We start from the raw sequence: 224,364 nt of genomic DNA, 5'->3' as shown, positions 1-224,364 counted from the left end.
GGAGAGTCAGAAACACCGACAAGAGAGGAACATCAATCAGCTGCCTCCTGCACACGCCCCACTGGAGATGTGCCTGCAACCAAGGTACATGCCCTTGACTGGAATCAAACCTGGGACCCTTGAGTCCTCAGGCCGACGCTCTATCCACTGAGCCACACCGGTCAGGGCCAGCCACTGTGATTTTAATTTAGAACATCTGAACTGTTTTTCTTCTTGTCACAGTCAATCGACTGTAGGCCTGGGGAAGACCCTTGCTATTCACCTTGTGGGCCATGAACCAGCAGCAGCAGCTCCTGGGCATGAGCCAATGACAAGGACTGCATTTTATTTTACATAGATTTTTATATAGACACCTTATAAGTATGTTCCCCCAAACATAAAGCTGGGAACTCTCTAGGCAACTTTATTTAAAAAAATATTTTTATTGATTTCAGAGAGGAAGGGAAAGGGGGGGAGGGGAAGATAGAAACATCAATGATGAGAGAGAATCATTGACTGGCTGCCTCCTGCACAGCCCCTATTGGGGATGGAGCCTGCAAGCCCAGCCCGGCAGGTGCCTTGAGCAGGATGGGTTCATGGGTCGAGGCTCAACCACTGAACCACACTGGCTGGGCTAGGACTATGCATGTTAACCAGCCCCCAGGAGACTTCCTGACACCAGGCCATTTGGAGAAGAACTGGCAGACCTGGAAACCAGGAGGTTGGTGGGAGGGCAGCTTGCATTTGAGATGGTGAAGGGGTCACACAGGAGAGCGTACCTGACTGGGAGATACAGCCCCAGCTTCCAACTGAGTGCCAGGTAGGAAGAAGCCAGAGGGCCCTCGATATTGGGACCCCAGGGCCAGAAGGGCCTGGCCTCTCCCCACGTTGATGGGTTCCACTCCCATCCTATTAGCTGGTAATTCGTGCTAGTGAATTTCTTTTTCTTTTTTTCTTAATATATTTTTTATTGATTTTTTATAGAGAGGAAGAGAGAGGGCTAGAGAGTTAGAAACATTGATGAGACAGTATCATCGACCAGCTGCCTCTTGCACACCCCCTACTGGGGATGTGCCCGCAACCAAGGTACATGCCCTTGACCTGAATCCAACCTGGGACCCTTCAGTCCCCAGACTGATGCTCTATCCACTGAGCCAAACCGGTTTCGGCTGTGAATTTTTCTTTCTTTCTTTCTTTTTTTTTTTTTAAACGTTTTACTTTTCTTTCTTTCTTTTTAAAAAATATTTTATTAATTTCACGTATTTTATTAATTTTACAGAGAGAAACTGAGAGGGGTAGAGTTAGAAACGTCGATGAAACATCGATCAGCTGCCTCCTGCACACGCCCCACTGGAGATGTGCCTGCAACCAAGGTACATGCCCTTGACTGGAATCGAACCTGGGACCCTTCATTCCACAGGCCGACGCGCTATCCACTGAGCCAAACCGGTCTCGGCTCGGCTGTGAATTTCTTTTTCTTCCTAAGCCTCTGAAACGTAGAGCGTCCCCCTTTTTTTCTCTTTGGGCTCGATCTGCTCGGGCTCCCCCACGCCCACCCCTCGCAGTGAGACAATCCACCCAGCCCCCGTCCCATCCTCCAGGCCTTCCACCAGACAGGCTCTGCAGACAGGGGAAAGCAATCGCTCCCCGATCGCACCGAACAGGGCGCAGCGATGACGGAGGGGCGGGGCGGAGCGATTGGTACGGCCTGGGCCCTACGTGCCCTGCGCGCTGCGGCTCTTCGCGCCTGCGCAGTGCGCTCGGCTTCCTTTCTGCCTCCGCGGCCGCCATGGCTCCCGTGGTGAGTGCGGCTCCGCGTGAGGCCGCGGCTCCGGGGCGGGCACGTGGGCCTCGCGGGCCCGGCTCCTGCGCGGCTCGCGCGGGACGGCGTTCGGCAGCGTCCGCCCGGGGCTGGGCGGGCTGGCGGGCCGGCGAGGGCCAGGGCGGCCGCCCGGCTCCGCGCGCCGTGGGCGGAGGAGGCCGCGGCCTGGGGCCCGGGAGGCAGAGCCGCAGCGCCCGGAGGCCGCGGCTCGGGCCCCGGCTGGCGGCCAGCGGGCAGCCGGGGTCCGCGGCTGCGGCCTGGGGCCTGCCGCCGGGGTCTGGGCCTGGTTACCGGGCGGAGGGCGGGAAGGAGCAGGGACCTGCCGCCCCTGCTGGGAGCCGCGCGTCCGGGAGCCCGGGGCCCGGGCCCGGGGACGAGTGCCGTGTCCGCGGAGGGGGTGTGATTCCAGGGAGAGGCCGACTCGGAGGATCCAGGAGGAAGTCGTACCGGGCGCAGCCGGCCGGACCCTCGGGCAGCGCTGGCTCCGGCGCCGGGCAGGGACCGGGCGGCGCGGCGCCCACGTGTCGCCGCCTGCGGGTCGCGCGCTAAGCTGTCGCTGGGAGGAAGGTGGCTTCCTACCCACCCCTGCTGTTGGCGCCCCTGCTAACATTTCCGGCTCCTTTACTCTCTCGGGTGGGCCTTTGAGGCGTCTGTGCATTTGTGTGTTTCTGGTGTAAAACTGTGACGGCAGGGCTGATTTTTATTTTATTTTTTTAACTTGCTGGTTGTGCATTTCCGGGGGTAGCTCTGAAAGCAGCCCTCTGGATTGTAACTGGGAGGAGAGGCCTCGGAAAGGCAGTGGTCTTCGCAGTGGCCGAATGTCCGAAAAGTTGGCCCAATTATTGCAAGTTTTAGATGAAGCTCCGAAGCATGAAGGGGCTTTAGGGTTTAGGTCCTGCAGAAGCTTTTTAGAGTGGAGGGGCAGGTGTGTAGATCGGACAAAAGCTTTGTTAGTGGTGGTGGAGTTTGTACAGGGAGAGGTTGATGGAAGCTCCTTTGTGAGGGTAAAGGAATGAGAACCGACTGGCAGATGTGCCCGCTGATGGTTTGAAAATGCCGGAAATGGCTGACGGTGGGGTTGTAACTAGAACCGAGGTTCCCTCACCCTCCTCGGCGGTTCTGGGATGTGAGGTCACCTCGCTGCTCTGAGGAGCTGGTGGGACAGGTGGAAGGGGAACCGGCTGCTCTGGGCCAGGACCTGGTCTGGAGAGTCAGGACAAGCATCGATAAAGGTTAGAGTTGTTTCAGGTACGGAAGCAGTTGTATGCCTGTGCCTGAGTCCTGGAGTGAAATAGGTACTTACGGGCATGTCATGGCAGGGGGGGAAGCGTTTTATTGTGGCTCGTAAGCTAACAGCGGTCCGCAAGCCGAGCCTCGAGAGCCACATGCAGCTCTTTGGCCCCGTGAGTGTGGCTCTTCCACAAAACACCACGGCCTGGGCGAGTCCATGTTGAAGAAGTGGCGTTTTAGAAGAAGTTTAAGTTTAACATGGCTCTCAAGAGAAATTTCAATTGTGCTGTTGATGCTTGGCTCTGCGGACCAATGAGTTTGCTGACCACGGAGCTAACAGACTCTCACGCCCTTCGAGACGGGAGGCTGGACAGTGTAAATGGTCAGGAGTTCAGGAGGGGTTTCCCGTGGCAAAGGCCTGGCTCGCCGGTGTCCTGTCCCCATTCGGGGGCAGAGGGTGGCCCTCGGCGCCCTTGGAGGGAGCACAGCCCTGTGGTTTGCACTTGAATGGGCTCTGACACCCTCGGTGATGTTGGTTCTTTTAATTTTCTGTGATGGGAGCTTGTGCCGTCATCTCTGTTTGTCCCTTTCTCAGAAAAAGCTCGTGGCGAAGGGGGGCAAAAAAAAGAAGCAGGTTCTGAAGTTTACGCTGGACTGCACCCACCCCGTAGAAGATGGAATCATGGACGCTGCCAACTTTGTAAGTTGTGCCCTCGACGCCGAGACCTGCGGGCGCTCACTCTGCTGCGTCCCGGGCCGCGCCTGGGTCTGGCTGCGCTTGAACGGAGCGCGGTCTGGGTTCTCAGCCCTGGTGTCTGCGGCGGGGGCGGGGGACAGACAGGGGCGGGGGACAGACGGGCGGGGGACAGACATGGGCTGCGGACAGACAGGGGCGGGGGACAGACAGGGGCGGGGGACAGACGGGGGCGGGGGACAGACGGGGGCCGAGGACAGACGGGGGCGGGGGACAGACGGGGGCAGGGGACAGACGGGGGCGGGGGACAGACGGGGGCGGGGGACAGACGGGGGCGGGGGACAGACGGGGGCCGGAGACAGACGGGGGCGGGGGACAGACGGGGGCGGGGGACAGACGGGGGCGGGGGACAGACGGGCAGGGGACAGACAGGGGCCGCAGCACGTGTGTCCAGAGAACTGCCGCCTCCGCTTGTTTCCTCCTCCAGTGCCCCAAACGATTTTATTCAAAAGTCACCAGGGAACAGGCAGACGTCCTCAGCTCCACATCCCCTTTGCGCTCCGTGTGACCGACATTAAGTGACAGACCCTGGTCCTCAGGGACGAGGGCTGCCCGGCCCGGCCCGGCCTGGCCCTGCCTGCTGGACCGGCGGGGCGGGCGGCGGCACCTGCTGACTTCCCTGTCATCCCGCCCGAGCGGCCGCCTGCGGTGAAGGCCCGCATGCTGAGTGCACTGGGAGCTGGGTGTTAGGTCTGCCTCTGAGCTTGGCTGTTCCCCAGTGCTCCTCTATTTCACTTACATGTACAAAAGCCAGCCTTGGCCTGCCAGTGTGGCTCAGTGGTTGAGTGTTGACCCCTGCGTGAATCAGGAGATTCCCAGTCGGGGCACGTGCCCAGGTTTGGGACTCAGTCCCCAGTAGGGGGCGTGCAGGAGGCAATTGATTCAGGATGTTTTTCTCATTGATGTTTTTATCTATTTCTCTTCTCAAAATCAACAAAAACATTAAAAAAAACAAAACACATCACTTTAATACTAGGTAAGTGTGCATAGGAAATGAGTTCTAATTTAGATTTCCCGTGAGAAACCAGATAGCAAAACGGAAGAATGTAAAGACAAAGTGAAGGCAGATCTTGAAACGAGGAGCCTGTTGAAACCCGTGTTCAGGAGCTCCAGTGAGTGGAGAGTATAAGAAGGAAAATGAGAACAATAAGTCAGCCAGTTGCACTGACTCCGCAGCCCAGGCTTGGCATCTTACTTTCCTCTCTGCAACTGCGCTTGGGAGTCAGGCTTCTTATTTTGCTCCCTTCCCTCTGCTCATCTGTGCCTGTGATTGTCTTTCCTTCCAGAAGTCTCCCTAGGATAGAAAACGTCACTTATGAGGCTGAGGTGCAGGAGTCGAGTTCTGACCAATCACTTTACTCACCGCCAGTTTATCGTGGATTGGGGGTTTAAATAGAGGACTGAGGAATTGCAGCTGAAAGGGACTTCATATCATTGCAATAGAAAGAAAACCAAAAACAAGCAAAAGGGGGCGGGTGAGAGAACCAGAAAGAATATTCCTTTTTGGACAAAGACCCCTGAAGGCCACAGAGGCTGCTGAGAGCCCGTCGCCAGTCTCCTGGGTCATCGCCCCGCTGCACCAGGCGTGTGGGATTGTTGTGGTCACTATTATCTTTTGGTTAATCCTCACGAGGATTGTTTTCATTGATTTCAGAGCGGAAGGGAGGGAGGAGAGAGAGATATCCACGTGAGAGCCACATCATTGGTTGCCTCCCCAGTGCATCCCACCTGCAACCGAGGTATGTGCCCTCGGCTGGAATCGAACCCTGGCCCTTTGCACACCAGCCATGGCGTCACTCTGTTTGCTCCTTGTACTAGGTTGCTGAGGACAATGCTTCATGCTCCTTAGGTTCAGAAGTTGCTTGTAACTTTGGTTGCTTGGAGCAGTTTGGCCCTGGCGTTTCTGTCAGCTGGATCTTTGACCCATGAGTCAGTGTCTTCCATGTAGACACACATTTGATCTTGTGTGGAACCAGTCAAGTATGTTCATGCTAGGATTTTGTTTTCATATTTGATTTGTAAATAAAGTTGAATAGTGCTATTAAAAAAAAAAAAAAAAAGATTTGCGCCCTAACTGGTTTGGCTCAGTGGATAGAGCCATGTTCGATTCCGGTCAAGGGCATGTACCTTGGTTTCGGGCACATCCCCAGTAGGGGGTGTGCAGGAGGCAGCTGATCCATATTTCTCTCTCATTGATGTTTCTAACTCTATCCCTCTCCCTTCCTCTCTGTAAAAAGTAAATAAAATATATTTTAAAAAAGTATATATATATATTATTGATTTTTTACAGAGAGGAAGGGAGAGGGATAGAGAATTAGAAACATCGATGAGAGAGAATCATCGATCAGCTGCCTCTTGCACACCCCCTACTGGGGATGTGCCGCAACCAAGGTACATGCCCCCGACCGGAATGGAACCCGGGACCTTTCAGTCCGGAGACCGATGCTCTATCCACTGAGCCAAACTGGTTTGGGGGGGGGGATATATATATATATATATATATTTTTTTTAAGTTTTGCGTGAGAGAGAGAAACAGCAGTTGGTTGCTTCCACACACGCCCTGTCCGGTAATCGAACCCATCCTGTTAGTGTACAGGTCAGTGTTTCAACCAAGTGACCACACTGGCCAGGGCGATAGTACCATTTTCTAATTGATGTTAGATTTTAGATCATATATTAATTGCTAAAGATTAATTTCTACAAAAGATTAAACATTAAAAAGACGTCAGTGGCCGGAACCGGTGTGGCTCAGTGGATGGAGCGTCAGCCTGCGGACTGAAGGGTCCCAGGTTCGGTTCCGGTCAGGGGCATGTACCTTGGTTGCGGGTACCTCCCTGGTGGGGGGTGTGGGGGAGGCAGCTGATTGATGATACTCATCGATGTTTCTGATTCTCTGTCCCTCTCTCTTCCTCTCTGAAAAATCAATAAAATATATATTAAGAAAGAAAAAAAAGACGTCAGTGTAAGTAGTATAACAATCCAGTGATATGGGTGATTGGGTGACGGTGTTAATTGGTCAATTGGATGGTTTTTTTCCAGGAGCAGTTTCTTCAGGAGAGAATCAAAGTGAACGGAAAAGCTGGGAATCTTGGCGGAGGGGTTGTAACCATTGAAAGAAGCAAGAGTAAGATCACTGTGACGTCTGAGGTGCCTTTTTCCAAAAGGTAGGGGGAGCTGAGTGCCACTCGCCTGCACCCGAGGTGGGGTGTGCTCACATTGGTTTGGAGTTGCACCTGTGAACTGGAGCAGTGCCTGTGTGTGTGTGGGTGCCTGTGTGGGGGGCGGTGCCTGTGCGGGGGGCGGTGCCTTGTGTGGGGCGGTGCCTGTGTGTGGGCGGTCCTGTGCGGGGGGCGGTGCCCGTGGGGGGCGGTGCCCGTGGGGGGCGGTGCCGGAAGGAATGCCACTGTGATAGTGCTCAGCTTTGTGGCAGTGTCTCGGCAGTAAAGGGCAGACCGCAGAGTGCCTTCCCAGGATGATGTCGCTCCTCTGCCTCGGCCACAGGGAGGAGCTGTCCGTTTTAATTCCATGTTCTTCCACCTGTAAATATCACTATTCTATCAGGAATCTGAAATGTCGGTTTTTTTTTAGACAGGAAGTGAGAGAGACAGACAGGAACATAATTGTGAGAAACATCAGTCTGCCTCCTGTAGTCACCCCGACTGGGGATGGCACCCCCAACCTGGGCATGTGGCCTGACCAGGAATCAAGCCCTCGACTTACTGGTGCGCCCAGCAATGCTCCAGTCAACAGCTATTCGGCCAGGGCTGTCTGGTTATTGCTTTGAGGGTGAAGTTAAAACAAACACAAGTTGCTAAAGATTTGGGCATGTTTATATGCAGCTCCTAGCTCAGAGCTGGGCATATTCTTAGGAGTTTTTTTAAATTTTATTTTATTTTTTATTATTAAAAAAAACATATTTTATTGATTTTTCACAGAGAGGAAAGGAGAGGGATATAGAGCTAGAAATATTGATGAGAGGGGCACATCGCCCAGCTGCCTCCTGCACACACCCCACCGGGGATATGCCCGCAACCAATGTACATGCCCTTGACTGGAATCGAACCCGGGACCCTTGAGTCCGCAGACCGACGCTCTATCCACTGAGCCAAACCAGTTTTGGCGATTTTTATTTTTTATTTTTATCAAACTCAGTGAGATAGTCAAAGGTGTGTGAGGAGAAATTGGTTATAGTACAGCCTTTTGTTTTTAATGAGGTCAGTTGAGAGGTGACAAGAGCGTAAGTGAAGGACTCCTGTTCTGCCTGGCTGATGGGTTGGATAGAGGGGCCGTTGCAGCTCAGGGAGGGACTCCAGGGTTACACAGCCAGCCTGCCAGCTTCCTGGAGCCCTGAGGAGGGCTGTGATCGCCCTGTGACCTGTCTGTTCACCGACCTTGTGAGAAAGTCTCCCAACACAGCTTACTGGTTTCCACGCATGCCCTGCTCACCGCCCCATGGCGAGGGAAGGAGCCTCCCTCTGAAAGCTCTCCTGTTGGTGAGCGAAGTCCTTTCCTTTGCCCGCCCAGGTGCTCCCAGCCTAACTTCTCTGCTTGTCTCCGGACTTCTGCAGCTCTCCCCCTAGTGAAATCTCACACCCCTGAGTGCATGCGGCAGATATAATAAAGGAACAGAGTACTTTTTAGATGGAACAGCCAGAGCGGGTGATTTTTATGTCGGGAAACGTGGATAGAATTTAACCGAGGTCTTCACATTGTTGGGAAGAGGACTGTTGACGTAACGCTGTTGGCAGTGTTCATTCTTGGAGATGTGACTGTCCCGTTAACATCCGGGACCTTGTGAACATGCCAGTTTGCCTGTGCGTTTCATTTGTCCTCTGAACAGTCCGAGCTGTCAGAAAGCATGGCTCCTGTTATAGAGGGAGGAGCTGCTGGGAGAGGGCACTTTGAGCAGCAGTGGGTTTGCTTGTCTAGTCCCCCTTCTCTGAGGTCGGGGAAGGTCTGGAGTAGATAGAACCCAGGCCTCTTCAGCAGACAGGTGAGTGAGGGGCGTGCTCTCCCTGCGCGCTGGGCCAGCGCGGCGGGTGGCAGCCTGTCCCAGGCGTTGGGTAGTGAGTGTCACAGAGCAGAGTGAGACGGCCCTAAGAAGCAGCCCCAGAGCCCGAACAGCCTCCCACCGAGGTCCGGGGTCCGAGGTCGGACTCCAGGAGGTGATGTGCGCTCACTGGAAACTGCTTCCTCAGACAGGTGCTAAGGCTATGTGCTTATCAGTTACCATGAGCTCCTCCTCCAGTGGCGTTTCATTTTCAAAATCATTTCACAGGCGTTTGCTATTGTTTCACAGACAACTCTTACATCGGGTCTGTTTCCATTTTTATTGCCAGTGCAGATGGAAGGTGGCTCCTTATTGTTAGCCCATTGGCCTGCTATGTTCGCCTTGTCTTTGCCGTTTTTTTAAAGGTGGGGAAACACCTTGAATTGTAATGACCTTGATTGCAAGGGTTTCATAAAAGTTACAGTATTTGAGACTAAAGAAGGCCCGCTGTGTAGAGGAGTTCTCAATGTCCTCTCTCTGCAGGTATTTGAAATATCTCACCAAAAAATATCTGAAGAAGAATAACCTACGGGACTGGTTGCGCGTAGTTGCTAACAGCAAAGAGAGTTACGAATTGCGTTACTTCCAGATAAACCAGGATGAAGAGGAGGAGGAAGATGAGGATTAAAGCTCATTTATCTGGCAAATTTTGTATGAGTTCTTGAATAAAACTTGGGAACCAAATCGGTGGTTTTCCTTGTATCTCTGCAGTGTGGATTGAACAGAAATGGAAATCACAGTAAAAGGGCTTCACTGGGATCTGCTCACTTTGTAATTAGACTCTTTCTGCCGGAAAATGTCAGTTCTCGCGGGAGTCACAGCAGAGTAGGAGAGTGAGGCTCCCAGGGGAACTGACAAGGGTTTGACATCCAGCGGGTGTGAGGGTGTGGGGGCGTGAGCTCCGTTAGTCACTGTTTTGCTTTAATAAATGATTCAGGAGTACAACCACCGCGGGCTCCTTATTCAGTGAAAGCAAACCAGTGACTTCTGTCTGAGCCCCTCCAGGTGGGAACATGGCAGTGCCGATAAGACGGGATGCTGGACGTTTGTCTTAATTTTTGATGACAGTTATTATGTATGTTAATCTGTCTTCTTCCTCTAGAAATAAACTGGTCCTTCGGCGATGCTGCGCACTCCACTGCCCCCAGGAAAGGCTTTGGAGGCAACTCCAAAAGTCCAGGTTTTACACGGAAATGCACAAAATGAATATGTACATACTCCTTGATTCTCCAAGTCTTTGCAACACACTGTCTCTCCAGCAGGGGGAGCTGGAGACGAGGAAGAATAGAGCTTCCAGATGTCAGCATCTGTGCAGGTCCTGGGTGGGAAGTCTGCTGCTCAGACCCCAGTCTCTTCACAGGTGGGGTTGGGGGGCAGAATGAGCACAAGGGACAGTGATGGGGAGAGAGTTCAGGCTGAAAGAAATGTTGAGATGCCGGGGACAGTCACTCCGTGCATGTAGGCCGTGGCTGGGTGTCCTGCAGTCATTCAGCAAACGGGCACTGAGCAGGACCCAGCCCGCTCCTGCGTGACCCAGGGCAGCACAGGGACACGAGGGCTCCTGGGGATCTTGTTGCCGGTGCAGAGGCCAAGGTCTGCAGGAGGCGACCGCAGGCTGCACAGATGTGATTGTTGCTGACACATCCAGGTTTTCCAAGTGACTGGAGACAGACCCTGATGCCTTATGCCCCTCTAACACAATTCTGCAGAAATTCTGCATTGTCTTAGGACTGGTGTGTAGAACCCTGTTTGACAGAGCTTGTCCTCAGCTGACTGCCACCCTGGGGGTTTTGTGCTCTGCTGGCGTCGTAGCCGGAAATTAGACCCTGGGGTCCTTCCGTGACTTCTCTGTAGCATTTGCTGCTCCGTGGGTTGCCTTGAACTCATGGAGGCTTTGCCGTTTCATTTGCCATGATGAAGGCTCTAGCATTTTCTATTTCTATGCAAATTTCCCAAAGAATTGTTTTCATGTTTCCCTCCCGGAAGGGGGTTGCTTCCAGGTTTCCCTGCGGCTGCAGTCGCTCTGGCTCTCCCCCTGCCGTGAGGGCCGTGTAGGAAGTGAATGACTTGTCATTGCATTGATGTTGCCCTGCAGTAATTGTCTGGTAGTAAAATATTAACGTGGGCTGAAATTAGCATATACTTAAAGAAACACACAAAACTCCCAGGTTTTAAATCTTGTAATAAAATTGGAACATTGGTTTTTCTATGCCTTTTTGAACTCTTGTAATTGAGTTTTGATCACATTTTATATTAAAGTGGCTAACATGTGGCTACTGTTACTGTGCAAGGGTTTTTTTTTTTAAAGGGATTGTCATGTTGATCTATTTAGAAGCAATTTATCAATAGTTTGTCCTCCTGCCTAACTGCCGCTGACAGTGAAGCTCCCGGCGCCCGTGCCGCTGCCTCCGTGAGGCGCAGTGGCCAGAGCCGAGCTCTGCGGAGCCGCAGGGCTTCCGTCCTCACACATCAGTGCCTTCTCTGAGGGCGATGCCCTGGGAACCTCCGCACGGTCCCCCGCTCACAGGGTGCCGGGAGCGCAGACCAGCTTCCTTTGTACCTGCCCCGGAGTCACCTGCCTGACCTGAGGCGCAGGAACAGGTCGGTCCCGGGAGCTTCTCGCTGAGATTGAAGATCACAAAGGACGTGAATAGGAAGCTGGAACGGTCACCACCAGCAAGTCCCCCTTGGCACGGCTCGCTTGGAGGTTTAGTGTTTTCCTTTCAAAAGCCGCCTTGACCCTCTCTGCTTTTCCCAAGGGGCGACCTTGGCCCAGAGCCCAGGGCCCGAGCTCCCCATGTCAGGCGTGGGGCGGGCAGGGGTTCGGTCCTGTCACACAATGTGCCGGGCATCAGAGCTCGGCCTTTAGGGGACACTTTCTGGGGAGGTGAGCAGGACCCTGTGGGGCTAGGGGAGCCTCAGGGAGCCTGGGAGTTGGCTTTGGGGGCCACTTCCTTCCTCTTGCTGTTGGGTTCTTCCTGTGACCCCCCACCCCCCTGCCCCCCAAGCTTATCAAGTGGGAGGAGGGGACACACCTAGGATGGGGTCCCTGATGGGCAGTGACAGAGCAGGGCTGGCTGGGCCAGAAGCCACTTGGGGGAGCCTGGCTGGTTCCCACGGGGTGCGGCTGAGGTGTGAGCAGCCTCTGCTTTGGGATGCTCTGCTGTGGCCGCGCCTCTTTCTGGAAGATAAGAGGCCTGGTCTGGGCTGTGCCATCCCAGCCAGGAGGCCGTGTGGAGGAAGTGGGGGGCGGGGGCGGGCCTGCCTCAATGGTGCCAGGAGGGTGCTGGTCTCGGGAAGCACCCTAAGGTCTTGTCACGGAGACCTTTTCCGGCCGCTGGGTTTTGCGGGTCCACATCCTCTCTCCCAGGCTGCCAGGCCGGCGGGAGCAGTAAGGCTGTGTCCAGGCGCTGCTCTAAGACCCGTACAAGCACTCAGGCCGCGGACCGGAGCCTGCCTTTCTATCAATAAGACCCCCCTGCCCTCCCCAAGTGATTCGGATTCTGGGGGAAGGCTCCGCCAGAGGAGAGGCTTCAGTGCCGGCCGGTGAGAGGCCTCATTCCAAGGGAGGCTGCTCTTGAGGCCCAGTTGGAGCTGGGCCCCGCTGGCTGGGGGTGTGGGAGGCAGCACTTCCCTGCCCTAAAGGGGCCTCTGCCACGTGGGGCCATGGATGGCCGTGAGGGGACATGCTGCTAAGGGAGCTGTCCTCAGGATGGGACCTGCCTTCAGGAGTGTGTGACCGAGTCACCAGCGTGCAGCCCCGGCCTCGTGCTTATATGTCTGACCCTCACCTGCGGATACTCCCCACTGGTTTCCAGAGAGAGGGAGGGAGAGGGAGAGGAGGAGGGAGAGAGACGTGGCCGAGAGACACACACTGGTTAGCTGCCTCCCACCCACGCCCCTTCCAGAGCTGAGGTACTTGCCCTTGACCAGAATTGCACCTGAAACCCTTCAGCCCGAGGGCCGACACTAACCACTGAGCCAGTCTGGCCAGGGCTAACGCGTATGTTAATTTTTAAACAATTTATCTTGAATTTCCACTGACGTGTAATCACAAGCTCTGAACAGCAAACAGGAAAGTCTTGTCTCCTGAAACTGAACCTTCATGGCTCCACTCCTTGTTCCCAGGATTGCGGAACTGGCTGGATTTTCACTTTTTTGGGGGGCGGGGATGGGATGGAGAGGCTTGTGAGAGCATCAACCCCAGTGAAGCAGCTGGAACTGCTCTCCCGCCTTCCCTTTCTTGGCTGGTCTGGGAAGCAGAGCCAAGGGGTGTGTGTGTGTGTGTGTGTGTGTGTGTGTGTGTGTGCAGGGGTCGCTGTGGTGGGAACGATGCTGTTTCTCTGACGTGGGACACACTCTGCTGTGGAAGTGTCCTGCCCTCATCCTGCACGCGGGGCGGGGCGGGGCGGGGCGGGGCTGGTAACGGGTGGCATGTTGGTGGCGCTTAGGGTATTTCCCTGGGTGGTTAGCAGGCCTGGGAGGAGCAAGGCCACTTTGTCAGGGGAAGTGCAGGCCTGCCCGGGCACTGGTGTTGCCCCCCCCCCCCCCCCGATGCCTGGTGATGGGAAATGCAGCCCGGGACCAACAGCAGCCTCCGCCTCAGCCTCCGCCTCCGTGCCCCAAACCATCCTGCCGCTCCTGTTGGGGCCCTTCGTCTCCAGTGGGTTGAAAGCGACCCCGGGGAGAGCTTCCCAGCTCCTTCCCTCGCCCGGGAGTGAGGAAGCAGCTGCGTGGGGCTGGCTCCCAGTGGGACGGGGAGGGAGGGAAGCTGGCTCACATCTTCAGGCCACCATTTGCCTGGGCACAGCGTCCGCTGCTCAGACTCCCTGTGGCTGGGGCTGTGGCCAGGACAGGCACTCACTCTCCTGGTTCCCCCAAGGCCCAGCAAAGACGAGCCCTCCTGGCGATGCCAGTGTGGGGGGGTGGGGTTAGGTGTCAGCCAGGACCCCAAGGGCTGGTGCTCCAGCAAAGAGCTCCTTCCCAATGCTGACTCCCAGGCCAGGCAGGTCGCTGGCAGCCACGTGGGCTCCAGTGGGCTCCGCAGATGTTTACTGCCCTCTAAGCGAGCCAGCCACCCTGCCGGCCACCCCGCCGGCCACCCTGCCGGCCACGGAGGCCTTGGCGCCTGGAGCAGCTTTAAGCGGCAGGTGGGCTGCTTGGCCGCGCCCTCACATCGGCACCTTGGACAGCGGGAGCTGGTGGCCGCGGCGCTCCTGAGGGAGTTCCAGGCCCAGAGGACGCGATCCGCACCCCCTCCCGCCCGCCCGCCCGCCCGCCCGCCCGGGCCTGGGTCCAGCGCGGAGGGCCCTTGGAAGCGGGCACGTGGGCGGTGGGAGCGGGTGCGATGGGGCGGGGAGCCAGCCTGCACGGAGGTTTCTGAATCAATCCGACCCCTGACAACGGAGCGCCCCGTCCCGCGTGCGGACACACTTCCCTGTGGCCCTCTTCCCAAAGGAGGTCGGAGCGGGGTCAGAACCCAGCCCCAGCCCTTCGGAACCCCGAACCCGGGCCCGGCGCATCCCGGCGGCCGGGCGCGGGCGGCGGTTCGGGCCTCCCACCGGCCGCTCGCCCCGGGCGCCGCCCGCTCGGCCGGCCGTCGGGCCCCTGGCGCGCGGGGACCCCGACGGCTGCTCCTCCGGGGCGCGGCCCCTCCCCGCGCGGCGGCTCCGGACTAGTCCCCAACTTGTCCTCCGCCGCTAACTAGTCGTGCTGCCGGAACGATGGGATGGGGTTGCCACAGCAACCAGACTGGACGTCACAATCCGGGCCCGCGCGCCCCCCCGCCGCCGCCGCGCCGCCCGCGCTGCCACCGCCACCCGCGCCGGCGGGGACTGGGCTGCGGGCGCGGAGCGAAGGCGGCCGAGCGGAGGGGGTCGGGCCGGGAGGGTGGAGGTTTGGGGGGGCGGGGGGGCCGGCGGCCGCCATCTTCTCGCCGAGGCCGCCTCGCCCGCCGCGCACGCCGGCAGCGGACGGGTTAAGGCTGGCACCGCGCCCGGCGGGCGGGGGGCGCCACCTCCCCTCCCCCCCGCCCGGGCATGCGGGGCCCGCCGGGCGCCCAGGAGGCGCCGCCGCCGCGGCTGTTCGCGGGCCGGATGGAGAACGAGGACGAGATGTCAGGTGAGGCGCGGGGCCGGGCCGGGGCCGGGGCCGGGGCCGGGGCCGGGGCCGGGCGCGGGCTCCGGGCTCCGGCTCCGGGCTCCGGGCTGCGCTCCGCCCCCGCGCCGCTGCCAAGGGCGCAGGGCGCGGCCGCGGTCGGGCACGGGCGCCGCTGGGAGGACGCGGGCGGGGGCGCGGGGCCCGGAGGGGCGCGGCGCGGGGGGCAGCCGCTGCCCTTGGAGGGCGGCCTCTCCTCCCCGCGCGCCCGGCCTCCGGGGGCCGGGCCATCGGCTCCGGGGCGGGCCGGGTGCGGCCGCGCGTGGGGACCCTGAAGCCCGGGCTGGAGCCGCTGCCTTCCGGCCACGAGGGCCTGGGCTTGGGGCTGTCTGTGGGCTCCTGCTCCCCGTGCCCGCCCCGAAGCACTTCGCAGCCACGGTGACCCCAGTGGCCTCCCAGCCCACCTGCCTGGCTGGGCCTGCCGGCCTCGCCCCCGCTCAGAGCGGCATACACACGGGAGCCGGCATGACAGTCTTAGCTGACCGCTCCCGTCCCTCTGGGACAGCCCCCCGCCTGGCACAGCGGGCAGGGCCTGCGCCCTCCCTCCTGGGCGGGAGAGACCTGTGGGCCGCCCAGGGCGCCCTGGCCCAGTGTGTGCCTTGCCCCGGGGAGAGAATAGACCACAAGCTGGCACCCGGACTCCTGTGCAGGAGGTGAGGAGAGGGGCCCAGCGGGAGCAGCTGCCCAGGCCGCATTGCCTTCCCGGAGAGGGAGCCCTCGGGGGCCGTGCCCACAGGGCCTCCCCTCCCGGCCTGTGTGCCCGCTTTGACACGGGAACCGGGCCCTGCTGGTGCCCAGCCTCACCCCACCGTTCAGACAGTCCGGCCAACTTTGCGAAGTGCCTGCTGGGGCGAGAGGAACGGGGGGTGAGGTGGCCCACACGGGTGGGGCCCCGATCCAGGGAATTAGCGGCATTTCCTGGGGGGAAGGCAGAGGCCGGCACAGGCAGGGGAACGTGGCTGTTTCCTGCCCGGCGGGGGGGCTGGCTGCTCGGTGCTCCGGGCGTGGCCCCATGCGGCACTTAGGGGGACAGTGGACACCTGGGCATCCATCAACAGGCTTATTCCGGGGACTTCGCCGACCCCCTGGGGGTCCCCTGTCCCCTTCTCCTGAAGTCTCTGCCTCTCCCTGCTCGTGTCGCGGTGCCCACTATGGGCAGGGGAGGGCCCAGAAGTGCCCTCAGGCTGCAGGCACCAACTCCCTGTGCGTGGGCCAGCGCCCCTGGGCTCGGTCAGCGTCACCTGCCCACCGCCGGGTCTCCCTCTCCCTGCTGGTGCCCACGCTCCAGGGTGGGGGAGGCTGGCCCGAGGCCCCAGGAACCCCCAGGCCCTGCAGGGGAGAGGCCTGCTTCGGCCGCTGTGGCGTGCGGGCTGCAGTCCCCTCCACCAGCAAGACCTCACGTGCCCCCGCCCCCCAGAGCTTGTCCGGAGCCTCCCAAGCCCCTGCCTCTCTCCCTGTCCCTGCTTCCAGCCCCTGTTCCCTCCTGCCGGCCCCCTCCGGAGCCTCCTCACAAGTCCTCGCTGCCCGCCCTCCCCCCAGCAGCCCGTCACCTTCGTCCCACCATCAGGCCCCTGCCCTGCGCACACTCCGCAGGCACGCTGGCCTCTGCTGCTTCTGGGCCCCCTGCGCCCTCCCCCTGCTCGCCCCGCCTCCTCCCTGTCAGGTCCAGCTCAAGGTCACCACCTGGAGGCTTGACCTCGCTCTGTGCAGCCCCCGTGGCCCCGCCCCTGCTCCTGCGCAGTCACTGGTGCTGCCTCCTCCCTGGAGGACTGCTCGTGGGGGCTCCCATGGAGGGCAATGGCCTCGAGGTCTGGGGGCCCAGAGTCCCTAGGTCACCCCTCGCCCGCAGTCTTCCCCGGCCCAGGCCCAGGGGGCCCCTCGCCCTCCGTCACAGCAGCCCTGCAGCCCTGGCCGGAGCCCTGGCCGAGCCATCATGTGGGCCCGGAGCCGGCAGGTTCGGCGCCTGTTTGCATGGAGCTGGCGGGCGGGCGCTGTCACACTGAGTCTGGATCTGCAACAGTTGGACTTGTTACTGGTCAAACCCACTTTCTCTCCACTCGCCCGTCCCCCCCCGCCCCCCCCCTCCCCCGGCTTCCCACACAGTGCTTTGCCCAAGCAGCCCCGGCGGGAGGCAGGCGGGCCAGGGTGGTGCCGGCCGCTCCGGATCCCCGTGGTGCTGGTGGTGCTGGTGGTGGCGGTGCTGGTGGTGCGGGTGCTGGTGGTGCGGGTGCTGGTGGTGGCGGTGCTGGTGAGGGCGGACGGAAGCAGGCAAAGCAAGCGCCCACGAGCGGCCGGGTCCTGGCTCTGCCCTGCTGCCTCAGTGTCCCCACTTGTGGAATGGGGCCTGGCAGGCTACCTCACAGAGGGTATTGTGAGGGCCGCTGAGCGGGCGGTGGAGCAGTTAGGTCACAGTGCCCGCACAGCGTGCCCTGTGCCCCGTGGCTGCTGGAACCAGCACCATCCCGGGGGCAGCCGACTGCCTCCCCGAGCAGATGCTGCCCAGACGCGCACCCTCACCCCGTAAGCAGGGGTGGGAGGCGGGGAGGAGGGTGAGGGGGAGACCACGCTGAGCGGCCTCTGTGCCCCCTGCCCGCAGGACTGGCCCCAGTCACCTTAGGGCTCCTGGAGCCCAGGGGCCAGGAGGGAGTGACGCCAGCCTGCTCCCAGGCCGTACCGCCTGGCCTGCCCCGCCCCCACTGGGGAAGGCGGGTTTGGGGTGTCCGGGAGCCCCGTAGATTTAACACTATCGGGAGGAGGGAGGCAGAGCGGCCAGTTTGCCCAGTGGCTTGGCGTGGGGCATGTACCTCACTCTGTTCATCAGAGACTGAGCATCTGTCACTTCGTCACCTCACTCCCCCCGTCAGTATGAGCCCAGCCACCTATGTCACCCTCCCACCCCACATCTACCATCACCCCAAGACCAGTCAACCAACCATCTACCCACCAGTCACCTCCCACATCACCTACTTCCTACCATCCCCCATCCATCCCCCCTGTACCCTCCCCACCATCCATCCATCCCCCCTGCACCTCCCCACCATCCATCCCCCCTGCACCTCCCCACCATCCATCCCCCCTGCACCTCCCCACCATCCATCCATCCCTGCATCCTCTCCTCTCTCCATCCATCCCCCCTGCACCTCCTCACCATCCATCCCCCCTGTACCCTCCCCTTTCTCCATCCATCCCCCCTGCACCTCCCCACCATCCATCCATCCATCCCTGCACCCTCCCCTCTCCATCCATCCCCCCTGCACCTCCCCACCATCTATCCAACCCTGCACCCTCCCCTCTCCATCCATCCCCCCTGCACCTCCCCACCATCCATCCATCCCCCTGTACCCTCCCCTCTCTCCATCCATCCCCCTGCACCTCCCCACTCCATCCATCCATCCCCCCTGCACCCTCCCCACTCCATCCATCCATCCCCCCTGCACCTCCCCTCTCTCCATCCATCCATCCCCCCTGAACCCTCCCCACTCCATCCATCCATCCCCCCTGCACCTCCCCTCTCTCCATCCATCCATCCATCATCCATTTCTGGGCTGTCTTCCCTGGTGAGGTCCTGGATGCAGTGCGGAGTGTCTAACTCTCTGGGGCTTTAGCAAGTAAAACTTTTGAGACTTTCCACCTTCTCTCTTTGGCTCTGTTCTCATCTCTCTCTCCCCCACCCCTCTCTCTCTCACACACACACACACACACACACACACACACACACCCCTCTGGCCCTGTCTCCGGACCTGTGGTCTGGCTCCCTGAGTCATGCCGGCCCTCTCTCCGTCCCTGTCCGCCCTGGCCCTGCTGCTGTTACCCCCCCGCCTCCTGCCAGGGCTCTGGGTTTGCATGGGGCCTCTTTCCTGCCCTGGGCTGCCAGCTGCCCCACCCTCACCCCCTCCCCAGCCCCTTAGGGTGGAAGCCTCACCCACTCCCCCGCCACCCCCACCTGCCTGCCCTGCACGCTCAGGCCTGACGCTGTCTCGCTGAGACACAGTGAGGCGATGTCTGGGTTCTGTTAAATGTCATAAATAAATTATTAATCCTCTCTCTGGCAGGAGTCCCCCCCCCCCCATTATCAGCAGCGGGCCTGTGGGGTCAGGGGGCTCTCCGAGGTCTGACGGCCCTTGTCTTGTCCAGCCCTGGGTGGCCCTGGGAACCCCTGCCCCGCAGAGCCTGAACCAGAGCCCTCCCCTCCCTCCCCTCCCTCCCCTCCTGCCGTCCTGACCGCGCTGGGCTCCCGGACTCTGCCTGCCACGGGGCATCCCCTGCCATGGCCTTGGCACTGTTCATCCCAGTATCTCACTTCCATCACCTGTGAGGCCGCAGTGACAAGCTCATTTTAAGGATGAAACGATGGGTGCAGTGGGGCGACCCCCAAGGGAAGGGCTGGGGTGAAGCCTGTGCTCCCTGTCCCGCCCTCTGGCCACCAGGTGGGCGTGTGCCCGCTGGGTGCCAGGCTGGGGTGGGGAGTGCCGAGCTGGGGCCCCATGGCTGGCAGCTGTGCTGGCCATTCTAGCTCCCGGTGATGGAGCCCAGCTCCCGGCCCCCGGCCTGGGAGCCCCATCCTGTGAGCGCCTTCCCTCTGCCGTCACGTGTGTCTTTTGCTCTGACCACCCTGTGTGTGCAGAGCTCTCTGGGCTGGCCCTGGCCTCCGGACTGGGCTGCTGCCCGAGGGACCCTGTGAGCTTCCCGGCCAGGCGGCCCGGGTGCCCTCGGAGTGCCCAGGGCGCTGCCCCAAGCTGGCACAGGCCGTCTGGTTAGTTTCGTTAAGTAACCGCGGGAAGGTCTGAGCCTGGGAGCCCTGCGCCCGCAGGGAGGGGTCAGGGCGGGAGGGGGGGAAGGGAGGGCCGGGGAGGGAGGGGTCAGGGAGGGAGGGGGGAAGGGAGGGGCTGGGGAGGGAGGGGTCAGGGAGGGAGGGGGGAAGGGAGGGGCTGGGGAGGGAGGGGTCAGGGAGGGAGGGGGGGAGGGGAGGGGCTGGGGAGGGAGGGGTCAGGGAGGGAGGGAGGGGGGGAAGGGAGGGCCGGGAGGGAGGGGTCAGGGAGGGAGGGGGGGAAGGGAGGGGCCGGGGAGGGAGGGGTCAGGGAGGGAGGGGGGAAGGGAGGGCCGGGGAGGGAGGGGTCAGGGAGGGAGGGGGGGAAGGGAGGGGCTGGGGAGGGAGGGGTCAGGGAGGGAGGGGGGGAAGGGAGGGCCGGGGAGGGGGGGGTCAGGGAGGGAGGGGGGGGAAGGGAGGGGCGGGGGGGGAGGGGTCAGGGAGGGAGGGGGGGAAGGGAGGGGCTGGGAGGGAGGGTCAGGGAGGGAGGGGGGAGGGGAGGGGCTGGGGAGGGAGGGGTCAGGGAGGGAGGGAGGGGGGGAAGGGAGGGCCGGGGAGGGAGGGGTCAGGGAGGGAGGGGGGAAGGGAGGGGCTGGGGAGGGAGGGGTCAGGGAGGGAGGGAGGAGGGGAAGGGAGGGCCGGGGAGGGAGGGGTCAGGGAGGGAGGGGGGAAGGGAGGGGCTGGGGAGGGAGGGGTCAGGGAGGGAGGGGTCAGGGAGGGAGGGAGGGGGGGAAGGGAGGGCCGGGGAGGGAGGGGTCAGGGAGGGAGGGGGGGAAGGGAGGGCCGGGGAGGGACCATTCTGGTTCTGTCACCTGCCAGCTGTGAAACAGATGCAGGCATGCCGAAACCGGTTTGGCTCAATGGATAGAGCGTCGGCTTAGGGACTGAAGGGACCCGGTTCCATTCCGGTCAAGGGCATGGACCTTGGTTGCGGGCACATCCCCAGTAGGGGGTGTGCAAGAGGCAGCTGATCGATGATTCTCTCTCATCAATGTTTCTAGCTCTCTATCTCTCTCCCTTCCTCTCTGTACAAAATCAATAAAATATATTTAAAAAAGAAAAAGAAAAAAAAAGAAACAGATGCAGGCAAGTGCAGAGACCCTCCGCGCCTCGGTTTCCCCATCCACACCGGGTGACAGTGCCAGGCCCAGTGCCCTCTGAGCGATAGAAGTTCACGTGTGCCACCTGCGGTGCCTGGCACAGAGGGGTGTGGGAAGGTGCACTGTTATCACGTGTTACCCTGAGGAGGGCCCGCCCAGCTCACGCCTGCCTCCTGCAGGGCCTGGGGCCTGGGGCTGAGCCTGGGCCGGGCGGGAGCTGGCGAGGGGCTGGCGGACTTAGTGCAGGGCCTGTGCCCCGGCCGCTCTGTCCCCATGGCCCGCCCCTCCCCCGGCCCCGGCCTGGGAGCCCCGCAGGCGGAGAGAGCGGCTGATTGCGGTCCTGAGTGGATCCATGGCGCCTGGCTGGAGGCCGGCGGGTGCCAGGGCACTGCCCGGCGGCCGGGGGCTGAGAGCGGCAGGAACGGGCAGGACAGGGAGTCCGAGGCCTCGTCTCCCTGGCGGAGCGGCCTCGCCCTCCCAGGCCGTGCTCCCGGGCAGGCCCAGGCCGGGGCTGGGAGGGGTGGGGCGGGTGGCTCCCCAGGTCTGGTCTGAGAAAGCGGGCCCCTGAGGAGAGGAGGCGGAGAGTGGGGGTGGGGGTGGGGCAGGTCACAGAAGCGTGAGGGAGAGGGCATGACGGGGGGGGGGGGGGGTGGCCCTCCTGGGGCCAGTGCCAGCCTGGAAGGTTCTGGAGGGCTCCGTCAGCAGCTGGTGCTGGCCCTGGGCTTCGGGGCTGGAGGCAGAGACGGGCTGCCCGGGGCAAAGGGTGCAGTCTTGCCCTCGGAGGTGTGTGCTGGGCGTGGGTGAGGTGTGCCCTCTCTGCCCAGGCTTCCTTCTAGAAGCCCTGCCGCCGCCTGTGGTCTCCTTGTCTGCTCGCTGGCCACTCGGTGGCCTTCCCGTTCGGGGCTGCCCCGCACGGGAGGCGGCGGGAGGCGGCGGGAGAGGCCCCTCCCGGTGACGTCAGCGGAGCCGAGCCGTTACATAAGCGCTGGGCATTGTCTGGGCGGAGGCGGCACTGCCCAGGCCTCTTGCTCCCTGCAGCGTGGGGAGGAGGGGGAGAGGAGGGGAGTGGAGGGGAGGGGAGGGGAGAGGAGGGGAGGGAAGGGGAGGAGGGGAGAGGAGGGGAGGAGAGGGGAGGGGAGAGGAGAGGAGGGGAGAGGAGGGGAGTGGAGGGGAGGGGAGGGGAGGGGAGGGGAGGGGAGGGGAGGGAAGGGGAGGAGGGGAGGAGAGGGGAGGGGAGAGGAGAGGAGGGGAGGGAAGGGGAGGAGGGGAGGAGGAGGAGGAGGGAGAGGGGAGAGGGGAGAGGAGAGGAGGGAGAGGAGGGGAGTGGGAGGGGAGGGGAGGGGAGGGGAGGGAGGGAAGGGTAGGAGGGGAGGAGAGGGGAGGGGAGGGGAGAGGAGGGGAGAGGAGGGGAGGGGAGGGGAGGGGAGGAGGGGGAGAGGAGGGAGGAGAGAGGGGAGGGGAGAGGAGAGGAGGGGAGGGAAGGGGAGGAGAGGAGGAGAGGGGAGGGGAGAGGAGAGGAGGAAAGGGGAGAGGAGGGGAGGAGAGGGGAGGGGAGAGGAGAGGAGGGGAGGGAAGGGGAGGAAGGGGAGAGGAGGGAGGAGAGGGGAGGGGAGAGGAGAGGAGGGGAGGGAAGGGGCGGAGAGAGGAGGGGAGAGAGAAGAGGAGGGAGGGAAGGGGAGGAGAGGGGAGGGGAGGGAAGGGGAGGAGAGGGGAGGGGAGAGGAGAGGAGGGGAGGGAAGGGGAGGAGAGGGGAGGGGAGGGAAGGGGAGGAGAGGGGAGGGAGGGAAGGGGAGGAGAGGGGAGGGGAGGGAGGGGAGGAAGGGGAGGAGAGGGGAGGGGAGGGAGGGGAGGGAAGGGGAGGAGAGGGGAGGGGAGGGGAGGAGGGGAGGGGAGGGAGGGGGGGTGGGTGGCGTGGACAGGCATCCGGTCCCCAGCCTGGCTCCCGGCCAGCCCGGCACTGCCCCCTGGGACCACTCTGAGGGTCCCCGTGGCCCCAGACAAGCTGCCCCTCCCCTGTCAGGGCTGAGGGACAGCCCCCTCTCTGGCCTCAGCCTCCTCGCACCCTCCCCGGTGGTCCCCGCGGTGCCCGGCCCTGTGCCCGCAGCCCAGGCCTAGGCCACCGCAGCTGTGCCTTCCCGTGCCCGGTGCTCAGCGGTGCCCTCGCTGCTGGTCACGCCCCGAGTGGCCCCAGACGGCGGGCACTCCGGCACGCTCAGGCCGCCTCTGTTTGCCCCGCAGGATGGGGGGCGGGGCATACAGGCAGGGCTGGGGAGGTCCCAGGTCCCTGGCCACCCTGGAGGAGGCCCAGAGCAGAGGGGCCCAGGCGGGGCAGTCCCCCCTCTCCCGGGGAGGCGTGGGGTGTGTGCGAACCAGGCCGTGGGCGTGGGTGTGGGTGGGCCACCCGCTGGGCCCAGTCACAGCGCCCGTGGCTGCTCCCAGCGGGTGGCAGCGGCAGCCCCGAGGCCAGGGTGGGGCCTTTCCCCTCTGCCTTGGGGACTGGGTGGGGGGGCGGGGGCGGGGGCGGGGAGGGGTGCAGGGGCGTCCCAGGCGGGCGTGGGGTGCCCCATGTGGAGGACAGGGGCTGGTGTGTCCTGGGGCACGCTGTGTCTGTGGTGTTCGGGTCTGACGTGGCCAGTCACCAGCATAGAAGGTTCCTGGGGGGGCCTTGTCCCATTGACGTGTTTCCCAGCGCCCCCTTTCCCAGGGAAAGCCTCTGGGGGGCCCTGGACCCACCTCCTCGGTCCTGGGGAGCAGTCCTCAGGCTGAGGCTCCTGGTGGTGCGCCCACGGGGGAGGCTCTCGCCCCCTGAACCGGCGCCTGGGGGCACCGAGGGACGGAGGGCACGCTGGCTTTGGCACATGGGCCCCCGGCTGGCATGGAGCGCTCACTCTGTCTGGCTTTGGCACATGGGCCCCTTTTCTGGGCTCTTGGGGGTTCTCTCTGGAAGCTTCCCTGGCCTGAGGGACAGGTGTGTCTGGTTTGGGTGGTTGGTGTGGCAGTGTTTTTGCTGTGTTCGCCCCCAAGGGGACCCTCCCTCTTCCCCCCGGTGACCGGGTTTGGTCCCCAGAAGCCCAGGGCTCACTGCCTGTGTGGGTGTGATGGGGCGTGTCCCTGTGTGGGTGTGTGTGCCTGTGTGTGTGTGTGTTGGGGGTGTCCCTATGGGGGTGTGTGTACCTGTGTGGGGATGTGTACCTGGGTGGATGGTGTCCCTGTGTGGATTTGGTACCTGTATGGGTGTGACGGGTGTGTGTACCTGTGTGGGTGTGATGGATTGTCCCTGTGGGTGTGTACCTGTGTGGGTGTGATGGATTGTCCCTGTGGGTGTGTGTACCTGTGTTGGGGGTGTCCCTGTGTGGGTGTGTGTGCCTGTGTGTGTGTATGTGTGTTGGGGGTGTCCCTGTGTGGGTGTGTGTACCTGTGTGGGGATGTGTACCTGGGTGGATGGTGTCCCTGTGTGGATTTGGTACCTGTATGGGTGTGACGGGTGTGTGTACCTGTGTGGGTGTGATGGATTGTCCCTGTGGGTGTGTGTACCTGTGTTGGGGGTGTCCCTATGGGGGTGTGTGTACCTGTGTGGGGATGTGTACCTGGGTGGATGGTGTCCCTGTGTGGATTTGGTACCTGTATGGGTGTGACGGGTGTGTGTACCTGTGTGGGTGTGATGGCTTGTCCCTGTGGGTGTGTGTACCTGTGTTGGGGGTGTCCCTGTGTGGGTGTGTGTCCCTGTGTGGGTGCATGTGGGGGAGAGGCAGTGTGGTCTTCGATTCCCATTAAGGGGCCCCAGAACCCTCCCCCAAACCCCAGGCACTTGCTGTTCAGCCCCCGGGTCCTGGTGATGCCCCTCCCCCAGCCTTCCAGCCTCACCTGGGCCGGGAGGGCGGAGAGGGCCGGCCGGGACGGCTGGGTGGGGGGGGGGCTGCGTCCTCCCGGGGCCTCAGCGTCAGCGAGGCCTCTCTGGTGGCTCCGGGCTCCGCGGTGTCCCCTGAGCGCCCTGCAGGGGCTGCGGGCCGGGCAGGGCGGGCGTGCTGAGGGGAGGAGAGGTACCCGGTGAGGGAGCCCGCCTCCTGGGGCTGGGCTTCCTCACCGGCCTGTGCCCAGGAGGGTGGCGGGCTGGGGGGACTGTCCGGCAGGGGTGAGGTGCGGCTGGGGGTCTGTCCGGCAGGGGTGAGGTGCGGCTGGGGGGTCTGTCGGCAGGGGGTGAGGTGCGGCTGGGGGGTCTGTCCGGCAGGGGGTGAGGTGCGGCTGGGGGTCTGTCCGGCAGGGGTGAGGTCGGCTGGGGGACTGTCCGGCAGGGGTGAGGTGCGGCTGGGGGACTGTCGGCAGGGGTGAGGTGTGGCTGGGGGGACTGTCTGGCAGGGGTGGGGTGCGGCTGGGGGGGACTGTCCGGCAGGGTGGGGTATGGCTGGCAGCCGTGCTGGGGTCTGTCCGGCAGGGGGTGGGGTGCGGCTGGCAGGCCGTGGCTGGGGGTCTGTCCGGCACGGGGTGGGGTGTGGCTGGCAGGCCGTGGCTGGGGGTCTGTCCGGCAGGGAATGGAGTGTGGCTGGCAGGCCGTGGCTGGGGGTCTGTCCGGCAGGGGGCGGGGTATGGCTGGCAGGCTGTGGCTGGGGGTCTGTCGGAGGGGTGGGGTGTGGCTGGGGGTCTGTCCGGCAGGGTGGGTGCGGCTGGCAGGCCGTGGCTGGGGGGTCTGTCCGGCAGGGGGCGGGGTATGGCTGGCAGGCCGTGGGCTGGGGGTCTGTCCGGCAGGGGGTGGGTGTGGCTGGCAGGCTGTGGCTGGGGGGTCTGTCCGGCAGGGGTGGGTGTGGCTGGGGGTCTGTCCGGCAGGGGTGGGGTGCGCTGGCAGGCCGTGCTGGGGGTCTGTCCGGCAGGGGGCGGGGTTTGCTGGCAGGCTGTGGCTGGGGGGTCTGTCCGGCAGGGGTGGGGTGTGGCTGGCAGGCCGTGGCTGGGGGTCTGTCCGGCAGGGGGGCGGGGTGTGGCTGGCAGGCCGTGGCTGGGTGTCTGTCCGGCAGGTGTGGGGTTGTGGCTGGGGGTCTGTCCGGCAGGGGGTGGGGTGTGGCTGGGGGTCTGTCCGGCCGGCGGTGGGGTTGCGGCTGGCAGGCTGTGGCTGGGGGGTCTGTCCGGCAGGGTGGGGGTGTGGGCTGCAAGGCCGTGGCTGGGGGTCTGTCCGGCAGGGGGGGGGGTGTGGCTGGCAGGCCGTGGCTGGGGGTCTGTCCGGCAGGTGTGGGGTGTGGCTGGGGGTCTGTCCGGCAGGGGGTGAGGTGTGGCTGGGGGTCTGTCCGGCAGGGGTGGGGTGCGGCTGGCAGGCCGTGGCTGGGGGTCTGTCCGGCAGGGGGTGGGGTGCGGCTGGCAGGCCGTGGCTGGGGGTCTGTCCGGCAGGGGGTGGGGTGTGGCTGGGGGTCTGTCCGGCAGGGGGTGGGGTGTGGCTGGGGGTCTGTCCGGCAGGGGGTGGGGTGTGCGGCTGGGGTGTCTGTGGCTGGGGGGGGTCTGTGCTGGCAGTGGGTGGGGTGTGGGTGGGGGTCTGTCCGGCAGGGGCGGGGTGTGGCTGGCAGGCCGTGGCTGGGGAGTGCTGACAGTGGGCCTCCCTCGGGGAGTGCGGGTAACCCTCCTGTTCCCCCAGAAGACGACGACGGAGGCCTGGAGGGCTTTGAGGACTTCTTCCCGGAGGAGCCGCTGAGCCTGCCCAAGAAGAAGCACAAGAAGCCCAAGGAGAGCAGGTCCAAGGGGAAGCGGAAGAAGAAGGAGGTGCGTGGGGCTGGGCCTGGCGGCCTTGGGACACCCCGGGCCCGCGGGCGGAGACAGGGCCCGGCCTGCAGGGGGGGACCGGGCCGGGCCTGCAGGGGGAGATCGGGCCTGGGGGCGGGTACCGAGCCTGCGGGGGAGACGGGGTCTGCAGGGGGAGACCGGGCCTGCGGGGGGGACCGGGCCTGCAGGGGGAGCCCAGGCGGCTGCGGGGGAGACGGGCCGGCCTGCAGGGGAGAGCGGAAGTGTCACCCTGAGTGGATGTGCAGGGCCGTCCTGGGGAGATGGGCCAGGGGCCAGGGCCGGACACGCTGACAGCCGGCGGGTCTCAGCAGTGCCGCTGAGTGACAGCACCCTCATCTCCGAGCCGCCACACCCACTCCCTGTCTGTACGGGGTGACACCACCACTCCCCTCGGGCGCCCCGAGGGCCGGGAGGGTGCTCCGAAGAGGCAGGCGCCCACGGGCGGGATGGGAGCCGTTGTGCCCTCCCTGCAGCCCCGCTCCTGAGCGTCTCTCAGCGGCTGCTTCACAGGCCTGGGCAGCCGCTGGGTCAGCACAGAGGCCACCGGGGGGTCCCCGGCCTCAGGCTGGGTCTCCCCAATTCCCAAACGCAAACACCGGACCACGAGGGGGCCACGGCCTGGGGGCACCCCCTTCCTCCTCTCCCGCCCCAGTGGGACCCTCCCCATGTGGGCAGTGTCTGGACATGGTGGACTGGGTGGAGGGATGCGGGGTTGGGGGGCTGGTGCTTGCCTCCCCATGCCCAGCGCCCCCTTACTCAGGCCTCCCTCTTCTTCTGGACCCACACAAGCATGCGTCTGTCTCTGCTTTGTCTGTCTGTGTCTTCAGTCCGTCTCTGCTGGGCCTCTCAGCTTCCATCTCCTGCTCTCTCCTGTCTCCCTCCCTCTTCTTCCTTCTTCCCTCTCTCCCCCCTTCCCTCCCCTCCCTCTCCCTGTCCCTTTCTTCTCCCCTCTCCCCCTCTCCCCCTCTCCTCTCTCCCATCCTCTCCACTCTCCCTCTCCTCTCCCTCACACTCGCTCCTTCCTCCCTCTATGGAGATGCAGGTCAGGCTCTCCAAAGGGGTGCGGGGGGGGGGGGGCTGGGTCTGCTGATGACTGGACTGGCCCCCCCTGGCTGGTGCTGCCCCCTCCCCTGCATTCCCGAGCGCCTGGCTTGGCCAGTGGGCCCCCCATAGGGGGCGTAGGGGGCCTGGACCATGCTGTGTTCAGAGGTCAGGATCCTGTCCGCCACCCCCCACCCCCCTGAAATCTGGGTCCTCGGGGCGTGGGGAAGGGAGGTGCAACCTTTGCTCCCCTCCACCTCCGACCAGGTGGCCCCACGACAGGCGGGCGGCGGTGGAGGAGGAGGGGTGGGGGCGGCGGTCTGGCTTCCTGTGTGTGTGCAGGGGGGAGGGGAGGGGGGAGAGAGGCGGCGGCGAGTCCGGATCTGATTTGCATAAAGGAGCCGGACTGGGGCCGGAGCTCATGCAGATGAAGCTCCTTGTCAGACCCGGCGCAGGAGGGAGAGATGATTTCCACCTGTACTGCGGCGTTGCCATGGCAACCAATTATTCAGTGCTAAATTATAACTGTTTATAACGGTCGTGAATGGGGATGCTCACATCTGATTCCTTTTCCCTCTCCGTCTTGAAGGACCCGGACTGAGAATGACCAGCTCTCCCGGTCCTTCCTTTCGGGTTTAAACGCCTTGTTTTCGGGGGTGTGCCGTGTGCTGAGCGCTGGGCGGGGAGTGGGGGGCAGGCAGACGGGAGGCCTGGATCCAGAAACATCTGCAGAGCTGCGGGGAGGAAGGGACTGCTCACTCGGGGTCCCTGGGCCTGCTCTGGGGGCACGCCCCGTCCGCTGTGAGCCTGGGGCTCAGGGCAGAGACCCCCCCCCCGCCTGCCCCCCTGCTGCTGGCACCCTCGCCCTGGGCATAGCGGCTAAGGCAGCTTTGCAGTGGCTTCGGTGGGGACTCCACACGCCCACAGTCAAGCCCGAGGCTGCCACAGCCCACGGGTCACCTCAAGGTCACAGCCCCTGCCCCGCCCCGACTGAGAGCCTGTCGCTCAGGCCAGGCTGGTCAGGGCTCTGTCGCTCCTCCCTCCACGCTGCGGCTGCTCCCCTGACCTTGGCCTGACCTGCAGCTCCCCTTCCTTCAGTGTCCGGATTCAGAACCGATCCGGGTTCTCCAGCATCCGCCCCCCCCCCCCGCCACTGCCCTTCCCTCGCCCCCTCTGCCAGGACAGGGTCTGGGAAGGAAAGGAGGCTCAGCTCTCGAGGGTCCCGGCTGGCTGCGCAGATGCCAGGCTCCAAGGCCTCTCCCGCCCGCCCTCCCCCTCCCCCAGCCCCAGCCCGGTGGCTGAATGAGAGCCGTACAGGTGGGGTGGCGGGCGGTGCGGCTCTGCTGGTTGGGGGAGAAGGCGGGCGCAGAGAGGCGAGGGCACAGGCAGGGGTGCGGGCGACGCAGAGGTCCTGGCAGACCTGCAGCTCATCCCCCGGGGGTCTGCCAGGCCTGCTGCCCCTCCTCTCCCTCCCCCTCCATCCCTTTGCCGTTCCTCCTCTCCCCCTCCCTCCCCTCCATCCCTTCTGCCCTTCCTCCTTCCCTCCCCTCCCTCCCTCCCTTCCTACTTTCCTCCTTCCTTCCGCCCTCCGTCATTCTTGTCCTCTCTCTCTCTCTCTCTCTCTCTCTCTCTCTCTCTCTCTCTCTGTCTCTCTGTCTCTCTGTCTCTCTCGGCTCTGCAGGAGCTGTGCTGGCCGCTCCTTGCCTCTCCTGCGCTCGGGGCCTCCGGCTAGGGCAGTGCCTGCTTCCCAGGGATGCTCAGGGCCACGCCCCCTTCGGGTGGCCACGCAGCCCCTCAGCACCACGCCACATGCACTGTGGTTGTGCCCAGGTTGGCGTGCCCTCCCGTGTGCCATCCTGGCCGCATCATTGGCTCCTGAGCAGAGTTGGGTGGTCGAGGGGGCTCTCCTGTTTCAGAGCGTTTCAGGCCTTCTCTTCCTCGGTGACCTTTGCTCTCCTGGCCACTCGGTGGCATCCCGTTGCCATGAGGGAGCTGAGGTCAGGGGCTGCAGGCGGGCAGGGCTCAGCGCCCCAGGCCCTCCGCGGGCCCTCCCGGTTCTCCCCTGGTCTGCACTGTGGGGTTTGTCCCAGGGCAGCTGAGGGCCATGGAGTCCCGCCTCTGCCGACCAGGCCGCTGTCCACGGTGCTGAAGCGTGTGGCCTCCTCCTCCCGCCCTTAGCTTGGCTGGGGTGGAGCCTCTCTCTCAGGTCTCTCCAAGGGGGACCTCTCCGAGCTGGCTGAGCCCTGCACCCTAGGGAGAAATGGGTGCCCCTGTCTGGTCTCCCTCCTCCCCAAAGGACTGGGGCCCAGCTGGCCATGGTGGCCACCAGGCCTGCCCGGCGGGCTCCGCACAGGACCTCGCTGTCCCAGGGTCCCGCAGGGTCAGTGTTCCGGGACACAGGAGGGTGGAGGCCGCCAGCCGGCACACTGACCGTTCTGAGGGCACCGAGGGCTGGGAGCGGGGAGCAGGAGACGAGCTGGGCGCCCGGGGAGCGGAAAGTGTGGGAGCCGGTGGCGGCTCCTTTCCCGGCCGAACTTCAGGGAGAGCTGCTCCTGGGAAAAGACTCCAGCTCCTCAGTGTGGTCCCAATCGGCAGACCCTGGGCTGGGCCTCCCAGGATTCCCCAGGAGACCTCCCCTCTCCTTGGCACCCTCCTCTCCTCCCTCCTCCCTCCTCCCTCCTCCCTCCTCCCTCCTCCCTCCCTCCCCCTCCCTCCTCACCTTCTCTTAGGCCTCTCCCCCATCGGTGTTTGGAGCTCATGTCTGGCTCTCCGTCAATCCCACGCCTCCTTTGCTCACCGTGTCCACAGTGAACAGCCAGCAGGAGGGTGACAGGCTGGTCTCCGAGCAGCAGCCCAGCCTCTCCCCTGCCCCCGCCCCCGCAGGCCCAGCTGGGGGGCGGAGGGCTTTGCCCCGGCCTCACGGCCTCTCGCCTTGCAGGGGAGCCATGACGAGCTGTCGGAAAACGAGGAGGATCTGGAGAAGTCGGAGAGTGAGGGGAGCGACTACTCCCCGAACAAGAAGAAGAAGAAGAAGCTCAAGGACAAGAAGGAGAAGAAAGCCAAACGGAAGAGGAAGGGGGACGATGAGGAGGCCAACGAGGAGGGGTGCCTGAAGGTAACCCCCGCGGCTGGCGGGGACCGGCTCCCCGAAAAGGCTGGAAACCAGGCCTGTTCCATGCACCTGTGCTGACTCGCCCCCTCCTGAGGCGGTGCTGTCATCCCCATGTCACAGACGGGGAAACTGAGGTAGAGAGAGGGGAGGTAGCTTGTCCACCTCTCACTGCCAATATGTGGCAGAGCCAGGATCAGAGCGGTGACTGACTGGCTCCAGAGTCTAAGCTCCTGGCCAGCAACCCCCCGGCCCCCCCAACCCGAATAGATGGCTCCAGAGTGACCCCATTATTCCAGCGTGGGCACACATGGTCTCACCCCAAGCCCCACGCTAACCCTGCACCCCTCATGCACTCTGTCCGAGCAGGTCCCCATCAGGGCTGGGGTGGCAGTGGCGGTGTTCTCAGCGCTGGCTGAGTCCCGCTTCTGGTGGCTGCAGGCACCACCCCTCCTCCCGCCGGCCCGACCTCCTGGCGGGACCCTGGGGTGGGGGTGCGGGGTAGGACCCCCTGAGTGCGTCTCTGGCCGTGTCTGCAGGAGCCCAAGTCCTCCGGGCAGCTCATGGCCGAGTGGGGCCTGGACGACGTGGATTACCTGTTCTCGGAGGCCGACTACCACACGCTGACCAACTACAAGGCCTTCAGCCAGTTCCTCAGGTGGGGGGGGGGGGCGGAGCCCGGCTCTGGGCGGGGCCCCTCCATTTTGGCAGATGGAGAGGGAGACCCTGCCTCCTTCGCTGACCCTGCACCTGGGGGGGGGGGTGGTGGTGGCCCCAGTCCGTCCCGGGGCCTGTGCCCTCCTGCCCTGCTCTGCTCTGGAGGCCCCTCTCCAGCCTCAGGCCCCGCAGGTTCTAGAAACCCAGCCAACTAGGAGATTGTCAGCCGCACCAATAGGGGCTCGAGCGTTTTTGGGGGCACTGCTGTCTCAGGCTTTGTCTTCTTCCTGCCCCCCTTTCTGCCCCATTTCCCGGCCTGGAGCCTGGGTCTGGTGCTGCCTGTCCCAGGTGTGGGAGATGGGGGTCCTGCCGGGTCATGGGGGTCCCCCCTCCACGGCCCTGCCCTCACCTCCCTGTCCCCCCTCCCTCCAGGCCTCTCATTGCCAAGAAGAACCCAAAGATCCCCATGTCCAAGATGATGACCGTCCTGGGCGCCAAGTGGCGGGAGTTCAGCGCCAACAACCCCTTCAAGGGCAGCTCGGCGGCGGCGGCCGCGGCGGCAGTGGCCGCGGCCGTGGAGACGGTCACCATCGCCCCCCCGCTGGCCGTCAGCCCCCAGCAGGCGCCCCAGCCCGTGCCCATCCGCAAGGCCAAGACCAAAGAGGGCAAGGGTAAGGCGGCGGGCGGGCGGTGGCACCCAGCCTGCGGGCAGGAGCCCTTCCTTCCAGGCCGGTCTCTGTCAAGGACCCAGGGCCTTGGTTGACCTTGACCCACATGGCCCTTCTCGGCTGCATTGCAGGGGCACTGGAGCTCCTTGGGGGCTGGGGAGAAGTGGGGGGCAGTGCTCAGAGCTTGGAGAGTTTTGTCCTGGCCCCTCTGGTTTGGGGGTGAGGAAGGGTGGGGGGGCCCAGGCGGCTGAGAGTCGGGGTCTCACGTGTGAGGCTGGGCTGTGCCCAGGGAGGAGGGGCCAAGGTGACCCCTCTTGCCCAAGCACCGGGTGGTCGGGGTCGGCTCCCGGAGCCCTGGAGGGAGGTCCAGGTACAAGTGGGCTCAGTGGGGTGTGCGGTGGGGGTGCTAGGGGCAGCAGAGGCTTTCTGCCACTTGACTCCCCGGGGACCTCCCTGGGTGGGGTGTCTGGCCCGTGGCAGGTGGGCACGCTGGTCTCTCCGGGCTCCAGTGGTGGGGCCACGGCAGCTCAGCCCTCCGATGCCCTCACTGGGCTCTGAGGGGACTCAGGGGGCTCCTTGTTTCAACCCCCAGGAGCTATGCCTTCTGGGACGATGGGCCCTTGGCCAGTCCCTGCAGGGCTGGTGGCAGTGACATGGGTGGAGCCGGCTCCTGCTGGCCCCTCGCTGGCCTCTGCCTGCCCACGGCCCTGCTTGCTCATCTCCTCTCAGGCTGCAGCGCTGAGCCATTGATTCCTGGGCTGCGCATTCAGAGCCTGAGATTGAAATATTTTCCCGCCGGCGCTGAGGGTGCTGCCGGGCCCCCGGCCCCAGCTCCCTGCACCGACGCTGCTGGAGGTCACGGCGCCCCGGCCCCCACCTCCCCGCTCAGCCCTGGGGGAGGGGTGCAGGCCCTCACTCCCCAGTGGCTGCCTGTTCTGTGGCCACAAAACCGCCTCCCTCTGCTGGCCCCCAGGAGCCCGCATCTGGGGGGATGGCAGGGGTCAGGGTGGTCTTGAGGTGGCAGCGGTGCCCAGGCGTGGGGATCACCGAGGCGGGCAGCTTCCTGCGCCAGATCATCCCTCAGGGCCCAGTGTGGTCCAGAGGGGAGGGCCTGGGGTCCGCTGGCTGTGGCTCCACAGGGACAGCTTCTTTCTGGAAGCGGGCAGGAGAGGGCTATTCCCCAGATGGCAGGGTGATTCTCGGCCCCCCCCCTCCCAATGCCTCTCTGAGCCCAGGTGCTCCTGGGAAAGGGCCACACAAACACGACCCCCTCCTGTTGCTGCCGTGAGGCTGAGCGGACCGCTGCTCCCTCCTGCCTCCAGGGCCCGGCGTGCGGAAGAAGGTCAAAGGCTCCAAGGACGCCAAGAAGAAGGGCAAGAAGGCGGCGGGGCTCAAGGTCCGCCTCGGAGGGATGGGCGGCAAGAGGAAGAAAGGCTCCTCGGTGAGCGTGGTGCGTGTGAGCGAGCCAGTGTGTGAGCCAGCATGCATGTGAGCACGCATGAACACGTGTGTGAACATGTATGCATAGGCGAGCATGAGTGTGCAAGCATGAGTGAACATGTGAGCATGTGTGTGAGCGTGTGAGCATGTGTGTGGGCGTGTGAGCATGAGTGTGTGAGTGTATGTGTGTGAGCATGAGTGTGTGAGCATGTGTATGTGTGTGTGACTCAGAGTGTGTGAACAAGCATGTGTGTGTGAGGGTGTGAGAGACACGGGACTGGGAGGTGGTGTGGGTGTGAGCAGCAAGCCCCAGCTGCTCAGGAGTGTCTGGGTGTGTGCCTGTGAGCGGCCCTGAGATGCGTTTGGGGGTGTGCCAGGGTGGGGTGCTGTGGGAGCAGGCTGACTGTGGTTCATTCTCCTGACGTGGCCAGGGGGCAGGCCCTCCTCTCTCGCACTCTCCCTTCTGCCCCCAGGCCTGCTGGCCTCAGTCTCCCAGCCTGGCTGGTGAGGGGCTCAGACTAGGTTCTTCCCAAGGCCTGCAGCGTGGGCTGGTGTGGGGCCCACCGCTGACCTGGGCTCAGCCTGGCCTCGCTGCCCTCAGCTGCCACCCATCTGGGCAGCAGGTGGAGGGCCAGCTGCCCCCAGAGTCCTGATGGGCCTGGTGCCCAGGGCTGAGGCCGGGCCAGGCGGGGCTCCGGGTCCTCCCAGGGCCAGCTCTGCGCCAGGTCAGACTGACCCCGAGGGAGCCCCCGGGACACTTGTCGCTCCTCTGCAGGGGACGCCCTGGCCCTCCCTTGCCCCTCCTGCTCAGGGCACTTGCTTCCCTCGCCTCGCCCAGCCCTGCAGAGGAGCAGACACGGAAGCCATTGCTCCGTCCTGGGCAGAGGCAGCGGACAGGGCCTGGGGTAGCTGCCCCGGAGGGAGCTGGGCGGCGGGCGGGGCCCTGCCTGGAGCTGGGCGCAGTGGCTCAGCGGGCACTGGCTGAGCACTCGCTGCCGTGCGGTGTCTGCTCAGCCGTGGTCCTGCTCCAGAGGCTCCGTCTGGCAGGGGTGTGGGCATCTCACTGGGAGGCAGCCAGCGACAGGCAGATGGCACAGGCCAGACCTGGCACGCAGGCCCTGCAACAGGTTCCGCTGGGGGAGGTCTGGGGAGGTGTCCCTGAGGGACCTGCAGGAGTTGGCGAGGTGGGGGCATGGCCTGGGGGGCGCTGAGGAGGGACATGGAGCATGGCTTCCGGGGGGGCATTAGGCTGGGCCCTTGGCGTGTCTGGCTGGAGGCGGAGACTAGATGAACCGCAGAGAGCCTGTGCCCGCAGAGCCGCCCCGGGCCCTGCCCCAGGCCCTCTGCCCAGGCCAGGGGCCCTCGGTGAGCCCCGGGGCGGGTCTGGGCTCACAGGTCCTCCCGCCCGCAGAGCGAGGAGGACGAGCGGGAGGAGTCGGACTTTGACAGTGCCAGCATCCACAGCTCCTCCGTGCGCTCTGAGTGCTCCGCAGCGCTGGGCAAGAAGAGCAAGAGGAGGCGCAAGAAGAGGAGGAGTACGCTCCCCGCAGGCTCCCCGCAGGCTCCCGGGGGAGGTGGGGGGCAGAGGCCCCGGGGGAGCGGGAGGCGCCCTCCTGCCCGCCTCCTCTGGCCTCAGCCAGGCAGCTCCGGAGCCCCCCAGCCCCTGGGCCCACGCCGGAGAGGGGCCTGTCCCAGTGAGGCAGGGGAGGGGTAGGAGGAGGGCAGGGCGTTTGCACAAGCAGAGAGGGCACCGGAGATGTGCCCATCCATCCTCCATCACCCTTCACCCACCCAGTCAGTCATCCACTCCTCTCCCACCTGCCCCGCACCCCCTTCCCCTGCCTGTCCTACCTGCCATCCCTCCCTCCTCCCTTCCTCCTCCCTCCTTTATTTTCTTCCTTCCCTCCCTTCTCCTTTCTTCCTCCCTCCTTCCCTCCTTCCCTCCCTCCGTCTTCCCTCCCTCCCTGTGCCCCCAGAGTTGCCACATGCCCTGCTCCCTCCCTGCTCCCTCCCTCCTCCATCCGTTCCTTCTCTCCATCTTCTCTCCATCTCTTTATGCCTTTATTTCCTCAACCATTACCCACAACATCCATTCACCCTGTCTGTCCGCCCACCATCCACTCATTCAACATCTGTTAAGTGCCCTGTGCCAGGGCGGCCTCGGGTGGAGACTGGTCGGGCCTCGGGCAGGGGGACGCAGCCCGCATGGCCACCTCTGCCCCTCCCCAGTGGATGATGGTGACGGCTACGAGACAGACCACCAGGACTACTGCGAGGTGTGCCAGCAGGGCGGGGAGATCATCCTGTGCGACACCTGCCCGCGGGCCTACCACCTGGTCTGCCTGGACCCCGAGCTGGAGAAGGCCCCCGAGGGCAAGTGGAGCTGCCCGCACTGTGTAAGCGGCTGGCCCCGCGGGTGCGGTCCGGCCTGGCTCCCAGGCCCCCGCTGGGCATCTGGGGACAGAACGTGGGGGGGTAGTGCCGAGCGGGAGGGGGGTCCCAGCAGGTGGAGGGTGTCGGGGCCCAGGGCGCCTCCACCTGCTCTGTCCCTGTCCCTGCAGGAGAAGGAGGGCATCCAGTGGGAGCCGAAGGAGGAGGACGAGGAGGAGGAGGGCGGCGAGGAGGAGGACGACCACATGGAGTTCTGCCGCGTGTGCAAGGACGGCGGCGAGCTGCTCTGCTGCGACGCCTGCCCCTCCTCCTACCACCTGCACTGCCTCAACCCGCCGCTGCCCGAGATCCCAAACGGTGAATGGCTCTGCCCGCGCTGTACTGTGAGTGTTACCCCGCCCCGCGCGGACGCCCGCCCCGCCCGCCCCGCCCACCGCGCCCGGCCCCGCCCGCCGCGCCCGGCCCCGCCCACCGCGCCCGGCCCCGCCCGCCGTCCCCGGCCCCCGCCCACCGCGCCCGGCCCCGCCCACCCCGCCCGGCCCCGCCCGCCGCGTCCGGCCCCGCCCGCCCCGCCCGCCGCGCCCGGCCCCGCCCGCCGTCCCGGCCCCGCCCACCGCGCCCGCTGGACCCTGCGCCGACAGGCTGACGCAGGCCACGCCCCCGAAAAACCACACCCACAAACAGGCCAAAACGCGCCCAGAAGTACCACTCCACCCGCTGAGGCCACACCCACGACGCTCCGAGCCCCACCCACCAAGGCCCTCGCCCCGCCCCAGCCCCGCGCCCCCGCTCCCCTCCCCACTGCAGATCGCCCGCACCCGCCAGAGCCTGCCCACTGGTGTGCCCTGGGGCCCCAGCCCGTCTGCTGCTCAGTCCGCTTCAGACTCAGCGGCAGTTCTCTCACCGGAGCCTGGAAAGCGGTTAGAGAGACAGGCGGTGGTGACAGTCTCACCCTCCCACCGCAGCCAATGCACTGGGCACCCCTTTAATCCCCATGAACTGGGACTTTTCTTTCACCCAGCGAGCCGGCAGCTGGGCGAACCCCCATTTCTAGCTGAGCAAACGGGAGTCAGGAGGTAAAGTGACCTGCCTAAGGCCACGTGGCCACAGAACTAGCCACTCAGACCCACACGCAGGGCCTGGCTCCTGTCCCAGAGCTGGAGTGGTGAGAGGATAGGAGGCCCGCGGGGCTGGCGCCTCAGTGTCAGCGGACACCCCCCACCGGTGCCCCCCCAGTCACCAAATGCCCCCTGCTCTGAGCTGCCCCCCGGGCCACCCCTGAGTCCTGGGCGGTGCTGTGGCCAGCTCTCCCATGGGCACCTGGGCTCCTGTCTATGTGTGTGGGATGCATGCAGACGCACACGCCATCTGTGCACAGCACACGTGGGCTCCTGAGGGCAGGCCTGTGCTGTGGGGTCACGGGGGTGCTTTCTGACTTGGGGGGCAGTGCAGCTCCCCTGCCTGCTGTCACAGGGTCCTCTGGGCGGGCCCTGCAGCCAGGCCCTGACCTGGGCGACCTTGCTCTCTCCACAGTGTCCGCCCCTGAAGGGCAAAGTTCAGCGGATCCTGCACTGGAGGTGGACGGAGCCCCCCACGTCTTTCATGGGGGGGCTGCCTGGGCCCGACATGGAGCCCAGCGTGCCCCCACCCAAGCCTCTGGAGGGCATCCCGGAGAGGGAGTTCTTCGTCAAGTGGGCCGGGCTCTCCTACTGGCACTGCTCCTGGGTGAAGGAGCTGCAGGTGAGCCGGGCCTGGCGAAGGCTGGGCCTCCGGGCTGGGCGGGAGGGGGGAGGCTTGTCCTGCCTGTGGCCCGGGCTGAGGGCTGGGGCTGGGGGCTGGGGCTGGCAGGGGGCCCGGGGCCACAGCCGGTCTGCCTGGTAACCTCTGCCCGTCGGAGCAGCTGGAGCTGTACCACACGGTGATGTACCGCAACTACCAAAGAAAGAACGACATGGACGAGCCCCCGCCCTTCGACTACGGCTCCGGCGACGAGGACGGCAAGAGCGAGAAGAGGAAGAGCAAGGACCCCCTGCACGCCAAGATGGAGGAGCGCTTCTACCGCTACGGCATCAAGCCCGAGTGGATGATGATCCACCGCGTCCTGAACCACAGGTGGGTGCGGCCGCCGCCCTCCGCTCGGAGACTGAGCACAGGCGGGTGTGTGCAGGGGCGGGGGGCAGGAGGAGGAGGATCTGCTGGCCAGCGGAGGGGCGGTCACACGCACCTGGGCGCACTCACACTGCGGCGGAGGCAGTCCCAGGGTCACACACACAGGGCCGCCGGGACAGACAGCCGCCTGCGACGGGCACCCCGCGGAAGTGCGGCAGCGGGGTGGGGGGCACTCAGCTGCGGCTTGGTCCTCCGGCCCCTGTGCCCCGGGGCCTCCAGAAGAGGGCGCTGCACCTGCAGGAACAGGGTCCTGTGGGCACGGCTCCAGGTCGTCCACTTCCAGTTAGAAAAGAGCCGCCTCTGGTCAGTTGGGGGAGGTCATCTCTGGCCAGTGGGGGGAGGGTCATCTCTGGTCAGTGGGGGGAGGGTCATCTCTGGTCAGTGGGGGGAAGGGTCATCTCTGGTCAGTGGGGGGAGGTCATCTCTGGTCAGTGGGGGAGGTCATCTCTAGTCAGTGGGGGGGTCGGTCGTCTCTGGCCAGTGGGGGGAAGGGTCGTCTCTGGCCAGTGGGGGGAAGGGTCATCTATGGTCAGTGGGGGGAGGTCATCTCTGGTCAGTTGGGGGAGGTCATCTCTAGTCAGTGGGGGGGTCGGTCGTCTCTGGCCAGTGGGGGGAAGGGTCATCTCTGGTCAGTGGGGGGAAGGGTCATCTCTGGTCAGTGGGGGGAAGGGTCATCTCTGGCCAGTGGGGGGAAGGGTCATCTCTGGTCAGTGGGGGGAAGGGTCGTCTCTGGCTAGTGGGGGGAAGGGTCATCTCTGGTCAGTGTGGGGAAGGTCACATGTGGAGCCTCAGGCTTCTGTATCCACACTCTCAGCTGCACCAGATGAAGGGAAGGACGCTGGCTCTTTCCTCCTCTGCTCTGGGGGCCTCTCTGCCCCTCCTTCCCTCCCTCCCTCCCTCCCTCCCTCCCTCCCTCCCTCCCTCCCTCCCTCCGGCCTGTGGCTGGGAAGGGGGCGCCCTGGGAGCCCGCCCTCCACGTCCGCCCTGTGTTGCAGCTTCGACAAGAAGGGGGACGTGCACTACCTGATCAAGTGGAAGGACCTGTCCTACGACCAGTGCACCTGGGAGATCGACGACATCGACATCCCGTGCTACGAGGGCCTGAAGCAGGCCTACTGGGGCCACAGGTGGGCTCCCGCCCCGCCCCGCCGCCCCGCCCCGCCGCCCCGCCCCGCCCCGCCCCGGCTCCGCTCACCTGCCCCCCTCTCCCCAGGGAGCTGATGCTGGGGGAGGACGCCCGGCTGCCCAAGAGGCTGGTCAAGAAAGGCAAGAAGCTGAAGGACGACAAGACGGAGAGGCCGCCCGACACGCCCATTGTGGATGTGAGGGGGGTAGGGGTGGGGGGGGCGGCAGCGGGGGCGGGTGACCAGGACCTTGGCCCCCAATAAGGGACTGCCACGGCCCGCAGTTCAGACTACTGACGCCAGGCGTCCCCCAGGGGAGAGCTCACCCCATGCAGAGGGGCAGCTGTGGAGAGAGGGGCCTGGGCCTTGGCTTCCGGTTCGAGTTGAAATGTGGGTTCCCTGTGCACAAACTGGGGGGCAAATGGCTCTGCTTAGCTTGTGGGCATTCACTACTTTATTGATTTTTACTTTTATTTATTTATTTATTTATTTATTTATTTTTAAAATATATTTTATTGACTTTTTACAGAGAGGAAGGGAGAGAGATAGAGAGCTAGAAATGTCGATGAGAGAGAAACATCGACCAGCTGCCTCCTGCACACACACACACACACACACACCCACCGGGGATGAGCCCACAACCAACGTATATGCCCCCGACCAGAATCAAACCTGGGAATCGAACCTGGGTCCCCTCAGTCTGCAGACCGACGCTCTACCACTGAGCCAAACCGGTTTTGGCGAGGCGTTCATTACTTTAGATGAGCTAATGCCACGTGTTTAAATAAGAGTGTGTGTGTACTTTACACAGCCACTTACACACCAGTCTCACTGTTCACGGGTGGGGTGGGGAGAGGGAACGGGGAACCCCTTTCCCTGGGAGGGTTCACCAGGGCCAGCACCTAGCCCTGGGGGGGACAGGGCCCGGCCTGCTTTAAAACTGCCATCCCCTAGGGGACACGGCCTGTGGGGTGCAGGGAAGGTGGCTGGGCCTGGCACATTGGGGACCCCATGGGGGAGGCCTTGAGCTGCGGGGTAGAGGGAGCAGGAGGGGCCAGCACCAGCGGCCGTGCCTGAAGGCCCGCTGTGTCCCAGGCCTGTGCGGGCGGGCGGAAGCAGGACCGAGCAGGCCCAGGCGTGGCACAGCTGGTGCTCAGGGGCAGGGAACCCAGCGACCGGGACTGTCCCGTGGGGAGGGGTTCGGGGTGCTGCAGGGGGACAGCTGGGAGGGAGAGGGCTCCGAGGAGGCGGCGTTTGGCTGAGGCCTGAGGGGGATGCGGGTGGCAGCAGTGAGAGGAGAGGGAGCTGGGTGCCGCTGGGAGGGTGGGCTCCGGGGGCCCAGGCTTCAGGGTGTCTGACTCCCCCGCAGCCCACGGTCAAGTTCGACAAGCAGCCGTGGTACATCGACTCCACGGGGGGCACGCTGCACCCCTACCAGCTGGAGGGCCTCAACTGGCTGCGCTTCTCCTGGGCCCAGGGCACTGACACCATCCTGGCCGACGAGATGGGGCTGGGCAAGACGGTGCAGACCATCGTCTTCCTCTACTCCCTGTACAAGGAGGTGCGCCGGGGCCGTGGGCGCGGGGCCGTGGGCGGGGGGCGGCGAAGAGGGCGGCAGCGCCCCCTGTGGGCAGCCCCCTCACTGCACTCGCCTCCCCAGGGCCACTCCAAGGGGCCGTACCTGGTCAGCGCGCCCCTGTCCACCATCATCAACTGGGAGCGGGAGTTCGAGATGTGGGCGCCCGACTTCTATGTGGTCACCTACACGGGCGACAAGGAGAGCCGCTCCGTGATCCGCGAGAACGAGTTCTCCTTCGAGGACAACGCCATCCGCAGCGGGAAGAAGGTGTTCCGAATGAAGGTGAGGGTCCTCCCCGGCCGCCGTCCGCCTGGAGCCCAGGGCTCTGCGGGGCCCCTCCCCTCGGGGTGCCTCCCTCAGGGTCTCCCATGAAGGTGAGGGTCGGTGAGGCCCGGGCCGCCTCGCAGCCGGCTCTGCCCGCGGATGGTGGGGAGTGAGCGGTCTCTCTCAGCACCGCGGGCTCGGAGCAGTGGGTGCTCTGGGCCTCGGCCTGGGGGCCGTGCCTCCCGCTGGGTCCCGGGCCTCCTCGGGGCTCCAGCTGCTCCTCCTCCTCCTCCTCCTCCTCCTCCTCCTCCTCGCTCTGTCCCTGGAGACCTCGCCTCCTTGGCACCCAAACGCGGCTCCTCCTCCAGAAAGAAGTGCAGATCAAGTTCCACGTGCTGCTCACCTCCTACGAGCTCATCACCATCGACCAGGCCATCCTGGGCTCCATCGAGTGGGCCTGCCTCGTGGTGGACGAGGCCCACCGGCTCAAGAACAACCAGTCCAAGGTAGCGGCGCGCCTCCCCCCCCGCCCCCCCTGCTGCCACCCCCACCCCGCAGCCGCGCTGGCCAGGCGGCCGCCCGCCCTGACCCCGCTCCCTCAGTTCTTCAGGGTCCTGAACAGCTACAAGATCGACTACAAGCTGCTGCTGACGGGGACCCCGCTTCAGAACAACCTGGAGGAGCTGTTCCACCTGCTCAACTTCCTGACGCCAGAGCGCTTCAAGTGAGCGGGCCGGTGGGCGGGGCAGTGGCGGGGTGGGCGGGGCAGTAGGCAGAGTGGGCGGGGCAAGGCGGGATGGGGTGGGCGGGGCTGTGGGCTAGGTAGGCGGGGCAGCAGTGAGGCGGGTGGGCGGGGCTGCGGGTGGGGCAGTAGGCAGAGTGGGCGGGGCAGGGCGGGACAGCGGGTGGGGTTGCGGGCTAGGTGGGCGGGGCGGTGGGTGGGGTGGGCGGGGCTGTGGGCTAGGTAGGCGGAGCAGAGGCGGGTGGGCGGGGCTGCGGGTGGGGCAGTAGGCAGAGTGGGCGGGGCAGGGCGGGACAGCGGGTGGGGTGGGCGGGGCAGCAGTGAGGCCGGTGGGCCGGGCAGTGGGAATAAGCATCCCTGTCCTGCTCCCCCAACTCGCTGGGCCAGGATCTCTTGTCACTAAAATGGGAGCGTTGGCCATGCCCCCCTCAAATGACCTTCGTGGAGGGGCCACCGGCCCAGCACTTGGGAAAAATGCAGTTTCCCTTGAATCTTCCCCAGACGGCCCCCGAGCCCTCTAGGGGTCCTGTTTCTGCCCCCACACCCCAGGCTCATTGCTTTCCCTCCACAAAGACCGGAAGTGACCACACAGGTGGCTGATGGGAGGGAGGAGGCCGAGTGGTGATGGAGAGGAGGATGAAGGCTGAGTGCCGGTCAATGGCACCTCCTTCCCTGCCTCCTTGTCTGCACCTGGGCCCCATTTTCTTGCGCAGACTGGGGGTTCGGGGTGGAGGACGGTGTCCTGTGTGGTGCGAGCTGTGATGTGTGGGTGACACAGGCAGAGGCGGACACTGAAGGACCCTTTGGGCAGGGCCGGGGCTCCCCGACTCTCCTGGCCCGCCAGCCAGCCAGCCGCCCTGTGACCCTCCGGCAGGCGGCAGGGCCTGGCTGGCCCACTCCCTCGCCCACTCCCGGCCCCTCTGCAGAGGGCGTGGCCTGCTCCGGTCCTGCTTCTGGCTCTCACCCCGGCTCTCTCTCGCAGCAACCTGGAGGGCTTCCTGGAGGAGTTCGCGGACATCTCCAAGGAGGACCAGATCAAGAAGCTGCACGACCTGCTGGGGCCGCACATGCTGAGGCGGCTCAAGGCTGACGTGTTCAAGAACATGCCGGCCAAGACTGAGCTCATCGTCCGCGTGGAGCTGAGCCAGATGCAGAAGTGAGTGGGGCCGGGCTGCGGGGGCCTGCCCTGGGGCCCCCGCCCCGCGTCCTGGGCCCCTCTGGCCTTCCTGGCCGCTCCCCGGGCGGCAGGGGGCTCTGCAGCGGCCGAGGCTGGGCTCCCCTCCCGCACGCTTCCATCTGAGCTGCTTCTCCGATTTCGGCGACCGGGATCTGGGGCTGCCTGAGTTCTGTCCCCTGGCAGCTTGCTGGGTGACTCTAGGCCTGTGTTCACCTCTCAGGGGTCCCCCTGCCTCTGTAAGGGGGTGTGTGGCCCCCGGCCCCCGGCAGAGAGCCCTCTGGGGGGCTGGGTGGCGGTGTCAGCCCGCCTCCTCTGTGCCCCTCTCTGCCGCAGGAAGTACTACAAGTTCATCCTCACGCGGAACTTCGAGGCGCTGAATTCCAAGGGGGGCGGGAACCAGGTGTCACTGCTCAACATCATGATGGACCTGAAGAAGTGCTGCAACCACCCGTACCTCTTCCCCGTGGCTGCCGTGGTGGGTGCCCGTGGCTGGTGGGAGGAGCCCCGTGGCTGCCGTGGTGGGTGCCAGTGGCTGGTGGGAGGAGCCCCGTGGCTGCCGTGGTGGGTGCCCGTGGCTGGTGGGAGGAGCCCCGTGGCTGCCGTGGTGGGTGCCCGTGGCTGGTGGGAGGAGCCCCGTGGCTGCCGTGGTGGGTGCCCGTGGCTGGTGGGAGGAGCCCCGTGGCTGCCGTGGTGGGTGCCCGTGGCTGGTGGGAGGAGCCTCGTGGCTGCCGTGGTGGGTGCCTGTGGCTGGTGGGAGGAGCCCCGTGGCTGCCGTGGTAGGTGCCCGTGGCTGGTGGGAGGAGCCCCGTGGCTGCCGTGGCAGGTGCCCATGGCTGGTGGCAGGCACCCGTAGCTGCTGTGGTGCTTCTTGACCTTGAGGACCTGGAGGCGATGCGCGTCCTCATTGTGCCAGGAGTTTCTGAAAACCTGCCTCCGCCTGCTGCTTGAGCAGGCCCCCTCTTCTTCCCTTGGCCCCCTGAGACCCATAAAGTCATGGGGAGCACTGGGCCCCCTCACGGTTCCCCAGGCCACGGTTCTGAGGGCTGACCTGGCTGCACTCAATCACCACGGGGGTCGGGCAGGCCGGGGAGGGCCCCGCTGACTGATGTACACCCTGTGGGAGACACCAGACCCTGGTCCAGCCTGTGGTCTCACAAGGCACTGGTCCTCTGGGAGCCTCAGTTTCCCTCTATAAAATGGGATAATAGCATCTACCTGGAAGGTGAGGACCAGATGAGACGGTGGCCAGAGTGCCCTCAGAGAGCCTGGCAGGTCTGTCCTCAGGCACAGTGGCCTTCGGCGCCGCCGCTGCTGCTGCTGCTCTGGTTCTGCTGCCAGCCCTCCCAGTTACCCTGCCCCGGGGAGAGGCCAGCCCGAGGCAGGGCGGCAGCAAGCTGTGGGCGGCCCTGGCGCCCTCACCCCTGCGTCAGGGCAGAGGCCGCTGGCGGACGCTCTGCCCGCGGGGGCTCAGGGCTGGCCGAGCTGGGACCCTCCCTCCGGTGACCCGGGGCCCCGGCCGCTCTCACTGGCCCTGGAGGGAGATGGAGGGGGCGGCGGGTCTGAGCCCGGCCTGGGCCGCGGGGCCAGCCGGGCACAGGTGACCCAGGGCACCCGCTCCTGCTGAGCCCCCCCGGCCCAGGCTTGGCCTCGGCTCTCCGCCCGCCCGGCCCTTTGGTGCAGAGCCCGAGAGGAGGGGCACCCGTGCCCACCTCCCGCTGTGTCCGCAGGAGGCGCCCGTCTTGCCCAACGGCTCCTACGACGGCAGCTCCCTGGTCAGGTCGTCGGGGAAGCTCATGCTGCTGCAGAAGATGCTGCGGAAGCTGCGGGACGAAGGGCACCGCGTGCTCATCTTCTCCCAGGTGAGCGCGGCGTCTGCCCCCATCTCCCTCCCCGGCCCACCCCCGCTGCCCGCCCTCAGGGTCAGGGTCAGGGTCAGGGTCAGGGTCAGGGCGCTGCTGCCCCCGCGGGGCTGCGTGCGGTGGCTCCTCGGTGCCCTGCATGCCGCAGGAGCTGGGGAGAGCTCAAGGCGCGGGCACACTGGCGGTCAGGTCCGCCTGCCCCTCCTGGCGGCCGGCCTTCCTGTCCAGGCTGGTGCCACAGCCCCGCCCGCATCCCTGCAGCCTGGCTCCTCAGGAACACGGCCCGGGTGGGGGGTCGGGAGGAGCCCAGGCAGAGGTGCTCCGGGCCCCCTCCAGCTCCACCCTGCAGTTCCCCCTGTGGAGGCACGGGGGCGGGGAGGCGGGGCTGCGGGCCTCGGGCCTGTGCGTCCCCCGTGCACCTGTCATACGCCCGCTCTGTGCCGGGCACTGGGGGCGGGGGTCCCCGTGGGAACCGGATGGCGTGTGCCCACACCTGCCCCCACAGATGACGAAGATGCTGGACCTCCTGGAGGACTTCCTGGAGTACGAGGGCTACAAGTATGAGCGCATCGACGGCGGCATCACAGGCGGGCTCCGGCAGGAGGCCATCGACAGATTCAACGGTACCCCCCCCCCCCCCCCCCGCCCCGGTCCTCGGCGGCCCGGAGAGCAGGCCGGCCCTTAGCAGGAGTCCTAGTTTGATGCTAAAAGGAGTTCTTCCACGGACCCTCCTGGGGCCGCCAGGTGTGGGTGCCCCATGGGTACCCCCGCTCAGCACTGCGAGCAGATGAGGACGAAGGCGGAGGGGGTGGAAGCGGCACCTTTGTGATGCCCGGGGCTGGCTGCCCTGTGGGCTCTGACATCGCCCGAGGCTGCCCGTCAGCACCCGGCCGTGTGGGACAGGCCGAGCCCGTGTGCCCATGGCTGCTCCCCAGGGGACCGAGGGCAGTGCCCACACCCGTCTGCCCTGCCCCTGGCCCGGGAGGAGCGTGAGGGGGAGGTGGGCGTGCGCTCGGAGTGAGGGCCGTGGCGTGGGCAGTGCCGGCTGAGCCAGGGCGCCCAGGGGCAGGTCTGCGGCAGCAGCCATGGGCTCTGTGTCCTGGGCCCGTGGCTGTTTGCCGTCATCCATGCTCAGGACGGGCAGGGCCCCGCTGCCCGAACACCCCAAGCAGCCGCGCCTGTGCCCACTCGTGTCAGACGGGCCCTGGCCACCTGAGGTGGTGGGTGGGGAGGCACCGGGCGGTCCGGGGACCTGTTTGCAGCCCCTGTGGGTGCTCTGTCTGTCCTGGGTCACTGGGCGGCCCAGGCTCTGGCCCTCACGGCATCATGGGCCCGGGCGCTGCCCGCACCGGCTGGCTGCCTGCCGCTCGGCCTTGGCTTGTCTGGGCATTAGGCTGGCTCCCTCCTCGTTCTGGCTCCTCCTGGCAGTCAGGGCTCAGCTCAGGTGGCTTCTCATTCCCACCCCGTCCCCACCCGCACTCACTGCCCGGCACCCCCTCTCCTCAGCGCCCGGTGCCCAGCAGTTCTGCTTCCTCCTGTCCACGCGGGCAGGGGGCCTGGGCATCAACCTGGCCACGGCGGACACGGTCATCATCTACGACTCGGACTGGAACCCGCACAACGACATCCAGGTCGGTGCCCTGACGCCGGGTTTTGTGGGTCTCAGCCCCCCTTCCTCCCGGGCGGCCCCGGGAGTCTCAGCCCCAGAGGGGCCTGGGCAGGGGAGGGGAGGGGAGGGGAGGCTGTGCGCCCCCCACCCCCCAGCTCCTCACTGTGCACAGGGAGAGACAGGCCCAGGGTGGGAGGGACGCCCAGCAATCTGTCCACCCTCTGAGGCCACAGAACAGGCAGGAAGGGGTGTCAGTCCTGAGACCAAAGGGGCCAGTTTGGGAGGGACAGGAGCACAGAGGGGGGGCGGGGGGGGCGGGGGGAAGGCCTGCTGCGGGCTGGGGGGGTGAAGAGATGGAGAGGGGGCAAGTGAAGCAGGTGAGAAAGAACGGGGAGGCTGGGAGGTAGGAGCCCTGGCCACTCCGTGTGGGGCAGGGACACACACGCTCACACACTCACACGCACACACACACATGCTCACACACACGCGCACACACACACACACGCGCGCACACTCACACATATGCATGCACACACACGTGCTCACACGCACACACACACATGCACACACACACTGGACACTACGCTCTAGGGCACACACAGGCTGTGTCTCACGCACAGGCGTGTGCACCTGTGCAGTCACCAGGAAGAGGCAGTGGCACTGGGTACCTGGTGCCGGTGGGGCAGAGCCTTGGCTGTGTCGCCGGGCAGTCCGGCCTCGCCGTCCTCACAAGGTGGCTGGTCTCCAGTGGTCCCCACTGGCTCCCTCCCGGGGAGGCGCAGCCCCCACCCCCGGAGTCCCATCAGCCCTTGTGGCTTCTTTGCATCCAGCACACTGGCCACCTGCCCCTCACACACACACACACACACACACACACACACACACACGCCCGTTCCCCTGCTCGGGCCCCGGGAACACGTGAGGCTAGACATGGAGCGTGCACAGCGACCCTGGCACATGCATGTCTCCACACAAAGCCCCATGGCATGCCCGCCCCTCGTGGTGCCTGGCCTGGCCCCAGCCCCCGGCGGAGCCCCAGCCCCCGGCGGAGCCGGGCGCTGAGTGCGGGTCGCCCCCAGGCCTTCAGCCGCGCGCACCGCATCGGGCAGAACAAGAAGGTGATGATCTACCGCTTCGTGACGCGGGCCTCGGTGGAGGAGCGCATCACGCAGGTGGCCAAGCGCAAGATGATGCTCACGCACCTGGTGGTGCGGCCCGGCCTGGGCTCCAAGTCCGGCTCCATGACCAAGCAGGAGCTGGACGACATCCTCAAGTTCGGCACCGAGGAGCTGTTCAAGGACGACGTGGAGGGTGTGTGCCGGCCCGGGGGGGCGCAGCCCCGGCCTCACCCCTCGCCCCCTCCTGTCTCCCGGCCGGCGAGGGGCCCGGCGGGGTCTCTGGGCACCGTGCCCAGGCTGCAGCCCTCCGCTCTGCCCGCAGGCATGATGACTCAGGGCCAGAGGCCCGTCACCCCCATCCCCGACGTCCCGACCTCCAAGGGGGGTGCCCTGGCCGCCGGCGCCAAGAAGAAGCACGGCAGCACCCCGCCAGGTAGCCCCCCTCCCGCCCCCCCTCTGCCCCCCATCCCTCCCCTCTCCCCCAGCTGCTCCTGCGCCTGCAGAGGCCTGCCCTGCACCAGGCTTCCCCGGGGCGTTTGCCATGCCCTGCCCCCCTTTGAGTGCCCGTGACTGCCCGTGGTGGGCAGTGGGGCCTGGGGGTGGTTTGCTCTCTGGTCCCCGTTTCCCGCTGCGGCCCCTGTGGGGACGGGAAGAGCCATGACGGGGACTCGGGACCCGGGCACCCCGTCTGTCCCCCGACCGCGCCGCCTCCCCAGGGGACAACAAGGACGTGGAGGACAGCAGCGTGATCCACTACGACGACGCGGCCATCTCCAAGCTGCTGGACCGCAACCAGGACGCCACGGACGACACGGAGCTGCAGAACATGAACGAGTACCTGAGCTCCTTCAAGGTGGCGCAGTACGTGGTGCGCGAGGAGGACGGCGCGGTAGGTCCTGCCGAGGCCCGGGCCGCGTCCCGGCCCCCCCCCTCCGCACCCCTTCCCAAACCCCTCCCATTCCCCTTCCCGCCCCGCCCCTGCCCCGCCTCCTCCGCCCCCTCCGCTCCCCCTCCTGCCCCCCTACCCGCCCCCCCCCTCCCCTCCGCCCCCCTCCCGCCCCCTCCCGCCCCCCTCCCTCCCGCCTCCCCTCGCCCGCTCCCCACTCCCGCCCCCCTCCCGCTCCCCTCCCGCTCCCCTCCCCCCCCTCCCCTCCCCCCTCCCCTCCCCCTCCCGCTCCCGCTCCCCTCCGCTCCCCATCCCTCTGCCCCCTCCCAGCTCCCCTTCCCGCTCCCCCTCCCGCTCCCCCTCCCGCCCCCCTCCCTCCCCTCTCTCCCTCTCCCGCTCCCCTCCCTCCCTCCCCTCCCCGCCCCCCAGTCCCCCTCCCGCTCCCCTTCCCGCTCCCCTCCCGCCCCCCCCCCTCCCGCCCCCCTCCTGCTCCCCTCCTGCTCCCCTCCCGCCCTCCCTCCCGCTCCCCTCCCCCTCCCGCTCCCCCTCAGGGCCGGCATCCGGCCCCCCACCCCTCCTTCCAGGTCACGTGGCCACACCTGTCCCCCCCAGCAAACCCCTTACCCCAAAGGCCAGCCCCTGGGTCTCCCCCCTCAGCCCCAGCACCCTCCACCCAGGCTGTGGTGCTGGTTGTCCTCCGCAGCCAGTGCCCCTTAGAAACGGGGAGCCCCTGGAGGGCAGGCTGGGGCTCATTCCCGTCAGCACACGGCCCAGAAACCCCTGGAGAGTGAATGGGCCGATGGACGGAGGGATGGTGGTGACCGACAGGGCAGGAGGCTGGGCTGATCAGGGAAGGCTTCCTGGAGGAGGCAGACTTTTCAATTCATTCCTGAGCCTTAAATGAGAGGTGTAGTGGAGGCCCCTTCCCTGGCCCCATCCCCCTGCAGCTGTGTCTGCTGGCCCTGCCCTCCCCGGACCCTGTCTCCCCACCTCCGCTGTGTCCGCGGGCCCTGCCCTCCCCGGACCCGGTCCCCCCACCTCCGCTGTGTCCGCGGGCCCTGCCCTCCCCGGACCCTGTCCCCCCACCTCCGCTGTGTCTGCTGGCCCTGCCCTCCCCGGACCCTGTCCCCCCACCTCCGCTGTGTCTGCTGGCCTGCCCTTCCCGGACCCTGCCCCCCTGCCCCGCCTGTGTCCGCGGGCCCTGCCCTCCCTGTACCCTGTCCCCCCACCTCCGCTGTGTCTGCTGGCCTGCCCTTCCCGGACCCTGCCCCCCTGCCCCGCCTGTGTCCGCGGGCCCCGCCTCACGCCCGCTGTGTCCAGGAGGAGGTGGAGCGGGAGATCATCAAGCAGGAGGAGAACGTGGACCCCGACTACTGGGAGAAGCTGCTCCGGCACCACTACGAGCAGCAGCAGGAGGACCTGGCCCGCAACCTGGGCAAGGGCAAGCGCATCCGCAAGCAGGTCAACTACAACGACACGTCCCAGGAGGACCAGGGTGCGTGCCGGCCCGGAGGGCGGGGCCGGGCAGCGGGCCTCGCGGGCAGGACAGGGGGGGCGGGGCAGCGGGCCTCGGCGGGCAGGACAGGGGGGGCGGGGCAGCGGGCCTCGGCGGGCAGGACAGGGGGGGCGGGGCAGCGGGCCTCGGCGGGCAGGACAGGGGGGCCGGGGCAGCGGGCCTCGGCGGGCAGGACAGGGCGGGGCCGGGGCAGCGGGCCTCGGCGGGGTGACAGAGCTGGCGCCCGGGGCAGCGGGCCTCGGCGGGCAGGACAGGGGGGCCGGGGCAGCGGGCCTCGGCGGGCAGGACAGGGGGGCCTGGGGCAGCGGGCCTCGGCGGGCAGGACAGAGGGGCCCGGGCAGAGGGCCTCGATGGGCAGGACAGGGGGGCCCGGGCAGAGGGCCTCGATGGGCAGGACAGGGGGGCCCGGGCAGAGGGCCTCGATGGGCAGGACAGGGGGGCCGGGGCAGCGGGCCTCGGCGGGCAGGACAGGACAGGGCGGGGGCAGCGGGCCTCGGCGGGCAGGACAGGGGGGCCCGGGGCAGCGGGCCTCGGCGGGCAGGACAGAGGGGGGCCCGGGCAGAGGGCCTCGATGGGCAGGACAGGGGGGCCGGGGCAGCGGGCCTCGATGGGCAGGACAGAGGGGGGCCCGGGGGCAGCGGGCCTCGATGGGCAGGACAGGGGGGCCCGGGCAGAGGGCCTCGATGGGCAGGACAGAGGGGGGCCCGGGGGCAGCGGGCCTCGATGGGCAGGACAGGGGGGGCGGGGGCAGCGGGCCTCGGCGGGCAGGACAGAGTGGCTGATCCTGAGTGGGAGGCGAAGGGGAGGGCTCCCTGGAGAAGGGGGATGGGGGAAAGTGTGGGCCGCTGGGTGTTAGGGGGATCCGGATGTGTGGTGATCCGGTGACTTCGCTGCCAGCGGTGTGACCTGGGGCGAGCCTCAGCTTCCCCACCTGTGAAATGGGCGGGGAGTGGACTGTCCCTTGGGAACGGTGTTGGCTGCTGATATGAGGAGGCGAGCGCACAGGCAGGCGGTTTTCGGGGACACTTACTGGGCTGGGGGTTAGGGCCTCGGCGTGGCCTCGAGGCTGAGGGCTGGGGGCTGCTGGCACCGCTCACCCTGTGCCCCTGCCGGCCCCAGAGTGGCAGGACGAGCTCTCGGACAACCAGTCTGAGTACTCCATCGGCTCCGAGGACGAGGACGAGGACTTCGAGGAAAGGCCCGAGGGGCAGAGTGAGTCTCGGGCTGGGCTGGGGCGGGGCGGGGCTGGGGCGGGGCTGCGGTGGGCGCTGGCGGCCAGCCTGGGGCGGGGCTGGGGCAGCTTCGGGGTTGTCCCGAGGGGTCCCCGTTCTGCGTGAGTTGGCGGAGAGGGTGGTGCCCTGTTGCTCTGGGCCCGCTGACAGGTGGGGGGGGGGGCTGCTCCCCAGGTGGCCGGCGACAGTCCCGGAGGCAGCTGAAGAGTGACCGGGACAAGCCGCTGCCGCCCCTCCTGGCCCGCGTGGGCGGCAACATTGAGGTGGGGCCCGGCCCCCTCCCCATGCCCAGCCCCCCCTCACGCCCAGTTCCCCCATGCCCCCCAAGCCCAGCCCCCTCATGCCCAGCCTCCCCATGCCCAGCCCCCCATGCCCAGCCCCCCGTGCCAGCTTCCCCTATGTCCAGCACCCCCCATGCCCAGTTCCCCTTGCCTCATTTATCTTGTCCACTCTCGGAACAAAAAGCTCACCCTTGCTGCCCATGCGCCCCCCTCCCTCCCGGGGGGTGGAGTCCAGTTAGGAGGTGAGGGTCTGGGGTCTGTGCAGGGTCCCAGCAAGTGGAGGTGGGCTGGGATGGACCCTGGGTCTAGGCCTGCCCTCTCTGTTTCCTTCCCCTTCCCTTCCACCTGCCCCTTTCCCTGCCCGCCTCCCTGCCCCCTCCCTGCCCCCCTCCCTGCTCCGTCCCTGCCCCCTCTCTGCCCCCCTCCCTGCTCCGTCCCTGCCCGCCTCCCTGCCCGCCTCCCTGCCCCCTCTCTGCCCCCTCCCTGCCTGCCTCCCTGCCCCCTCCCTGCCCCCTCCCTGCCCGCCTCCCTGCCCCCTCCCTGCCCGCCTCCCTGCCCCCTCTCTGCCCCCTCCCTGCCCGCCTCTCTGCCCCCTCCCTGCCCGCCTCCCTGCCCCCTCCCTGCCCCCTCCCTGCCCGCCTCCCTGCCCCCTCCCTGCCCGCCTCCCTGCCCCCTCCCTGCCCGCCTCCCTGCCCCCTCTCTGCTCCCGTTTGGCAGGTGCTGGGCTTCAATGCGCGCCAGCGAAAGGCCTTCCTGAACGCCATCATGCGCTGGGGCATGCCGCCCCAGGACGCCTTCAACTCGCACTGGCTGGTGCGGGACCTGCGGGGCAAGAGCGAGAAGGAGTTCAGGTAACTGGGAGGGCCAGCTAGCGGGCGGCCAGCACCCGGCGGCTCTGCTCCTGCCAGGCTCGGGCCTGGGGCTCACTGCCCTCCGGGGTGTGTGTGTGTGTGTGGGGGGGCGGCCTCCAGGCTGGGCAGGGCGGGGCTGTCCTGGAGGTTCCCCTGAGCCGGGCCTGGTTAGGGGGGTGGCCAGGCGGGCTCCTGGGGTCCTGCCAGCCCCCCACTCCCTGAGCCCAGTCCCCTCCCCAGAGCCTACGTGTCCCTCTTCATGCGGCACCTGTGTGAGCCGGGGGCCGACGGCGCCGAGACCTTCGCGGACGGCGTGCCCCGCGAGGGCCTGTCCAGGCAGCACGTGCTCACACGCATCGGCGTCATGTCGCTGGTGAGGAAGAAGGTGGGTGTGCCAGCCCCAGGCCCTCCGGGGCTGCCCGTGGCCCTGGCATGCTCCGTGGGCAGAGGGCACGTGCCTGGCTCTCACAGCTGCCCAGGGTCTGAGCCAGGCCCAGAATGCCTCTCTGGGGGTGGTTTGGGGGTGCTGGAGGCCACGATGGCAGGTCAAAGGGCAGAGGACCAGGGAGATTGGGGTTGGCCTGGGGGTTGGCCAACCTTGGGCAGAGGTGGCATCCTCCCTGAGCATGGGCCACCCCCAGTCGCTCCGGCAGCTCTGCAGCCCTTACGTTTGAGCTGTGACCACTGCCCCTTCCGCCCCTCCCCCCGACCCAGGTCCAGGAGTTTGAGCTCGTCAACGGGCGGTACAGCACCCCGGACCTGGTCCCCGAGGGCCCCGAGGGCAAGAAGCTGGGCGAGGCCGTCTCCTCGGATCCCAACACGCCTGTGCCCGCCAGCCCCGCGCACCTGCTGCCCGCCCCGCTGGGCCTGCCAGGTCTGAGCCCGGGCGAGGGGGGAGGGCGCCTGGGCCCCGGGAGGCCCCGAGTCCTCTGCTCACCCGCCAAGGGCGCCTCCCTCCCTCCCCGGAAGCGTCTGTCTGCGAGGAATTGCTCCCCCGAGAGTTCCCTGTTCGCAGCAGTGCGGAGGCGTGACTCAGTCACAACATTGATTCCTCAGAGGCACGCGAGGCAGGGGTTTCCAGGATTTTCACGGCGACGCGTGCCTTCACCTGTCTGATTCTCGAACATCTTGTCACCCCCTGAACATGCCCGTACCCATGAGCAGTCAGTCACCCCCTGAACACGCCCGTACCCATGAGCAGTCAGTCACCCCCTGAACACGCCCGTACCCATGAGCAGTCAGTCACCCCCTGAACACGCTCGTACCCATGAGCAGTCAGTCACCCCCTGAACACGCCCCTACCCATGAGCAGTAACCCCCTGAACACACCAATACCCATGAGCAGTAACCCCATTCCTCCCCCGTGTCCCGGCCCCCGCAGCCACGAATCTGCTCTCGGTGCCGGTCTGTCTGTCCCGGGTGTTCCTTGTATGTGAATCACATGTGTGGCCTGTAAACCCGGCTGCCCTCGTTTCCAAAGGCCCATCCATGGGGGGTGTGCCCGTACCTCATTCCTTTTTTAAAAGAACATATATATATATATATATATATTTATTTTTTTTTACTGATTTCAGAGAGGAAGGGAGAGGGAAAGAGAGAAACGTCCATGATGAGAGAGAATCATGGACTGGCTGCCTCCTGCCTATTGGGGATCGACCCCAATACCTGGGCCTGTGCCCTGACCGGAAACGGAACCTTGACCTCCTGGTTCCTAGATGGATGCTCAGCCCCTGACCCCGCCTTATGTCTGAATCACGTTCCCTTCGCCTGCTGGGGAAGCGGGGAAGAGAAGGGGGTTTGGCTATTCTCACTGGCCTGTGAACAGCGCCCGTGACCCTGTGCTCCCATCCTCCGTGGGCGGGGCCCACTCCTCTCGGGTGCAGGGGCCTGGGAGCGGGGCCGGGGGGGACCTTTGAGGAGCTGCCCCGCTGCTCACAGTGGCCACGTCACGTTGCGGTCTCACCAGCAGTGTTTGAGGGCCAGTCCCTCCCATCTCGCCGGCGCTGGTGCCGGCCGTTTGCGGGAGGCGGGCGGTGGTGGGAGTGGTGTGGCCTGGCCCTGCCCGGGAGACAGCGTCTCGGTGCGGGAGCTTTGGTGCGGCCTCTTCGGCAAAGGTCCTCGCAGGCGCTTTGCCCGTCTCCGAGGGTCCTCTCTCTCCGAGCGCCTTTTTCTTGTGACCCGGGATTCATTTGGGCAAAACGCCTTCTCTCCTTGGACTCTCCGTTGGGCAGCCCTCAGGTGTCGCCCCAGGTGGGAGGCGGGCCCCCGGGGGGGTGCCCGGAGGACACCCTGTTTCGGGGCGCCGTGTGCCCCTGGAGGCGGCCACTCGGGGGTGTGGGCCCGGCTCTGGGTGCCCTTCGGCACGTCGCTCACTGGCCGGAGCTGTGGGCTGGCGTGGGCATGCCGCTTCCCACGAGTCCCTGCCACTCGGCGGCGTGTTGGGCAGGTGGCGTGGAGGCCACGGCAATGCCAGCCTGCGCGTCGGGCCGCCTCGGACGCTGGCTCCCAGTCCCGGCCTCCACCCCTCACTCCCCTGCTTCTCAATGGGCACCCCCCTCCCCCAGGGGTTACACCTGTCTCCTCCCCCCCTGCCCCCCCCTCCCTCCGGGATTACCGCCGGCCTCCACCCGGCTTTGGCCTCACGGGGCCCCGGTCCTCGGAGGGCCTCTGCGCTGCGGGCCTGGCCTGGGCTCTCGGCCACCTGGGTCCTTCTCCTGGACGCGTCTGGTCCAGGGGCGCCTCCTCTCGTCTGGCCTCCCTGCCCCGCCCGAGCCCACCTGTCTCCCCTCCCCCTCCCCCTGCAGACAAGGTGGACGCCCCGCTGGGCTACCTGGACGAGAAGGAGCTGGGGGCGCAGAAGCCGAAGAAGCCTCCGGAAGTCCAGGTGTGGGCCTGGCCCAGAACTCAGGGCTCCTGTTTGGGTTGGAGGAGCAGGCTGGGAGTCAAGCCTGCTTGACTTGGTCCGAGCCCAGAGCCTGCTGCTTGCCTTTCCTCCTGCTGAGCCTCCCCTGCCTCCTCAGGCCCTGCCCTCGGCCCCGGACAGAGCGGAGGGAGAGGACAGGCAGGAGAGCGCAGACGGCAAGGAGAGGGCCCGGGAGGAGCGGCCGGAGGAGGCGGAGAAGGCCCAGCCCTCCCCGGAGCAGCTGTCCAAAGGTGAGGTGCGGGCTTCCCCAGGCACCCCCTAGCCAGGCACCCCACAGCCAGCACCCCCCCAGCCAGCACCCCTAGCCAGGCACCCCCCAGCCAGCACCCCCCCAGCCAGCACCCCCAGCCAGGCACCCCTCAGCCAGCACCCCCCAGCCAGCACCCCCCCAGCCAGCACCCCCAGCCAGGCACCCCCCAGCCAGCACCCCCCAGCCAGCACCCCCAGCCAGGCACCCCTCAGCCAGCACCCCCCAGCCAGCACCCCCAGCCAGGCACCCCCCAGCCAGCACCCCCTAGCCAGGCACCCCCCAGCCAGCACCCCCCCAGCCAGCACCCCCAGCCAGGCACCCCTCAGCCAGCACCCCCAGCCAGGCACCCCTCAGCCAGCACCCCCCAGCCAGCACCCCCCCAGCCAGCACCCCCAACCCCCCCCCCCCCAGCTAGACACCCTCCAGATTGTCTCCCACCTCCACGCCCGGTGAGAGAGGGCGGCTGCTGGCTCCCCCCCTCCCCCTCCCCCCGGCCCCGAGGTGGTCTGTGCTCCTCTGTCCCAGCACCTGGACCCCAGGGGGGCCGGGCCTCAGTCTCTCCTCCGGGCTTGCACTTCTCAGAGTTTGGGGTTCGCGGGCGTGATTTCAAACTTGGTTTGCCTGGCGGCGTGAACACCTGTGTCTGTGGCCTGGCTTCTGTCTGATTTCTGCTTTCGGCCCCGAGGTGGCCAGATCTGGCCAGCGCTCTGTGTGCTTAAAAGGAACATGTCCTTCATGTGTGATTGCGGGTGTGAGGCTCTGGTTCCATAGGCTTATCATGTTTTTAACACGTTAATATCCTTCCTCATGGTTGGTTGGCTGTGATCAGAGCTCGGGGCGCTGTGGTCATGGTTGTGGGAGGATTTCCAGACTGTGCCTTTAGGGGTTTGGGGGTGCTGCTGGGATGGGGTGCGAGGGAAGAGGCGTGCTGATGGGGTGTTTTCCCGGAGGCACCTGGCTCTGCGCACGGCTAAGGGGAGCCGCCCCCCGGCCCCCCACCCGTGAGCCCCGTTTGTCTTGCAGAAGTGCTTCCCGAGAAAGAGAAAGTTCTGGACAAGCTGGAGCTGAGCCTGATGCACAGCAGAGGGGACGGCGGCGATGTGAGGCCAGGTGCGGGCTCCTGCACACGGTGCTGACCCGCGTCCTGTGGTCTCTCGAGGGCGCAGGCCGGGCCCTGTTGGGGCTTCGCAGCCTCCTGGGCGCCGTCCCCTTGGCTCTGGGTGCTGGTGGGGGTTGATGGGTGGGAACTGACCTGCCCGCCCCACAGGGGACAGGTCCCTGCTCTCTCCTGACCCCTCTGTGGCCCCAGCACCGTCGGGAGGAAGGAGAGCTGGCCATGAGTTTGGCCTGGAGCATGTGGGGCTCAGCCAAAAGCCTGTGTACCTCTGGGTACTGGAATGTTCCAGAACAGGTGTCCTCTGATCTGACACCTAAGGCTGTGCTGCCTTCCTTGAACATAAGCTGCACTTCTCAGTGCCCACCCGTTCCCAAGGGGTCCTGACGTGGTGGGGAAGGGGCGCCGGGGCGGGAGCCAGCCCTGCGTGCTTGTGTGTTTAAACCCTCTGAGCCCCTGGAGGACGGGAGAGGGGTCCCCTAGCTTTTGGGTCCCAGCACTCGGGGAGACGCCCCTGGGCAGGGCCTTTTGGGGATAAACAAACATGATCTGTCCTCCCATAGAGGACACCAAAGTCGAGGAGAAGGAGCCCCTGGAAGCCCAGCAAAATGGTGACAAAGAGGAGGACGAAGAGGGGAAGAAGGAAGACAAGAACGGAAAGTTCAAGTTCATGTTCAACATTGCAGACGGGGGCTTCACAGGTATTGGGGTGGGTGGTGGGCAGAGCTGGGGGGTTGGTGTCCCAGCCTTCCTCACTGTGGGTCCTGGGTGTTTCATACTAACGTGTGAGTGGCTGATGAGAGTGCATTTCCTAGTAGCACTGAGCCTCTCGGGTGGGAGACGGTAGGCAGCGGTGAGGCTCTCCGGGCACCTCTGTGAGGGGCGGTCCTCACTCTGCCCCTCCCCGGCTCCCAGAGCTCCACACACTGTGGCAGAACGAGGAGCGCGCTGCCGTGTCCTCGGCTGCCGTGTCCGCGGGGAACGTCTATGACATCTGGCACCGACGCCATGACTACTGGCTGCTGGCCGGCATCGTGACGTATCCTTGCCACGCCGGGCTGCGCAGGACTTGGCCTGCTCCGCCGTGGACCTCGGAAAGGGACACGGAGTGTGTGTGGTGAGGAGTGAGGAGCCAGGGCCCCTTCCCTGGTGATGATGGTGGTGATGATGGTGATGGTGGTGATGGTGATAGATGGTGATGATTGTGGTGGTGGTGACGGTGATGGTGATAATCATGATGATGATGGTGATGATGGTGATGGTGGTGATGGTGGTGATTGTGGTGGTGATGGTGATGGTGATAATCATGATGATAATGGTGATGATGGTGATGATGGTGATGGTGGTGATGGTGGTGATGGTGATAGATGATGATGGTGGTGGTGATGATGATGATGTTGATGATGATGATGGTGATGATGATGATGATGGTGATGATGATGGTGATGGTGATGGTGATGATAATGATGACGGTGGTGACGATGATGGTGGTGGTGGTTATGGTGATGGTGATAATCATGATGATGATGATGATGGTGGTGGTGGTTATGAGCAGCAGCTCATCCCTTTACCCTCAATACTCACTCCATCCTCACAGCAGCTTTCCATGCGGGACACTACATGATCCCTTATACAGAGGAGGAAACGGGTGCTCAGAGAGGCCAAGTTACTTTCCCAGAGATCCTCAGCTAAGCAGTCACAGCCCACCCACCCAACTCCACAGCAAGTGGTCCTAATGCCTCTGGTCACAGACCTCTCCTCCCCATCAATGGCCCTGAGGGCTGCCTCCCTCTCAGTCCCATCTCTGTTGCTCACGGATCATGTGCCAGGCATGGAGGATGCAAGCCAGCCCCCACCTGCCTGGAGCCGGCATCGTACTGAGGGGAGATGGTGAACACCAGGAGCCAGCCAAGTGGGGGTCATGGAACCTGACAGCAGGGAGGGGCACAGGGGGCTTTGGGGTGGGCTTGCATTTCCATTGGTGATGAGAGAAGGTAACGTTTGAGCACAGACCTCCTGGAGGCCAGAAGAGCCCCCAGCACAGCTGGCCTTCCTGTCAGCCTCTCGTGGTGAGAGGAGTGTGTTGTGGGCAGGAGCCGGCCGACGGGCCCTGCAAGGAGCGGAGAGGGAACATCACGGGCTGTGCTGGGCGACCACTCGACTCTGCCCTGGCAGCGGAGTAGCCACAGACAGCTCGTCACCAGCGAGCGTGGCCATGTTCCAATAAAACTTTATTTACAAAGCGAGGCTGTAGGCCATCGCCTACTGGTCCCTGCCGTGGAGGCTGAGGTGTCGGAGCCAGGCTGCCTGAGGTCAGGTCCTGACTCCGCCCCTCACAGCGGGGACCGTGGGCACAATAACTGTCCCTGCTCCCACAGCACACCTCAGGGGGGCAGCCACCATCCCTGCCCGCCCCCCATTGGAAACTACATCCCCCCTCTTCCCTGGCGTCTGTGTTCAGATCTCCTTTTGTAAGGACACGTGCTCACCCTAACTCAGTATGACCTTTTGTTTTTAAAAAAACATTTTTATTGATTTCAGAGAGGAAGGGAGAGAGAGAAACATCCATGATGAGAGAGAATTTATTGATTGGCTTTCTCCTGCACGCCTCCTACTGGGGATCGAAACGGCAACCTGGACATGTTCTGGGTTGCATGTGCCCTGACCAGGAATTGAACCGTGACCTCCTGGGTCAGACGTTAACATTCAGCCGCTGAGCCATGCCGGTCAGGCAGTGTGAGCCCCTTAACTGAGTTCACCTGCAAAGACCCTGTCTCCACATGAGGGCAGGCACGGGTGCTGGGTTAGAACATGTCTCCCCGCCCCCACCAGGGCTGTCGGGGTGCAGCCCTTGGAGCCTCCGTGTCTGTGCCCGGTGGGTACCTGCCAGCATCCGTCACTGTCATGTCACGCTCTCCTGCAGCCCAGGCCATGACTTGCCCGAGAGAATGCAGTCAGGACTCTGCCCCTGCCCCCACCCCCACCCGTCCCGGTGCCATCATGGCCCGGTTTGTCCTTAACGGCGCCACCAGGCACGGCTACGCCCGCTGGCAGGACATCCAGAACGACCCGAGGTACATGATCCTCAACGAACCCTTCAAGTCCGAGATCCACAAGGGCAACTACCTGGAGATGAAGAACAAGTTCCTGGCCCGCAGGTTCAAGGTCAGAGGTCATGGGGGGCGGGGCTGCGGGAGGGCAGGTTAAGGGGTGGGCAAGCAGCAACCCCCTTCCCCACATATCTGATGTGGACCAGACTGTGCACAGAGGGGAGTCCCTTAGTCATCAGCTCCCAGGGTGCTGGGTCCCAGCCCGGAGTCAGGCCCCTGGGCCCGCCCTGGGTGATGGGTGCAGCTCACCGTACGGTAAGATGAGGACGAACTGCTGGGTGTGAGGGTGTCCTCCCCTCTCCTTTCTGCTCAGAGTCAGGTCCGGGCGGGGGTGGTGCTGTGGGGAGGGGCCAGGCCCAGCTCAGCGGCCCTCTCTCCCCCCCGCAGCTGCTGGAGCAGGCGCTGGTCATCGAGGAGCAGCTGCGGAGGGCCGCGTACCTCAACATGACCCAGGACCCCAACCACCCCGCCATGGCCCTCAACGCCCGCCTGGCCGAGGTGGAGTGCCTTGCCGAGAGCCACCAGCACCTGTCCAAGGAGTCCCTGGCCGGGAACAAGCCTGCCAACGCTGTGCTGCACAAGGGTGAGGGCCGCGCCTCATGGCCAGGATGGAGGGCCCATCGCCCAGACCCTCCAGCCCTGCCACGTGCCTGAGATTCGTGCTGTGGTCGTGGTCACGTCCTGGGGGGTGAGGTTAGCGCCCGTTGGAAAGGTGGGGACGTTGGCACTCGGGTCATGGCCCAAGCGTTCCCAGGTTCAGACCTTCCCCCCCTCCCCCTTCTCCAAGTCTCCAGGAAGCGCCAGCCTGGTTGGCGGAGGGGCCCCCTGGCCTGCTCTGTCTGGGAGGGGGGTGTTTCCTGAGGCCTCTGCCTTGGGCCCTCCTCCCCGTCCCCAGCGACGTGGTGGGGGCTGCAGGCCTGGGAGCCAGGAGGCCGGCTGAGGGCCTAGTGGCAGGGGGAACCCTGTGCTGGCCCAGAGTTCCTGGCCTCCCTCTCTGCCGCCGGGGGCCCCTGGGAGACGCTCTTTGGGGAACCCCTGTCTCCTCCCTGGGGGCGTGCGGACCCTGGGAGGGCTGGGGGAGGAGCGCCCCCGGGTGCCCGCTGCCCTGGAGTGCGGTGACAGCCTGTGAGTGAGCACCGCCCAGGACCCCAGCCTGTGCCTCCCCCTTCCTCCCCAGTGTTGAACCAGCTGGAGGAGCTGCTGAGTGACATGAAGGCGGACGTGACCCGCCTGCCCTCCATGCTGTCCCGCATCCCCCCGGTGGCCGCCCGCCTGCAGATGTCGGAGCGCAGCATCCTGAGCCGCCTGACCAACCGAGCCGGCGACCCCACCGCCCAGCAGGTCAGGTCCGGGCGGGTCCTCAGGCTCACCGGGCGCCCGAAGCGCACGCCGGGTGTGGGCTGGGGTCGGCGTGTGGGACGGGGACGCTGAACAGAGTCCTTGCCTCCAGGGCGCATTCGGCTCCTCCCAGATGTACAGCAGCAGCTTTGGGCCCAACTTCCGGGGCCCTGGCCCGGGCGGGATCGTCAACTACAACCAGATGCCCCTGGGGCCTTACGTGACCGGTAGGTGCCCGTCCGCCTCGGGCTGCGCGCACGGGGTGCCCGCGGGGCCGCCCTGGGCGAGCCGCGGTTCTCTCTTCCCGACAGATATCTAGCCGGCCCCGCGGCGTCCCTCTCTCGCAACGCTCGTCCCAGCTGAGGTAAGGCTGCTGCTGGCTCCGCGGCCCCGTCCGTCCGTTCCGTCCCCAGCTCAGCCGGCAGGCGGCCCGGGCCTGGCCAGCCCTGTCCGTGTGCTGTTCTCACCCAGGAGCTGTGTCCTCGGAGCCTCCTGGGGTCTCGCCCACGTGCCCAGAGCCCCCTGCCCAGCCCCGCTGCCCTGGGGTCCGTCTCGGGCCAGTGCGTCTGCCCAGTCTTCTGGACACTTCCCCAGGAGGCTGGGAAGGCAGGCACAAAGGGGGATGGTCCTGTGTGCCCGTGTGTGTCCGTGTGGGAGTCAGGGGCCACTGCGGCCCGGAACCTTCCACCTCCCCGCTCCGCTGCCCTGCTGAGGGTGGTGCTCAGACGCCCCTCTCATCTCGCCCGTGTCCCTGCCCACGCCTGGAGGGTGGCTGGGGGAGGGGGCAGGAGAGGGCGCTTATCCAGATCACCCGCCACCTCCACCCCCGTCTGTCCTGGCTTTAGGGTGAGGGTAGGAGTGTGTCAGGGTCCGGGCATGCACCGGCGTGGGGGGGGGGGTCATCCTGGCTGCCTCGGGGCTGCTGATTGCCGGGCGCTCTCTGGCACTTGGGAGGTCTTGGCTGGGACGCCCCTCTGATTACAGCTGCTTGTGATGGGCCGTGGGGGGGGGCAGTGACCGAGTGTGGGGTGCTGTGCCCGATGCAGACCCGGCCCCCACCTCGGTGACCTGTGACCTGCCTCTTGCAGCCAGCCCGCCGGGCCGCCTGCCCGACCCCCCAGGAGAGGAGAGCTCCTGCCTTGTGGGCGCCGTCGCGGCCTCCGCGGACGGGAGGGAGCCCAGGGACGCCACCGCGTGGGGGGGCCGGAAGTGCCACACGGCGCGCCCGGCCGCCCGCCGGCGCCGCGGTAGCGCAGACTTCGTTTCCTGTACATCGTTTGCACTTTCCTATTGAAGACTCGGACGGGTTCGTCCTGATAAAAGTTGAGTGGCGTAGGGAGGAGACTAACCAGCATACGTCTGTCTGTCTGTCAGCCAGCGGGCTCCGGACGGACGGACGGACGGAAGCTCCCGGAACCCTGCCGCTGCCCCGGCCCTGCGGCGTCCGCCCCGAGCTCTCGTGTGCCCCGCCCGCCCTCCCGCCTACACTGCCTCCCGCTCTGCCCCCGCCCCCGTGCGGCCCCCGGTGCCAGGCAGCCTGGCCCCACGCCGGAGACCTGCTGCCGAGGGTTCGGGTTCGGGCGGGCCTGTGTTCTCCCCTCCTGCCGGGGCTGGGGACCAAGGGGGGCGCGGAGCGGCCTCCTGGGGGTGGGCTGACAGTGTGTCCGTCCCGGGCTCTGTCAGCATCCTCGAGCCCGAGGCCACTGCCCTGCGGGGCAGGCCCAGTGCGTGCTCCTGCGTGGGGGGAGGCCGTGTGGCTGAGCCTGCATCTGGGCCACCTGCCAGGTGTGCGTGGACAGGTGTGTGTGGACCCACAGGTGTGCCAGCTTTACAGGGAAGTCACAGCAGCTCTGCAGGTGGCCCGGGGGCCCTGGGCCCTGCCCTGGGAGGCCGTCTCACCACCTCGAGGCCCTTCCCGCCAGCCCCCTTCCCCCCCCCCCCCCCCCCCCCCCCCCGCCCAATCCCCATAGCTCGTCGTCTGCAGATGCGGAGGAACCAGGGAGACAGCCCCCAGAGCGTGGACTTGTCCCTGGTTTGTCATCGCAGGGCCTAGTGCCCGAGGTGCGCCCCCAGAGCTCATTCCTGCCAGGAACGCAGTCCTGCCCCTCCACCAGCCGGGGTGCCCGTGACGGCCCAGGTGTGGGCAGGCAGGGGGTGGGCCAGGCCCGGGCCTGTCCGTCACGCTCAGCCCAGGGCATCCTGGGGCGACTCTGGGTGAGAATCCCATCTGAGAGGGTGCCCGAGGGGCTTGGCTCAGCCCTGGGGCCAGGCCTGGAGGCTCACCTGGGGAATGGCTGTATGACTGGCCGGCCCTCTCAGGGCCCCGGGTGTCCTCACCTCCAGCCCCTTCCATCATGGCAGCCCCATGCTCCGTCCTGAGCAGACCCCCCGGGGCAGGGCCAGCCCGGCATCAGGGTGGGGGTGGGGAGGGTCTGGAAGCACCTGCAGGTCCCAGGACCCGCACAGCCCGGCCGGCCACTCTGGGACGGTGGGGCCATCCGGGCTCCCTGGGGCTCACCGGCACGCCCTGCCCCGGTCAGTGCTCAGCCCTCAGCGAGGTGACCGCCAGGGCCCCTCCACCCGGGCCCCGAGCTGTCCCCTTCCTGTGGGCGGCCTCGGGGGGCACAGTGCCAGCTCCCCCGGCCACGTGGACCATCCGAGCGTCAGGCCGGAGGCACCTGGCAGCGGGAAGGGGTCTGCGGCCATTGCCCCAGGCCTGTGGCCCCTCCCTCCCGCCCTTCCTCCCGGGGAGCCCCGCTCTGCCCCCTCTGCCCCCTCTGCCAGCACCCCGAGTCCTTCTCTCCGGGCCGGAGCCAGGTGCCCACAGTCGGCCCGGCCCCCGGCACTGCCGGCTGGGAAAGGCCATGGTCTCCACGCCCAGTGCCCGGAGGCCCAGGACGAGGCCGGGGGCACGGGGAGGGAGTGTCTGTGACCGCTCTGGGAGAGAAGGATCGTGAGGACGTTTCCTCCTTGGTTGTCAGTCACCGGCGCCGGCGCGGAGGCCGCTGCTCTGGCACCTGGGCGGCTTTGGTTCTGCCCCTGGCAGACCCCTGGCCAGTGGAGCCCAGGCGCCAGGCTGCCATTTTGTTATTATTTGAACCCGTGCCCAGTTGGCTTCTGTGGGGTCACCTTTGGGCCGGGCTCCAGCGGACGAGGGGGGGGGCCCCGCCCGGAGGTTGCCCTGCCCGCCGCCTTCAGAAGCTCCTTTGTTTTCTGCCAATTGTGACCAACGTCCTGCTGATGCCCACAGCTGCTGGGCGCCACCCCCTCCGGGGCTCCTTCCAGGGTGTCCCCGGCCCCGGCTGGCAGCTGAGACTGGTGACCCTCTGCCCTGTTCCCAGCGTCCGGAGATCAGGGCTCCTGTGGGTCGGAGGCTCGTGGTGAGGGAGGGATCCGGGGCCGTGGAGCGTGGTTTGGGCCTGGCCACTGCCCCGGGCCCGCCACAGACGCCTCCGCCGAGGGAGCGGCTCCAGCCCCTGTGCCGTCCCTGGAAGTTTACAGGTTGTGGCATCTCAGCCCAAAGTCACTGGTGTTGTGTGTTAGATTGTTTTTTTAGTTTTCAGATTTTTTTTTTTTAAAACAAAGTATTTTTTTAAGTACAATCACCCGGAAAGGGCCGTCAGGTGTGTGTGTGTCCTGAACCCCTGGCCTCGAGGTGGGAGCCTGAGCCTGTCTCTGGCCCAGCAGAGGGGCCAGGCCCCCTGCCCGCCGCCCTGGGTCCCAGCGGGGGGGACTCCGGCTGGGGGAGTCCCGGCTGGGGGGGGAGCTTTGGGAGCGGAGCCCCTGTGCGTGGTGACCTGTCCCGCCCCTGGAGGGCACGAGGGACGCTGGGCAGACGGCCGCCGAGCGCCCCTTCGCCTTGTACTCGTGTGTCTTGTTTTTCTGCGTTTTAATAAACCCTTTGGGAAAGACTGAGTCTGTTTTCCCTCCTTTCTCACGGCCTGGAAGGGGGTGGGGCTGGGAGCATGGGGAGCAGAGGGATGTGGGGGGATGGGGGAGGTACCTGAGAAGACCCAGCCCCACAGGGGCCCCCAGAGAAGGGTGTGCCTGGGTGGTGCCCAGCCCTCCCACCTGCACCCCTCAACCCAGCCCCCACTGCATCAGAGAAACACTGACCCCCAACCTGTGTCCCCAGAGGGCACTGAGCCCCCCAGCAGCCAGAGAGTATGTAATGGTGGTGGGGGCACCCCCACTCCTGAATCACTGGGGAGAGATGGGGTGGGTCTGGGTCCCCAATCTCTGCCTCTGCACCTTTTCTCCCAGCCGCCCTTGGCCAGTCTTTGGCGGCCCCGTCTGCTGGATGGCGGCACCTTCCCCCCCCCTTCCCCCCCCCCCCCCCCCGGCCAGCCCTGAGCCCCCTCCCGGCCCTCAGCCGGAAAGGAGAAGAGCACAGCGGACAGACCGCGGCCTGAGTTTATTGGTCATTCCATAAATACGGCACTGGGCACGGCGGACAGCGGAGTCACTGCGGAGGGAGTGGAGCCGGGGAGCCAGTCGATAAAAAACCAAGAGAAGCGTTATTTACAGCCCGCAGACGGCGAGCCCCCTGCCCGGCCAGGGCGGCTGAGGGCGGGGCTCCGTGTGGCATCAACAAGAAAACCCGCCACCTGTCCCGGGCCAGGTCCCTTGCAGGGCACTTCTGGGGGGGGGGGGGAGGAAGCGGGGGGCAGCGCCCCATCCTGTGCAGGGGCCGGGCCACTCTTGGGGCCACCTTGCCCAGCTCACCCCTTTCCCGGCTCTGACTTCCTCTCCCCACTCCAGCTCCCCCAGGAGGCAGAGGCCCCTCAGAATCAGGCCGGGCGAGGGCCGAGGCTGCTGGGTCCGGTCCGGCCGCTTCAGCCTCTGGCTCACCCCAGCCTGCCCGCCTCTGGCCACCCTGGGGTCGATGGGCGGCCTCCCAGGTGTGGCTTGTGGGCCCTGTGAGTCCGGTCCCCGTCAGTGGGTGGCCAGCAGGTGGCCTGGGACCCAGCCACTGCCCCAGGGCAGGTGTGCCTGGACAGAATGCCCCCCGGGGCCATCCTCAGAGCAGGACGCTCCCGCCCCCCAGGATGGGGAGTGGCACCGGCTGGCACCTCGGCAGGACCGGCGCTGCCCATGCCCACACCCATAGGTGAAGCTTGCAGGGGACCAGATGGAGACGAGCCCAAGGGCCAGGCCCAGAGGAGGGAAGGTTCTAGACTCCGGGCTCAGCACGGAGGTCAGGAGTGGACAGCTGTCCCGCCCCCTCGCCTCTGCAGCTTTTCACAAAGCCCTTTCTCAGCCTCAGCCCAGCCTCAGCCCAGCCAGGACGCGGCTCTTTGGATGGCGGGGGGGGGGGGGGGGGGGGAAGGAGCCGGGAGGCGGGGGCAAGGGGCAGGAGGAAGCCTGGGGGCCCGCTCTGCATGCAAAACCGCTGTGCCCGCCTCCTGGCGAGGGGGAGGGTGTGGGGTGCCTCGGGGGCTGGCACACAGGGCCTCTGCAGAGCGGCTGGCACATCCATAGTGCCTGGCTCCTGCCCCCCACATAGCGGGCAAAAGCCGGGGCACTTCCCAGGCCGTGGGGCTGGGGTCCTGGCTGCAGGCCCCCTCTTTACCCCCCTCGATCCCCCCGTCCCCTCTGGCCCCAGGCTGGGCTGCAAGGGGCTGACAGCCTGTGTGCCCTCTCCGTCCCTGCCCCAACCCGCTGCAGGCCAGGAGTGGTGTGCAGTGACACCCCCACTTGTCACAGCGTGTGGGGTCCCAGGGGTGGCACTGCTGCCCATCGGCACAAGTCGCAAGCTCTGAGCACAGAGACATTTAGCGCCCCAAGACGGACACCTCACCCCGCCTGACCGGAGGCCCCGTGGGCACCTCTCCAGGGAGAGCCCCCGGGGCCGCTCCTCACTGTGGGGGCTGCTGCTCGGGGTACAAAGACCCGGTCCTGGCCCAGAAGGCCCCGGGGCCCCCGGGGAGGGCTCAAGCCTGTCCCCTGCGGACGCCGAGCTGTCCCCCAGGAGAGCAGGGCGTCCTCCCTCTCCGGGGTCAGCAGCCACAGCCAGCTCAGCACGCTCAGCCTCGGGGGCCTTACGGGCCAGGACAGAGGGCAGTGACCGGGTGCCTGGCAGGGAGGGCAGATGGGGCCCTGCTCAGGGCAATGAGCTTGAAATCAGACCCCCAGACTTCCTATGGGCCCAAACTGCAGAGCCAGCCCCCTGGGTTCCGGCCCCTCCCAGCCAGGGAGGAGGTGGGGGTCAGGGTCAGCACAGGAGGCCCCTGGGGCGGGTGGTGGGGTAGTAGCTGAGGTCGAGCCCTGGGTCAGAAGGAGACCCTGGGGAGGCCCAGCCCAGCACCCAGGGCCCTGGGGGGTGGGGGTGGGGCAGGAGGACCAGGCCTGGGGTCCCACCGCCAGCGGCATTCTCGGCAGAGAGGAGCCGGCCCTGCCTGCCGCCCCGCCCCTGGTCCAGCCCGGCCTGGGCTCCTGAGGCTCCGGGAAGGCTGGGGGGGGGGTGGGGTGCAGCCTTGGGGGACAGCTGACCGGCCTCCTCAGGATCGGGGCGCCGGGCAGGACGTGGGTGCCGCGGAGCAGTGGGCGGGTGTGGCACGGCTTCTGCGGGGTTTCCCCAGGACGTCTCACAGGGCTTTCTTTGTGATGCGAACCACGTTCAGGACTTGGCTTCAAAGAGCGGAAGCGGGGATGGCGAGCGAACAGGGGGGGGGAGTCCGGCGGCCGGGGCCTAGGACCGGTAGTCCTTCTTGCTGTAGGGCTTGTTGCCCAAGATGCTGTCGATCTCATGGACGATGGAGGACGACAGCTTGGGGAGGACCTGGAGCAGGACGAGAGCGGTTGGGCTGTGCCACGTGCAGGCCTGGCACGGAGCAGGTGCTTGGCCAGTGCCCGCCGGCTCCCGGACGTGGGGGACCCGCTCACCTGTATGGCCCCGATGTTCTCCATCAGCTGCTCCGCGCTGGACGCGCCCAGGAGCACAGAGCTCACGCCCTCGTTCCTCAGACACCAGGCTGGGGGGAGAGACAGAGGGGAGCTGAGGGGGTGCGTGACCCAGGAGGCACCCCCGGGGCAGGCGCCTTCTTGTCCTGCCTCTCCGCACAGGACCCAGCCCGAGTCTGCGGCTTGGAGGGGCCTGGCAAGGCCAGTGCTCAGGGGTGCCAGGGAGAGGGGAGTGCGCGGGGGTGAGACCTGGCACAGACCGCCCGTGTGGAGAGGTGGCCCAAGTGCTCAGGGACCCCACCTTCTCCCCGCGAATGTGGGACCCCATTACCGGTGGCTGGCTCATAAAGGGGCTGGCCGGGGCATAAGGGACTCCTGACACCTCCCAACTCTGCCCCCAGCCCCAGCCTATTACCTGTGGCCACGCCTGCCTCCAGCTGTTACCATGGCCATGCCTCCCCCAGCCCAGCTCCCAGCTGTTACCTATGGCCACGCCCCCAGCTGTTACCTGTGGCCATGCCTCCCCCAGCTGTTACCTGAGGCCATGCCTCCCCCAGCTGTTACCTGTGGCCACGCCCCCCAGCTGTTACCTGTGGCCATGCCTCCCCTAGCTGTTACCTATGGCCATACCCCCAGCTGTTACCTATGACCACACCCCCAGCCGTTACCTGAGGCCACGCCTCCCCCAGCTGCTACCTGTGGCCACGCCTCCCCCAGCTGTTACTTATGGTCACCCCTCCCTCTAGCTGTTACCTATGGTCACCCCTCCCTCCAGCTGTTACCTATGGCCACGCCTCCCCCAGCTGTTACCTATGGTCACCCCTCCCTCCAGCTGTTACCTGTGGCCACGCCTCCCCCAGCTGTTACCTATGGTCACCCCTCCCTCCAGCTGTTACCTATGGCCACGCCCCCCAGCTGTTACCGATGGTCACCCCTCCCTCCAGCTGTTACCTCTGGTCATGCCCCCGCCGTTACCTATGGCCAGCTGTGGGAGGGTGCAGCCCAGGCGCTCGGCGATGGCCTGCAGCTCCTTCAGCTTGGCCTGCTGGCGCCGGCCCTCCTCACTCAGGATCTTGTCCTTCAGCCACTGGTAGCCCTGGAGGGGGAGGGGGAGGGAGGAAAGGCACAGCCCCCAGGTGAGGGCAGGTCACCGGCCTCTGTGTGCCGGTGGCTGGGGACCAGAGCCAGGGCAGCGCCCCCTCCTGGCCGTTGGAAGTGTGGGACCACTGCTCTCTGAAGCCGGCTGTCTGGGGGAGCTGAGGGGAACTGGGGGGCCCACTGACCTCCCTTCTCCCTGCCTCGCTCCCAGGGGCACAGTGCCTGGCAGGGGCCCCTGGCCTTGCAGTGGGCTGGGGAGGGGTGAGGAGGGCAGGCCATCTGCCCTTGAACCTGGGGCTTGGGGCTCTGGGGCTGGGCCTGCCCGGCCTGGGCAGCCTTCCTCTGCACTCTGCACCCCCTCCTGGAGCCCCCTCTCTGGGGTGTGCGTCTGGGACTCGTCCTGGGGGGTCAGTCACCTCTGAGTGACAACTGGAGAAGCTGTGCAGCCCGGGCTCTGAGCTTAGCCCAGATCAGGTGCCTGTGTGCGTGTGCATGCGTGTGCATGCGTGTGCATGGGGGGCATCCCAAAGGCACGTGCGGGCCCAGCCCAGGCTGTGAATGTGGAACCAAGGAGGTGCTAGGGGTGGGGGGAGTGATGGCACTTCTTCGCTGGGCACACCCGTGGGCTGGGCAGCCCTTCCAGCCCCGGCTCAGGCCAGCCCGGCCCGAGTTCCCGCAGCCCTGGCCACCTGCAGGCAGGGGCCCGGGAAGGCTGCCAGCACCCAGGCTGTCGGCCGGGGCCTCACCTCTACACAGGCCCACCCCCGGCCTGCCCCTCCCTGCCCGGCCCCCTCTGGCCCCTGCCTGCCCGGCCCTCCCTGCCCGGCCCCCCCTGCTCCCTCCCTGCTCGGCCCTCCCTGCCTGGCCCCCTCCCTGCCCGGCCCCCCCTGCCCCCTCCCTGCCCCCCCCCCCCTCTGCCCCCTCCCTGCCTGGCCCCTTCCCTGCCCAGCCCCTGCCCGCCCCCCCCCACCAGCCCCCCCCACCGCCCCTCCCTGCCCCCTTCCTGCCCCAGCCCTCCCTGCACAGCCTCCCCTGCTCCCCCCTGCCCGGCCCCCCCTGCTCTCCCTGCCCGGCCCCCCCCCAGCTCCCCCATGCCCGGCCCCCCCTGCTCCCTCCCTGCCCGGCCCTCCCTGCCTGCCCCCCCTCCCGCCCCTCCTGACCTTCAGGGAGGCCCTGGAGTAGGGCGGGATGCCGCTGTCGTACTTCCCGGAGACGATGCCGCAGGCCAGGGGGGACCAGGTCATGGCACCCACTCCTGCAGGGGAGAGCCCGGCGAGGTCAGGCCCTGGGCCCCAGGTGGGGCGGGGACGGGCAGAGGGCTGTGGGGGGCGGGGAGAAGGCTGTGGGGGCGGGACAGGGGAGGGGACTGGGGAGAGGGCTGTGCGGGTGGGGCAGGGGGCGGGGAGACGGGGGAGAGGGCTGTGGGAGGGGAGAGGGCTGTGGGGGGCGGGCAGGGGGGGAGAGGGCTGTGGGCGGGGAGAGGGCTGTGGGGGGCGGGCAGGGGGGGAGAGGGCTGTGGGCGGGGAGAGGGCTGTGGGGGGCGGGCAGGGGGGGGGGAGAGGGCTGTGGGGGGCGGGGAGAGGGCTATGCGGGGCTGTGGGGGGCGGGGCAGGGGAGAGGGTTATGTGTGGGGGAGAGGGCTGTGGGGGGCGGGGAGAAGGCTGGCGGGGTGGGCAGGGACTGGGGAGAGGGCTGTGTGGGGCGGGCAGGGGGTGGGGAGAGGGCTGTGGTGGGCTGTGTGGGGCGGGCAGGGGATGGGGCAGGGGAGAGGGCTGTGTGTGGGGGGAGGGCTGTGCGAGGCTGTGGGGGGCAGGCAGGGGATGGGAGGCAGGGGAGAGGGCTGTGTGTGGGGGAGAGGGCTGTGGGGGGCGGGCAGGGGGCGGGGAGAAGGCTGTGGGGGGCTGTGCGGGGCGGGCAGGGGATGGGGGGCAGGGGAGAGGGCTATGTGTGGGGGAGAGGGCTGTGGGGGGCTGTGGGGGGCGGGCAGGGGGCGGGGAGAGGGCTGTGGGGGGCTGTGGGGGCGGGCAGGGGCGGGGAGAGGGCTGTGGGGGGCTGCGGGGGTCGGGCAGGGGGTGGGTGGCACGGGGGAGGGCTGTGTGGGGCTGTGGGGGGTGGGCAGGGGAGAGGGCTGTGTGTGGGGGAGAGGGCTGTGCGGGGCTGTGGGGGGTGGGCAGGGGGTGGGTGGCACGGGGGGAGGGCTGTGCAGGGCGGGCAGGGGATGGGGCAGGGGAGAGGGCTGTGTGTGGGGAGAGGGCTGTGTGTGGGGGGAGGGCTGTGCGGGGCGGGCAGGGGGTGGGTGGCACGGGGGGAGGGCTGTGCGGGGCTGTGGGGTAGAGGGGGCGGCGCCCACCGATCTTGTGGAAGAGCTCGGGCAGCTGCACCTCCACCTTCTCGCGCTGGAACATGTGGTACTCCGCCTGCTCGCAGATGGGCGGGATCAGGTTGAACTGCCGGGCCACGGAGTAGGCTTCCTGCGGAGCAGAGGGCGTTGGGGAGGACACCGGGCATCCCGGGAAGGCTGTCCGCCCACCCCCCCCCCCCCGCCGGGGCACCTGCTAGGCCCAGCCCTGGGGGGAGGGGATGGCTGAAGGGACAGGGACTGGCCCTCCCGGCTCTCCTGGCCAGGTGGCGTGGGCGAGGGGCTCAGCTTCCCCATCTGCCTCGGGGCCGAACGAGCAGCGGTGTTTGCAGCCCTCGGACAGCGCCCAGCTCAGGGGCACACTCAGTGGCTGTCACTGCAGGCCCTGGCCCCGGGGACGGCAGCCAGAATGTGCTGGGCCGGGAGGGAGGCGGCCGCCTCCGCCCACTCCTGGGACTCGAGCCTCAGCCCCGCAGACCAGGCTGGTGAGCATCGTCCTGTGTCCACTGAGGTGGCGGGTTCAGCCCCAGTGGGAGAGCTGAAGGAGGCAGCCAATCCCCGCCCCCTTTCTCTCTCTCCCCCCCTCATTTACGTTCTGAGATCAATTTAAAAATTGATCTTAGACAGACCCCAGGGAAGCCCTGCGTGCCAGCCTGGGAGGCCCTTTCCCTCCCTGTGGGAGACTCAGTCTTCCTGTCTGTGAAATGGGGAGAAGGCGCAGCTGGTGGGGCTGGGGGCCCGCCAGGGCTGCGTCTAACTGCAGACGAACACCCCGCTCCTTTCTCTGATGAGGCGAGACGTCCGGTGTGGGAGCTCCGGGAAGGGAAGGGAAGGGAAGGGAAGGGAAGGGAAGGGAAGGGAAGGGAAGGGAAGGACTGAGGCCAGGAGGGACCTAGAGGCCAGGGCTGTGGGCCAGCCCGAGAGGGAAGACAGCGCCCTGGCCTCCAGCCCCCAGGCCTCCCCCCTCCCCCGTGGAGGGAAATGCCACTGCAGGATGCTTTCCTGAGGGCGGGAGGGGGGCAGCGTGGGGTATGAGGTGGATGGCGGGGCCCTATCAGCCACCCGGATTCTGAGGCAGCCTGCACTCTGAGCAGAGCTGTGTGACCTTGGGCATGTTACTTAACCTCTCTGCGCCTCAGGGTGCGCCTCTGACAAGCAGGAGGTGGCAGCACTGACCTCACAGGCTGTGAGGGTTAAATGGGAGCTAGTTCACATGAAGCCCTTCATCTCTTCATTTAAAAAAAAAATAAAAAAAGGTTTTTATTTTTTTATTTTTTATTGATTTTAGCAGATGAGGAGGAGACGGGGCGGGGGAGAGGGAGAGAGAGGATTGGCTGCCTCCTGCAGCTGCTCTGACTGGGGTCGAACCCACCACCTCCTTGGTACACAGGATGATCCCCCCCCCCCCCCCCCCCCAGCCAGGGCACAGAGCCCCAAACCTACCGGCGCCTGGCAGACCCGAGAGCTTGGTGCCCGGGCCCAAGGGGCTGTCTCCGGAGCTTGGCACCTGCTCTCAGGCCGCCCCGGGGTCCTGGGCCCCAGGGGCGGGAGGCTCAGAGAGGGTATCCCCACCTTCACCCAGGCCAGTGTCGCCCGTGCCGAGACCGGGACCCCTGGGCCTGCAGCCGTGTGCCTCCCGGACCACAGCCCGGGCCCCGCGGGCCCTCCCCAGGCCGCGCCCGCGCCCCGGCCGCCTACCATGATCTCCATGGAGCTCCAGCGCGATGTGCCCCAGTACATGGCCATGCCCTGGGTGATGACGTGGGTCATGGCACGCACGGTCTCTGCAGAGAGAGGGGAGCCGCAGGTTGGGGGTGGCCGGGCCCAGCGGGGCGCATTCTGCAAACACGGGGCCGGAGCAGGGTCAGGGCGCTGCGATGGTGTCTTGCAAGCACTGTACTCCCAGCTCCCGGGGCCGGGGCGGGGGTCTGGGCGGCAGACAGAGCGGACCTCCTCCAGGCAGCTGGTCTTTTTTTTCCTTTTTTTTTTTTAAATCCTCACCCAAGGACATTTCCCCATCGGTTTTTAGAGAGAGTGGGAGAGAGAGGGAAAGACAGAAACACATCGATGGGTCGCCTCCTGTACGTGCCCTGATCAGGGGGGCCCAGGTGGGGGAGGAGCCTGCAACCGAGGTACGTGCCCTTGACCGGAATCGAACCTGGGACCCTTCTGTCCATAGGTCGACGCTCTATCCACTGAGCCACACTGGCCAGGGCCAAGCAATTGGTCTTGAAAATGACTTCCCCAGTAGCACAGGCCTCCTGGGAGCTTTGCGACAGGGGTTGTGGGGGGACCAGGTGTTCCTGTCAGGTTAGAAGGGCTGTGGGGAGATGAAGGATGTGAGGCCATTCTAGAGAGTTCTCTAGTCCCAGGAGGAAGCAGGGCCCGACCCCCCGGCAGACAGGTAGGGGTTAGGGTCAGGAGGCAACGGAGGCAGGCGCAGTGTTCGCCTGTGGCTGGGCGGCTGCTCTGGGCCAGGCCCCGCGTTTCGTGCTGCCCTGGGCCGGAGTGTGTCCCAGCACCGGGCAGTGTGGCTTCTCCTAGCGAAGGAGGGTCTGGGTGACCCTCCTGGGGGGGCCCGAGGCTGCAATGGACTCCCCAGTCTCCACTGCAGACCGGGCAGCGAGACTCCCCGTGTCCTCGTGTCCTGGGACCTGAGCGGCGGAGACCGCCTTCCTTTTAAACAGGGGACCCCCTGAGCTCCCCCGAGGCTCGCAGGGGCTCTGGGAAGCGAACCGGTCGGCTTTCCCTCCCGGGCGGTTTCAGCGCGTGGGGATGTAGTTTTTGAAACAGAACTTGGCCTCCCCTTTTCCAGTTCCAATGTCTCAGCGTTGGGGGGGGGGTGCTCCCCCAGATGTCTCCCAGGCCCCATACAGTGCTTGCAAGTCCGAATGTGAGGGCGGGGAGCTGGCAACAAGTGTTTCTAAAACAAAGCAGGACGCAGCCTGGCCAGGGCCTCGGTTTCGTAGACGGCAGCGGTGGCTGGGCTCCCGGGGGGCGGTTTCCGTGGGCGCGGAGACCCCTCGAAACTCATGCCTGGGCTTCCACCCCTGCAGGCCACGCCCCGTCCCCCCTGCCCCCATCCCAGGGAGGGGAGCGGGCTGGCAGGGAGCCCGGGCCCCCAGGGGCCGCCCTTGGCGGACACCGGTCGTGGTGAAGGACAGCGGTGTCGGGTGGAGGGCATGAGGGTCCCACCTCCGAGCCCCGGGCGCCCGTCGGGCCTTTAGAAACACTCGGGGGCCTGCAGCCATGCAGCGCGAGCGCCCGTGTCTCAGCCAAGGTGCAGGCCGCATGCGGAGGGGAGAGCCGGCCGCTCCCGGCCTGGCTCCGGCCGCCCCCTCCTCAGGAGGGCCGCGGTGCAGGGCTTGCCATGCAGAGGGCGGGCCGCCAGCCTGTGGTCACGGCCCCGCGGCAGCCTGGGAGCCTGTGGCGGCCCCTGGGCCGAGGCTGCTGAGTGGCCGGAGGGCATGGAGCCACCTCGGGACCACGGTGCCCTCAGACAGGCCACAGGCTCTGCCCTCTGCCCACGGGGGGCGCCAGTGGCCCAGACTCAGGGACAACGAGGGGCCTGCCCTCCACCTCAATATTTAATGCCGCCCAATAAATCCTTGCTGCTGCTGCCAAGACCCCTGGCATCTCCTGCCCGGTCACAAATAATACATGGGCAGTGCCAGTTGGCAGGTGGCAGTGCCAGTTGGCAGGCAGGAGCCCTGCCACCGTGGATCTCGGCTCGGTCCCCAGAGAGACCGAGGCCTGCGTGGGGCGGGGTCCTGGGCCCTGAGCGTGGGGCGGGCAGGGGCTACACGGGGCCAGCAGTGGCCCGGGTCTCGGGTTTCCCGGCTCAGGAGGGGGTCCTTCCAGGCGGACAATGCTTCCTTCCAGCGGGGGGTCAGGCCACACAGCAGGGGTGAGCGGCAGGTGGCCAGCCCTCCCAGGGACACGGGCGCCATGCCCGCCGGCAGGCACGCTTACAGGGAGCCGGCGTGCTGTGGGGCAGCACGCCTTGGTCCGTGGCTTCTGGTTGGGGCAGGGGCTTAGCAAACGTGAATTCTGGAGAAAGTAAGACTCGTGGGGGCCACATTCTCGGGGATCCCCCATGTGTTAGCTCTGGTGGGAACCTGGCCTCCCTCAGCCCCGCCCCGGCCCATCCTGCATCAAAGTCTTAGGCCCTGAGGGCAGCATCCTCCAATCGGAGGGCCCGCGGCCGCCCTGGGACCTCACACAGCCAGGCGGGGACGGGCATGCACAGGGCGCAGGATGAAGGACAGTGGCCCGTGCAGGTGTGTGCAGGGTGCCGGCCTGTCTGCCTGGTGCATTTTATGGGGAAGTGTGTCCTCGGGGAGAGGCGGTGAGTGAAGCCACTGCCTCATAAAATGCGGTGCGGCCAGGGCCGGGCCGGCGGGCGCCGGGTACCTTCTATGACGAATGCCCTGGACCTGGAGGAGCTAAGTGGGTCCCCTGGCGGCAGAAAGAGATGTAGAGAGAACAGAGTTGGCAGCTGTGCGAACACGGGCGGTGCGGGTGACGGAGGGCACGGCAGGCAGGCACAGATCACTTCTGCGGGGCGCGCATTAGAAAGCCCACGCGCACACACACACACGCGCACACACACACACACACGCACACACGCACACACGCACAACACACTCACACACATACACATGCACACACACACGCACACACACATATACACACACACACACGCACACACACACACACACACGCACACACATATACACACGCACACACACGCACACACACATGCACACGCACACACGCGAGCACACATACACACACACGCGCACACACACACACACGCACACACACGCACAACACACTCACACATACACATGCACACACACATATACACACGCACACACACACACGCACACACACACATGCACAACACACTCACACACATACACATGCACACACGCACACACACACGCACACACACACACGCACACACACACGCGTGAGGGCACGGTGTGTATATATACATGTATGTCTCCACAAATGAAGGGAAAACAACCGCACACGACCTAGTGCCCCAGTTCCCGAAGCAGGAAAGCGCGTGGGGAAGGTCCGGAGCGGGCGGCTGGGGGCCGGGAGGGGGGTGCGGAGGCAAGAGGGTAACTGAGGCCAAAAGGGCTTTGCGAACCCCTGGCGTCTCGTCTCCTCTCAGGGACCGAGCGAGGGAGCGGAGGCGCGGGACGGCGATGGAGAAGGAGCGGGCGCAGCGAGCCATGGACCCCATTTAGCTGCAAACGCTTGGCCGCCGTGAGGAGAGAGCATGCGGCAGCCCGAGCCCAGGGCGGGGACCGGGGTGGAGCGGGGTGCCAGGGGTCCCCACAGGGCGGGGCTCAGGCCTCCCTGCCCGCTCTCTCCACCCGGAGGCCTGGCCGCCCCTCCCGCCGGCCCGGGCGGCCGCGGGGCCGTGCCGAGGCCTCAGGCCCTGGCGGGGAACCCACCTTCCATGGGCGTGTTGGGGTCCGGGCGGTTGGCAAACACCACGTCCACGTACTCAAGCTGCAGCCGCTCCAGGGAGGCCTTCAGACCTGGGGGAGGCGGGGGGTGGTCACCGGCTGCCAGGCGGGCGGTTGGGGGAGGCGGAGGGTGGTCACCGGCTGCCAGGCGGGCGGTTGGGGGAGGCGGAGGGTGGTCACCGGCTGCCAGGCAGGTGGTTGGGGGAGGCGGAGGGTGGTCACCGGCTGCCCAGGCGGGCGGTTGGGGGAGGCGGAGGGTGGTCACCGGCTGCCAGGCGGGCGGTTGGGGGAGGCGGAGGGTGGTCACCGGCTGCCAGGCGGGCGGTTGGGGGAGGCGGAGGGTGGTCACCGGCTGCCAGGCGGGCGGTTGGGGGAGGCGGAGGGTGGTCACCGGCTGCCCAGGCGGGCGGTTGGGGGAGGCGGAGGTGGTCACCGGCTGCCCAGGCGGGCGGTTGGGGGAGGCGGAGGGTGGTCACCGGCTGCCAGGCGGGCGGTTGGGGGAGGCGGAGGGTGGTCACCGGCTGCCTGGCGGGCGGTTGGGGGAGGCGGAGGCCAGGGGAGAGGCAATGCCTGTGCTGGGATGTGGGGGGACCGTCTGGGTCTCCCGTGACCCGTGGGGTGACACCGAGGGCGGGGCAGGTCACGTGGCGTCCCCGCAGCCAAGGCCGAGGGCGTCTGAAACGCACCAGCCGTGACCCCGCACCCGGCAGGGGTCAGAGCAGAGCGGGAGGGGGTGCGGGGCTGGGGGCAGGGAGGCGAGGCCCCCCGTCCTCTGGCTGTTATGGACGTGAACGTGGACAGGAAAGGCAGGGAGACACTGGGAATACACAGATGGCCGCGCCAGCTGCCCTCCTGTGCTCCGGGTGCCGGGCCCCTCTGACGTCCACCCTCGCATGGTGCTCCCCGTTCCTGGCCCCACGGCGGTGGCTCTGAGCCCCACCAGAGGCTGGGAAGTGACATTGCTCACTCTGATCAGCCCTGAACGGAAACCCGGCTGTCTGTCCTTGCCCACACCCCCGCCCGCCCTCGGGACCCGGATGGGGTGGGGGGGCAGAGCTCCAGGGTCCCCAGGCCTGGGCCTGTGCTCGTCGGGAGGGGAGTTGTGCACCCGGGGAGGCCTGGGCTCGGGCCCTCACCTTCGATGATGTGCTTCCGGGAGAGGCCCCGCTCGGTCTCCGCCCTGAAAGACAGGCCTCGTGAGGGCAGGCGGTGGGGAAGGCGGTGATGGTGCAGAGGTCAGGGAGAAAGGCAGGGCGGATGCGGCCTTCGGGGTGGAAACCAGGAGGCCCCCGGGCGCTCCCGCAGGTGTGGCGGGGGGGGGGGGGGGCCAGGGAGGGTGAGGCCCAGGCTGCTCCTGGCCATCCTGGGGAGGGGGTGGCTGTGGGGGGTGGTTCCTGTTTTTCAATTTTCTTTTCTGCTTGGCATGGATTTTTTTTTAAAGGTTAAGAATGAACGATATCCCGGTCAGGACACAGGTCCGGGCTGCGGGCTCAATCTCCCGCGGGCAGCGTGCAGGAGGCAGCTGATCAATGACACTCTCTCGTCACGGATGTTTCTCTCTCCCTCTCCCTTCCTCTCGCATTTTAAAGCACGAGCCACAGTTGTAATTCCCAGGAAGCTGGCTCGGTCCGGCCGCAGAGAGAACGGGGTGCTCCCGGCGGGAGGGAGGCGGCAGGGGGTGAAGCGGGGAGGGGTTTTGGCCCAGGGAGGGAGGGTGGTTCAGACAGTTCACCAGTTATCTGTGTTTCCCAGTGTTTAGGGCACCGCCTTTGTGAGCGGCCGGAAAGGACGAACCCACAGACGCAAACAGAAAAGGGGGACAAGGCCTGAATACAGACAGACTAGGCCGGAGCTGCTTTTTGGGAACTTGACCTCCCTCCGTAGGGACGGGTGCCCGCTGGGGCGGAGGCACCAAGGCCAGCCCACCCACGGCGGCACCAGGGGGCTGAGGACAAGGCCCGGCCCCCGCCCCCGCCCCCCCCCCCCCCCCCCCCCGCCCGGAGCCGCCTCGGTCAGGGGCGGGCTGGGCTCAGGGCTGCGGCCCCTACACCTACTTTCCTCCCCAGAAGATCTTGGTGGTGATGACCAGGCTGGACCGTCTGCGGACAGAGCAGAGGAGGGCGTTACTGCAGGTGGGCCCTCGGGGGTCCCCCACCCTTCGCATCGGGGAGCACTGGGTGGAAGGGGGTGCCCGTCACTCATTGTCCTCGCTGTGTCGAGCCTGGACCCTGGGCTCCATGTGGGGTCAGGAGACGACGTGTGGGTGTAACTAACTCGCCACGTGGGTGATCTCCCCGGCCTGGGCCCAGGGGCTGGGCATGGGGCCCAGGGAGACGGCCAGAGGAGGGGCACGCTGGGGAGAGGGGTCTCGGGAGAATGAGGGGGAGCACAGCTCAGGGGTAGGAAGCAGGTGGAGGGAGGGGTGGGTGTAACGAACTCGCCACGTGGGTGAACTCCCCGACTGGACCCACGGGCCCGGCCACGGAAGGCTCAGGGGCCAAGCGCAGCAGGAGCCTGGGGCGGCAGGACACGGGCCACGCATCCGTGGACATTGCAGCGGGAGGGCCGTGGGACGCTGGCGGGGCCCTGAGGGAGGGAGGGAGGCTGGGCTCGGGGGCTCGGGATGCTGGCTGGGGTGGAGGGCCCGGGTGGGGCGTGGGAAGGCAGGTGCTTTCCCGCTTTAAGTCTCCCTGAGCCTGTCCCGGAGGGGTGGGGCTGAGTGGCCCCGAGGCCCTGGGGCGGGCACGGGTGGGGCGGTGACCCTGGCTCTCCCGTCTCCACCGAGCCGTAATTGGGGACTGGCTACCAGGAGCCATCTCGTTCCTTAGGGACCGGCAGGGCTTTGGGGCCAGTTAGAGTCACAAAGACACGGTTTGGTGGGGCGTCGGCAGCGTCTGGGGCTCCTGGGAGCCAGCCGCTCGGCCACCGGCCGTGTCTACCCCGATGGGGACGGGCTGCGGGGGTGGGGGTGGGGCTCCGGTGCTCCCGGGGCCCAGCCTGGGGCGGGGGGTGGGGGGTTGCGGGTCCGGAGGTGAAGGCGGTCTTAGAGCCACCACTTCCTGGGTGAGTGGGTGGGGTGTGAAGGCCGGGCCTGGGCTGGGTGGTGTCTGAGCCTGGGTCAGCCCGGCCAGGAGGCGGGCGGCCGCACCCTCTCCTCTCAGGCCACCCCCAGGGCACCCAGGGCCTTGGGAGGTCCCCACGGCCAGCGCTGCCTGGCCTCACCGGTCAACCTTGTCCCCGGGACCCTGGCCCTCTGCACTGAGGGTCAGGAGAGGGGCAGATGGGGTGTGCGGGGGAGGGGGGGGGAACTGGCTCCCTCCCCAGCAGAGACGCCGACCTGGGAGAACGGAATTTGGCCCCCACCTCGCCACAGCCCCTGGCTCCTTGGGGGTGGCCACCCCCGTGTGAACCCCGCTCCCTGGAGAAAGCTCGGGGCTGCCTCGTCCCGGGACACCCTCCCCTTCCCCGAGAGCGATGCTGGGACGGGAGGTCTGACACCACCGGGCTCTGTCCTGGCAACAGGACGGGGCAGGAGACCGAGCCACGCTCGCCACCCAATCCCAGCCCAGAGCCCCTCCTCTCCCCTCTCCCCTCCCGCCCCCGGACACGGACCACAGAGAGAGCAGGCACTACCTCCATCCCTTCTTCTTGATGATGTTCCCGAGGACCACCTCAGCCCTGGAAGAAGGAGACACGGAGATGTGGTTACAGCCACGGCACCCGCCCACCGCGACAGCCACTGCGGGTCCCCGAGGAGGAGGGCGAGGGCCCCCGTGGCTCTGGCAGCGCATCCAGGGTCCGGCGTGGCTGCTGCGCCCACGAAGGGCGTGGCACGTGGCCCTCGCCGGAAGGAGCTGGAGTCCCGTAGGGAAGGCCAGCGGCCCCCGGCCCCCGGCCACGGGCAGTTCACCGGGAAAACACCTGCCACGTGACACAGCCCAGTTTGGAAGGGTTTTCTGTGTGTGTGTTAGTCCTCACTCGAGGACGTTTTTCCCGTTGATTTTTGGAGTGGAAGGGAGGAAGGAGGGAAAGGGGAGAGAGGAAGAGAGAGAAACTTTCACTAGTTGCCTTCTACACAGGTCCCACCCTGGCCCGGGATGGACCTGTGACCCAGGAAAGTGCCCTGGACTGGGAATCGAACCCAAGACCCTTCGGGGTGTGGGTGATGCTCTACCCATTGAGACATAGTGGCCGGGGCCAGACAGGTATGTTTTTAAAAGTTAAATTATTCCTCTTGTTTTCAGAGACAACCGACAGGGACTCAGGGCCAGGGTGGGGTTCTGGCAGAGCTCCAGCAGGCGTGCATGTGTGGGCGTGTGCACGCGTGTGCATGTGTGTATATGTGTGTGTGCACGTGTGCGTGCTCCTCTGATCTCCTGTGTTTGGATGAGACAGACGCCCTGCTGGCCCCTGTCCGCTCTGTCTGGCGCCCCTCGGGGCCCCGCACCAAACTCGGCCCCGGCCTCATGGGCACTGCTCTGCCCGCGTGGCGCGGCAGTGATGGACTCGCCCTTTAGTTTCTGACTTTTGAGGACGTTTTGCTGGCAGAGTGTCCTGGGTGAGAGAGGCCCGAGCTGACCCGAGCGCGGCTCCCCGCCATGGAAACGCTGAGTCACGCTCTCCGGGGAATGCTCTCGCTGGCAGGCCGCCTGGCAGCATCTGAAAGCTCTCCCCTCGCGGGCAGGATGCTCAGAGGCACTCAGCAGCCTCCTCCGCAGTCCCGGGCCCTCCCGGGCCAAAGGTCAGAGAGAGCGGAGAGAGGAAGGCAGCCGTGGGCCTGGCTCACAGGCACTGAGACAGAGTTAGCCAAGGCCTGCTGCCCGTGGCCGGGGACTTGGCGAGGCTGGTGCCGTCCTGCCGGGCACAGCAGCCCTGCAGCTCCGGAAGTGCCCAAAGCAGCACCGGCAGGAGAGGGGGGCACCTGGCTACGCGAATGGCACCTGGTTAGCGAGAGGGACAGCGCCGGGCCCCGCCCGCTGGGGCGCCTGGCAGCCCGGCCCGGGCAGCTTCTCCGTGCCTGTCCCTTGGCGCAGCGCCCGCTCCCCCGTGTGGGTGGCTGGGGAAACGAGGCCCTGATGGGGGTGAGTGGGCAGGTTCAGAGGCCGGGGGCGTGGAGGGCAGGACAGGGCAGTGGGCACAGCGACGGCCCCCGGAAGCTGCTCCTGGAGGCCCCCGGCTGCCAGGACCCGGGTGCGAGTCCCGAGCTGCCCCGCCTGGCGTCCCTTCGCTGGGGCGTGGAGGTGGAGCAGCGTGGCTGCCTGAAGCTGTGCACAGGGCCGGGCCATCTGCAGGAGGCGGCACAGAGCTGCCCACGGGCCTGGTGCAGGGCAGGTGAGCCGTGGAACGGCCTCCGCACGGGCCTCCCCACCTCTGGCCCTCGGTCTGGACAGCGGCTCACTGATGGGCAGCGGCCGCCCGCGTGGAGGGGTTGGCGGGCAGTGAGCTGCTGACGGGGCTGGGGAGGGTGGGGTCCCAGTGGAGGCCCCAGGGCTGTGGGATCCTCGGACCCTGGGCCAGGGCTTGAGTCGAGGCCCCGCTGCTCTGGCCCCGGCGCAGGTGCCGCCGGAGGGGGGCGCGGGGCCGGAGCCAGCAGATGACTTCACACCGAAGCGCTCTGGAAACCCGAGGCGAGGCGGAGAGCGGATGATTTGATTACCGCCGGCCCCGAGCCCAGGCCGCGGCCTCGCTGTTACATAATTGAGGAGCCAGCCGCTGCCAAGAGGAAAGTGCTTCCTGCTGGCCGCCCCTGTGCCAGCCCTGCCCTGCCTCCCGCCCCCCGCTGCGCCATTAGGAGGTGAAGATGTCAGGAGAGCGAGGGGGGGAGGGGCGGGGGAGCCGGTGACAGCTTCATCTCGGCCCTGGCCGGGCATGGCGGCGTTGGCACAGAGGGGCCGAGGCGGCCGTGGTGAGCACACGGGGAGTTTAGCAAGTGCCCGGTATGCCAGCGTCTGCCATCAGGCACCAGGAAAACCACTGCCCTGAGCCATTTGGAGCTTAGAGAGGCGGGCGGAGGGGGAGGCACAAGAGGGTGGCAGGAAAGACTGGGGGGGACGGGACGCGTGGCCACACCCCTTCCCACAAGGAGACACACGCACTTGCCCGCCGCGTAGACTTCCGCCGTGTCGAAGAGGTTGATCCCATTGTCATAGGCCAAGGTCATGAGCTGCTCTGCCATCTGGAACGAGAGCGGGGAACTCAGTACCTTTCCCACTGCGGTCCCCCAGCCCCCCTTTCCCACGAGAAGCGGGGGCTCTGTCCTGCCAGCCGGGGGTGCCCAGAGGCCCGGGGGTGCCCAGGGCCCAGGCCCCACGCTGGGCACCCTCACAGGCCTCTGCTCGGCCTTCCTGGGCACGGCCTGCCTCCGGACACGGGGTCGGCAGGGAGCAGGGAGCTGCAGGCGTCCGTGGCTGCTCACCAGGAACGCCCTGTGGGCCCGGCCGCCTGGCAGTGCCCCCTTCCTCCACAGCCCGGGGGGCCCAGCTTCCTGGTGGTCCCTGCCCCGCCAGCTCAGACCCCGGGGGTGGCCAGCGGGAGACTAACCTGGGCATTCTCCCCCTGGACCCAGGACGTGCTGGTGTTTTGGACACGACGGGGGTGAGGGAGCACGGAAACGCCGCTGGCTCCTGCCTGCGATCGTGTCGCCTGCCAGGACCTCACGGGGCCTGAATCTGTCATCTGTCATGTCCGCTGCCCTCCCAGCTCCCGTCCCCTGGAAATGACTTCCAGGGTCGCTGTACATGTCACTGTCCCCGATGGGGACGTGGAGGGAGAGCTACTGGCTGTCTCCCACGGGGACGCTGCGGGCAGCACAGTGAGTGCCTGGGAGTGAGGTCACCCGCAGGGAAAGAGGCGAGGCAGGCGAGACCTGTGCCTGTGACCCATGTGGGCTCGGGGCTCCCGCTTCCAGTCTAAGTGCTCAGACCAGTGCAAAGAATTATCAGACCTGCTGCTGTCGCAACAAGAAAAAGGCACAAACACACCCAGTAGGCCTGGCCGGCGTGGCTCAGGGGATGAGCATCGACCTATGAACCAGGAGGTTGTGGTTCCATGCCGGTCAGGGCACAGGCCTGGGTTTCGGGCTCGGTCCCCAGCAGGGGGCGTGCAGGAGGCGGCCGGTCCATGCTTCTCTCTCATCGTGGATGATGTTTCTCTCTCTCTCCCTCTCCCTTCCTCTCTGAAATCAATAAAAATACATCTAAAAAACACACACCAAGCACCTGCATTAGGATTTCGACGGAAGCAGAGCCTTTGCTACGAAAATGAAGCCAGCAGTCGGCGCTGGCCAGGCTGCAGGGGAAGCCACCGGTTACCTTTTAAATGCAACCTTTCCGACGGCGAGGGGGGCAAACGGGGAGATGCCTCTCCCCGAGCAGAGGCCACTGTCCTGCCTCCCCGGAGGCCCACTCACTGCCCTCGAACCCGGAGACACTGCTCGTCCTCATCCTGCAGCAAACTACCGGGACCTGCGGCTCCGGGGCCGGCGGGCTGTGCTGAGGTTTGCTCCCGCGGGCTCTGCAGGGGCAGCCCGGAGCGGCCCCGGCTCAGCTGGGAAAGCTGCCCTGGTTTTCCTGGCTGCGGGAGGCCTGAGCCCCCGGGCACCTGGCTGCTGTGTGGTGCCACCGCCGCGGCTCACCCTCCCCGCTGGGCACGGGGCCGGGCACAGGCCGGGCACGGGGCCGGGCACGGGGCCGGGCACAGGAGATGGGGGGATCTGTGGCGGCTGCTGGGGCCGCGGCCTCACTGGGCATCTAGCAGGCATCACCACCTGCAGGGGCAGGGGGCCGGGGTGGGGCGCCCTCGCTGGGGCCTGGGGGGGGCGTCTCACCTCGTCGGTGATCTGGCCTCCGAAGGTCACCCATGTTCCTGGAAGGAGACGCACAGGTCAGTCAGGGAGCCTCGGGGAGGCCGGCTCTCCCCTCCGGGGCTGGGGCCTCAGGCCGCAGGGCCCAGGGCACGGCCACAGGCCGCGGACACCCTGCTGTGTGAGCGCGTCCTTGGCGGGGGGACACCTGAGCTTCGAACCGAGGACAGGCAGTGCCCAGAGCAGGCGGCGGGCGTGGGGCTTTGAAACGTTCCTTGGGGCTCAAGCTAAAGGGGCTGCTGTTCCAGAGACGGCCTGCAGGGGGCGGGGCAGGGGCAGGTCCCCACTCGTGCTGGCCCAGGTGTGTGTGTGCGTGCATGTGTGTGTGTGTGTGTGTGTGTGAGGCGCACACTGTGTGTGTGTGTGTGTGTGTGTGAGGCGCACATTGTGTGTGTGTGAGGCGCACACTGTGTGTGTGTGTGTGTGTGAGGCGCACACTGTGTGTGTGTGTGTGTGTGTGTGTGTGTGAGGCGCACATTGTGTGTGTGTGAGGCGCACACTGTGTGTGTGTGTGTGTGAGGCGCACACTGTGTGTGTGTGAGGCGCACAGTGTGTGTGTGTGTGTGTGAGGGGCACACTGTGTGTGTGTGTGTGTGCGTGCATGCGTGTGTGTGTGTGTGTGTGTGAGGCGCACACTGTGTGTGTGTGTGTGTGAGGCGCATACTGTGTGTGTGTGTGTGTGTGTGTGTGTGAGGCGCACATTGTGTGTGTGTGTGTGTGTGAGGCGCACGTGTGTGTGTGTGTGAGGCGCACGTGTGTGTGTGTGTGTGTGTGAGGCGCACACTGTGTGTGTGTGTGTGTCACACATTGTATGTGTGTGTGTGTGTGTGTGAGGCGTACACTGTGTGTGTGTGTGTGTGTGTGTGTGTGTGTGTGTGAGGCGCACACTGTGTGTGCACCACGGGGTGGAGGGCAGCGTGACCGGAACGGAGCTCTCAGCTGGGGAAGGAAAGGCTGTCCCTCCCCCCCGCCCTCTCCCAGGCACCCGTCACCATGGTAACAGGCACACACCCATCCTGGCCCTGGGGCAGCTCCCACTCCGGGCGGGCGGTCCCTTCGCCCCCCACAGCCCTGTTCCCCGTGGCTCCGGCCTGCGCCGCACTCACCCAGCCCCAGGCAGGACACCCGCAGGCCCGACTTCCCCAGGTTCCTGCAAAGGAAACACAAATGTCAGTGCTCCGGTCCGCCCGCCAGGCTCCGCCCCATTCCCAGGGGCTCCCTGAGCCCCGACATTTCCCACTGCGGCCCCCCGGTCCCCCTTTTCCCACTGCGGCCCCCCAGCCCCCCCCTTCCCCACTGCGGCTCCCCGTCCCCCCTTTCCCACTGTGGCTCCCCGTCCCCCCTTTCCCACTGCGACTCCCCAGCCCCCCCTTCCCACTGCGGCTCCCCGTCCCCCCTTTCCCACTGCGACTCCCCAGCCCCCCCTTTCCCACTGCGGCCCCCCAGCCCCCCCTTCCCCACTGCGGCTCCCCATCCCCCCTTTCCCACTGCGGCTCCCCGTCCCCCCTTTCCCACTGTGACTCCCCAGCCCCCCTTTCCCACTGCGGCCCCCCGCCCCCCCTTTCCCACTGCGGCCCCCCGTCCCCTCTTTCCCACTTCGGTCCCCCGTCCCCCCTTTCCCACTTCAGTCCCCCGTCCCCCCTTTCCCACTGCGGCCCCCCGCCCCCCTTTCCCACTGAGGCTCCCCAGCCCCCCCTTTCCCACTGCGGCCCCCAGCCCCCCTTTCCCACTGCGCCCCCCAGCCCCCCCTTTCCCACTGCGGCCCCCCAGCCCCCCCTTTCCCACTGCGCCCCCCAGCCCCCCTTTCCCACTGCGCCCCTGGCCCCCACTGTTCTAAGAGCCGGCCCCCTCCCCCAGCCAGCGCTGCTGGAGGCTCTGAGACCAGGGGCCCTTCGGAGAGGCAGCTGCTGGGCCCTCAGGGGAAAGGGCCATGCGCGCCCCCCTGCACACGGGGCTCAGCACGGGGCTGGGACGGGCCACACTGGGGACCACGAGGCCACCGCAGAGGGAAGTGGGACGTGGCGACTCGTTTCCCGGCTGAGACAGATGGACGCGGCCGGTGGTGCTGCCCGGAGTGACCCCTCCCCTCCGTCGGGTCTTCACTCCGTCCTCCGAGCAGTGGCCCGGGCGCGGCCCTCGCAGCAGGAGGGGGGCTGCGGGTCCTGCTGGCTGACCCCCTGTGTGACCCCGGGCAGCTCCGGGGTACCCCCCCCCCCGCCTCTGTGTGACCCGCCCCCCCACCCCCCCGCCTCTATGTGACCCCGGGCAGCTCCGGGATACCTCCCCCCCCCCCCCTGTGTGACCCCGGGCGGCCGGCTCCCGGGTACTGTCCCCCCCCCCCAGCCGCTGTGTGACCCCGGGGCAGCTCCGGGATACCACCCCCCCCCCCCCTGCCTGTGTGACCCGGGGCAGCTCCGGGATACCGCCCCCCCCCGCCTCTGTGTGCCCCCCCCCCCCCCCCCCCCGCCTCTGTGTGACCCCGGGCAGCTCCGGGGTACCCCCCCCCCGCCTCTGTGTGACCCCGGGCAGCTCCGGATACCTCCCCCCCCCCCCTGTGTGACCCCGGGCGGCCGGCTCCAGGATACCCCCCCCCCCGCCTCTGTGTGACTCGCCCCCCCCCCCTCTGTGTGACCCCGGGCGGCCAGCTTCGGGATAACCCCCCTTCCCTCCCCCAGTGTGACCCCGGGCAGCTCCGGGGTACCCCCCCCCGCCTCTGTGTGACCCGCCCCCCCACCCCCCCGCCTCTGTGACCCCGGGGCAGCCGGCTCCGGGATAACACCCCCCCCCCCGCCTGTGTGACCTCGGGGCAGCTGGCTCCAGGATACCGGCCCCCCCCCCCCGCCTCTGTGTGACCCGCCCCCCCCCCCCCCCTCTGTGACCCCGGGGCAGCCGGCTCCGGGATACCGGCCCCCCTCACCCCCGCCACCAGGCACGCCCCCCTTTACTGGGACACGGGTGTGAGCTGCCCGGATGGTGGTGACCCCACAGCGGGGCCCTGACCTCCCGGTGCTGAGTCCCCTTTCCGGGGGATCCCGATGCCAGGAGCCTGGTCCTGGGACGAGCCTGGGGCGACCCTCCAGGCGGCGGGAAGTCAGAGAAATGCGGGAGGCGGCCTTGTGAGCCCCACTCCTCCCCGAGGCCCCCCCCCCCCCCCGCCCACTGCATGGGTGCTGGCCCCAGCTGCTCTCCAGGCCATCGCCCATGGGGCCACGCCGACCCCCGCAGCTCGTTTCCCTGGTTACAGACCTGGCCCCCCTCACAGGCAGTCGTGGTGGGCATGGATGCCATACAGTGCCAGGTGCCACCAAACGTTCGGCACTTCGAAATCGCCGGTGCCCTTGTCAAGTTTCCCAGGAAAATCAGGCCCGCGGTTCCCCCCCCCCCCCCCCCCCCCCCGGGCCTGCGGGAGGGAGGACGCTCTGGCGCCGGCTTCTCTGTAGGGAGCGGGCGGGGGCCCACCTCCCTGGCCGAGCACCTGGGCCCGAGGCCTCCACTGCCCACCTGCAGCTGGCTCCCCACCCGCCTCCCCCGGGGCGGCCAGGAGGCCCCGAGCTGCAACGTGCCCGGCACCGCGCACCGGACGCTGACACTCCGCACGTGCGGCCTCCAGGGCAGACAGCGCAGAGCGGGCGGCGGCCTTCCTCCCCACGCGGACAGTCAGACGGTGGGCGGCGGGGCCTTGTCTTTTCCTACAGATCCTGACGTGACCCAGTGGCGCCTGGCATCGCCCGTACGTGCCAATCAGAGCCACCCGCCCTGTGACTGCTGCACAGAGGCTCCGCCCCCTGTGCCTCTCCCCCCCACCCCCGTACTCGGTCGCCAGGTGTGCTCCGTGTTGAGGTCACGCTCCCCACGGGAGCGGGGAGGCAGGCGTGGGAGAAATCGGGCGCCTGCTCAGAAGCTCTGGGGACGAAACAGAAAGAACCGAAGGCTCCCATCAGCGGTTCTTCCCGTTCTGGGGGCAGGGAGCCCTTCGAGAAGGCCCCCCCTGGACGTGGGCACGGACACGGGGACCTCAGCACCCCGTCTGCGACGCCCAGGTGTTCCCCGAGCCCCCTGCCTGGGCCCGTGTACGTGTCCGGGAGGACACAGACCCCGGCGGAGCCACGGACGGGCTGAGCGCCCTCCTGCCCCGGGGCAGCACCTGGCGCGCCTCCCCCGCCCCCGCCGCCACGGGAACCGTTCAGCACCAGTAGGACGTCACGCCGTGCCAGGGTGACCCGTTCCCGGCGTCTCCCGGCGAACACGATGGCGCAGGCCCTGCCGCCCGCTGCCAGGCCCGGGAGAAGGAATGAGAAGGGACAGGAGCTGCAGGAACCCGCTGCCCCATGGGGCGGGGCCCCTGACACGTCCCCGCGCCGTCCGGACCGTGGCGGTGACACGCCGCCGCTCGAAACCTCCCAGACGCAAAGCCGCTCCCTCCAGACCCTTCTCCCCGGTGAAACGTGACACCACGACAGGACCGCCGGCTCAGCCCGCCGGTGCCGCCCGGGGCTGGGCATCGGCCTGAGACCAGGAGGCCAGGACGGACTCCGGTCAGGGCACAGGGTCAGGCTGCGGATTTGATTCCCAGCAGGGGGAGTGCAGGAGGCAGCCAATCGATGCTGATGTTTCTCTCATCGATGTCTCTATCTCCTTCTCCCTTCCTCTCTTTCTAAAATCAATAAAAACACGTTTTAAAAATAGCTGGCTACATCTCTAAGCCCAAATAACATTAGTCTCCGTTAATTTGGCCCTCTCTCTCCTGTGGTCTGGGAAAATGCTGCTGAGTTCTCTCGGACTTAGCCTTCGCCCAGGGAGGCGCCGAGGGCCAGCACCGAGGTCACGTGGCCGTCAGATGCCGGGAACCGCCGGACACCGCGCCCAGGCTCTGGGCGATCACAGGCGCTTTAAAGATAGTCCAGGCCCTTCCCCTCGGCCATCCGGGCGGAGGGCCAGTGCGTTGGGGGGGGAAGCAGCAGGGCTCGGGGGAGCCGGTGCGATGGAGGGACGGGCCGTTCTCCGGTCAGTGCGGTGACTGCCCGTCAGCAGTCTGCCTGCTCAGGCCCCAGGCTCCCGAAGGCGGGCCTGGCAGGGCCGGGGCCCTGGGGTGTAACTCGGGGTGAGATGGAAGAGGGCTGCCCTGGGCAGATTCGGGACCTCGCTGGCTCCCCCCCTTACTCCCAGGCTTGACTCCCGCTTTGCACGGAGACCTGGGCCCTCGGACAGGCACGTGGCCCCTCTGCTGGCCACACACCTCCAGCTCCCGCACACGACAGCGTGGCTGGAGGCGGGCCTGGATCACGCCCCTGGCAGGGGCCAGCCTCCTGAGGATGTCAGGGTGGGGGCAGAGTGGGATCTCGCATCCTGCAGCCCCCTGCACCTGGCTGTGGCCCTCAGACAATCATATGGAGCAACCCCAGGGGCAGGTGGTGGGGGGGCAGGAACCCTGTGGGGCAGATGCCGTGTTAAGCAGGCGCCCGTGGGGCAGGCACCCCCTGGGGCAGGTTCCCACCAGGCAGGAACCCCGTGCTCAGCCAGGGTGTCCCGTGGTTTGAGTTCTGACTTCCATTTCAGCTGCTGTGAGACACCCCCAGAGGATGAAGCACCCCCCCTCCTGCACCCCAAGTGCAGCTCTCGGCGGCCACACGTGAGGACAGATGGGGTCCTGGGTTAGGAGACAGGAGCTGGGGTCTGAGCCCAGGTCCTCAGACTGCAACGGCCCAGCCCAATGAGCATCTCTCTCTTTACTGCCCGGCCGTCCTGCCTCCAGCAGGTGTGTACATACATGCACATGTGCCACGGATGTGCATACAGGTGCACCCACAGGAGCCCACACGTGCACACACAGGAGCCCAAAGGTGCACACACAGGGACACAAACAGGTGTGCACACACAGGAGCATAAATGTGCACACAAAGGAGCACACATGTGCACACAAGGAGCACACACAGGAACACACAGGTGCACACAGTCATCTTGAGCATTCAGGCTCTGAGATCTACTCCTCAGTGGACTGAGGCTCTCAGGAGGGAAGTCACGCTCACGGCCACTCCTTCCGCCTACACAGCGCTCTGTCTTTTTAGAACTGGCCCTCCGAGGATACCAGGATGGACTCAAAGGTCGCAGGGGTGACAGGAATCAAAGTGAAAGGGTGTGTCCTGCTCACTCTTAGCTTGTGATCCCCACTGAACAGGAACTCCCCAGAGCTTCCATCCTGGGGTCCTCCCTGAGCTCAGAGCGCCAGGCCTCCCCAGGCCCAGGGAGGAGGGCCACGGGCACAGACACTGGAGGACTCGGTGATTCCAGCACTCACCTCCAGGGGGCGCAGGACTACGACCTGGTGCCTCAGCGTCAGGTCCCACTTGGGGCCCTGGCTGTGGGGAGGGTTAGTCTCTGCACCCCGGCTGTCAGGACCGGCCCCTACCTCCCAGTTGCCACCAGCACCGGCCACCGGCCACCAGCATCTGACCAGAGAGGACTGGCAGCCCTTCCTGGGAGCGGGAGCCAGCGCCTGCCCGCCTGCCCGGTTTCCGCAGGCGGATTGTGTGGGCTCCCCTCCCCCCAGGCAATGCTGTTCTGGACCAATAGAGGCGCATGGGGCGTCAGGAAGGCCAGGCCCGCAGTGGGGTGCCCACCACGCTGCCCCTGGTGGGTGCCCTTTGCACAGAGCTGGGCCTCCCTTTCCACCGGAGCAAGTCCACCGAGCATCCGGGCAAGAGCCTGGGTGGAGCAGTGGGGTGCGGGGGGTGCGGTGCACAGGGTGGCAGGAGGGCCCCTGCCCCCGACTGTCTCCATGACCAGACACAGTGGGAGCCTGCAGCCCTGGGGCCTGAGCCGCAGAGGAGGGACGTATGACCACCAGTGCCCTCCCTGAGCGGCTGAGCATCCGCAGGAGAGCCCAGAGGCAGCTCTGAGCCCTGGAGCCACAGCCCTGCCGGGGGTCTGGCTCAGGCCAGGGGGGTGTGGGGGGAACACTAACTCCATCCCACGGTCACCGGGCAGTCCCAGACCATCACACCAACGCTGTCACCGCGGCCTGGCGGGAGAGACCCCGGATCACCGCGGGCCCTGTGTCCCCTGGGAGTGTGTGGGGGGCATTGAGGGGGAAGGGGCCTGTGGCCGGGGCCCGGGGTTCCCGGGAAGAGGAAGCATCACAGAATCAGAGCCTGACGCTGAGGGCATTGGCGGTGGTGACCCCCACCCCCCACAGGAACGGACAGGCCCCCATGCACCCCCTCTCCCTGCGCCGTGAAGAGACGCGGGGTGACCGAGCCTCCCTGTTACCTCTCCCCCGCCCGCCACGGCTCCCAGAGTCCCCTCCTGGCCTCCGACCTCGCCAAGCACCCCGGCCCCCGGGATCCGCGGGGTTACCGGCTCCCCGCGGCGGTGGGGGTGGGGGAGGCGTCCCGCCCGCGGAGCCCTCCGCACCTCCTACCTAAGCTTCATCCCCGGCTGCTTCCCGCCGGCGTCGTCGCTGGCGCTCGGGTGGCTCTGCACCGACAGCTGCCCCAGGCTCCGGGCCACCATGGCCACGGCGCGGAAGCGGCCGCGGGTGCCGGGGCTGGGGCTGCTGGCGGCCGGCCGGCCCAGCCGCTCGTCCGGGCCCCGGCCCTTGAGGCCATGCTCGGAGCACACGAAGGACACCTGCATGCTGGGGGTGCTGGTCCTCAGCTCCGGGGCGCCTCCCCCCGCCTCCCGGGCTCCCAGGTCATCGGCCCCTTCTCCGACGGCGACGAGACTTTGTCCCCGAAGGCGGAGGCGCCGCGGGGCTTCCTTCAGGAGAGGGTTCCCGAGGCGGGGACGGAGAACGGACGGACGCTGTGCACCTTCCGCCGGGGACTCCACCTCTCACCTCTCCCTCGGTCCCTCCTCCGCCCTCACGCTCTGGCTCTGGCTGCCCGGCCCCCGCAGTGTCCAGCGGGCTGGGCTGCCCGTCACTCCTGACCAATGAGCGACCCTGGAGCCTCTGACGGGAGGGGGCGGCCCCTGGTGGGCAGCGGGCGGAGGCCAGGCTCCGGGAGCAGCTGCCGTGCAGGCTTCCCCGAGTCCCCAGAAGGGCGCCTGGCGCTCAGCGGCTCAGCTCCCGGGGCTGCGCACCGAGGGGCTGGGACTCCCACCGGGTCCATCGGATGCCGGCGGAGGCTCAGGAGGCACCGGCCGATCCATTATTAACGAGGCGACCGCACAGGCCTCTCCCCGGCCGGAGGCGGTAGCGGCACAGGCTGCTCGGGCTCACGCCGCCCGGCCAGGACGGGAGAGGCAGGCAGCACAGCCAGTGGGCGGCTGCGCTCACAGCGGCTCCGGCAGCACCTTCTGCTTGTGGTCCTCGCCCAGGCCGGTGGGGCCTCCCCGGGGCTTGGCGCGAGGAGAAGCCAGACCCCCGGACACGAAGGAGAAAGCCCGCTCCGCCTGGGTGCCAATGCCGCTGGGCTCAGGGGCCGGAGAGCCGGGAAGTGCCAGCCTGACATGGTGCCCAGGCCTCCGCAGGTGCCACAAACACGCTCAGCGAGGGAGAGAGGGAGGGAGTGGATAGACCCTCCCTTCCCACTCTCCCTTCCCACCCTCACGGGGTTCCTGAAGCCCAGGGAGCTGACCCTGTTGGCGGGAAGGCCCCTCTGACCCGCTGTGGGTGTGCTCTCTGCCCTCGGGAGGGGCTGAGAAAGGGCAGTGACAGGAGGAGGGGGCGGGGGCAGCCCACGCTCCGTGCTAACCCTCCGTGGATCCCAGCTGGGTGTCCGGCCCTCTCTGGGGCTTCACTTCCAATGACAAAGTGAGGGGCGTGGCCCGAGAAGCCCTGGGGCCCCTCCCAGCTCGGGCCCCGGACACCTTCCGCCCCTGCTGGCTGCACCCTCAGCTCTGACAGGGCCCAGGAAGACCCACCCGGGGGAGGCCCCGCCCTGCCTTTGGGCGCAGGCGTGAGGACTCAGACGGCGCCGGCCGCTGGGCTCCCTGCGTGTGAGCTGGGCTCAGGGCGGCGACTCCTCTGCCAGCACCAGGGGTCTGGAGGTCCGGGGCGGATCACAAAGGTGGGGTCAGAGGGCACCTGCGGAGCGCTCCCCGGGGCCTGGCCCTCCGGATGGCCTCACGGATGGCGTGCCCCCGTGGGCCTGCAGCGCGAGGGGCTTCCGGAGGTGGGAGACCCTCCCATCGCTCCCCACGGGTGAGTGTACCCCTTCATCCGCCCCAGGACACGGGCCTGACGTGGCAGCAGGAGCCGCTCCCTGAGGGACACAGGGGCACAGAGGGGCTGGGAGGGCAGAGCTGGTGCCTTCACCAAGAAGGCCCTGGCAGGTCTCAGATGCCACCTACCGAGACCAGGGGGCAGGTGCCCAGGACCCGCCTGTCCACTGCCCCCGGGGGTGGTGGGGAGGTGGATGGCAGCCTGCTGTGCTGGTCTCCCGGGAGCAGAGAAGAGGCCAGCCCCGGCGGGGACCTCTGTCCTAGGCGGCCAGTGTGAAAAGGCTCAACCATCCGCTCCAACAATGCCCTCCACGAGCTGGACTCTGCACGCGGGACCACATGCCCTGTCTGCTGGGAGCCCCAGGTGGCGAAGGCCCCGCCCGGGCCCTGCCCCCGGCTTTGGGTGCTCCCCGGCTCGGGGTGCTCCTCGGCACCTGACCAGGCCACCAGGGGAGCTGGCTCCACATGCCGGTCCCTGGGCCCCACTCAGGCCTGCGGGGTCAGTGGTTCCGGCCAGGTACTGGGTCCCACAGGGCTGCCATCTGATGGGGCGCTGCTTCTTTAAACCGCAAGCACATGTTCAGCGAGCCGGAGGCCCGAACCCACCGCTGGTGGGAGAAAACGCTAACGCGCTGGGAGGCCAGCCAGGCGACCCCGGGGCCGAGTGAGGCGGGAGCAGAGGTCAAATGCAGGACACCCCGTGGAATCTGAACGCCCATAAGCAACGACTCCCTTCTTAGTGTAAGTACGTCCCAAACATCTCGTGGGACGTACTTATACTAAATAAGAGACAAAAATAAATCAATTTGTTGCTTATTTGAAATTCAAGTGTAAGTGGGCACTTTGTGCTTTCATTGGCTAAATCTGGCAACGGGGCACAGACCGGGCGGCGGGGACAGGGTCCCTCTGGCCGCCGACTGGCTCTGGCGGGGCTCATCCTCGGGAGCTCAGGAATAACGCCACGTGGATGCACTTTAGCAATGAACATGCGGGCTCCAGGGCTGGCCGTGCTGAGGCTTTCGGAGACCAAAGTGGGCGGGCCGGGCGCTGTCCCAGGTGCTGATTTCAGAGACCAGCGAGCGAACCAGAATGGAGGACACAGGGTCAGCGAAGCTCCAGCCTCTGCTACGAGAGCCACAGCCGCCCACCCAGAGGCCACCCGCGGAGGGCCACTGCCCACGAGGACGCAAAGGCGGGGGCACAGCCTTGCCCCCGGGACCCCTGGGTTTCGGCGCCAGGATGGGTTTGTCGCTGGAGCAGATGACGGAGCCTTTTCACTGTCTGTGCCGTCACCCCCGGCAACGACTCTGTCCCAGCGACGCTGCTGCCGAAGCCACATGGAAGCACGAGCGCGTCTCCCCCTTCTCTCCAGGCACCGCACCCCCGTCACCCACACAGTCCCACACGCGGTGCTTGTCTCTGAGGACAGGCCTGCACAGCCCCCCACGTTCCTCTGCCACGTTTCTACGTGGCTGGAATTTCTTTCTTTTAAATCCCCACCAGGGGATATCTTTTCCACTGGTTATTTTAGAGAGAGTGGAAGGGAGGGAGGAGGGGGAGAGGGAGAGAAACATCGATGTGAGACAGACACATCGATAGGCTGCCTTCTGCTCGTGCCCCTGGGCCGGGGATCGAACCTGCAGCTGAGGTACGTGCCCTTGACCAGGAATCAAACCCGCAACCCTTTGGTCTGCAGGTTGACGCTCTAACCACTGAGCACACTGGCCAGGGCACGGTTGGAATTTTTTAAACGCAAGACATCTGCTCCAGCGCACAATGGAGCCGTTACCCGGGTTGCCTGGGCCGCCGCTGCCTGGGCCGCCCCTGCCGTGTCCCGGTGCTCCCCGCCGCGCCGGCCCTTACCGGTACTTCATGCCTGTGCGCCGGGCGGTGCAGCCGTCCAGCGAGAGGCCGTGCATGCGGAGGAAGCTCTCCATGTTCCGGGCCTGGGCGGCCGCCCGCACCTCCCGCAGCCGCCGCAGCTCCAGCGCGTCGGTCTGCCGCACCGGGTGCAGGGCCCAGTCCGAGTGGCACCTGCTGCTCACGCTCCTCAGGCTCTCGCTGTACGTCATGGACAACATGGTCCCGCCCGGGGGCCGCCGCTGTCCGGACGGGAAAGGCCGAGCGGCGATGGGTCAGCGAGGGCCGCGGTCCCCACTGCCCTCGCCGCACGCTGGCGCCGGGGCAGGGCGGCTGCGGAGACCCGTCCTCCAAGGCGAGTGGCCACCAGGCTGTGGGCGGGCCTGGCCCCCGCGGTGAACACCCTTGGGGTGGGCGTCTCTGTCCTCCGGGCTGCGTGGCGGTGGCTCTGGCTCAGCGCCCCCTGCCCCCGCACCGTGAGGCAAGCCCCGAGCAGCGGCATTCCAGGCGGGCGCACTCGGGGTGCTCCGGGCGGAACTGGGGCGCAGAGAGCATGCAGCTAGCCGGAGCCCCAAAGCCAAAGACACGGCAGCACAGCGCCCCCTGGAGGCGCTGCCGGGCAAGACCAGGGAAAGGCGGTGCCTGGGCAGCAGCAGAAGCGCACCTGTCGCGAGTCAAACGCCATGTGACCATGCACCTGCCCATCACACGCGTGGGGAGGGAGAGCCACCCGCACGCACGCGCTGGACACACCGGCAGCGCCCGCCGGGCGCCACGCTCTGTGGTCACTGAGGATGTCACCGTCCGCGGATTCTTGCAATAGAGAGACGGAGTGGAGGGTGTGAGGGAGAGTGGAGGGGTCGGGTTATTAGGGACATTTCAGAGCTTACGTGTCAAAAGCCGCCACCCTAGAGGATGGTGGTGCTCCCTCGGAAAGAAAAACAACATGGATGTCCCTCCGCGGGGAAGCAGGAGTGAGTCCCACCTCACACGGGAACCCGTGGGCCTTCGGGGGCGAGGCGTCCGGCACGGCGGACATACAGTGATTCCCGAGAGAGCGGGCAGCGGCAACGGGGACGTGTGCCGAGTGCGGCCGTCAGGAGACTCTCGGGCGCAGCGAGGACGGCAGCCCAGGGCACCTCCTAACTCTGCCTCCACCCAGCAGCACCGCTGACTGGTAACCAGGACACGGTCACAGGGGCCAAGGCGGTCTGCAATCCGGGAGTGCCCCCTGCACCTGCCCAGCCCTCTGCCCGGCCCCGATGCCAGCTCAGCGGCCCCAGCAGCGCCACCGTCACCAAGGAGAGATGGGCCGGCTGCAGAGCGGGACCCTGGAGCCCAGGCCTGGGAGCTGGAGGCCCTGGCCCTGCCCCCCTCCCCGCTCCCCCCGCCTCTGTCGTCCCCAAGGGAGACAGTGCGGTTTTCCCTGGGGAGGCTGCATAGGGGGAGGGGCTGCTGCTCGGTCCCCGCGGGCGGGGGTGCGGTGGGAGCCCGCCTGTCCTGGCTGAGCACCCCCTTTCCCGCTGTGATTCTTCTCCGTGGCATCTGCCCTCCAGTGTGCCAGCTTCCCCGAGCACCCTGTGTGCTGCACCTGCTGACCTGAAGGCCAGGAGGGCGGGACTTTCCTGCCCACTTTCACCACTGCGTGCCCGGTGCCCCGGCAGCGACTGGGCGTTGCCCTGGCAGTGCCCACGGCACCTGGCAGAGCCGGGCGGCTCCCTGACGCAGACCCGGGCAGGGGGACGAGGTGGGCAGGTCTTCCATTCACCGTGGCTCAGCTCCATGGGGAGAAGGGCCTGCAGGGCCCATGGCCTCCGACACCCCCAGGGTTTGGACCGGGGTCCCTGCTGGGTGCTGAGGCAGGCGGGGTGTCCCCGCTATGAAAAGCCCTCCTCCCAGGAGCATCACTCTGGGCAGGAGAGGGCCCGGGGGTCCCAGGGTCTGGTCCGTCTTAGGAAAGGCAGCGGGACCGTGTCAGGCGCTGTCTCAGCGGCAGCTGTGCGGCCTGCGGCCAGCCCTGGCTTCCCTGGGGCCCGTGCCCCCGGGGGCAGGCTGCCGCCGGATGGGCGCTTCCCCAGAACAGGCCCAGCCAGGCCCAGATCAATAGCCATTAGCTTTCAAGACACTTCCCACAGCACAGCTCCGAGCTGCTGTGGCTCCAGAAACCCAGCTGCTATCCTGAAGCTGGGCTGGCAGATGGCTGGTGCCCAGGGTCTGGACAGGGCAGCCCTGTCTGTCGCCCGCTCTGTGCGACCCAGGCCACACCTCACCGCTCCAAGCCTCAGTCTTTAAGTCTGTGAAGTGGGACCATCAGGACCCCAGGCTGCACTGGACCGGCCCCGACAGCTGGGCGGGGGCTGGTGTTGCCGTGGGAACCCGCCGTGGACAGCGAGGCGGCCTGGGATATGACACCAGCTCTGAGTGGCGTGGGGACAAAAATCTACACACCAGGGTGGAGGGCACAGGGCAGAGGGCACAGGGTGGAGGGCACAGGGCGGGCAGGCGGGGCCGGCCTCTCTAGACCCGAACACGGGCTCGCGTGATCCGAGGGCGCCGTGCAGGCACCAAATGTGATGGCAAACGTTCGTCTGGACCAAATGTGGGCGCCAACACCCCCGCCTGGCAGGGAGCACCACTCCTCCTGAGATGGTGCAGCGCAGGTGTGGCCAGGCGGGCTGGGGCGGCAGGGTGCGGGTGAGCATAGCAGCCCCGGGCAAAGGTGCAGGGTGAGGAGCTGGCACCCAGAGGGGTCTGCGGCCAGAGGGCCCAGCACAGCGGAGAACGTGGGGGGAGCTGGGACACGCCCTCGTTTCGGAGGCCCTGGAGGGAGGCGTGGCCGGGAAGGCTCCTCTGGCCCCCGGGCCGCTGGTTTGGGGGACAGAGTGGCTCCTGCCTCTGAAGGCCGGCCAGCAGGGGTGGGTCCTTGGATAAAGGGGGCCCCGGGAGAATGCTTGGGGCTCCGGGCAGCCCCCTCGCTTCTCAGACCTCAAAGCACTGACTTTCCCCTCCCCTATCCCGCCCCTGCATCCCATCCCAGGAAAAATCAGCCCCAACAGCCATTGCTAACAGCCACTGCCCTACTGGCTCTCCCGGAGCTGGGCCCGCCCTTCGCAGATCTTTCCTGGGGACGGCCAGGCCCGGGGGAACTTGTGAGTGAGCTGGGGCCTGGGAAGAGGGGGAGGCCGGTGCTGGCCTCACTGAGCAGAGGGGGCACATGGCCTCGGCCTCCAGGAGCCTCCACACGGAATGTCTGACCTCTGGTCTGGTTACCGAAAGCCACCAAAGCAGGGGCTTGGGAGGAGCCCCACAGGTCTCTCTCGAAAGCGGCAGCCCTCCCACCGGAGGAACCGGCCTCAGTTCCCGAAAGCAGAGGGCGGGCGCGGCGTCCGAGCGGGCCCTGCAGTGCGTGGCGCGGGCACGGCGTCGGGGCAGAAACAAAACCGCTTTTGCTCTCGAGCCGCCAGCAAGCCGAGGCGCAGCCAAGCAGCCGGCTGCCCAGGCGCGTGCCCCGACAGCCCCCGACAGCCCCCAGCGCCCTCTGCCCTTCCCGGGAAAACGGAGAATGCAGAACCTGCCGGGAGCCCACGGTGAGAGCCCACGGAGAGAGCGAGCCGCCGCCCGGGCCTCCCTGGACGGGCAGGTCTGGAGCGAGCAGGCGCCAGCACCGAGCCCCCGCCTCCCCCAGCTCCCCCCACGGCCACCCAGGCCGGCTCTGGGGGGGGGGGGCTTTAGGCTTTGAACAAGCAGCAGGTCTCATTTCCAATCAGCCCGACGCACCCCGAGCACCACCCTCCGTCATCCCGTCCCCGGACGCCTCCGTCCGCAGGCAGCACCCGGAGCAGGCGCTGCCTGACCGGAGGGAGGGAGGGAGGCCGCTCACCTGCTCTGGCCCCGCTGGTGGGAAGGACGCCCGCGCTGAGCGAGCTCCGGGGTCCGCAGGCAGCTGCTCGCCGCCGCTCTCGTTAGGGAGTGTCGCTGCGGAGCGCCGGCGGCAGCTGCTGCCCGCGGCGCGGCCCCCAGGGGTCGGCTGGGAGGCAGCTAGTCCATTAGTCCTATTAGGGCGTTTGTCTCGGAAACAGGCTGAATTATTCAGGAGGCCTCAGCCCCTGGATGCCGCCCGCCCGCCGGGAAGTGCAGCTCGGTGCCGCCGGCAGGCCGACTCGGTGCTGGGGCCGGCGGGGGGCACCGGCCGGGGTCCTGCCATTGCCCCGGGCCACCCCTGCCTCCCCTGCCCCCGATGGCCAGGGACAGGGCCCTGGGGACCCGGGTGGGAAGGACCCGGGTGCACAGCCCCGTCCCCCTCTTGTCCCTGGCTGTGTCGCAGGAGGGGAGCCAGGTCCCTGCGGCATGTGACCCCGCCCTTATTCGAGGGGCTGAGGTCTGAGACCTCCCATCAGCACCCGTGGACGGACGCCCCTCCGCCCTTCCACTGGGGTGCGCCCAGATTGGCACCCAGGATCCGGAAATGGCCGGAAGGTTCGGGAAGCCTGCTGTTGGATACCATCAGCCTCTCCCTGCGACAGGGGCACAGGGACCCTTCCTCACTGCGGGTGGCCTGCCCCGGTGTCTGGGAAATGCTTCTAGGCAGAGCGGGCGGGGGGAGCTATGCCGAGCCCCTGTCCCAGGGTCATGACCCCAGGTGCTGTGGACAGCGGCTCAGCGCTCGGACAGCTCCAAGCCTGGGACTAAGCAGGGGGCACGGTCCTCTCGTGGCAAAGCCACGTGCAGTCCCAGCACAGTGACAGCCACAGGCTGTGCTGTGAGCCTGAACCGATGGTCCGAGCCTGTGGCCCACGGGGCTGAGCGACACGGGCTGCGGGAGGCGCAGCGAGGGAACAAAGCGGACCAGGTGCCTGTCACCGAGTCGGTGCGGAACCGGGAGAGCGCGGTGAACATCCTGACGGCGCCTTCCTCTGCTCGTGGCATCGGCTGTAAAGTAAAGGCTCGGCCGGCAGGCCGTGGGGCTCTCACTCGCCCTCCATCAGAAAGGACAGTGTCCCACCAGCCCCAGCTTCTTCTCTTGTCCGTCTTTCTCCATCCTCCCCCCTCCCCCTCAGGCTCACCGAGCCTGGCTGAGCTGGCACAGCACAGGGGGCCAAAGAGTCTGTGTGACATCACTTCCGGGGAACAGGAAGAGGCTGAGCTGCTTCCCCTGACAGACCCGCCAACAGCATGGCGGCCACCAGCCTGCAGGTGGGGGGCGTGGGGGGGGCGTGGGGAGAGGGATCGGGGCCCCAGGCCCAGGCCGGAGGAGAAAGCTCATGGACGGTGAGAGCATGGCCTAGAGGCCATGGCGGTGACTAGCAGGTTACCCCCTGGGGAGGCCTCAGTGACGGACGTGAGATGGTTTCTAAAGGCCTGAGACCTCATGTGTCCCCCTGGGCAGGAGGCCGCCGGGGCCTCACTGTGATTGGCTGTCACTGGCCGACATGCTTCGAAGGAGGACAGTCTCCTTCCCCCGTCCACTGCTGCCCTCTGTCTTCGCTGACCAGCCCATGGGTGAGCTCCAGACACCCTGTTCCTATGCCCCGTCCCCTCCCTCCCTCCCTCTTCCCGGCTCCTGCGGTTCAGCCCTCCCCCTCTCCTGGTCGCCCACAGCCAGCCTCTCTGCCCCCGTCTTATTCCCTGCAGCGGAGCCGGATCCCTGCCCGGCTCAGACACCGCCATGGCCGCAGCCAGCTCCTCCCTCCCAGCCCCCATCGACCTCAGTCCCGCCGTCCCCTCCCCTATGGCCGGTCGGGGAAGCCACCGCTTCCTGTTCTCTGCACCTCTCCCGTCCGGGCTCAGGCTGTCGGTTCTGTGCTGAGTCCTGTCCTGACCTCAAGGCCCAGCTCAGCGCCCGTGCCGCCTTCTCGGCGAAGCCTCCCTGCTCTCACTCGCCCTCCTTCAGAGAGGACAGCGGGCGGCGGCTGCAGCCCCGTCCTCCTCGGAACCGGCTGCTCCGAGCCTTCTCCCAGGCACGCTGCACCTTGGGCACCACGGGCGCATGTGGGCTCGGGGAGCTGCATCCCTGCTGCCGACCTCTGTCCGCCGTGTCCCTGGCTCCCCCACGGGTGACGGTGGAGTGTCTTTCCTGCCCTCGGACATTGGGCTGGGGCCAAAAGAATGTGCAGAAGTGACAGTGCGTGGGCTCTAACCTCGGCCTTCAGAGACCTTACAGGTTTCTGCCCCCCCCCCCCCACCACATTTCTGCCATGAGAAGAACGGGCCTGGGACAGGCCTGACGAGCCAAGACGGGAGGATGAGCACTTGGACCCGACCTGCAGCTCAGTGCCCAGTCCCGCCTGGATGGACTGGCTCTCTTCAGCCCCCGACACACAAGCAAGGAATGAATGGCTCTTCTACAGCGACTAGAGGCCCTGAGCATGAAAATTCATGCACTGGAGGGGGGTCCCTCAGCCCAGCCTGCCCCCTCACAGTCCGGGAGCCCTCAGGGGTGGGAGGCGACCTGGTGGTCAGGGGAAGGTGACTCCCCATCACACCTCTGCTGCTGCCACTGCTGGCAGCGCAAGTCTCGGCTGGCCCTGGTTGCCTGAGCCTCAGGAGGCCTGGGGGCTTGGGGACTGAGAGGACTGAGAGACTCTGGAGAAAGGTGGCCTGGTGGGGCTGAGGGGACTGGGTGTGGTTGTGAGTGCCACCATCTTTGAGAGTGGGACAGTCAATTAGCATATTCTCTCCTTATTGGCTATGGATGCCACCATCTTTGAGGGTGGGACAGTGATTTAGCATATTCCCTCCTTATTGGCTGTGGGCACTGCCATCTTTGAGGGCAGGGCAGGACAGCAATTAGCATATTCCCTCCTTATTGGCTTGGGTGCCACCATCTTTGCAACAGTGTGAGGGTCAATAAGCATATTCCCTCTTCATCAGACAGGGTGAGTGTGGGGCTGTTTGTTAGGCAGCATTCTGTGGAACAGCTGACAGATACAGGGTTGAGGGCACTGTTCCCGGAGTGGCTCCACGGCGCTGACCGACTCAAACCCCTCGGAGCCACGTCAGTGCCCGGTGACGAGGACGCACACGGGGCCTTTCCCGCCTGCCGTCCTGTGCTCCTTTCCTCCTGGGAGGAGGCAGCCGATGGCGGAGGTGCAAGGCCCGTGCACGTCAGGACTGGTCCTGCCGGACGAGCGCCACCCGTTTGCTCTGATGGGCTGGGCCGCTGCACACCGACACCCGTGCACATTTCATCCAAGCGCCTTTTCAAGCCCAGTTCACACCCAACACGTTCAGGTAAAATCATGGCAGCGACACGGAGTGGAACCGAGGCAGGCTCCCTCTCAGAGCTCTCTGCCAGGAGGGGCCGCCCGGAGGCCCCGGAGCAGCGGCACCAGCAGCCGGAGACCCAGGCCCAGGGCCACGGTGAGCGGTGCCGGAGGAAAGAGCCATACAGGGCCCTGAGCCCTCCGCCCGAAGCTCCTGGTGCATCGCAGGACCCCCGGTCGCGTCACAGGGGGCGTGCTGACACCGGGGAGCTGGCTCTGGACCCAGAGGCGCCCCAGGCCCGAATGCCACACACCAGGGCCCTGCCCCCGAGTCTCATGCAGTCCCCACACCATCCCAGGGCTGGGGCTGACGTTTTCCCGAAAGGAGAAACGTGACGAAGTACCCAGAGTTACCGGCTTTCCAGGAAGCGCCGCCCTCTGGGCACCTCCCCCTGGACAGGCTGGGCAGCGGCTGCCCCAGAGGAGGCGGGACAGCCCAGCTCACCTGCCCGTCCCCTCCGCACCCCGTCCCACGTCCCTGGGGACAGAGCCTCTCGCCCTGTGAACACCGGGGCGCTGATTCACCGACAAGGGACAAGGAAACACATCAGAACGACGCCAGCCAGTCTGCTCCCCCACCCAGGCCACTTGGACCCGGAGCCAGAGCCGCACGCCCCGAGCGGGAGCTGGCCTTTGATCACCGCGAGGCTGCGAATGGGCTCACATCCAAGGGGACAGAGCGAAGGGGCTGAGAACCCCGAAACTGTGACCCAGGACGGCCAGGATAGCGCCTCCCTCCCCCGCGCCCCGAAGGAGGTGTAGGGGCGCCCGCCAGCTGGGCAGGTATCACAGGCCCCTCTGCCCAAACCAGCCGGTCCCACATCAGCCCGCGACCCCACCTCGCACGTTCGCCAGGACAGAGCAGCTGGCACGGGCGGGCGCGAGGGAGCAGGCCGGGCCTCCTTGAGGAATTTCTATTCACAGAAACCACCAGTGCGCCCTGCTGACTGATTGACAGATGCATTGACCTGGAAGGACTGGAGCGCTCGGCCCTCCCCCGCACCCGGCCCTGGCGCCGGCTTAGGGACACGAGGGCGCGTTACCTGTAGAACTGGAGCTGTCTTTTGGGGCTCCCATACCGAGTACTGCGGCAGCATGGGGGAGAGAAGGAGGGAGAGAAGAGAGTCCACAATTGGCATTAACCGCACGGAGGTGCCAGCCCGGAGCCGTGGCGACACACAACCCCGGCCCCACCCCGCGCCGCGCCTCCCGGGCTCAGAGGATGCGAGCCCGGCCTGGTCCCAAGCACTCGGCAGCAGCGCCACCCAGTGGCTCCCAGGGGCAGAGGCCCTGAGCCAGCCTCACTCACACACAGAGAGAAGGGGGAACAAGACAGGAGGTCACCCCCCCCCCCCCCCCCCCCGTCCCCCCTGGGAAAGGCCTGTCTGGGTTTTAAGGAAACACGCTTTCGAACAACAAGGGAAAAACCCTCCAACTGTCACCCTGCTGTCACCCCACTCCCCGTGGGTTCTTAGGGTCCTGATGAGGGAGGGACAGCCCAGGGACACTGGCTGTGGCCCAGGCCCTGAGAATTACCGGGAGGTCCCATGGCCCCACGACTGAGGGGCTCCAGGACTGAGGGGCCCCAGGACTGAGGGCCCCAGGGACTCCATCTGGGCCCGGCGTTCATGCAGTGATTCAGCCTGGGTTCCAGGCTCCACCCAATGCGCCCCAACCACACCCCCGTGATCCCCCTGGGATTTACCCAGAGACCCGAGCTGAGTTTGGAAGAGGCTTCTCCAGGTGCCTGGGGAGACCTGCCCCCCCCCCCCCATCTGGGCGGCGCCCAGGGCATGGGGGGCGGGAGGGACCACGCTGCCGCTGCCCCTCGCAGCCCAGGGGCCTCACGTGGTCCCTCCCTGGGCCAAGGGGAGGACAGTGGCCTCGGGGACTCCTCCTGAGGCAGGGCTGACCGGGGCGGGCTGGGGGCGGGAGTCACCTGTAGATCATGCCGGGGGAGCCGGTCTGCCGCAGGGAGAGCCGAGCCGGGGAGCCCGTGGTGGATTCTGGGTACATGGAGCAGGCCGCTGGTCCCGCCTGCGCCCGTCACGCCGGAAGACTCTGGGGGGGAAGCAGAGGAGGGAGTGCGTTCAGGAAGGCCGGCGGGGCGTGGCCTGGAGGCTCTTCAAGGGCAAAGGTCATCGCCCGCCCTTCATCAGACACACAGGCAGGCAGGCAGGCAGGCAGGCAGGCCCACGCGGACGCGGACGAGGCTGATGACCGGCCCAAGGACCGCCCTATCCCTCCCCTCTCCCCCCAAGTGCTCCTGGGGGTCCCTCGCCATTGCCAAGCCTCTGGGAGCCCATTTCTGTTGCCCCAACTGCAGAAACAGAGGCGCCGGGGCCTCTGTGGACTCGGATCTCTGGACCGTCTCCCCTAGCCCGGGGCCATCCTGGCTGGCCCCCCACCCCGACTCCAGCCACTGCAGGCCTCTGGTGGGACTGCTCAGGAAGCAGCTTGTGTCCGGCCAGCGTGGCTCCGGGGCTGAGCATCGATCTATGGACCAGGAGGTCACGGTTGGATTCCCGGTCAGGGCACAGGCCCAGGCTGCAGGCTCCATCCCCAGTGGGGGGCGTGCAGGAGGCAGCCGGTCCATGATTCTCTCTCATCATGGATGTTTCTCTCTATCCCTCTCTGACATCAATGAAAAAATATTTTTTTAAAAAGAAGAAGAAAAAAGGAAGCAGCTTGTCAGAGGCCTCGCCTCCCGGCTCCGGCACTCACTCCCTCGTCAGCCCCACCCTGGGTGAGGGCGGCCCAGCGGCTGGCTTCTACCACAGACGGGCACAGGCGGGCACTGGCGTCCCTGATGAGGGCGGGTGGCGCCTCCTGTCCCGCTGTGGCAGCTCTGATGGAGCTCACGGCCATGCCGGAGAGGCCCACACGGCAGGGGACTGAGGGTGACCTCTGGCTCCCAGACGGAACCCTCAAACCACCGTGCATTTTGGGGGCCGGGGGGGGGGGCTTCCCCAATGGAGCCTTTGAACACGAGCCCGGCCCGACCAGCGCCTGATGCACCTGCGAGGCCTGAAGCCGGGACCAGCGGCCGCGCCCACCTCTGCCCACAGCCGCCCAGAGCCAAGTCTGCAGGAGCATCTGCGGCAGCAGCAGGTCCTGCTGAGCTCCTGTGGCGCCCGCCTGCCCCTCCGTGGCCGCTCCCAGCCAGCAAGGACCCGCCCACCCCCTCAGGGGCATCCAGAGCCCCCTCTCGCGGGATCCCCACCAGCTCCCCCCACCGTCTGCTTCACGGGAGCCGGGAGGACCTCCTGGGCATCGATCAGATGACGTCATATAATAGCCCCAACCCTCCAACGGTTCCTCACTTTGTTCAGGACGAAAGCCCAAGTCCCAGCACCGCCTGGGACCCCCCTGCCTCTCCCCTCCCCCTCCCCCACTGTCCCCGCTCTCCCCTCCCCCCGCACACGGGCTCCTGAGGCCCCAAACCCGCAGACACAGCCTCGGGGCTTTTGCGCTGGTCTTCCCTGCACCTGAGCTCTGACCCGAGGTCCCTCTGAACCCCCCCCCCCCCCCCCCCCGTGCTCTTTCACGAAGGCCGCCTTCTCACCGAGTCTTTCCCGAACATCTTACCTCAAACAGCAAGCCCAGTCCCCCCCCCCCCCCAGTCCCTTCCCGGCATCACCGCCCCCCAGCACGTAACCCTTCCGGATGCCTCGTACTGCGCCCACGTCTCATTTGTGATCGGTCTCCCTCCCACGAGGTTGCCAGCCTTGTCTTGTGTCCACAGCTGTGCCCGGCACAGTGGACGCTCAGGTAAGTGTTGAATGAATGAATGAATGAATGAATGAATGGGTGCAACTCAGCCTGCGGAAGGCTCAGCCCGGGAAAGCGCAGGGGAGGGCTGGATGGGCGGTGTTAACCTTGAATGCCCTCGCGGTGGGGGGAGGGGGGACACAGGGGATGCTGCCCGCGCCAGGAACAAGGGCAGAACAAGGGCAGTGTCTCTGAGGGTGCCGTGCTCGCCCTGTGCAGGGGGTGGGGGGGGCAGGCCCAGGCAGCCGCAGGTGCAGGGACAGCCAGCACACCTGCAGCAACCAGGAGGGCATCCTGGGGAGGTCACCTCTCCCATTCCTCCCCGCCCCAGCCTGGGCTCCCTGAGCCTGTGGCCAGCTGCTGCCCAGAGCCCACCTCCTGGCCCTGTAGCTGCCACCATCCAATCAGGAGCAACTGCATCCTCCCAGCAGCCAATCCCGGAGGAGCGGGTGTCCTAGTGGGACGCTGCCCATGGCTGGCACCTTGGGAGAGCCAGGCGGGGTGGGGGTGGGGGGAGAGTGGAGGGAGGTGAGGAAGGGGAAGCTTCATAAGCCATTTGAGAGCGCACCAGGCCCGGGAGGGACAGCGGGCTTGGGGCCCAGAGTCTGGGCACGTGTCTCCTGTGTGTGGCCTTGAGCAAACAGCCGGTTTGCGCAGGGAGACACCGAGCAGGGGTGCTCACCGGGCCGGCCCACACTTGCTCACGGGGAAGAGCAGACAGACAGGAAACGCTGAGCCCGAGGAAAGCCGCGGGTAAATCTCGGCGCTCAGCTCTTACCGGGTGAGCTGACGGTGATGACGGGGGGCCACACGGCCAGGAGGCGTCTTTCTGTTCCCCACGACCACTGGCAACACCACCACATCCACAGAGTTGAAACACCACAACGCAACAGGCCCCATCTTCTCCATCCTATCACCATGCTACACTGCGCCTCATTGGCTTGTACTTCCTCCCTCCCTCCCTCCCTCCCTCCCTCCCTCCCTCCCTTCCTTCCCCTCCCTCCCTTCTTTCCCCCTCCCTCCCTCTCTCCCTCCCTGTTCCAGCAACACTTGCACAAGATGGAAGGAATTTGGCGCATCCAGGAGACGGGAGAAAAAGAACACGCAGCTTAAACCAAGAAACTGCCAAGACCCGAGCTGTGCGACCCTGGCGGAGACACAGAGTGACAGAAGACACTTCTGACGGGCCTGGCTGGGCCGCCTGGGGGCAGGAGCAACCTCATGGCGCCAGCATCCAGGGGGCCGTGAGCAGCGACTTGGCAAGAAGCACTCAGGGCTATGGCCCTCACCTTCCTGCACCGGGGCTGACACAGGCCAGTCCCAGGGTCCCGGCCCCCCCCTACACCCCCCACTCACGTACACCTGCAGCAGGGGGCCCTGCCTGGCCCTTCGCCATCTCACAGAGGAGGAGACTGACACCGGGGAGCCTGAGAGCATTGCCCCAGGTCACCCCCAACAATGCCTGTTAGAACTCGAACCCAGGACCAGATCCGGGCCCTGGCTGGGCCTCACCACCCTCCTGACAGCTGCATGGGTCTCGTCGGTCACTCAGAGGGTGGGGCTGGGGTGGCTCCGGCAGGGTCTCCATTCAGAAGCAGTGATCTCTTGGCACTCAGCGTGCTGACTCCTTCCCCCTCGGACCCGGTCCGCTCAGCAGGGCCCCCCCTCCCGGGTTTCACGTGCCGGAACCACGGTGCCGAGAGCGTGGCCTTTCCCGCCACGTGGGGGAGTGGCTCCTGCCACGCTCGGGAGCTGTCGCTGCCCGTGATGAGGGCGGCCCTGCGTGCTAAGCCCCGATGGCTCCCCGAGTGCTCAGCCTACAGCGCCCCCCTGCGGGAGCGTCAGCCATCTTCCCTCGGGAAAACTGATAGATCTTCCCTTCCTCCAGCTGATGGACAGACTTAAACCCCACCACCTGCGGCCAGACATTCCTGAGCACGGCAATCAGCACCTGCCAAATACCCCACATGTGTCAAACACAAGGCCCGCGGGCCAAATCCGTCCCGCCAGGCCTTGCAATGTGGCCCGCACCGCGCTGTCATCTCTGCACTCCGCTGCGTTTCCATCACAATAACAGTTTATGACTGTTCAGTAAACCATTCGGCCCGCGATTTAGGCTGGATTTTAGATTTTGGCCCCTTCTCTGATTGAGTTCGACACCCCTAAATACCCTAAGCCCCATTCCTAAGTCCCTCGGTCCCTAACCACCAATCAGCGTGTGCTGAGGGCCCTAAGTCCCGTCCCCTAGCCTCCCCTTAAAAGTACATGGACCCCCGGCCCTCGCTCTCTTCCGCTCTCTCTCTGGAAGCAGCCGGCAGGGGTGCTCTGCTCTTCAATAAAGCCTGTGTCCTGGCATCCCGGTCTCGGCTCCTCTCTATTTCATCTTTTAAAAACCACACCCGGGTCCTCAGACTGGCAACGCGTCTGCATTCCCTTCGCGGCCTCCGCTCGTTGCTCGCAGAGGGCTGCTTGTCTTCCCCCGAAAAAGGCTCATCCCGTGGACGTGACCGTCACACGCAGGTGGGACTGGATGTCACGAAGGGCGCCTGTGGCTGCCCCCAAAGGCTGGATCGTTCCGGAAGGTCTCAGGCCCCAGCAGGCTTGTCCCTCGGCAGCTGAGCTCGGAAGCTGGAGAGCGGTGTAGGAGTTATCTGTTGCCAGGGGCCAAGGGTGAGCAGCCTAAAACCAGCCTTCCTCACCGGTTCTGGAGGGGCGGGAGTCGGGATGGGTGGGAGGTGGTTCTGGCTCGGGGTCTATCCCAGTTTGAGTTTGAGTGTGGCTGCCGGCGGCTGGGGCTGCAGTCTGATTCGAAGGCTGGCCTGGGGCCAGGGGCTCCTCTCTTACACGGCTCCCTCGGGTGGCTGTGGGCAGCGAGGCCTGAGGCCTGGGCCTCTCACACCAGGTGCCTGGAACCTCCCCAGGGTAAAGACATAAGAAGCTGCGAGTCTTTTGTGGAGAAGTTTGTCCTCTGGTTGCAAAGACCAACCCTCCTCTGATGAGGGAGGGTGTGAGGACCGGCTACCTGGGAGGGCACCATCGTGACGCCATGAGGGATGGCCCCACCCAGCTAGTCCCTCCCTCCTCCTGGCCAGGGCTTGGTCTCTCGCTCACAGATGTATCCCAGGCCCCAGGGGGCCAGCCACACTGCAGGTGCTCAGTGGACGTGACCCAGGGGAGGCGGAGAGCACAGGGTCCTGCTGGCCAGGTGTGACGGACAGACAGACGGACATCGCTGGCCTTCCTGGCGGCCTCGGGGCTGGGACTCCAGCTCCTGCCTCTCGAGCCCTCGGCGGGGGCTGTTCCCGGCACTAAGCCGCCGCCTTGCCGGCCGCAGCCAGCAGCAGCCACCCGGTGACTGTGGCCCCAGAGAGACAGGAAGAGGTGTAACTGCTGGAAACCGCACAGATCCGGAAGGGCGCTTGCATAACACCCCTAGTCCTCCCCCACTGCCCCAGGGGCCAGACACCGCCTCGGGGGCCCCCTCCTCTCCTCTGAGCCAGTCTGGGGCGAGGACCGAGAGTCTGGCCGAGGTGCGAGTGGCCACAGGTCCGGCCTGGGGGGCCATCGGGGAGCAGGCGAGAGGCCCCGGGGTGGAGGCCAACAGCCCCGTTCTGAAGCGGCGCCCCGAGGCCTGCTGAGATCGGGGTGGTGGGGGGCCAGCGGGCGCATGCTCCGGGGGCAGGGTCACAGCCAGGCGCCTGCTCTTTGCCAGGCGGGGCCTGTCTCTCATAAGCCCCTGGGCCTGGGCCAGGGGAGCCGATGGCACGCTGACCCCCGACCTGCCACTGAACGGCATGGGCCTCACGTGGCCAGACAAGAGCAGGAGCGTCCGGCCCACGGAGGCCCACGAGGAGCTTCTTAACAAAGGCCACCGGCCACACCCGCCCATCTTCTCAGAGCAACACCAAGGCCTGTCCCCGATCACACACGTCCACCCCGCACAGGGGGGACATGCCCCGTCCTCATCTCACTAGCGTCAGAGTTAAGTAAAGGTCACGGCCAAGGAACCCCAACGGTCCCAAATCGCCGGGAAATCCCCTCACACAGCCCCCACCTCCACCCCCAAACCAGGCACGGGCGGGGCTCCGGCTACACCAGGACCTGGCGCGGCAACGGCCCGGCTGCCGGGCCAGCACACTGAGGCCCTGGAGGGAACGGAGGCTCTAACCGCGGGCGGGGCCTCATCGCCAGCGGTGCCTCCTGCTGGGCGGCCCAGGCGGAAAGGTGCCACGCGGGCCCGCCTGGTGCCCGCAGAGGGAACCTCAGTGTTTTCAGACTCCGTGAGTGGGGGGGGGCAGGGGGAGACACGGGAACCGCCCGCATCCCCTGACCAATGCCAGCGCCCAGGCCCAGGCAGCCATTCATTCAGCAGACAGTCTCGGCTCCAGCCTCTGCCACCCCACCCCACCAAGACCACACCCTGCTCCCACATCCTGCCAGCTGGGGGGGAGGGGGGGGAAGAGCAGGTGGGGGAGGGAGGGGCCCTCGCCAGAAGCACCCGGCTTCTCTGAGCAGGAGGAAGCCGCTTGGGCTCCAGGGAGTTGCCCGCCCAGCACTGCCCTCCCCCACCCCGGAATGGAGCTGACGGGGTGGCCGTGCTGTGGTGCTGGGGCATCAGCACAGACCTGCAGGGTGGGGAAGGCTTGGGGTCCCCATTTCGTCTTGTTTTTAAGGCGGGACCCCCACTCCCTGGCCTCGGAACCCCAGCCAGGGGTTCCCAGACGGCAGCAGCCGTGCAGGAGCCTCTGGGAGCCGCAGGGGCTGTGGGCAGCTGGCACCGCCCTGTGCCCCACAGTGCCGACAGCAGTGGCCTGCAGCGCCCTTGATCTCCAGGCACCTCGCTGCCCAGGAATGAAAGCAGAAGCCAGCAGCTCCGGGGGCGGGACTGTGTCTCAGGCAGACGGGCACCCCGGCTGGCTGCTGGGCTGCACCCCACCCCACCCGCCACCAGCAGTCACTGGGACGTGGGGGCCTGCTGAGCCCCTCGGGGGGCCGGGGGGAGCTGCAGCGGCTCTGCTGACGGGCCACGCAGCCTCTGCCCATCCTGCAGGGCAGTCACGGGGCAGCTGCCACCTGGCTACAGCCGGCCTCTGGGGGCAGAGACTGGGGGCTGCTTGGGCGGATGAACCCAGCTGGCAGGGGAGCACATGAGCCCGGCTCAGCACAAACACCAACCCTTCCTGGGAGACGGCCCCGAAACACCCCGGTACCTGCTTGTCAGTCGGGATGGCCAGGCACAAGCCCATTTTGGTGGAAGGCGAACAGCCACGGGACCAGGGGGCCAACCAGGAAGTGGGTGGCAGGAGGTGCCACAGGCGGAGGCGGCTGGCGGCTGGGGCCCCAGGGAGCGGGGTGTGGCCTCCAGCCCGGGTGCAGAGGCAGGGCCCTCAGACAGCCTCCCGGCGGCCCAGCAGCCTCGAGGGGCGGGAGGCCGCCCTCCCAGGCGGGCTGGACCCCTGCTTCCGGGAGGGCGGACAGCCCCAGTGATTCCAGTGCCTGATCACCGGTGCCCGCACTGTGCCAGAGCCGGCCCCACAGCCCGGAGGTGGCACTGCTGCTCCCCACCTGACAGAGGAGGACGTGGGGCTCAGAGGTCAGGCTGGGGCCCGGACCTGGGGCCGGCTGACCCCAACGCCGTGCTCTGAGCTGCTCGGGGCTCGCCTGCCCACCGGGAGGAAATGACATTGCTTCTTTGGGGGCTCCCGCACGAGATTGCTGACGTAATCAGCGATACCCTTTGGGCCGATGCCATGGGTTACACTTCCTGTGGGTGTCACACAGACCCTTATAAACCCCGCAGGCGGCCATGATGTGCCCATCCCACAGATGCGGACGCTGAGGCCAAGGTCAGCCAGCTGGTGCATGTCTGGGGGAGGGAGGGCGGGGAGGATTTGAGACTCGAGGCTCTGAGTCCGGCGCTGGGCACATGCAGCTGCCACCCTTGGCTTGGCCTTTCGGGGGCCCCACACCCAGGCCGCCTCCACAGGGGCCTCGGCTTGCGGAGATTCTCCGGAAAACAACGGGGGTGCCCAGGCCAGAGCAGTTCCTCCACCGTGGCCGGCGGGCGGCCCCCTGGCGCCCCGGGACGAGCCGGGCTCTGCTGCGGCCGTGGGCCCCGTGCGTGCGCGGTGAGTGGCCGGAGAGAGGAGACAGTAACACGCAGGGCACACGCGGGCGCCGAGGCTGCGGGTCTCGGTGCCCATACACGACGCTGCGTGGGCACAGCCACCTCACGGCACCTGGTCATTGCGCTGCCGTTAGGAAATGCCCGACGTGGCCGAACCCGGTGTGGCTCAGAGGATAGAGCGTCGGCCTGCGGACTGAAGGGTCCCGGGTTCGATTCCGGTCAAGGGCATGTGCCTTGGTTGTGGGCACATCCCCAGCAGGAGGTGTGTGAGAGGCAGCTGATTGATGTTTCTCTCTCATCGATGTTTCTGACTCTATATCTCTCTCCCTCTCTCTGTAAAAAATCAATAAAATATATTTTAAAAAAATAAAAAAAAAAGAAGAAAGAAATGCTGGAAGTGGCGGCGTCAGCAGCAGGCGTGGCCCTCAGTCCTGGAGGCCGGAAGCCCAGATCAGGAGCCGGCGGGTTCGGGCTTGGGAGGCCGCCTCTGGCTGTCCTCACGGGCGGGCGGTGAGCTCAGGTTCCCCGGTCCCTCCCGTCTTACGAGCACACCACCCATCATGGCCCCCTCCAGACCCCCACAGCTCAGACCCCCCCAAAGGCCGCACTTCCTAATGCCGCCCTGTCAGGATTGGGGCTTCAATTTATGGATTCTGGGTAAGGTGACCAGATGTCCCGCTTTTGGCGGGACTGTCCTGATTTTTAACAATTTGTCCCGAGTCCAGTGGCGTATTAAAAAAAAAATCGGGACTTTTTTAAAACGCCGCGGGACAAATTGTTAAAAATCGGGACTGTCCCACCAAAATCGAGACGTCTGGTCACCTTAATCCTGGAACACACACAAATTCAATCCATGACGCGCTGTGTGTCTCTCCGCCACCCCCCCCCTCCCGCATTCCTGCCACACGGCAGGCCAGCATCTGGCCCCCTGCTGTGCCCAAGCCCCGGCCCCACACGTTTCCCTCTGCTCCCCCGTAGGAGAGGCCGGCCGAGCCCTGCCTGGGACAACACCCCATCGTCCCTGTGCCAAGGAGGAGGCCACCTCATTCCCAGAGGCAGAGGCCGGGCGCCCACCGCCCCACCCGCCTCGCACACAGCCCTCTGGGCCACACGCGTCCCTGCCCCCGCTGCCCGCACGGCTCCCGGTCGCGTCCCAGGCTTTACCTCTCGCCCAGGTGCTTCAGCCGCGTGTCCCCCGCAAAGCGCCCCTAGCTCCACGGTGCTCCTGGCCCCTGGGGCTTTGTATTCCGTTGGGTTGATCTTCGGGGGGGTTTAGCGGCTTCCCGGCAGCCCTGGGTCCGAGTTTTCATCTCAGGATCACCGCCGGCTCCCCAGGATTGGACACGCTCATCCCGCTAATCACTGAGCCAGAAGGCAGGCTGCCCGGGTGGCGGCGTGATCTGCAGCCTCTGGCCCATCCCCACTCCAAACCTCACTGTGGGGTGGGGGTGGGGGACGACGCAGGAGGCAGATGCCCGGCCGGGGGATTTACTGGTGCCCGCTTAGCGCTGCCCCCACCGGCCACCTGCACCCGGGCCATGCATGTCACAGTGGAGGCCTCCCAGAGCCGTCCCACAAGTGTAAGCCTTTGACATTGAAACACTCCCTGCGTTTTCCCCCGGGAGACCCCTCCCCGGTGACACGTTATGCAAATTTCCCAAGCGTTCACGAAAGGCCACGAAAAGACACCTCAGCGGATCCAGGACTTGGCTCCGTGGTCGGCTGAGAGGATCCCGCCTGGACCATCAAGTGGCCTCCTGCCGAGACACCCCCAGCTCCGGCTCCTGCCTTTGCCCCCACTCCAGATCTAGGCAAGCAGATCTGGGGGGCTCTGTGGCTCCATCTCTGCTGGGGGAGCAGTGGCTGTGGTTCAGAGGCTGGACTCTCAGCACCATCACTTCTGTCTTGCCAAGCGGCAACGGTGCTTGGACAGGTTCAAGCCTCGGGCTAAGGACAGGGCACAATCCTCTCGTGGCAAAGCCACATGCAAGTCTCAGCTCCGTTACAGCCAAAGGCTCTGGTTGTAAGCTTGACCTCAGGGTTCAAACCTGTGGTCCCAGGAGGCTGAGTGATGTGAGCTTGATAGAGTTCAGGTGCACGTAATTGAGTCGATTTAAAACCTGTGAGAACATTGTAAACATCTTGACCACGCCCTTCCTTTGCCTCCTATCATGAAATCTGATAAAATAGACTCGGCTTGCAGACGCTGGCACTGTCTCTCCATCAGAGAGCAGCATCCCATCTGGCCCCAGCTTTATTCTCTTGTCTGTCTTCTTTAATCCTTCTCCCTGCCCACTCCACCAGGAGGACACTCCACGTCCTGGGCCTCCAACCACCCAAACCCGCCTCTTCTGCAGGATGGGACGGTCACTGGGCACAGGGGCCTCGGGCGCCGTATCTCTGAGCCATGTTCCTAGCAGAGGCCGAGGGCCGGGCAGAGGGCAGGCGGCTTGTCTGCCCCGCTCCTGAGGCGACACATGCAGGATTTAAAAACGCTACACTCATTTCACTGCCTCGCCAGAGTGAGGACGCGAACATACAGTCTGTGTGAGCAACTCCAATAAAAAACAAATAAGGCAAAAAAAACCCAAAAAACAAACAAACAAAATAAATAAGGCAGCCGAAACCAGTTTGGCTCAGTGCATAGAGCGTCGGCCTGTAGACTGAAAGGTCCCTGGTTCGATTCCGGTCAAGGGCATGTACCTTGGTTGTGGGCACATCCAAGAGGTAGCTGATCGATGTTTCTCTCTCATCGATGTTTCTAACTCTCTATCCCTCTCCCTTCCTCTCTGCAAAAAATCAATAAAATATATTAAAAATAAATAAATAAAAGAGGCAAAAACAGAGGCCCAAACAGTCCGGCACCCGAGGCCAGCTGTCCCAGCAGAGGCACTGCGGCAGCGGATGGCTCCGGGGTCTACCCCGGGACAGATGAATCAGATTCACGGGGGAAGGAAAGCAGGTTAACGAGGATCGGAGCACACAGGGCCTCTGTGCCTTCTCCCCGCCTCCCGACACCTCCGAGGGGTAGAGGCCAGGGGCGGGGCCAGCAGGCAGCATGGGGTCACCTTCCTGACCCAGAATGACCCCACAAGGACAGGGCTGTGGGAATCCCTTCTGTCTTCATTTCATTTCTGAGGATGTCCCTTCTTTTCTTTCTTTCTTTTATTTATTTATTTTTTATTAAGGTATTATATGTGTACATATCTTTCCATTGCCTGCGAGGTCCCTTATTTTCAATGTCATAGATCAGAGGTCTGCCGACGATGGCCCAATGGCCCCCACCTGTTTTTATAAATAAAGTTTTATTAATCTACAGCCACACCCTTCCGTCCACATGTTGTTTCTGCGGCGTCCGCACCGGGAAGAGTTGTGGCAGGACCATCCTGAGGCCTGAGGATGGCTCTGTGCCCTTTCCCGCACGCGCTGGCTGCCCCTGCCCTGCTGTTTGTCACTCCTCCCGCCTCCTGGGAAGGACCCGTCCCGCACAGACAGCTGCGAGGGACGGGTCTCTTGTTGGTGGTGTTTTCACGGCTGGCGTTGGGCTGGGGCTCGGAGATGTTGTCAAGCAGCCGCAATGCCGAGGTTTCTGCTCTGCAGGGACCGTGTTTGGACGGGGATGGCAGTCACGAGCAGCTTCCCTGAGAGGAGACACGCCGGGGAGCACCGGCGCCTGTGGACACTGCGGTCTCCGAGGACGGGGCTTTGCGCCCACCCCCAGGCCACCTGCTGGCCCCCGCCGGGCTCTGCTCCCGGACATCTGAGGAGGAGGGCGGGGGGACCCCTGGCAGGGCTGAGCGGGCCCTCCCTCATGGCTCCCTTCCCTGTGATGCTGTGTGAGCTCTCCCTCCAGGCTCCTGTGAGTCACAGCAGCCGTTTCAAACCTCGGGCAACGCATGCCCTCCCCCCTCCCCCGTGGAGCCACAGTGAGCCCAGGGTGCCTGCCGCCACCACCGTCACCGCCGCCACCTCCGCCTTCACTATTACCTCCACCACCTCCACCTCCACCACCACCGCCACCGCCTCCACCTCCACCTCCACCTCCTCCACCGCCACCTCCTCCACCGCCACCTCCACCGCCTCCACCACCTCCACCGCCACCGCCACCGCCTCCACCTCCACCTCCACCTCCTCCACCTCCACCGCCACCGCCGCCACCTCCGCCTTCACTACCTCCACCACCTCCACCTCCACCTCCACCTCCACCGCCTCCACCTCCACCTCCACCTCCACCGCCTCCACCACCGCCACCGCCTCCACCTCCACCTCCACCGCCACCCCACCGCCACCGCCACCGCCTCCAGCTCCACCGCCACCTCCACCGCCACCGCCTCCACCTCCACCTCCACCTCCTCCACCTCCACCGCCACCGCCTCCACCTCCACCTCCACCTCCACCGCCTCCACCTCCACCGCCTCCACCTCCACCTCCACCTCCACCTCCACCGCCACCTCCTCCACCTCCACCGCCTCCACCTCCACCTCCACCGCCACCGCCTCCACCTCCACCTCCACCTCCTCCACCTCCACCGCCACTGCCTCCACCTCCACCTCCACCGCCACCGCCTCCACCTCCACCGCCTCCACCTCCACCGCCACCTCCACCGCCACCGCCGCCTTCACTACCTCCACCACCTCCACCGCCACCGCCTCCACCTCCACCGCCACCTCCACCGCCACCGCCGTGCCTCCAGCTCCGCCGCCACCACCTCCACCTCCACCGCCTCCACCTCCACCTCCACCGCCACCGCCTCCACCTCCACCTCCACCTCCACCTCCTCCACCTCCACCTCCACCGCCACCGCCTCCACCTCCACCGCCACCGCCTCCACCTCCCCCTCCACCTCCTCCACCTCCACCTCCACCGCCACCGCCTCCACCTCCACCTCCTCCACCTCCACCGCCTCCACCTCCACCTCCACCTCCTCCACCTCCACCTCCACCACCTCCACCGCCACCGCCGCGCCTCCAGCTCCGCCGCCACCACAGCTGCTGCCTTTCTGGTGCCTCCCGGGCTGAGGCTGCAGCTGCCGGAGCAGCGCACACGAAGCCTCTGCACCCACCTCTGAGCGAGATGACCCACCAGAGACAGAGTCCGGGGCACGCCCACCCGCCTGTGAGAACAGGAGCGACAGCGATGCCAGCGTCTGTGAGGAGGGGGCTTCCCGCTCCGGTGGGGTCTCCACAGGAGGGGAGAGGAGTGCTGGGTCCCCACAGCCAGACGGAAAGCCTTTTAACGGCGCCAAGGTGAAAGCACAGGGTGCAGGGAGGGGAGGGAGCACACAGCCTTGCCCGCGGTGCCCGCGGTGCCCGCTTCCAGAGCCTGACTCAGTGGTTGGGGAGCAGCTGACAGGGGGGAGCAGCGTTGGCCTAGCTCCCGGTGGGTGGACAGACAGGCGGACGGATGGACAGATGCACAGGCTCCAAGCTGCTGCCCTCGTGTCCGGGGTTGAGGGGCGGGTGTCAGCCTCTTACACCCAGATGGGAGGGGAGGCCAGCATGGTGGGGCTCCCGGACAGGCCCTCCGGACTGGATGCCCTGATCCAGTGCCCCCACCCTCAGGAGCCGCGGGGACACAGGCGCTCCGTGGGGCAATGTGAGGACGCGGCAGAGAGTGAGGTGTGAGCCGAGGGCCCACACCGGGCCTGAGGGACGCCCTCCTCATCCCCAGACCGAGAGGGTAAATGGGGCCCCTGCCCGCCCCTCCGTGATTCGTCCTGACCGTGGTCTAGGGGACTCACTCCCTCTAACCTTGTTCGTATGTACGTATGTACGCATGTATTTTTTAATCCTCACCCGAGGGTATTTTTTTCCATTGATTTTTAGAGAGTGGAGGGGAGGGAGGGAGAGAGAAAGACATCAATTGGTTGCCTCTCGTAGATGCCCCACTGGGGCTGGGGGTCAAACCTACAACTGAGGTACATACCCATGACTGGGAATCGAACCCACGACCATTCGGAGCAAGCAGGGCCAGCGCTCTAACCACTGAGCCCACCACCCAGGGCCCAGCTAACCTTGTAAACCCTCTAACCCACATGTGTCAAACACAAGGCCCGCGGGCCAAATCCGTCCCGCCAGGCCTTGCAATGTGGCCCGCACCGCGCTGTCATCACTGCACTCCGCTGCGTTTCCATCACAATGACAGTTTATGACTGTTCAGTAAACCATTCGGCCCGCGATTTAGGCTGGATTTTAGATTTTGGCCCCTTCTCTGATTGAGTTCGACACCCCTACTCTAACCATAGAAAGCTGTATAAAGAGCAGAGAAGTGGCCTTCTCAGGGGGAGCGTGCCCCAGCCCTGCCCTGGCTCCTCACCTGGTGGGGGGGGCGGGGAGTCTGCAGGGAAGTGTCTGCGGATCTCTGCGTCAGCGTCTGTGCGGGGCTGCGGCGCCCTGCTCCCCGGGGCACGGAGAGTAACAACCCCGGCTTCAGAGGTTGTTACCCGTGCCGGGCGGGCACGATCAGCCTCGCCAGGGCCGCACCCCCGGGGTCTGAGACGCCACTCAGCACCCCCAGGCCCTGCGGGTTAAACACGGGCAACGGGGACCCGCCAGGTGTGCACTCTGCCGCCACGCCGAGCAGAGGTGGGCTTCACTGACAATGGTTCCTCCGGGAGGCTGCGGCGGAGCTGGCTGCACGCCCCCGGGGCACTGGGTCCCGGTTGGTAAGAGGCCCCGAGGCTGGGGCTCGGAAACCCCACTTCTGTGACGTGTGGGAGAGAGGAACGTGGGCACACACACGTGTTCACGTCTGCCCCTGGGGAGGAGGCGAAGGGGACGGACCCTCAGGACACACGGCGTGAGCGACGTGGGGGAAACACGAGGCTGTCACGTCTCACATGGTCACAGTGCGCGTCTCTGCTGCTGTGTGTCGAACAGACAGCGGACAGCACCCGCGTCTCGCCGGCAGGAGGGAGGGCTCCCTCCCCTGAACCCCGCGATTCCTGCCTCCGACTCGGGTGGGCTGTGTGCGTGGCAGGAACGGAAGACCCCACGGCAGCAGGGGGAACCCCTGGGAGGCTCTGCGGCTGGGGGCTGGAGCAGGGGCCAGTGGTGTCCCCCCTTACCGGCATCCCGGGACCCTGGCCCAGGATGGAGGCCAAGGCCAGCATCTGCCCTCTAGTGAGGTGGGGGGCATCGGCGGGAGTCTGTCCGGTGGCTGTGTGACCCAAGGGAGGCACAGTGCCTGCTCTCCCCCACGAGCATCACTCAGCACAGCACCCACTCTGAGCGGCTGGGCACTGAGAGTAAATGCTTGGCCCGGGCAGTGTGGCTCAGCGGTTGGGCATCAACCCAGGAACCAAGAGGCGGCCAGATCAATTCCTGGTCAGGGCACAGGCCCGGGTTGCAGGCTCCAACCCCTGTGGGGGGCCATGCAGGAGGCAGCAGATTGATGATGTTTCTCTCTCATTGATGTTTCTATCTCTCTATCTCTCTCCCTTCTACTCTCTCTAAAAAATTAAAAACACATATATTTTAAAAAATGTTATAAAAGAGTAAATGCTTGCAAGGCTTAAGCAGAGACCCGACAAAGAGCAGATCTGGGTCAAGTGGCAGCTACGGACACAAATGAGAGTTGTTGCTGTTGTCATCACTACAATCACCACCACCCACATCCCCACCCCCATCATCACCTCCATCACCACCATCTTCATCCCCATCACTATCATCACCATCACCCACATCCCACCCCCTTCATCATCGCCATTATCACCTTCACCATCCCCACCTTCCCCATTATTACCATCCCCATCATCCCCTCCATCACCACCATCCCCATCCCCATCACTATCATCACCATCACCATCACCCACATCCCACCCCCTTCATCATCGCCATCATCACCTTCACCTTCTCCACCTTCCCCATTATTACCATCCCCATCCCCATCATCCCCTCCATCACCACCATCCCCATCCCCATCACTATCATCACCATCACCATCACCATCACCCACATCCCACCCCTTTCATCATTGCCATGCAGCACCGTCACCTCCCCACCCCCCAGACGATGCAGTAGGCCATCACACAGTACGCACCGCACCACCCCATCCCCACAGTCCCCTCACACCATCCCCAGCACGAGCATAGCCCAGCAGCCACGCACCATCGCCACCAGCACTCCCAGCCCCAGCACATCAGCCCATCACCCACATCCCCATCATTATCACCACCATCATCATCCCCATTCCCATTACTACCATCCCCATCATCACCTCCACTACTATCACTATCATCACCACCATCACCATCATCCATATCCCCATCATTACCACCATCATCACCATTACTACCACCACCACCACCACCACCACCATCCACATTATCACCATCACCATCACTACCATCCCCATTATCACCACTACCATCCCCATCCCCATTATCACCATCCCCACCACCACCTCCCATATAACCACCACCACCTCCCATATAACCACCACCATTATCACCACTACTGTCAACATCACTACCACCACCATCCCCATCCCCATCCCCATCCCCACCACCATCCCCATCACCACCACCACCACCAACCCCATTATCACCATCACCACCACCACCTCCCATATAACCACCACCACTGTCATCATCACCACCACCACCACCACCACCACCATCACCATCACCACCATCTCCATTGTCACCACCACTGCCTTCTTCCAGCTTCAGATGAAGTGTCTGCTCCTTCCTGCAGGGGGGAGGCTCTGAGCAGTATGGTCTTCCCCCGGAGGCCCTCTCCCCTGGAGACCTGCTCATGAACCCCGCCCTTCTCTGCCTGCCCCCGGGACCGCTCAGTGCGGGCGCCCTGGGAGTCTGCGGCGAGGAGCTGCCTGCGGAATGAAGTGGCTCCTCGTAAAGCCCTGAGTGTGCGGTCTCTCCGGGAGGCAGCAGGGCGGCCGGCAGAGCGCATGCATCCAGATGCCAGGCGGCTGGGCGCCCCTGGCCCTCCGCCCAGGATGCCAGCCTCAGGACCACAGCTGCCTCAGCACCTGGCGCTGTCCCAGCCTCAGGGAGTGTCCCGCCTGCTGCTGCCCCTGGCTGGGAGCCATGCCCCAGAGGGCTCGCCTCCCTGCCCTCCCGGGGGCATTGCCTGTTGCGCAGGGTGTGCCAGGAGCGTGCCCTGGGGGAAAGCGCGACTGGAGTGCCCCCTGCAGAAGGTGGCACCAGGGAGCCCGTGCTGAGACGGCTGTGGCCCGTCCCCGGAGCCCCCGGCTGGTCCCTGCCTCCGGCCTCAGGGCCCACAGCTCACGGCGTGGCGGCGGGCGCACACAGGTCTGCACTCAGGCCTCTGAGGGTGCTGGGCTGGGCTCCAGGGCCGCTGGGAGGACTGCACCCCCAGATCACACCTCACGGGGCCAGGACTGCGGCCTCCTCTTCCCTCACGGCCCTGAGCCCCGGGCATCAGCCCGGGCCGGGGCTGGGGGAGGCTCGCCGACCAGAGCTTGCAGGGCGCGGCCTGGGAGGCCCGCGGGCGCTGTGGAGGCTGTGGGCAGCCTGGGGCGGGCGCACACACCTCCAGCCTGAAGGGCGTGATGCTTCTCACATTTTGTGGGGTCCTGCCTCTGACATCCACCGAACTCTCCAACGTGTACAGGGAGATGAGCACGAGCCTGCAGGACTGTGTGGCTTAGGAAGGGGCCTGGGCGGGAGCCCCGTGTGTGGTGGGCCCTCCATAGGAGGGTGGTGCCTGGGCAGGCCCTGGGGGAGGCTGGGTACAGGTGTGCTTTCTGCGGGGGGCTCTGCTGTCTAATGGTCCCCAGTTAGGTGCAGCCTCCCAGCCTGGGGTTGGGGTACCACACCCCTTCCTAGCTCTGCACCCCTCCCCGCGCCAGTTCCCACGTGGCCCCGCCTTCTGGGGGAGCCCCTCCTGCTGTGTGCCTGCGGAGGGCGGAGCCGGGGTGCAGAGGTGATGGGACGGACACGCCCCCTGCTCACGGGACACGGTCCAGGAGGGACCGGACATCAGCCTCAGTAACCACGGGGACCACGCCCAGAGTGACCCACGGGACCCTGGTGGGGTCCCACACCGAGACCCCAGTCTGCCAGCAAGGAGGATTCCTCCCCCAGCCTCAGTTTCCCTCTCCCTCAAACAAGGAGGCTGGACTCACGCCCTACACGGCGTCCAAGAGCGAGGAGACTTCCCCGAGGCCTCGGGGCCGGAGGGGCCCAGACCCGTGCCCCAAAGTGAGGGTGGATAAAGCCCGTTGGGTGAGGTGAGCCAGTGGGGTCCACGCCCGCTCCCTCCTGCTTAGAGGCGGGGCTTCCGCCCGAGCCTGGGACCAGGCCTCTCCCTGGGGGAAGGGTCCCAGGCCCGGGCGCCTTACCTTACAGAGGCTGGTGGTGCCTGGGGCTGCACCTGTCGCCCACAGGCTGCTGCCTAGGGACTCCCTGAGGCCCTCCGCACCCACACAGCCCAGCAGGTGACTGGGCGCCCTCAGCGGTTGCCCATGGGGGCGCCGCGGGCAGAGGTTAGTGAGGGCACAGCAAATCCACCCAGGCCCGGCCGGCACAAAGCGGGGTGGGGAGCACGTGGCTCCCCCGGGACATGGGCCCTGGGATGGCGGACGTGTCCCCTACAGGGTCCTCTCGTTAGGACAGCGGGTCCACGTGCCACGGGAGCTGCCGGGCGGCCTTTCCCGAACCCGTGTTTCTGGGTGAAGGGAAGGTTCCGGAGGCAGCTCCCTGTGCTGCTGCCCCCCTTTCCCAGGACCCTGTGCATCCCCAGCCCTGCCCCCCTCTCTCCTCCTTCAGGGCGTGTGCCCCCAGCCCTCACTCCCTGCCTCCCTCCTCCTCCAGGAGCATGTACACCTCCAGCCTTGTCCCTCCTCCTCTTCCTCCTCCTCCTCCAGGAGTGTATGCACCCCCAGCCCTGCCCTCCTGTCCCCCCCCCCCCAGAGCGTGTGCCCCCAGCCCTGCCCCCTTGTCCCCCCCTCCAGAGCGTGTGCCTGGGCTGACGGCTCTCCCCAGGAGAGAGGTCACTGTTCCCTGGGACCGCAGTTCCTATTTTGGGCGTCGCGTGTCCTTTGCGGAGCAAAGGGACAGAGCCGGCTCCAGGCCTCTTGTCCCTGACACCTGAACACCCCCTGGCGGCGACTGAAAACACAGCCTCCTCCTCCCTGAGGACAGGCAATGGGGGGGGGGGGGCAGAGCAGGAGGCTCCCGGCGGGGGGATGCCACGGGGACGGGGTGATGGGGGGGCAGAGGAGGAGATGCCACAGGCCCAGCTCTGCTTCCCCCACCCCGAAGGGCACAGGCGGGGGCAGCCCGCACCCAGCCAAACCCGTTCCCAGAGAACGGACCTGCTGACAGCACTCCCCACGCACACCCCGCGCCGCAGACAGCGTGACTGACTCAGGCTGGCAGGGGCCGGGGCCACTCCTCAGGGCACACCGGCCTCCGTGTCATCACTCCTCAGGGCACACCGGCTCCGTGCCAGTCCCTCCTCCGGGCACACCGGCCCCTGTGCCAGTCCCTCCTCCGGGCACACCGGCCTCAGGGCACACCGGCCCCTGTGCCAGTCCCTCCTCAGGGCACACCGGCCTCAGGGCACACCGGCCCCCGTGCCAGTCCCTCCTCAGGGCACACCGGCCCCCATGCCAGTCCCTCCTCAGGGCACACCGGCCTCAGGGCACACCGGCCCCCGTGCCAGTCCCTCCTCAGGGCACACCGGCCTCAGGGCACACCGGCCCCCGTGCCAGTCCCTCCTCAGGGCACACCGGCCCCCGTGCCAGTCAGAGGACGAAGAGGCCATCACCGTCAGAGTGGCCCCGAGCGGGGGAGGTCCCCCAGAAACAGCTGGGAGTGTTTCTCAAAGTGTGGCCTCCGCACCCCTCGCCGGGTGTCCCCCATCTTCTGCCGTCACACGAGAGGCGCCCCATCGGTGCAGCTGGCAGGCTGAGCCTGGCCCCCAATCACAGCGTCCCCAGAGGCCTCTCAGGGCGGAAACAGAACCACGGCCGTGGACCCGCCCGCAGGGCCGAGAGCAGACGCCCGAAGGGACACGTTCACCCTGAACGCGGCTTTTCTTCCCACCGACCCTGTGCGTGCACGGCGCCCCTCCGCTCCAGCTGTCCCACCGGGGCCCCCAGGGAGGGCGATGGTTGGGCCCAATCTAGACGAGCAGTGACGTTCCTGAGTGTCTGCGCCAGGGTCTGTCCCGCTGCTCCCGCCCGTCACCTCCTTTCGCCGAGCCAGAAAGGGGGCGCAGACGGAGCCAGGTGGCCGAGAGGGAGAGGGCCAGGGGCCACGCCGGTGACAGAGGGCCCTGTGAGCCGGGACGGGGCGTGCTTCCTGGGAGAACGGACCGGGGCAGGACCCACTGGCTGCTTCGTCTTGGAAGCTGGTGCGGGGCTCTGAGGGGAGGGGGCCTGGCTCCCTGCCACCCCGAGTCGGTGACGGACCTCACCCAGCAGCAGCCAGGGCTCCCGATCTTGGGGGCAGGGGGAGAGGGGGGCGGCGCCTGCAGCTTGGACATGAGGCCGAGCGAGGGCCTACGCCCCGCCTTTCCCTCTCCCCACTCCTGTTCACCAGCCCCACACGGCAGGGCGTGCAGAGCAGGAGCAGAGGGTAGAGGGCAGAGGGCTGCCTGCCGGGGGGAAGCTCATGGAGCAGGTGCCAGGGCCCGGGAGGGAGGGTGGGGAGCGGCTGGTGTTTGGATGGGTTACGGTCCGAACCAGAGGCCCCACGGGGCTGAGGGACCCGGGCTGCGGGAGGCACAGCCAGGAAACAAAGCCTGAAAAGGGGCCTGTAACCGAGTGGATTCGGAACCCACGAGAAGGCTGTAAGCCGCCCTTCCCCTGCCTCGGGGGTCTGGCTGTAAAATAGACTTGGCTGGCAGGCCTGGGCTGTCTCTCCATCAGAGAGAGCAGCGTCCCAGCCAGACCCAGCTTCTACTCTTGTCTGTCTGCCTGCATCCCTCCCGCCCCCCCTCCAGGCTCACCGCACCTGGAGGCGCTGGGGCTGGCTCTGATGTCTCTGGGGCTAACAGTGTGGCCATTGGGCAGAGCAGGGTGTGGCCTCCAGAGGTTCCATCCCCCAGGGCGATGAGTTTGGAAGTGGGGTGTGCAGTGCAGGGCACCCTCAGGCTGGGGTGTGGGCCGGAGCATCCCATGGCGTGCAGCGAGGGGAGGCAGCCCTGTGCCCCATCGGATGTGGCAAAGAGCTGAGAAGATGCAGCGTGTGCATGCCCGCCTGGCGGGAAGCTGGTACCTCCGAGGCCAGGCCTCGTGGAGAGCGGGGCGGGGGGGGGGGGGCTGCCCTCACAGTGACTGACATGGTGACACCCCCTCCCCCACCCGGCACAGCTGTGCTTCCTCAGGGAGCCCCTGCTTCTCCCCTGAACTGGCTGAGCCCAGGACCACGCCTCCTCAGTCACCCCAAGGACAGGGGGGTACACAGCGAGGGGGGCTGAGCGTGCTGGGGTTCCCGTTCGTGCGGAAGGCAGTTCCCACACCCGGGAGCGGGGAGTGCACGCCCGTGGGGGCTCAGAATGTACAGGGAGGGGGCGCGGCAGGAACAGAATCAAGGCTTCCTCAGGAGCCAGGAGGCCGGCTCGGTCTCGCCACCGTCCTGTGCCTCGATTTCCCCATCCTGGCTAACCAGCCCACCCCGTGGGGTTATTTACATGAAGCCAGGTGGGAAGCACACGTGTCTCCTCCCCTTCGAGCGTGCACCACCCCCCTCCAGTGGCCGGGCCCTGCCATCTCTGACACCGGGCACCACAGTGGCCTCATTCTGGGGACCTGCCAGGCCAGGCAGGATGGCGTCCCCACGATTCTCCGTGGCCGGCAGCACCTCTGCTCCCAGCAGCCCCCCGGTGACTCGGGCATACCCCAGGTGCTGGCTGCCTCCACACCTGCCGTCCACACCTCCGAAGGGGCCTTCCCCAAGGGCGGCCGAGGTCTGCGTCCACGGGGCTGGCTTCCTCCAAGGGGCAGAGCCCAAGAAGTGACCAGGCTCCAGCTGGCAGAGGGGAGAGGCCTAACCCGGCTCCGCCCCTGCCCATGTGTGAATGGAGGAGATGTCAGAAGTGACAGCTCTTGGGGAAATGGCTATTTGCATTTATGGAAATTAAGATGTCACCTCCGAGAAGGATCAGGGACACCCTGAACTTGACAGAGTCACTGCCTCAGGGCGTCTGCTGACCCCTCTGATTTGTTCCTGCTGTGCTCCCTCCTCATAAATTCTGCGAAGATGACCTGACCGGTGTGGCTCAGTGGATAGAGCACTGGCCTGCGGACTCAAGGGTCCCAGGTTCCATTCCGGTCAAGGGAATGTACCCTGGTTGCAGGCACATGCCCAGTAGGAGGTGTGCAGGAGGCAGCTGATTGATGTCTCTCGCTCATCGATGTTTCTAGCTCTCTATGCCTCCCCCTTCCTCTCTGTAAAAAATCAATAAAATATATTTTAAAAAATTCTATGAAGAGACTGCTGGGAAGGGGGACAGAGAGAGGGGTGGGGTCCCGGGCCCTGGACCCCCTCAGGGATGGTCCTCCCTGAATGTACCTGAAGGTGACCCTGTCCTCACCCAGTGCTCAGGGACCCCAGGCAGCGGGTCTGGCTCCTGGAAATGTGGTGGCGTGAAGGTCGCTGCGAATTCAGGGAAGGAGCCGCGCTGCCTCCGTCAGAGTCCCACAGACAAGCCGGTCCCTGGGCTCTGACAGCGGGAGGCCTCCCTGCAGCCTCGAGGGGCCCCCTCCCCCTCCCGGAAACTGCCAATCAGGGCCCGTGCCTCTCACTTCCTCCGTGGTCACTTGAGGTTGAGAAGATCCTTGAGAGGAGAGACAGCCCAGGGCCTGAAGCCTCTCGGGCTGCTCTGCCCACAGCTCACTGCCCTCTGACCCTCGCCAGGCAGGACACAGTGTCCCATGGTGCCCCCTCGGGTGTCCGATCCCGTGTGCGCCGGCTTCTTCCCACCCAGGCTCCCGTCCTCACTCAGGAGGGCTCTGAGCGTGAGAGCAGGTTCCACACTTTTCACGTCCCACCCGCTGCAGGCCTGGCTCAGCCCCCAGGCGCTGGGCAGTGCCCACAGGCCGTGGACTGGCAGAGCAGAGAGAGACACAGGCCTGGACCGCGGTCAGGGTCCTGCAGGGAGCCGCCAGCAGGCCAGGCTGAGGCAGGACTGTGCTCTAGCCCAGACACCCTCCGGGCCACAGAGGCGGGTGTGGACCCGGAGAGCAGCCGTGGTCTCTATGGACATGACCTGGGGAGCCGATGCCCCCCGGGCCCCCCACTTCGAGGGCACAGGGGCAGGAGCCCAGAACTGCCACCAGACTGGGCTCTGCAGGTGGATGCGTTTGCCAAGGGACAATCCGGAGGGCAGAGGGGACTCCCCACAGGCAGGACCCCAAACCCTGCAACACGGGCCTCCACTCGACTTCCCTAGCAGAACGGGCGCGTGCTTTTGGCATTGCAGGGGGCTGGCGTTTCCTGAGGGGGAGGAGACGTTGCAGAGAAAGACATCCTGACATGACAGATAGCGGGACAGCTGTGGCCAGAACTTGGTGTTCCAGATCCCGGGATGTGATGTATTAGTTCCCATAAATGCTAATAGCCCATTCCCCCCAAGAGCTATTACTTATGTCATCTCCCCCCGGATGTGGTTCAACACGGGGCGCGGGAGAGCCAGCCCCGGGGGAGCTCCCCGCTCTGCACCCAGGCAGGCGGGCCTGCTCCCTAAGGTGGCACCACCACTTTCCCCAGGATCCAGACCCCCTGCCCTCGGCCCCACAGCCTGGTCCCCATCGTGGCAGGAAGCAAAGTTACCCACTCCGAAACTGCTGAATCACAAAATGAGGCTGAGCAGCAGGAACGTGGGGGTGGGGAGGGAGATGGTGGCCAGGGAGGCAGGCAGGAGAGGGTGCTAAGGGACTTCATCTAGGAACCCCCTCCTCCAAGATGCTTCAGGCAGAGTGTAGCCCCCACAGGAGCCGGGAGCACCAAAGTCCGGAGCGTGCTGGGTGCGCTGGGCGGGGGCGGGGAGGAGAGGCGGCAGGTGCACAGCGGCCGCTACCGCAGTCCAGCACGCAGCGCGGTGCAGAGTCCGGTCCGCGCGTCCTTCCGTCCTCCCCAAGCAGCGGCAGGTAGGGAGGTGGGAAGGACAGGGATCTGAAGACGCCCCAGGGGCACAGCGCGGGGGTGAGGGGTGCAGGAGCAAAGTGCCAAGGTCCCGGGGAGTGGGGCCAGGAGGAGAGGGCGCCCACGGGAGAGCCGGGGAGCAGACTGGGTGGGAGGACGGGGATGTGGGACCCGGAGGGAGCGGCAGGGTGAGCCTTCAGAAGCAAAGAGGTTGAAGGGATGGGGAGGACTGGCGCCCGGAGCGCTCCCGGGGCTGCGCAGCGGCCTGGGGACGGACGGGACAGGACGGGAAGGGGGGCTGGGGGGCTGGGGGCCTGGGTGGGGGTGAGGCTGTAAAAAGTGGAGGAGATAAGACAGGGCGGAGGGGCGCCGGGACCGGGGGAAGGGTGAAGTTTGGGGCAGGGGTCGGGGACGGGAGCTGAAGGGCTGGGGGGATGGCAGGTCGGGCGGGCCGGAGAGGACCGGATGGGGGAAGGGAGATGATGGGGCAGAGGGAAGATGGAGAAGGAGAGCCAGCCCGCTGGAGGGGAGGTGCGGGTGGAGGCGGGCGCGGGGACGCGCGAGGGGAGAGGAGATGGAGAATCGCCGCAGGCCTCGCGGGGGCCGCCGCCGCCGCCGCTCTCTCGGTGCCCCGCCGCGGGCAGCGCGCCCCGCCGGGGTCACCCCCTGCACTCACCTGGGCTCCAGCTCCGGATCCTCTCCCCGCTCCGGATCTTCCCTCCCGCCCGGCCCGGCGACTACAGCGCCCCCGAATCCCGCTCTCCCGGCCAGGTTCCGCCCGCAGCATCTTCACCTCGTGGGACGGCCGGGGCCACGCCTCCGGGGGCTTCTCATTGGCTGGAATTCACGCCAGTCACGCTCCCATTGGCTGAGGCACAGCCCAGCATGCAAATCAGGACGGACCCGCCACCGCGCCGATTGGCTGGAGCTGGCGGAGCCGAACCGCTCGGCTTGGGCTCTGATTGGCCGACGGCGGTGACACGGGGCGGGTCCTCGGCCAGAGCGCGAGGCTCCTCCCGCGGCGGCAGGGGCTCGGGCGTCCTTCGGCCGGTCCTGCGCCCACGAGGCCTGCGGCTCCGCTCGGCTCCGGCCGGCGGCGGCCCGCGGGGTCCACAGCGGATCTTTCTCGAGAGCGTGGGCCTCGTCACTCCCGGGTGGGCGTGGGCGCGGGCGCGGCGGGCCGGTCTCCTAGGTAACGCGGCGGCGACGGTCGGAACCATGTTGGCTCGCGCTGCGGGGGAGGCCGGACACGGCCTGGACCCGCTGGGCCGCTGAGCGGGCCGGGGGAGCAGGGCTCGGGCTTGGGGGCGCCCTGTGTGTCTCTCCGCCGGGGCCCGGGGCCTGCGGGGCGCGGCGGCCGGGCGGGGGCGCAGGGCTGTGCCCGCGGCAGTTGCATGCCACCCCTCCCCCGGGACACTTGGTTCGGCCGGGCTGCGAGTTGCTTGTGTATCCTAGGCTTCTTGAGGCTCACCCTCTGCCCTCTGCCCCTTGACCCTGAGTCCCTCTGCAGTCCCCAGTTTTAGGGGAGCGCGGTTCGAACAGCCTGGCCTTTTGCTGAGATTTTGTTGGACGTTGGTTTTCCCCGATTCGTTGTCCGCAGCGGCCTTCCGGTACCGGAGGCCCTTGGGGGGGGCTACTGCTGGGTGCATTTCCCCTGGGCTGGGTGCCCGTCTCCTGTGGGTGCCCATTCCCAGCGGGTGTCCGTCCCCTGTGGGAACCACCCGCCATGGAGACCTCCAGGCTCCCTAGTCCTCGCAGAAGGCCACCGCGCTGCCTGTGTCCAGTGCCCCTGGCATGGTGCCTGCCTTCACCCTCTGCTGTCCAGCCAGCTGACCTCCCGGCTGGCTCCGAGCTCACCCCCTGGCCTCTTTCCGCGGCTGCATGCGGGCTCTGCTGCCTGCTCCTCCAGACTGCAGGGCCCTCCCTCCCTTTAGTGCTGTCTCCCTAGAGGCTGAGTTCCCAGGCCCGCTCCCTTCTGTCCTGCAGTGTCTGGTTCTGGTGGAAGCGGGTGAGAAAGTCCAGCCTCAGCCTGGGAGTTAGGGAAGGAGGTGGCTGCAGCTCCAGGTGTGTGTCACAGCTCACGGCACCGCCCCCCCCCCCCCCCCCCTTCCTGGCATCTCCCTAGGTCCCAGCGGTGTCTCTGCTCCCTCTAATGTGTGTCCTGTCTTCCTCCCTCCGGATGCCTGTGCCATGAGGGTGGGGAGCCTGCCTGCTGTGGTCAGCGAGGTTTCTCCAGGGCGTGGCACGTGGTAGGTACTCAGAGGATATATTCTGAATGAGGGCATTCCAGGCGGCGCTTAATTAGATCTCCACTTACCCCCTCTCCCCACCACAAAGTCCTTCAAAGCTTCTGGGTCTCAGTGATTCAAGATCTCGTTCTTTTCTGGGAAGTCAGTGTCCCTGGGCCTGGGCAGCTCCTCAGGGCTCCTGCCCTCCTGGCCCCTGGACTTTAGTCCAGCCGACCCCTTCAGCTCCTGGGTCCCTCCGTTCACCCCCAGAAAGGAGGCTGGATTAGCTGTCATCTGCTGCTCCCTCAACCCTTATCATTCTCTCTGGATCTTTATTCTTTACCAGAGGCCCCGTGCACGAATGTGTGTGTGTGTGGGGGGAGGGGGCGGGGGTGTCCCTCAGCCCAGCCTGCACCCTCTCCAATCTAGGACATCCCTCTCAGAATCCAGGACTGCTGGCTCTCAACTGCTCATCTACCTGCCTTCCTGATTGTCCCTAACCGCTTCTGCCTGCCAGAATGATTGATGTCTAACTGCTCCCCTGCCAGGCTGTTTGCCCCCAACTGCCCTCCCTTGCAGGCCTGGTCCCTCCCAACTGCCCTCCCCTGCTGGTTATCTTGTGGTGGCTATCTTGTGTCCACACGGGGGCAGGATCTTGTGTGTTGGAGTGATGGTCAATCTGCATATTACTCTTTTATTAGATAGGATAGAGGCCTGGTGAATGGGTGAGGGCCAGCTGGTTTGCCTTGAAGGGTGTCCTGGATCAGGGTGGGTTCCCTTGGGGTGTGGGGTGGCCTGTGGTGGTTTGCAGGCTGGCCATGTCCCCCTGGCGACCCAAGCAGAGGCCCTGGTAACCGTAGTTTATTTTTTATCTTCTACAATTGAAACTTTGTAGCTTGGAGCAGAGCCAAGCCTCTGCTCGCTCGGTGGCGGCAGGGGATTTATTTACCTCTTATAATTGAAACTTTGTGGCCTTAGGCGGAGGCCTGGGCCAGCCAGGGTGTACGGAAAGCTTGGTTTCTTCCATTGCCTGGGAAACCCAAGCCTCCCTCCTGCTTTCTCCTTGGCCGCAGCCATCTTGGTTGGGTTAATTTGCATACTCACTCTGGTGGGTGTGCCTTGGGGGTGTACCAGAATGATGATTAATTTGCATATCACTCTTTTATTAGATAGGATTTAAAAAATACATTTTTATTGATTTCAGAGAGGAAGGGAGAGGGAGAGAGAGAAACATCCATGATGAGAGACAACCATGGATCGGCTGCCCCCTGCATGCCCCCTACTGGATTGAGCCCACAACCAGGTCTCACCCAGCAGGCCCGGCGGAAGCTCTGAGATCTGCATCTTGAGGCCCTGAGCGGGCCATGCTCCCCAGTCCCGTCAGAGACCCCCGTCCCCGGAGTCCGGCTCTGACTGGCTCCCGAGGGGGCGGCAGAGCAGTTCTCTGGAGCGGGATGGCATGCCTGCCAGGGGAAGGCGGCGCGGTGCCAGTCTCCCGCCCTCGCCTGGGGTGTGGAGGGTGGGGCTGCAGAGGCGGGCAGGGGTGCTGGGTCTTCGGATACAGCGGGCGGGAGGCAGGAAACGGCCAGATCTCCGAGCTCCGTGGTCCTCACCGCTCCTGTTTCTTTGGACACGAATGGTGCAGGTGACCCCAGGAGTGCAGTGCCCCGCAGCCGGCAGGATGCGTGACTGGCACCAGGTTTTTGAGCAGAACGTGCTGGTGCCTCCGCACCCACACCGAGCCCGCCAGCCCGCAAAGGAATCGACGGCGTTTCAGTGCGTCCTCAAGTGGCTCGACGGGCCACTGATTAAGCAGGTAAAGAAATTTGCTTTTATTGTCAGACACTCTGGGAGGCTATTGATTTCCACTCATTTATTCGCGTCTCACCGCGGTGCCCATTACGCGGGCCTTGGCTATATGGGCAGACAAAGTGCCCATCAGCACAGAGAATCCGCGATTCAGCGGCTCGGTCAGCACTTCTGACTCCGGGGAAAGGGCTGCTGCTGCCACAGCGGAGCCGATTCTAACCCGCAATCAGGTTCCCCAGGTTCTTCCTTTTAAAAAATCCATTTTTATTGATTTCAGAGAGGAAGAGGGAGATAGAAACATTAATGATGAGAGAGAATCACGGATCGGCTGCCTCCCGCCTGCCCCCCACTGGGGATGGAGCCTGAAACCCAGGCCTGTGCCCTGACCAGGAATCGAACCCTGCCCTCCTGGTTCCTACGCTAACGCTCGTCCACGGAGCCCCGGCCGGGCAAGGCCCGCCTTTGTCGCCTCTGGCTGCCTTGTCTGTGTGTGTGGCGCTGACATCTCAGTCCTCAGAGGTTAGCTTCTCCTCTGCCGATGCCTGGCCAGCGGAGGACTGAGTGTGTGGTTATACCAGGAGGGCTCACTGGGCGGTACCGGATAAAAACCCGCCCACGTAGCCTAAGCCCGTGGTAGGCAAACCACGGCTCGGGAGCCATATGCAGTTTTTGGCCCCTTGAGTGTGGCTCTTCCACAAAATACCGCGGCCTGGGCGAGTCTGTGTTGAAGAAGTGGTGTTAGAAGAAGTTTAAGTGTAAAAAATGTGGCTCTCCGAAGAAATGTCAATCGTTGTGCTACTGGTGTTTGGCCCTGTGGACTGATGAGTTTGCTGACCGCTGGCCTAGAGGCGGCTTCCTGCTCCCCCCACAGAGGCCTTGTCACTCTGAGCTTCCGGTGTGGCCGGCCGGGTCTCGTCACGTCTCGGGCTTCTCTCTGTCCCGCCTGTGCCTCCTCCGCTCTGGGGGTCTCCGGGCGGCGCTGTGCCGGGCTGCGTGCTCTGCGGGGCAGTTCCTGGCAGGAAATCGGTGCCCAAACCCGGATGGAGGCTGCCCATTGGGTTACCTATTTGGGCGCCAGCACCGGTGGGAGGCTCGGCCGTGGGAACCTCAGGGCCCCCTGCCTGTCGCGCAGGGCGCGCTGGAGGTGCTGTCGGAGCTGGGGTGCCATCTCCGCGTGTCTCTCTTCGACGTCACCTACCGCCACTTCTTCGGGAGGACGTGGCGGAGCGCCGTGCGGCCCCTGGAGCCGCTCCCCCGGCAGCCGCCCCGGATCGTCTTGAACGAGGTGGGCAGACGGCGGGCAGAGGTGTTGGGGCCGGGGGGGGGGCGGTGGGCGGGCAGGGTACACCAACCTGGGACCCTGGGAGGGCCTGGGAGCTGCAGCCCAGCTCACAGCGTGGTCTGCGGGCGGCACCCTCTCCGAACAAAGTCTGCGTGGAGGCCAAGCCCCTCCATGATGAGAGCGCTGCGCTGGCCGGAGCCGGGGGTGGGCGGGCAGTGCGAGGGGTCTCGTCCCCCAGTACGCGGGCATTATGTTCCCGCAAAGAGTGACCTGGCAGGTCACGAGGCCGTGTGCGTGTGTGTGTGTGTGTGTGTGTGCGTGTGTGCACAGGTGTGTGCGTGTGTGTGCGTGTGTGTGCACGTGTGTGCGAGCAGGTGGACCTGGTGAGCGGGCTGTGCGGCCTGTGCTGACTGCCCTGTGGCCTCTAACCCATGTGTCCCCGTGGAGGAGGTCACCTAGGGCCACAGGGTGGGGCCCTGCTCGGGGGCGAGCACAGGGATGAGTCCTCCCGCTGTTTTCTCCTCGGCGGGCTGGGACTGTCCCCGTCGGTGGCGCTCAGGGCTGCCGGGCTGCCCACCCTGATGCGCTGCGGGGACCGTGGGACTCAGGGCGCCGTCAGGAAAAGCCTGCAGGTGGCGCCCGCCCCCCCGCCCTGCCCAGGCTCAGCATTCGCGCGCGGGGGGGGGGTGTGTGTGTGGGGTGGGGGGGTGGGCTTCTCTGCCACTCGCGTTGAGTGACGCGTCAGATGTCACTGCTTCAGCTCGTGGCTCAAGTCTGAGTCAGGGAAACCGATGCGGCTCCAGTTCCGAGTCTGGGAGCAGCGTGGGCTCCGGCCCTGCCGGAGCCATTTCCATCCCGTTTACTCCACGGAGCCGGGCGTGGGGCGGGACGTGGGTTAGCGAGGACCTGGAAGCTGCACCTCGGTCTTGGAGCTGCTGAGGAGAACATGCTGGGGGAGCGTGGGGTCAGAGGCCACGCCCAGCTGCAAGGTGGCAGTGGCAATGGCCATGGCAGTGGCCCTGGGAAGGCGGCTCTCAGTGCCATGCCCTCGGCGAGTAGCAGAGGCCGCTGGTGCCCTGGGACCATCCTGCTGTTGGCTCGAGGGTCAGAATACAGAAAACGGGTTTTGTTCAAATTCTTTAGCTCCAGAGAAGCCCCCTCTGCATGTGCACACGTGTGTGTGTGTGTGTGTGTGTGTGTGTGTGTGTGTGAGACGTTTGCACAGTGAGCTGTCCCTGAGGGCGCTGGCATGCAGGTGGGGCAGGGGCTGCTCGCTCTGGGGGTGCCTGCCTGCCCCCTGTGGAGGGCCGGGATTTGGGGGTGCGCTCTGACCTCCCCGTGGCCTGTATGTCTGGCTTACCGGGCGGGGGGTCTGGCGTGAGGGTGCGGCTCTGCTGGCCCCGGGCGTGGGCGGGGGGTCGACCTCGTGTGTGTGTGTGTGTGTGTGTGTGTGTGTGTGTGTGACTTCACGCCGGGGCTTTAGCCCTGGTCCCGTGTCGTGGACACAGAACATAGTTCTCTCGGGGCCAGCCTCCTGCCCGCGGTAAGTGGCCATTATTTCACCGTTCTGCAGTAAAGGAAATAGAGTAACGATTTATACCGCCGGCAGACGTGTTAATGTGTCTCTCCGTCATCCCGCTGACAGCCCGAGGCCGTGGTAAACGCTTCCTGGTGCCACGCGGTGACGGCTGGTCACAGGATCAGTCCGGTTACATCTCCGGACGGCCCCCCCCCCCCCCCCCCCCCGGCCAGCCTGACTTCTCTGCTCGGCCGGGACCCGGGCACAGACCCTGGGCTCTGGGGATACGGAGGCCAGAGCCACAGCCCGCCCTGGCACGCGTGTCCCTGAGGGCCACACGCCTCCGCCTCCGCCTCCGCCTCCTGTGTCTGTGGCATCGGTCAGTTTTCAGTGAAAGCAGCCGCAGCGGCTTCTCGAGGCAGAAGCAGCGAGAGCGCTCATCCCCAGGGAGAGAGGCGGGGTGACCCCGGGAGGTCAGGGCGGGAGGAGGGAGGTTCCGGGTGGAGACCCCCGAAGAGCCGTGAGCACCGTCGCCCGGCTCAGGCCCAAACGATCCTGCAAGGAAACGCCCTCGACGTGACTGTCGTGGACGGTGCTCGCTGGGCTCGGCGCCTTGAGAAGCCCGGGGGCTGCTTTGTTGGGAGAAGTGGGCAGGGCAGCTTCTTTTCAACACTTAAAACTTGGTTATTGTTTGAAGCATCACGCGTAGTACACGTGTCTCCTTCCCCCGTGGCAGGGCGACGGCCTCTGTCCCCACAGCAGGCTCACCGAGGTACATGCCGTGTGCGGCCACCGAGGGGCCTGTCCTGTCTTCCGTGTCCCTGGGGTCCTGTCTCAGCGTAGTGGGGGGTGTGGCCCCCACCTCTCTCCCTGCGGGGCCTGCGGTCTATGGGTATTGCTGTGGATGGAAAGTTCCGGAGCGACGCTGTGGGGCCGTTAGCAGGTTTACGAGGCGCCACCCAGGGTGGCGGAGCCCGCTGCGCCTCTGGGTCCTGCCTGCAGGCGGCGCCCTCACCGGCTCCCGCTCGCTGGCAGCCCGTGTACTTCCACACGTCGCTGAGCCACCCGGGCATCGTGGCCGTGGTGGAGGTGGCCGCCCACGGCCGGAGGCCGGACGGGACCCTCCAGAGCCTGTCGTGTGGGTTCGGGATTCTTCGCATCTTCAGCAGCAAGACGGAGTCTCCCCGCTCGGCCTCCCAGGACAGACGGTAACACACACACACACACACACACACACACACACACCCGTCCTCACGCCCAGCCCGGGTGCCCGCCCTCGGCTTTTCCGCGTTCCTGCGCCGGTGGAACCGCTGCCTGTGTGGTCACAGACGGGCTGGCGTGTGGCTGATGGGGGTTCTGTAACCATCCAACCCACTGAGCCGCGTTGCCTCCTGGGCCCCTCAGCCATGGCCCCTGCCCTTTGGCCGGAGAGGTCTTTGCGTGGCTGTCCTGTGAGTGCAGGGTGCCCAGCCGGTCCCTGGCCCCCACCACCCGGTGCCAGGAGCACCTCCCCGTAGAAATGACAGAAAACGTCTGCACGGACAGCCGGGGGGGCTCAGCCCGGGCTTTCTGGGTGTTTCCGTCACTGTGGGTCTCCCTGGCACAGCACCCTGGGCCCAGGGGCACGGGCTGTGCTGCAGGTGCTGGGTGCATGCGCTGGGGGCTGGGTGCAAGCACTGGGGGCTGGTTGGGGAGCGATGCTCTCCAGGATCCGTTCCCCCAGGGGCGGGTAGTGGCTCTGGGAAGGCCCAGGAGGGGAGGTGGTTGGCCGCACACCCTCCTTTCGGGAGCAGCCGCTGTTCGCAGGCCGTGCTGACTGTTTCGGGCTCTTGTTTGGCAGGCTGAGGCTGTATCACGGCACCCCCAGAGCCCTGCTGCACCCCCAACTGCAGGACCCCATCGAACGTAAGTGCCTCGACCGGGTGCTGGCAGCTCCCCCCGCCATGGCCCCCGTCCCTCCTGTGAGCTCCTCCACTCCACATCCACCCTGCGCCCCCCCCCCCCCCCCCGCCCGCGAGCTTCCCTGCACCATCCAGCCCCGCCCCGCCCCCCACTCTGGACCGTACCCCCGAGTTTTGCCTCCTGGAGTACCCTTAGCGTCAAGACTTCTTGAACAGCCTTTCCCCGCCTCACCCGTGTGCACGCCAACACTGCCGTCCCATTCCCTCCTGAGGAGGGCGCAGGCCGTGTGGCTCCCGGGAGTCACAGCACAGCCAGGGGCTGAGGCCCTGACAGTGAGGAGGTCAAGCCCACTGAGGCGCACACTCGGGGGATGTCTGGGTCCCTCGGCCGGGGCCTGTGGTGCTGGGGGCCCTCCCCACCCCTGGCCCTGCTGGTGGGACTGCCCCCGCTCCCCGCCTTGCCCTCCCGCCTCTCCTGGACCCTCTGGGGTGTGGGTCGGTTCTCGGTGTTTTAGGGAGGCCGGTGGGCTGGGTCTCAGCCTCCGTTCGGAAGGACAGGCTCTGACTCGGAGGCCCTGCCTCCTGCCTGCCCGGCCGCTCCGTGGGCTGCATGGACTCGGTGCCCACACTGACGGGTGGCCCGGCTGAGCCATGGCCGGCTGCCCGCCCTGGGAAGGTGTGAGCCACAGAGCTTGTCCCTTTCGCTGCAGTGTCTCAGGGGGAGTTACTAGGGTGGACCCCCCCCCCCCCCCCACAGTGATTGCCGTCTCCCTGGGAAATGGCGCCTCCTGTGGATGGGGCTGTTGGTGACGGGAGGGCCTGCGGTGCCAGCTGTTGGCGTTTCCTCTCAGAGAGCAAGCACCTGACGGCCGTCGAGAGCTGCAGCCTGCAGTACACGCTGCAGCCGCACCCGGCGCTGGAGCCCGCCTTCCCCCTGCTGCCCGAGAACCTGCTGGTGTCCGGCTTCCAGCCGCCGCCCGGCCTCCTCCCAGCCCTGAGGGACGCGGGTAAGGGCCACCCGTCCCCTCCGTCCGCCGTGAGGCCTGACCCTCAGGACCCGGCCTGACCCCCAGGAACCGGCCTAACCCTCAGGACCCGGGCTGACCCCCAGGAACCTGGCTGACCCCCAGGGTCCGGGCTGACCCCCAGGAACCTGGCTGACCCTCAGGACCTGGCCTGACCCCCAGGAACCTGGCTGACCCCAGGACCCGGGCTGACCCCCGGGACCCAGCCTGACCCCCAGGGTCCGGGCTGACCCCCAGGACCTGGCCTGACCCCCAGGAACCTGGCTGACCCTAGGACCCGGGCTGACCCCCGGGACCCAGCCTGACCCCCAGGAACCGGCCTGACCCCCGCACCCGGCCTGACCCCCGCACCCGGCTGCCCGTTGCAGGGGACGCCCTCCGGAAGCCGCGCCTGCAGAAGCCGGACACGTGGTACCTGGACGAGGTGTTCCTCACGCTGTACCCCTCCCTGGAGAAGTTCGAGGACGAGCTGCTGGAGCTGCTTGTCAGCGACCACTTCCGGGAGGTACTGTCCCGGCCGCGCAGCTCAGCCCTGGGGAGGGGGGGGGATGCCATGGCGGCAGGGCCCCTAACACTGCCCAGAGGGGGGCACCCTGCCACAGGCCTGTGCCTGTCCCTCCCCTCCCCTCCCCTCCCCTCCTCTCCCCTCCCCTCCCTCCCCTCCCCTCCCCTCCCTCCCCTCCCCTTCCCTTCCCCTCCTGCTTTGTGGCTGGAGAGCGACTCACACTGAGGTCGCAACTTTGATGGTGACGCTGGTGAGCACTCCCTCCCTCTGGACCAGCCTGTCTGGGGAGGGAGTCAGTCCTCAGGCGAGGCAGAGCCTGCGGCCCTGCGCTCAGCACTCAGCACAGCACGGGCGCTCTGCTCCTCCCAGGGACGGCCAGCGAGCCAGTCTCCCTCCACCCGCCCTGGGGCTCTCCTGCCTGTGGGCCTCTGAGGGCAGCCTGGGCATGAGGGTGCCTCCCCTCTCCCCCATGTAGCCTTGGCGACTCCCATCTTGTAGCCATGGCGATGCCTCGTGCCCAGGGGGCTCTGCACCGCAGCTCCCTGTCCCGATGTGCCTCGTCCGGCTCCTGTGGAGTCCTCAGGGCTCGGGCTCAGTGCAGAGCCCCTCCCGCTGGTCACTGGCTGGCCGGCTCCCCGGGCAGTGCTTGCCCAGGAGGGCGGGGGGCGTGTGGTTCGTGAGGGGAGTGGCAGTGTCTGCACACAGTAGGTCTTCATGTTTATCGTTGAGAGCACGAGTGCCTCTGTCCGAGGGTACGGGGCTGTCATCTTAGCTGCCAGCAGTTATTAATCACACACAGGTACACACGCACAAGCACACACACAAGCACGCATGTGCGTACACACACGTGAAAGAGGTGGCCGCCCCTGGGAACGTAGCTCCAGAGAACGGGGTCCCCCTGAAAGAAAACCACCGGTGACTGAGGTGGAGCCGAGTTCTGGGTGCAGCTCCGCTGCCCCCTCAGCGCTCGGTGCGTGTGCCGCGCGGGGCGTGTGCCGCGCGGGGCGTGTGCGAGGCGGAGAGCTCGCGTCCCCGCGCTGGGTGCCACGCGGCCCCCAGGCCCTCACTGTGTGCTTTCGCCGTCCTGGGCTGCCTCCTTCCCTGGCAGACGGGTGTCCCGCGCTTGTTTTCATTACCGAGGATTGACGGCTGCGTTTAGGGCCGTTCCTGGGGGACGGACAGTGAAGACGCGTGGAAATAGGGTCGTTGGCAGTGATCGCCCGTTTAATGCACAGGATGGCCCGGAGGTGCCCTGGTCCTTGTTCCGGCGCCTGCACTGGTTAAGGCGGAGCTTTAATATCCAGCCTCACTGTGGGAGGTCCCCCGTGTGGTTACTGGCTATGGCTCTGCCCGAACAGGCTCCCTCTTCCACTGCCCGTTCTGCCCGGAGCGCTTCCTGCTGAGGCGGAGGCTGGGACACCTCCGGGCCTGCCTCTGGGTGCTGCCTCCATGGGCGGGGGGGTCCCCTGCTTCAGAGCACCCGGTCCTGTGGGAGGCACCGAGGTCCCCTCTCCCCTCCCGCCCCTTCCCACTCCTCCCACCCCCCCCAGACCCTCGCCGCCTGACCTGCTCTCCCCAGGGGGACGGCCCGCCGGACAGCAGCGCCCTGGAGATCGCCGAGCGGCGGCTGTGCGTCGGTGCACACAACGGCCTGGGCTTCGTGCAGAGGCCGCAGGTCATGGTGCTGGTGCCTGAGATGGATGTGGCCTTGACGCGCTCGGCCAGCTTCAGCAGGAGAGTCGGCTCCTCCTCCAAGTCCAGGTACTCTCCGGTCCCGCCTGGAGTGGGGAGGGGGAGTGAAGTGCCTGCTGGGAGGTGTGCCCTCACCCGCCAGCCCTGCTGTGGGCCTGGTTTCCTCTCCTCAGCCTGCCCACACGGAGCCGCCCTGGGTGGGAGTGGGAGGTGGGGAGAGTCCTGTTTGCGCTGTGAGTTCGGGAGTTGGCATCGGGCGCCCCCATGGCCGCTGCGGTCTGTGGCCATGCTGCTCTCCCGTGCGCCCGAGCTCAGTGTCTGGCACTGGAGAACCAGCGGCACCATCCGGCTGCTGGGCTCCAGTGTGCCCCAGCCCGGGACCCGGTCTCCGGGGGGCGCCCCCAGAGGCGGGCAGAGCCGGGTGCCTCTCTGGCGGTGTAAACTGGCTCCCTGTGGCCCTTTGGGGCGGCACCAGGGAGCCAGCACGAGGGCCCAGTGCAGTGCCCGGTGGCGGGCGTGCCGGGGGCCACGCCTGATTGCCCCCCCCCCCCCCCCGCCCGTGTCCCTGAGCAGCTCCGGGAGCCAGGCGCTGGTCCTGAGGAGCCACCTCCGCCTCCCTGAGATGGCCCCGGACCCCGCCTTCGCCGTCGTCTTCCAGCTGGAGTATGTGCTGAGCCGGCCCGCGGGCGTGGACGGCACCGTAAGGCCCGCCCTTCGCTCGCCTCCCATCAGAGCAGCCCGGGGACAGCAGCTCAGACAGCAGCGGGGGCGGCAGCGGGGGCGGCAGTGGGGGCAGCAGCGGGGACGGCAGCGGGGGCGGCAGCGGGCGTGGCTTTGGAAACCCCTTCCTGGTGGCAACCGAGCCATCCCGCGGAGCCTTTCCGTCTGCTCTGATGCCCGGCTGGCGGGCGGCAGGTGCTCACGGCACTGTCAGGACCGCGTTAACGCGGTTAGCCAGCGTTGTGATTTGGAAGAATGAGGCCGTTTCCTCCTTTTTTTGGTGTCCCTCCCCCGAGGAGAGTGTTTCCATTGATTTTCAGGGAGAGGAGAGGGAGGGAGGGGTGTGTGTGTGTGTGGAGGTGTGACAGACACACTGCTGGTGCCTCCTGCATGCGCCCGACCAGGGCCTGGGATCGGACATGTAGCCCTTGACCGGGTCGCCCGACCCTGCGAGGTGCAGCGTTTGGCGTATGGGACACACATTGGCGAGGTCAGGCAGCCATCACCGTCCGCCTCCATCGCCCACGTCGTCTGGTCCCACCGAGACCATCCCCAGCGACATGCCCGCCCTCGCCGGCCGCACCACCACCTCCCGTCTGTGACCAGGCTCCTCTCTGCGCGTGTGCACGGGGTCGCAGAGCCTGCCCTCCGTGTGTGGGGGGCTCCTCTGAGCGCGGGGTCCTCGCGGCTCACCGTGTGGCGGGTGGTGGGGACGGTCCCTCCAGGCCGAGCGACACCCCGGGGCGCCATCTGCCTCGTCACTCCCGCTCCTCCGGCCTGGACTCCTGTGGGCCACAGTTTACCGTGAGCCACCTGCTCGGCCCCTTTTGGTCAGACCCAGAGGCGGCTTCTAGGCCACACGGTGATCCTGTTTTTAACTTCATCGGGAAACACCGTTTAGTTCCCCACGGCGGCTGTCCCTTTCTGCTCCCCACTGCAGGCGCAGGCTCTAACCCACGGTCGCCAGCGTCCTGCTCTCCGATGGTTCTGGGGACTGGCCGTGCCGGTGGGCGGGGCGTGGTGTCTCCGGAGATCCGTCTGCACGCGCTCCGCCGCTCCGGTCTCTGGGGGAAGTGCCCCTGCTCCCTGCCGGCGTGAGCTGTGCTGTTCTCCTTCGTAAAACCAGGCTTCCCTGGGAGTGGGGTGCTGGTCCCTCACTGGGCACGTGGCTGCGGCCCGGCTGGGGCGTCAGCGGGCTCTGGGGGAGGACCCCCTGCCTCGTCCAGGTGTGTTTTTTTTGAATCCTCACCCGAGGATAGTCTTTCCATTGATTGTAGAGAGAGTGGAGGGAGGGACGGAAGGAGCGAGGAGAGAGAAACAGATGTGAGAGAGACATGATTGGGTGCCTCCCATACCTGCCCGCCTGGGGCTGGGGATCGAACCCACAACCGAGAGACGTGCCCTTGTTCGGGAATTGAACCGAGACCCTTTGGGCCACAGACTGATGCTCTAACCACTGAGCACACTGGCTGGCGTCCTCGTGGCTTCCTCCTCTGTCCCTGTCTGCACCTGGCCCTCCCTCCGCGTGCCCCTGCCTCGGGTCTCTGTCCGCTCCGACACGGACACGGCATTGGCCTTGGGGCCCTCCTCCTCTTGCAGCCCTTCCTCCATTCCGTCTGCGTCGGGCCCAGCTGCAGAGTCCGGGGTTAGGCCGTGGACGCGTCTGCTGGGGCCACGGCTCAGCGGCCCCCGGGAGCCGGGATGGCAGTCCCCGGGTTAGGGGTCCGTTTTCTGGGTGGCTTTGCCGGTGAAGGTTGTGAGACACGCCTGTTCCAGGACGCACCTGCTCTGGTCCAGGTTACTCCCTGGCCTTTCGCCTGCTGTTTGCCCTGGTAACCAAACGCCTGAACGGAGCAGTTCAGTGACCTTCCCTGTCAGCTTGCGGACTTGGTGGAAAAGACGTTATGAAGTAACAGATCTGACCTCAACCTCTGGAGTCCAGTGGGCGGGCGCTGGCCGTCTCCTCCTGTGGGGGCGGGGCCGGGGCGGGGCCGGGAGGGAGGTCCTGCAGGTGTCACCGGCCTGCAGGCTGATGGGCAGTCGAGCTGCCGCGGGGCTAATTGTCCGCTGAAGCCTTGGTGAAGCGGCAATCGGTGATGGATGGCTCACTGAGCATCCTGTCTCGTTAGAGGCAGAGACGGAGGGAGAGTGGGTCCGTGTGTGGCTGAGGCATTTCACCGGGAGAGAGGTATTGATTGCACGCTGAAGGCCAGGGGGACGGGGCACCAGAGTCGCCACGTGAGGAATCAGAGCGGAGCTTATACCGGTGGCGCGGGAACCTGGTATCATGCTGATTCTGCGATAAACCGGATTGCACTGTACAGACAGCTGTTACCAAAGCCCTCCAGCTGTGACTGAAGCCCGCAGTGTTCCATGGCCAGTTTTTCCAACTCATCGATAATACTTTCATTTTTGGAAGGCAGTGGATTTAGGCCCTGGCCAATGTGGGTCAATGGTTAGAACACCACTGACAGGTCGTGGGTTTGATTCCCGGTCAAAGGCATATACCTGGGTCTCAGGTTTGATCATCAGCCCAAAGGAGGTGCTTGTGGGAGGCAACCAATTGATGTGTCTCTCATCGATGTTTCTCTTCCCCTCCCCTCCACTCTCTCTAAAAATCAATGGAAAAATGCCCTCAAGTGAGGGGTAACAGCAACAAAAAGGCAACAGATTAGTAATCAGCCTTCATTAGTGTCTGTAGCTCTTCACTGGTTATTGCAGCCGCGCCCCAGTGTGCTGTGGGTGTTTTCCACGTGCTGTGGGTGCTCCCCGTGTCCTATGGGTGCTCCCCGTGTGCTGTGGCTGCTCCCCGTGTCCTGTGGGTGCTCCCCATCTGCTGTGGGTGCTCCCAATGTGCTGTGGCTGCTCCCCATCTGTGGGTGCTCCCCGTGTGCTATGGGTGCTCCCCGTGTCCTGTGGGTGCTCCCCGTGTGCTGTGGGTGCTCCCCATCTGCTGTGGGTGCTCCCCGTGTGCTGTGGCTGCTCCCCGTGTGCTGTGGGTGCTCCCCGTGCGCTGTGGCTGCTCCCCGTGCCCTGTGGGTGCTCCCCGTGTGCTGTGGGTGCTCCCTGTGTGCTATGGCTGTTCCCCGTGTCCTCTGGGTGCTCCCAGTGTCCTGTGGGTGCTCGCCCTGTGCTGTGGCTGCTCCCCGTGTCCTCTGGGTGCTCCCCGTGTCCTCTGGGTGCTCCCAGTGTCCTGTGGGTGCTCGCCCTGTGCTGTGGCTGCTCCCCGTGTGCTGTGGCTGCTCCCCGTGTCCTCTGGGTGCTCCCCGTGTCCTCTGGGTGCTTGCCGTGTGCTGTGGGTGCTCCCTGTGTGCTGTGGCTGCTCCCCGTGTCCTGTGGCTGCTCCCCGTGTCCTGCTCACAGTTACCTCCACGGTGAGAGCACCGTGGTCCCACGTGGCCGGTGACCGCTCAGGCGTGTGCTCTGTTTTCGTTCCAGGCGGCTCCCGTCACCGCGCTGGCCGGCCTGGCGCGCACGTACACGGTGCGCTGGGCCGTCTGGCAGCCCCCGCCCGACGGCGGCTCCGGGGGCGCGACGCTGCCCCTCCAGGGCGGGATCCGGCCCAACCCCGCGCACTGCCTGGTCTACAAGGTGCCGCCCGCCGGCATGAGCTCCGAGGAGGTAACGCTGCGGCTCCCTCCGTGAGTGACTCCCCGGCTCCCGGCCAGGCCGTGCTCCCGAGGTGAAGTCACGGTGCTGACAGGCGTCGTGGCCGTGCCCTCAGAGCGTGGCTGCTGGCCGTGGCCGCTGTGAGCCGGAGGCCAGCTCCCCTGGTCCTCACGCCCCTGCTCCCGGCCAGTCTCCGGGTGACCTCCGTGGCTGCGAGGCGTGTTCCCACGCTTGGCGTGGAGGCCGCTCTGTGTGCTGTGTCTTCCAGAGAAGGGCTTCACCGGGTGCGGGTGCTGGGGAGGGTGCCAGGCCAGCCTGCCCTGTCACCTGTCACTCGCACTCGCTGGCCCCTGGCCTTCAGCCACGTACAAGGTGGGGCCACAGCAAGGTGTTGAAAACCCGCCTTTGAGATGAAGGTGTCTCTGAATCCAGTGCAGAAAGCGCAGGAAAGTGGGCGGGGCCTGGTGAAGGGGGTGGGCCTCCCCCCTGGCCCAGCGGTGCCTTGCAGGGGGGTGTGGGGTGGAGGGCAGCAGCCCAGGGAGCCACCTACACGCGGTATCCGCCGCCCCGGCTCTGTGCGGGCAGACGCTGCCGGGCAGTGGATGCGCCTGAGACTCGCCCGCCGGCCTCGGCCTCGGCCTCGGCCTCAGTCTCGGTCTCGGTCTCAGTCTCGGTCTCGGTCTCAGTACGCCTCGGCGTCTCGTCTTCTCTGCTGCGGGACCGTCCTGCGGCTCCGTGTCGCCTGTGCTGACCCAGCACACACACGCGCGTGCGCGCACACACACACACACACACACACACACGCCGCCGTGCTGTGTTTATGACTCGGTGCTGCGCGGGGCCGAGCAGGAACAGCTGAGCGTGCAGCTTGCCGCGTGAGGGATGTCTCTCATTACGGCACAGCTTGTGCAGGCCCGCGTGGTCTGTGAGCCCTCGTTACAACACGCCACCTGCACGTCTCCCTCGGCTCTGTGTGTGTGTGTGAGTGTGTGTGTGAATATTTATTGTGTGTGAGTGTGAGTGTGTGTGTGTGTGAGTGTGTGTGAATATTTATTGTGTGTGTGTGAGTGTGTGTGTGTGTGTGTGTGAGTGTGTGTGAATATTTATTGTGTGGTGTGTGAGTGTGAGTGTGTGTGTGTGTGAGTGTGTGTGAATATTTATTGTGTGTGTGTGAGTGTGTGTGTGAATATTTATTGTGTGGTGTGTGAGTGTGAGTGTGTGTGTGTGTGTGTGAATATTTATTGTGTGGTGTGTGAGTGTGAGTGTGTGTGTGTGAGTGTGTGTGAATATTTATTGTGTGTGAGTGTGAGTGTGTGTGTGTGTGTGAATACTTGTTGTGTGTGGTGTGTGTCAGCCTTCTCATGCCACCACACTCGGCCTCCCTGTGAGCTCCCTGGTACGTCACCCGTGGAGTGCCCCCGCCGTGCCAAGGACCTGGGCGTGTGAGTGAAGGAAGCTGGTCTGAGAGGTCGGGTCCCATTGATTCCAGTCACATGACCGTCTTGAGAACTGGCCACGCAGGGGAGCAGGAGGGAGAAGGTGGTGGGCCGCTCTGCCCGCTGTCCGGGCCCGGCCCGCACAGAGCTTCAGGCCACACGGTCCGCTCACACGCGTGTTCGGGGCTGGGACGGAGACGGGTGGTAAACGCTGCTCTGCACCCGCGTGGCCTCCTGAGAGGCTGCCTGGTTCTGGTCGGACCACGGCCCTGGGCGGGGCGCGGGGGGATGTGGGGGACCCTGGGCGGGGGGCGGGGGGAAGTGGGGGCCCTGGGCGGGGGGCGGGGGGAAGTGGGGGCCCTGGGCGGGGTGCGGGGGGAAGTGGGGGCCCTGGGCGGGGCGTGGGGGGAAGTGGGGGCCCTGGGCGGGGGGCGGGGGGAAGTGAGGGTCCTGGGCGGGGCGCGGGGGGATGTGGGGGGCCCTGGGCGGGGGGCGGGGGGAAGTGAGGGTCCTGGGCGGGGCGCGGGGGGAAGTGGGGGCCCTGGGCGGGGGGCGGGGGGAAGTGGGGGCCCTGGGCGGGGCGCGGGGGGAAGTGGGGGCCCTGGGCGGGGGGCGGGGCTCAGGGTGCCGTGGCGTGGCCATCCCCGCTCTGCTCTCGCAGGTGAGGCAGGTGGAGTCGGGGACCGTCCAGTTCCAGTTCTCGCTGAGCCCCGATGGACACCCGGACACCCCCGGGCTGCCCCGGGCGGAGCGGCGGCCCTCAAGGAGGACGCCCACAACCCCCGCAAGTGAGTGTTGGCGGGACGCGGACCGGGAAAGCGCCAGGCGGTGCGGGTGTGTGTGTGTGTGTGTGTGGGGGGGTGGGTGGGCATCGGGAGGTTCGCAGAGGGCTGTGGTCTGAATCGAGGCTCTCTGAACAGTGGGGTGTGGCATTGTGGGGTGCTACATTGTGGGGTTGTATTGTGGGGTGCTGTGTTGTGGGGTGTGGCATTGTGGGTGCTGTATTGTGGGGAGCTGCATTGTGGGGTGCTGCACTGTGGGGTGTTGTATTGTGGGGTGTGGCATTGTGGGGTGCTGTGTTGTGGTGTGCTGTGTTGTGGGGTGCTGTGTTGTGGGGTGCGGCATTGTGTGCTGCTGCATTGTGGGGTGCAGCATTGTGGGGTGCTGTGTTGTGGGGTGCGGCATTGTGTGCTGCTGCGTTGTGGGGTGCGGCATTGTGGGGTGCTGTGTTGTGGGGTGCAGCATTGTGTGCTGCTGCATTTTGGGGTGCGGCATTGTGGGGAGCTGTATTGTGGGTGCTGTATTGTGGGGTGCTACATTGTGGGGTTGTATTGTGGGGAGCTGTATTGTGGGTGCTGTATTGTGGGGAGCTGTATTGTGGGTGCTGTATTGTGGGGAGCTGTATTGTGGGTGCTGTATTGTGGGAGCTGCATTGTGGGGTGCTGTATTGTGGGGAGCTGTATTGTGGGGAGCTGTATTGTGGGTGCTGTATTGTGGGGTGCGGCATTGTGGGGTGCGGCATTGTGGGATGCTACATTGTGGGGTTGTATTGTGGGGAGCTGTATTGTGGGGTGCTGCATTGTGGGGCGCGGCAGCATGGCCAGCTGCTATCCCTACACGCCAGCTGCCAGTGAGCTCAGCTGCTTTAGCTCCGGCTAAAGGCCCGGGCAGGTTCCATGGTGACGGCTGCCGGCCCCTCCATGGCTGTCCTGTGACATGGGCACGGGAACCAGCGCTGGCCCAACCACGGACGCAGCTCTGACCGGTGCTGCTAACACGCTGGGAGTTGTTTTTAGGTGCATTTTTATTGATTTCAGAAAGGATGGGAGCGGGAGGGAGAGAAACACCATCATGAGAGAATTGTCGATCGGCTGCCTCTTGCACGTCCCTCACTGGGGTTTGAGCCCACAGCTAGGCCTGTGCCCTGACCGGGAATCGAACCGTGACCTCCTGGTTCATAGGTCGATGCCCAGGCTCTGGACCACCCCAGCCAGGTCAGTTTTTAAAAATGCCTTCTGCTTCCTTGGTGCCTGTGCAAGAGGGAGGCTGTGGCCGGTCTGTGGCTTTAAGGGAGGGGTGCAGAGTGGCGTCCTGTCCCTCCGCGGGGGGTGGGTCCACGTGCGAGTCGGTGTCTGAGGAGCGGCTGAGGCCTCGGCTTTGTGCGCGGCGGGCTCGGCCCCTCTGCGGTGTCAGGGCCTGGTGCCGCCGCCTGCTCCTCGCCCGGGACACGCAGCCGGCGTCCTGTGGCGAGCAGCACGGAGGTCAGGAGGGAGTGCGGGGAGACGCACGCCGATGAGCGTGCCGAGCCGGCACAGCCACGGGTGAGCCTGAGGGGCGGGGGCGGTGAAGAAGGCGGACAGGAGAAGAAGCTGGGGCTGGGTGGGATGCTGCTTCTCCGATTAGAGAGACAGCTCGCCCCTGCCGGCCGAGCCTTTACTTTACAGCCGATGCCACGAGCAGAGGAGGGCGCCGTCAGGATGTTCACCGCGCTCTCCCGGTTCCGCACCGACTCGGTGACAGGCACCTGGTCCGCTTTGTTCCCTCGCTGCGCCTCCCGCAGCCCGTGTCGCTCAGCCCCGTGGGCCACAGGCTCGGACCATCGGTTCAGGCTCACAGCACAGCCTGTGGCTGTCACTGTGCTGGGACTGCACGTGGCTTTGCCACGAGAGGACCGTGCCCCCTGCTTAGTCCCAGGCTTGGAGCTGTCCGAGCGCTGGGCCGCTGTCCGCAGGTGAGCTCAGAACCCGAGGCGCTCCGCTCCCACAGGTCTCGCCGGCACGAGGAGTTCCAGCCCGCGGAGGCGGGAAAGCGAGAGGGCATGGGCGCGAGCGCGGGGAGCGGGGGCTCAGCAGCCGGCCCTCCCAAAGGCTGTGCTGGCGGACAGCGCAGGCAGGCTGGCGCGAGGCAGCCGCTCCGAAGGGCGTGGATGTGGGTGTGCTCGCCGGCGTCCTGCCCCTCGGTTCCTCCGCGGCCACGTGGGCGGGGCACGGACGGAACCCCGGCGCTCAGACCTGGGGAGGGGCAGGGAGAGTCAGTGTTCCTGAGGCCTCGGGCTGAGGAAGGCAGAGCACACGCCACGAGGAGAAGCTTGAGGGCCGTGATGGTTCAACATGAGTGTTTTGCGTGAGGAGACTCATCCACCAAGTTCAAAGGCAAACCGGGGCGGGAGGAAGTGACACGCAGCCACGGACAGTGACTGGCAGGCGTAGCAGATTAGCAAGAAGAGAGCGTGCACAGAGCGGCTCCGATCAATACGGCAGACAGACAGCGAGGGGGAGAGTGGGCCAAGGACGCGAGGTCGCAGAGGATTCTGAGCACAGACCCGCTGCTCCGGCCACCCGGCCTGTCCTCCTTGTCCTGCCGCTGCTGTAACCCCCGTGGGCGGCGGCCACGGTCAGACCCTTCCACCACAGCCCGTTAGCCCCGGCCCCGCAGGCCGGAGACCAGGCGCCCAGCGGGGCGGCCGCGAGCAGCCTGTCTCCACGGGGATCCTATTGACCCCGCCCTCGGGGTGCACACTGTGCACGGAGCCGCCCTGGGCTGTGGGCTTCCACCCAGACAGCCTGTGTGGGTGTGGCTCCTGCCCGTTACACCCCATTCCAAGGAGCCTGAGGGCGTTTTCTCAGGGGGACCGCCTTCCCCTTCCGCATCCATCCCGCAGTTCCTCCGGAGTCTGCGATGGGCCAGGCTCTGTCCGCTTTAGAGAGACGATAAATGGGCAGGTCACAAAGGATCCAGCAGCTGAACGAATCAGGTTTTCCTCGGGGCGGATGCTGCGTGTGTGGGGCTGGAGACTGGGGCGCCCTCTGCCCTCCCCGCAGTCCTGCCGGGAGCGTACGCAGCTCCATGAACTCGTCCGTCGTGAAAAGCAGTCTGACTTGGGGAACCCCCGTCGGCCTGTGCCGGGAGCTCTGTGTCCAGCTCCATCAGCGGGCGGTCAGTGCCGAGGGCAGGGCTTCAGGCCAGGCCAGGGGGCGCAGCTCAGGCTTGCGGGCTGACGACCTGCTGCAGCTAGACATGTAAGCAAATGTGTGCCTGTGTGACTGTGTGCCAATAAAACTTTATTGACAAGCACAGGTGGTGGGCTGGACTTGGGCAGCAGCCACAGCATGCAGATCCCTGATCGGAGCGTCCTATTGGCCACGTCTTTATCGGGTACAACGGATGGAGACTCACTCTGCTGACTCAGAGCAGCCTGAACGAGGGGGGACTTGGGCTGGTGTGATAGAAAACCCAGAGGAGGAGCTGATGAGAGGCCTGGCTGCCTCATGGGGACTCGGTGTGATCGGCCCTGCCTGTCTCTCTCCACCGCCTGTCCCCTCGCCCTTGAGCTGCCGGTGTTGGCTTCTCCCAGGAAGGGCTTCTCTACGTGGCAGCCTGGGAGCCCACGCTTCTCCTGGCCGAGGTGCCGCTCCATCCCGGGGCAGAGCTGTGGTCTTCGCTGTGGTTCTGCACAGGAGCCGGCTCTGGGGCCGGGAGGACGGGAGCCGGGCTTGGCAGACGTGTGGCAGCATCACCTGCTTTCAGCGACTTTGGGGACAGCAGGCCTCTGGTTCATGCAATTGAGATTTATCGCCGCCTTCCCGCCCCTGCACACGCCGCCCGCACCTGGTCCCGAGCGCTGGACACTGGGCCTCCCGAGACCCAGGGAACCGACGTGAACACCCGCTGCGGTGTGTCTGACGGGAACCTCTCCGGCTCCGTATTTTACCAGCGTCCGTGGGCCCCGTGGAAGCCTTAAGGAGCGGCTGTCACCGTGAGTGAGGTGCTTGGGCTTCCTGTTGTGAATTACCCTTTTATTTCTCCCATAAATGACCAGGGAGCCGGGGCCATTCCTCAGCCTCAGGAAAGTCTGCGGCCAGCCACTAGAGGGCGCTCCGCCCCCGCTTTTCCAGCTCGGAACCTCCCTGACCCACATTTTGCTTTCGAATGTTCTGCTGCTGTCGACCCCGTTGTGTTCCCTTCATAGACTTAGAAGAGCCGTGTGTGTGTGTGTGTGTGTGTGTGTGTGTCATTGAAAATACGTCCCTCCAGCCGCAGCATCCTTTGTCCAGTGGTGGTGGGGGGGCAGCGAGCTGCAGCTTTAAAGGGGCCTGAGGGCCATTGGCTGGCGAGTGGCAGTGCCACTGGGGGGGGTGTGGCATTCTGAGCGGCCCTGCAAGTGACCCAGCCTGGGGCGCCCTGATCCCCAGCCCGTGCTCCGAGCTCCCCCAGCACGGAGCCCCAGCCCACTCCTGGGTCTCTTCCGGGGTGCTGCTCACCCCGCTCCTGAGCCCTGTCAGGGAGGGTGGCTTTACCCCGAACCTTTAGGGAGTGAGGGCCTCTCGGACGGCTTGCCTGATGGACTGAGTGTCCGGAGCCGTAACCACGGACTGGTTCCCGGTTCCCAGGCCCGTGAGGGAAGCTGCTCTCCACACTCTTCCTTCCAGCACAGCGACCGTCTCCGGCAGCGATCCCGCCCTGCCCCGGCCTCGGGGGCCGGCTGCCGTCCCCTGTCCTGGGACCTCGCCAGAGCCCACCTGCCAGGGCCCACCTGCCAGCATCAACTGGGCCTCAGTCACACCCAGGCAGGCTCAGGTCCCTGCCTCCGAGAGCGCCCCCAGCAGGCCTCCCGCTGACGCTGCTTCCTCAGTCTCCTCCCCAAGCTCTCTGCCCTTCCCCCCCCCTCGCCCCCCCCCAGAACGCACTGCTGCGTCTCAGGAACAGCTGGCGTTAGGGCTGAAGGGCTTCACCTGCCCGGAGCCCGGGGCCCATGCCTGCTATCCCAGGAAGGGGGCGCTGCGGGGTCCCCCAGCGCTTGCAGAGAGGGTGCTGGCCGCCCGTCCTCTGCAGCGGGAGGGGTTCCCAAGCAGACCCTGCCCCACAGCACTCTGCTGCAGGGGTTTCAGGGTGGGGATGCGCCCATGCCGGCAGGCGCCCTCCAGGCAGACGCAGGGGGCGGGAGGGGCCGCTGGGGGGACCGCAGGGCTGGCGGGCACGGCTCGCCTGTGCCCAGAGGAGGCCGTGCCTCCAGCAGGCCCGGAGGGCGGAGGCCTGGGTCTGCAGACGGCGGCTCTCAGGGCGGAGAGAGGAGTGACAGCGTCAGGGAGCAGGAGCTCAGACACTGCTCTCCCCCAGCTGGACGTGAGCTTCTCCTTCTCTCAGGCGGGGGCTCCGTCCACACAGCTCTGCGCTGGCCTGGGACCTGGTTCCGTCCCTCCTGTCTGGGGCACCTCGGCTTCCCGGCTCTCAGCAGAGCGGTCATCGCCGAGTCCCTGACCTGTGTTTACCGGGTCGGGGCCTGTGGTGGCCCTGCCGCCTGCCGTCACCCAGGGTGGGCCCGGAGGCTGGCAGAGGCACCGGAGGCACCAAGGCCTCCTCCCCTTTCCACGCGCACACCCCCTGCCCCAGCCTCCCCCTCTCCCCACGTGCACACGCCGGCCTTGGTTCCCGGCGCCCCAATGGGTTCCTGCTTCCCAGGACGCAGCGCAGCCCTGTGCGCGCTCGGCTGTCACTGCCCGCGTCGCCCGTGGCTCTGGGAGGTGGGGCTTCCCAGTCGGACGGTCGTCCTGGCCGTGGGGGGCGAGGAGGGATGGAGCCAGGGCCCGAGGACACGTGTTCCCGGCTCCACCAGTGACCTCACGCCCCGACACGCACACGAAGCGGCGTGAAGCCGGGGCGGCTGTGGTGTTGGTGCGTTTCCCTCAGTCGGCGCCGCCCTGGGCACCGGCGGGGCTTCGCGCTCGGACCACAGCGGGCGGCGCTGATGGCGGCAGAGGCTGTGCGGTGCCCTGTGCCCGCTGGGAGGGCTGGAGTAAAGAATTGCCGTGAGGAACGGGCGCCCGCTGGGAGAGCCAGGAGGTGTCTGTGCCCGGCGCCGGCTCAGACTTCGCTCCGGGAGGGCTCGCAGAGGGCGGGCTCCCGGGCCAGCTCCCTCATCAGGGAGAATGCAGCCATCTCCTGCCATTTCCTCATTACCCAGGCCCGCCTGCGGACTGCCTCCATTGAGGGCAGAACAAAGGAGACTCCGCTGGCGGATCCCGGTCCTTCTCTGCGGCTCTCCTGGGAGGTGGGGCGGCTCCAGATGGTCTGGGAGGCTGAGCCTCCGCTGGAGGACGGAGCCCCGGCAGAACCCCATCTGGGTTTTGCTTCTGCCGAAGCGTGTCTTTCCTGGGCAGCCGGCTCCTCAGCGCGCTGACTCCCTCCCCGGGAGCGCATCTCGGCTGCCTGTCCCGGGGACCTGGCCTCTGGCCCTGCTGATCGGGGCTTGTTAGAGGGGGTGGCAGGCGGTCGCGGGGCTTGGGCTGAGCGTCGACCTAGGAACCAGGAGGTCACATTTGATTCCCGGTCAGGGCACAGGCCCGGGTTGCGGGCTCCATCCCCAGTGTGGGGCGTGCAAGAGGCAGCCGATCGATGATTCCCTCTCATCGTTGATGTTTCTATCTCTCTCTCCCTTCCTCTCTGACATCAATAAACATAAAAAGGTGCTGAGGGAGCTCCTTCCCTCCCGTCAGCCCAGCCTCCCTCCCCGCCAGCCCGGCCCTCGCCCGCCCCCTCTGGTGGCTCTGGAGCAGCAGGGAGGCTGTGGTGCGGCCTGGACACACAGCAGGCGGTCCGGGTGGCCCTTCGTGGGCTCATTCCTTCCGGGGCCGGGGGCTGTGTGGCTGTTGGTTTTGTTTTGTGGCTGAGAGCGGCAGGGGGGCGTGGGCATGCTCTGTGGCGGGCGAGGCACCTCCTGGCACGGCCCACAGTGTGGCTGGCTGGTCAGCAGGCCCCGGGGCCTGCCATGTGCCGTGGGTCCTGGGCCTCGGCTGCAGGGAAAGGGGGCGCTCATTGGCACCGGCCTTTCCAGGATCAGGCCTGGCTGTGTGGGGACGTGGGCAGTAGAGGCCACGGACGGGGCGGGGAGAGGCCGGGCAGTGGTCAGAGCCATAGGAGGCAGGGCTTGGCCGCCGGGAGGGGCTGCGACTTCAGGGGTCCGGCTTTCCTGAAGCCCAGTGGGGTGGTGGCCACGTGAAGTGGACAGAGTCTGGTGTCTGAGGGAACTGTGAGTGGGCAGGGTGTGGCCCTGAGGGTGGAGATGGGCCGTGGCCCTCGGGGAGTCCACGCGGGTCACCTGGCAGGCGAGGCGTGCAACACGTGTGGGATGATTGAGAGGCGACAGATGCCCAGGGCCCGGGCCACTCGGCCTCAACTTTCCCCGTGGCCTGGGGACGGGCGGGAGCAGCCCAGGCCAACAGCACCTGCCCCTCCCGACCGCCGAGCCGGACAGTGCTCGGCAGGCGCTCCGCCTGGGGTCAAGGTCAAAGGACACTCTCAGCCCCTCCCTAGGGGAGCGCAGGAGGGCGGCCCGGGCTCTTCCTGTGCCACAGGCCATGCCGCCGTCCGGGATAGGGCTCTGCGGCCAGGCTGGCTCAGCGGGCAGCAGGAGGCGGGGCCTGCAGAGCCGGGGCGCGGGCCTTCTCCGAGGAGTGACCGGGAGGAGCCTGTGTGCTCTCTGCACGCCCGTCTTCTAACCGCTGGGCGTGGGCATGGCGGGCCACGGCTGCCCGACTCCAGTGGCACGGGGCACCCCCGAGGGAGACGTCCGGGCCCTGAGGGTGGGGGCTCCGGGTGCCCTGGGCCCCCGAGGCTGACGGCTCCCTCCCGAACCGTGTGCTTCCTCCAGGCTCGCCAGTGCGGCCGCCCCAGGGGCCCGCCGCCTCCCAGACCTCGCCGATGGGACCGGGGGTAAGTCCAGCGCCGGCCCCGCGGGCTCCGGTGCGGGAGGGTCTCTGCATCGTTAGGACAGTCCTAACGGTGCCCAGGCCTTCCCGGGGCTGGGAGGGGCTGGGAGCGGAGGGAGGGGCCGCCTGCTGCGCCGGGTGGTGGGGTGTCTGTGTGTGTGTGTGTGTGTGTGTGTGTGACGGGGATGCCTGCCTCCTGCCCGTCGGTGCTGCGGCTGCCAGGGCGGCTTCCGGCCCTGCCAGGGACCTCAGTTGGCATCGGGGGACTCGCCCTTTGAGACAAGTGTCTCCCTGACAGACAGCGTGTCTGAGGGTTGGGATGGTCAGGACTGAACAGCCTTTGCTTTCTTCCCAAGACACCGGGGTGTGGTCTTCACCCTCCTCTGCTCACGCCCTGTGGGGAGAGGCCCGCGTCCCCGCTGCCCAGGGAGCGGCGAGCTGTGCTGGGGGACGGCACCGCCCAGCACGTCGGGGCTGCCTGTCGGAGGGCAGACCTGCCCGTGGGTGTCCTGCCCGCGGCAGGTGCCTGCGTGGCAAAGCGGCTCTGGCTGCCTGGTCAGAACCGGAAGGGCCTTGGCGACGGGCCCAGGGGGAGGGGAGACCCAGAGAGGACCCTGCCGCCCACGCCTGTGAGAACCTGTGTCCCCGGCCCTCCCTGTCCTCGCTGCTTGTCCTCGTGGCTGCATTTACCAGCTCCGCGGGCAGAGAGGTCAGAGTCCTCTCTCCCATAATGAAGGACACTGCGTGGGCTCCAGAGCAGCTGCTGGGCGGAGGCTGCGGGCCTCGGCGCCTTCCGTGGTGGCGCCCGCGTGGGTGGGGCCCCCTAGTGGTCCCTGAGTGGCTAACCTCACAGGCTTTCTTCCCTCCAGCTGTCCCTGTCCCAGCTCACAGCCTCCCCACCGTCCCCCACACGCTGCCGCCCGGACAAGCCCTCCTCCCAGCAGCCCGCCGGCTCCGAGCCCGCGGGGGCCCGGGCGGTAAGTGCGCCCCATTCCTCCGGTGGGGCTCCTGGCACTGGGAAGGCGGTGATTTGCCAGCACGCCGGCCCTGGCTGGGGGCCGGGGCGTGGTGGGTTCCTGGGGACACGGGGGGCCGGGGCCATGGTGGGTTCCTGGGGACACGGGGGACGGGATTTCACAGGAGCGTTGGGCCTGGGCTGCGTGCTCGGTGGAGCCCTGCTCTGTGGAGAGGCGGCAGGACGCCGCCGGGGGCTCTGCACACGGGAGGGAGCCGGATGAAGATGAGGCTCCAGGGCGGCAGAGGACCCCCTCCCATGGCCTAGAAGAGCCTTTCCTTCCATCCCTTGTCACCTGGGGACCCGCCCGGAGTCGGCTCTCAGAAGTGGCCTGGACGGAGCCTCCCGGGCCTGACCTGCCTCTCCCGGCAGCAGGAGCGCCCCCTGGAGGGCGGGATCGTGCACCTGGAAGCCGACCTGAGCCCCACGCCTGTGGTCCCGGGACCCTGTGTCGCCGAGCAGCTGCAGGAGCTGCCCTTCACCCCCATGCACGCCCCCATCGTGGTGGGGGCCCAGGCCCGGAGGTGAGGGAGACTCGGGGTGGGGGGGCGGAACTCAGCAAACAAGTGCCATGGGCCCTCTGAGCCCAGCTGTCCCGGAGTCTGTCCCCGGAGGCCGTCCCCGGAGGCCGTCCCAGGCCGCCCCAGGCGCTGAGCGGCTGTGTGTTGCAGCTCCGGAGGCCGGCTCTCGCGGGCCAGCCTGGCGCTCCTGCAGGCCGCCGGCTTCCCCGAGATCCTGGACGCCAGCCAGCAGCCGGCGGCGGCCGTCAGCCCTGCCGACCCCGTGAAGTTCGACCCCCAGAAGGAGGAAGCCGACCGTCTCCGGGGCGACGAGGTGGTGCTGCAGTTCCTGGCCTTCAGCAGGTGTGCTCCCTGCCCGAGGCCGCTCTGGCCCGGCTGTGCCCTCCTGCGTCTGCGCGGCAGACCCCGTGCCAGGTCCCCGCGGACGGAGGGACGGGCCTGTGGCCGCTCCGGCCCGGCTGTGCCCCTTGGTGCGGACGGACGGGCACGCGGTGCTGCCGGCCCCTCTCGGGGTGACGGAGCCCGCCCTCCGCTGAGGACGCGGACTGACCTCGGCTCTGTCGGCCGCAGGGTGCCCCAGGCCGAGCCGGGGACGCCGTGGCCGCGCACCGTGTACTTCACCTTCCAGTTCTACCGCTTCCCGCCCGCCACCACCCCGCGGCTGCAGCTGCTCCCGCTGGACGGCGCCGGCAAGGGCCGCCCGGGCCCCCTGACGCACATCCTGGTTCCCGCGGGCGCCGCCGATGCCGGTGAGGCGGACTGCCGCTCAGTCTGTGTCTTTAAACCCTCACCCGAGGGTGTTCTGTCCATTACGTGTGGAGAGTGAGTGGATGGGAGGGAGGAGGGGAGAGAGAGAAACATCGATGTGAGAGCCTGGTGCCCCCCCTCCTTCTTGGACAGGCCATTCCTTTAGGTCTCAGTGCCGAGCTGCTCCTGAGCCTCACTTAAGAGAGATTGTCACAAAGTGGTGAATGTGATAGAATCAGGGGCATTGAAAGGGGGTGTAGGGGGTGCGGGAAGAGATTGGGCAAAGAGCTCACATCTATGGACGAGGACAGTGGTGGGCGAAGGCCTGAGGTGGGAACAATAGAGATTAAAAGAAAAGAGAGAGATTATCTTGCTCTGGCCAGTGTGCTCAGTGGTTAGAGCACCACCCTATGCACCAAAGGGTCTAGGGTTCGATTTCTGGTGAAGGGCACGCGCCTGGATTGCAGGCTTAATCCCCAGCCTGGGTCAGGGCTGGTGCAGGAGGCAACCAATCACTGTGTGTGTGTGTCTCCATCGACCTCCCTCCCCTCCACTCTCTAAAAATCAATGGGAAAACGTCCTTGGGTGAAGATTAACCAAAAAAAAAGGAGACAGATTATCTTTTGTCGGTGAAATATCCACACAATGAAGTGCACAGTTCCCAGCATTTTTAAAATTAATAGACTTTTTTTTAGAGCAGTTTTAGTTTTACAGGGGATGGTGGGGTTCCCGTATACTCCCCACCCCATGGTCTCCCCGATATCACCGTCTTGCCTTTGTGTGGCTGATGCGTTTGTTGCAGTTGGCGAACCAGTCCCAGCGTTGCTGTCAGCTATAGCTCACTTTACGCTGACTTTGCTCCTGGTTGTACATTCTCCAGACCTGACAGACGGTTATCGTGTGTCACTGTGATGGTTCCGCAGGGAGTAACTTCCCGCCCTGAGGAGTGCCCTGTGAGCTGTCCCCTGTGGTCCTCACTCCATCCCCTCCTCCCAGTGCCCCCCCCCCCCCCAGGGCTCTGTCCTCCCCCAGGGCCGTGTCCTCCCCCAGCGCTGTGTCCCTGTCCCGACCCCCACTTTGTCCTCCCCAGAGAGCACTGCTCTGGTTTGAGGGGAGCAGAGGGGACGTTGCTGGGTGGGCACCCACAGGGCTGAGGTGGCTGGGGGTGGGGTGAGGCCCGCAGCCTGGCCCAGGCCGCATGGGATGCTGGGTAAACACTCGCCCCCTCCTCCCCGAGTTAATGGAGTTAATATTCTGCTCGGCGGGGGGCTTCGTGAATACGGTTCCATTATGGATGGAGAGGGGGATGTTTGAATGTGGTCCCAGCATGGCTGCTCCCTGCACCGCACCTCCTGGCGGTTTCGGCGGCGGCTTTGTCAGTTTGGGATGAATGATGATGCCATGCGGGCGCCCAGCTCTCAGTGACAAGCCCGATGGCCAGGGGCCTGCGCCCCCCGCGGGGCTGCTGCTTAGGTCCAGGGTGTGTGTGTGTGTGTGTGTGTGTGTGTGGGGGGGTGAGTGGTTAGGTCTCTGGGGCGTGTGCTGAGCTCTGTGTGGGGGGAATGTCCAGCTTTGACAGGAGGTGCTGGCTAACTTCTCCCCGATGCCTGCGCCTGAGCGGACTCCTGCAGCCCCGGGGCCCTTCCCCCCCCCTCCCCGCCGTGCCCTGATCACCAGTCCGGGGGGAGCATCAGTCTTGGTTCGGGCGGAGTTGGTGGACCTGTGGAAAGCGTGCCGTCCCCGGTGTGATCTGGGTTTTGATGACGTGGGTGATGAGTGTGGTTGCTAAGCTGTAGCTGTGACGGGAGCAGGAGGTACAGGGCCAGAGCGGATGACAGCCGGGGTGAGGGCGGTACAGGCCGGCGGGCTCGGACTCACGGGCCTCTCCACAGGGCCTCCGGGCTTCCAGCTGCGGTTCCGGGTGGACCCCGCGTTCCTGCGGCCCGGCGAGCGGCGCTGGTTCTCCCGCTACCTGGCCGCGCAGAGCCTGCAGGTGGACGTGTGGGACGGAGACTCCCTGCTGCTCGTGGGCTCGGCCGCCGTGCCCCTGCAGGTGCGGCTCCGGGGCGGGGCGGGGGGGTCCCGGCAGGCCGGTGGGTCCTGGTTCCTGAGCTCTCTCTTCCGGAGACGGGGTCACGGTCTGCGTCCCCTCAGGCTGGTCCCTCGCTCCGCTCTCAGTGGCCACAGGCAGAGTGGCCAGGAGGGTCACCAGCTCCTTCGGTGGGGACGTCCGTGTCCGAGGCAGCCCCGGGGCCTGGTTCCGAGGGCGGGGAGGGGGCCTGGCCGGGCTCAGGATCCTGCTTTCTAGAGAGTTCCAGTAACCCCTTCCCTCGTGACTCCCCGTCCCCCCAAACACGAAGACCCAAGTCTGTTCATCCCTCTTCTTCCCTGGCCCCTCAGCCCTCTCCGTTCCCTGGGGGGTGGGGGTGTGGGGGGCACGCAGGAGTCCCAGGCTGGGGCGCAGTCTGGTGGGGCAGTGGGGGGCACGCAGGAGTCCCAGGCTGGGGCGCAGTCTGGTGGGGCAGTGGGGGGACGCAGGAGTCCCAGGCTGGGGCGCAGTCTGGTGGGGCAGTGGGGGACGCAGGAGTCCCAGGCTGGGGCGCAGTCTGGGGGGCAGTGGGGGACGCAGGAGTCCCAGGCTGGGGCGCAGTCTGGTGGGGCAGTGGGGGACGCAGGAGTCCCAGGCTGGGGCGCAGTCTGGTGGGGCAGTGGGGACGCAGGAGTCCCAGGCTGGGGCGCAGTCTGGTGGGGCAGTGGGGGACGCAGGAGTCCCAGGCTGGGGCGCAGTCTGGTGGGGCAGTGGGGGGCACACAGGAGTCCCAGGCTGGGGCGCAGTCTGGTGGGGCAGTGGGGGACGCAGGAGTCCCAGGCTGGGGCGCAGTCTGGTGGGGCAGTGGGGGGCACACAGGAGTCCCAGGCTGGGGCGCAGTCTGGTGGGGCAGTGGGGGACGCAGGAGTCCCAGGCTGGGGCGCAGTCTGTTCCTACGCTTCCATTGGTGTGAGACGCGCTGGCGAGAGAGGAGGCGGCCCGCCCGAGGCTCGCAGGCAGAGGCCCGCGGGGCTAGAGGCAACCCGTGCCCGTCACCCCGGGCCTCACTGGCCGCCGGCTCCGGCACAGGAGCCGGGTCAGGAAGGGCCTGACCGCGTGGCCTCCCTCGCCCGCTGGGGCCATGGCCGGTGGGAGGTCCTGCTACCTGGCTCCAGCCGCCAGGTCTCCTCCGACCCCGTGGCCTGGCCTGCCGCCCCGGCTGGGGGCTCTGCCCGCACCGGCCTGGCGTGGCCCTGGGCCCGTCTGCCCGTTGGGTTCTGTAAGGGCTGGTTCAGAGCTCTGAGTAGAGTTGGGGTTTGCTCAGTGTTCCGCCTTGTCCTGCCGCTCCGTCCCCTCTCCCCAGGGAGGGGCTCCCGAGGCGGCTCCCGGGCGTGGACGTGGTGGGTGTCGCGTGGCAGGCCACTGAGAGTTTGCAGGGCAGCCCGGAGCACCGGCTCGGGGCCAGGCCGGGTCTGCTGGGCGGTGACGTGCCTTCTCCTCGCAGCACCTCCTCCGCCAGGGCCGCCCGGCCGTGCAGGTCTCCCACGAGCTCGAGGTCCTGGCGACCGAATACGAACAGGACGCCATGGTGCTGAGCGGAGCCGCGACCGCGCCCGGCAGCGTCAGGCAGATCGGCGTCCACACGGTGGTGAAGGGCCTGCTGCACCTGACCTTGGCCAACGTGGGTAAGAGGCTTTCCTGGCAGCCGCTCGCCGCCCAGCGGGAGCATGACTCCCCCGGAGCAGCACAGCTGTGGGCATCGGACCGTCAGGAACTAGAAACACTTAGTGTGACCACTGGGCCTGCCTTGTCTGCCTGCCCTGCCCTTGTGCCCTGGGCCTGCCCTTGGCCACGGAGCCTGCCCTTGACCTCTAGGTCTGCCCTGGGCCAGCTGTTTGTGTTCCTGATTTCTGATCAGGATTCGGGTGGTCAGTCCTGGCTGAGCCCCCGTTTGTTCCCGGTGCTGTCCGAGGCCCCCGTGACAGCCCTCTCATTGGCCACCAGGAGAGACTCCTGGGAGTGCCAGCGACGGAACTGCCCCGTCTCCGAGGAGGGAGGGAACTGTTGCTGACGTGTTAGCTTGGGGACGGGGCGTGCGAAGCACCCGTTAGGGTCCAGCTTTAACCTTCGCCCCGTGGTGCCACATGCCCGAGAGTGGCTGGGCAGGGAGCCTGAGCCCCGACTCCCCTCCACGTGCAGGGATCTGGGCTGGGGCGGCTCTGGGGTGACCGAGGCCCCTGACTGCGAAGAGGCGGCCTCGGGACAGAGGGCCAGTGACCAGCCCTCTCTGCCGCCTGGGGGCCCGCGGCAGGGCCGGGCTGTTCCGGGCAGAATGGAGGCCAGAGGGGTTTGTGGAGCTGTGTCCACCGGAGGGCTCAGCCTCTGTTGTTGCCTCGGGAATTTTCCACTCAGAACAGCCTGGGCGGGCGGCGCGGCCCCAGGAGCCATCGCGGCGTCAGCAGCGGCCGTGGGCCAGGCCGCGGGCGGGCCGGCAGGTGCGCGCTCATTTCCGCCGCGGGCTCTGCCGCTTGTTTACAGTGCGGCGTCCGGGCAGCTGGGAGCAGACAGTGTGGGAGCCGCACACTCATTAGGTTCCGGGACAAACGAGCCACATGTGAGCGGCAGCCGGTGCTCGGAGCGCAGGGCCGGGAGCTGCGGCCGCTTCCAGGATTGTGTGGTTATTTCTCCATTTAATCACGCGCCCGTGTGCCGTGCACGACTCCGTGCCACAATCTTATCTCCAGAAGAGAGATTAGCTCCATTACGTGTTATCTCCAATTGTCATTGCCATGCTCTGCCTGCGAGGGAGCGATAAGCTCGGGGAGAGCCGGAGAGATCTGCTCGGAACGCCACGCAGACGGCGGGAGCGGTTAACAAAGGCCGAGCACATGCCGCCCGCCGCACCTGCAGCCGTGCTGCCGCTTCCGTGCGTTTGTTGTAGCTTTTATTTCCGCACAAACGTGCTGTTCTGCACCAGCAGCAGGCACAGGCCCCAGACCGGGCGATGGGGAGCCTCCCGGGTGCCGGTCCAGCCCGGTCTCGCCGGGGCAGCTAAGCCTCCTGCGCTCCGACCGCGCGGGGCCTGGGGGAGGCGTCGCTGCGGCCCCGGTCTCTGTGGATCCTTCACGGGAGTGCGGCCTCGGCCGGAGGCGTCCAGGCCCGGACAGGCTCTGCCGCCGGCAGCCTGCTCTGCAGGGGCCTGTCCTCGTCAGGGAGGCGTCCAGGGGCCGTCCTCTCCTGGCCCCAGGGTCCCGGCTGCCTCCCGGGCGGCCCCCAGGGGAGCGCTGCCCCCGGCCCGGCTCCGCGGTCACGTCCCGCGTCCTCACGGTGGAGGAGATGGGTGGGTGTGCACCGTGACAGTGACCGGAGTTGGGGGTCCGCGCGTTGTGGGGGCTGCAGGGCTGGTGGGGGCCCTGCTAGGGAACCCCATAGGCCTCTGGCCGGTGCGGGCAGGAAGCGCAGCCGGTTCAGACGGAAACAGCCCGCGGGAGGTGGGGTCCTGACCCGGGGCCCTCGGTCATTGCCCACACGCAGACTCTGCTTTTCAGCGGATTGTGAGTACGAGCACAGGGAGCCGGGACCTCGTCTGTCCAGAGAGGACTGCGTGGCCCTGGGCCCCACGCCGCAGGGACCCTGGGAGCCGGAGCCCGGACACTGGCGCTTCCTGCGCTGTGGGCCCGCCCGGCCTGCGCGCTGCCTTGGTCTGCGTGCCTCAGGCTCAGACTGGGCGGCGCTCCCGCGGTTAGACGGGGACCGGGGCGGCCTGGCTGCTGCAGGGACCCCTCGGCGCAGGAGGGTGAGAGTGCTGCCGGATAGTCCCTCCGTGTGGCCGAGTCCCCCGCCCGCAGCGAGGGAGGCGCATGTGCCCCCTGCTGGGCGATGGGCAGTGTGCTCTGGGACCGGCACAGAGCTTGCCAAGGCCTGTGGCCACCACCCCTGGAGCAGAAACAGTCCTGGTGTGGAGCCAGGAGCCTGGGCCACCTCTGAGCTGGTGGCAGGGAGGGCGGGCTTGGGGCTGCGGGCATGCCAACCTGTGCTCCCTCTGGGTCACGTGGCTCTGAACGGCAGGGAGGGGCGAGGTGACCAGGGCAGTGCTGAAGTCGGGGCCCTGGAGCAGGCTGCCGTCTCCTCCCTGCTTGGCCGGGGGGGGGAAGGGTCAGGGGGGTCAGAGGGGGAAGGTCAGAGGGGGGGAGGGCCAGAGGGGGGAGGGTCAGAGGGGGGGAGGGTCAGAGGGGGGAGGGTCAGAGGGAGGAGGGTCAGAGGGGAGGGTGGGCCAGAGGGGGGAGGGTCAGAGGAGGGGAGGGTCAGGGGGGAGGGTCAGAGGGGGAGGGTCAGAGGGGGGAGGGTCAGAGGGGGGAGGGTCAGAGGGGGAGGGTCAGAGGGGGGGAGGGCCAGAGGGGGTAGGGTCAGAGGGGGGGTAGGCCAGAGGGGGAAGGTCAGAGAGGGGGAGGGTCAGAGGGAGGAGGGTCAGAGGGGAGGGTGGGCCAGAGAGGGGAGGGTCAGGGGGGGAGGGTCAGAGGGGGAGGGTCAGGGAGGGGGGCTGGTTGACAGCCAGCCTACTGGTGGGCACGTGGTGCGCCCTCAGGGTCTTACCGGCGGTGGGGTCTCACGGGGGCCCCCTCCATCCAGGTCACCCCTGTGAGCAGAGCGGGAGAGAGGCCGGCACGCTGCCACCCTCCAGGCTGCGGGTCATCTCGAACGAGGGAGCCGGCCGCTTCGACGGAGGCAGCCTCCTCACGCGCGGGGCCCCGAGACGTGAGTGGGGGGCGGGGGGCGGGGGTGTGGTTGAAGTGGGTGGGGGGATGGAGCACACCGCGGCGGAGAAGGCTGCCCCGTGCAGGGTGTGAGGGTGTCGGGTGCCCGCCCCCGGGCCTGGGCGCGGAGTGGTGGCCGCCACTGCCCCTTAGTGCCCGCCTCCCGGTCACCACGCTGGGCCGCGCCCTCGCCCGGGGGGCAGCCTGGCACCTCGGGGAGAAACAGCCCCCGAGCGGCCTGTTTGGGGCTCCTCACGGGGAGGGGGGGACGGGGACTGAGGCCGGGGCTCCCTGACCTGTGACCTGACGAGGAGGAGGGCCAGCTCTGCAGCCACAGGGGGGGCCCTGAGCGCCTCGGCCACGGGGCTGCACCGGTCAGAGATGAACCCTGACCGCCGGCCCTCTCTGACCGTCTAGGGGTGAAGAACGTGGTGCAGGCCCAGAAGCTGGCGGAGGTGGACAGCGAGCTGGCCGCCATGCTGCTCACGCCCCCGCCGCTGGGCAGCAAGGGGCCCCGGGGCGCCGCGCAGGAGGGGGACGCCGTCCGCAGGCGCAAGCTGGAGCGGATGCGGGCGGTGCGGGCGCAGGAGGCCGGCAGCGAGCGGGGCGGCCGGAGGAGCGTGCTGGTGAGCACCCCGGGGCCCCCCCTCCCACCCCCCTCCCCAGCTCCCTGGGGCCCAGGAGCCAGAGGAGGCAGCCCGGCCCACGGAGGGGGTGAGCCCAGGAGAGACCTGGGCCTCGGGCGGGGGAGGCGGGGGAAGCGGCAGCCTGAGGAGCGTGCCCAGGTGTGGCCCTGGCCGCCCGTGTCCCGCAGGCCGAGCAGAACGCCCGGGCCCAGCACGCGCGGGACCTGCAGGTCATCGCCGCCTACCGGGAGCGCACCAAGGCCCAGCGCATCGCCGGCGCGCTGAGCCTGGCCATCACCGTGGAGCACACCCTCTGCGCCTCGCTGGGCACCGCCGAGTTCTTCGAGTTCGCCCTCAGGAACCCCCACAACTCGCCGCACACCGTCACCATCGAGCTGGACAACCCTGAGCTCAGGTGGGCACTGGGAGGGGGGCCGCTGGGAGGGGGGCCGCTGGGAGGGGGGGGCCCGCTGGGAGGGGAGAGCCCGCTGGGAGGGGGGGGGACTGCTGGGAGGGGTGGGCACTGCTGGGAGGGGGGGGCCGCTGGGAGGGGAGGGCCCGCTGGGAGGGGTGGGGACTGCTGGGAGGGAAGGGCCCGCTGGGAAGGAGGGCCCGCTAGGAGGGGTGGGCCCGCTGGGAAGGAGGGTCTGCTGGGAGGGGTGTGGCCCGCTGGGAGGGGTGAGGACTGCTGGGAGGGGAGGGCCGCTGGGAGGGGAGCTGGGAGGGGTGTGGCCTGCTGGGAGGGGTGGGGACTGCTGGGGGGTGGGGCCCTCCCTGGGGGACCCCAGGGACGCCCTCGCTCAGCTCTGCCCCACAGCCTGGTGGTGGACAGCCGGGAGTGGCGGCACCTGAAGGCAGCGGCCGGCCTGCACACGCCGGTGGAGGAGGACATGTTCCGCCTGGGCGACGGCCTGGCGCCCCAGCTCTTCCTGCGCCCCCGGGAGACCGCGCACGTCCCCTTCAAGTACCAGACCTTCTCCGTGGCGCAGGTGGCCCTGGGCGCGGGCCGAGCCGGGCACACACGGGGGGCGGGCCGAGCCGGGCACACACGGGGCGCTGAGCCGCACACACGGGGCGCGGGCCGAGCCGGGCACACACGGGGGGCGGGCTGAGCCGGGCACACGGGGCGCGGGCTGAGCCGGGCACACACGGGGGGCGGGCGGAGCCGGGCACACACGGGGGGCTGAGCCGGGCACACGGGGCGCGGGCTGAGCCGGGCACACACGGGGGGCTGAGCCGGGCACACGGGGCGCGGGCTGAGCCGGGCACACACGGGGGGCGGGCTGAGCCGGGCACACACGGGGCGCGGGCTGAGCCGGGCACACACGGGGGGCGGGCTGAGCCGGGCACACACGGGGGGCGGGCTGAGCCGGGCACACACGGGGGGCCGAGCCGGGCACACGGGGGGCTGAGCCGGGCACACACGGGGGGCGGGCTGAGCGGGCACACGGGGGGCGGGCCGAGCCGGGCACACACGGGGGGCGGGCTGAGCCGGGCACACACGGGGGGCGGGCTGAGCCGGGCACACACGGGGGGCCGAGCCGGGCACACGGGGCGCGGGCTGAGCCGCACACACGGGGGACGGGCTGAGCCGGGCACACGGGGGGCCGAGCCGGGCACACACGGGGGGCTGAGCCGGGCACATGGGGCGCGGGCTGAGCCGGGCACACACGGGGCGCGGGCTGAGCCGGGCACACACGGGGGGCTGAGCCGGGCACATGGGGCGCGGGCCGAGCCGGGCACACACGGGGGGCGGGCTGAGCCGCACACACGGGGGGCTGAGCCGGGCACACGCGGGGCGCGGGCCGAGCCGGGCACACGGGGCGCGGGCTGAGCCGGGCACACACGGGGCGCGGGCTGAGCCGGGCACACACGGGGCGCGGGCTGAGCCGGGCACACACGGGGGGCTGAGCCGGGCACACGCGGGGCGCGGGCCGAGCCGGGCACACGGGGCGCGGGCTGAGCCGGGCACACGGGGCGCGGGCTGAGCCGGGCACACACAGGGCGCGGGCTGAGCCGGGCACACACGGGGCGCGGGCTGAGCCGGGCACACACGGGGGGCTGAGCCGGGCACACACGGGGGGCTGAGCCGGGCACACGCGGGGCGCGGGCCGAGCCGGGCACACGGGGCGCGGGCTGAGCCGGGCACACGGGGGGCGGGCTGAGCCGGGCACACGCGGGGGGCTGAGCCGGGCACACACGGGGCGCGGGCCGAGCCGGGCACACATGGGGCGCGGGGCTGAGCCGGGCACACGCGGGGGGCTGAGCCGGGCACACACGGGGCGCGGGCCGAGCCGGGCACACACGGGCGCGGGCCGAGCCGGGCACACACGGGGCGCGGGGCTGAGCCGGGCACACACGGGGCGCGGGCTGAGCCGGCACACATGGGGCGCGGGGCTGGGCGGGGCACACATGGGGCGCGGGGCTGAGCCGGGCGCACACGCGGGGGGCTGAGCCGGGCACACATGGGGCGCGGGGCTGAGCCGGGCACACAGGGGGCGCGGGGCTGAGCCGGGCGCACACGCGGGGGGCTGAGCCGGGCACACATGGGGCGCGGGGCTGAGCCAGGCACACACGGGGCGCGGGCCGAGCCGGGCACACATGGGGCGCGGTGCTGAGCCGGGCACACGCGGGGGGCTGAGCCGGGCACACACGGGGCGCGGGCTGAGCCGGGCACACACGGGGGGCTGAGCCGGGCACACACGGGGGCTGAGCCGGGCACACGCGGGGCGCGGGGCCGAGCCGGGCACACGGGGCGCGGGCTGAGCCGGGCACACGGGGGGCGGGCTGAGCCGGCACACACGGGGGGCGGGCTGAGCCGGGCACACACGGGGGGCGGGCCGAGCCGGGCACACACGGGGCGCGGGGCTGAGCCGGGCACACGCGGGGGGCTGAGCCGGGCACACACGGGGGGCGGGCTGAGCCGGGCACACACGGGGCGCGGGCCGAGCCGGGCACACATGGGGCGCGGGGCTTGAGCCGGGCACACGCGGGGGGCTGAGCCGGGCACACACGGGGCGCGGGCCGAGCCGGGCACACACGGGGCGCGGGCCGAGCCGGGCACACATGGGGCGCGGGGCTGAGCCGGGCACACACGGGGCGCGGGCTGAGCCGGGCACACATGGGGCGCGGGGCTGAGCCGGGCACACATGGGGCGCGGGGCTGAGCCGGGCGCACACGCGGGGGGCTGAGCCGGGCACACATGGGGCGCGGGGCTGAGCCGGGCACACATGGGGCGCGGGGCTGAGCCGGGCGCACACGCGGGGGGCTGAGCCGGGCACACATGGGGCGCGGGGCTGAGCCGGGCACACACGGGGCGCGGGCCGAGCCGGGCACACATGGGGCGCGGTGCTGAGCCGGGCACACGCGGGGGGCTGAGCCGGGCACACGGGGCGCGGGCTGAGCCGCCGCGCGGCTGAGCTTCGGGCGTGGCCTCTGCGCAGCCTTGCACCCGGCTCAGCAGCGCCTGCCCGGGATCTGTCCGTGACCCGCGGGTGCCTTCCCACAGGCCTCTGCGGACCTGAGGCCCGAGAAGGGCACGGAGCCCGGGTCCCCCGGGAAGGACAGCGCGATGCCCACCAGACACGCCAAGGTGAGGGCAGAGGCGGGCCTCGATCCGATGTGCCCGGGGCTGTGGGTGCGGGCGGTGTCCTCGGGGACCGGCAGTGCCGTGGGTTCCGCTGGCTCTCAGGCCGCCTGGGCCCCCTCTGCCCGTGCCGGCTCCTGGAGGGGAGGGGTGCGGGGGGCACAAAAGGGGGACTTCCTCGGCCAGGTGCTGCGCGGCCGGGTGGGCGTCTCCCGTGGGGGCGTCTCCCGGCCACTCACCACGTGCAGCCCTTATGCCAGGCGTCCTCAAACTTTTTAAAGTGGGGGCCAGATCACGGTCCCTCAGAGAGCTGGAGGGCCGGACTATATGAACTACTAATTCCTACTGTAACACCTCGGCTGCGCTCACTGCCCAAAAAACCTGGCGGGCCGGATCAGACTCCTCTGCGGGCCGCATGTGGCCCGCGGGCCGTAGTTTGAAGACGCCTGCCTTATGCTGTGAGCCGCTGCCCGTGCCCGCTGTGCCCGCTGTGCCCGCTGTCCTCACACTCCGTCTCTGCGGCTGCGGGCACCTGTGCAGGCCCGGGGCTGGCAGTGGTGGGACGTGCCCGCATCCTCCCCGCTCTGGTGCTCCTTCCCGCTGGCCGGCGTGGTGCTGCCCGCCCTCCCTGAGCAGCCGCCTTCCAGGCTCCGGGGAGAAGGGTGTTTAGAAACCAAACCTGGGTTCTGGGCGCTGCGTCCGTCAGACGCGGCCCCGCCTGTGGGCTGGAGGGGGGTCTCACAGCGCCCAGGCGGGGGGTACCGCGGGCGTCACGGCATCCCGGGCCTGTCAGCAGCCCTTCCCGGGGCTTGTGGTTCCGTTTCTGCCGTGAGACACCGGCCTCACTCCCTCCATTCTGTACCCGCCTGCTCGGCTGTGAGGACAGCCAGCCTGACGTGCTGCGCTGTGGGTGCTGCCCAGTGGGTGGTGCTGCCGGCCATGCTGGCTGGTGGTGTGTGCATGTGTGTGCGTGCGAGCACTGAACACGTGGGAACAGTCCCAAAAGGGACTCTTCTCCGGGAAGTCATGTCACCAGCTGGATGTGTGTGGATCTGTGTGTTTCACGTGTTTCTAACATGTAGTGGTCCTTTAAAAATTAAGTTAGTTTTAAGTTGAAAGCATTTACATGAGTCCAAAATCAAGCTGTAAAATGAGATACATGAAGGAAGAACTGGCTTCTTTTCCCACCCCTTCCCTGCCATGCACATACACGTATGTACACATATGTGACACACACATGAACACGTGTATGCGATGCGTGTGCAGAGCCTGAATGTGGCCCTGGGACCGGAGTGGTGGGAGCACAGAGCCCCCCCGTTCCCTCTGTCAAAGCCCCTGGTGGGACGGGTGCTCACGGCGTGTCCACCATTCCCGCCCGTGGACTCTGAGGCCCGTGGCCGTGACCATGGCCTGTAGGGCTGCCCACAGGGGTCCTTCCCCCTCCGGAGGCTGCCGTTCCGCCCGAGCGGCCACCTCCAGAGCTTTGCCGACCTGCGCGAATGTGCCCACGCTCTCGGGACTTCGTCGTGTCGCGAAAACTGCAGAGGAAGTGAAACGTGCGGTCCGAGAACTCGGTTACATTTGCGAGTTCTGCTCAGGCAGCACAAAAGATAGAGTCATTTTCCAATCGGTGCCTCAGCGCGGCAATGAAACCGGGGCGGGGTGTCAGGGCCCCCACGGCGGTGTGAGCTGGGCACGGGGCTTCTCTCCGAGCCGGGGCCCAGGCCTGGGAGCACACCCGCCTTTTAGGGACTGACCCCTGGTCACCCTTCACACGCAGCTTCAAAGGCAAAGCCAGACGCAGGGCAGCTGGCGGGCCAGAGGGCCTGCACAGACGGCGGGCACAGACTCGGTGTATGGGGGGCTGGGGCACAGGCGGGAGGGGGGCACAGACTCAGTGTATGGGGGGCTGGGGCACAGGCGGGAGGGGGCACAGACTCAGTGTATGGGGGGCTGGGGCACAGGCGGGAGGGGGGCACAGACTCGGTGTATGGGGGGCTGGGGCACAGGCGGGAGGGGGCACAGACTCAGGGTGCCAGGTGGGGAGGGGTACAGGGGGCAGGGAGTGACCTCAGACTCAGGGTGTCGGCGGGGCTGGGGCACGGAGCTCTGCCGTGTGGAGGGCGTGCTGTTCTGTATGGGACGTGGGCTTGTGGGCGGCTGTCCTGTCCGTGTGTCACTTAGGCTTCTGTGCACCCATCCTGTCATACGTGTGCCGGTGAGAGGGGGTCCGCAGTAGCGAAAGGCGAGTTGGCGCCGGGCTGCAGACCCCGCCGGCTCCCCTGTGTGTGCCCTCCTCGGCAGACAGGGCAGTGGCAGCCGTCATGGTGCACACGTGGGGGACACGTCCACATGTGGACGCCCCCATGCAGACTGCCTGGCTCTGGCCGGGTTTCCGTGGGGCCGTGAGGACACGGAGACGCACGTGTCTGCGGCAGGGCCCGGGGCACACAGCTGCCCGCCCGCCGGCCGGCGCCCTGACGGGCCTCCCCCCCCCCCCCCCAGGTGCTGTTCAGGGCGGGCGGCGGGCAGCCCCTGGCTGTGCTCCTCCTGACGGTGCAGCCGCAGCCACACCCGGTGCACCAGGTGTTCCGCTTCTACCACCCGGAGCTCACCTTCCTGAAGAAGGCCATCCGCCTGCCGCCCTGGCACCTGCTCCCAGGCACGTTCGCCCAGCGCGCTGCGGGCTCAGGGCTGGGAGGCTCGCCCCAGGGTGGCGGGTGGTGGCATCCTTGTTGCCTGGGATGGTCTCACCGACCCCGGCACAGCTGCCGGCTCCCTCCTGCCGCCGCCACCCTGCCCCCGATTGTGCTGGTGCCCTGGTACCGAGGGAGCCGGCTGGCCTGGCTGCTGGCACTCCGCCTCCGCTCTGGCCTCTGCCTGCGGACGGGCCCGGCGGCCGAGCAGGAAGCCGGTGGCCATGGGGAATGGCGGCCTGGAGGCCCGTCCCCTCGGCCCCCGCGGCCACGCCGGCGGGAGGACACCTTTGTCTTGGCGTCTTCCGCCCAGGTGCTCCCGTGGGGATGCCCGGCGAGGCGCCCCCGGTCCACGTCCGCTGCAGCGACCCGCACGTCATCTGTGAGACCCAGAGCACGGTGAGTGGCCGCCCGCCCCGCTGCGCCCGTGTCTCCCTGCACCGCGGCCCGCAGCCCGCGGCCCCTGCACCCCCGCAGCCTCCCTGCACCCCCGCAGCCCGCGGTCCCTGCACCCCCGCAGCCCGCGGCCCCTGCACCCCCGCAGCCCGCGGTCCCTGCACCCCCGCAGCCCGCGGCCCCTGCACCCCCGCAGCTCGCGGTCCCTGCACCCCCGCAGCCCGCGGTCCCTGCACCCCCGCAGCCCGCGTCTCCCTGTACCCCCTCAGCCCGCGGTCCCTGCACCTTCACAGCCTCCCTGCACCCCCGCAGCCTCCCTGCACCCCTCAGCCCGCGGCCCCTGCACCCCCGCAGCCCGCGGTCCCTGCACCCTCGCAGCCCGCGGCCCCTGCACCCCCGCAGCCCGCAGCCCCTGCACCCCCGCAGCCCGCTGTCCCTGCACCTTCACAGCCCGCGGCCCCTGCACCCCCGCAGCCCGCGGTCCCTGCACCTTCACAGCCCGCGGCCCCTGCACCCCCACAGCCCGCGGTCCCTGCACCCCCACAGCCCGCGGTCCCTGCACCTTCACAGCCCGCGGCCCCTCCACCCCCGCAGCCCGCGTCTCCCTGCACCCCCACAGCCCGCGGTCCCTGCACCTTCACAGCCCGCGGTCCCTGCACCCCCACAGCCCGCGGTCCCTGCACCTTCACAGCCCGCGGCCCCTGCACCCCCGCAGCCCGCGTCTCCCTGCATCCCCACAGCCCGCGGTCCCTGCACCTTCACAGCCCGCGGTCCCTGCACCCCCACAGCCCGCGGTCCCTGCACCCCCACAGCCCGCGGCCCCTGCACCCCCTCAGCCCGCGGTCCCTGCACCCCCGCAGCCTCCCTGCATCCCCACAGCCCGCGGTCCCTGCACCTTCACAGCCCGCGGTCCCTGCACCCCCACAGCCCGCGGTCCCTGCACCCCCACAGCCCGCGGCCCCTGCACCCCCGCAGTCTGAGGTCCCTGCACCCCCGCAGCCTCGCTGCTGCCTCTTCCCCGGGGGAGGGCTGGCTGCCGCCTGTGCGAGCTTCCGGGCGCATCCGTCCTGTGCCGTGGGAGGGAGGGTGAGGAGCCTGTATGAGGGCTCTATTAATCGCCACTGTGCACAGGGGGGGCTGTCGTGCCATGACCAGGCGGGACGCTGGGTACTGGCTCCTGCAGGGGGTTCTGAGCTCAGGGGGCAGCCAAGGCGTTTTCATCGCAGAGAAAACTGGGGGCTCGGGCCTGGTTCTCGCCGCGTGGCCTCGTGGGGCCCGGGGCGGGTCCGGTCCGGGCGGCGGCCTGTGACGCCCCCTGTCCACAGGGCCCGGGGGAGCCGAGGGACGTGTTCCTGAAGGTGGCCAGCGGCCCGAGCCCGGACGTCAAAGACTTCTTCGTGGTCGTCTACGTGTGAGTGTGCGGCCTGCGGTCGGCGGCCGGGCGTGGGGGTGGGAGGAAGAGCGGGCGCTGGGCGTTGAGCCTGGCCAGGCCCGGCTGCTCCTCAGCTCGTCACGGGTTGGCAGGGCCGGCGAAGGCGCCCTCCGCTCAGGGCGGCACCGCGGCCGAGGGCCGGTGGGTCCAGAGCCTACCGCGGAGAGGAAGTGGAGGAGGAAGTGGAGGCAGCCGCGCGGCACACGCAGTCTCAGACCCGGTGCCCTCGCAGTGCTTCCTCCGGGCGACGGAGACTGTCGGCCCCTCTGCTCCCCCCCGCATGACCTTGTTCGGGGACCCTGTTCGGGGACCCTGTTTGGGGACCTGCTGAAGACCTGGGCCCCCCGTCCCTGGCAGTGGCGTCTTCCGGCCCCGAGAACTTCCGAGCTGGTGTCAGCAGCGCAGCCTGTGTGCAGCGCCCGTCCTAGGCAGAGGGACCTGTAGAGTGGAGTCCCCATCACAGGAGAGATGGCTGAGTCCCTTTCACAGGAGACAGCTCGTCCTACGGCCCCGGCAGCGGATGCCGGGCCCCCGAGCTCGGGCCTGTGACCGCCAGGCCACGGCCCTCCACGTAGCACAGCCACGGCCTCGCCTGGGCCTGGTTCGGGTCCCGGCTGCCCGGGTGCCTGGCTGCGAAGCCCACACCGACATCCCTCTCGGCCCCCCAAGTCCAAGTGACCCTGGGCCGCAGCCCCTGAGCCGCCCACGCGGGAGGGGACAGCTGTCCGCGTCCTCCTGCCCTCGCCCGGCGCCTCCCGGCCTCCTCCGCTCTGTGCCCGCAGGGACCGCTGGCTGGCGGCGCCCGCGCAGATCTGGCAGGTGCACCTGCACGCCCTGCAGCGTGTGGACGTGTCCTGTGTCGTGGGCCAGCGGGCCCGCCTGTCGCTGGTGCTCCGGGGCACACCGGCCCTCAGGAACGTGCGGGCCTTCACCTCGCACCCCCAGGAGCTGACGGTACGGCCTGCGGTGCTCTCTGGCCACGGTGGACGGTGGGGCGAGCCGCGGGCCTGGGCTGCGCTCGGTGGGTGGTCCCGGGAGGCTCACTGCCCCTCCGGCTGGCGGTCTGTGGCGTCTCCGGCCGATCCCTCCGTCAGGCAGGCACGTGGGCGGGTCCCGTAACCCCACCCGTGTCAGAGTCGAGGGAGAGAGCACCCAGCCTGGGTCAGTGCAGCGGGCACTCTGCTCAGCGGGCCGGGCGGCTCCTGCCACTGCTCCCTGAGAGCCAGAGGGTCCCCGCCATGCAGGAGGGGACTGCCTGACACAGGGGGCGTCAGACACGGGGGGAACGGGCTGTGACCGCTCTGGCACAGCCCACGGAGATCCACGTTTTCACCCGCCACGTGGCCCCCGGGCAGGCCGCCCCGAGCAGCAGGCAGTGACCCGGGGGCAGGTGCTGGAACCCCTGTCCCCACTCCCCTGTGGTTTCCGCAGACGGAGCCCAAAGGCGTCTTCGCGCTGCCGCCCCACGGGGTGCAGGACCTGCACGTGGGCGTGAGGCCCCGCCGGGCGGGCAGCCGCTTTGTGCACCTCAACGTGGTGGACGTGGACTTCCACCAGCTGGTGGCCTCCTGGCTCGTGTGCCTGTCCTGCAGGCCGCCCCTCATCTCCAAGGTCTGGGGGCGTGGCACCTGACCCCCCCAGGCCTGGCTCCAGGCAGAGCTTCCTCCCGTCCTCCCAGCCCCGGGGGGGGGTGCTCCTGTGCTGGGGGGGAGGTCCTCCCCTGGGAGCCCGAGGGGGGCCGTCTGTCCTGCTTGTGCAGAGCAGGCTCTGGAGTCCCTGCAGGAACCCACGCCCACGCCCACGCCCACGCCGCCCCCACAGGCCTTCGAGATCACCATGGCCGCCGGGGAGGGGAAGGGCGCCCACAAGCAGATCACCTACACCAACCCCTACCCCTTCCGCCGGGCCTACCGCCTGCACAGCGACCACCCCGACCTGCTGCAGTTCACCGAGGACTCCTTCCAGGTGGGCAGCGGGCCGGGGCCTGAGCCTGGCGGGTCGGAGGGAGGAGCCAGGCCATCGCGTCCGGTCTTCACCAGCCCTGGGCGGCCGCGCTCTGAGCGGTGCTGGGGGCGGGCGGGCACCTCTGTGAGCCACTGCTCCGCCTCGGAGACCGCGTCCGCGGCATGGAGGACCGGCCTGATGACCGACCCGCCGGGTGACTGATCGTTTTATCAGAACTGCCACGCTGACCCTCTGTCTGAGCGTTTGCGGGGAGGTGGGCGGGAGGCCAGTGGGTGCCTGTGGTTGGGAGGTGTCCCCGGGCGTGGAAGCGGCCATGGGGGCCTCACAGGAGCAGGGCCCGCAGCTCAGAGCTGGTGCCTGGAGGAGCCCAGCCACGGCCGAGGGGGGCCAGGCCACGGTGCTGTGCCCCGCCGGCCGGGCTGGAGGGCAGGGGTGGAGGAGGGCTGGGGGAGGGGCTGCGGGCCTGACACGCCTGTTCCAGGTCGCGGGCGGAGAGACCTACACCATCGACATGCGGTTCGCGCCCAGCCGGCGGGCTGGGGAGCGCGAGGTGCTCATCCACATCAACGACCACGAGGACAAGAACGAGGAGACCTTCTGCGTGAAGGTCATCTACCGGTGAAGGTGGTGACGGTCACCTCCCGGCGAAGGCCATCTACCGGCGAAGGTCACCTACCGGTGAAGGTCACCTACCGGTGAAGGCCATCTACCGGTGAAAGTGGTGACGGTCACCTCCCGGTGAAGGCCATCTACCGGTGACGGTCACCTACCGGTGAAGGCCATCTACCCGTGACCGGTGACGGCCACCTACCGGCGAAGGCCATCTACCGGCGAAGGCCATCTACCGGTGAAGGTCACCTACCGGTGACGGTCACCTACCGGCGAAGGCCATCTACCGGCGAAGGCCATCTACCGGTGAAGGTCACCTACCGGCGAAGGTCACCTACCGGCGAAGGCCATCTACCGGCGACGGTCACCTACCGGCGAAGGCCATCTACCGGTGACGGTCACCTACCGGCGAAGGTCACCTACCGGTGAAGGCCATCTACCGGCGAAGGCCATTTACCGGTGAAGGTCATCTACCACCGAAGGCCAGGTCATCTACCGGCGAAGGTCACCTACTGGCGAAGGTCACCTACCGGTGAAGGCCATCTACCGGTGACGGTCACCTATCGGCGAAGGCCATCTACCGGTGATGGTCACCTACCGGCGAAGGCCATCTACCGGCGAAGGCCATCTACCGGTGATGGTCACCTACCGGCGAAGGCCATCTACCGGCGAAGTCCATCTACCGGCGAAGGCCACCTACCGGTGAAGGTCACCTACCGGCGAAGGCCATCTACCGGTGACGGTCACCTACCAGCGAAGGCCATCTACCGGTGAAGGCCATCTACTGGTGATGGTCACCTACCGGCGAAGGTCACCTACCGGCGAAGGCCATTTACCGGTGAAGGTCATCTACCGCCGAAGGCCAGGCCATCTACCGGCGAAGGCCACTTACCGGTGACGGTCTCCTACCGGCGAAGGCCACCTATCGGCGAAGGTCACCTACCGGCGAAGGCCACCTACTGGCGAAGGTCACCTACCGGCGAAGGCCACCTACCGATGAAGGCCACCTACTGGCAAAGGTCACCTACCGGCGAAGGCTATCTCCCGGCGAAGGCCATCTACCGGTGAAGGTCGGTGACGGTCACCTACTGGCGAAGGCCAACTACCGGTGAAGGTCACCTGCCGGCGAAGGTCACCTACCGGTGAAGGGGCCACCTTCCTTCCCCCCCCGCCCCTAGCCTCCACGGCCTCTCTGGGCTTCCATGGCTTCTCTGGGCCTCCATGGCCTCCACCGGCCTCCATGGGTCTCCACAGCCTTCACGGCTTTTCTGGGCCTCCATGGTTAGTGGCCCCCTGGCCTCCACAGCCTCCATGGCCTCTGTGGGCCTCCATGACCTCCCTGGCCTCCACGGCCTCTCTGGGCCTTCACAGCCTCCACAGCCTCCCTGGCCTCCACGGGTGGCGGCCTCCCAGCAGCGGGCTGAGGAGTGGCTGTCGCAGGCCTGGCGCCCGGCGGGCTGCTCGGTGGGGCTGTGGCCTCGGGTCCGGTGAGCGTCGGCTGCTGCACACGAGAGCCACCAGCGAGGACGTTCCTGTTTGCTTTCAGCGCGTTTTTTCTCTGAATCATTTTAAAGGACAGCAGGACGTTTTCTTACCGGGTTTTGCACAAACACCATTTGCTATGCACTGTTTTATCCTGGGAATGTATCTTTTTTAAAGGTATGTATGAAAATAGAAAACTTTTACACATTTTTCTCTTTGGGCAGTTTTCTGGGGTGTTTGTGCTGTTTGGGCCTCGTCTGGTTTTCTGTCTGCGGCATAAACCTGGTTTCCCTGGGAGACCGCGCGGGAGGAGGGGGGCCCACATGGTAGGGGGACCACGTGGTGGGGGGACAGGCGAGGGGCTTGTGGCCTCCTGGGAGTCTGCTCAGAGATGGTGGGGTCGGGGGGCACGGTTGGACCTGCTTCTGCTCCTGGTCCCCCTGGAAAAGCAGGGTCACTGCTCATCCCAGACCCTCAGTGCGATCCCACCTCCAAGTCCCCTCCGTCTCAGGTCACGTGGCCAAGGCCAGAACCTGGTCACATGGCCCTGACGGTGCTAGAGCGGACAGGAGTGCTCCTGCGGCCTCTGGCTTGCAGCCTGGGCCATCCTCCCCCCCCCCCGTGGGAGCCCCTCCCGTGGCCGTGGCCGTGGGCACAGGCCAGGCCCCGGCCCTCCCAGGAGTGAGAATGGGGCGCCCAGGGCAGCCGTGAGGAGGAGCCGGAGGGCCCCGCTGCCGTCTGCACATCGAGGCCGCTCTCCGGGGCAGCCAGCATGGTGGGGACCCCAGGAGCCACGCGGGGGCGGCGGAGAGCGAGCTGGCAGCTGCTGCTGGTTTTGTTTTTCTTGGCGAGAAGTCAGGGCGGCAGTTTGGGAACTCGGAGTCTTTCCTGGCAGAGCTGAGGCTGCGGCCCACCTGAGCGCGCTGGTGACGTGCCAGTGCCGGCGGCTCTGCGGCCTCTGCCGGCGTCCCCCCCCCCCCCCCCCCCGCAGGCGCAACCGGCCACTGGGACCCATGGCAATGGCTCTCGTCTTCTTTTTAAATAACTTATTCTTATTGATGTCAGAGACGAAGGGAGAGGGAGAGAGAAGCATCAGCGATGAGGGAATCACGGATTGGCTGCCTCCCGCACGCCCCAAGCTGGGATTTAGCCTGTAACCCTGGCGAGTGCCCTGACCATGACCTGATTCAGAGGTCGGTGGATGCTCAGCCACCGAGCCACGCCCACCGGCACCCCCACACACCGGCACCCCACACACCGGCCCCCCACACACCGGCCCCCCACACACACCGGCCCCTCCACACACCGGCACCCCCACACACCAGCCCCCCCACAACCGGCCCCCCCCCCCCCCACACACGGCCCCCCCCCACCGGCCCCCCCCACCGGCCCCCCCCACTGGCCCCCCCCCCACCGGCCCCCCCCCACCGGCACCCCCACACGCTGGCACCCCCCACACCGGCCCCCCCCCACACCGGCCCCCCCCCACGCCGGCCCCCCCCCCACGCCGGCCCCCCCCCCCCCACGCCGCCCACCCCCCACACCGGCCCCCCCACCACCGGCACCCCTCCCCCCACGCCGGCTTTCGGACCAGCCTTTGCTGTGCCGTTTCCTCGGGCTTCCGTCGCTCCCTGCGGTCAGTGACGCGGTTGTCCGGTGGGCCGGCCTCCGCACCCCTCACCACAGGAGGCGTCGGTGGCCCCCAGGCCTGGCGCTTCCCAGTGGAGCTGCGTGGACGTCTGTGTGGTTCCCGCGAGGACGGGCTGGAACTCCTTTGGCAACACCAAGGAGCAGGGCTGCCGGGTCGTGTGGCGAGGGCACGGCTATGGTTAGGTTTGTAAGGACCTGCCAGTCTACCTCCCATGGCGGCTGTGCCCGCTGCATCCCCCAGCCCGGGCGAGTCCCCGCCGCACCTTCTCGCCGGCACCGCGTGGCCGGCACTCACCATGGTCAGTGCCTCTTCACCGGCACCGCGTGGCCGGCACTCACCATGGTCAGCGCTTCCTCGCCAGCACCGCGTGGCCGGCACTCACCATGGTCAGCGCTTCCTCGCCAGCACCACGTGGCCAGCACTCACCATGGTCAGCGCTTCCTCGCCAGCACCGTGTGGCCGGCACTCACCATGGTCAGTGCCTCTTCGCCGGCACCGCGTGGCCGGCACTCACCATGGTCAGCACCTCCTCGCCAGCACCACGTGGCCGGCACTCACGTGGCCGGCACTCACGTGGCCGGCACTCACGTGGCCGGCACTCACCATGGCCAGCGCCTCCTCGCCGGCACCGCGTGGCTGGCACTCACCATGGCCAGCGCCTCCTCGCCAGTACCGCGTGGCCGGCACTCACCATGGTCAGCGCCTCCTCGCCGGCACCGCGTGGCCGGCACTCACCATGGCCAGCGCCTCCTCGCCGGCACCACGTGGCTGGCACTCACCATGGCCAGCGCCTCCTCGCCAGTACCGCGTGGCCGGCACTCACCATGGTCAGCGCCTCCTCGCCGGCACCGCGTGGCCGGCACTCACCATGGCCAGCGCCTCCTCGCCAGTACCGCGTGGCCGGCACTCACCATGGTCAGCGCCTCCTCGCCGGCACCGCGTGGCTGGTACTCACGTGGCCGGCACTCACCATGGTCAGCGCCTCCTCGCCGGCACCGCGTGGCTGGCACTCACGTGGCCGGCACTCACCATGGCCAGCGCCTCCTCGCCGGCACCGCGTGGCCGGCACTCACCATGGTCAGCGCCTCCTCGCCGGCGTTCAGATTGTGGCGCCGGCAGCTGGGTTGCTTTAACCTGAGCTTCCTAACGAGTGTGAAGTGTCCTTGTCCCTGCGCCCACCCTGTACCCTCCTCCCCAGCTGCTTGGCGGGGACCTCCCACCCCCTCCTCCTGCCCCGCCCCCCTCAGGTGGCCAGGACTCAGCCCCTCCTGCTTCTGTGGCCCCAGAACGGCGGCTCCCCCTCCCCCGCCTCACTGCCGCCTGCAGGCGGGAAGGTGCGGCAGCTGTGCCCGCCCCGCCCCTCCTTCCTGTTCCAAACCCAGGCCCTCTCTCAGCCCGGCTCCAGCAGGAGTGGCCGCATCGCCCTCAAAGGCCTGCAAAAATGCAAATGAAAGTGAGATGACGGTTTTTCTACAGAAGCAATGTAGCAGCTCAAATCTGGCCGGGCTGCCAGCCGAGTCCACGGAGAGAAATCCGTGTTGGAACGGCTGCCGGTTCTCATGGAACATTCATTGTGGGCGCTGGGCTCCCATAAAGCCCTCCATCAATTATTCACCGCGGGGTCCGGGGAAAGCAAACCCCCGCCAGGGCCGCTTTATGGCGTTTCTGTTACCTCCAGAGCCGGCTGTTTTATTTTCATTTTGGTTAATCCTCACCTGAGGGCATTTCCCACTGATTTTGAGAGAGAGTGGAAGGGAGGAAGAAAGAGAGCGAGAGACAGAGACAGAGAGAGAGAGAGAGAGAGAGAGAGAGAGAGAGAGATCAATTGGTTGCCTCCCGCACATGTTTTGACCGGGGCCGGGGATCGAACCTGCAACCCAGGTGTGGAGAGTGCTCAGTGTTCGGACAGCTCCAAGCCTGGGACTAAGCAGGGGGCACGGTCCTCGCGTGGCAAAGCCACGTGCAGTCCCAGCACAGTGACAGCCACAGGCTGTGCTGTGAGCCTGAACCGATGGTCTGAGCCTGTGGCCCACGGGGCTGAGCGACACGGGCTGCGGGAGGCGCAGCGAGGGAACAAAGCGGACCAGGTGCCTGTCACCGAGTCGGTGCGGAACCGGGAGAGCGCGGTGAACACCCTGACGGCGCCCTCCTCTGCTCGTGGCATCGGCTGTAAAGTAAAGGCTCGGCCGGCAGGCCGTGGGGCTCTCACTCGTCCTCCATCAGAGAGGACAGTGTCCCTCCCAGCCCCAGCTTCTTCCCTTGTCCGTCTTTCTCCATCCCTCCCCGCCCCCCGCCCCTCGGCACAGATGTCCACCTGGCTGTGGGGCCTCGCCTGCTTGGGGGCGTCCCCCCGGAGCCTGCAGGTGCGGTGACAGGCAGCTGTCCCCGGCCTTGGCGGCTCAGTGAAGAGCTGTCACGCGCTGCTGGCCGCTTCCTCACCATCTGTCTTGGGAGCGAGATCACGGGTGCTGGAGGGGCTCCCGTTTGTAAGCGCACATCGCCTTCTCTTCCTCCTCCCGCCCCCCCCCGCCCCCGCAGCCCCCCACCGCTCAGCACAGCTGCTCCCCAGCACGGACACCCTCCCCTGTGTCCTCTCAGGGCTACCCCCCCCCCCCCCCCACACACACAGGGGCGTTGGAGGAAGCCAGACGGGAGGAGGGTGGGAGATGCCTGACACCTGGGGCTGATGCTGGGCCGAGATGACTGTTCTCCTCCCCCTCTTCCCCAGGGCTCAGTCCCCCTGGCTCCTCCCCCCTCCCCCTCTCCCTTTCCCCAGGGCTCAGTCCTTCTGGCTCCTCCCCCCTCCCCCTCCCCCTCTCCCTTTCCCCAGGGCTCAGTCCTTCTGGCTCCTCTCCCCTCCCCCTCCCCCTCTCCCTTTCCCCAGGGCTCAGTCCTCCTGGCTCCTCCCCGCTCCCCCTCTCCCTTTCCCCAGGGCTCAGTGCTCCTGGCTCCTCCCCCCTCCCCCTCTCCCTTTCCCCAGGGCTCAGTCCCCCTGGCTCCTCCCCCTCCCGCTCCCTGCTCCCTCCTCCTGAGCTTTCCGGCAAACACAGGCTGCTCCTCTTTCCACTTGGATTGAGAGCGGCCAGACATCCCCCAGCGAGGGCCCCCCCCCCCCCCCCCGCCCGCCAAGCGTGCGGGCCAAGATTGGCTCCTCGGTCACGCCTCCCTCTCCACTGTGTCATCAGGTGTGACCTCAGCCTGAGCCCCCTTCGCCGCTGGCCTCTGTCAGGGAGGCTCTTTCATGAAGGAGGAGAGAGTCCGCACACGGCACATAGCACACTGCACACGGCACACGGCACACCGCACACCGCACACGGCACACGGCACACGGCACACCGCAGACCTCACCGCACACAGCACACTGCACACCGCATACCTCACCGCACACAGCACATGGCACACCACACAGGGCACACGGCACCTGGGCCCCTGGGAGTCAGGGGCAGCCCTGATGGAGAAGCCCTTGATGTTTTGTGCGCCTCAGATGTGATTTCTTGTGGAGCTTGGACCTGGGTCCCAGCGGAGACCTGGTCATGTCTGTAAAGGCGTGTGATTGGCGTGTGAATGGCATATGGGAAGACGGGTAGGAAACAGAGACATGATAGCAACAGGGAACCTGCCCCCCCCCCCCCCCCCCGGCTTGAAATGCCATCTCAGGGGGACCCCGTCTGGTTTCTCCTTCCTCACCTGAGTTCGGGTGCTCGGTGAGAAGATTCCCCCTCCACCCCCACCCAGGGGACCACCACAGCGCTGCTGGCGAGTCTGCTGGGAAGACACCGCTCTCAGCTCGCAGCCACGGGCCGGGCCTGCACCTCCCCCCCCTCCCCTGCTGTCTCCTCAGCGCCGACGGAGAACGCACGGCAGGTCTGGCTCGGCCGCACGGGGAAGCAGCCCTGTGCTCTGTGTCACACACCCTGGAGCCGCCGGGCCCGGGCAGTCACTCAGAGACGGCGGCGGCCCCCACAGATAGTGTCTGCTCCCCAACCGGGGCCCCACCGGGAGCTGGCCTACGAGGGATCGTTAATGAGGGTGGTTCCTAGTCCAGGGGGACTGTGGTACCCAGCACACCCTGGCACAGGGGCAGGGGCACCTGAGCGATGAGTAGGTGCCTGGAACTGTCCGCGAGGCAGTGCTGAAACCCGGTGGTCAAGGCGTGTCCCCTGCCTCCCTCCTCCGGACACTTCAGGTCTGCGAGTGCCCCCGCACGCCCACTCCACCACAGGATGGCCACGGTGGGGCTGGTCAGACTCTCCCCCGTGGCTCAAGTTCGAGGGCGTGAAACAGCCACTCAGTGTTGCATTTTGTCATAAAACCCATCGTCTCTTTTCTCCGTCCCTCATTCTGGAGTCTCACCGCCTGCACGGTGAGGCTGGCAGCTGGCACGGGTTATCGGCCGGGAGGTGAAGCGTGGGTCCCGAGGGGCGTCATCCTCCTTTGGGGGCACCGTTACATGCAGGCTGGTCTCTGATGGTCACCGGTGAGAGGCGGCCTCCTCTGGGGGAGGGAGAAGGTCTTTGTCCAGCCCTGAGGGGTCGGAGGACTCAGGTGTGGCCTCCCCGTGTCTCCGCCCTTGATCAGCGGCCCACGCGCTCCCTGTCGGTCCCTGACACCAGCCCGGGAGACCTGTCAAGGCGACTCACCGGCTCCTTGGAAGTTTTCCAACCTCACATGTAATTACAGCCTGACTCCCCACATCTCCCCTCAGGCCTCGGGGGACGAGCAGCCACTTCTAACACCGCCGTGGGCCTCTGGCTTTGCCGGCGTGTCCCGAGCCGGTAATTGGCAGACCTGCACTTGGCCTTCTGCGTCCAGTCCAGGGCGGCTCACAAAACCGGCAAAGCCTCCCACCCGACCGCGCCCGGGGGTCCCACACGCTCCAAGGGCCAACCCTGCCTTGCGCCCGTGCCTCCCAGCTCACGGCGGCGAGGGTCCCGGTGGTTGTGACGCTACTGTCCACCAGGGATCATCATCGCTCAGGCACCGCCCAGGCCTGGGGGTCCTCGCTGGTTCCCCAGAAGCAGGGCCTGAGACAAGGAGGTGGGGGCAGGGACTTCCGTGGGGATGTGCTCCCAGGAGGAGGAGGAGCAGGGACAGCGGGAGGGGACCGGGCGGCAGGAACAGGAAATGCAGGACTTGTGGGGGGGTGGCTGGTGTTCTGTTCCACCGAGCTCCCGTCCCTGGGGGACCAGGAAGAGGGTGTCAAGGGCCGCTCACTCATGATTGAACCTTGGGCAGAGGTGAGGCTGGGCCGTTTGTCCATCCCTTCCCACCCCGTTTTTCCAGGGTTGCATCTGGGGTGGTGCTCTCCCCGCAGCGCTGGGCTGTGTGTACGCAGGGCTGGCTCCCTCCTTTCCCAGAAAGCTCGATGCAGGGAAGGGGGAGGCCTGAGCACGGGGAGCTGTCCGCCTCTGCGGTGCTGAATTCCGGTGGGCCGGGCCGTGAGGTGTGGCCTGGCTTCAGCGTCTGCTGCCCCAGGAGGTGGGCTTGGACCCAGAATGCCTCTGAGACGCCCCAAACCCTGCGGAGTGGCTCCGAAAACCCCATCTCCTTCCTCGCCCCCGACTCCATGTGGGTGTGCACTCACGGGGCTCACAGCAGCTGCACGCGGAGAGCGGGGGCGGCCGCCAGCTGGGGCCTCTTTGTCGCTTGTTTGTCAACTCTGGCTCGTGCGGGAGGAAACCGGCGCAGCTGTGGCGAGGAGGAGGCAGCGCGCCGATGCCCGTGTCTGCATGCCGGGCGGGGCGTGGCGGGCGCCCGGGGACGCCGGGCCGGACGCGGTGATCTCCGCTGGGATAAGTGGCGCCGGCCCCGTTTTCCTCAGTTTGGCTCCGGGGACACCGTCAGCTGCTCATCAGCAGCAAGTGCTTCCCTGTGGCCGCAGAGGGAGATTGCTTTCCCTCCGGCTCCCCGGCCCTAAGAGACACGCGTCCCCCTTCCCGGTGCGGCCGCGCCCCTGTGAGGCCCCGTCACAGTCCCGGGGGGGACTGAGCCCGGATGTGGGAAGACCTCTCAGGGGAGGAAGCTAGTGAGCCGGCCCCCCGGGTGGGGCCCCGAGCGCCTCACCAATGCAGGCTGCTGGGTCGCGGCTTCTCGGCCCCGGAGCCCCCAGGACACCGGGAGGAAAAGTGGGAGCAGAGGGCTTGAGGCTGTAAACAGCCCCCACAGTGTCGCTGGCTTTTCGGGGAGCCCAGGACCCAGGCGGCGTCCCCCGTGGGCACTGGGAAGGCGTGTGCTCTGGACGCTCGGCAGCCCCTCTGTCCAGCGGCGTGACCTTGGCACATGTCGGAGTTCCTCTGAGCCGAGGGCATGGCAGGCTGCGCCTCCGGGGCTGTCACGGGGATGGATGAGGGGCCGGGCGACCAGTTGGCCCGCGGGGGGCGCACAGCCGGGGCCCCTCTCCCTCTCCGGGGTCCCAGGCCGCGAGCGGAGATCTGTGGTTCTATGGCGTGGGGACCGGCGGCTCCAGGATGATGAAGCTAATGCCATCCTGACCTTGCCTCCCAGAGAGGGATTGAAGGGGGGACCTCAGTCCTAGCTGGTGTTGCTCAGTGGGTAGAGGATCGGCCTGCAGACCCAAGGGTCCCTGGCCTGATTCAGGTCAAGGGCACCTGCCTGGGTGGCAGGCTCCATCCCCAGCCCTGGTCAGGGTCTGTGCTGGAGGCAACCAATCGAGGTGTCTCTCCCACACCCATGTTTCTCTCTCTGCCTCTCCCCCTCCCTCCCACTCTCTCTAAATACCCTCAGGCGGGGATTAACCAGGCTGCGGAGCTGTGGGCTGCGGGTCCCGGTGTCTGCTTCCTGAGAACGGAGAGTGTGCGATGGGCTCCAGACCAGCGGGACAACTCGGTCACCTGGTACCTTGCCCAGCGCCTCCCCCATCGCTTCCCGAGTTTCTGAAATGACAGCTGGAGGTGCTCCCGGTGCTCCCACGGGGAGGGCCCAGGGCCGGCGGCTGCGGGAGCCGGGCCTTCGTGCAGCCGGAAGCTGCTCCTCCGAGTTAGAGGGGCCTGTGGGCTCCTCCACCTTCCACCCTCCCAGCCGGGCAGGGCCACCTCACGCGTGGCTACCCCGGCCGTCCAGCTCCGTGGAGATCGGCTCTATTTCCTCCAAAGCTGGAAAGATGGGCCTTCACCAAAGTGCAGGAGAAGAAGCCACCGATGGGGAAAATGGAGCACTCAGACAAACGGCTTCCTGTGTGTTTACCGCAGGCGTGAGTGCTCATGGGCTGGGCTCAGAGCGGCTCCATGTGATATCGTCACAGAGCCCGTCCTGACACAGCGCCCCAGAGAGGCCGGCCCCAGGCGCCCACTGCAGAGTCTCCCGCCTCCGGGGTGACTGGCAGGAGGGGGTGGGGGGAGGCACTCCCGGGGCGGGGAGGAGCTGGGAGCGGGAGGCAGCGGCACAGGTGTGCGCGGGCTGCGCCGTGTGTAACGGAAGGACGGTAATTTCCTCTGACACCGATCATGTATTATTCAGCCGGAGTAAAAATAAACCTTATTAGCTGGGAAAATAGATCCCCTTCCGCGGCCCACGCGGTGCCAACTGCTGCCTAACAGCCGTGATCGGGGCAGCGGGGAAGTTTGCAAACACGTGTCGCGGGAGAGGCATCGGCCCCTCGCCGGGAAGAGAGGTACATCCTTGCAGAGGCGTCTACAGAGCCCGCTCCCTCCTCCCACACGGGGCGCCTCGCTGCACCCCACATCCTGACGGGGAGCCTGGCCGGTAGGCCCCATGTTGGCATGGTGGGTGGGTCGTCTGCGCCCCCATCCACTCGTTCACCTGCTGGGCCTTGCTGCTTGCCGATGGGTGAGGGCCTGGGGGGTATTGGGGAACTGGCTCGCCGGCCTCGGACACAGAGGGTGTAGCCGGGAGCAGGTGAGCGGAGGGTCAGGCCGGTGAGTCAGGCACAGGCTCACCCCCAGGCCAGTGGGGCCCAGCAGTGGCCACGGCGTCTCCATCTTGTGCGGGTTCTGGCCAGAGCTGCACCCCATGTTCCCCACGGCTCCCCGGATGCTGGTGTGGGGACAAGCTTGGGCCTCGGTGGCTCCGGCAGAAAACCAGACCGGAGGATGTGGACGTGGGCACAAAAAGCTTTACGAATCCCTGGACGCGTCTGTTCGGAGTGGGTCTTTCTTCTTATGTGCTCACGGGAGGGACCCCTGTAACAGCCCCGCCCAATCACGTCCAGAGCGCCCCTTCGATACGTGTAAATGGGAAGGGATAGGAAAGCAGAGCGTCCATTGGACTGGCAGCGTGTTTCCTGCACAGTGGTAGGTAAAAAGTACGGGAGCCTTTTGCCGTCCACAGTGTCATAAATTCAGTGAAATATTAGGAACGAGTGGCTATGAGCCAGGCACAATGAGACGCATGGTAAGTATTTTAATGCATTTAATTCTTTAAAAAAACATTTTTTATTGATTTCAGAGAGGAAAGGAGAAGGAGAGGAGAGAGAAACGTCAATGAGGGAGAACCATGGGTCTGTTGCCTCCTCCACGCTTCCTACTGGGGACGGAGCCCACAACCTGGGCGTGTGCCCTGATCAGGGAATCCAACCTCGATCTCCTGGTTCAAAGGTTGACACTCAACCACTGAGCCATGCCAGCTGGGCACATTTAATTCTTAAAAAAAATAATATTTTTTTATTGATTTTAGAGAGAGAGGAAGTGAGGAGGAGAGAGATACAGAAACATCTATTGGCTGCCTCCTGCCTACTGGAGGTCAAGCCCGCAATCTGGGCACGTGCCCCGACGGGCAATCGAACTGGCCACCTTTTGGTGCGTGAGACGATGCCCAAACTACTGAGCCACACTGGCCAGGGCCCTCATTTAATTCTTATGAGAGAGCCTTACACTCTGGAGGGACATTCACCTGGGAAACTCCCGGGCGGGGGAGGGAGGGTGTGAGCGATTTGAGCAAAGACCGAGGAGGTGGGGGGCTCCGGGTCCCTGTGCCTTGAGGGGTGACCTTTATTTTCGCGACACGGTGTCCCCGCGCGGGGTGTTGCCCTGGCTACGGCTGTCAGATCTGCCTCCCCGTTGTCTCGAAGGCGGAAATGTTTGTTCTGTTTCTTTATTAAACCAGAGGAAAATCATTAGCACGTTGTACTTCTCCCACAAGAACGGAGAAAAAAAAAGACCGGGGAAAGGGCCTCGCCTCGATCCTACTGGGCTTTAAAAGATGGAAGCGAGGCGTGCGGGAATCTAATTACATTTACATGAACAACAGCGCCATAAAGAAGATTGATTTATCCAATCGTCGGAGCTCATTTCGTGGCCGTTTCATCCGGAGGGCGCGTGGGGACTCCCGGCCTGAGAGCCGGAGGCTCCGGCGGCGACGGGGGGCTTCCTCAGGGCGGACGGCGTGGGCAGGTCGCCCTCCACGCCCCGGGCCCGTGTGCCCGTGCCTGTGTGCCCGTGCCCGCGTCCGGCCCGGGCCCCGGCTCCCAGAACGTGGGGGATGTGGCACAAGGGTTTATCTTTTTCTTTGTAAAATATGTTTTATTGATTTTTCACAGAGAGGAAGGGAGAGAGATAGAGAGTTAGAACATCTATCAGCTGCCTCTTACACACTCCACACTGGGGATGTGCCCGCAACCAAGGTACATGCCCCTGACCGGAATCGAACCTGGGACCCTTCAGTCCGCAGGCCGATGCTCTATCCACTGAGCCACACTGGTTCCAGAGACAAGGTTTTATCCTTTGAAATGAAGCGGAAGCCTCCGGTGAGCGAGCATTCGGCTTCCTGCCTCCTCTCTGGGGCCAAGGGGGCGGGGGCGGAGACCCTTGATACGGGCAGGCGTTTCGGTTCAGCTCCTCGTCTGGACATCTGGTCGACCCACCGCCACACTCACCCACCGTCAGCCACCGAGGAGCGGTGGGGACCGTGCTCTGCCCAGGGCCGTGTGGGTCCTTACACTGAGGTGACCAGATGCCCCGTTTTGGCGGGGCAGTTCGATTTTTAACAATTTGTCCCTCGTCCCTCGGCGTTAGACAAATTGTTAAAAATCAGGAATTCTTTCCAAAAATTGGGACTTTTTTAAAACGCAGAGGGACTCGGGACAAATTGTTAAAAATCGGGAATTCTTTCCAAAACTTGGGACTTTTTTAAAATGCAGAGGGACTCGGGACAAATTGTTAAAAATCGGGATTGCCCCCCAAAAGCGGGATGTCTGGTCACCTTACCTTACACCATCAGTTTTGGGCCACGCAGAACCGTCAGCTTAAAACGTGGCCTCTGTCTTTTGTCAAACGTTTAATTAACTCACCCTAGGGCCTGGGAGGGCCAGACCATGATTCTAGGGCCTTCTGCGGCCCGCAGGCAGGACGTTCCCCACCCCTGCCGTCTCCTCACAGAAGCCCGATAATTGCTTTTGGAAATAGATGGTTGTTCTCGGGGTGTGCTCCCGTCCGTTCTCGCTCTGGAGCCCAGAGCCGGCAGGAGACCCTGTTCAGAGCACAGGACTCCGTCTCGGCCGAGCCACTGCCTGTCACTGGGACCGATGACAGGCAGCTGTGCGGAGTGGGGCCCTGGTTCTCCCCAAGCCGCCCGGTGCCCTCAACGCCCCCCGGAACCCGTGTGTTCCCGCCCTGTTCGCCCCCTTCCTGCCGCCCCCTCCGGGGGGTCCACAGGGAGCTTGTGGCCGAGTCCCAGCTCAACGGCAACGTCCAGGTCATCCCCCCACCCCGCCCGGCCCCTGGCTCCTCTGCCCTGTGCCCGCGCCCGCGGGGACCGGTCCTCTGCTCCGCTGGTGCTCCCGTCGGCGCTGGGTGCACAAGGGCACAGGGCAGCATCCACCGCCGAGCGCCAGCCCCAGCCGCGTGGCCTGCCTATCGCCGTGTCCCCGTTTCACCCACTGAGCCCCGTGAGCAGGTGGGGGGGCTGGGCCTCTCTGGGACCCAAAGACTCAGCCCGGTTCCTCCTAAATGTTAGGCACAGGCGCCTTGTCACCTGGCCTGCTGGGCACACAGGGGCTGTGCTGGCAGCCGAAAGCTGTGCCTCGGGCAGGTGGGCACCGGGGAGGGCCCCGCTCCCTGCTCCCCGCTCCCCGCTGGCCCCCACTTCTCGGCTCACAGGCTCTGCTGAGAAGACAGATGCCCGTCCACTCGAGGCAGAGGCCCGTGGCTGCACGTGGGGTGCAGTGTGGCCGCCTCGCCACGCCGCTGGGTCTCACCTGCTCCAGCGGCTCCCATGAAGCTGTGCTGTTTCTGATCTGGGACAGGCCTGCCCCACGTGGCTCCGGGGCCTCTCCCCCGTGCCTCCCCATGAGGCTGAGGGGGCCTGGGGACCCGCAGGAGGAAGGAGGCGGGAGAACGCGGCCCCGAGGACGGGAGAGCAGGCTGAGGGCGGGAACGGCCCCAGCGGAGCCGTCGGGAGCTGACGGAGGAGCGGGGCACCTGCACCCCGACTCTGTCGGGCGGGAGGAGGGGGCTGGCTGGCGCCGGCCGGGCCGGCGGTGCTGGGCTTCCGGGAGCCCGGCTCTCCAGCTCCTGGCCCGGGCCCTGTGCGGCTCCTGTGCCCACAGCCCTGTGCCCTCAGCCCCGTGCCCAGGAGGCGGGCGGAGAACGGAGCCCCTGGCGCTGCCATGTGCAGCTTAGAACATGCCCGCCCGGGCCCACGTCCCCTGGCAGCTCGCACTGATTGCGTTTCGTTCGGCCGAGATGGGTTTCAGTGCCAGCCAGCAGCCGCCCGGGCGGTGCCATCACTGCAGCCTTGATTAAAAATGCTCATTGTCTGGAGCGAGGCCTCGGTGGGCCGCACGCACCCACCATGCAGCCTCTGTCCTCCGGGGCCTGTTCTCCGGGACAGGTGCCTGTGCCCTTATTCCCCAAAGGAGCCGAAAAGAAAGAAAAAGAAAAGAAGCTCTGAGAGACGAGCCTTCCTTAGGAAATCAACCTTGACTGGGCGGCGGGCCTAGGAACCGGGAGATCAGGGTTCGATTCCCGGTCAGGGCACAGGCCCGGGTCGCGGGCTCCGTCCCCAGGGTGGGTGTGCAGGAGGCAGCTGATCCTATGGTTCTCTCTCATTGTGGATGTTTCTCTCTCTCCCTCTCCTTTCCTCTCTGACATCAATAAAAATATGTTAAAACTAAAGAAAGTCTGAATGCCTTCCAGAAGGATACTCGGGCGTGGGCTTGCAGGGAGTCGGCCGGAGCCTGGGCCGACCTTGACCTTGGTGCCTGGGGAGGAGGGGTGTCCTGGCCCAGTGGCTGCAGCCTCGACTGGCCCACGGGGCTGGACTGCTCACAGGGCGGGCCCTGGGCGGAGCCTGCGGCAGGGGCAGCCCTGGAGGAGGCAGACAAGGCAGCGAAGGAAGAGGGAGGTGTGTGTGGGGGAAGGCGGGGGAGAGAAGGAGCAAAACAGGCACAGAGCGAGAGGGACAGAGAGAGGGCAGCGAGGTCAGATGCCACGGGTGGGTGGGGGCCTCGCAGGTGACCCACCAGCCTCTGCTGAAACCCAGTGACCAGTGATGGCAGCAAGCAGGCGACCGGCTGCCTCGTCCTTACAAACGCAGAGCGGCTCCCGAGAGGCCTTCCCTCGGGAAAGGAAAAGACCAACGCCGTTTCTTTAATTCCCGCTCAGCCGTTTCCCCCCGGGACCCTGCCTGAGCCGCTCCGCTCTGTGCCGGGCCTGTGTTAGCCGGGTGTGTGCGTCCTGGCACCCACGGGGGCGGCTGCGAGTCAGAGGCAGGTGGGGCTGGGCATGGGGGGCAGCGGCGGGTTTTGGGGGGGAAGGCCACCCGGTTAAAATGGCTGGGGATGGGCTCTCTAAGAGCTGAAGAGAGAAGGAAACAGACCCGAGATGGGGTGGAGAAAAGGGTTCCGGGCAGGAGACAGCCCGTGTGAGGGGCGCTGAGGCTGGGACAGGCAGGAGGGAGGGGGCATCTCAAACCTGGGGGTGCAGATGAGGAAGGGGCGCCCCTACTGGCAAGAGAAATGCAAATGAGGGGGGATGCTGGCTTTCTCATTACCAGCTAACAGTGCTGTGCGCAGCAGCCGCTGGGGCTGCTGGGAGCAGGCGGTGTGGAAGGAAGCTTGGCCCCCCCCATCCCGCCCAGAGCCCCGCAGCTCTGCCGTCAGGAGCGGTTACTCCAGAGACCAGGGACGTGCCCCAAGATGCAGGGTGCGAACCCCGACATTCACAAACGTGAAGGATGGCCTGTCCAGTGCCTCATGGTGTCTCCACGGGGACTGTGAGGGGCCAATCCAGAACGCACCCAGCGCACGGCAGGCCAGGCTGCCTTGGGGCGCGGTGCGGTCCTGGTTTGGTGAAACAGCGCTGGCAGGTGGGACACACAGCCGGCGCCAGCGTGGGCACCGGATCTCCTGCTGCGTTGCTCTCTGTGTTGCTTCGGTGAGGAAGGAGAGAAAGTCCGTATAAAGAGCCACATCGGACAGCATGTCTGTCCTGGCCCTTCTCCTCCTGCCAGGCCATTGCGGGGCCCTGGCTCTGGAAAGCCAAGGTCACGGCCCACGTGGCCACCCGCTCCATCGCTGGCTGCACAGACGGACACGTGGCTCCGGCTGGGAAAGCTCTCAGCACAAGCTCGGTGCTCACGCCCCCTGTCTGTGTCCTGCCAGAGTCCCCGGGAGCTCTGAGGGTGGCGCTGTCACTGGATGGGAATGGGGATTAGGATGAGGATGAGTGTGGGTCTGTGGTTTGGGTCTGAGCCTCAGGAAGCAGTGTGTTGTTTACCTGTGGGTCCAGGCCTCCTGGCAGAGGGACACTCTCTGGATTGTGAGCGATCACAATGACGGGTGACACGGGGTGACAGGGTGACATGGGGTGACAGGGTGACATGTGGTGACAGGGTGACACGGGGTGACAGGGTGACACGGGGTGACAGGGTGACATGTGGTGACAGGGTGACACGGGGTGACAGGGTGACATGGGGTAACAGGGTGACACAGGGTGACAGGGTGACATGTGGTGACAGGGTGACACGGAGTGACAGGGTGACACGTGGTGACCAGGAAGGTGTCATTGCTGGCCCTGGGGTTGTCATCGCTCCCCTTAGAGGCGGGCAGTGCCGGGGACTCGGAGCACAGCACCCCCTGCTCGTCTTGGTCCAGCAGCATCCCGTGCTCATCTCTGCTCTGCCCAGTGTGCCAGGCCCTCAGCTGTCTCACCTCCGACCTCTGACCTCTCACCTCTCTCACCTCTCACCTCTCACCTATTTCACTGTCTCACCTCTCACCCCTCTCACCTCTCACCTCTCACCTCTCACCTCTCTCACCTCTCACCTCTCACCTCTCTCACCTCTCACTTCTCACCTCTCACCTCTCACCTCTCTCACCTCTCACCTCTCACCTCTCTCACCTCTCACCCCTCTCACTTCTCACCTCTCACCTCTCACCTCTCACTTCTCACCTCTCACCTCTCTCACCTCTCACCTCTCACCCCTCTCACCTCTCACCTCTCACCTCTCACCTCTCACCTCTCACCTCTCTCACCTCTCACCTCTCACCTCTCTCACCTCTCACCTCTCACTTCTCACCTCTCACCTCTCACCTCTCTCACCTCTCACCTCTCACTTCTCACCTCTCACCTCTCACCTCTCTCACCTCTCACCTCTCACCTCTCACCTCTCACCTCTCACCTCTCACCCCTCTCACCTCTCACCTCTCTCACCTCTCACTTCTCACTTCTCACCTCTCACCTCTCTCACCTCTCACCTCTCACCCCTCTCACCTCTCACCTCTCTCACCTCTCACCTCTCACCTCTCACCTCTCACCTCTCACCTCTCACTTCTCACCTCTCACCTCTCACCTCTCACCCCTCTCACCTCTCACCTCTCACCTCTCACCTCTCACCTCTCTCACCTCTCACCTCTCACCTCTCACCTCTCACCTCTCTCACCTCTCACCTCTCACCTCTCACCTCTCACCTCTCACCTCTCACTGTCTCAGCAGTTGCTGGGGGAGGAGCATGGGGCAGGGCGGCTCTCCCTCCCAGCTCAGCCCGTTCCGCACAAACACACACCATGCGGTGGCTACCTAAGCCAGAGCCGGCTCCCCCCCGCGTGTCCGCAGGCAATGAGCTTGAATGGAACTGACGGGCATCGATCTTTAAATAAAGTTATTGTAATGGATTCCTTCACTCATTAGAACCCTGAGCTGGAAATGGACGCTTGATTTCTGATTATGGAGCCGGTGCCTCTAACCGGGAGTGGGGGGGTTGGGGGGTGGTGGTGGTGGGGAGAAGCACAGCCCTCAGACTCACCACTGTGTCTGTGAGAACAGAGATGTCGCTCGCAGTGATTCTTCTGTGCGTGCCTGCATGTGTATGTTTATGTGCGTGCCTGCATGTGTGCGTGTGTATGTTCATGTGCATGGCCACACGTGTGTGCGTGTGTATGTTTGTGTGTGTGTCTGCATGTGTGCGCATGCCTGCATGTGTGTTGTGTGGAGGGGGCTTGGCCTTTCCCCAGAGAGCAGGACCGAGGCTGCCGGAGCCGGGAGGCAGGCGGGGTGGGCAGGCCCCGGACCCCGGGCGAGCTGTTGGTTCTCTGGGTGGCGGGGCCGCGGGGCGGTGCCGGTCAGCCCTGGGGCCCAGCGCTGGTCCGACGGGAGGAGGGCGCAGACAGCGCGGTGTGGCACAGGTTCCCGGGTTAATGAAGGCGGCTCCCGAGTGCTGTCAGAAGCCCCCGTCCTGCCGGGGCCGAGCCCTCAGACTCACCACTGTGTCCGTGAGAACAGAGAGTGCCGAGCTCTGCAGAGGTGCCATCCGTCAATGCCGGTGTCCGGGTGGCTCTCCTGAGAGGGGGCGTCCGTGAAGGCACTTCCCGAGGGAGGAGGTCCCCCTGCCGTGCTTTCTACCCCCCCCCCCCCCTCCACCTGTGGCCAAGCTCAGCCGGGTTTCGGTGGTTTGGTTTGGTTTTGGTTTGGAATCGGTGGTTTGGGTGCGGCCTTCCACTCCCAGGAGCACTTGGCTCCTTCCCCTCAGACTCCCCAGAGCGGGGTTGTCTCATGTTCTATTTCAGGGTCACACGCCGGTCAGCTCTGCGGGCTGCTCCTCTGGCGCCGTGGGCCAGCCTGCGGACAGAGGCTTGGCCTGGCCGCCGGCCGCCGCGCCCTCCAGCCTCCCAGCACCGATGTCCGAGCCGGGGCGGCTCCCGACGGGCAGACCGCGAAGCCCCCATGCCTGCCGGTCCCCCACCCGCAGAGCCAGATCAGGACCGGGCAGAGGTGAGGGGCTCAGCCACCCCTCCGGTCACTTACAGCCGCGAGGGAGCGTCACCCAAACCTCCTCCGCCGGGAAGTCCCCCAGGCGTCCCAGGCCCGGAGCAGCCGGTGTGCAGAGCCAGGCACCCGCGTCCCACTCGTTCCTGTGGAGCGAAGGGAGGTGGTGGTGACCAGATGTCTCAGCTCCTTGGCGGAGCTCCAATCGGCTGTTCTCCCCCCTCCCCGCCCCCCACTCCCCTCCTACAGGGCAGGCCCTGGAGGACCTTGGCCTTCCTCACTCTCCTGGCCCCCTGCCCGGGACCCAGCCCCTCCTGCAGCCACCTGTGTGTGTGTGTGTGTGTGTGTGTGTGTGTGTGTGTCCCAGCTTGCTTGGGGCTGAGGGCGATAAGATTGCATTGTCACCCTACCTGGCGCTCCGGCCACAGCAGCCGCTGACAGAGAACGTGCCGGAGGGTGTGGACGAGGCCTTGCTGTTACAAACAGTAAACGAAAGGGAGCGTCTGCCTCCTCCCCGCCCGGGAGCCGCGCGGGAAGGGGACACGGTCCAGGGCCGTCCTCAGCGGCGCCTGGATCACCAGGAGCCTCACACAAACCACGGGATGACTCTGCAGCGCGGTGAGGGCCGTGGGCACACGGAAACCACACCCGCCGGGTGGCGCCCGCGGGCGGGGGGATTCCGTCCCCGTTTTTAATTTGCAGGAGCCTGTAAACGCCTCATGGAGGAGCAGCGCCATCCGGGGGCTCGGTTCATTAAGCTGGTCTGCCCTTCATGCCTCCAAAGAAAAACAATTTGGTTCCTGAACATGAGTGATGGGCTGGGAGCTGCGTCTTCCCACACCTGCCGCCGGGCGAGTTTCGGGGCGGGCTGCCGGGGCTGGTGAAGGGGCGGCTGGGAGCACACGCCTGGTGGTCTGTGGTCAGAACCGGCCTCGAGGGGGGGCCAGAGTGAGATGCCTCCGGCGGACCTGTGGCCCCCAGGCCTGGAGGCCGGAGGGGCTGTGTGAGCCTGGACCTTCTGCTGGTAAGTCTAGGACGGTCTCACGTCCCTTCTCCAAGCCTGACGTCCTTCACGGCAGCACCCCTTGCAAGAAGGTCAAAGGGCACCGCCTTTGCTCCGGCCAGAGCTGCCTTCCACCTCTCGCCTTGTCATGTCAATCTTCATATTCCCTCCTTATTGGCTGTGGGCACTGCCATCTTTGTCATGGAGTTATGGTCAATTTGCATATTCCTTCTTTATTAGGATATATGCACAGCCCGTGGACACGGCAATAGGGTGGTGAAGACCTAGGAGGTGGGTAAGGACTAGGGGGAGGGGAGGAAAAAGGGGGAAATGGGAGGTACCTGTAATACTATCAACAATAAGAATATATTTAAAAATGAAAAAAAAATATAATCTTGTAGAAAAAAAAAAGACTCTGGTCTGTGGTATTTCTTACAGTTACTCAAAGCCTCCGCCTCCACATGCCCTCACGCTGGGAGTTTGGAGGACATAGGAATTTGGGGGACACAAACATTCCGTCTGTAGCGGGGTGGCGGGGAGAGTGCTGTGATCATCTGAGGAGACCACCCGACCTGGACCCTGTGGGCAGGCCCGAGGCTGTTGGTTCTCTGGGTGGCGGTGGCGGTGCCGGTCAGCCCTGAGGCCCAGCGCTGGTCCGACGGGAGGAGGATGCAGACACGGGGGGGGTGGAGTCAGCAGGGTTAGCTGGGATGGTGGGGGACTGGGCCGGCGGGGGTGTGTGTGTGTGTTCTGTCTCAGGAGGTGGAGGTGAGGGCAGGGCGCAGACCTGAGCGCTGTGGGCCTGCAGGGTGTAGCCAGACCTCCCTCCCCACAGTGTCTCCATGGGCCTCCTGGAGCGTCCAGTCCACCCGCCTGTTCTTCGAGAGCCGATGGCCGACGGGGAGGCCTCTGGCTGTGGGGTCCGGGCACCCAGCTGGGCCCCTGGAGCTCCTGGGGAAGGCCTCCTCCCGCTCTGGTGGCTGAGAGGGCGGAGTCAGGGGGTGGGCTGGGTTCCCAGGGGGCGGGGCTATAGAGGGCGCCCCGCTTTCTTCCTGGTGAGCGGTCCGTTCCAGGGAGGAGCAGCTGTGCGCCGTCCCCACGTCTCTGCCCTGCCTGTGATGCAGCGGCTGCCTCATTTATTTTAAAGACTCGTCTGATCACCTATTTATAAGATTATGGATTTCTTATTACTTCCTTTGATGACACTCGAGAGAAAGTGCTTTCCACTCACTCCATCCTTGCTCTGCCTATAAAACACGACAGTCACGATGGGGAGGGACGGAGGGGGGCTGCGGGGACCGAGGCCATGGGAGGCACCTGTCCACACACCCTCGGATCCTCCCAGCTCCGTGCTCGGAGGCCGGCCCGCCTCCCGCCGGCTGCCTGCGTGAACCCTCCATCCCCGAGCCCTGGCATGAATCCCGGTGGGAAGCTTAGGGAAGGGTCCACAGGACCATCCTTACCTCCGAACCCCCCTGCAGAGCCCGCGGCCTGCCCTGGCGGACGGCACCCACGGGCGTTGTCACACGGAGCTCCCAGCCCTCAGCTCCGAGGTTCACTGGAAGGGCTCGGGGACTCCCTGACCCTGCTGCCCTCGCACTGTGGTTCCGGGAGGTGAGAAGACAGGTCCCAACCCGCCAGAGAGACGCTGGGCCGCAGGAAGATGGGGTCCCTGGCAGGGCTTCTGGCTGTCCCCTCCCTGAAGCCGTGCCCAGCGCCAACTCTTATAGAAACCGCGTGTGCCAATGCCCGCGGAGTGCCACCCGCCAGGAACATCCCAGCCGTGGTGTCCCGTGGACCTGCCTGGCCACTCCTACTGCTGACCGCAGGCTCCAGTGCCCTCCAGGGGGAGCTGATGCCACGTGTCGGGAGGTCCCCACCCTCAGTCACATGTTAGAGAGTCTAGCGTGGCCCAGGACACCCAGTGAACAAGGACACGCAGGGATGGCCGCCCAGAGGCTGCGGCAAGCACCAGAGCTCCCGTGGGCGAGGCTAGATTCTCTACGTGCCCGGCTCTGCCCCTGGCCAAGAGGGGTGAGGCCTGCACGCTCAGCGGGGCTCCTGGCATTCTCACAGAGACATGCGTTTGCAGGACGGGGTGAGCCAGTGCCCACCTGACAGCGGCCCGGAGCCTCGGGGGGTTCCCTGCTCGTCCCTGGCACATGGCCTTCCTTCCCCCGAGTCACCGGCCACCAGGCCGGGCTGACTCTCACAGCAGAAGCCTGTGTGAGTGAGCGGCTAGAGTCTGGGTGGGGGGTGCAGACAGGTCTACCTCCAGGTTAAAGGGACCACAGGAAAGGCTTGAGGTTCCCCAAGGGCTGGCACCATCGCTCTTGGGATGATGGGCCCCAGACTGGAAACTGATGATGGTGCTGGTTTGTGACGTAATGTGAGGTGAGGATCCCTTGCTGGGGAGACAAGGATGGAGGGAGTCCTGTTGATTGATAACCGGTGAATACTGGACAATGAGTGAGCCATGATGGATGGGTGAATCGATAGATAGATGGATAAGTGGGAGAGTGGATGGATAGATAAATGAATGGATGGATGGAAGAATAAAGGGTGAATAGATAGATGGATAAATGTATAGAAGAATGGATGGATGGATAAAGGATGGATGTATGGAAGGGTGGATGGATGGATGAATAAATGGATGGATGGATGGATGGATGTATAAATGGTGGATGGGTGGGTGGATGGATAGATGGATGGATGGAAGGATGGATGGAAGGATGGAAGGTTGAAAGGATGGCTGGCTGCCTGGCTGGACAGAAGGATGGATGGATGGATAATGATGATGGGTGGATAGATGAATGGATGTATAAATGGGGATGAGTGGATGGATGGATGGGTAGATGGATGGATGGATGGATGGGTGAATGGGTGGATGGATGGGTGGGTGGATGGAAGGATGACTGGCTTCTTGGTTGGACAGAAGGATGGATGAATGGATAATGATGATGGGTGGATAGATGAATGGATGTATAAATGGGGATGGGTGAGTGAGTGGATAGATGGATGGATGGATGGGTGGGTGGATGGATGGATGGATGGGTGGATGGAAGGATGGGTGAATAGATGGATGGATGGGTGGATGGAAGGATGGATGGATGGATGGGTGAATGGGTGGATAGATGGATGGATGGATGGATGGATGGGTGGATGGATGGATGGATGGATGGATGGGTGAATAGATGGATGGATGGATGGGTGGATGGAAGGATGGATGGAAGGACGGATGACTGCTGTGGGTGTGGAGCAGTATGATGCGTGGTATTCGAACATGTGGGTGAGGAGCCCAGGGCCCTGAGGCCTTGGGGATGGCTCCTCTGGCCACGGTTTGCATGGGGATCGGATGAAGCCACGCAGGTGCACTGGCACCTGGCACAGCAGAGCTCTCAGCAGAGGCCTCCTCCTCCTGTCCTCCCTGCCGGCCGCAGTGCCCACGTACCCAGGGCCTGCCTCCTCCGGCCCAGGAGTTTGAGAAATGGAGCGTCATCTCCCAGGAGCCCCCGGGGCAGAGTGAGGCGCTGCGATCACTAATAAATTATTCTTTATTAAGTGTGTTTCCTTCATTCATCATCCCTTTGCCGCTTCATTAGTCCCTCTCCCGTTTCAGTGGATTCCAGGCGTCACCGAGGACGACATAATTTATTTTATTAAGCCATTTATTTTCCGGGTACATGTTTAAAGGTTAATTAATCAATTAAAATGGAGGGTTAAGGATGGGGAACCGAATCCTGCCGAGACCGAAGTGACATCATCGACCCGTCGGGGAGAGAGGGAGCGGCTCTCCTCTGAGTTGGGGGGGACAGAGGGGCGCCGGGCCCGCAGAGTGAGTGGCACTGAGGACCGGGCGGCCCAGCGCCTTCGCCTCCCGGGAAGGTGGCAGCCACAGCAGGATGGAGGAGAGGGAGGCGGCAGCGGCAGGAGAGGCAGGCAGGCGCAGCCCCGGTCCCAGGCCCGCTCCTCCCCGTCTGGGCCGGGAGCCAGCCTCCGGGAGGAAAGAGAGGCTCCGAGCAGCGGATCCCATCCATAAAGCTGGAGCCAGATTTCCCCAGCGCCTCGTAAATAATAAATAAAAACACCTCGTAAATAGTTAACGAGGGAGACGCATGCTCTGAGCCCAAAGTAAACTGTCAGAAGCGCACACAAACTGCCCTTCCATCCAGACTTCCTGGGGGCAGGGGGTGGCTGGGGGAGCTGGCTAGTCCCTCCGGGTGGGTGCGACCCCTGCTCCTCCCTACTGCCCAGCTTCATCTGACGGGGGGGGAGGGTGGGGGGGGGGAGTGGGGGGGTGGGGGGGTGGGGGGAGGGGGGGGGGATAGGGGGTGGGGGGGAGGACGGGGGAGGGCAGGGGGAGGGTAGGGGGGTGGGGGGAGGGTGGGAAGAGGGTGGGGGGAGAGTGGGGGGTGGGGGAAGGGTAGGGGGAGAGTGGGGGGTGGGGGGGTGGGGAAGGGTGGGGGGAGGGTGGGGAAAGGGTGGGGGGTGGGGAGGTGGAGGGAGGGTGGGGAGGGGAACAGCTGGCTCAGGAGAGAAAGAGAAGGAGCCGCCTCAGCCGGGGGATTGTCATTTTCAGGGAGGTTCTGAGTGACTAACACCGTTGTCAGTTGGTGGTTATCCAATCGGGGAACAGCAGTCGGGAGTGAGGGCTGTCCTGGGCAGGGAGCTGTGGACAGGACCTCCTGACCCCTGGAGATCTGAAGCAGGTGCTGCCCCGCACACAGAAGGGTGGCCGGTTCCATCCGGCTCAGGGCACGTATCCAGGTCTCAGGTTCGATCCCCAGTCCCCGTGCATATGGGAGGCAACCGATCAGTGTTTCTCTCTCCCTCTCCCTCTCTCTTCCTCTAAAACGATAACAATGGTGTCCTTTGCATCTCACTGTACAAAGATTGAAGCAGGCATCATTCCTGTGTCACCCAGAGGGGCTGCCCCGCTGGCTCTCAGGGTTCGAGGCCGTGAACCAGATCTCCACTCTCCCGTTCCCTCGCAGAGGGTCACACGGCGCTCCTGGTGACCCCGCATGGCCCCGGCCCCAACGCCCCCGGAGCCGTGGGGAGGTGGGCACCCGTTTCTCCATGCTCGACCCTGGCCGACCCTGGCCGACTCTGACCGACCCCGGCTGACCCCGGCTGATCCTGGGCGACCTCGACTGGCTCTGTCTGACCCCGGTTGACCCTGGCCGACCCCGACTGACCCTGGCTGGCCCTGGCTGACCCTGGCTGACCCCAGTTGACTTTGGCCAACTCCAGCGACCATGCTGAGTCCACAGGTGCTGGTTGTTGCAGGGGGCAGTAGCAGCCAAACAATCTGGTTTGCATATGCTCACAGAAGCAGAGGCAGAGGCAGAGCAGGGGCAGGGGCAGGGGCAGGGGCAGGGGCAGGGGCAGGGGTAGCACCATGCCTTTAACCTCCCAGCTCATAAACACGGGGCTGGCTCCCAGCCTGGCCACTTCCTGGAGCAGAAATTCCCAGTGCCTCTGCGCGGGCCCCTGCACTTTCAGACACGCACGCCACTGCTCGGTGTGGAAACACTGTGCTTCCCGGGAGTCTTCCCACGTTCCCACGGGTCAACGGGGGAAAGCAGGATTGAAGGGCAGGCAGTGACACAGAAGGACACAGCAGCACAGCCCGGAACAACGTGCAGTCTCCCCTCCCCACATGCACAGAGCACACACCTGTGTGAGCCTTTGAGCCTGTGTGCCTGTGTGCCTGGGTACCTGTGTATTATGAGCCGTGTGCCCGTGTACCTGTGAGCCATGAGCCCGTGAGCCCGTGAGCCCGTGAGCCTGTGAGCCTGCGTGTCCGTGTGCCCATGTGCCTGTGAGCCCGAATGTCCATGTGCCCATGTGTCCGTGTGCCCATGTGCCTGTGAGCCCGAATGTCCATGTGCCCATGTGTCCGTGTGCCCGTGTGCCCGTGTGTCCGTGTGCCCATGTGCCTGTGAGCCCGAATGCCCATGTGCCCGTGTGCCCGTGTGTCCGTGTGTCCGTGTGCCCGTGTGCCTGGGCTGCGGACCTACCCCAGCAGCGGAGGAGGCTGGGAAAGCACAGCGACGCCGTCTGAGAGCGAGCTCGCTGGCACCGATCTGATGGCGGGTCCCCAGGGTGTGATCGCCCGCGAGGCCTCCCTGGTGACAGGGCCCGCGGGAGCTGTAGTTCATTCTCAGAGAAGCGGAGTGACTGCCCCGGTCACAGAGTGAGCTAATCTTGACAAACACGAAATTACTGCTCCCGGCACAGAACTGATAAGTGACACCGCTGTCGCCGCGGACAGAGGAGGCAGAACGAGGAGGCGTCACTCAGACGCACACCGGGCCGCGGGGCGAGCGCCCGGGGGCCGAGACGGTCGCACACTCGGCAGGGGCAGCACCGGCCTGGTTCCCAGGTGGAGGAGCCGGGTTCCAGGAGGCGGCGGCCGGCAGTTAGGCAGAGACATGGCCAGTGTGCAGCCGCCAATTCCCCCATCTTCCCCCACACCCCTGACAATGTTGGGGTCCTGGCACCACCCCCGGAGGAATGAGGGCCTCTGCCCAGCACCCTGCCTGAGCCCCCCTCACGTCCCGCTTGGTGCGCACAGCTCGCTGTCCGGGGCTTCCAGTTGGCGCACCCCGGTTCCTTTGCGTGGGTTTTCTCGCCAGGCCTGGGGCCCACTTAGGGCCCTGCGCTGAGGGGAGGCGGCCTGGGACCTGCTCAGGGGCTCAGAGACGGGCCTTCATGGCCAGGGTCTCTGTGGGGGGATGTCTCTGTCTCCTGCCTCCTGCCAGCCCGCTGGGCACTGGGGAGCGACCCTCAGCACATGCCAGCCCTCCCTGCTCTGGGACCCTTAACCCCCTCCCCCTCGCTCCCGCTCCCCTCCCCCCTCCCCCCCACAGTATCAGCCCTGGCTCCTGCTCCCGGGAGGGACAGTGCCCCCCTTGCCCTGTCCCCTCCCAGCCCTGGCTCCTGCCCCCGGGAGGGTGCTTCTTGTGTGGACTTGCACTTGAAGGGCCAGGAATGAGCGGCTGTGTCCGCAGCCCCCGCCCCAGCGCTCACTGCGAGCCCGGCTGATGAATAGATGATCACAGAGCTTCGCCAGAGGAAGGGCTGAGGGGAAGCGGGTGTGGAGCCGCCTCTGACACAGGGGCGGCCGTCCGGCACGGGAAGAGGGCATCCATCTTTCATGGGTTCCGCCCTGGCACGGGCCCCTGCAGCCGGAGGGAGAGGCCCGAGGCAGCCTGTTCCGGAGGCAGCAGCAGTGCTGGTGGCCGGGAGTGTGCAGGGGGCTCGGCCTTCCCCGGAAGCTCCCGGAATGTTCCAACAGGCCCGGCTACCGAAGCTGGGGCGGCATGGCCGAGGGGGCTGAGTAATTAGCCCCGATTTATATTAATGGCATTTTTGATCAGCCACAGCTGAGCCTGGCTGCGGCCCTGGGCGCAGGGACCAGATGGGAAGGGGAAATGCAGAAACATATTTTTTTAAATGTGGAAAAGACAACATCAAAGCAGCAGCTGTGGCAGCGGGAGACAGTGGGAGGCCGAGGGCGTCCGTCCGTCTGTCTGCCTGGGGCATCTGGCAGCTCCCAAGGGCCCCTGCCCTCTGCCCCACCTCTTTTTTTTTTTTTTAATATATTTTATTGATTTTTATACAGAGAGAAAGGGAGAGAGATAGTCAGAAACATCGATGAGAGAGAGTCATCGATCAGCTGCCTCTTGCACACCCCCCACCGGGGATGTGCCCGCAACCAATGTACATGCCCATGACTGGAATTGAACCCGGGACCCTTCAGTCCGTAGGCCAAAGCTCTATCCACTGAGCCACACCGGTCCCGGCTACCCCACCTCTTGAGGGCCCCTATGCCCACACCCTTTCCTTTTGGGGAAGCCCTCTGTGCCTGCCCCCCTCCCCGCATGGGGTGGGGCTCTGCAGAGCAGCATGGGGAGGACCTGGGGGACCCCCGGAGCAGGTGGGCAAGAGATGGGTACCCCTGCAGCACCACCAGCACCATGGCCGCCTCAGCCCACCCCGTCTTCCTCCTGGGGCCCATCACAGACCCAGAGGTGCCTGGGGGGTCGGGGGGAGGAGGAGGATTGGGTCACGGCTGAGCTCGGCTGCCCAGCTTCAGGCTCCGCTGCGGAGAGGACACCGGAGAGTGGCCGGTTCGGGGGCCCTGGGCTGTCCTTGCTGCCCGCCCCGCTGCCCGTGGCCTGGGGCGTGTCACAGGAGCTCAGAGCCTCAGCTTCCCCTTCAGGAAGTGGGAGGTGCCGTGTGCTCGCCCCTGAGGGCAGCAGGAGGACTCACTGAGCCAAGCAGTCCGGGGGCACAGCCAGGGGCACCCCGGGGCGAGGCCCTGTGTGCCTGCCAGCCTCCCTTATTGCCGGGTGGGGACTCAGTCCTGGGGGAGAGGCAGGGAGCCAGCAGGGAGGCACAGGGCCTTGGACGGTGGTGTTTACACACCCGTGTGCAAGGCTTGCCCTCCCTCAGCGGCCTGGGCACAGCGACCAGTCTGCACGGTGGGCGGGGCCAGCATGATGGGCAGGGCCAGTGTGATAGGCGGGGCCATCATGGTGGACGGGGCCAGCACGGTATCCCCACAGCGAGGGCTGGGAGACTTGCTCTCTGCCCGGCTCCTGGGCCTGTGGGAATGGAGAGGGCCCTGACTGAGGACCCTGGCTGCAGAGTCTCTCCCACCTGCTCTGGCCCCTGCTCGGCCCAATCCGTGCCCACCAGCGCGGGAGAGGAGGCCCAGCCCTGAGTGCCGGGTGCCAGGGTGAGCGAGGCAGATGCACCCAGCTGTCCCGCACAGGCGGGAGTCGTGGTCAGCTCCCTCTGTCTCTGAGCCTCAGTGTGGCCTGCGGAACGGGGTGCGGTGGCCCCGTGTGGCCCTGGGGGGCTGTCGCCCTGTCCTGGCCGCGGCCTGCGCCATCTGACGGCTGCGGGCGGCATCCTCCCGGCAGCGAGGCGGGCGCCTCCCCCTCCCGGTGCCCCTCGGCATTCCTAGCGGCAGAGGGAATGGAAGCTTCTCCTCTCGGCAGCAAACAGCCGTCCATCTGCCCGCGAAGCAGGACTGGTGCCTCCTGTGGCTCGGGACTCAGCCCTGACACGTCACACGCCTCCGACTGGGCGGGCTGGGCGATAATTTGCTCTAATTGACACCTGGGCGCCTCCAGGGCCTGCTCCCCCCCCCCCCCCCCCCCCCCACACACACACACCCAGCTCCTGGAAACGCTGACACCGGGAGGCGGGCTCAGCCTCAGATTTGCTGCTGTGCACGTCCTGGGCCAGGAGAGCAGGACAAGCAACGCCTACGCCACCCCCTCTCCCTCCTCCTTCCTTCTCCCTCCCTCCCTTTCTCTCTCCCTCTCTCCCTCTCTCCTCTCCTTCTCCCTCCCTGCCTCCCTCCCCCCCCCCCCCCCCCCTTCTGGAATCAGGAGAAGCTGGGAGCAAATGCAAGAACGGGACAGACTGGACAAGGCCGGCCTGGGCTGGTTCCTGCAGAAGAAGGGGCCTCATGGCCAGGATTGGTCTGGCCCCTGGACTTTCAGCCAAGTCTGCGCAGCTCAGTCCACAGGCTCCACCAGTCTATGTGCCCCAGGCTGTCCACGTGCCCCGGACTGTCCACGTGCCCCAGGCTGTCCACGTGCCCGGATCTGGGGCTGTGAGCTGCACCTGAACTCTCTCAAGCCCACGCCACTCAGGCACATGGGGCCACGTGTTCGGACCACAGGCGCACGCTCACAACCACAGCTGTTGGCCATCACGGGGCTGGGAGGCTCTGCCCTCCAGGCTGGGACTTGCCCGTGGCCCTGAGGACTGTGCCCTCATCAGTCTGAGGCTTGAATCTGTCCGAACACTGGCCGCTCCCTACAGTTCATAAAGGAAAATCTTCGCACTCTTGGTTTTTGATTCTGCTAATCCTTACCCAAGCATATTTTTTCTATTGATTTTCAGAGTGTGGAATGGGCAGGGGGGGGGGGGGGGAGAAAGAAAGGGACGAGAGAGAAACATCGATGTGAGGGAGATGCATCGATTGGTTGCCTCCTGTGCAAACCCCAGCCAGGACTGGGATTGAACCTGCCACCCCAGCATGTGCCCTTGACTGGGAATCAAACCCAAGACCCTTCGATTCTTTGGCTGACGCTCTTCCACTGGGCCATGCTGGCCAGGGCAGGAGAGGGCGGGGGCAGGGGGGGTGATGACCCTCCTGCTCCCTGCATGGGGAGACCCCACAGAGGACACAGCTCCCCCGTCACAGATGCTGAGCTGAGCGGGGAGAAGAGCTTTCGAACAAAAGGAAGCGCCCCTGGGCCCTGGGGGCCGCGCCAGCAGCTGAGGAAGAGCCGAGCCTCACACCCATCAGCAGGAAGTCACTCCTGAGACAGGGCTCTGCCCCTTCCCTCCCTCTCTCCCCCCTCGCGCCCCGCCCCCGCCCTCGCTGACTCCCCCCCATGGCGTCTGGCCATCAATCTGAGAGGGACAGCCAGCCCCCGTGGAGCTCCGTCCCCCCCCCCCTCCCCACAGTTTATTAAAAACGAGCCGCCCAGCAAATCATTTTTATGAGCAATTAAGTGCCGGTGTGTGTGTGGCGGGCTCAGCGGAGGGATGGTGGAGCCCGGCCGAGGGCGGGCGGCTCTCCGGCTCGGCACCAGCTCGGCCCGGTGCTGCCGGCCGCTCACTGGCCACTGTTTCCCCTCCCCCGGTGCTGCCGGCCGCTCACTGGCCACTATTCCTTCCCCCCCCTCCCCCGGTGCTGCCGGCCACTCACTGGCCACTGTTTCCCCCTCCCCCGGTGCTGCCGGCCGCTCACTGGCCACTGTTCCCCTCCCCCCGGTGCTGCTGGCCGCTCACTGGCCACTATTCCCTCCCCCCCCTCCCCCGGTGCTGCCGGCCACTCACTGGCCACTATTCCCTCCCCCCCCTCCCCCGGTGCTGCCGGCCGCTCACTGGCCACTGTTTCCCCCTCCCCCGGTGCTGCCGGCCGCTCACTGGCCACTGTTCCCCTCCCCCCGGTGCTGCTGGCCGCTCACTGGCCACTATTCCCCCCCCCCCCCCCCCCGGTGCTGCCGGCCACTCACTGGCCACTATTCCCTCCCCCCCCCTCCCCCGGTGCTGCCGGCCGCTCACTGGCCACTGTTTCCCCTCCCCTCCCCCCGGTGCTGCCGGCCGCTCACTGGTCACTGTTTCCCCCTCCCCTCCCCCCGGTGCTGCCGGCCGCTCACTGGCCACTGTTTCCCCCTCCCCCGGTGCTGCCGGCCGCTCACTGGCCACTGTTTCCCCTCCCCTCCCCCCGGTGCTGCCGGCCGCTCACTGGCCACTGTTCCCTCCCCCTGGAGCGGTGCTTCCTCACTCCCCCTCCTGTGGGGTCTGATTCACACACCTCAGCGGAGGGAAACCGCGGGAATGTTGGCTGAGCCACACCGGTTAGGGCCGGACATCATCCTTTTAAATCTCACCTGGACGCAGACGATGGAGTGGGGAAGGCCTGCGGTGGGGGTGGGGACACCTGTGATATGTTCAGCAATGAAGATTTAACACACAGACAACACACACACACACATCCCACATCACATCATTATCAGCATCATTATCACCACTGTCACCATCACCACCATCACCACCATCTTCAACATCACCATCATCTTTACCAACATCACCATCGCCACCAGCATTACCACCACCATCACTACCACCACCATCACCACCATCACCACCACCACCACCATCTTCACCAACACCAACACCAACACCAACACCACCACCATCACCACCACCAGCATCACTAGCACCACCAGCATCACCACCACTATCGTGCCCATGGTTTATGCAGGCGTCTTCAAACTACGGCCCGCGGGCCACATGCGGCCCGCAGAGGCGTCTGATCCGGCCCGCCAGGTTTTTTGGGCAGTGAGCGCAGCCGAGGTGTTACAGTAGGAATTAGTAGTTCATATAGTCCGGCCCTCCAGCTCTCTGAGGGACCGTGATCTGGCCCCCACTTTAAAAAGTTTGAGGACCCCTGCATAGATGCTCAGCCCGGAGTCAGACGGATCCCCTCTCCCCTCTCCCAGCCAGCAGCGAGCTTTCAGTCGAGCAGCGTGGGAGCGGGCGCCCGTCCAATGAGAGGACGAGGGTGCTCTTCAGTGTCAGGAGGACACACGCTTCAGTCAGGCGGGCGGGGCTCTCGCTCCAGATCGACGCCAATTAAATTTCCATGAGGCCGAGCCCCGTGTTGGCGGTTCGGCTCCCAGCGCAGCTCACATCCACCGGAGACTTCCGCTCCCGGCAGCCAGCTGCCTGGCGAGTGGTTCGGCAGCCGGGACGGTGTTTATGAGAGCCCCCACCCCCGTCCTGTCTCCCCCCCTCCCTCCCCCCCCCGCCTGTCTGTCACCGGGAGGGGCGCTCCCGGACCAGATCCGGGGAGGAGTCCTGACACGCCCTCTCCCCAGAGGCCCGAGGGCGAGTTTCGAATGGAGCGTTTGGCCAGAGACGGTTTTCCGGTTTTCCCGGTGACACCTCTTCTGCTGGGTCCAGATGTGAGGCGGAACCGGGATGGCCGGGGCGGGGTCTGGTTTTGAGCCAGGGCCTCCGCTCCCCAACGCGCTGGGCCCGGAGGCTGGCAGTCACGTCCAGCGTGAAAGCTCGGAGGGGACAGTGTTTGTTTGGGGTCCGGGACCCTCTGCAGTGTGTCCTCAGTTGGCACCGCGCTCCCCATGTCTGAGGCTTCCCCCCGGCCCCTCCCCTGGCCTCCACTGTAGGTTCTCCGTTCTCCCAACAGGACGAGGGCGCAGCGTTTTTAGGAAAATGCAGCCGCTTTGCGAGGACACACAGAGTTCTCAGACACCGGCTTGGGGGCAGGGAGCGGGGCTTGGCGTGTCAAGCCAGTCCTCCTGCAGGAAACAGGCCTGCTGAGTGAGCTACGGCCCTGGGAGAAACACACATGTACAAGCAAAGGAGCACCTCAGGCCAGGAACTTATTTTAAGATTTTTATTTTGATTTTTAAATTTTTATTTATTTATTTATTTATGTATGTATGTATGTATGTATGTATGTATGTGTTTATTTTTTAGAGAGAGGAAGCGAGAGGAGAGAGAAAAACATCAATGGGAGAGTGAAATGTGGATCGGCTGCCTCTTGCACACCCCTCCCGGGGACCCAGCCGGAAGCCTGGGCGTGGCCCTTTGGGTGTCCAGGCCAGAATGAACACGGACGGCGAGTGAGGGCTGAGGTGCCTTAGGCGGAGCTGCAGGCCACCCCCCTCGCCGGGGGGGGGGGGGGGGCGGGTGGGAAGGGCTGGAGGTGGAGTCTTGGGCTGTCATGGCCTGATTCAGAGTGGGTGCAAGGCTGTGACCCTTGCACTGACCCAGGACTATGGGGACCGGCTGCACCACCAGGGACTGGAGACTGGAAACAGCCCAGCTGCCTAGCTTAGTGGTTGGCAAACCGTGGCTCATGAGCCACATGCAGCTCTTTGGCCCCTTGAGTGTGGCTCTTTCACAAAATACCATGTGCGGGCACACACATACAGTGGGATTGGAACTTCATGGCCCATGTGCAGAAGTCGGTTTTCTGTCTGGGTAGGTCAATTTTGAAGAGGTGGCATTAGAACACTTAAGTGGCCAAAGAGCCGCATGTGGCTCGCCAGCCCGTTTGCCGACCATGGGCCTAGGGGTCCGCAGGCTCATGATGCCCGAGACATGGGGGGTCGGGGGGCAAGGGGTGTGCCTGGGAGTGGAAGCTCCCAGCTGCTCCTCCTAGGAGTCTGGAGTCCAAATTCATGCCGCGGACACGGTTCTTCGTGTTTTTGAAAACTCGCTCATCTACAGCGGAAGCGGCACCTCCACAGCCTCTCCTGACCCCGGATCCTGGGCGGCCTCCGGGGCGGCATTCCCGCCAGGGCCGGTGTCGCCTGGACGCGGGGTACGCCCGCTCCCTGGAGGGGCGGGGCCACCTGGGCCACAGAGGTGTCCACCCTGGTGCCTGACCCCTGACACCTGACCTCTGGCCCCAGGCCCAGGGGAGCTGCTGAGCGAGGGGATGGGGGTCACCAGGGCCTCCATTCCCGCCCCTCGTCCTCTCGGGGACTCCAGCCCAAGGTTTAAACCAAAACCTGTGGAGAGCGGCTAGTGTTTGGACAGGTCTGAGCCTCGGGTCGACGAGAGGGCACAGTCCTCAGGGCCACGTGTAATCCCAAGCGTGGAGGGCAGAGCCTCCAGCACCGTGACAGCCAACAGCTGTGGTTGTGAGCGTGCGCCTGTGGTCCGAACACGGGCCCCACGTGCCTGAGTGGCGTGGGCTGGAGGGAGCTCAGGTGCACGCAGTTGAGGAGGATGGAAACCCACGAGAACGTGGTAAACATCTTGGCCACGCCCTTCCTTTGCCTCGTGGCATCGGCTGTAAAATAAAGACGCGGTGGTGGTCCGTGGCGCTGTCGCTAGCTCTGCATCGGAGAGGACAGTGTCTCACCCAGACCCAGCTTCTTCTCTTGTCCGTCTTTTCTAATCCTTCCCCGCCCCCTCTCAGGGCCCCCGAACCTGGCTGAGCTGGCGGGCACATAAGGCGCCCGCCGTGGGGCTGAGTGTGCCATGGCCGTGCCGGCTCGCCACAGAGACCCACCTTATGGCCGTGAAAGCACTCGAGGACAGAAACAGAGAGCGCCTCTCATCCAGCTCAGATTCTTCCAGGAGAGGACGAAGCCTGTGAGACCTTCCCCGAGGGGCCGCAGGCCCTGCCCCTCAAAGGTCTTCCGAGGAAGGCTCCTCGCCCAGGGCTCCGGCTCCTGTTTGCTGTCGGGTCTGTTGGGCGGAGGGGGGGAGGGAGACAGGTTGGGGGCTGAAGCTCATTCCACGTACACAGATAATCAGGGCTCTCGGTGGAGACAGGGCGAGATGCGGAGGAAGGAAGGGGAGACGGAGTGTGAAGGGGCGTGGTGGTGGGCCCCCCGTGCCAGGCGGCTGCCAGCCCGAGGGAAGCCCAGGCCTCCACTGCCTTCAGGGGCCCATGAGGGGGATGGTAGGGGTGGGGGAGCCGGTGGGGTGCTCCCCCACAGCGCCTCCTGGACCCCGTGCTTGACCTGGAACGGGCCCGGCTGCAGCGTGGCGGCTCCTGCCCTCCACTGGGTTTGCGGGTTCCGGGCCTGGCAGCCGGCGGGAGCTCGCATTCTGCTCGGCCGGCCGCGCTCAGAGCCAGGCCAGGTGGAGGGTCCGGGGCCACAGGAGCTCGGAGGCCCCGCCGGGTGTGGAGCAGGGCGGCCTGTGCTCAGGTGGGCCAGCGCCGGGCACACGGAGTTCACGGGGACCGAGCTGGCCCTGCCAGGGCGCCCTGCTCCGCCCTGGGGGGGCCGTCACCCCCACGGGCCTCATCTTGGCCCGAGGAATGACAGGGAAGACACGGTGTGCAGGTGACCATCCGGCCTCGGGGCTCAGGCTGAGCCCGCACAGGGTGCTGGGGCCACACTGGGCAGAGCCGAGGGTGCAGGGCTGTGCACACGGGACTGGCCGGGCCGCCCTCAGGAGCAGAGGCTGTGGGGGTGGCGGGGGGCCAGCAGGCCTGAGGGAACTTGTGGGGCGAAGCCACAGAGTTTGGGCAGGTCCGAGCCTCGGACTGATGAGGGCACAGTCCTCATGGCCACGTGTAATCCCAGCCTGGAGGGCGGAGCTCCCAGCACCGTGATGGCCAATAGCTGTGGTTGTGAGCGTGCGCCTTGTGGTCCGAGCACGTGGCCCCACGTGCCTGAGGGATAGAGGCCGCAGTAAACAGCTGGATCAGGTGCGTGTAGTTGAGTGGGATTGGGACCCAGGAGAATGCTGTGAACATCTTGACTGCCCTTCCTTTGCCTCGTGGCATCGATTAAAGCACATGTGTCAAACACAAGGCCTGAGGGCCAAATCCGTCCCGCCAGGCCTTGCAATGTGGCCCGCACCGCGCTGTCATCACTGCACTCTGCTGCGTTTCCATCACAATGACAGTTTATGACTGTTCAGTAAACCATTTGGCCCGCGATTTAGGCTGGATTTTAGATTTTGGCCCCTTCTCTGATTGAGTTCGACACCCCTAGATTAAAGTAAAGACACGGCTTGTGGGCGCTGGTGCTGCTGGGTCCCCATCAGGAAGCAGCATCCCACCGAGGCCCAGCTTCCTCCTCTTGTCTGTCCTCAGTCCCTCACCGCCCCCACGTGGGCTCACCCTTGGCCGGGCTGGAGAGGCACAGGAGCTGGAGTCCCCCGCGAAGAGGCCTCCTCAATGTCCCTCCCCCTGGGGCAGGGCTATTGGCCGGGGCGCTCCTGGGTCTGGGCTCTGGCACCTGAGCAGGCGGGTGGTGCCCCGCCGAGCCTGTGGCCGGCTGGGAGCCAGAGCGTCCTTCGCGGAGCAGGGACGTGTGCCTCTGTCTCCCCATAAAGCTCGAGGAATCCCGTCCTCCCCACGGACGGAGGCCTCACCGGGCTGCCCGGAGGGAGGGTCACACGATCCTGGGACCTGGCGCCCCGCAGCGCCCCTGCCCCTGCCCCTGCCCGGGGGCCCGGCTCCGGAGTGGCCGGTCACTTAACCTGCGGGCCGCGCGGAGATGCCGTTGGGAAGCGTCTCCGGCGTCTGCCATCCAAACCGCGGCTGCCACAGCCCCATCGACCGCCTCCCATCTGATTTCCCTGCGCACGGCGGGCCGCGTACTGTAAACCAATTACTGCAATTTGGCTTTCTAAGAAAGCGGGAACGTAATCAAGGAATGCAATTTGTTTGCTTTTCACGGAATAGTGCGGTGTGGCGGCCCCTGGAGCTGGCCCTGGAGGCCCGGAACCTGCGTGTCCTGGGTGTGTGTGTGTGTGTGTGTGACACACGTGTGCCTGCGAGAGGTGTGTGTATCCACAGAGCCCCATGCGGGCCCGAGCGGGAGGCTGGGCTGGGTGGGGGCTCTGCTTGCCTCTGGCTTCCTGAACCGAGGACCCCGAAGCGCTCCCTGCAGGGGGTCTAACAGCCCCCTCCCCCCAGGCCTGCGGGCTGGGACGTGGCCAGACCTGCTGCTTCCGCATCCAGGTGGGCTGAGCGTGGAAACGAGCATCGTTTGAAATCTTTATCTTCAATGACAGTGTCACTCTGGGGAGTGAGCGGAGGGACCAGGGCCTGAGAGGAGGGCAGAGGCTGAGGCTGAGGCGGGGAGGGGAGGGGAGGGAGGGGCCGCCTCCCTGAGGCCCCTGTCCCCGGAGCCCGTCCTGCCCGCTGCCAGCCCCGGAGCAGGCTCTGAGCGACACCCCTCTATCTCGACCAGGCTCTGACTGCCCCCCGACTCCCAGCCCTGAGGTCACTGTGCTCCTGGCTGGAGGGCGGGGAGCCGGCTCTGCCCCAGGCCCCTTTGCCCCCCTCCCCCGCCCTCCAGAGGCAGCTCATCTTTGGGGTGCGGGCAGGAGCTGGGATGGGGGAGTGGGGGACTCCTGGGTCCTGGCATGAAGCCCAGAGGCCTGGCCGCGGCCTGGGCAGCAGGACCTGGGTCTGAGTCCCTGGTTAAAGCGAAGGCCCAGCTCTGCCCGCCCCGGGGCCCGCTGCCACGCTCCTCACCGGGCAGCCCCTGAAGCCGCCTCCCGCCTCCGCCAGCGCCTCCCTGTGAGCTGGCCCCAGGCTGCGCCCCCACGGCTGGGCTTCTCGCCATTGAGCGGTGCCCACAGTGTTCTGGAAGCCTCCGGTGCCTCCCGACACGGTGCCCACCAGAGCTGTCCCTGACTCCGGCTGCTACACGGCTCCCCCAGCCCACCTGGCTCCCCATCTTCACTGGCTCCCCCGGCTCAGCATCCAGGGCAGGTGGGGCTGCGGGAGCCCCCATTCCGCCTCAGCCGGGGCCCCCGTGCTGAGCACCAGGCCCTCACTGGGAACGGGCACGGCCGTGTAGGAACAGGCAGGGACCCGGACGCCCGCCTGCGGTCAGGCAGAGGAACCTGGCTCCTGTCAAAGGGAGGCGGGACTCGGGGAGGAGGCTGGGAAGCCGCTGTGCAGAGAGGCCTGCGGACCGGGCGGCCTCCTAACCCCACTTCCTCTCCTATAAAATGGGGTGAAGCCCCCAACCTGTGAGTTTTAAAGGAGCCTGAGGTACCCGAGCCTTCTACTCAGGCCTGGGGACAAGGTCAGCGTGCGAGTCACTGCCATCTCAGCCTTGACATTCTCATCTGTGAAATGGGTGCGGTGACTGTGCAGCCGGGCGGTGTGAAGAGAGAGACGGCAGGACAGGTTTCAGGACGGACCCAGAGACAACAGCTCCCGGCATTTCCTCAGCTCTGCACAGGGTGGGCTCCAACTCAGACCCACTGAGAGGGACGCTGTGACAGGGCAGCCTGCCTGGACCCTCAGGGCCACCGTCCAGGTGCTGTCCCTGCCCAGGCTCCCTCCACAGCTGCCCTCCCGCCCTCTGACTGCTCACCCTGCTCTCACGAGGGATGGGGCCAATGGGCCTCTGATCTGGCTTTAGTTTGCAGCCGCACTGTGGACGCCGCCCGGCCCTGCCCACATCGTGATCCTTAGGCTGAACTGTCCCTCCTTCCTGGGCAGCGGGGGATCCTGGGGAGCAGCACCCCGACTTCGGGGCAAGCCGGCCTCCTCTTCCGGGGGCTCCCCACGTGGCTCCCAGGCAGCAGCCTGCCCGGGTCCTGGGCATCTAAGTCCCAGCAGAGGCACCCGTGTCCACAGCAGCCCGGGGCGCTGAGGCTGGTGTCCGGGAGCCGGGAGGAAGCGGGCCTTGGCACGGACACGCTGCGCTGTCACCGCTCTGGCGCGGAGGCAGATCCTGGCTTCTCCCGTTTCCACGGCTCCACTGTCATCCGGACGGAGCAGAGTGCGGACGCACTTCCCAGTGTCTGCGGAGGACGCCGTGAAGGGCTGTCACGGGTTCTGCGAGAAGATAAATGGACTCCGCGTCCTGACAGCCTGGCGTCCTGCCCGCAGCCTCAGCGATGCTCCTGTGCCCTCTGCAGAGTACCCCCCAAGCTCCCTGATCTTCTCCGGTCCCACTGCCTGCCCCCTCCCAGCTCCCTCATCTTCTCCCGCCCCTGCCCCTCCCAGCACCGAGTCCCACTGCCCTGCCCCCTCCCAATACCTGTCCCACCACCCTGCCCCCTCCCAGCACCCTGATCTTCTTGCTGGCCCTGCCCTGGCCCCCAGCACCCAGGGCCCCTCCCAGCACCGCATCCCACCGCTCTGCCCAGTGCGTCTCTCCCCACCGCCCTGCGTGGGTGTCTGAGGAGCTGCCACCAGCCTCAGAGCCTGAGTCCTGCCTCTGTCTGCGCACCGTCTCCTAGAAACACAAAGCCTGAGGCTCCTGCCCGCTGTTTCCACCGACCAGCCCGTCCTCCCTCAGCACCTCATCTGGCTGGACCGTCTTTGCCAACTGCTGCCGGGAAGCCAGGGACCTACCTGCCAGTCCTTCTAGTTGGGGATCCTCGGGGCCCTGTCTGTCCTTGCTGAAGTCTCTTCTGCTCCACCTGCGCCTGCCGTGGCCCAGCTCAGGCCCACCCCGCAGGCCAGCAGGGCTCCCTCTGCCCACTCGGGGGCGGCATCTGCAGGGCATTCCTCACGCCATCCGCCCCCGATCCTGCCCCCCCCAGCGTGTCCTCTCCCAGCCCCTCCCTTTCCGTCAGGCCACACGCCATTTCAAAAGTACACGTTACTAGGCCACATCCTCTGGACTCCCGCTCAGTGCCCCCCTCCCCCCCATCATTGCAAGATCCGGCCCTGATCCCCAGGACCTAACCCCGCCCACGTGGCCTGGCCTCCCAGCCTCTGCTCTGAGCTCTGACAGCTCCTGTGCCCGCCGGGTCAGTCTGCCCACCGCGGCCCGGCATTCCCTCTGGACCAGCGCCCGCCCCTGGATGGCACCCTTGGCACCCTCGCCTTCGCCGTGTCTGCTGACCCTGCCCTGTCCCCCTTGAGCCCAAGTCTTGGGAGACGCCACCCCCAGCTCAGGTTAGAGCAGCTCAGAATCTGCTGCTCTTTCAGTCCCGGTTCCCCCCGGCCCCCCTCCACAGCCGGGCCTCGAGTGTCCCCCAGGGGCCCCTTCGCTGGAGGTGGGCATGACACTGGCAGCTGCCACCCTGCATGAACCCCACTTAAGTCCGTGGCTCCCCCCCAGTTAGCTGCATTCCCCCCCCCCCCCCCCCCCCAGACTGGAAGCTTGCTGACAGCTTGTGCGGCAGGTGAGACCCAGACGCGTTCTGCCGGGTGTTTCCTCCGGGAACAAATAACAAACAGAAAACCACAGATGTCGGGGAACAGCCTGGCCCTCCTCCCTCCTCTCACTCCCTGGCGGCGGGTCCTCCCGGGGTCACCTGCGGTCACGGCCCCGCGCTCCGGACAGAGGACGTGTTAGCGGCATGCGATGGCTCCGCCCCCCCTCCCCCCCCCCCCCGCGCCTTCCGGAGGCGAGGGGTCCGGGTGGCGGAGGGAGACGCCCTGAGGGGCTCACGCCTGCCCGCTCCGGGCCCGGGCCCGAGCCAGGTTCAACCTCATCAGCACCAGGCGGCAGGCGGCGGGCCGGGTCCTGGCTGGCTGGGTCTGGGCTTCCTGTCCCGAGGCCGCCACCCAGCAGAACGCCACCAAGCGTGCGGCTTACACAACAGACGCGCGTTGTCTCACCGTCGGGAGCCTGGAGTCCAGGGTCAAGGTGTCAGCAGGGCTGGTCCCCCTGAGACCCTCCTTGGCGGCAGGTGGCTGCTTCGTGCTGGGTCCCCACATGGCCCTCCCGCTGAGCACTGTGTTCTTGGGCTCTGTGTGTCCCCAAATCTCCTCAGGAGGATGCTGGTCAGTGGATGGGGGCTACGCATATGGCCTCATTTAGGTCCATCGCCCCTTTAAAGGTCCTGTCTCCAAATTACATGGACACTCTGAGGTATGGGGGGAGGACTTCAACATAGGAATTTGGGGGGCCCATAATTCAGTCCCTAACAGTCCTCCTCGAGCAAGTCACCCCACCTCCTTGGACCTTGGTTTATTCAGCAGTAACATGTTAACGATGATGGTGATGGTGGTAATGATAGTGATAGTGATGATGGTGGTGGTGATGATTATGGTGATGGTGGAGATGGTGGTGGTGGTGATGGTGGTGGTGATTATAGTGATAATGGTGATGGTGGTGATGATGATAAAGATGATAGTGATAGTGGTAATGATGGTTTTGGTGATGGTGATGATGGAGATGATAATACTGATGGTGGTGGTGATGATAATGGTGATGATAATGGTGATGATGATTATAGTGATAATGGTGATGGTGGTGATGGTGATGGGTGTGATGATGATGAGGTGATGGAGATAATGATGATGGGCTGGGTCCCATGAAGAACAGAAGACAGAAGCTAACAGGAGTGGTGAGCACCATGGGGTGATGGGAAACCACTGACCCACAAGACGATGGTCATCAGTGTGGACGGAGCCTGACCTGGGACAATTCCAGAGGAACCTGGTCTAAAGGTCCGTGGGCGGGCATGGGGAGGAGAGGGAGAGCAGAGGGTTCTGACCCTGCACTCTGTCACCACGCACAGCCCGGTGGGCAGCCTTCCTAGCACCGGGTCCTCAGGCCGCACAGCTCGGAGCGGCAGGAGGCAGGAGCGGCCCTATTTCGCCCACAAGCCCTTTCCCCCCAAGCGCACAATGACAGGCAGAGCTTCGGCAGAAACTGGTTAGGACATGGATGCTTAGAAGACGGAACGTGCAGTCTCTCCTGAATTGCAGGGGTAATTAAGGCTACAGATTGGATTTCTTCAGATTTCAGCTTTGTCTCCTGTGCTTTTGTTAAAGCTTCGGTGATAAAGGTGTCGTGTGCCACCTGGGGGCACTAGTCAGGCCTCTCAGCCTGTGTGTGGGATCCCAGCACTGCCGTCCCGGTGCCTGCAGCGAGCACCCCCTTACCTGAGCTCCCGCCTCCTGTGGGCAGAGCTGCCCATCAGACGACAGCCCCCCAAATCCCTGAGCCCCCATGACGCTGAGGTAGACCTGGCCCCCAAGTTCGCCCAGAGGGCATGGGCGCTCATCCACAAAACTCCATGCTTGCACAAACACATCACAGCAAAGCTTGGGTCTCCCTCGCTGTCATAGGGTCAGAACCGTAATCCCACCACAGCAGTCCCCCCGAACGGCCGAGCAGCACCGGGAAGGAGGTGCTGTTCTAAGACACCCCCCCCCACATACCAGGGGCCACCTGCCCCAGGCAGCTTCTCGGCGTCCCAGCACAGGTGCCCCGAGGTGGGCGGCAGAGTCCCTCTCTGTGGGTCGCTCCAAAGAGCAGGGCCCCCTCAGGACTCCACCCCCGAGCGCAGGGGGCCCCGCAGGTGTGCTCAGGGTGGCGTGGCCAAAGCGCTGTCACCACGCTCCGTCTTCGCTGGGGAGCCCCGAGGGCGGGTTCTGTCCCCAGGACGCCAGGGGTCAGGGTTCCCACTGTCCCCCACGCTAAGGGAGCCCCTCAGGGCACTGAGCTGAGGGCCCTGCCCCTCCCCACGCCGTGTGAGCAGGCGGGAGAAGAGGCCGGTGTGCCCGGCTGCACCTGGGTCTGTGCAAGGGGCACGGAGGTCTCCGGGCTTCCCTGCCTGTGCCCAGGCCTCCCACGGGCTCCCGCCAGCAGTGCCTCCTCCTGCCAGCAGGTGGCAGCGCTCGGGCCGCCTGTGACTCTCTCCGAAACCGGGAGATTGCTCCATTACGTTAAACACCGTTAATGGGCGCCCTCGCCGCGTCCCTTCAATCACACAAAGGTCAGCTGTCACCGCACAAATGTGAGACCTAATTTGTTTTCCTGATGCACTTCGGATCGGTGATAATCCCGCCCGTTTCTAGTCATTTTCCCGCGCGTGCCGGCCGCCCGGGGCAGGGTCACGCGCACAGGTGGGCTCAGAGCCTGGGGGGTGGGGAGGAGAGGGGGACTGGGAGGGGCCTGATGCCGGGAAGGGCGCGAGGACAGCAGCCCCTGGAACCCGAGCCTTCTGGTCCCCAACGGCAGGCTGCAGGCAGCAGTGGGGGCGGGGCGGGGCGGGGGAGGGAGGTCGGAGCCTCCGGGACCCCCCACTCCTTCGGAGCTGGACTGGCTTCTGGGAGCTCTTCCTCCCTCTTCAGCTTCCTGACCCTTCCCCTGGCCCCTGCCCCTCCCGGTCCCCCCCCTCACCTGCCGGAAGTTTCCAAGCTGAAGAGGGTCGGTCCTGGGGGCTCCAGGCCCGCAGCGAGCCGGTCCTGGGGCACAGGTCTCGCCGAGCTGGCGGGAGGCCCAGTAATGACCTCGGACACCAGCCAGAGCCGCCTGGGACATGGTGCTCACTCTGCATGGGCACAGCCTCGCTCGCTCACTCTCGGCCCCTTGAGCCGCGAACACCCCCCCCTCCACCGCCAGCAAGCCAGCACCTGGGAGCGCCCTGTGTGCAGCGTCACGCCCACCCACTCTCACGCCGCCCGTGGGGGTTCCCAGGTGGACGGGTGGGGAGGGTTCCTCTTTATCAGACGCCAGGGTGCCTGTGGGTATGTCAGGCACCACACATCATCTTTTCGTTTTTGTTTTTAATGTGCTGCGCTTACTGATGTCAGAGAGGAAGGGAGAGGGAGAGAGAGAAGCATCAGTGATGAGAGAGAGTCATGGATCGGCTGCCTCCTGCACGCTCCCCTGGGGATCAAGCCACATCCTCCTGACCGGGAATCGAACCAGGGACCTCCCTGTTCATAGGTCAACACTCAACCCCTGAGCCCTGCTGGCTCGGCCTGCACCATCGTTTTAAATGCCAACCCGGCTCCAGGCGGTGGGCGTGGCGCCCTCTCACAGGGGCACAGCCAGATCTCCCCTCCCTCCGCGCCGGACCCGCGGCTCCTTCACCGGGGCCCCGGGCCGCTCAGCAGCTCAGCCAGCTCAGATCTGCTTCTGGATCGCACCCCTTCGCTCCCTGAGAGGCTGACCCGCTGGGGGGGCGGGCAGGAGGGGGCTCTGTTCTCCCCGGCGCAGAGGAACGAGCCCAGGGGATCTGATTGTGTCCCCGGGGCAGGACAGAACGCAATTACCAGCCGAGCCCTCACCTGCTTTCTGCCCGGATCTCCCTCCTCCGAGGGCCAAAGGTCTCCCACCTCCTCCTCCCCCCCTTCCTGCGGAGCCGAGCTGAGCCAGGGCTCCGTTCCCTCCGGGATGGTCTCTGCACTGGGACAAAGCGGTCCCACCCGGGGCACGGCCAGCATCAGAGACACTCAGACCCGCAGGCCCGGGGGTGACGGGGGTGACGTTGGGTCCCTCCAGAACCTCCCTTCCTGGGCACTGACGCAGATGAGAAGCCCTCACTGGGTCCCGTTTGGAGCTGAGTGGGTAGGACACGCCTCTGCGTGTGACAGCCCCTGTGTGGACCGCACACTCACAGCCACGGAGACCCCGCCCGCCGAGGGGACCACGGACGAGCTGCGCCTCAGTGTCAGCCGTCGGGGGCTCCAGGGTCCTCAGCGTCTGTAACAGACTCCCCTTCCTCCAGTGTGTCCCGGACCCCCTCTCCCCGCCTCAGGCTGTGCCCTGCACCACCACCCCCTGCCTCTGCCCTGCACCCCCACCCCCGGGCTGTGCCCTGCACCCCCAGCCTCTGCCCTGCACCCCCCACCCCCGGGCTGTGCCCTGCACCCCCCCTGGGCCCTGCACACCCCCCCCCAGCCTGTGCCCTGTACGCCTCCAGCCTGTGCCCTGCACCCCCCCCAGCCTCTGCCCTGCACCCCCACCCCCGGGCTGTGCCCTGCACCCCCCAGCCTCTGCCCTGCATCCCCACCCCCGGGCTGTGCCCTGTACCCCTCCAGCCTGTGCCCTGCACCCTCAAGCTGTGCCCTGCACCCCACCCCCGGGCTGTCCCCTGCACTCCCCCCAGCCTCTGCCCTGCACCCCCCGGGCTGTGCCCTGAAGTGCCAGCTGCCGTCCTCCTGCCTTTCCCGCTGGGAGAGTTTGTGTCTCATCAACAATCCGAGTGGACTCCGCTCACTGAGTGTCACCATCATCCGGCAGCCGGCCCCTGAGTTTCGTCTCAAGAGCTCGGAAAGTAGTAATCTTCTCCCGAGCAAGAGCCCACGCTGCTGCCACTGGAACTTCTCCAGAGAACGTGCCAATGCCACCGGCCGTAGGCCCCGCGCTGAGGCGGATGCTGGGCGCTGGCGCGCTGAGCGCAGACGGTGCTCCAGGGAGGACGGTGCTCCCTCCGGAGCTGGAGGCGGGGGCCGGGCGGACTGTGCTCTCCCCTGTCCCTGGAGCAGGGCTCTACCCGCCTCTGCTGTGCCTTTCCTCCAGCCTGGGCTCTGCGTCAGAGAAGTGGCGCGGAACACGCTAGGTCTGTGCGGGCTGGGAGGTCCCGAAGGGATCACAATCCGAGGGGCCGGGGTCCCCGGCAGACACACCCTCTCCGAGGGGGACATGCCCAGCTCGTGGGGGACACCCCCTCTCCGTGGGGGACAGGGCCCTGGAGAGGCCACGTGGGGCCTGGGGGACCGTCATGGTGCTTTTTTTAATATATTTTTATTGATTTCAGAGAGGAAGGGAGAGGGAGAGAAGCATCAATGACGAGAACGGGTGGGCGGCTGGGATGGCATGGGCTCCTCCGGGTCCACGTGTGGGTGCGGCGGGTGGTTCTTCAGGAGGACGGGGTCCGCCCTCCGGTGAGGAAAAGCCGGGTGCAGGGAGGCCGCTCCGCGAGCCGCCTGGCTGAGCCGGTTAGGGGCTCGGGCGCCCGGAGCCGAGCCGAGCGGAGAGGAGCTGGGGGGGGTGGGGGGATATCGCCCATTTGCATGTTTCCGGGGACGCGATAATGGGATTCGGGCGAGCGGCGGCGGTGAATGCCACTTAAAGTTCACGCCTGCTCCGTCCGTGTTCCTCAAATTGAACACGAAACTAGACGGGGGTGGGGGGCGGGGGAGCCAGGGCCGGAGACGCGCTCAGGCCCGGGATCACCTGGCGCGCGGGGCCCACAGGCCGAACGCACGGAACTGCCGCCGCCGCTGTTTTTCCGGGATCGCGGGGACCGGACGCCGGCTTCCTGGGGGAGCCCGGTTTCCTAAGCCCCCAGGCGGCTGGGACCGCGGAGCAGGCAGGGACCAGGGACTGAGCGCCCTTCCTGCCTCGTTCCCACGTGAAATGGTGAAGGGGTGGGGACAGGACGCTCAGTGCAAGGCTGCGCTGTCGATGCACAAATAACGAGGAAATTCCTGGCTGCCCCCCCCCCCCCCCCCCCCCGGGTTAGAATTAGAGTTAGGGTTAGGGTTAGGTTTAGGGATAGGGTCAGGGCAGGGTCAGGGTTAAGGATAGAGTTAGGGATAGGGATAGGGTTAGGGTTAGGGTTAGGGATGGGGTTAAGGTTAGGAATGGGGTTAGGGTTAGGATTTGGGTTAGGGATAGGGTTAGGGAGTTAGGGTTAGGGTTAGGGATAGGGTTAGGGATAGGGATAGGGTCAGGGCAGGGGCAGGGTTAAGGATAGAGTTAGGGATAGGGATAGGGTTAGGGTTAGGGTTAGGGATGGGGTTAAGGTTAGGAATGGGGTTAGGGTTAGGATTTGGGTTAGGGATAGGGTTAGGGAGTTAGGGTTAGGGTTAGGGATAGGGATAGGGATAGGTATAGGATTAGGGTTAGGGTTAGGGATGGGGTTAGGGATAGGGTTGGGGTTAGGGTTAGGATTTGGGTTAGGGATAGGGTTAGGGAGTTAGGGACAGGGTTAGGGTTAGGGTTAGGGATGGGGTTAGGGTTAAGAATGGGGTTAGGGATGGGGTTAGGGATAGGGTTGGGGTTAGGGTTAGGGTTAGGATTTGGGTTAGGGATAGGGTTAGGGAGTTAGGGACAGGGTTAGGGTTAGGGTTAGGGATGGGGTTAGGGTTAAGAATGGGGTTAGGGATGGGGTTAGGGATAGGGTTGGGGTTAGGGTTAGGGTTAGGATTTGGGTTAGGGATAGGGTTGGGGTTAGGGTTAGGGTTAGGGTTAGGGTTAGGGATAGGTATAGGATTAGGGTTAGGGTTAGGGAGCAGAGTGGATGAGTGGCCAGGAGATAGAGCTGGGGTCCGCCTCGGGTCATCTGGGCCAGCTCACCCTGTCTCTGGGCCTTGCTTCCTGGTCTGGGCGGAAGCAGGAGGCAGACCTGGTGAGGATTCTTGAGCCAGGAACCAGGTTCGATTCCTGGCTCTGCCTCTGAACCAGCCTGGCGTGGGGGGGAGATGGAGGGGAGCTGCTGTAACAAAGCCTTCACCCGCAGGCACTTACCCTCTCAGCCTGGAGGCCAGGGGTCAGGCCCGGTGTCTGAGGGGCTGGTCCCCTGAGAGCAGGAGGGGCCCTCTGTCCTCGCTGGCGGTTTGCCAGAAATTGGCTCCCTGGCTCTCAGATGCTCCTCCTCCTTCACGTGTGTCTCTGTCTTCACGTGGCCTTTGTATGAGGGTCAATCACATGGGATTAGGCCTCCTCGCCCCCCTCCCCACTCAGAGTTTAAATGGTGCAACAGGAGCTTTAACAGCAGCCTGGATGGCAGCTCGCAGCGCTGGCCCGGGCCTCTCCTGGGCACTAGCGGTTGGGGGACCTTGCATTGGGGGTGCCGGGGTCCACAGCAATGCTACACACCTGACATGTAACCACATGCATGATCCCGATCATTCCATGTAACTCCATGTAAAGGGCACTCTGAAATGGAACTGTCATCCCAGAAACAGACCAAGCCGCAGGCCCTCCTGAGCGTGCAGCGCGGGGCGGCCGGGGCCACGGCCTGGGCCGGATCCGAATGGAGATTTCAGCACGAACTGATCTGCGTCAGGAAGGGACGGGCAGGGCTGGAGGACACGGGGCCCCGCGCTCCGAGCAGACAGTAACAGCGGTGTACCCCGCAGCCATGCTGATCGGCAATAACCAGTTCAGTCACCGAGTCCACGAGGGGCTGGCGGAAGGCGGGCTGAGCGTGCTGGGCAACGGAGAGCACAGGGGCTGCTTTGCAGCAATCGTGGTAAAGTTGGGCCTGCGGAGACTGGTCCGTGGGTGCAAAGTCAGGGTGGCGGGTGGGGAAGATGAGGTGTTGAGTGGTGCCCCGTGGGCATTACTCTGAAAGGTGGCCCGAGTCGGCATCCCCAGGGCAGGGGGCACTGTGTCCTTCTGGCTGAAGCTGGGTGGGTCCAGCATCTCGGGGTGAGTCCTGGCCGGCACGCACCTCGGACGCCGAGCAGGAGGAAGCACCAACCGACCATCAGACCCTCCTGTGGTCTCCGCGGCC

The 224,364-nt window shown here is 66.3% G+C and overlaps 4 protein-coding genes and 1 long non-coding RNA gene across 10 annotated transcripts; 3 read left to right on the top strand and 2 right to left on the bottom strand.

Annotated features, from left to right (window-relative positions):
* Positions 1–1,698: 1,698 nt before the first annotated feature.
* RPL22 (ribosomal protein L22) lies at positions 1,699–9,519 on the top strand. The gene is made up of 4 exons (XM_036460888.2): positions 1,699–1,780; positions 3,627–3,731; positions 6,825–6,949; positions 9,319–9,519. The coding sequence occupies exons 1-4, from the start codon at positions 1,769–1,771 to the stop codon at positions 9,461–9,463; spliced, it is 387 nt and encodes a 128-aa protein (XP_036316781.1). The 5' UTR covers positions 1,699–1,768; the 3' UTR covers positions 9,464–9,519.
* A 5,177-nt stretch (positions 9,520–14,696) lies between these two features.
* Positions 14,697–62,320, top strand: CHD5 (chromodomain helicase DNA binding protein 5). The gene is made up of 42 exons (XM_036460875.2): positions 14,697–14,955; positions 26,513–26,637; positions 30,638–30,814; positions 31,348–31,466; positions 31,898–32,136; positions 33,456–33,574; positions 34,985–35,108; positions 35,803–35,969; positions 36,135–36,347; positions 37,498–37,704; positions 37,865–38,076; positions 39,129–39,260; positions 39,347–39,455; positions 40,627–40,818; positions 40,918–41,118; positions 41,469–41,606; positions 41,703–41,824; positions 42,825–42,998; positions 43,353–43,494; positions 44,747–44,878; positions 45,384–45,501; positions 46,385–46,509; positions 47,567–47,798; positions 47,928–48,038; positions 48,322–48,494; positions 49,812–49,986; positions 51,127–51,219; positions 51,414–51,502; positions 52,238–52,371; positions 52,612–52,756; positions 53,086–53,245; positions 55,176–55,255; positions 55,392–55,524; positions 56,568–56,654; positions 57,222–57,359; positions 57,574–57,697; positions 59,691–59,823; positions 60,156–60,351; positions 60,946–61,109; positions 61,219–61,333; positions 61,418–61,470; positions 62,195–62,320. Exons 1-41 carry the CDS (start codon positions 14,874–14,876, stop codon positions 61,423–61,425), a joined length of 5,859 nt encoding a protein of 1,952 aa, XP_036316768.1. The 5' UTR covers positions 14,697–14,873; the 3' UTR covers positions 61,426–61,470; positions 62,195–62,320.
* Positions 62,321–67,326: 5,006 nt separating this feature from the next.
* KCNAB2 (potassium voltage-gated channel subfamily A regulatory beta subunit 2) lies at positions 67,327–129,973 on the bottom strand. 4 transcript variants are annotated; one of them, XM_045570541.1, is made up of 16 exons: positions 129,750–129,973; positions 105,037–105,158; positions 104,141–104,182; positions 85,920–85,963; positions 84,778–84,815; positions 83,048–83,127; positions 80,586–80,630; positions 79,007–79,051; positions 78,089–78,132; positions 76,938–77,024; positions 73,165–73,250; positions 71,458–71,578; positions 70,268–70,362; positions 68,985–69,105; positions 67,992–68,080; positions 67,327–67,887 (listed from the first exon to the last, which is right to left on the bottom strand). In XM_045570541.1, the coding sequence occupies exons 2-16, from the start codon at positions 105,111–105,113 to the stop codon at positions 67,798–67,800; spliced, it is 1,104 nt and encodes a 367-aa protein (XP_045426497.1). In that variant the 5' UTR covers positions 105,114–105,158; positions 129,750–129,973; the 3' UTR covers positions 67,327–67,797. The 4 variants fall into 4 exon arrangements, with proteins under 4 accessions (XP_045426497.1, XP_036316770.1, XP_045426498.1 ...); XM_036460877.2 differs by having other exon boundaries at positions 105,037–105,165; positions 129,755–129,973; XM_045570542.1 differs by lacking the exon at positions 104,141–104,182.
* Positions 129,974–130,138: 165 nt separating this feature from the next.
* Positions 130,139–176,221, top strand: NPHP4 (nephrocystin 4). Of its 3 annotated transcripts, none has more exons than XM_045570537.1 (32): positions 130,139–130,265; positions 131,199–131,322; positions 132,947–133,117; positions 134,243–134,395; positions 136,914–137,119; positions 137,752–137,816; positions 138,664–138,819; positions 139,206–139,342; positions 140,922–141,103; positions 141,608–141,734; positions 145,193–145,375; positions 147,461–147,587; positions 155,447–155,508; positions 156,374–156,481; positions 156,892–157,043; positions 157,191–157,382; positions 157,611–157,789; positions 159,680–159,840; positions 161,321–161,501; positions 164,446–164,571; positions 164,988–165,196; positions 165,385–165,611; positions 166,014–166,185; positions 168,705–168,788; positions 171,288–171,444; positions 171,792–171,877; positions 173,200–173,285; positions 174,089–174,260; positions 174,738–174,917; positions 175,128–175,271; positions 175,753–175,955; positions 176,108–176,221. In XM_045570537.1, the coding sequence occupies exons 3-31, from the start codon at positions 132,983–132,985 to the stop codon at positions 175,891–175,893; spliced, it is 4,290 nt and encodes a 1,429-aa protein (XP_045426493.1). In that variant the 5' UTR covers positions 130,139–130,265; positions 131,199–131,322; positions 132,947–132,982; the 3' UTR covers positions 175,894–175,955; positions 176,108–176,221. The 3 variants fall into 3 exon arrangements, with proteins under 3 accessions (XP_045426493.1, XP_045426495.1, XP_045426494.1); XM_045570539.1 differs by having other exon boundaries at positions 130,140–130,265; positions 136,947–137,119; positions 156,895–157,043; XM_045570538.1 differs by having other exon boundaries at positions 130,140–130,265; positions 136,947–137,119.
* Positions 175,805–176,193, bottom strand: LOC123651080. The gene is made up of 3 exons (XR_006739557.1): positions 176,079–176,193; positions 175,944–175,977; positions 175,805–175,883 (listed from the first exon to the last, which is right to left on the bottom strand). It is a non-coding gene; the product is annotated as an uncharacterized LOC123651080 (long non-coding RNA).
* Positions 176,222–224,364: the final 48,143 nt, after the last annotated feature.

The sequence above is a fragment of the Pipistrellus kuhlii genome, unplaced genomic scaffold (genome assembly GCF_014108245.1).
Source record: "Pipistrellus kuhlii isolate mPipKuh1 unplaced genomic scaffold, mPipKuh1.p scaffold_m20_p_34, whole genome shotgun sequence".
Classification (NCBI taxonomy): domain Eukaryota; kingdom Metazoa; phylum Chordata; class Mammalia; order Chiroptera; family Vespertilionidae; genus Pipistrellus; species Pipistrellus kuhlii.
Note: the sequence above shows the minus strand (reverse complement) of the source record. Positions and strands in the feature narration are given on the sequence as shown.

Bases quoted from the DNA above. Each gene is read 5' to 3' on its own strand.
- KCNAB2 (XM_045570541.1), bottom strand. From the start codon at position 105,113: ATGTACCCAGAATCCACCACGGGCTCCCCGGCTCGGCTCTCCCTGCGG. The intron at 79,052-80,585 runs GTAGTGCCTGCT...CTCTGTCCGCAG, and splicing joins ATCAAGAAGAAGGGATGGAG to ACGGTCCAGCCTGGTCATCA. The intron at 70,363-71,457 runs GTGGGCGCCGCC...TCTCCCCTGCAG, and splicing joins CGAGCTCTTCCACAAGATCG to GAGTGGGTGCCATGACCTGG.
- RPL22 (XM_036460888.2), top strand. The intron at 3,732-6,824 runs GTAAGTTGTGCC...GTTTTTTTCCAG, and splicing joins TCATGGACGCTGCCAACTTT to GAGCAGTTTCTTCAGGAGAG. The intron at 6,950-9,318 runs GTAGGGGGAGCT...CTCTCTCTGCAG, and splicing joins GAGGTGCCTTTTTCCAAAAG to GTATTTGAAATATCTCACCA.
- CHD5 (XM_036460875.2), top strand. From the start codon at position 14,874: ATGCGGGGCCCGCCGGGCGCCCAGGAGGCGCCGCCGCCGCGGCTGTTC. The intron at 31,467-31,897 runs GTGGGGGGGGGG...CCCTCCCTCCAG, and splicing joins GCCTTCAGCCAGTTCCTCAG to GCCTCTCATTGCCAAGAAGA. The intron at 59,824-60,155 runs GTCAGAGGTCAT...TCCCCCCCGCAG, and splicing joins TCCTGGCCCGCAGGTTCAAG to CTGCTGGAGCAGGCGCTGGT.
- NPHP4 (XM_045570537.1), top strand. From the start codon at position 132,983: ATGCGTGACTGGCACCAGGTTTTTGAGCAGAACGTGCTGGTGCCTCCG. The intron at 141,735-145,192 runs GTAAGGCCCGCC...TTTTCGTTCCAG, and splicing joins CCGCGGGCGTGGACGGCACC to GCGGCTCCCGTCACCGCGCT. The intron at 159,841-161,320 runs GTGCGGCTCCGG...TTCTCCTCGCAG, and splicing joins CGGCCGCCGTGCCCCTGCAG to CACCTCCTCCGCCAGGGCCG.